Source organism: Ictalurus furcatus, chromosome 11 (genome assembly GCF_023375685.1).
Source record: "Ictalurus furcatus strain D&B chromosome 11, Billie_1.0, whole genome shotgun sequence".
Lineage (NCBI taxonomy): Eukaryota > Metazoa > Chordata > Actinopteri > Siluriformes > Ictaluridae > Ictalurus > Ictalurus furcatus.
In genome coordinates this window covers 20,096,674-20,358,993 of record NC_071265.1, presented here as the reverse complement: position 1 = coordinate 20,358,993, position 262,320 = coordinate 20,096,674, and the positions used below count along the sequence as shown (strand labels likewise).

Below are 262,320 nucleotides of genomic sequence, written 5' to 3'. Positions count from 1 at the left end.
ACGAAGGTCTTGGGAGAGCTCTTTGCTTTTATACATCATGAGATGTTTCTTGTGTAACACCTTGGTAACGAAAAGCCTTTTTATAGACCATCAATTTACTAACCCTGCTGATATTAATTTGCACAGATAGGAGGTATAATTACTTTCTATCTACTTACAGATTTCAGCTGGTACCCTGCCGTACCATGCTTTGGAGAATTGCTTGTTCTTAGCGTGTGACCTGTGTCATTCCACTTTATTACACATAACTTTATTTATGGACTTTAATGTTGTGAATTCTTTATATTTCCAGATTTCTTGAGTTAATACTAATGTCTGAATATATAAATATATATATATAAGTTCAACATGGCACCTCATGACAAAGAACTATCTGAGGATCAGAAAAAAAGAATTGTTGCGCTACATAAATGGCCTAGGCTATAAGATTGCAAAGACATTGACACTGAGCTGCAGCACGGTGGCCAAGACCATACAGCGGTTTAACAGGACAGGTTCCACTCAGAACAGGCCTCGCCATGGTCGACCAAAGAAGTTGAGTGCATGTGCTCAGTGTCATATCCAGAGGTTGTCTTTAGGAAATAGACGTATGAGTGCTGCCAGCATTGCTGCAGAGGTTGAAGGGGTGGGGGTCAGCTTGTCAGTGCTCAGACCATACGCCGCACACTGCATCAAATTGGTCTGTATGGCTGTCGTCCCAAAAGGAACCCTCTTCTAAAGATGATGCACAAGAAAGCCCGCAAATAGTTTGCTGAAGACAAGCAGACCGAGGACATGGATTACTGGAACCATGTCCTGTGGTCTGATGAGACCAAAATAAACTTATTTGGTTCAGATGGTGACAAGCATGTGTGGCGGCAACCAGGTGAGGAGTACAAAGACAAGTTTGTCTTGCCTCAGGCATGGTGGTGGGAGTGTCATGGTCTGGGGCTGCATGAGTGCTGCAGGCACTGGGGAACTACAGTTCATTGAGGGAACCATGAATGCCAACATGTACTGTGACATACTGAAGCAGAGCATGATCCCCTCCCTTCGGAGACTGGGCTGCAGGAAAGTATTCCAGCATGATAACGACCCCAAACACACCTCCAAGACGACCATTGCCTTGCTAAAGAAGCTGAGGGTGAAGGGGATGGACTGGCCAAGCATGTCTCCAGACCTAAACCATATTGAGCATCTGTGGGGCATCCTCAAACGGAAGGTGGAGGAGCACAAGGTCTCTAACATCCACCAGCTCTGTGATGTCATCATGGAGGAGTGGAAGAGGACTCCAGTGGCAACCTGTGAAGCTCTGGTGAACTCCATTAAAAAAATAATGGAGGCCACAAAAAAATAATGGTGGCCACAAAAAATATTGACACTTTGGGCCCAATTTGGACATTTTCACTTAGTGGTGTACTCACTTTTGTTGCCAGCGGTTTAGACATTAATGGCTGTGTGTTGAGTTATTTTGAGTGGACAGCAAATTTACACTGTTACACAAGCTGTAGACTCACTACTTTACATTGTAGCAAAGTGTCATTTCTTCAGTGTTGTCACATGAAAAGATATAATCAAATATTTACAAAAATGTGAGGGGTGTACTCACTTTTGTGAGATACTATATATATATTTCCCACATAGCCTTTAAGAATGCCTTTGTCAAACGAAGAACGATATGAATGGTTGTGTGAATGTGTATGTGAGTGTGCCCTGTGGTGGATGGATGGAATGGATGGAAAAGAAGAACGTATCGAAATCATTCTCACGGCTTGATCGGGAAGGTGTCACAAGGTTGCGGTGGCCTACACATAAATACATGCTGGGCCATATACATCTAATTCAACTGTCTTTAAATGTGGAAATAAAAAGCTGTATGTATAAAATTTAAATAAACAAATGTATACAATGTATGGAAGTTTACAGCCCTCCTACAATAAACATTATATAGATAATAATATATGGTCACTATATAAACTATAATGTATGTGAACTTTATTGGAGGGGGGGTGAATCACTATAATCCTATCCTATCCTATATACTATAACTATCCATATATCCATAATCCATGTATTTTACCATAAGGAAGATGAAGAAAAAGCCAACAAAAATATGCACATTGTTAAATAGTATATTTACAATATAATGTCAATACATCATGCAATCCAAAATGCTGGATGCTAATATACTGTTATTTGTTGTTGTTTTGTAAGCATTCAGACATGATTAGAACATTTTGAGTGGCTCAGGCCACTGAATATGTAACTGAGTGTAAGTTGTTTTGAGTAAGAATTGGAGTCTCAAAAAAAAAATATATATATATATATATATATATATATATTATTATTATTATTATTATTATTATTATCATTAGTAGTAGTAGTAGTAGTAGTAATCATCTATCTGAGCTAGTTTTGTAGGACTCAGTGTCTCTCAAGCTTTCCAATAAAGCTCCTGTTTATGGGAAGTCTTACTGATCCATTAGCACCATCTTCTGGCATGACTGTTACATTTTTTATAACCAACAGCTTCTTTACAAATCTTTCCGGGGTTACAGAGTTTAGAAGGCTGTGACTATCTCCAACTTCATCACAAGAGTCTGCGCTATGCAATACAGAAGGTTCTGTGCTTTTAACTGATCTGGTCTCTTTCCGCAAATATGGATTCGTAAGTATATTCTTTCAATATTCCCTTTGAAAGTATTGTTATCTACAGATTTAATACATTATCACAAGTTATAATTTATATGGAAAAGTTTAATATGGCAAAAAAAAAATTATATAAAATAAACGCTACACGAATTTCCGTTTCAAGCCATTTTAGAATTTATTTCATTTTTGGTTAAGGTCTTTGGTTAGTTACTCTTTATGCACTTTATTGAAAGTCCCTTTCAAACGGTCATGATGAAAGATAACAAGCGTGCTTAGAGTAAAACTGGGTTTTGTTTGTTTGTTTTTTTACACACGAGGCCTTTACCGTTTAATTGTCATGCTACGGGTGACCTATACACTTACTCTCCTGCTCGTAAGATTTATACCTTTAGCTATCAGTATTCCATTTTATACACTGTTGTGCAATCTAATTTATTTAAAGTAAATAGAATACATTTAATTATAGATGGGCATAACCGTAATCTCCCTAGATACTAGGACAGAATAGGAAATCTATTATAAAAAATAAAAGTCTTTTTTCCCTGGCATGACAACTGCAAGTTTCAGGCAGCCATTTCCGGTTTCATGCGGCCTGTTTATTAGCGGGGGGAGGGTATACCGAATTCGCTTATCGAATACGTGAATAACCAGGAGAAACAACTGTTGTGAGTAGCTGTGTGAATTCTGTTTTGTTATCTCACTTTCATGTGTAGTTCATTTGGACTTAAATGCTATTGGTGTAGTTATGCGTTAACTACATGTATCCACTTCGACGTCCCCCACCAAAAAATGGTTCCTTCCGAAGATGACGTATATCCCTCCATGACTTAGGTTACGTCTTTTGCTACGAAAACAACAGACGCGTGAGGTTTATGGAATTCAGTAATTGTTTGTTTTAGGACTGAGAGTTGAATTCGCAATACACTACGAAGTTGGTTAACATCAGGGTTTGTGTTTCGCACGCTGTGTGAGCCGTAGAGAGGAAACATTAGCCACTCGGCTCGCTCATTCATTCAAGCAGCACGCTTCGAGAGGGGGAGGCAGCTGTAGACCAGCAACCGCTAACAAAGAAAGAGCAGAACCGACCGGGGCTACTGTCGGCTCGCTTGTGGTGTTCTCCACCATTTAAATTCACTACAGATTCAATTTTCATAGACAAGGTACACTTCCCACAAATGTGAAGGGGGGGGGGTCTGTTCAACTAGCCGTCTTGTATTTTAAAACCGCGTCCTTAGCACGCGATAGTAGCAACTAGCTAACATTTAGCGGTCAGGACCTCGTTTTTTGTTTTTTTTTAAACCCAGTTCATCTCTGTATAAATATTTCTTCTTGCCCACAGAGCAGAGATGGCCGACATGTACATTCGCGTGGCTGAGGAGGAGAACGAAGAGCCGATGGAGATTCCCTCGGAAGACGACGGCACGGTGCTGTTGTCCACGGTGGCGGCGCAGTTCCCCGGCGCGTGCGGCCTTCGCTACCGGAGCCCTATCTCTCAGTGCATGCGCGGCGTGCGCCTAGCGGAGGGAGTGCTGCACGCGCCGGAAAACGGCTGGGGCAACCTCGTGTACGTCGTGAATTATCCAAAAGGTTTGTGTTGGAATAATATAAAAATCCATATAGCAACCATTAGTCACAGAGAAAATAGAAAACAGGGTTTTTTTTTTAGTATGCAGTCATGCGTCCTAAAGTGGTCAGAGGCAGCCTTTTTTTTTTTAACCTTTTAATAATTTAGCAAACTGTTATCCAAATTTACTTATAAAATGTTTAAACAGAAATACAAAATTCTAAGTATCTACAAGCACTTTGAGGGTAGTCAACTCCTTTAAATTGAACTGGTGAGTCAAATATTCTAATAAGTTCTCATGGGTACATTTCATTTGAAATGTAGTTTGTGTGTGGTGTTTTTTTTTTTTTTTAAATGATTTTATTTCTTTATTTTTAAATCACCCACCCTCTGGCTGTGTTTTTCAGACTGCGGGGGTTTCATGGACCCCACTTATGGCACTTTTCCACTGCACGGTATGCCTCGACTCAACTCACTTTTGGGGGGGCTTTCCAAAGTAAATAGTACCTGGTAGATTTATTTATTTATTTATTTATTTATTTATTTTTGTACCACCTCGGTCGAGGTTCCAAGTGAGCCGAGATGACACTAAACATGAGTCACGCACTGAGGGAGTGAGGATTCTCCGTAACGAGTGGTTCTGCATTGTGCCTGAATAAATGTCATTTAATACATACTTTGCGTGTGGTAATATTCTGTTACTTGAAAAGTATGCATCATTTATCTAACTGCAGATAAAATTACAACAAAGGTTTCTGTCTTAGATTTTTACACCTCGTTCATTACTGATTTCCAAATGGGCTTTATCGAAGTCCCTCCTGTCACAGCTGAATCTAACTTCGTCATATTGAGCACTGCGTAGGTTTTAGAATGCGTTATTTTACATCCTTAATCAGGTTCAGTGAACAGGAAAGGCATTTGGAATACACCCTGACCGTTTTTGTACAAGGCTTCGATAATACGTTATTCCTGTGTAAAGGCGAGTGGAAGATGGCACCCACGTTGAGGCGGCACTAAACTGCAGTGGAAAAGCAAGCTCAGAAAAGTAAATTGAGTTGAGTCGTGTCGAGCCGTACTGTGCAGTGGAGAAGTGGCTATTGAGAACCACAGGTCTAGTCAGGTGCAGAAGGACTGGTTTCAAACTCAAGTACATATAAATACAAATAATCAGGACAAAAGAACTATGAAGCAACACAAATCATAATTCTAGCCAGTGCAGAGAAATGATGGCAAAATGGTTGCAAAATTCCTGAGATTTGTCAGAATAGGTAACACTCACCTTGCTGTTCTCAATTTAAAGAATCGGCAGACAACAAGCGCAAAATGGACGAGATAGATGCCTCATCAGCGAAGATCAAGAGAGGAGACCAGAAGACCTCAGATCTGATCGTGTTAGGCTTGCCATGGAAAACTACAGAACAGGACCTGAAAGATTACTTCAGTACCTTCGGTGACGTAATCATGGTGCAGGTACATTTCTGATATTACTTATCTAAGCAGAAAGTGTTGTTCAAGAGTGGAGCTTGCCCCTTGCATCTCGATGTGAAGAATTCGTTTGTCTTGGCGTACAACGCTCTAACGCAGTTCATATTTTTCTCTCTAGGTGAAACGAGATGCGAAGACTGGAAATTCGAAAGGCTTTGGCTTTGTTCGTTTTACTGACTGGGAGGCCCAGGGTAAAGTGATTACCCAGCGGCACATGATTGATGGGAGGTGGTGTGACTGCAAGCTGCCCAACTCAAAGGTTAACAAGAACCTGTACATTTTTTTTTCAAATTGTATTGATATGTGCAGTATACAGTCACATATATATATATATATATATATATATATATATATATATATATATATATATATATATATATATATGGAAATCTACAGTCATCTGAAGTCACAACTTACTGTGAGTGCGACGCAGCCGACCACAGCTTGTTTTTTGTCATGTCTAACAGCAAGGTCCTGACGAGCCAATGAGGAGCAGGAAGGTGTTTGTTGGCCGTTGCACCGAGGACATGACTTCTGATGATCTACGCCAGTTTTTCATGCAATATGGCGAAGTCACAGATGTCTTCATCCCCAAGCCTTTCAGAGCTTTTGCTTTTGTTACCTTTGCTGATGACCAGGTTAGTCATGTCATTCATTTAAAGTACAGTTTAGCCAGACAGCACTAATGCAAGCTTAAATTTCACGAGTCTCTACTGACTCTGATTCTTTTCTTTTTTTTAAAGGATATTTAGCAAGTATATCATTTGAGCACAATATATTTAGAAAATTTTATTGCTGAATGTCTATAGCTCAATATTAAAACTGAACATAATTTCTCCCATCTAACTTGCATAGATTGCTGCTTCCCTGTGTGGGGAGGATCTAATCATCAAGGGAGTGAGTGTTCATATATCCAATGCTGAACCCAAGCACAGTGGCAGAGGGCACATGATGGATCGGGTTCGCTACGGGAATGGTTTCGGTGCTCAGGCATTTGGAAGCAGCAGCAGTCGCAGCAGCTCCAGCAGCCTGGGAAACTTCAGCAACTTCAACCTGAACCCGGCCATGATGGCTGCCGCTCAGGCTGCCCTGCAGAGTAGCTGGGGAATGATGGGAATGTTGGCGCAGCAGGGTCAGTCAGCTACGTCTGGCTCGAGTGCGAGTGGGGCAAGCTCTGCTCGAGACCAGACGCAGTACAGCACAGGAACCAGCAACTACAGCAGCGGCTCAGCTGCACTCGGCTGGGGCGCAGGCACTAACGCTGCTAGCAGTGGAAGTGGGTTTAACTCGAGCTTTGGCTCCAGTATGGAGTCCAAGTCTACGGGGTGGGGGATGTAAGTGGTGGGGTTTGTTTTTGCAGTGTTGGTATTTTTAGTGTGTGTTTGGTAAGTATTTTCTGAGAGACTTAACTCTTTTTGTGCATTGCGGGTATGGGAGCAGGAGCAAATGGGGAGTTTGGGGAGAACAGAATGTTTTTCTACATTTGAACAAGATATTAAATAAGATTTAAAAACAGGCAGTGTTACACAAACATTATCTGTGTAGTTTACTTCCCCCTTCTTTATGCTGTATTGGTTAATTTTGGTTAGGGACACAATATTTCAACTGGATTCTTGAAAATGCACGCAGTTTAAGCTGTGCTCACAGAAACATGCATGTTTTACAGACCACCAAATTTTGTACTTCTTGAAAGCTTGTTTTTAAAATCTTGCATTGGAAAGAATCTGGTTGAAACTTAAGTCTTCTTGAGTACATGTTTTATTTGCAGCCAGACAAATTTAAAAAGCCTTCATCGAAATCTCTTCTGCAGTTGCCATCTGTGGGTTTTGCCTGAGAAGAAGGCCCTCTGTGGCAGCACTGTGCGGCTGAGATCATAATCCCATCTTCCTCATGTCTAAAAGCTCTCCTCGCTCGGCTCGCTGACACGGTGGGTGTCTTCTTTTTTTTTTTAAGTCAGCATATTTTTCTGATTTCACAAGAACTGTACAGAGAAAGTGAACATTTTTAACAACTGTTGAGTGCGCTTGGTGGTGGCGAAGAGTGAGCGAACGGAGAGAAAGGAAGGCATGGAAGCGAGCGAGCGAAAAAGACTGATGAGAGTGCGATGAAAGAGCTGAAATATGACTGGGTGGCATTTGTGAGCGCGTGAATGAGAGCTTGTTGACACTTCCCAGCCTCACCTATACACAACCCTGAACAAATGGACAATTAGTTTACCTGTATCTGAAGGATCACATTTTCCCTCCTAGGCTTCCCGTTTTGCTTTTCTCCTATCATATACTGACAATGTGTTTAAATAGCTAGTGGAATGTTGTGATGAGTGTTTTTTTTTTTTTTTTCTTTTTTTTGGTGTCATGCTTCTATCAAACTGAACTGAATGCTGTATGGTGTGTGTGCTTTTCCTTGTGATTTTGACCTGTAAGTGTGAACTTGTGGATGACATCTTCAGTGGCCACTGAGGGGTGGGAGAACGAGTGATTGTGTAAGTGAGACCTGTATGTTGAGTGATGTGGATGTCTGTGGAATGAATTTCTTCTAGATAACATTTGCTTAATGTTTTCAAAAATATTTTATATGGCTTGTGAAAAGAGTGCTCCAATAAAACTTAATTTGAATATCAGGGTTTTTTTTTTTTTTTTTTCATACTGGATTTACCTCAAGTGATTTGAACTAGGGGGAAAAAATCTGAAAACTAACTGAATTCACACATTTAGGGGCCTGGAAAATGGCTGGCTGCAGGTTGCATCTGAACCCCAGGTGGAAAGTCCGTTTGGGGACGGAGGAAGACGGAGGAGTGTCTGGTTCCCCATTACAGCATTAGCATCTCTGGTAACAGAAATACAGACTGTAGAATGTACCTAACCAACAGCCACCACAATGTTGGGCTTCATTTTTAGAGCCAGCTTAAGCTTGGCCTTGTGCTGCTAGTAAATCATTTAATGCAGGATTAATTGAGCTTAATCTGGATCCAGAACAATGGCCCAAACATTCTGGTGCAAAATGGCAAAACACTGGTTTTGTATAAAATTTGAGTTTGCTACATAATGCAATAATTGGTCATTTTTGTGCCTCACTTTTTTTTTGGTCAAAATGGGGTCAATTCTGGGATTTGTAATTAAACAAAGTCTTTATTCCAGATCTATTTACCAAATGTCTCACCCTTCAAATCTGTTTTATACACACTCAAATTTCTTACATTCACAGGCAATGAAAATGTTTTGCATCTTCTATATTACAATAAAATACACAATCTTGATGCATGGCTATGAGTAATTAATTGATGCACTTCATGTAAAAGATTTTTCCTGAAAAAGTCAGACCATGTGTTTGTGGTTCCCCCCCCCCCCCCCCCCCCCCCCCCGGTTAGATCTGTGTGCTTCTTGTCCACACTGGCAGTGTCAGGCAGTGGGTTTGTGGTCAAGTGAATCAGGTCTCTGTCTCTCCTTCATTTCCCTCCATCTCCTTACTCTTTCTCTTGGCAGCATTCTTCTTCCTCTTCTCCTTCAGCTCCTGGTTGTTTATTGCCATTTCTTCACTCTTTTGCTGGATGTGGCTGGACTATAGTAGCATAAAACATTTTAAATGGCCCATTCTTTTAAATAAATAAATAAATAAATATAGAACAAGATGTTACTTTGCACTGCTATTTCTGATGAGTCCTTCATAGATCAACACTCATCCTGCAGTGTAATGTCTTAACAGGATTATAATTTGAACTTGAACCACATCCTAAAGAGGCAAATAAATTCTCAAAATAAACCTGATTTAAAAAGGACATTTGTTTGTAAGCCAGTTTTGGTGTGTGCCTCAGAGACTCGTACCAGTGCTGCGCTCTTTCTTGCTAGAAGTTTCACATCATCCACAGTGACCGTGTGTCTTTTGGCATGTCTGGAAGAAGCGCAACAAATAAAAGACTTTTTGCAGGTCTGTAAACATGCCATCAAAACACATTTGACAATTAGCCATGTTTTCCCAATCCTGGAATTAAAAGTAGCCCTTCACTACAGAATTTAGAGATTTTATATTTATTTTATGCTCAGGAAGCATTTGCATGCTGATAAGTTGATAGGTGTGTGTTATTCTGTGGAAAAACACTGCAATGTGCTACAGCTACTTCATGATCAGGATCGGAAAACAACGCTGTACGAATAGGTCAAAGTTACCTTGCGAAGGCCTCCAGATCTTGTGCAAATACCTCTACAATGTAGAAAGACAGTGGGGACATGGTGAACTGATCTACAACGTTAATGAGGAAATGAACACCAGCGTGTTAAACTTACCACATTGTCTGAAAGTCGTTTCAGCAATTGCGGCCATGGCTTGCCTGCTCATCTCCTTCTCACAGTCCGCTGCTGCGCTCTGGCAAAGTTTACTGACAGTGTAGTGAACAGCTGCTTTCAGTCTCTGAGACAACAGTTATTGCCAACAATTTATTTTATTTTAAAGTTTATGTATTTCCATATTTGACACTGTTTCTTTTGCTCTAGTACAGGGGGGTCCAATCTTATCCAGAAAGGGCCGGTGTGTGTGCAGGTTTTCATTCCAACCAAGCAGGAGCCACACCTGAGTCTATTGAAAGCCAATAACAACTGATTAAACAGGTGGAGTCAGGTGTGGCTCCTGCTTGGTTGGAATGAAAACCTGCACCCACACCGGCACTTTGCGGATAAGATTGGACACCCCTGCTCTAGTAACATTTTAACTGACAGTTTATTAATACGCCAACAATACAATTCAGCAACATAATCACAAGGAATGATGCACACCAACTGTTCAGTAACCTCTCCATGTACACTGATATTCTGGACTTCACTATTTATTATTATTAGAAAGGGTTTTATTCCTGAACATTTCCATTAAAGTTTGGTGGAGGAAGTGTAATGCTCTGGGCAGTGTTCTGCTGGGAAATCTTGGGTCCTGGCATTCATGTGGATGTTACTTTGACACATATCTAAACATTGTCCCAACTTACAGGACTTAAAGGATCTGCTGTTAATGTCTTGGTGCCAGATCCCACAGCTTCAGAGGTTTTGAGGAGGCCAGGCCTGGACGGCTCAGAGCTGTTTTGGTGGCACAAGGAGGACCTAGACAATATTAGGCAGGTGGTTTTAATGTTATGGCTGCTGGGTGTATTTCTGAGTTAAACCCATCCAATTCAAGTGACTATTCGTTCACAGGGATAGTGAAATATTACTTTGATTCTATTTAAAGCGCTTGAACGAAAACGTTTTTACAAATAATTGTTTATGTCCACAAGGAGGAGGCGTGTGTTGATGGTCAAACCAGCTGGCGTGCATCACTTTGTACTCATCCTGTTCATCTGTAAAAGTATTAGCCAGAGTCGAAAAGACCATTCTAAAATAAAATTAACTTTACATGGTATAAAACACACTCATCCGAATGAAAGCAAATCGACTAATTCAGACCTATAAAGTGTAATCGAATGTTTTCACTTATCATTAGCTTCCCTGAGGTTCCTACCTGCGTGTACGCCTCTTTCTCGTCCATTGCGACTTCACTAAACGTCGTCAACAAATGGCTACTTTTATATTAATTCAGTTTTAAGTTTCTCACACACAAAAAAGAAGACATCAAAACAAAACTGACACCGATATGACTTACATCTTTACCGGTTTAAAAAGTGCGCGAAATCACTTTTTTTTTTATTAGAAGCGGTTTATACGCTGTGAAATATAAGCAGCGCCCTCTGCTGGTTCGGAATAAACCTTGTAGATTCCCACGAATGGTTTTCGATTACAAAAGTTTACATCCCTTTCCTATAACCCAGGGGTTCCCACACTTTTCCAGGGCAAGGCCCCCCCAAATGGCATTAACATTTGACCGAGGCCCCCCTTTTGCAAGAGGTTTTTAAAACACATTAAAATACAGACTTCTGAATGTATCCCCCCTTTTTTTATTATTATTAATAAATACATCTTACATCTTTACATTACATTACATTAGGAATTGATTGTATGTGTGTGTGTGTGTGTGTGTGTGTGTGTGTGTGGTTGTCTGAGAGTAAGAAAGAAAAAATCATGTATTTATTTATTTTTCACACCAAACTGTTGAGGTCCCCCGGGCGCCTCCTGGCGGCCCCCACTTTGAAAACCACTGATATAGCCTACCTATTATACCCATTGTACCCATACATGACATCCCGTGACATCATTTATCAACATTGCATAATAAAGGTTCTAAATTGTTGCTTACGCATAAAATGTTGATGCCTCATACGCACAGTAACTAAGATTCACCCAATGTGATTATGCAGGTCTTACACACAAATGTGAATAATGAAGTTGAAAGCAGTCCCTCCAGGATTTTGCGATCACAGAAATTTAGCCAGAATCAAGCAAACTCGGCAATATTCTGAGGAGCTTGCGTTTTTTCAAAATTTCTGCAGATTTGGGCCAAGACGCGTCGTGTGATGGCATCACAACTCACATGCGCCGAGCATGAGTACAACTAAAAGGTTTTTTAGTTTTGCCAAATTCAAGAAGTTTTCGATGACAAAAAAAAAAAACACCCACACACAAAATACTCTTCAATACTCTTCAATACTCTTCATAATTGCGTCACAAATTTAGAAAAAATCCCCAGCAAAATCAAGCATATTTGGCGGTAACGATCACAAAGAAAAACTCAGAGAAATCCTGTATGGACTGTTAAAGGAAAACTCAATCCTAAAACACATTAAATATGTTTATAATGACATATTTGTGATGCATTTTGAATTTTGGTTTTCATTTATTGGTTGCTGCTGTATTTTCAATATTCCTGTGAAAAGTTTAGGCTCACCGTGGCTCCAGAGCCTATCCTGGGCACACTGGGTGTATTCTGGGAACACATCCTGAATGGGATGACAAGGCACCATCCACACGCACATTCACACAGTCAGCCAATTTAGTGCCTGTATCTTTTGGGAGGTGTGAGGGAAAAACACAACCCGGACGAAACTTACACAAACTTACAAGGGAAAAACATAGACAGAAACATGACACACACACAGAAACCAGAGCCCAGGTTCGAACTGGAGACCCTGGAGCTGTTCTTGCATTGTTCTTAAGATCCCCTGAGAAAAAAAGAAGAAAAAAAACCTGTAAAACTTTGTAAAGTTCTGTTCAGCCACAAAGAAAAGTCTTTCCAACCAGTTCTCTAAAATAGACATTGTGTGTGTGTGATCACCCTTTGCACCATATTACTACACACACAGCACAAAGAACTGAAATGTGACACATTACAGCTGTGCTTCTCTTACATGCTTGAATGAGCCTGAATTCCACCCAGCTCTTTAAAAAGTGTGCAGAAATTATCGAGATGTCTTCTGACTCTCTTTAGTGTGCATGTCAGCACCAATTAGTATGCCATCTAATTACAGTGGGACATGGGTCACTGTGAAAATGAAACCCTCAAATGTTACATGCTTACATTCTTTCAATACAGTCTTTCAAATATACTAGGCTGTACAATTTATGGAGGTTGTATGTTATTATTTGAATAGGTCCTTATTTATTCGGAGAATTTAAAAGGATCAATATTATAAATTATAATTATTTAATTTTGGATAATAAGTGCAACACATGGCCACCTATTCATGCTGGTCCATGGCTGGCCTTTCCTCCTCTACTATTGATTCTACCCACTCTGAAGGATTTGGAAACTAGACCACAGTGTCCTGCTTATGGCTCCTCAAAAGCTGGCAAGACCTTGGTTTCCTCTACTGCTTTATCTAGTTGGTTGTAGTACTCTGAGCACAACTGCTGGCCCAAACGCAGAGAGATTTGGCACCTTCAGCCAGGTCACCTGTGCCTGTGAGTCTACCCTTTGGACTACACGGCCAACTGCGTAAATCACATCGCCTGATTCTAATAATGCTAACCTTTTGTACCAGAGATTAATGGACAGTGGCAAGTTCTCATCTATGCTAAACGTGTATGTGGCAGCCATTGCAGCACATAGCACTGTAGGTGGCATGGCTTTGGCAAATAGTTGGGGAACTGCATGCTCTGTCGATAAGCTCACCTTGCATAAGCACACCTTGTGGTCGAATTCAGGATTCCTGCCCAAGGTCATATCATCCAACTTAGTGAATTAGTAGATTGACTTTGCAGCTTTCATTGAAGTTGAACCTGCACAGCGTTCCTTGTTACACTCTACAGTACACCCCCTAAAGTATAATTCAGACCAGTTGGTGTCCATTCTATCATCAAACAACACTGTTGAGGGAAGTGCCATGGGGCTCTTTGTCTAAGCAGAGGCTGGGCCACTGGGTGGTGGAGATCATCATTAAGGCTGGAAGTCCAGGCCCTACTCTAACATGCTGTTCTACAAGGAGCATCATCTCCTCATGGGCATTATTTAGAGGCATGTCGCTCCAGGAAGTGGCACTACTGATTCTTGGGCATCACCAGGCACCTTGTCCAGATTCTACAAGATTAACATCACTCTTCTCTCCGCACCTTTCTGGTTAGTCCAGTTCCTCATTACACTGTGGCTTACATTATCTTATTGAGTTTCACTGCCCCAGGCAGCTGGCCGAGATTAAATAGGTTAGTTACGTATGTAATCATAGTTCTTTGAAAATTCAGTTTCTGACGAATTACACATCATTGCATGACTTGCTTGGAAGGTCTCGGCATGTGTATGCATGCACACAAGAAGGTGTCCAGGTGATTCATACCATCCCTGGCATTTATCTAGGATACATAGAAACCATTAAATGTGTGATTAGTATTTTGTCTATTTAATAAGTAGCTTTGTTTAGATAGTAGAAAACAAAATATGGCTTAGTGGGTAGCATGTTTGTCTCGCACCACCGGGGATCGGGGTTTGATTCCTGCCTCCACCCTGAGTGACCGGCGTTTGCATGTTCTCTCTGTGCTTCAGGGGTTTCCACTGGGTACTCCAGGTTTCCTCCCCCAGTCCAAAGACGTATGTCGTAGGCTTATTGGCATCTTTAAATTGTATGTGGTTTGTGACTATGTGTGCGATTGTGCCCTGTGATGGGTTGGCACCCCCTGCAGGGTGTCCCCTACTTTGAGCCTTGTGCCCTGAGTTGCCTGGGATAGGCTCTGGGTTCCCTGTGACCCTGTGTAGGATAAGCGGCACAGAAAATGGATGGATGGATGGACATTGTACTACTGGTATATACTAAATTACTATACTATTGGTATATAATATATGGAAATGGCCTCATATATTCATATTTGAAATCTATCATATTTATAGAGAATTTTTTGTCCTTTCTCCAGTACATAACTAGCCTTGGCTAAAAATACTGATTATATGAAAATGGTAAATAGCTTTTTATTTTAATTTCCACGTTTCAAAAGTGATTTATATTTGATAAGAATCCTGGTTTTGTGCTTAGTCCATCCACAGGATGGTGCTATATGCAAAGTTCATGTGAAATGGCCTTTAATGTATGACTAAGTCCACATGAAGTCCAGCAGCATTCTGGTGAGTTCAGTTCCTCTTTCTTTATTTTTGTCCTATTAGAATTAGTTTGCTTCTTTAACAGTGTACTGAATCTTATTGTGTCTGTTCATACTCTTTCTTTTAAAATGTGTTTCTCTTGTGCAAAATCAACCTGTAACCTTCTGCATGTTTTGCATCTCCACAGCCTGTTTGAGTGACTTTGTGCCTTAGAAGGAAATGTTTCATCACTTCTTGGTTCATGCAGCTTTTCAGAGCAGCAGATGGCTTCCACGAGACCAACGTCTGAAATTGTAAGCTGCTGATATGAAACTGACTTTCACAATGCTTGACATTCAAAACAGACAAGATCTGATGCATGATTCTGATTGAATTGCAGTTTCTTTGAATGGTCTTAGTCATGTCCTGACATTATGAAATTCTGGACTTGTCTTCTTTTGCAGCCAAATAGTTCTTTTTATTTTTGTGGTGCTTTTTCTGACACCCCAGGTTTACATATTGACAAGGTAAGTCATAAGAATATATATTTCCTTCATGTTTAATTAACATAATTAATGTTGTCAGTTTTTGAATATGCACAGCTAAAAGTAATCTGAGACCAACATTTCTATTAATGCTTTGTTGGTAAATGCAAATGATATCTTTCCAGGCCAAAATCTTCCCGCTACTGTGAAAAGCCGCTCTTGAACAACCTCATAGCTCTCATTGTGTTTTCAGTCATGGCTACAGGTGGTCATTCACTATGGTACTAATTATTCCACATCATCATCATGTGACTGCTTTACAAAGTAACACCTGTATCACCGTTTCTATATCTGCTGAAGGCTTAGCGGTGACTCTTACTCTCACTGACCCCGTGCCCAAGAGTATCAGGGCGGCTTATCACACATTCGGAGTGCTCTCATTCACTCAGGGACTTTGTACCATCATTCTGACCTTCAATGCTCCCCAGTGTGTGAGTGTATCTGTTTCTAGTAAATGCTAGTTGTAGTCATCTGTAGGTCTGTCAGCAATATAATGTTATAGTAATATATTTTTCCTTTTTTTTTTTTTTTTTTCAGGCGAATACCACACCAGAGCTCTATCTCTTTTCACTGGTACTTTCATGGGCTTGTATCATATCAACAGGTAAATAACTGCAGTCAGTTCTCATTTAAACCACTAAATACAGTATGTTAATAGAGAACTAAATCACTGAATTGTATTTCATCATGTTGGCTATCTTAGCACAAATAATATCTTTTATAAAATGTTATTGCATAACATAGGATAAGCCATAAGACGACACACACTAAGAAGATCTTTCAGATAGTCTGAAGGAATGAGTTTACAATCATTAATGTTAAACCAACCTAACAATTTCTATACATCTCTACACAGGATTCTTCATGATAAGAGGTTGCCTTTGGATGTTCCACAGAATGTGTCCAAACTGATTCAGAGAAACACTCGTCTAGGCTGGTCTGTCCGCCTCACTGCCTCGTGCAGCCCCATGTATTATTCAGAATCTCCTGTTGAGTTTGAGATCAGTCTACAGCTGAGCTTGGTTAGCTCCTGTTACAGCGAATATTGGTTTACAGTGCTGGCCATATGAACAATCTAAAAATGTGAAATGACTTTCATAAGCAACATAAGCAAAGTAAATCCTTCTGCAGATTAGTACACTGCATGTAAATGAAATATTTAATACAGATAAAATATATTTTGTACAATTATTAATAATTATTCATTATGATAACCATGCAAAGTTTAATAAATTACACACTTAATCTTGAAATATTTGCTGCAGTTGAACATGTATTCAAATGTAATCAATTCTGTTGAATGACTGATAATCATCCTTTAACAGTAAGATAAATTAATAGGAAAGTTGAAATATCAGTCCCTCCAGGATTATATGATTTTTACAATCACAGAAATGAACACAAAATCAAGCAAGCTCCACAATATTTGGAGAAGCTTGCAATTAAAAAATAATTTTTAAAAATTTTCTGCAGATTTGGGCCAAGACGTGTAATGTGATGTCACAACGCACATTTAGTCAAAGCCCTCTTTGATTCAAGTGCACTGAAATTGTGTACAGTTAAAACGGTCTCATTTACAAACATTTTGCCAGTTCAAGTAGTTTTCCTGCAAAAAAGCACAAAAAACTTTGCAAACCTTCATCGTAAATGTTTTAAAAAGCCACAGAAAATCAAGCATTCCTGGCCGCAATAATCACAAATGGACCAACATATGATAGTCTTTGTTGACCCCTAAACCCCCAGCTCTTATAAACCTGTTCTTTTTTGCTCAGCACTGATATTTAATACATAAAGAATGGCTTCACTCACTCACATAAAATAAAACTTTATTTCACTCTTTAACAAATCTTTTATGTAGAGAAAGAACATGTGAAACTTACTGAGTGGAATGGCACTATACTGTATAATGCATTTTTATCAGTCCAATTATACATTGTGATTTAAACCAGGCCACATTGTTTCAACTGCCATTTAAATGGAAACCAATATAAAAATCTCATACACTTTATATCAGATATTCAAGTCATTTTTATGCATGTGTCAATGAAAATGCTACTCCAGTGTCATCCCACCTTCCCTGTGTTGTCCACAAAAATGTTTATCCAGACAAATGTGTGATTTCATAATTGTTTTAATGAAATGGGGAGTTTGAATGAACATCACTGGGTTTGTGCCAAGCTTCCAAGATTAATAACTATTACAAAAGATAAGGCACTTCTTTTTCCTGAGGTATTTTTTTGTAGTGGCACACTGTGAAAAATATACAGTTTTGCATATTTCTGGAATGTCTGACTGTGTGGTGAACTGGAAAGCCACTTTCTGCTGGTACTACAATCGAAAGACCACACATTAATATATACAAATAGCATCCTTCAAAATTTCACAAGCCAGTGCTTTGGAAGCCAATTTATTTGAGAAGGCTTCCCAGACACACATTCAGACCAATCACAGATAATTACAGTTCCAAAATTTCATTTTACGTGATGACTCCTAACATATTATCTATGTGCATACCTTAAAAACCAGCCCTACCAGAGGCGATAGGCACGGCTTGTGGACCAGCGTGTCTAAATACTCGTTTCATATGGCAATTACAAGGCAGTCTCTATAACCCACTGAAATGTTCACAGTAGATAAGTGTTTTTAGATTCAAACATGATGCTCGTAAAAATGAAATTTCCCTTCTTTTTAAAATTAGCACAGTAAACTATTCCAAATATCAAATTTAGTTTTAATATTAACATTCACAGTGTCGTAGTTTTCCCTTGCAACCCAACTTGAAGGCATAAGAAATGGAAAACAAGTAATGCAATATTATCCAAAGGCTGAAAAAGTTGACAAGTATACAATAATAAAAGATGACCTTTCAGTCTTCTCTTTATAATGGTTCTGTTAATTTGGATCTACTCCAAATTATTTATACAAATTGGCATCTGTTTTTTTCCCCCTAATAAAAAGTCCAACACAGGATTTCTGGCAGTGACAACTATTATTATCAATGTGGTTTAATCACCTCTCACTTATCTCAAGGCAGTTCCATTTCAATACCGATATTTCTACACAATGTTTCTATATGCATTTTTATGGGCAGAATTTAAAAAAAATGTGTTTTATAATTAACTGAGTATTATTCAAATCCCCATACACCTAGTGGGTCCCTGATATTATGGTAAACTGAATATTATATTTAACACTGTAGTTATACTACACTGTGGTATACCTGAGGTTATCCTAAAAGTGCATCATAGTCTATATACCATATTAGATGGCCATCTTTTAGCTGTACACTTGTGATTGGATACTTGGGAGTTTCACCCTTAATTCTACTGAGTTGAACAACAAGCTCATGTTTTCTCTTCCCCATGATCAGTACTCCTACCCTGTGAGCTTTGTTGATTGCAGTGAATGTAAGACTCATTCGCTGGTGGGGTTTGATTGGACTTTCAGTTAGGGCCACCAGTCTTTTCCCAATATTGTTCAGATTGGTGTCTTGGAACAGTGAAGCAGTGTGACCATCCTCACCTACACCAAGCAGTATATAATGGAAACGAGAGCCATTGACAAGCTGGCTTATTTGCTTCTCATAGAGGAGTGCACCTCCATCTTCCTCAACACACAAGCGCTGGTTGAGCTGCACTGGCATGGGGTGGATGTTGAAGTAAGGAACGTGGACATTCTGCAGTAGCCGGTCGTGAATGGAACGGAAGTTGGAATCTGCCTCAGTGGGAGGCACACACCGCTCGTCTGCTAACCAAATGTGAGTGCTGTGCCACGGGAAGGTGTAGTGGTGCTGTGCAAGCTGAAGAAACAGGGCAATGGGACTGGAACCACCTGACAAGGCCAGGTGGAATTGACCTTCAGCTTGAACTACCTCTTCGGCCACATTGTGCAGGTCAGAGGCTAAGCGCTCCACTAGTTCGTCGGACCAGGCAGACACCATGTTGGCACTGCGGAATTTCCCTTGCATAACCTGGAAGTTCTCTTCAGGACCATGCTGAATCACGTTCACTTCCTCATCACTAATGAAACCAAGCAGCCGACCTTGCAGCTGAAAGTTCAGGAGGTCACCGTTAGCAGCACCACCCGGGTACAGCCGTGGAACGACATTGATCAGGCTGTTCAAGAGCGGTGTCCAGAAAGCCCACGAAGCCATGAGGTTCTCAGCACTGACAAAGCTATCCTTACGTCCATAGAACACATTAGATACGAGTTCATAATAAGCCTCTGAGGGAACCTCTGGGGACTGGATGTGATAGTCAGAAAGTGGTAACCCAAGCACAGAAATGTCTTTATGCTCGGTAACCTCTTTCCAATCACTGTTTAGCAGATCCGGCTTAAACAAATTTTTGCTAACAAGAATGGCTGAGTACTGGAGATTCCCATGGCCGAGATAGAATACAATCTGTTTGGGCTTGCAGTGGACACTGTTGTATTCCTGAATGCAAAATTTGTCATTTTTGAAAATAACTCGAGCATATCCAACACGTTCGTCAAGCATCTTACCAGATGACATAAATATGGGAATGCCGTCATACTGAGGACCGTCTCCAATGATGACCACACCTGCAAACACATTTCAACTGGGTAATAACTGAACTAATATTATTTTACAACCAAAAAAAGGATCCGAAAGCAGCCAGTTAAAGTCATATACTCACCAGCAAAAGTCGGGGTACGGCTGAAATAATCCTTTGTTTTGTTGAGTTCCATCTGGACTTGTGCATTATAGCCCTGATACTGACCTATAACCACACTGTTCCTATCAATGTATTCAAGGCTACTAAAAACTTTGAGTTTGTTCTGTAGGACTTCTTCGCTGTTAGAGAGGTTAGCAGGTATGTTCATCATCAAAAGGGTCATAATTTCCGTAAGGTGGTTCTGGAGCATGTCTCTGATGACCCCGTATTGGTCATAAAACTGAATCCGGCCTGTAAATGCCAGAGCAAAAAAAAAAAAAAGAAACACATTGGCCAGATGGCTTATGCATGTTTACATAGGTTTTAAAACAAAATAGCAGTATAACAATCACAATGTAAACTTAAACTAAGCAGTTTTACTGTATGTTGTAGTCATTTATTTGCAGTAGTAAGTAAATGACACTGTCATTACCTTTGCAATCCAACATTTCCTTCAACACAATCTCTATTCTCTCAATGTGGTGCCTGTTCCAAATCGGCTTTAGAATCTTGTGATTTTTTTTCCTGAAGGGCAATATCTGGGAGACAACCTATAGAAAGAAAACACATAAAACAATAACACATAAAACTCATTTTGATTCAGGATCTCGGGAACTCAGAAACTCAGGAAAGCTGTGCTCTCACCTGCTTCCCTAAATAGTGATCAATCCTGTACATCTCCTCCTCTTTCAGAAAACTGTACAGCTGTGCGGCTAGAAGTTGGGCGCTGTTGAAACTGTGTCCGAATGGTTTCTCCAGAACAACCCGGAGCCATGCTCCAGCTGGAGGCCGACAGGTGCTATTGATCTTTTCTGCGATTTCAGCATAGGCGAAGGCTGGGACAGACATGTAAAAGAGCCTTCCTGCTTCCATCATGCCCTCCTGCTTCAGCTGCACTTGGATCTGGTCACTGAGCTTCTCATAATCCTCCACGCTCTTAAGCTGCAGGTACTGGGACAGACGCAAGAACTGCTCTTTAACCAGAGCACAACGCTCAGGTTTAAGTTCTGACGGGCAGTTCAGCTCCTTTAATATCTCAAACAGGAGCGGAGTGCCCTTCTCAGCTGATGAGAGGCCTCCTCCATAGAAGGAGAAGGAGTGGCCTTTGCCTAATTGGGTGGCATAAAGATGGAAAAATCCTTGCCAAAGGTATTTTTTGGCCAGGTCTCCGGTGCCACCTACAATAACCACAGAAACGTGCCCAGGGTGTGGATAATCTTCACTGTCTTTGGCGTGGCCTCTTAGCCAACATGTGGTGGCCAGCAGCAGCAGACACCATTGTATCCTCCACATGGTTTCACCAATCCCTTTGCATAATAACAAAACAAAATTAATACACGAATCAAAATTTAAACTAACAAAAAGTTACAAGACAAATTCCAGACAAGTTCTTTGATGCATTTCGTACAAGTACATGATCTTATCCATTCTGCTGTGCAGATTAGGAGCGGGCAATATCACATCACAACAGTTAGACATTTTGATGATACATAAAACACAGTATATGGCTAAAAGTATGTGGACACGTGATCATCACACCCATATGTGCTTGCTGAACACCCCATTCCAGATTCAGTCCTCCTTTGCAGTTATATTAAGCTCCACTCTTCTGGGAAAGCTTTGCACTAGATTTTGAAGTGTGGCTGTGGGGATTGTGCTCATTCAACCATAAGAGCATTAGTGAGTTCAGGCATTGATGTTGGGCTAGGAGGCTTGGGGGGAGGTCAGCATTCCAGTTCATTCTAAAGGTTTCATTGGGGTTGAGGTCAGGGCTCTGTGCAAGCCACTCGAGTTCTTCCACCATGTTTTTAAGCATGCCTTTAATCATTTCTTTATGGATCTAAGTTTGTGAACACGTTCATTGTCATGCTGGAACAGGTTTGGGCTTCTTAGTTCCAGTGAAGGGAAACTGTAATGCTATAGGAAACAAAGATATTCTAGACAATTTTGTGCTTCCAACATTGTGGCAGCAGTCTGGGGAAGGACCACATATGGTTATGAAGATCATGTGTCCTCATACTTCTGGCCATATAATGTGCATCACAATACTTAGGATTACTATAAAAGTTCCAGCAAAACAGCGCTGCCACACCTGTGAAAAACCATGCAGTAGGTTGAACAACGGTTTAATTTTCATGTCTGCACTAATAAATAATTGAACATGAAAAATGATGGAAGATGTCACTACAAAAATATATTTTAATATCCAAATCAGTTGGTTCTTAGTGAAATCAACAACATTGCTGTTCAGCAATGATGGCTGGTTGTGATAATAGACATGAGGGCTAAAATCTATATCTATCAACAGCTCGACAGTGAAACAGAGCAATGCAGTACATCACTTAATTTCAAGGCAGATTGACAGCTCATTTGCAATTTATTAAAGTTTAAGTGTTTCAACTCTGTAAAGCTTTGTTTGCAGAAAACAAGTCTAACTTATTTTAAACCAAAATGTTCTGTTGTCTGTTCTTTTGAGTAAATTGTACTTTGACTGGACAATGTGTACTCAGTCTATCAACATTCTGTTTCTCCTCCAAAGATATTTTGGGATGATAGAGTAAATAATCCACCTCGCTCGTGTTCGTTACACCCATGACTGGATTTCACGTGTGCCTTCTCAATAAGTGCTGATAAAAGTTTTACAGATGCATCAGCATCATGGGGTGAAGAAAATCAGTCCCAATGCACACGAAACCTCGGAGACATTTCACTCTGTGTAATCAACAGTCATTGATAGGCTGCATAAATCTGCTGTCTGGGTAACAAAGAATACAGCCATAGTTGTCCTAGCTGTGCATTGGTGGTACTGTTGAGTTTTGTTCCGGAAAAATCCAAAATAATCCACTTTAAGACATCTGTTAACAGTAAATAATCTGATGCAGATGGAAAAAATGTAACTTTTATATTGATGTCTTTGAAAAACAAGGGGGCTTATCCTTGCTAGCCCATGTATACCAACTGCTCCTTTTGGGCAGTCTTTTAAAGTCCTGATATTGATATCATTTTAACCTTTTGCACAACCCTAATGCACTTTACATGTAAAGATCAGACTGTCACTAACTCAGAGTGTCTTACTTACATTTGAAGTGTTGATTTTTTTTTTTTTAAATGTTGTAATCAAACTAATTGTATACCAACTGCTCCTTTTGGGCAGTCTTTTAAAGTCCTGATATTGATATCATTTTAACCTTTTGCACAACCCTAATGCACTTTACATGTAAAAATCAGACTGTCACTAACTCAGAGTGTCTTACTTACATTTGAAGTGTTGATTTTTTTTTTTTAAATGTTGTAATCAAACTAATTGTAGTACTTTACATGTAAAAATCAGACTGTCACTAACTCAGTGTGTCTTACTTACATTTGAAGTGTTGATTTTTTTTTTTAATGTTGTAATCAAACTAATTGTAGTTTTTATATGAATTTAAGTTAACGATCGTAATTACAAAATCCCTAAAAGACAAAAAAGCAATAAAATCAGCATTAAAACCTGTGCCAAACCTGACAAATCTCTTTATGAGGACACTGATTATAAAATGATAATGTTTCACATTTAGCTACAGCAATAATGCAGTGGTCAAAATGTCTCTTTGTCTCTTTGAGACTTTAAAACCTGTTTTTGAGAAAAGTATTAAGCATTAAGCGCAAAGGGAATACATCAGCAGCACATAAGCATTATATACTGTAAATTGAGCAAGCACTGCTGTCTTCCAGTGTGACTGTGTGTTCCAGTTCATGATAAGGTTAACACCTTACACAAACAAACACTACATTATAATCTGTTCCTAACTGACTATCACAACACAGGAAAAGATCAGTATGGAGCACTGTGTAAATAACTGGTAATCTAACACTGAACTGTCAGTTTAATTAGTCCCATTGAAAAATAAATCAATTTAGTAAATTGTAACCAACTGAATAGCTAAAACTCTGATTCAAGCATTGACGTATTCAGTTGCACTGTAACAACAATAGCTTGTCACAAGTACTGTCTTTTCACTGAGGTCCATTTAACACTTTTATTGCCAAAGTACTCTCAAAAAATATATCTACCTTAGATCTAGCAGCCGTTTATGAGTCTGAATAAGATAATCAGTACTTATTTACTCATCACTGGTTGTTTGGCTTGAGTTTCAATACCAGTATCAACTAGTCCAGAAATGATGACACTCAGGTTAATGATAAATGTCCCACTATGGACGCGAGTCCACACAAGTAAGGTTAAGCCAACAAAGTTTTTTTTTTTTTAATTGTTTAGTACCTTGGCCAAAAGACTGTCAGTTACAGTAAAAGACATTTAGGGACTGGAGGCAGATCTAAATATGCAAGACAAATGTAAAACCAAAACATAATTTTTTTAAAGCAGTTGTTATTTCTCAGATGCTCTCACATTCCATCTAATGGTAATCCATTTCCAAAATGAATCCATTGCTTAATAATTTTTGATTAAACAAAGAAATAAAAGCTAACCATCTAAAGTGTTTTACCTGTGGATAAGGCAAAGGGTCATCACAACAAATATTGACTTATTTCATTTACTGTTTACTGCTCTTTATAGTATTTTATTTTTTTTTAATGGAGAAACATTTAACTATGATTTTTGAAGGCAACTTTGCTCTACAGCATTTCTTTGCATGCGCCTAAGACTTTTGCACAGTACTGTGTGTGTGTATATATTATATATATATATATATATATATATATATATATATATATATATATATCAGTCAGGTTTGGTAAATATGAGTGCCTGCAGACCTAACATGATCTTTTTTAAGGAATTTATAATATCCTCCTTATTTGGTCACGGGAATGGTATTTTGGTATTTTTCACTTGAGTGAGGAGGCTGTGTGGGTACTATGGTGTGTCAGGCATTACATCTTACACAGTCCAAAAATGTTGAGAATCAAATCTTTTTTTCTACTATATATTTGGGCTAAACCTTCTAACTAATGCTTTGACTATGTGAGGGATGACTTAATATGAACACATTATTTATGTTCTAAACTGCAAATGCACATATGAACAGAAGGCACACTACTGTTTTGTCCCACACATATCTCAAGCTGAGAAGTAATGTTTCTGAGGTTGAGGAAGTGTCATGCTGACAGTGCTGACAGTTGTACCACTGAGGTTATTTAAAAAAAAAAAAAAAAAAAAAAAAAAAATTTACTTCTGGTTTAGGTTGGATATTTGGAGCATAAACAAATACAGATAGTTGCATTATTCCTATAATGTATACCGCACATACTATATATAGTGTAATAATGAAAGAAAACTGATTGATGAAGGGGGTAATCCCTGGTAATAAGATATTATGAACTGTAAAGATAGAGAATCAACATCTGACATAACTCAGAACAATCCTGCATGAAACACAAACTATATTGCAATTGAGATGTGCCGTGTACTACAGTAAAATTCTTAATATCACACCCACTTCAAGGTTTCTTAGGCTAGTTGTGGGTTCTTAGCTTTGTAAAAGGATTACACTTGTCCCACGCTGGACTGATGCATTCACACCGAACCCTATTCTACACCAGTGTATACATATTTAAGTGTCCAGTTTTACATCCTACTTTATCTGTAGCTACACCGATCAGCCATAAACCACAAGCTGGCGGAGGAAGTGTGATGCTCTGGGCAACGTTCTGCTGGGAAACCTTGGGTCCTGGAATTCATGTGGATGTTACTTTGTCATGTACCACCTACCTAAACACTGTTGCAGACCAAGTACACCCCTTCATGGCAACGATATTCCCTAATGGCACTGACCTCTTTCAGCAGGATAATGCGCCCTGCCACAAAAATTGTTCAGGAATTGTTCTGTAGGATGTGCTGGACAAACAAGTGGAGGCCACACCTGACAACTTACAGGACTTAAAGGATCTGCTGTTAAAGTCTTGGTGCCAGAACCCACACCTTCAGATGTCTTGTGGAATCAATACCTCGACGGGTCAGAGCTGTTCTGGCGACACAAGGAGGATCTACACAATATTATGCAGGTGGTTTTAATGTTATGGCTGCTCGGTGTATATAAGACATTAATGAAGACAACCCTATGATCACCATCAGCCGGATTGGCTCCGGATGCACCGCAACCCTGCTCATGATAAAATACGCTTACTGAAAGTCGATTAATGGTTCGTGTTAGCCCATGTGAATACAAGAGAAGCCTTTTACGATGTATTAAACTGTACTGAGGGATAAGAATTAAAAACAGCAAGAGAGGACAGGATGTGTTGGCTTACCTGGGATCCAACGCGCAGTGTGCAATGTGTATCATGACAGGCGCTTCCGTGTGCGTGGTCACGTGACACCAAGCAACTTAGATCTTGTGTTTCACATTGTATTATTTGAGTGCTGCAGTGTAAGTTTTTGAACCACAGAGTTGGGTGTTTCAAAACAACAGAGAGCCCTTACTGACGGTGAATATATGATGTCCTGTGTTTTGTGTCTTAAACAGTCTTGATCCCGGATTTATGCATGATTGCACGAACAGACTTATAACATTGCATGAATATACCTCTAATGCCTGCACTTATTTTAGTGGAACCCTTTCACAGTTTGACTCAGTTTGCAAAAAAAAAAAAAAAAAGACATATGAACAAGTGATACAATAAAAGAGGTGTGTGTGTGTGGGGGGGGGGGGGGGGGGATAGTGGATCTTATTCTGCAGCATTTTTCTGACTGTATTTTGGATCCGCTTGTCCCTTGTATTCAAACTGTGTGGTGTGCGGCCCCTTGTGGGGTGCGAAGGAATTGCAGGGGCACGGGTGACGGGAGAGATGGAAATGATCCATCCATCCATCCATCCATCGTTCCATATCTATCCATTTTCTTATCCCAGGGGTTCCCAAACTTTTCCAGGGCAAGGCCCCCCAAATGGCATTAACATTTGACCGAGGCCCCCCTTTTGCAAGATGTCTTTAAACACATTAAAAATACAGACTTCTGAATATATCCCCTTTTTTTATTATTAATAATTACATCTTGCATCTTTACATTACATTATATTAGGAAGTGATTGTATGTGTGTGTGGTTGTCTAAGAGTGAGAATTTATTTTTCACACCAAATTGTTGAGGCCCCCTGGGTGGCCCCCAATTTGAAAACCACTGGCTTATTATACATACGCAGGCTCGTGGGGAAGCCTGGAGGCTATCCCAGGGAACTCGGTCAAAAGGCAGCCTGGACATTTTGGAAAAGCCATTCAGCCTACAGCCAGACGCAAACCTAGATTATGTGGGGTCTACTGTGCGTTTACTGCGATTCCTCCACGGAAGTAAAGGGTCACAAAAATATCTCTAGGTAACACAAAAACCTAAACACAACATACATTTATGTTGTTATTAGGTTTTCGTGTTACCTAGAGATACTGTTGTGACTTCATTTCTTTATTGAAAACAATCATAAGAACATAGAAAAACTAATAAAGAAACATTTTTCAGTAAATATATTTCTAATGAGGCTATTCACATGACATGAATTTTCACCAGACATCAGTATTAACTCAAGAAATCCAGAAATATAAAGAATTGACAACATTAAAGTCCATAAATAAAGTTATGTGTAATGAAGTGGTGAAGATAAGAAAAGTATTGAACTTTTTTCTGCAAAATCTTGGATAAAATGCTTCAGTGTAAATGCCCTAGAGCTTGCCTTGTATTCCCTTACCAGTGTAACCTGGTGCATACTCAGAAAGCACATTATAAAATGTATAATATAGTCATTAAACAAATAAAATACAGTTTCTACATAAGCTGGGAATTCAGTGTGTCAATATATTGATGTATGATTACAAATTTTAATGTCCAGTAATTAATTACAGAAAACAGTGTGATTAATTACTTAAATGTTTTTAATCAATTCACAGCCCTAAATCCATAGTGAAATGTGTGAAAAATGTGTCAAATAACAGACAGTAGGCTATTTGTTCATTATGCACCCTTGTCAAATATACATCAAGGCGTTTTACCTTAGCACTGAAAACTAAAATAAAACTAAAATGAAAAGTAATGACTTTCAAAAAATAAAAACTAAATAAAAGCTATTTATGCACCATTAAAACTAACTGAAGCTAAACTGAAATTGAAAAGTAAGATACAAAACAAAATAAAAATAAACACTATAAAAATTTTCAAAATGATTATAACCCTGTTTCAAAGTCCATTTACCTAAAAGTAAGTGGTGGTCATTTTCTTGTAAATGTCTTTGTTTGCATTTGGATGGCATGAGGATAAGTAAATGAGAGAATTTTCATTTTTGGATGAACTATTCCTTTTAACTGCCTTAAGTTTTTTAAAAGCTAGAGTTTATTCACAAATTTACACAAAAAATGTATATTCAGTGTAGTCCTAAAACGTGTGAAAACCGCCACAAGACATTACCTGCTTATGGTCTGTAGTGTCCATAACCTGGAAAGCCTGGAGAGATTGTAGAAACTGATTGCAGAAACATTTTGCAAAAAATAAAAAGATCTTGTAAGACATAGCAGATTGTAATTTCACTCTAAAAAACACTGGGTTAAAAACATTTTTAACCCAATGGCTGGGTAAATATAGGACAGGACACATTTTGGGTTAAATTAACCCATCAAGTTGGATTGTTAATTTTAACCCAGCAAATGGGTTGTTTTTCAACCCAAATGATTTTCATTTATACAAAAACGCTGGGTTAATTTTATTTCATAAATGTGTTAATATTTTCAGGTTTATTTTATCCTTTAAAAATGTCAAAAATACCACATTATAAACAAATATGTCAACATGGTATCTCCATCTTCAACTAATGTAAACTAATATTAACTAATATATTAACTAACATATTAACTAATGTAAAGTATTGAGCACAATACACAGTACCGGTACTTGCCAAACGGTGCCACCGGTGTTGTGCTCACCATTCCCTGTACTTATTGCATTACAGCCCACATTAAGAACTGCTAATACTAGTAAAAACATGTTAACCCTAGCTAACTATTACCAATTAGTCATCTTATAATAAGGTGAAATAAAACTGAAATTGGACAACTAGTTGTTGGTTTGTTTATCTTTAATAGTCTTTTGTTCATTCGTCATTATCTAAACAACTGTCCTGTTTCCTCTTTTCCTCCTCCTCTTGTTTTCTCTTGCGCTTCTGGCTGCCAGATTCAGGTTCATTTTCCAGATTCATTTTCAGGAATTAAAGCTTGTGCAACTCTGGAGAGGTGGCGGAGTATAAACGAGATACAAGATAGGGTCCCTCTTTAAGGGGGCTGCTGAGATGTTGCTGCGCATTATTTTAAGATGAAAATTTCTGATTATTTAAATGATCAACCCTCAGGGGCCCTCACAGTATGTGGGGCCCCAGGCAATTGCTTGCCTTGCCTGCCCTGTAGATACGTTTCTCCTACAACACATTTATTTGGAGTAGGGGAGGTAACCGGAGTACCCAGAGGAAACCAGCGAAGCGTGGGAAGAATATGCAAACTCCATGCAGAGTCGGGATTCAAACCACCAACCCCAGAGATACGAGGCAAACATGGTAACCATTTTAATAACCATTTAAACAAGCATTTAATTAATTAAAATGTAAAAATATTTAAATAACTTTAACAGAGCCACCAACCTTTACCTATTTTGCGCAGCAGCTCTATATTTTAGTATCAGATTATATTAGAACGAGTTACCATTAAAAAAATGCTCCAACAGAGCAGTGCTCCTTTCCCATAATAAAAACTGCAGGGGAGCCAATGGATGTGTGAGTCTGAATGGTTGACAGTACCACCCCTTCCATTCACAACAGATGTGTTCAAATAGTTTCTATGATGGACATTAAAGTTGTAGATTAGATTTGTAAAGATTACCAGAAATGCACTATGTTGTTGTTGTTGTTGTTGTTGTTGTTTTTATACTGTTCATTACTACTAGATACTACTAGATGCCAATACTTCAATCCCAATACTTGGATGTCCCTTTCTTCCAGATTGTGCTGAGTATATAACATTTTTAAACCCTTAAATAGTGTTCTAAACATAGTTGAAAAGTAGGTATTTTATAAAATATGAAAAGGTTCTGTTAAAGCAATAAGGTTTTTATTTTTTTATTTTTAATCCCAATTCGTGCCAACAACCAATACACCACAGATTCCCGGCCCTGGTCCTGGAGTACCTACTGTCTATCATATTTTAGTGTTTTCATTGCTCCAGACACACCTGACTCAAATGATCAGCTAAGTAAGAGTCCTTCCTGAATTATGTGGGTGTGTTAAAGCTGTGAAAACACTAAAATGTGCAAGAAGGGACACTTCAACACCAATGTTGTGAACCTGTACAATCCACCACACGGTTTTAAAAGAGAACTCTATAGGCGTAATATCTTAGCTGCAATCATTTAACATGGAACAACAACTTCGAATAAGAACTTGCAAATGAGAAACCAACTTCAGACCTTTCTGTGGAGAGGTGTTAGAAGTAGTTACGCCATCTAGTAGTTATGTATATCATTTTCTTTTCTTTTTCTTCTTCTTCTCAGTTTCTTCCATTTATTAACATGTAAAAGTTTCATTTATTCATTTTCAGTAAGATGTGGTGGATCAGGATGCCGGGGACACTGGGTATAAGGCAGAAATGGGCTTAATATCTTTCAGCGTATTCAGTGCACTTTTTTTTATAGTACAAACTGTCTTCCTGTAGCTACAGTTACCAAAGCAGAGTTAAATAAAAACGACTTAAAAAATCTTTACAAATAAAAGAGCTGCTAACGGCGGCCATGTTTTTGTGTCATGCTTTCTAAGCCTGACTTCCATAGTGCCTTATATTTACTATTTAACTTGTAACTTAACCCAGACAGAAATCTCTCTCTCTCTCTCTCTCTGTTTTTGCCTGCTTTTCTTTAACCCTGTTTTAATTATTATAAAAATTGTTTAAGTTAAATGGCAGTATCACAGGGCACAATATACTGCTGAAAGAGGCCACTGCCATTAAGGAATACTGTTGCCATGAAGGGGTGTATTTGGTCTGCAACAATGTATAGATAGGTGGTACGTATCAAAGTAACATCCACATGAACGCCAGGACCCAAGGTTTTCCTGAATATTCCGTCAATTATGTAATTGTCTAGGCTTACACCCTGATATTTCCATGAAGTAACACCTTACCAAAACTCTAACTGATGCCTCCTTGTTTCCTCAGTCCAATATCTTTTAATATGTGACTCAGAATTCGATTGAGGTTTGCCATTTTTAACGACATACCAATTCTATGTTAACTAGGAGGCTCCTAGATCAAGAATACACAGGTGCTTCTTATGTGGAAGTCTTTTTATTATAGTGTGTGCACTGAAAGCCTAAGATGCTCAACCTTTCCCAAAAAGCCTATTCCAATAAAAGATAGAATAATAAGAATGAAAAAAAAAAACAACAGTAAAATGAATTAGACAAAATGTGTTGAAATAAAATCCTTGGATTAAAATGTCTAGCTTTAAAAATGGTGATATGAGAACATGCATACTAAAACATGTAATAATACTTTAGATATAGTTAACTGAGTGTAGTCACTGTGGTATAGGCCTATAGGCAGACCTGTTGTACATTTAGCCTAATACAACTAGGCAGTTCACTTGTGTCTCTAAAATTATGTATCAGTGAGCAAGGACGTCTCATTTGCTAAATATCTTTGTTCTTGTTTCCTCCTGTCCAGATTTCCTTTCCTTGTACACTTTCTCTGCTTTCTCAAAGGGAGGTGCTGAGAAGTGAGGAAGGGAAGCATGCAAAGGAAATGAGAAGGTGCAATTTAAGAAATGAGATGTATACCCTTGGCTTTTGTTATACTAATCTGAAGGTGTTTTCCTCTGCAGCACTCTACAAAACTGTCCATCAGATCTGTATACTTCCCTCCTGTCATCCACAACACACCTAACAATAGCAGAATCATCTGAAACCTTCTCCATGTGACAGATGTTCAGGTTGTGAAAATGACTAAAGTACAATGAGTGAATGAGAAGGACACGGGCAAGCCCTAAAACGTAAAGCTCCCTGTATATACCATAGACCACATGTGGCTCAGACACAGTCATGTTATATTGTGATATTTCCAGTGCCATAAAGCACTACAGTGTCTGTGAGAGTGTTTGTACAAAATTTAGGTTCAAACCCTGGACCATGGAACCATGAGACAGAAACACTACCAGCTGCACATCCGTGCCAGCCTATAAAATGATAATATGATACAAATCTAAAAATAAAGTCATATAAAAATAAACCATATAATAATAAAGTCAGGTAAATTGAGCCGAACTGATTGGAGCATTATAGCTCTTTGAAATTTCATTGCCAATTGCTGCAACTAGTTTCATGCTGTTATCAGAACACTACTTGTATCAAATTATTTGAGTGACTTTGATAAGGCAATCTCGGTACTGTCTTTTTTTCTTTCTTTTTTTTTTTTGGAGACAGAAAACTACATAGTGACCATCCTGACATTAAAAATTTGTGAATGCAAAATGAAAAACAATCATCATTAACACGTTTCATGATCCATATCTTTAAGACCTCTATAATTCAGAATGCTGACATTTGTGAAATATAACATCCTTATGCACTAATTCAGGTACTTGTGCTGACGTACACACAAGCTGACACATCAGTATACACAGATAAATTTACTCGCTTAAACCCACATACGCTGATCTGTGCATTGGTTTCAAGGTTGCAAACGAAGAATGCAACATAGAGTTCAACAGAGCTACTTACCACTTTTGATCTCTCTCACACATATACACAGAATATTAAAAAATGATTTGTTTTGAATGTAACTTTTGAATTTTAATTTAATTACTGTTAATTTAATATTATTAACCGGTTCAACTGTAACAAACATTCATTGTTGCATTATTCACACACCTACACACAGTTTTTTTTTTTCTCAAAGAATTTCTCAATGCTAATTTTTACTAAAGCTTAAGTATAGCACAGAGAGCATTTTGCTTTGTTCAAAGTGATGGTTTTGTCACTGGCCAACTTTAGCTGAACAGGTGGCCATTTTAGCTGAGTGGAGTGGGACATCTGACACTTAAATAGCTGTAGGGCAGAGGAGTTCATTTTTCAACATAGTATAATTGAGGAGATCTCTCTTAGCAAAAGGACACACAAATGAAATTAATACATTATGTTCAAAGTTATTTTTACTCTCTCTCTCTCTCTCTCTCTCTCTCTCTCTCTCTCTCTCTCTGTCTCTCTGTTTTCAGTTTTCATGTGCTTTATTGGTGGCATGACAAATAATTGTACATTAGAATTGCCATAGCAAGTACAAAGGAAGGGTACTGTAAAAACAAGAGAAATAAAATAAAATTGAATAAAATACTAATAGATCAAATTGAAAGAAAATAGTTCAAAATTAAGGACAATGTAAAGGCACTACGTACAGAAAATTTAAAAAAAAAAAAAAAAAAAAAAGGATCAAATGAGTAAAATTACAAAATAAAAGTGAATTTACTAATAAAGGTAAGGAAACAATAATAATAATAAAGAAGAGCAGTCACAACAATTACAAGAAACATAAGAGCAATACAGATCACTCACTGTCTCTCATCTTGTGGCAGGCTAGGACATATTGTGCTCTTTCTCTCTCTCTGTGTAGATGGGGGGGTCACAGTAAGGCCTCCCAGCTACACAAAGAGGTCAAAGTGAGACAAACAGTACACAAGAGGACAGAGTTCCTGTTTGTGTGACAAGTGTAAGAGAACCTCTGAAAAAACCAATGATCCCAGCTGTCACTGTAATACCGTAGCATCAGAGCACGTGACGTGTGTGTGTGTGTGTGTGTGTGTGTGTGTGTGTGTGTTAAAGACAGCTATTCAGGTCACCAGGAGGTCTATTGTGTTGAAGATCACCCACACTTCTTGCCTCAGTCCAATATCCCTGTTTCCTACTGCCAGCCTGACACTTGCCTTCCTTCCAGTTAGTGCTTTGTTCCAACTGCAGTGTGAAATTCCAGTCAAGATGAGTACACAGAAGTGTGCATATGAATGTGTACTGTCATGTTTACTGCACTGTTTCACCAGTACATGTTAGACACTAAATTTACAATTCAAAGTCAAAGCAATTCAGCAGCAATGTAATATGTATCCCATGATGTTCAAAGACTTTCAACTGGTAGTTCAGTACTAGGCTAAGAGAAATTAACTGTGCTAAACTAGGCATCTAGCAAACAAAAATCCCAAACAAAACTAACTATGTATTTACATTTACATTTATGGCATTTGGCAGACAAACGTCTAAGTCCAACATCTTAACCACTAAGCTACCACTGCCCCTTTTTGAGATATTGCTCAAGAAAATCCTAAACAAATCTAGGTAGCTAACATTAAAGAATATCACCAAGGGATGTTCGTTAACTATCTAAAATCAGAGAAAATCCCCAATCAAAACTAATTAGCTAACATTAAAAATATCTCTAAAACTATCTAAAGTATAAATAGTATTCTACCTAGCTAACATAAGAAGAAAGCCCCAAACAAAGTTAACTAGATATTGCTCAAGAAAATTCCCAAACAATGCTAGGTAGCTAACATTAATAAATATCACCAAGGGATGTTAGTTAACTATCTAACATCAGAGAAAATCGCCAATCAAATCTATTAAAAACATTAGAAATATCGCTAAAACTATTTTGTTTAAATAGCTAGTTATCTACCCAGCTAACATTAGAGGTAAACCCCAAACAAAGATAATTAGATATTGCTTGAGTAATCTCAAGCAATATCTAGAATATCCCCAAGAAAGTTCAGCAACTAGCTAACATCAGAGAAAACCCCCAATCGAAATGAGTTAGCTAACAGTAACAATACCTCTAAATCTATCTTTAAAAAGATAGTTATCTATCTAGCTAACATTAGAGGAAAGCCTCAGACAAAGCTAACTAGATAGTGCTTGAGAAAATCCTCTAAAAAGCTAGCCAGCTAACATTAATGAATATCCCCAAGAGACTTGGGTGACTAGCTTGCATCAGAGGAAATCTCTCATCAAAGCTAGTGAATAGGAATTCTGCAGGTTCTACAAACAAGACAACTGGCAAAAAGTCTGAATACTCACTAAAGTACACTTGTGTAAATAGCAGTGTGTGTGTGTGTGTGTGTGTTCAACAATACAGTTGATAAGTTTCAGGCATGATCTCTGTGTCTTAATTCTGAAGGTCTCTAGTTTGTGTCACGATGTACCGGAACCAAATTGTTTTGTGTATGTGTTGTTTTGAGCATTCGTAATCATCCCACCTTTCGCCTTCTCTCTCTCTCTCTCTCTCTCTCGTTCTTCTTCTCTTATTATCTGGTAGACAAGACGTCTTGTAGTTCTTATGTCACTCCATACGTAATAGATGTTTTGATTTCATATATGACCTGTTCCAATTGACATTTATCATTCTTTATCAATATTTTTTGTGTATATATACTATGCTTTCTGTATCATTACACTAAGAAGCTTTCACTGAACGATGGTGTCACTGTGACTTCTTCCCGAGCTCGGACCAGACGAAATCAGCCAATGCAGGGTCCAAATTCTGGTTCTGTGACTGGTATCGGAAAAAGAACTTAACAGCAGTTCATTATTAATTGTACAGTGTCAACTTTTGCGGTTTTACCTCCTTCTGCTTGTCCCCATTGTGTTTAACTGTGAAATATCTTTTTCTGATTTCTAAATTCTGATTTTGAAATCATAATGGCCCAATTTACTAATATACTCTCATAAGGATGAGCGACAGCTGCACTCCAGATGTAAATGCCACAAGTAGAAATTCAAGCTTTTCTAGTTCCATTCTAGCATATCTTACGATCCATATGATGACCGTCCCTAATGACCTTGTCATAATGTTTAATACAGCTAATTAATACTATACCTAAACCTAAATTTAACCAAAACCTTAACAGTTTAACAAAAAAGGAAAAAACTGCATTTAATAAATAAATAAATAAATAACAGTTTTCCTCATCATGAACAACCAAATGTTTCACAATCCTTGTGGGGATACTTGGTCCCCACCAAAAAAAAAAGAAAAAAAAAAAAGCATGGCCACCTAACACACACACACACACACACACACACACAGCAGCTAATCATCCAGTTTCTTATAAAACTTTGAAAGGGGCTATAATTCAAGTGATTTGTTATGAATGTACATGATGTCCATTTAAGGATGACATTCTGCACTTAATGGATGAAGTTTCATTTCAAATGCAGATTTCTACAATACAAAGCCATTACATGAAACATTGTTCACTTGTCCACTGAAAGACTTTATGTGTTTACATATAAATATTGCTACCAGATATTTTTATATTGATTGCGATTCTAATATGAAAATACAACAAAGCCTTAAAATAAAGATTTTTATATTTAAACTTAAAATACCATCAATGTCGACATTTGGGATCAAACTTATAGCACAGACCTTGACAACTATTTTGTTAACTAACGAGTGAAAAATGTGTTAACAGCCCCCCATATGTCTCTAACACATATCTCACGCCACCGCCTGAGAGTTCAGCGGTGTGTCGCGACTGTTAACAAAGCATTTGAGGAGCAGACACACTCAACGCTGCACACAAAGGAGTGCTGCCTCTGAGTTACTCTGTTGAGTTGAGAGCTTCTGGAAAGGAGAGACAAGTGGGAGGCAGGAGGGGTGGGTGAGCGAAATGACCTCGCCATGTTGGTTCTGTGACCCCTTAAGCCTGAGCCCAGCCTCCTGGAGTGAACGCTTTTATAAGGGTGGATGTGTGGCACAGGGTGCCACAGAGGGGGAGAGAGAAGAAAAGAAGCCGGCTATGCTGTGAAGAATAGTGGGAGTGAGGTGGAAAACCCCAGGCTCCTGCTCCACACATGGCCCTTGAGTGAAAAGGAGACCTTCTCATTGTGAGCATGTCTCAACGGCCATGGCACCTCATTTGCTGAAGAAAAACACCCTTCGTAACGTGAGTGTTTTGCCCCTACAAACCAAACAAACCAAAGTCATTAATCATTCTCTTTACATGAGCACTTCTAGGAGATATGAAAATGACTTCCAACATTCCAAATGAAAAAGAAATATAGAAAAGTCGTATATGTTGGTTTTCTTGACCCTCATTTGCATGTGAAGTGTTATTTCACTCAGGTCCAATCCACATGAACGTCTGCTTGAACTTGCCTAAAATTACAGGAGAGATCTTTCATTCAGCTTCTGTCTAATGAATATTCATAGTACTAGCACAATGCAGGCAGCTTCCTAAGCTCTTGAGAAGAAGTCAGCTTGCTTTTGACGCTCGGGTCACGGGACTCTTGACAGACTGCTGCACAAAAAAGACCTGACTGCAGAATTCCTCAGTGTTGCCCAGCGACGCCATTGTGTGACGTATTTCTGTGTCTACATATTCATAGCTATTGAAGTTATTAGTGGTGATTCATTCATGATGGCACTCCCACTCGACCCTTTCCCCTTTTATCGTGGGAATGTTGAAGGGGTGGTCACATTTTCTACATGTTTAGTTAAGACAACCATATACAAATAACTCTTTCTCCTATTAAATATGACATTGCTGTGCAGAAATGGTCTGAAAACAAAAATAAATAAATAAAAAAGTAATACTCATTCACTTTCTTGATAGCACTTTAGGTTTCAAATTTAGTTTTGGAGGTTAGTAAGCAGAAAGAAATAAAAAGTCCAAAAACCACATATTCTACTACCATGCTAAATAAGCTGTATGTTAATAGAACTGTAGACTGGAGTAGCGGTGTGTAGAATTCAGGTATATTGGGACAGTTTAAATAAGCTGCATTGATTTTATGGCCTGATCAGTAAAAGTCAAAACCTATATTACTAAGTACTAGCAATGGAAGTGCTTGATATAAATATGGTTTAATTCATGTAAAATCTCAATCTCATAAGGGGGTGTGGCCAGAATCAACAAGATGTTTACCCCAATGAAAATGGAGCAGGAAAAATTACATGTTTTGACAATTTTTTTTTTACTTAAGGTTATAAATTTGTCATGACTAATACTTATGATGTATATATTCACAGGATGTACATAATATGAACAAAATTACCAAAAGATTCACTGCAAAGCATATACATATGTTTATTATTCAAACATTTTCAAGATGGTTACCCTACAAGAAACTCCCCACATCTGTGGTTAAAAATGAGGTGTTAATAGATTATATGTGGATTAGATCGTGTTTTATGAAGTATCTTAATAAGCAGGAGAATAAAGTGGACTTAATTAGGCCTATTGTTGAGTATGCATTAGAGATTTTTTTATTTTGTGGACTGTTTTCCATATAATTTTAGAATGTGACTAAGTACAATACCTGAAAGTGTGTCCTAAATTACCAAACCTGCTGTCCCAAATGATCACTTAAAAATTGTTTTCAGCCAGTCTCGACTAAAGGGTAAGCCATGCTTCTTTAGAATATGACAAAGCATTTTTTCTTCACATGTAGACAGTCAATCCCTTGAGGATTTCAGAAATGTGTTGGGGTATTGTTTTATTAATGGCAAGAAAGCTTAGACCAGCTTTTAAAAAACTGTCCCAATATACGCTACGTGGCCAAAATGTGGACACCCGACCATCGCATCCATGATTCCAGATTTAGTACCCCTTTGCTGTTATAATAACCTCCACTCTTCTCGGAAGGTTTTCCACTAGATTTTCGAGTGTGACTGTAGGGATTTGCTCATTTAGCTATAAGTGCATTAGTTCGATCAGACACTGATGTCAGGTGTGCAGGCCAGGTGTGCAATCAGCATTCCAGTTCATCCCAAAGGTGTTTAGTGGAGTTGACGTCAGGGCTCTGTGCAGGACACTCAAGTTCTTCCACTCCAACATTGGCAAACCATGTCTTTGTGAACCTCGCTTTGTCTAAAGGTCTTGCTGGAGTATGTCTGGGCCCTTCAGTTCCAGTGATGAGAAATTAATCCTACATATAAAACTGTGTGCTTCCAACTTTGTGGTAACAGTGTGGGGAAGACCTACATATGGGTGTGATGGTCAGGTGTCCACATACGTTTGTATCTGAATTCACCCTATATTACTGTAATATTAGAAGTATGGTACCATGCCATTTGGAATATAGTCTAGGCTAAAGTCTATTGCAGTATTAAAATCGTGTTTAGGTCAGATTAGAGTGGAATAAATTTAAAAATATTCTGTAGACTTTAGGCCTTCTTTCCGTTTCGGCCTAAGCTAAAGTCTGTGTACATAAAATGTACATATCTCGGAAATGAGCAAACTCAAACACTGGAATCCTTGCACGAAGTTGGACCAAGTGATGATGTTGAACGAACCGGCTCTTTGAACCGAGTATTTTTGGTGAACGTTGAGTAACTTGCAAATATGACAGGGAGGGGTCCGCTACACTCCTTCTTGTTGACTAACGCACAGCCAAATGTATTAAGATAGTTATCACGAAAAATGTAAATGAATCCATAGTTAGACAAAGAAGAATATCTACTGGTCAAAAATTTGAAAGCTGTCCGGTTTACCGTGGGGAGCTGAGCCAAATGAAAAGATCCGACTCACTGAAAAGATCCGACTCACTGAAAAGATCCGGAATTAGCGCTGCTCGCCCACGCGCTCCGCTCTGACCCCGCCCACTCCTTATTAGACCCTGAGGCGACATTCCAGTGGGCGGAGCTAATGTCATTCAATTCCTCATGAATGAGGCTCGCGGTCGCAGTGTGGAAAAGTTGTGCGAGCGTGTCAGACACACCGTCCAGTGAAAACAGCTAATGTTCAGATAAAAGAAAGAAACGGAACTTTAAAAAAAATAAAAAATGGATTACCACTTTCGCTCTTTGCTTTCTTATTTATTTATTAACAGCATGTTTATTCTAATCCAAGCCAAGGAACGTAAGTAGTCTATACTTCCTTAAAAAGTCGTTCAGTTCTTTATAAATGTAAAACTTTTCAAATGATTCATGTGTAGTCTTACTTGTAAAATACCTTTATAACTACATAACTCTACATAACTCGTTGTTTTTCATTTATCCGTTTTAATGAATCATGTGAAATGTGGTGTTTTAACTAAGTGGTTTGAAAATTTTAGGCTTTCAATAAGATATATTTATTATTTAATTACATGTTAATTCACTGGTGTTTCTATACTATTTTTTTGTGTGTTTTCTTTTTGTTTTGTTTTATTTGTGTTTTAAAATACAGCCATTGTCATCCACCAGAGGAAACAGATAAAAGTCCATACCCATGTAGTTTATGTCTTTTCTTATTTGAAATGGTTTCATAATCTTCTTATTTATTTATTTTTTTAAACATATACCATTAAATATTTTCTTGTAGACATTCTGCTTGATATGAAGGCATCTGGAGGAGAGCTGGGCTGGTTGACATCACCAAATGAAGAAGGGGTGAGTAGGCTTATAGGCTTATCAAAAACTTCACGTTTTCAAGCCGTGGTATCTATCATAGTCAGAGACCCAACTTACCAGTTGTTCATGTTGAATGTGGTTTATAATATGGCCTTTGGTCTTGCTATGTCTTTTTTTTTAAAAAATTTTAATAAAACACTCCTGATAGTCTTATCTGGTGGTAAATTTTCCGTATTACTTTAACGCTCTTTATCGTGTTAAAATGATCTGATTCATATTTCTCATTCAATAATGTGAACAGTTTTACAGCTTAATAGATCCCATGAACAGTGTTATACGGTAGGGACAGAGACACCAAAGCCCTGGGTTAGAGGGAGTGTGCAGTCCTCTATCTTTAGTCATGTGGTTTCCTTTCTGAGGAACTGGAGGAAATGGAGACATGGTCAGGAACAGCGGCGAGCTGTTGGGATTAAAAGAACCGGCTGTAGATTCCTTCTGTGGCCCCAGGGCCTCATGAGAGATTTACACACCAAGTTTACTCTCTTAAACCTATAGGGCCAAGGAGATGACTGTACAGGTTTGAGGGCAAGTTCAAGGCTTTCACACTCTCAGGGTGGGGATGGGGCTTTTTTAATTACTCCTTTGGAGACTAGTCCTGTCATTTTCTTGTTCTGATGTTGAAGGCTTTGGCTGGGATCTCTGAGCTCTTGAGCCGTTGTGTCCACACAAGGCCTTTGAGGTTTGCATGCCTGGCCTGATCTGCTGTTCAAGTGCTTTTAGGGGAGCTGAGGGAAGTGGAAGGTTTATAACTAGGGATAACAAAGGAATGAGCTTTAAACTGATGCATCATTTCATTTGGGATGGCCTGTCTTTCCTCTCTTTGATACATCTTTAGCAGGTCTAAGGAAAGATATGCCTAGACATGCAATTCCCACACCCACATGTCTGTTACAAAAAGTCATTATTCCACAGAAGAATAACTGCAATATTAACAAATGATCAAATATATAAATTTACTCAAAAATATGTGATTATAATTGACTCTATTCTCTTTATATTTACAATGTAGAATGGAATGCATCTTAATGTACTTATAATAATGTTAGTATACGATGTAGTAACTACAAATCTTTCTCTCTGTCACTCAGTGGGAAATTGTCCAGACAGTGGTGAATGGCTCCCTTCTTTACACCTACAGCGTGTGCAATGTGGCCAGTGATACCGAACAAGACAATTGGCTTCGTACCACCTTCATCCAGCGTCCTCTTGAAGCCTCACGTATCTCCGTTGAGCTGCGGTTTGTTGTCCGTGACTGCAACACCTTTGATGGCACGTCCCCTTCTTGCCGCGAGACCTTCAGCCTTTACCTTTCCGAAACGGACAAGGACGTGGGCACCAGTTTCCGGAAAGGTCAGTTCCGTAAGGTCGCCACAGTGGCCCCGGATGAAGTGACCGCAAACAGAGATGGTGGCCGAGCATCATTGAGGGTGAATGTGGAAACGCGGAGCATCGGAACACTATCAAGGCAAGGTTTCTACCTGGCTTTTCAAGATGTAGGTGCCTGCGTGGCTCTGTTGGGTGTGAAGGTGTTCTACACCACCTGTCCGGCCATCCAGCGCAACCTGGCTACTTTTCCTGAGCGTGTGACTGCAACAGCTCTAACTGAGGTGGAAGGTTCATGTGTGAAGAACGCAGTGACTGTCGGCCAGGCACCTCCTCGCATGTACTGCACAGCTGAAGCAGAGTGGGTCGTTCCTGTCGGGCAGTGCTACTGCAGAGCCGGCTATCAGGCTGTGGGACAGACCTGCCAAGGTAAGCGGTTTGTAGTGCAGTGTGTGTGGGGTAGTGCTGGAATAATGTTTTAATGTGAGTGAAATACCACTCTATTTCTTTTTTTTTATTTCGGTTGTGAAAGCGGCTGACTGTTTTATCTTGAACCACTGGATCCCCTTAAATCAAGGTTGAGTTCTAATTAAAAAATCCTTGCAAAGCAGTCTGTGGTTTGATGGTTGAGGAACAACTGCAGGGCTTTGTGGGTGGGCTGCCAGTGTGTGTTTCTGAATATGTGTGTGTGTGTGTGTGTGTGTGTGTGTGTGTGCGTGCTAAGATGCCTTACTGTATCGTGCTGTTACCAAAGAGCTGTCTAACAAGTTGCCTGTGAGCACACTGGAGACAGAGAACATGACTTCAGTGTAAAGGAATGTCCGTCTTGTCCACACCCTCTCACCTGCTCACATTTTATTTCGGATCTGTGTGAGAGTTTATTGCTTTAGGAAGGAAGTTTAAAGATACCAGGTTACCAGCGGGGAAGTGTGTGTGTGTGTGTGTGTGTGTGTGTGTGTGTGTGTGTGTGTGTGTGTGTGTGTGTGTGTGTGTGTGTGTGTGTGTGTGTGTGTGTGTGTGTGTGTGTGTGTGTGTGTGTGTGTGTGTGTGTGTGTGTGTGTGTGTGTGTGTGTGTGAATGTATCTGTGTAGAAAGGCAATAATGGCAGAACTGGCTGTATAGATTCCCAACATAAGAGAAAATGAATAGAATCCTAAAAGACACTGTGAGAATTTTTTTTTTTTTGTAAATAAAAATAAATGAAATAAAATAAAGTAAAACAAAAATATATAAAGAGGGTAAAGGGCCTCTCATTCTTTCTAATTTCAGATCATGTTGTAATATAATGAATAAGCTGGTTTAGTCCATTTTAGGCTTACATGATACAAGGATTTAGGAATTTGGGGGGGATTTTTTCCCAAGGCGTTTCTCTGGTGTGAATTCTCATGTCATCCGGTAGCTGAAATGACTCAGTGGACAGGCCTAGCATTACCTGAATACTACCTTGTTTCTGTGTGTGTGTTTCTATGACTACACTTTACCACAGATTACAGAGAAGGCTTGGCACACCCTCGCTACACTGACTCAGTTATCATGTAATTGAGGGCTTCAGCTCTGTGGAAGGCTTTTGTAGTGGTGGGAAATATAGGTTTAGTCAATGGTGTTGAAACGTAGGCTTTCTCATGCTGACTAACTGTAACTCTAAATCCTATCAACGATAAAGGAGATAAAGGATTGTAAAGTCAACTTCCTAAAGCTTTTGCCTGCTCATCAAAAGCAAAACCTCATTTTACATGTTTTAATTGTTATGTCTTTTCAGTTTCCAAAATTGTTAGGCATTAAGATAATTTCCCTCACTTGCAAACAATAAAAAAAAAAAAAACTTTTGACAAATCCCTTGACTACTTGGCTTACACGTAAAATGAAGTGATTTTCCTAATGGGCAACTGTGTATTGAAATAATACGGAAGGGCAAATCTCAGGAAGGAATGTTCTGGAGATCCTGACTTCTGGTGCTTTAACAGGATCCATCAGGCTGCACCTGAAACGGACGCTGGCTTCATCAGGGATTGGGAGGTTTTACTGGTATGCAGGTCTGTGGAAAAGGGTAGATTCCAAAACTTTCGGACATTCCGTCGTTTCCAGGAGACGCTCCAAATATTTTTGCCCACCTTCAGTCATGGCTGAATGAGGAGGATTAGGGGAGGAATGTGATTATAAGAGGGGCACCTTGTTATCACTGTATGACAGCACAAATCAGGAACGAAAGTACAAGCCCAGACTTCACACATTTCCCTTTTTTTTTTTTTTCCTTCAAACACTTCTGCGCTACTCATTGTTAATTGAATGCTTTCTACTCATCACCTATTGTTGCGTTCATTTTTTTATGCTACTCACTTAACACTTTATGGTTTGCAGCATTTGGCTTGTTAAAAGGTTGTGAACCTTAAAGTTTAATGGGTCAGCTGAACTACCCTTAAGCAGAAAGTCTTCAGGCTTTCAGTGAAAAAGAAGATGCTTACGCCTAAACAACTATAGAGACAATAATGTTGCTGGTGACATTGTTCTCATTGGACTTTTACGATCGGCTCTTTGTGCGCGGCTTCTGTTCTTCCAGGCTTATCGCCACCTGCCAGTCTTCATCAAGCCCTCCTGTGATTGGATGCCAGGCTGGAGTGGGGGTAGTGACTGATTAGTAGGTTAGTTTAGTAGGGGAATTCCGTGGCTGCTTAATGTTTCGGTTTCACCGAGATCAGAGTGCATTTAGGCCTTCTGACTTTGTAGGGAAGTTAGCATTTTATTGATTTATGATGGAATGTCCGGTTCCCTCCCTGCTACATTAAAATGACTGGTTTATAACGCTGATAAGGCTCCATAAACAGCGACATCAAGAGATTAGGAGAGATTAGTATAATGATTGTCAATAGGTGTGTCTCGAACTTGTTCTAATTATGTTAAGATAATGTTAACAGGTTCAAAAAAATAGAACATTCGCATGTCTTTCAAGACCAGTGATTTGTCTGAAAACTGACATTTCCAGTGCACTTTACAGTGGTGACTTTATTGTTTTAACTGTTGACTCCTCCACCCATATGACCCTGACTAGTCTCTTTGTGTGGTGTGTTGCAATGAAATGACTTCAGAGGGCCAGATCTGTAGCATTGCTCAGCCTTATCTTGTTTGTCAGTATTCCGTCGCATGAATCAAACTGCTAGGAGATAACAACAACACAAATATTTTGTGTTAGAACACACAGTCATTCTTTAGACACTCTTCCTACACAGTGTCATTGATGTTCATCATAGCTGTAGCCACCCGCAGCGGGCTCAGAGCAAATACGTTAATGCTGTATCCAAAGCTCACACAATCTGCATGTATTTCTGGCTGTGACATAAAAAGCATTACTTGTAAGCCATCTACGTGTTTGTAATGTGCAGTGTGGACTTGTTGACTTCCATGAACTGTTGGAAACAAATTCTTTGTTCTACAGTGCTGGAGAAGCAGTATTAAATCAGTTTAACTGGCTCTATGGTCAGCTAGATAGCTTTGATTTTAAAACTCAAAGCTCCTCTCTCAGAACAGATACGGACGTTAGGCTTGAAGAATGGAGTGGGTGTTTTCCGCTCACTCCCGACTTCAAACAGCATGGAAAGGGAGGCTGCTTTTCTTATGTGAACATCTCTTCCACCCCCCTTCCTCTATTCATACGCTCTTAAACGCAAACACACAGCAAATACACATACCCCCACCGAAAATCCCCTTGAGAGAACTGCTGTCAGCAATCCCTAAGAGCAAGTCCCCATTCTCACACACACGCACGCATGCACCACCTACTGCTCGTCAAACTCAAACTCTTTTGCTTAAAGCAGAGGCTGAAAGACTGATCCCTGGGAGGTCAGACACTCATTCAGAAGAAGCCCTTCTACAGAAACTCTTTTTTGCAAGCTTATGAGTTTCTCATGGTCATTAAATGTACATATATCACCACCAACCACCTCTTTGTACTGTTCATGTGCTTCAGAATGACCCCTACATCCTCTTTGCCAGTGATTGTTAATGTTGTTGCGTTGCTTCTTCTCTGGAATCCTGTACTCTGTGCTAGCATGTTCTCATCAGTTGACACAGGAAGGAAAGGAGGAGAGGATGAAGCCTATACAAACTCACAATTCCCGCATCCTGTTTTGTCCAACCAACATCCACCCATCCACACTGCTCTACAGCTCACCTGCAGGGCTCAAAACTTTTCTGTTGGCATTCTTTTATTCAGCGTTTAAACTTGCCTGAAGGCTTTTTTTCACATGCCTGTAACTGCTTTGCTTTTGTTAGAAGCTAGGATCACTGCAGGTCTGTTGTCTTGATAAGTATATGCTGTGAGGATTTGTGTCGTCGTTGATGGATTCGTCCTGCCTGTAGCTTAGTTGGTGTGAATCCTTTGGCCCCTATTGTTCCTCTCAGATGGGGATAGGGGATAACAGCAGCCTCCTGCAGCTCTATCACTTACATAGATGTTGAGTCTGATGAAATCTCAACTTAAGTCTCTTCATTAACCCATTCCACGCTTGCATACCATGTGACAAGGCAGCGATAGAAGATTCAATAATAAAAATGGAAAAAGGCATGCTCAATGGCACATATGTAGTATAGGAAAGCCTTCTAAGAGATATTGTTTTGGTATATTTTTCTTCAGTTTGCCCATGCCTAGCTGAATGACATATTTCAAAACTCGACTTTCCTATCTTTTTTTTAGCATGTGATGGAGGCTACTACAAGAGCTCGGATTCCAGCCAGCCATGTGAAGTCTGTCCAGCAAACACACAGCACTCAGGTCCTGGTGCACTCCACTGTCCCTGCTTGGAAGGATTTTACCGAGCAGCTACAGACCCCAGCTCTACTCCATGTTCTGGTGAGTGTTTCTGGCTACAGCGCTTACAATGAGGAGTTAAGACACCCCCTCCCCCCCCCACCCCATCTTATATTACTCATGAATTGTTCATAAAATTTGTGAAGTACAAATAGTTTTCAGTCCTTCAATCCCACAAACTGTCACTCCCTCAGGTCCACCTTCTCCTCCAGAAGACCTCAAGTCCACTCCTCGCCTAACAGCAGGGAGCGTACTGCTAACCTGGAGACCTCCAGCTAATACAGGTGGCAGGACTGACATTGTATACAATGTGGTGTGTGAGCGTTGTAATGGTGTCGTGTGTGCGCCGTGCGGAGGGAGGGTGCACTTCGAACCTACACATACATCTCTGAGCCAGCCGGAGGTTACAGTCAGTGAGCTGGAGCCTCACATCAACTACACTTTCAAAGTGGAAGCCTTGAATGGAGTGTCCCATTTGAGCCCTCAAAAATCAACTGTCAGCATCACAACTGTGCTACACTTCACAGGTATAAACTTCAGCTCATAGCATTTTAAATAAAAGCAGGTCTTTTGTGTATTCAATAAAATTAAGCAGTGAAATGTTTCACAACTGTTTTATGCCTTTCTCATCACAGAGCCTCCTAAAGTAACATTCCTCCGAGTAGAGGATCGTACCTCTACTAGTCTTTCTCTGTCCTGGACTGTGGACCAACACACAACTTCTCATCATTCGCCTCACTACGAGCTCATGTACCGCATCAAGGTATCTAGGTTAATCCCAGTGTTTAATTTCGAAGTCTGTTTGCCTCTTGTTTCACGTGGGCTTACGATGTCTCTTTCGAATAGGACAATAAGGGAGAGCAGGACGTCACCACATACAATGTTCTGAGGTTGGACAAGAACTTGGTCCAGATTTATGACCTTTCACCTGGCACTAAGTACGTGTTCCGTGTTCAGACTTTAACACCAGAGGGCCATCCTAGCAGCCAGAGTGCAGAACAAGAATTTGAGACCCTGCCCATGGGTATGTGTCTGTGTGTGTGTCTGTGTGTGTGTGGATATCCTTGTCCTAAAATAATATAGAAGTAGAGAATTGTGTGTAACCAGATGCCTTGTATCTATCCAACAGCTGAATCACACACACAGGGCAGTTCCATGATTGTCATGGGAGCTATTGCTGGAGGCGGAGCCATGTTGCTTATCGTGGTGGTTATTTTACTTCTACACAAAAGGTTAGAGGAGTCTTTATGCTTTCTTCCTTTTTCCTCCCCCTCACTATGTTCTTATCATATTTCCTCTTCAAAGCTTGCCTCACCCTGTCCACCCTGTGATCTGTTGACATGAAAACTCAGCATGAAAACATGAAGCTAGTCTGATTACAGTACAAGCTTGAAAGAACTGATGTGCAAATATATAATTTTGACTTTGCCCTTTCTCTTATCAGGAGGCTAAATTCACATATCCGGCAAAGAACAGGGGGCAACTACTTCTCCTGTCCAGGTAGGACAGAGCCCAGTATAACTGCATTAATGTCATTTGTTATATGTTGTGTGTGTGTTAAAGACTTGTTTCATAAGCTACAGTGTACCATTCTTCCTTTTCCACAGAAAAACATCAGCCTCTGAAGACCTATGTGGACCCACACACGTATGAGGACCCTTGCACAGCTATCCTTAAGTTTGCCAGTGAAATTCACCCCAATCACATTACTAAACAGAAAGTCATTGGAGCAGGTAATCTATCAAATAATCACATTATTGTTACTATTATTTTTAATACTAGAATACTATCTCTCTCTCTCTCTCTCTCTCTCTCTCTCTCTCTCTCTCTATATATATATATATATATATATATACATATATATATATATATATATATATATATATATATATATATATATATATATATATATATATATATATTATATAATATAATATAATATAATAAATGCAATTCACAAATACTGCCTCTTTTTTTGTCCCATAGGAGAGTTTGGTGAAGTGTACCGTGGTATCCTGAAGCTTCCGGGCCGTAATGAGGTGGTCGTTGCAATAAAGACACTGAAACCTGGCTACACAGAAAAGCAGAGGCAGGACTTCCTGAGCGAGGCCAGCATCATGGGCCAATTCTCCCATCAGAACATCATACGCCTGGAGGGGGTTGTCACCAAATGTACGTGTCAACTCTATCACCATGGCTCACAATGCACCCACTCAGCCGAGTCATTTAACATGTAAAGCACGTCATATGCCAGTGACCGATGACTGTGTTGTCATATTCTAATTGGATGCTTCTGTTGTTTTCATTTCAGTCAAACATGCTATGATCGTCACAGAGTACATGGAAAATGGAGCGCTGGATCAGTACCTGCGGGTAAGTCAAACACCCTAAAGCTCATGTTGTTTGGATTTATTGTATTGTGATATTTCTGGTCATTTGCTTCTATGGAATGAATAAATATCCCTCTACTATAATGTGTAGGACCATGATGAGGAGTTGTCCTCATACCAGTTGGTGGGCATGCTTAGTGGCATTGCAGCAGGGATGAAGTATCTGTCCGATATGAACTACGTACACAGAGATCTTGCTGCACGCAACATCCTGGTAAATGGCAACCTGGAGTGCAAAGTATCAGACTTCGGCCTGTCACGCGTGTTGGAAGACTATCCTGAAGGCACCTATACCACTACTGTAAGCTACTTTAATAGTGATGCTTAATATCGTAGCTTCAATTTAGATTAGAAATACATAACAACAGTACAATATAGAATGGTTCCTTAACGCTCTTTAGATTACATAATCTGTATTCATTTTGTTTCTTAGGGAGGAAAGATTCCCATTCGTTGGACAGCACCAGAGGCTATAGCGTACAGGAAGTTCACTTCTGCCAGTGATGTATGGAGTTTTGGTGTTGTCATGTGGGAGGTGATGGCTTTTGGAGAGAGACCCTACTGGGACATGAGCAACCATGAGGTACATAATTTTTACTCCGAATTTTAGATAATTTCGCTTAGTTTACATCATCATGAATAAAAATACACAAAGCCAAATATGTACGCCAGGGTTATTCTATTCTATGAATATACAGGATGTGTATAGATCTGTATGTGTGCTTAAAGTTGTTTAATCAAGAGCTGTTACTCATTGAGTGTGGGTTTAAAGAGCAAGAAGGTGACCTGTTTTCCTCTCTACATCTCAGGTTATGAAGGCCATACATGAAGGGTTCAGGCTGCCAGCACCAATGGACTGTCCATCTGCTATTTACCAGTTAATGCTACAGTGCTGGATGCAGGACCACTCCAAACGCCCACGCTTCCTCGATATTGTCAATGTGCTGGACAAACTTCTGCATAGTCCCGAGTCCCTTGCAGCAATTGCCAACATAGACTTACGGTAGGAATCACTGCTCATATAATATAGGAATAAAAAAAAAAAACAACTAATAAAATAAAAAATATTTTAACAAAAATTGCAGTTGGCATGATTATGGGATAGAAATAGCCATTGTGAGGTGTGTCTCTCTCTTAGTAAGCCATGGATTTAATCAATCAACCTAATTACCTTTTTACTCCTGCAGAGTGTCTATTCGCCTGCCTAGCACTAGTGGAAATGATGGCAGCCCCTTCAGGTCTGTGGATAAATGGTTAGATTCTATGAAGATGGTTCAGTATAAAGAAGCCTTTGCCCATGCTGGAATTACCACCATGGAGCAGGTGATGCACTTGAAGATTGAGTAAGTAAACAAACATTCAGACAGCCCCCTTCAATAAAACAATTAACTACATACCACTATAATCTTTTAGCATTGTTTTATACCAATCTCACCATTCTTTTATCTCTTGTTTGATAAATAGGGATATCAAGAAGATTGGGGTGCGTTTGCCAGGTCATCAGAAAAGAATGGCCTACAGCATTCTGGGCCTTCAGGAGCCCACTGCAGGTCCCGTGGATGTCTTTGCAGTGTGACACTAAGATTCATCACCAGAGCTACATTCTTCTAAACTCTGAATGAGCGCAGCCAAACTGGCCTCAGATCTTTACCTCAGCTTGCACTGGGCTGGTTGGCAAATACACAGAATGCTCCTCTCTACTGAAACGGACTCCCATTGTGAATAAATGGACCAATTAGCCATTGAATAGTGACTGAAATTTTTACTGTTATTTTTTCACTGTTTCACATAACTGTATACAGTTTTGTGACAGAACCTCTTTGTGTGCCCTCATTTCAAATGCTGGCCAAATTGAAAATTTAGCTTGGTGTTTAATCGCACATCGAGGGTGTGGCACTACAGAACACCTGTCAAGGGCAGGTGGTAAACTAAGAGAGCTTTGAGTTCTGCAATACCAATAACTCATTGAACAAGTTGAGGGCTTCAGATTTATTTTAGTTTTTTGCTTGTATAAAGGTTAGAATCTAGATAGGAGATGCTTAAACCATTGAATATGATTGAAATATAAATTTAAAGGCATATTCTATATCATAATGAGAGACAATATGTTTACATATATTTTTCAGCTCTTTTTTTTATTATTTAATATTTATTATCTGGGTTTTATTTATTGTCTGTTTGTAGAGCTGTTGTCTAATGTGTAAAAATGTTTCTTAAATATTGTGTAATTATTAAATGCTGATATTTAATCCATGCAGCCGATTTACATTTTTTTTCTCGATTGTCCATAAAGAGGAGATTTAGCCTAGTAATGTGCTATATCTTAAATAAAACTTCATAGAAGCCCAAATGTCAGTGATACAGTGGAATATTAACGGGTTAATGGGTAAAAGATAGCCAGTAAAATATATAAAATTATTACAACCTGGTCATTGTAAATGCTTAACAACTCAAATGAAAAGTAATAAATGGTTGGGGCTATGGTAAGGGGAAGTAGATTTTCTTGCAACAATAGTCTAATCTAAATACAAAGCAATTTCTCTCACTTTAGGATTCCTAAACATTTTTTTTTAAAAATATGTATGGTTATGGACTCGATTGTTGATGGAACCCAGGATACATATTCAATTCAGTATACTGCAAATAAATAAGGGGCAGCAATGCGAATTAACAAAATTTCTACTGTGTAAATTCATGACACTGGCAATTTAGCACTCAACAATGAAAAGACAGGACTCAGCGACCAAAAGTTCCCTGCTGAAAAAAACAACAGAAACCCTAATAGAATTTGTAATGGTTTTAATGGTTATGATGGGAATTGTATGTGTTTTAATGGAATCTGTAATGGTGCCTGTGGGTCTCTACTGGTAATTTGTTGCCTTCTATTGGTGGCATGTTATGTCTAGTGGATACCATTTAAGGACCAATAATGGTAATGGTTTTAATGGTTAGCTGATGGTTTGTAATGGTACTTGTATTGGAAACCATTGGAATTTCTGTGATGGTTTCTTTTTTTTTTCAACAGGGTTGTGAAGGCATTAAAATGAAGCACTTAATGACCTCACTTGGAACATGCTCACTCACCTTTACATGATGTAATATATACACTCCATCATTAACACGTTCAAACAACATACTTTTGGTGCATGGCTGTTTGTAACCATTAGCTTGTTAGCTTACTTTTCTGCATAGTTGTTATTAACCTGAATACATGAGATTTTTTCTAGTAGCTAAACAACATAGCATGGCTGTATAGCAGAACTTTTGACCTGGCCAGGTAGCTGTCTCTCTGTCCTTTGTATTTGGTTGATAGCTAGAAGAGGAATCACATCATTATAGTTTAGTTTTAATTTCCAGATGGGGTAAAATAAATAAGTAATGGTTGCTAAAAGAGTTTACACATATTCTGAAGAAGGCCGGCATTAAAAACAGTTCATTTTGAACCTACTACCAGGTCCATAAGTATTTGGACAGCGACACAATTTTTGTAATTCTGCCTCCAACACAACCACATTGGATTCGAAATGAAGCAATCAAGATGTGATTGAAGTGTAGACTTTCAAATTTAATTCAAGGGATTTAACAAAAATTAAAGGGATTTAACAAAAAAAAAGATTTTAGAGAACTTCATGCTTCCATCTGCTGACAAGCTTTATGGAGATACTGATTTTCTTTTCCAGCAGGACTCGGCACCTACCCACAGTGCCAAAACTACTAGTAATGGGTTTTCTGACCATGGTATTACTGTGCTTGATTGGCCAGCCAACTCGTCTGACCTGAACCCCATAGAGAATCTATGAGAGACACCAGACCCAACAATACAGATGAGCTGAAGGCCGCTATCAAAACAACCTGGGCTTCCAGAACACCTCAGCAGTGCCACAGACTGATTGTCTCCATGCCACGCCATATTCATGCAGTAATTCGTGTAAAAGGACTAAAGCCCCGACCAAGTATCGAGTGTATTAATTAACATACTTTTCAGAAGGTTGACATTTCTGTATTATAAATTCTTTATTCTAATATTTTGAGATACTGGATTTTTGATTTCCATGAGCTGTAAGCCATAATCATCAAGATTAAAACCAAAAAAAGGCTGGAAATATCTCACTTTATGTGTAATGAATCTAGAATATATGAAAGTTACACTTTTTGAATTAAATTACAGAAAAAAATGAACTTTTCCACAATATTCAAATTTTTTTAGTTGCACCTGTATCGCTTCGGCTGTGTTCTACCTCAGTGTGAGTATCTTTACATGACGAAAACACAGCTTCAATAACTGCATTGCTGTAGCTTTATTGTCCAATAGATGGCAGTAAAGAGCATATTGATGACGAGTTGTCTTACGTCACGCTGCAAAGATGGCGACTCAGTGAGGGCTCCCATGCTTGACTGTTGATAAGTCATTTTTTTAAACGATTTGTCGTAAAAACAAAAACGTACCGAAGACAAAATGTCACGGCTTATTGTGAAAAACTTACCGAATGGGGTGAGTATGTTTCACTGCTACACAAAACATAACGATAGCTGTTACTATAAAGTTCTGACTAACATCGCATGCATTGGTAAAATATCTGAAGTATGATTTTCCGCTCTTTCATACAATGAATAAATACTCGTGGTTGATGTGTGCTTCATGTTTGCACAGATGAAGGAGGAGCGCTTCCGTAAGATGTTTGCAGCCTTCGGGACGCTGACAGATTGCGGACTGAAGTTCACTAAAGACGGCAAGTTTCGGAAATTCGGCTTCGTTGGATTCAAGTGTGAAGAAGATGCCTCAAAAGCGCTGAAACATTTCAATAAAAGCTTTGTAGACACGGCCAGAGTTACTGTGAGTATTTAAATAGCTCGACGAAACCGAAATGAACTTATTTTCTTTGCCTTGTTTTTCAATTCCACCTTAAATTGAGCCGCAGTGACGTCAGGTTATCCATAGATGTATACCTTAAGCTTGATACCGTGGTCTGTCCGAATACCCAACTCTGATTGGCTGGAAGGTGTGCGTTAGAAGCGTGTATACGACAGGTAGTTCCGGTCAGTTTAATCACCGTTCTAAATTAGTGCGCGGCCTATGAACAACTGTACCCACAGTAACATACAATTAAACTCACAGCTTCATTAAACGTAGAGAAGCAGCACAGACACGGGTAATTCTCTCTCTCTCTCTCTCTCTCTCTGCATTAAAGTCATGTACGCACCTAGCCTTGGATTATCCCTTACATATAAACCGTGTCTTCGACATTAAGAAATATATTCCTCACAAAGTTCATACTGAACGTTCGTCATTCCAGTTCCTTCCTTTTACTAAGGACGCTTACATTATTCCGACCATATTAGTATCCTGCTGGGGGAAAAAATATCCAATAGAAACCCTCATAGAATTTGTAATGGTTATAATGGGAATTGTATTGGTTTTAATGGAAACTGTAATAGTCCCTGTGGGTCTCTACTGGTTATTTGTTGCCTTCTATTGGTGGTATGTTTATGTCCAATGGATACCAATATTGGTACTGGTTTTAATGTTTAACTGATGGTTTGTAATGGAATTTGTTGTGGAAACTGATAGAATTTCTGTGATGGTTTCTGTTGTTGTTTTTTCCCAGCAGAGTAATTAATCGACTGCAAATCCAAATCTTGACTAAGCGTCAAAACCTTTTTAAGATGGATTGAAAGCGTGAAAGCTCGACCTTCGTAAACACCATCGGGAATTTACGAGGGTGTTCTCTTGGGACCTGAAACGTGGTGATCTATTTTCATTTGTTTTGTTTGTAAGGTGGAATTTTGTACAGATTTTGGAGACCCCAACAAAGCAAGACCCTGGAGCAAGCACAGCCGCCAGCTGGACAGAACAAAAGATGAACAGAAGCCAGAAGGAGAAAAGAGAGATGAGAACAAGGTGAAACAGGAACCTTTGTCTAAGAACATGAGGAAAAATGCTGCTTAAGCTTTGATAATTTCCCAAACTGACACAAAATTTATTTTTAAAGAGTTAATTGTGCCTTTTGTCGCAGGGAAAGAAAGAGAAAAAGCCTCTTGATGTTCTTGGAGAAGTAAGTTTTTTTTTTTTGTTTGTTTGTTATTTTTCCATTTTTCATTGCCATTTCTCTTCTGTACATCAAATTCAGTAACCAGTCTCCAATTTTGCTTGTGTTCGTGTGTATAATTTCATTAACTCTGAATATTGGAGTGTAACGTTTTATGTTGCCAGTGAAGCAAAACTTAAAATGAAATTTTAAGCAGGTTTTGTCTTAAAAAGTGTCATGTGAAACTCTTCCGTGCTTTTCCAGGGCCTGAGTATTGTCCCATGCTAATGTATACTGGAAATGTTGCAGTGTAGCACAGTCTGCCTGTTTTGAGTAGTTGTGACCAGAGGCCGATACAACACAAGCTATAAATCTATTAATCAGTCCGGACCTACAAATGCTTTGTAAACTTGTGATCAACTGGTATAAAGAGTGTTTACTGTGCTTACTCCACCGTTTCATTATAATCTTTAATTGGCAACGCTTTCGTTAAACCCTGAATATTTAGCACACTGTGATGTTTATTGTGACATTATTTTCTGTAAATGTTGGCTTTTTCCGCAATCCTCAGCTGAAAAATGATGAAGGCTTCCAAGAGTTCTTGGCTGTGCACAAAAATCGCACACAGGTGCCTACTTGGGCTAATGACGCTGTGGAAGCCGGTACAGTGGAAAAGAGCAAAGAGACAGAGAAAAAGAAAGAAAAGAAAGCTGCCAGCGATGACTATTTAAACTTTGACTCGGATGACTCCGAGGACTTGAGTGAGGATGAGGAGCAGGGTGCATCAGAGGATGAAGATGAGCAAGGTGTGTCTTTATTTCTCTCATAAATAAAGGACAGACTGCATATAAATGTATAAAATTTGCGTTGTGTGAAAAAAGGAAAGGCTTTATCTCCCACAACTTTGATGGTACATTTAGACACACTTTTTAATAATAACGGTGTTTTACTGAAATTCGAATATAATCTTTCATGACCCGTGATTGAATAGATTCTGCTAAGGTGGCTCTGAAGGAAGACCTGTCAGATATGGAGTACCTCCGCTCCAAAGTGGTGAAGAAACCAGACATGGTGGATGAGAAAGAGGAGGATGATGAAGAGTTGGTGAAGGAGGATAATGCAAAAGACGTAGAAGAAGAAGAAGAGGGTCCAATGCAACAGATGGACAGCGCAAATGAGAGTGGCGATAAAGACATCCAGAAACCACCACAAAACAAGGTTTGTTCTAACCGTTGTGAACCATTTCTGAACATTATTCTGTGCCAGATGTTTGATTTCCATTTTTATACTGTTCTTCCCTCATAGTTTGAACCTGCTACAGAATTCACAGTCAAACTACGAGGTGTGCCGTTCACCGTTAAAGAGGTAATATCTAAAACATACTGAAGCACCAATTCTTCAGTCGATTATGTTCGTTAACCCTGTTAGTGGGTCAAGACTTACAATCCTCACGCTCGTAATTACATTCAGTTGCACTGTAGTTACATAATAATTAATAGAAATGATTGAATAAAGATGAACAGCAGGATAATGGGAGTTCAGTAAAAGGTTTCAGATTAATTCTTGCGTTTGTTTTCTGTAGCAACAAGTGAGAGAGTTTATGCTGCCGCTGAAACCTGTGGCCATCCGTATTGCCAAGAACAAAGAAGGCCGTAACTCTGGTAAGAGCCCACCACGTGCCTACCGTGATCTATAAACAGTAATAGCAACACATATTTTTTATATAGAACATTTTAGTGTCCAAAGGTTTATGAAGATACTTGCAAAAAGCAATACAAGCATAAAGATACATTCACATTGCTTTCAAATGAAAATCTTCCTTTGTTGCTCTCCTGGTAGCTGCTCTGTGGGATATGTCTCTGAAAAACAAACAGATTTAGTTATTTAGAGTGAAATGCATACAGAGTTGTAGGCTAGCTCTGTGCCCCTAGCTGTGTAAATTTCTCAACATCTGCATGTCGATGCATTTCTACTGTTCAGCACGCATTTGAGAATAGAAGTTTAAACCGATGCTTGATTTTGAAAATTTTTTCTAGGGCTATAAATATACTGGGCCATAAATATACAGGGCCGGGGCCGGGGGTTCGATTCCTGCGTCCGTCCTGTGTGCACGGAGCTTGCATTTTCTCCCCATGCTTCGGCAGTTTCCTCCAGGTACTCAGGTTTCCTCCCCTAGTCCAAAGAAATGCATTGTAGGTTGATTGGCATTTCCAAATTGTCTGTAGTGTGTGAATGGGTGTGCGATTGTGCCTTGCGATGGGTGGCACTCCGTCCAGGGTGTCCTCCACCTTGTCCTCTGGGATAGGCTACAGGCTCCCCCTTCGACCCTGTGTAGGATAAACGGCACAGAAAATGGATGGATGGAATACTGATACCGACTCTGCTTTGGCAGGGTTTTTCTGAAGGCACGACTCACGAGATGCACAGCACATACAATATCTGATTGGCTGCCACTCTTGCTTCCTCAACCCTCAGCACAGGATTTTTTTATCTCCAAAGAAATTGAATGAAAACACTTTTTGTGTAGTTGCAATGTGAATGCCCCGTAAGACAGATATAACACAGGCTACAAGTAGACAGAAACTAAAGATAACCCTGATAGATAACAAGACGTTACAAGACATTCATGTTGAGAGACACAGTGCTTTTTCAGAATTCCTTAAAGGAGGATAGGGAAGAGCATTCCTGGACAGACACACACACACAGAGTTTCAGAACAGTATACCAGATGTATGCCTGTGATTAAGATTTTGTTTTTTGTGTTTAGGTAATGTGTATGTGGACCTGCACTCAGAAGCTGAGGTGGAGAGAGCTCTGAAACTCGACAAAGATTATATGGGTAAGTTAGTTGGTTTATTTCTGCACAACAAATGGTGTTGAATAAGAAGCTTTAAATGTTTAAAAAAAAATTGAGGTCAATGCTATGTGTGTGTTAGTGTGTGTGTGTGTGTGTGTGTGTGTGTGTGTGTGTGTGTATTAGAGTTGCATCCATCGGCCAATAGTTTAAAAACATCCGATGATCAGGGCCAATTATATCCTGTCCATCAAAGAGGGTGGGAAAATACATAGATTTCGTGCAGGGTGTAAAGATGATGTCTCTTTTGTGGAATGATGACAAAACTGTAGTTTGTAATTTTTGTAATCTCTGCACTGCTAACATTTTACACCGGACGCTGCAGCAGTGAAGCGGGAGTTTCTGTGTTGAGTCTAATTTATTCAATTTTTGTCGAGCTGCTCACGATGAATAAAAGCGCTAGTACACTGTTGAAAGATTTATATGAAGATGAGTTGACAAAAAAGTATATATATAGCACAGAAAAATATATCTGTAGAGTAGTACATTTTATATCCAGTTAATGTTAATATATAAAAAAGTTGATATTATATTACCAGTTTGATGTCAGTGATGAAGTAGAAATGCTTTTGTTTGTGGAGAGTGAATGAGTCTAACACGAGGTTTTTTAGAATTCAGTCAATGTTAATATGAATTAATAACATTCAGTAAGTTCAGAAATCTTACTTTAATCTTCAGAATGTAGTTCATGTGTAAATGTTAGAGTCATGTGTTTTGTGTTTGAGACCAGTTACTGTGAAACAACTTGTTGAAATGGAGAGAATAAAGTTTTTATTTGCATTTCCTTCAGAATTGTGGAATTAATTACTTTTCATTTAAAAAAAAGGCATAAAAGGCAGAACTATCGGTATCGGACAATATCACTCCGATTAATCGGTTTTCGGTATCGGCTGAGAAATATAGTATTGGTGCATCTCTAGTGTCCGTGTGTGTGTGTAGATTATATATATGAGATATAGATATGGTATTTTGTTTTTAGGTGGACGCTATATTGAAGTGTTCCGAGCCACGAACTTCACTGACAAGAGGACCACGAGAGCAGCTCCACAGGAGAAAAACTTTGTCTCTGAGCTGAAAGACGATGAAGAAGAGGAGGACGTGGCAGAATCCGGACGGCTCTTTGTGAGGAACCTGCCTTATACATGTACAGAAGATGAGTTGAAAGAGCTCTTCACTAAGCACGGTGAGACTTCATGCCATTAACATGCATGCTATGTTTTTGTGAGCATAAATGTGGACTTCCTTCAAAATGAATACAAAAGGATGCCATGAAAGTCCATGATTCTCAAACTAACCTTGAAATTCCTGCAAACGCTGCATATTAGACATCATGCATCGTGTTAATTAGAGATGGATTATCAAAGTTGGCGTTAAAAGTAGGCTTTTTTCCCCCGCTTTTATTTTACTGGGGTGAATACAAATAGTCATTATCCTTAATCGACTGGCTGAATTTTACATGTCATAGCATGTCACATCATTTTAGGGGCTATCTATCAGCAATGCCATTTTTGCGTGACTGCAGCAACTGCAGAGTGGACTAACATTCATGCACTGAACACATAAATAACAATTATAATGGCATTTTTAATGTAACACCCACCTCTTAATGTATAAGCGTAAAATTTTTCAACCTAATCTCTATCTACAACCTCTGTTGTGAAAGTGCAGTTACTACAGACAAGAATTTTAAGACTGTGATGACAGCAGCGAATCTGACTCCCTTTCAGTAAATGCTTATCCAGAGCAGGGCCGCAGTGAATCCAGAGCCTATCACAGGAACGTTGGGCGAAAGGCAAGAATATACGCGCACTGAACACTTTATTAGAAACATCTGCGTACCTACTAATTCATGCAATTATCTAATCAGCCAATCGTGTGGCAGCAGTACAATGCATAAAATCATGCAGATACAGGTCAAGAGCTTCGCATCACATCAACCGTCAGACCATGGGGGGTGGGGTGATGTGATTTTGACTATGGCATAGTGTTTGTACCAGACAGGCTGGTTTGAGTATTTCTACTGTTTAACTGCTGATCTCCTGCGATTTTCACACACAACAGTCTCTAGAGTTTACTCTATTATTACAGTATATATTACAGTAAAGAAAAAACATCCAGTAGGACACCTTGTTGATGAGGGAGGTCAGTGAAGATTGGCCAGACTGGTTCAAGCTGACTGAAAGGCTACAGTAACTCAGATAATCACTGTACAATTGTGGTGAGCAGAAAAGCATCTCAGAATGCACAACACATCGAACCTTGAGACGGATGGTCTACAACAGCAGAAGACCACGTCAGGTTCCACTACTGTGGTAGAACGGGAGATTCGCAGCATGAAAGTGCACCTGAAAAAATCTACAGAAATTGCATGACGCAATCATGTCAACATGAACCAGAATCTCAAAGGAATGTTTCCAACATCTTGTGGAATCCATGCCACAAAGAATTGAAGTGGTTTTGAGAGCAAAGGGAGGCCCTACCCAGTAATAGTAAAGTGATCCTAATAGAGTGCTCAGTGAGTATAGCTTGGATTAGATGCCAGTCCGTTGCAGGGCTTAGTTGCAAATCTGTTTATTCTAAACCTAATCACAAAGGAAGCCGAAGGGCAACTGTTGAATTGCTCATGCAATGCAAATACAGTAAGCAGAGGTTAGGTTAAAAACAATGCTGTATTAAATGTGATCTGATGTGTGTTTTCTCTGCAGGTCACCTCTCTGAGCTCAATTTTCCCATAGACTCTCTGACTAAGAAACCCAAGGGCTTTGCCTTTGTTACCTACATAATCCCAGAAAATGCTGTGAGTGCTTTAGCCCAGCTGGACGGCCATATATTCCAGGTGCAGATATGCTTCTTTTTTAGTTGTATTGTGTTTATTATTTTTTTTTTTATCCTTTGCAGGTTTACAATGGTTTGCTTCCGTGCTATTTGTTCTGTAGGGCCGGATATTACACATCATACCCTCCAGGATAAAGAAGGAGAAGCCAGAGCAGGAACCCAATGCTCCAGGCAGTTCTTCATATAAGAGGCAGAAGGATGCAAAGGATAAGGCAGCCAGTGGCAGGTCAGCATGAAAACGCACATTTTCTTTGACTAATAGCAAATTCTCACTGTCAGTAATGTAAATGGTAGTGGGTTTAATTATAAAATCTTGCACTTGTGCGTTGCAGATTATATGTGCAGTAATAACATTATGGTCACCGCTGTTACATTTTTGATGCATTCTTTGTCTCACACAGCTCCCATAATTGGAACACGCTGTTCCTGGGCACGAGTGCTGTAGCTGATGCTATTGCTGAGAAATACAACACAACTAAAAGCAAAGTCCTTGATCATGTGAGCTACAACATCAATAACATTCACATCTAGCAATTTAAAGTGTATTGGAGAACTTGTTTTCGTGAAATGAACTGTGTGTGTGTGTGTGTGTGTGTAGGAGTCACAGGGCAGTCTGGCTGTGAGAATGGCACTTGGTGAGACACAGATCATTCAGGAAACTAGACAGTTCCTGCTGGACAATGGTGTGTCTCTGGACTCCTTCAGCCAGGTACAAAGTTGTGAATATTACTGTACTATACAGAATGTACACTCCAGTATTTAAAAGATTACTTAAGGTAACCTGGTTAACTTAAGTGATGCTCTTGTTTGCATGTTTGTGGCTTGTATGCCTTTTTAACCTGTTTGCACTTTAATACATTTTTTTTTCCTATTGTTTTGTATATGAATATGTCCAGGCTTCAGGCCAGAGGAGTAACTCTGTGATCTTGGTGAAGAACTTACCGTCTGGAGTACAAGCGAAAGAGCTGGAGACTCTTTTCTCTCCTCATGGCTCTTTGGGGAGGGTTCTGCTGCCACCTTCTGGCCTCACCGCTATTGTGGAATTTCTGGAGCCCACTGAAGCCAAACGTGCCTTCACCAGACTCGCATATACTAAGGTAAATACATCTCTCTAAAGTAATAAATTTATTTTAGTTTTATTGGTCGGTATGCTTTACAGCTTAATTTAATTCTCAGCAGTCCTTGTCTTGATTTTTAATCTTTCTCTCATTCTAGTTCCAGCATGTTCCCTTGTATTTAGAGTGGGCTCCAATGGCTGTCTTTTTGACACCTCCTGAGCAGCACAAAGCAGGTAAAGCTTAAGGAGAAAAAAGTCTGATGTTTTTAGAATAGCTGTGATATCTATTCTGAGTTATTTTCAGCTTTTGTTGTTTGTATTCCACATTCCTCATTTTTTTATTCTTTTTTCCCCTTTACTCAGCTGAACTTGAAGCAGTGAATAAAAACGTGGCAGATCAGCAGACGGATGCAAACAAGAAGGAGGAGGAAGATGAGGAGGAAGATGAGGAAGAAGAGGAAAGTCTGCCTGGTTCAACACTCTTCGTTAAGAACGTGAACTACAGCACCACTGAGGAGTCACTACAGGAGGTGGGGTCAGAGTTTAAGGAACCGAAGTTAAGGGTTGGGCTGAAAGGAGCAGATGTGGTCAAAAGGGTCAGGTGTCCGAAGTTTTAGTGGAAGCTCTAGATGGGCACTCGAGGATCTGGGATTATTGTATTATCACAATGTATTAGGATCAGAGTTATTTTATTATGAGTCTTATTTATTTGTGTGTGTGTGTGTGTGTGTTTCACAGACCTTCTCCAAATGTGGAGAGTTGAAAATGTGCTCTATATCCAAAAAAAGAGATAAATCAGGTATGCCCATACTCACCCTTAAGCTCTTTTTTTTTTTAAGCTTTATTAAAAATGATTTCTCAAGCATCTGATGTATGTAATATGCAATATCGGATGTTTTCCCTTTTAGTCTAAACCTTAAACAGAATCGCACCACCTTGAAGTTTTGTTTGAATTCCAATATAACTATGTATTTTTCAAATGAGCTGACAAAGCTTAGCTCAAAAGCATCATAAGGTTATAATAATCTTATCTAGTAGAGCGAGTGTTCAGTGTGATGCTTGCTCTTTTTAATTTAACAGTTAACATTCGTTTAGCTATGATGCTTCTGGGGAAATCTTTGATTTATTTATTTATTTATTTGAATAAGAAGGACATATTTGCACATTTTATTGTTTACATTGCTGCCTGTTTGCAGCCTTTCTGAGCTGCATGTCTGACCGGATCATTAATTAGTATGTGATCTCTCTTATAGGCAAACTGTCATCTATGGGCTATGGTTTCATACAATACAAAACTCCTAAAGCAGCCCAGAAAGCTATCCGTCAGCTCCAGGTAAGTGTACTTTTAACAAGCATCAGTCCTGCGTTTTCCTATTTCTGCATGAGATCAGGATATTTCTAAAATAAATTGTTTCCCTTTCTTCGGCAGCATTGTACGGTCGATGGGCATCAGCTCGAGCTGAGAATTTCTGAAAGAGAATTAAAGTAAGAGAAATCAAGCTGCGATCCATTACCGTATTTCAGTCTTCTAGCTCAGATTCTCTAAAGGATATTTATATCCGTCTAGGTGAACATGCCTTGTCACATTTAAAAGGTAATATATCTGTCCATATGCGTCTCTTTTTTTAATCTCAGGTCAGGTGTGACACGCACTAGCAGGAAGAAACAAACGGCTAAAAAACAGACAACATCTAAGATCTTGGTGCGAAATGTCCCCTTCCAGACTACAGTCAAGGAGCTTAGAGAGCTTTTCTGGTGAGAGCATTTTTATGAATCTTGCAGAGTAATAAGGACAAGACAAAATTTGTTATGAATTTGTAATTCATAAAAATTTTTTATTCCTACGATGTTTTTGGAAATATGAACCTTGTCACAATACATGATGTTTATAAGAGTATTGGCTCAGTTTAAATTAGGAAAGGATTAATAATCGTTAGAATTGTTGACCAGCGCATTAATTTCTATCTCTCTTCTCCAGTACGTTTGGGGAGCTGAAGACCGTCCGGCTGCCAAAGAAAGGAGTTGGTGGAGCTCACCGCGGCTTTGCTTTCGTGGACTTTCTCACGAAGCAGGATGCCAAGGTGAGTGTATCTGTTTCTGTCCCTCTCTCTCATGCTGTTATTCAGACATTCTGTCACTCCATTTTTATTAAGAATCCAGACTGACTGAAACCATAAGCATGTATTAAAATTGTCTCCTGTCTTTTAGAAAGCGTTCTCAGCGCTGTGTCACAGCACCCATCTGTACGGTAGGAGGCTGGTGCTGGAGTGGGCCGATGCAGAGGAGAGTGTAGAAGAACTGCGGAGAAAAACAGCTCAACATTTCCATGGTAGGGCCACACAATTTCTCCACCAGACTTATGCTGAACTGATTTATTATAATAAGTAAATCTGTATTTACTCTCACTGAGCACTTTATTAGGAAAACTATACCAATACTGGGTAGGGCCTTAATTTGCTTTCTAAACAGCCTCATTTCTTCATGGCATGGATTCCATGGGATGTTGGAAACATTCCTTTGAGATTCTGGTCCATGTTGACACGATTGCATCACGCAATTCCTGCAGATTTTTCAGGTGCACTTTCAAGCTGTAAATTTCCAGTTCTATCACATCCCCAATGTGTTCTACTGGATTCAGATCCGGTGACTGGGAAGGCCAGTGAAGAACTCATTGTCATGTTCATGAAAAGACGACATTTGCTTTGTGGCATGGTGCATTATCATGCTGGAAGTAGCCATTAGAAGATGGGAAAATGGTGGCCAAGGGATGCACATAGTCAGCAACAATATCCAAATAGACTGTGGAATTCAAGCAATGATTGATTGGTATTAATGGACCCAAAGTGTGCCAAGAAAACATTCCATTACACCACCTTCACCACCCTGGACTGTTGGCACAAGGCAGGTTGGGTCCATGGATTCATTCTGCTGGCAACAAATTCTGACCCAGCCATCTGTGTGCCTCAGCAAACATCGAGATTCATCAGACCAGGCTACATTTTTCTAGTCTTCAACTGTCCAGTATTGGTGAGCCTGTGCCCACTGCAGCCTCAGCTTTCTGTTCTTGGCTGAAAGAAGTGGAACCTGACATGGTCTTCTGCTGTTGTTGACCATCTGTCTCAAGGTTCGATGTGTTGCTCATTCTGAGATGCTTTTCTGCTCACCACTATTGTACAGAGTAGTTATCTGAGTTACTATAGCCTTTCTGTCAGCTCGAATCAGTCTGGCCATACATCGTTGACCTCTCTCATCAACAAGGCGTTTCTGTCTGCAGAACTGCTGCTCACTGGATGTTTTTTTTTTTTTGTGTGTGTGTTTTTTTTTTTTTTTTTTTTTTTTTAATTGCACCATTCTAAGTAAACTCTAGAGACTGTTGTGTGGAAAACCCAGGAGATCAGCAGATATAAATAATCAAACCAGTCCATCTTGAACCAACAATTATGCCACAGTCAAAATTACTGAACACATTTTTTTCTCCATTCTGATGGTTGATGTGAACATTACCCGAAGCTGCTGGCCCGTATCTGCATGCTTTTATGCCTTGCACTGCTGCCACACGATTGGCTGATTAGATACTTGCAGGAATGATTGTTCCTAATAAAGTGCAACGTGAGTGTACATTTATGTGGACCAGGATTAGTTAATACGAGAGGTGTATTATTATAATGTAGTACATTTTGTTAGTTATACCTTTAATATTATACTACACTTTTATTTATAATGATGACATTATAAGAGTAATATTTGTGATAAATTACCCACATGGAGAAATAAATTGGAGCTGATACATTTGGTTCTTTTCTAGATGCTCCTAAGAAGCAGAAGCAAGCACAAGTTTTGGAGGGCATCCTGGAGCAAATGGAGGTTGGAGAAGGAGATGAATGAACAACAGCTAATCTTTTTATATGGCAACAAGTACAGGGTAAATATTGCAGTGATTATTCATCTGTCATTTAATTTAATTTAATTTAATTAAAAAAATTTTTTTTACACTCATCAGGCTTCCCATCAACAATAATGATGTTTCATAAAATTACTGCTTCCCCAGAGCCCAGCTCAGAATGCACCAGCTCAGTGGTCACTGGTTATTCACATGGAAGAGCCCTAATTTGGACAGAAATGTTTAAACTGTTCGTTTGTTAATCTGGGTGCAGTTTCTAATCCATACCTGTGTCCCTAATTGAGTGGGTTTTCCATTAACACAACTGTTATTATAAAAAATATTTTAAAATAATATGCTTGTGTTTTTGGTCATGTTTATGTAGTTCAGCAGTGTGTTGTATCTTTTGTAATATACTTTTTATTCAATGAAGGGAAAGTGTTTGCTTTCCAAAGTTAAAGTTGTACTGTATTTATGGACGAGAAAGGAACGATTGTTTTGTCTATAAAAACAAATATTTCTGGTAAATCGCTGTTTCGTCGGATTATTCCATTTTCATTCTGTGTGTTGGTTCTTCACACAAGAAATTTTATTGACATTTCATTTTGAGTGTACTTAATGATTTACTTGATTATGTATTTGATTGCACACTATTGTAGTGACACTGTATTTGCTTTTCTACACTGTGCTCAGTTGCTGTTGTAACAGTAACATACCAAGAAAAAAAGTCAAAGTTCTGCAGTAATGTGCAAGTGAAAGCGTTTCATTTTTTTTCTTTGTATACATGTCGGTGATTTATCAGCAGTAATTTTTGGACCATGTTAGAAAATCTTCCGAAGGTCAAAGGGACCACTGAATGTCACCTATAATGTACTGTATATGATTCGCCTGCTAAATCGGCATAGCTCTTCTTATGTTAACTTAGCATTGGCAAAGCTGTGTGTGTGTGTGTGTGTGTGTGTGTGTGTGTGTGTGTGTGTGTGCGTGTGTGTGCGTGTGTGCGCGTGTGTGCGCGCGTGTGTGCGCGCGTGTGTGCGCGTGTGCGCGCGTGTGCGCGCGTGTGTGCGCGCGTGCGTGCGTGCGTGCGTGCGTGTGTGTGTGTGTGTGTGCATACATACATACACACACACACACACACACACACACACACACACACACACACACACACACACTATATGGCCAAAGGTATGTGGACACCTGACAAATCACACCCACATGCACATCCTATACCAGATTTAGACCCCCCTCTTTACTGTTATTATAACTTCTGCTCTTCTGGGAAGGCTTACTGTTAGATTCTGGAGTGTGGCTGTGGATATTTGTACTCATTTAGCCACAAGAGCATTAGTAAGGTTGGGCACACAGTCTGCATTCCAGTTCATCCCAAAGGTGTACAGTGGGGGTGAAGTCAGGGCTCTGTGCAGCCCACTTGACTACTTCTACTCCAACCTTGGCACACCATATCCTCATGGACCTTGCCCTGTGCACAGTGACATTGTCATGCTTGCCAAGATCATGCACGGTCAAGGAGTTGGGCCCTTTAGTTCCAGTGAAGGGAAAACTTACTGTTACATCATACAAAGATCTTCTAAACAGTTGCGTGCTTCCACCTTTATGGCACATGTGTGTGAGGTCAAGTGGACACAACCCTTTGGTCATGTAGTGTATGTGTAGACCTCTATACAATGTGGCACAATCTGAACCTATCAAAGTCATTTAATAGCTTTTTCAATCCTAAAGTAACAACAAATATATTATTAGAATGGTAGTCAATCACTAAAGCAAATAACCCAGCATCACTACCACACATTAAACAGACATAAAACTGTTCAGAGGTAGCATTTAACTTTAAGATTTAAAATCACTGTCATGTTATTTTCATAATTGTGTTTACAACTTGTCTGTGTCTTTTTGATTCTTATTTATTTTTGCTTTGTTTATGGCTTACAGAGTAACCAATGGAGTTTTATTCTAAAAGCTAATACATAATGCTACTCTTAATGCTTGTAATATTTGTATTAATTGCATTTAACTGGCCCTCCTGGTGCCAGTGCCTTCTGGGTAAACCTGTTAGTTTAGAACAAATGCCATTATGGGTTGGTGGTTACCAATGGTCAACATTTGCTTCTGTAACTGTTTTGAAATAATGCTCTGCTCCCTGTTCCCAACAGATAGCAAAGCATATTATGGGTGTTCAATACCCTCTAGTGTAAATCGGGTTGGACACTAACCTACTTTAGTAAATTTTGGTAGCTGACGAGTGCTTCTGGACATGACAATAAAATTGTACCTTAAGATGTTGGGCCGCTTCAAGTCTCTGGAACTGTAGTGGTAGGATGAATTGATGGTGCTGGAGGTGTTCAATTGTATTCAGATCTTGAGACTGCAAAGGTGTGTGATATACATTCTTTGCATAATCAAACACATTTACATTTACACATTTACAAATTTGGCCTATGACAGTATTAGGAGTCAAGTCTCCTGACTGCTGCTGCTGGTGTTAACACTTTTAGTGCTTCCTAATATAACATACTATATGTTGTTTAGACACAACTGTGGCACTCTGTTCTACTCAATTAACACTAGTCTTGATCCAGGGTCATGCTAAACTTGCAAGACTAAATTATCAACATGACAGATGGTTTGAGATCTATACTATAGGGCAGAGAGCAGAACTGCGTGTTGAATTGTATTAGAATAGATGCACACCTTCATACACATTAGATCGTGGGGAGTTACATAGATGCATATATCTAGAAACTGAGCAAAATGTATAGTGAAGTAGATACAATGAGATAATGAGGCAGCTCTGGTACTTTGTAGATGTTCTTCACCACAACCTGTAGCTCTCATTCACACAGATATTAATTTCAGGCTGTGGAAGTCAGTCTTTCTTTAACAGCAGTGCTGTAATGGTAGAAGCAAAACCTTATAATACCTGAGATGGCTGTAAAAATAAACCAAAAGGCTAGTTTTTGTGCAACAAGCTCTAGGACTTGAGGTTTGATTCTGAGCTCACTTACCATCTCAACATGTGGAGTTTCCCTGCCTACACCTTAGTTTCCAGTTTCCTCCCCTCCCAGAAACATGGATTCATCTTCTGTAATCATAATTATGTATCTAACTGTGGTTTTATGAACACCTGATAACCACCAAAGGCAGTGAGAATCACCTAGATACAGTACCCTCCGAAACTATTGGAACGGCAAGCCCAAGTTATTTGTTTGTGCTGTACACCGAAGACATTTGAGTTTGAGATCAAAAGATGGATACGAGACGAGTGTTTAGGATTTCAGGCTTTTTTTTTTTCTGGTATTTAAATCTAGATGTGTTAAACAACATAAAACATAAAACCTTTTGTATCAGACCAACCAATTTTTAGGTGAGCAAAAGTATAGGAACAGATAAGTCTTGGATAAATTAAAATAAATAACACGTAATATTTGTTTCATATCCCTTGTTTGCAATAGCTGCATCAAGTCTGTGACTCACTGACATCACCAAATTGTTAGTTTGTTCTTTTGTGTTGCTTTTCCAGGTTTGTACCGCAGCTTCTTTCACTTGTTGTTTGTTTCGGGGGGTTTCTCCCTTCAGTCTCCTCTTCAGGGGGTGACATGCTGCTCAATAGGGTTAAGGTCTGGTGATTGACTTGGCCAGTCTAAAACCTGCCACTTTCTCCCCTGATAAAGTCCTTTGTTGAGTTGGCAGTGTGTTTTTGGATCATTGTCTTGCTGCATGATGAAGTTCTTCCTGATGAATTTGGATGCATTTCTCGCTAAACTGGCAGACAAAATGTTCCTGTAAACATCTGAATTCATTCTGCTGCTACCATCACGAGTTATGTCATCAATAAAGATTAGTGAGTCATCTACATATAAATACCAGGAAATAAAAGCTGAAATTCTAAACTCTCTTCTCATATTCATCTTTGGATCTCAAACCCAAATCTCTTCAGTTTACAGCAAAAACAAATGAACTGGCCTTGCCGTTCCAATAGTTACAGAGGAGACTGTACCTTCTAGTCCACAAATCACAGTGACCATATGATGTCGTATTTGCTATAAATACAATTATTATGGCCGTCATTCACTGAAATCTTCTTGTGGTTCCTGCCAGTTCAGCGATGGTTCAGAATGACCGGGATGCCATGGTTACTTCTTTGTTTAGGCCACAGCACTTGGGTCATGATTTGACTCTGAATCATGGTTAAAAACTTGCCCAGCAGAAAAAGAGGTGTTAGCAGAGGAAATTCAGCTCTAGCCTCAGAGTGTTGTTAGAAATCTGGCTAGCACCTGCTGTTCAGCTAGCTAGATGGTGAGGCCTGGGAAGATAGCATGGAGACACCCGGGGGGGGGGGCAAAGTGATCCTGCTAACATACCAAGCTCAACAGCAGCCAGCAGTGGTATATTAAGGACATTGGTGTAGTATGCTATGTGATATGTATGAATACACTGTATACCCAATACAAAATCACTATAGCATTTGCATGTAAAAAATGCACTGGTCAGTACTGCTACTGTATGTGAATTGTTGACACAAGAAAGAAAATGGACAGCTTAGGAAATAATACTCTCACTTCTTATCAAACTGCTGAAAAAATATTAAGGGATTTTATAAATAAGAATCACATGGGCATTGAGAACAAAATGCTGATAAGAACACTTCTACCTTAAAATGAGCTTTGTCTTTGCCAGATGGATTGACTGGTGCAGAAAACATCAACATCTCTTTAAAATCTTCCACAAAAGAAAACCAAAAACCTCTTATTCCCACATGTGAGAAAAGCTCCTCAGGGTGATTGCGCTTGTCCTTCTGTCATCTTTCAGGCATCCTGGTGAGTGAAAAAAAATTTAACCACTTAGTGACAAAATGTTTCTTGAAATTTTTTTTTTCTTTCATACAAGTAGTGTTCTCGTTTTTGAGCATAAGTGAGACACTTTAAAGCAATGAAGTGGCATTTTACAGTCTGTAATTAGTCATTTCATCTCCTTGTGCTATAATGTTGCAGTGTTTCAACTACAGAGTTACAGTGCTGTATTGTCATTTAATTAGTGTTGTGGTATTCAAGACATCTACACATACACATCAGTGGTCTCGGCGGAGTCGTAAACTCAGGTGAAATTTTTCTCGGTCTCAGTCTATGAAGACTAAATCTTTTTTAACACATCATTTCCACGAATAAGTAATATGTTTCAAAATCTTCTTATGTTCAAAATAATAGGGTACAAATATGCCCTGTGTTGTACAGACAGATAACAGCAAAGTAGATTCATTAGTTAATTCAAGAGAAATTTCAAGGTTAGAAAGATATTAGAACCAGTAAATTAACACATTTGTCTCTGTCTTGACATGGACTCAGTCACGTGTGGGGTTGGCCTTGGAGTCTTGCCCCGCTGTCATACTCAGTCTTGACTCGGACTCCATTGGCTATGGTCTCGGTTTTGACTCATTCTCGGCTTTTGACATTTTCTGAATCATCCTGTATTTTAAATGAATTTTTTGCCAGTGAATGTAATGTTAATGAGCAAAGTATTTGTGTTATCAGCTATGTTTTTTTTATATTTATTATTTATGCTTATGTGTGCGGCTAGGCTAGTCTTGCTTACAGTGGAAATGTGGTTTCGATGCTAATGCACATTTCTGTAATTTTGCAACATGGGGGATGTGCATTAATTTTGGTAAATTATAAAAATGATAAGTCTGCCTATTCGAGTAACTTTGGATCTTGTTGGCTTGTTTGCCACTGGGGAGGATTATGTGCATGCAGAACAAACTGAGGAGAAGAATAAGCCCACATCTTGCAATAAGGAGCTAATGAACACAATAGGTCAGTTTTGAAGTTTAACAGTAGTTTAAGTTATTAAGTTATAAAGAAAGTCTACTCACAGTTTATTGCAGCACTCTGCATAGCAGTTCTCGGGGAATAAAATTAATGTGTTCTACAGTTTTCCCATCACTGTAAGGAGCACAGCATCAAACATCCCATAATTCTATGCAGATGAACCCTCGAGCTACATCCTTACCCAAGACAGTATATAAATGAATAAACAAATAGGCTTTCATACAAGACATAAATATTGAGGGTATCTGAATCCCAAACAAAACTGGACGGCTATTCTATAGCTGAAGGTCTTTGTAGGAAAAAGTTCTGCCTCCTGCTGTAGCTTTCTAAGCAGGCATGGTGCTTCATAATAGACCAAATATTTCCTCAGGTACTGTGAGGCAAGAGCACTTTATAGGTCGTTAGCAATATTTTATAATCAGTGAGAAATTTGGGAGCCAATGTAGTGTGACTATTAATCAGAGGTAATTGCAGTTTTAGCTAAAAAGCAGTTACTAGCGGTTACTAGCTAAAAAGATTTAGCCAGTGATAAGGGAGGAGTTTACTATGCTTAACAGTGGTTCGACTGGTTCTGGTCTTATTTGTAAAAGAAAATGTGTAAGTATCAATTCTAATACCATAGATGGTGATTTTTTCATTCCGAATTAAATTAAATTAAATTCAGTCTGTTGGATTGGGGTAAAGGATACTGATTGTCCTCATCTACTAATGAGGTTAAATTAGTCTACGTTATATTGGTCTCTCAACTATTATGATGCATCATGATGTAAAAATGTGACAGTGTTCACACTTTGTTTATACAATTGAAGTTTTGAGGAGAATTTATACATTTTCTTTATGTATTTCAATGTATTTTTTTTTTTTTTGTGGACCTGTAGTACATTTGGTTTACAATATTAACCTCTGTTTGTAGCATTTAAAAAAAAAAAAAAAAGACACCACTTGTGCTAATTTTTTTTCCCCATTTCAGATGGGGCAACAGTACTGTATCTAGAATGAAGAGAAGCATTGACTCTAAGCAATCAGTCACTTTAAGTTCTGAGGAGTCAGAGGGAAAACCCCAATCAAAGTTGATGATTCTGGGAGATTTTTAATTAAGCTGGGTATGGTAGCTGATATGATTGAACATTTGATACAGTAGTGAGGCAAAGTGCATATATTATGACTAAGACTAATTTGAAATGCAATGAGGTAGTCATCAGATATAATTTCAGAGTTAATAAATCAAGGGTGTGTCCATCATAATGAGGTTCTGTTATATTCAGATTTACCCCTACTGAGTCCAATATAGATCTAAAAAGTGCCCACAGATGGTCTCGTGGATTATCAAGATGAATATTTTATTACTGCCTTTTCTACTCAAAGTGCCAATTAGACAAGGGTATTGAATATAGCTGTATCTAGGATGGCTATCCTCATTTTAAAGCTACGCACTCATTTAGTCTAATCCAATTTTCTGTTAACAAAGTATATTAATCTTTGATTAGTTACAGTTTTGTTTACAATACGCATATAGGTATTAGGGATCTAATACTTAGCAGGTCTGGCTTCAGAACAAAGGTGCTGGCTGTGCATTTGGTATGGTCTAATTTTATGTCAATTTTCTTGACCATTGCTCTTGACTATCAATGATTAACTAGGCCTGTCAAAACACTATGAGAGCACTATAAGATCCCACCCTAAAAGGCCAGACCTGCCCTCAAAAATAGTTCAATTATCTATAAAGCCCACATTGAACATCCAGCTGTTCACCAACCATAACCTCCTGTAACCATAACATCTTGCTTCAGCAGCAGAACCTATATTTCAGCTTGTCAAATCACATGCATTTATTTATCGTGTAAGTTAAGCTCTAGAGACATTTGGACAGAAAGGGCTGAATGCTGCAGAAAAGCTGACAATGAAAACAGAATGCTTGCAAAAATAATGGACAGAGATATGTGTGTTAATTCTTCACTTCAGGTTCAAAAGCGATTAGTCTAATCTGTTTGTGGTGTTAGTCAAAAGTATTAATGTGAAGCACCAATTGAAACAAAACATAATCACTTCAAATCAACCTAAACACAACATTAGGTTCTGATTTGTTTGTAAAGGAATGTTCATAATACAATAGCTGTAAAATATATTTGATGTGTCTTGATTTGTTTTCATTAGTAGCTATGAACTCTTCACTAATGGTTGTAAGCATTAAAGGGTACCTGGTAAACATTCAGTCATGTCATTTATCTGGACCTTTGTAAACAAGGAATTTTATGAAACTGGACCTTCACAAAATTGAACCGAACTCCTCTGTACTACATTGTTAATAACGCAATAAAACCTGTACATTGCACTTTGTGGTTATGATAGATAGATAGATCATTATTGGTAACTATAGCCGTACAATCAGTGACAACTGCAAATTAAAATGAATCAAAAGATGGTTTTGATAAATGGTGGGAGTAGACATTTTTGAGGTCCTAAACAATAAAACTTTAAATGTGGCTGTTTACCATTGGACTTGCACTTGTCATTGCCACATCTGGCCCTTATGTGCTTAAACCCAACTATATTTCTCTTCTATCTAAGCAGATATGTGTGATTCATGTGAAAATGAAGATCCACATCCAGGAAATATTTGCCCCATTCAAAAAGTCAATGCCACATGGTGGAGCTGCTGGATAACGAATGAGTTCATGAATTCTTCACCCATTGAAATGCAATAAAATGATCTCACATGTTAAGTGAACAGTTAAAGTTCTCTAGCTCTTGAGCACAACACAAATCGATTAGGTCCATTTAATATGCTAGATTTGTATCAGGATTCCCATTGGGGACTTTTCAGACCAGTGCAGCTGTAAAAGAGAGATTGTTTTAGAGAAATGGTGAACAAAATCTTCACCACAAAAAGCAACAGAGCAAATACACTTATTTCATGCAGTCCCTTTGTACTCATTATATTGTTTTTAATGCAATCTTTTTGCCCGTTCTTCATAATGGGACTAATGGAAACAGATGAAGTGTTTTCTGCATCATTGCATCATTATGCATAAAGATACCTGCAAAAAGTAAAACTTCATCATCTAAAATAATAATAATAATAATAATAATAATAATAATAATATACATACATACATACATACATATATATATATATATATATATATATATATATATATATATATATATATATATATACATACATACATACATATATATATATATATATATATATATATATATATATATATATATATATATATATATATATATATATTTAAAGTAACTATACTGCCTCATATTCATTTGGCATACTGTATTTGGAGGCACATTTTGGCACACTGAATACATGGGCAAAATTAATCTTGACTTAACCTATGCTAAGAAATCTCAGTAATCCTGCCAGCAACATTTTGCATTTTCAGTTTCAACTAAAATGCCAGCAAACTGAAATTCACGCAGATCTAAATCACACCAGATTTCTGTATTAGTGAAAGGTTGCACCATTGTATGTGCAAGGATCTGCCAACAAATGCATTTCACCATTGTCTGAGGCTCTCAACTGCTTATGCAAGAGACCACCTGTGTAAGGCATGGAACATTTAGGTGTATGCTTGCATGTATGTGAAAGAGAGGCTGCTTAATGTGGCAGCTGACACAGTCTGAGCACAGCCAGGTATGTGGAGACGAAGGGTTGGCACTCTGTGTGCCTCATTAGTGGGGCTGTGTATTGAGGTGCTGTCTCTGTGGCTCGCTCCCCTGCATGCCCCTCATGGCTATGTACAAATTGGTGATCGGCCTTCAGAGTGTCCACTTGTGCACTGCCCGCTGTCAGATACTGCTTTTAAACCCCTACAGAGGGAGCACTGACATCTAGGGGCCTTGGGAATAAGTGAGTCAGGACCTGAAATGTCGCAATATGGAGGAGTTAGGGACTTTTGGTGGAAAAGGAAAGTACTAGTGTCGACAAAATAACAGCATGGACCCGTAACAGTGAACACATTATTTTCAGAGAGTCAACCTGCTGTGTGAGTTGCTGCGCAACTGGACATGTCTCTTCATTCATTAGCTGGCGCACATGTTTTCTCGACATCTGTTGGGCTTTTTTAAATTTTTTTTTAATTAAAGATCTTCATCAGAGCATGGAAAATATGACAAATATGTCAGAAATGGTGTTGAGTCTGAATAACCGTCTAAATGCACCTTTCTAATACAGAAAAAGGTTAAAGAGTGTGGAAGCCTAATTGACCAATGAAAACCTTTGTAAAAATGTGTAAGGAGAACATTACAGTTTCCCTGCTTCTATTACACTGCCAGTATCTCACATTATCTTTGCATCACCCCTTAACACTTTTCCTCTCTTGCCGTCAATCCCCCTGACTCCCTTTAGAAGTATTCCCTGATGGTATAGCTCCTGTCACCTGTCTACTGCCTTCATCATGCTTCAGGCCTGGGTGTGTGTACACAGGCACCTTTGGGATTGAGACAGGCTCTATTGCCGACACACATCTTATTATTTTAAATTCGAGTGTGCCACTCTTGCAGAAGGACTATTTTTCACCCAGTCACCAATTTATTTCCCTCCAGGTTTTTATTGGAAATGTTGAATGTGACAATTATTGGGAGTATTCAGTGGAGAAGGTGCACTGTGTTCCAGGAAGCCTTGACAGAAAGGCAGAGAGAATGAAGCTCCGGCTTGTCAGTGTTCCTTGGCAGTTCTGGATTTGTGTATGAGCCTGTAACTTTTTGTCAATCATGAATGGTGGTTGGGAACATGGGCCATCTTACAGCGAGAGGCACTAGCTGTCCTATTACAAAATATTCTGAATATTCTCCAAGGATAATGTTTTGGTGGCATGTCTTGGTGAATGATGTAAATGGCTGAATTGAATCCTGGTTTGTTTTACTAAAGCATTAATTAAAGGCAGCGTTTCTGCTTGACTGAGACGTTGCATCACTGAAATTGAACATGCAAAAAGACTTTAAACACATTATGGATTTACAAACAAGAAAGAAACCCCCCAAAAAACTACTAAATGAATTCAAAGCTACTGTCAGTCTTAACATATTTTAACTAAACCTGACATATCCTCTTTTTTCATTTTAACGGGTTGCCTGTCTATCAGTGGACCCTGAAATATATATATATATATATATATATATATATATATATATATATATATATATATATATATAAACCCGAGAAACCATTGAGGGCAGGGAGCTTTCAGTTAAATGTGGACCATAATGGTATAATAATAGATGAGAATGTGGAGAATTTCAGAGGTGGGTTAGATGTAGACATACCATGATTCATTTACAGTAGCTAATGTACAATTCAAAGAAAATACTTCACAGTGTGTGCATGCACTCTTTTACTTTGTGCAGTCCAAATATCCCCAGTGCTGACAGGTACACTCTAGAAGAGAAAACAATATATAGCCATATTTAAACAAGTAGTTAGCTAGAAAGTAAGTAAAGTAGTTAAGAAGTAATATGTAGTTCAGGATAAAAGTCACTGTGTGGTTCATATTCAGTACTCATGAGACCAGATGGATTTCAGTTTATTCAGGTCTTTGGTAGCAGTGATAGCTCAGTGGTTAAGACAGTGGGGTCCTGTTCGGAAAGTCGTGACTTCAAATCCCAGCACTACCATCCTGCTGCTGCTGGGCCCTTGAGCAAGGCCCTTAACCCTCAACTGCTCAGGTGTATGAAAATGAGATAAAAATGTAAGTTGTTCTGGATAAGGGTGTCTGTCAAATGCTGTAATGTAAATGTAAATTCATCCAGGGGTGTGAAGTTGGTTTCAAACATAGTACATTAACAAAAAAAAAACAACTTTTTACACATTTAAATTAAAGTAATATCTACAATTATTTAGAAGATAACATTCTCTTCCAGTGCTGGCATGAAAAACACATATTAATGGATATGTCAAAATGTCACATGTTGTAATTGCGTCCCCCCCAACTCCCCCCCCAGATTATCCACTTCCAATTGCTTCTGCACCTGCAAAAAAGAGAAATCAAAGACACAATGGAGGAGAGCAAAATAGTCTCTCCAAATAATAGCATGAATAATGCCTGAATATTAAAGGATATTATTGCAGACATTTACTATCCACCAGGATAATGAATTTATCACTTTATGGCAAAATATCATAATGGAATTATCATAAGGTGTCATGAAGACACTCAGGAAAGTCATTACAAATGGAATTATGTGTCTTTTCGCTTCTCTCTCATTTTCGCATCTGTATAGATTATTAGAATAAATGAACATAATTCTTTGGCACACAGTTTCTGTTTCTGTGTGTGTGTGTGTGTTTGTGTGTGTGTGTGTGTGTGTGTGTGTGCGTGTGTTCATGTCATACTCTTCTTCTTCGGACAAGCAGTAATAGGATGGCCTGCAGGAATCCTCACAGACTGATTGAGAATTAAAAATATATTGCTCACCCCCTACCAGCCCCCCCCTCCCCATCCACCCTACCACCATCACCATCCTCTCTCTCTCTCTCTCTCTCTCTTTCTCTCTCTCTCTCTCTCTCCCTTTCTTTCTTTCAGGTCTCCATTTTCATATTTCTTAAAAATCACAGTTTTTTAAATCATTATACTTTCTTCTTATAATGTTTTTTTCTTTGTTTAGACTTACATAAGTCTTGTACAACAACATGTCTAAATCCTTATGTTTCACTAGAGATTGCACAAAGCATCTTGGAAATCATTTGAACCATTATTTTCCCATAAAGTACCCTTACCATATGGATTCGAAAATAAACTTGCATTAAATAAAACAAATAAAGTTACATGAAGATACAACCTGCATCACTGTAAATTCGAACTGTTCCTACATTTCATTATATCAAAGAATTAGCTAAATAGAGCTAATATACCCTGCATATTACAGTCAATTGCCTAAAAGATCTGTAAAAATCACACCTGGATAGTTTCATAATTTTATTTTATTAGCTCTTATAGTTTTAATGATGAGATGATCTCTCTCTCTCTCTCTCTCTCTCTCTCTCACTCTGTCTCTCTCTCTCTCTCTCTCTCGCACACACACATTGCTCTCAGGCATACCTTCTTCCATATCTTTTCTTTATTTAAATGTTTTTTTTTTTTTTTTTTTTTTTTTTTTTGCATGTAATATCATTTCTGAAAGCCAAAGGGAACTTGAAACAATAGGGTATCCTTTTAATGGGACTTGCAGGTCTGGCTCTCCATAATTCTCTTTGATAGACTTCCACATTGTAAAATCAATTTCCTTCCACCTTCTCTGACTTGTAAATAATATATCTTTGCTCGTGCAGGAACAGGGGTTCTGCCTAAATCAACTGACTGTAGCCTGTAGGCCGACCCCCTGGCACAGCACTTCTGTCATAACAGGGGCTTTGTATTATTCATTGGAGTTATTATTATTATTGACATAATGAAGATGTTCTTTCAGGGATGCGAGACCTCTGCTAGATGAGAGATGTCTCTCATATGAAAAGAAACCAGTCAATAATTTCTGTCTTTTCTCTTCGGCTTCCCTATTTTTGCCATTCTGACTTCCCAAACTAACATGTGTCAGCTCACTGGTGCATTGGATACTCTGTTTATGTGAGTGCTTTTGTCTGAACCTGAATAAGTATGCTCAGGTCTGTTCTGATCCTAGATGAGTATGAGTCACTCAATAGGGTCACAGTAAAAGAATAAGATTTTGTGTGTGTGTGTGTGTGTGTGTGTTTGTGTGTCTGTGTGTGTGTGTGTGTGTGTGTGTGTGTGTGTAAAATCATTGGGCCCTAGTTAGCACAGAATCGCTGTGGAGGCACATTAAAGTATAAGACCAACTCAGCAGCTCAAGCTCATACACACATTAGTCTTCATTTAGTCCAAGTCGGGCTCCAGGGTCCCGGTGTCTCTCAGTACAAACTGAAATTTATTGAGCTGCCCTGATCGTGATAATTGAAAGAAATTGTGTGTCTCTTTGTGTTCCAGGCTGGTTGAGGAGTCAGAGAGGTGGCACTTTAAGCTAGGTGGCTCTAGCTGTCCCTCGAGATTGTACATTTGGCCTTGGCCTTTGAGCACCATCCAGAGAGCGAGAGAGAGAGGACATGCAGAGGACCGTGTAGAGTTAGCTGAGCACTTCCTGTTTAGCACCAGTTGTCAGGCTTTGTTAACTCAGCATTACCTCTAACATGCCCGTGTTTGACCTTAGTGAACTCAGCAAGTAGTGAAGAAACAGGCTTTGGACCAGAACTGTTTCTGCCATTCAATTTTTTTTTTTTTTTGTATAGCCTTGTTAACAAAAGGCATTTTCATAAAGCAGCTTCGCAGAAATCTGGATGCAGATCTAGATCCCTAATGAGAACGCCAAAGGGAGACAGTAGCAAGTAAAAACTCCTTGAGAGGCACCAGATGTAAAAGGGAATGACACTGAATTATGTCCATTACTGTATAAAGGTAACTCTGGGATAAACACTGAGGGTGTAACTATATATGAATGCATTGTTTAGAGTAACAGAGTAGTCTTGCCAGCTTCAAGGACTAGTGTCCCACCGCAAGGTTTTTACTGTAGTGCTGAACGTTAAAGAACAGCTTGCAGAAGCTTGTGGAGAGGGTTGCCAGGTTTCAGCAAAATTCCCAATCCAAATTTCATTAACATGCTAACAACAGGACATGAACTATTTGATTTTAGCCTGACTGCCATTTAGAGCTCCAACATAAAACCACATTTCTACCATATTTCTGTACATAGAAAACAAACAAACAAAAAAGCTTTAATTTATTGAGATGTTGCTCTATATAACTCATGCAGCCCACACACTGTGCACAGAGCTGCATATTTCTGCAAGGCTCTTCATAAATCATTTGATTAATTTTTTAAAATATGTAAAACTACATTAATTGCCTGTGTTTTTCATCATTTTAAAATGATTTCTTCATTGTGATTAAAAGAAAAAAGAACATCTTACAGGCATTATGAAGAAATGCTACTTAAAGAATCCCATTTTGACTGGCAGCAGCACTGCAAGCGCATCCCAGTTTTATTACAGATTCTGAAAGTGTGTCCATCCAACTTTTTTCTCATCTGTCTGGAATTCAACAAACCTCAAAAGTAAAGTAAATCTCATCAAATATTATTAGATGGCTATTGTTGTCACCTGTAGCCTAAATAAGAGTTGTTGTTTTTTTGTTTGTTTGTTTGTTTTTATTTGGGAAAGACATTGCTGTTTTGAAACATTGTTAGCTTTGCTTATTCAAGTACATTAGACAGAAGATAAGAAGGTTTCCAGAAAGTTCCACACAGCATTAAATAAAGTTATCCCTGGTCCTAGTTACCCAGGTCTACTAAACATATATATATATATATATATATATATATATATATATATATATATATATATATATATATATATAAATGGGAATATACTTCAAATATATTTTTTTCTCATATGAATTCATAGGGGTGCCAATAATTGTTGCACAACTATATTTAACAAATATACTTTTTTAAACTTCTTTTGTGTTTGCAATTGTTTGATATCCATGACAGCAGCATATTTTTGTCAATTGTTTTTAAACAAAAGATCAAAAGGTTTAACAATAAAGGCAATTTTTCACAGCCTTCTTTGCTCATATTTACCAAGGGTGCCAATATTAGTGGAGGGCGCTGTATATTGAATAAAGTTGTCTTCTGAATAAAGTTATTTGTAATTAAAAATTACTTCTTTTTTTTCTAGCAGTCTTGATTCCCAGTGATTCTAAGGCACAGTGGTAAGGTAAAAAAATAAATAAATAAACCTTTAAGTACAAAACCACCCCCAATTCTGGTTTAAATCTGAACATGAAAACAGACCTGAATATTTGGGCACTAAATTGATACAGGTACAAATACATATACAGAAAATGGCATTGTGTTACACCCCTAATAAGCACAGAACAGTCTTTATTATTATAAGAACGTGTATTATTAATATTATTATTATTATTATTATTAGTAGTAGTAGTAGTAGTAGTAGTAGGGGGTGCACTGAAGGTGCATAGGCATCCTATTGTTATTCTACTTTTTGTTGTTGTTGTTGTTGTTGTTGTTGTTTTTGTTCTTCTTCTTCATCATCATCTTCTTCTTCTTCTTCTTCTTTTTTTATTCTGGCTAGGGTGTCTTTGGCAGTCCAGAGAACCATCTGGTAAAAAGTTGTGAACTTTGGCACGCTGATTTGGGGAGTGTCTAAGGAACATTCTAACCAAATTTGGTCCAAGTACTACCAACAGTCTAGCGCCACCATCAGATCAAATTTGGGCCTAATTTGAAAGTATGTTTATGGTCATAACTTTTGAAATGTGTGTCCCAAATTTAAAAGCCAAAATTTAAGGCACCCCTGGATTCCCTCGGTGGAGAGTTCAACACACCCTATGACGCCATCTTGGATTTTGTCAAAAACAGTTTGTTTTTTTCACTACTCCTCCTACAAATCTTGTCTAATCATCACCAAATTTGCCACACATTATCTTCACAAAAGTTTCAAAAATAATTTTGAATACTCCAAATGGTCAGCCCATAACGGGCCAATGAATCTGACAGCAAAGCCACCAAACAGGAAATGAGGCTGTATCTCAGCATCATCATGTGCATGAAGGGGCATAACACAAGTGTGTATAATCAGTGTGTTGTTTATTGTGGGCAAACCAGTCATCATAATCATAATCTGTAGCATACTCTAGGTGAACACACCAGTTTGCATCGTGAAGTTAAAATCATTTTAAGTCATAGAGACATTGTTCATTGTGGTACTCACTGTGATACACACTCACCATTTAACAATCTTTGTAAAAAGTTGAAACTTTTGGAACTGTATTTTGGAAAACATGCTTCTTCCATGGATAGTCTTCATTGGCCTTCTGCTTGGACCAAAGTCTGAATTTCAAATAATTTATTATTGCTTTCATTTGAAAGGAAAACATGTTTATGCAAATAGAATCACAGTGTTTCTAGATAGCCATGCCGTTTTTGAAGTCCAAGGATAAATGAAGATGAAAAGAGAGATAAATAAGAAGAAAATATAGTGTTATGATGTTGCTAGCGTTGTTAATGCCATGGAGGTCACCATTCTTTCATTCCTGCTTGAATGAAAGCAACTGTATTCTCAACATCCACAAACTTCAAAATCTCTCTCTCTCTCTCTCTCTCTCTCTCTCTCTTTCTCTCTCGCTCAGATACCGAGAGCATAGTGCTCATCTGTTTCAACATTTATGGAGGTTTTGTAGGAGGTTGTCTAATGTACACACACACACACACGCATCCACTCCAACATTTATGCAGGTTGTGTGCCCAGGGCCATCTAATGTGTCTCTAACCACAGAAGAGGGCACGACCCCTGCCGTTCTCATGAGGATTTGGGGTCATGCCGATGTACAACAGGTTTCATTGAAACAGAGATGCTCCTGTATGCATGGCCTTTCCTCAGTACTGAATCAGAAAAAAAAAAACATTTATATTTCAACAAGGGTACTTTCGAACAGACAAGCACAATCCTTTAGCGAACAATAGGTAGTGTGTGTGTGTGTGTGTGTGTAGTAGTAGTAGTAGTGATTGGTGTGGGAAGCAGCTGCAATTTTGTTTTGCTTTTCTTATATTCATGCATCTCATTCTCTCGACTTGTGGATCACCTGATCACCTTCACATCAGTCTGACTGAGAAATCCTCCAGCACACCAAGACCGACATATTGCCTAATTTTGAACCCAGTTTGGTGAGGAGACATTGTAGTAATATGATAGATGCTATAGTTCTATTTTCATATACAGTAGCGTTCTCCTAGTTTATTCTAATCGATCAACCTGTACAAGAGATAATAAATAACATGGGGTTCTTCACTACAGTTAATGATTTCAGGGGTCATTCAGAGACTTTGCTTGAATGGCAGAATATAGCCTACATGTAAAGTGTTGTAGTATGAAGGAAATATCAAAATGACCTAGTGCTCTTGTAGTTCTCGTAAATATTAGCATCCAGGTGTAATGGGTGTTACAGCAGGGCAGACAAAGCCTCACCTGCGCAGTAATGAATGGTAATTAATTACAAGTGTCACAGAGAGGTATCTCATGACAGGAATCTGTCCAACCCCGGCACACTAATGCTAATTGCATCAAGCACATCTTAATTACATAATAGTCTCATTAAAGGCATCAGAGCCTAACAGTTAAGTGCTTTTGATGCTCTGGCTCACGCCAGAGAAGGTGTATGTCTGACCTCACTGCTCTCTATATCAATCAACCTTGGTGAATATTCCCACAGGTCAAAGGGCAAAGGCAGGTGCATCTCTTTTCTTATCACACACTCCCAAACACCCAGACACAGTGAAACTCTGTGTGTGTGTGTGTGGCAGAATAAATTAGTGTGACAGATTATCTATCATATCATCAATTTAAAATACCGTCGATGGCTATCAATAATAAAGGTCCTCGGAATGAATCAGAGGAAAGCAGATGGGTATAATCATTCGGTTTATATTGCTGTGATTCTGCGATGCATCCATCATCTCCTCAGAGTCCATTTTATTGCAACATCTGTGGAAATACCTGACAGCACACACAAAAAGGACATATACAGGAACATACTGTAGGGATGACAGGAACATACTTTACATACTGATATACAGGAACATACTGTAGATCTGTGCCGGGGTTGGAGTCAGTTTCATCTCTGTTCTTCATCATCATGCGCACTGTGTGGATATTAGTGTGGTAACGAACAGATAATTCGGATCAATGCAGCAAATCATTGATTATTATAGAGTCAGCTTCATAAGTATTTGAACAGTGACATAATTTTGCCTCTGTACACCACCGGGCTGGATTTGAAAATGAAGTACTCAGGATGTGATTGAAGTGTAGACTTTTAGCTTCAATTCAAAGGGTTTAACAAAAATATTGCGTTAACTGTTTAGGAATTACAACCATTTTTTTGTCTCTTCATTATCACAGGCTCCAAAGTAATAGGACAAACTAACAATCATAAATATTTTAATTATTTTTAATACTTGGAAGCACATCCTTTGCAGTCAGTGACTGCCTGAAGTCTGGAACCCATGGACATCATCAAATGCTGAGTTTCTTCCCTTGAGATGTTTTGATGTCTTTACTGCAGCTGTCTTCAGTTGCTGCTTGTTTGTGAGTCTTTCTGCCTTCTGTTTTCTCTTCAGTATGTGAAAAGCGTGTGCAATTGGGTTGAGGTCATCAGACATTTAAGAACATTTTATTTCTTTGCCTTGAGAAGCTTGGGTTGCTTTTTCGGTATGTTTTTTGGTTATTAACTATCGGTACTGTGAAACACCGTCCTGTCAGTTTTGCAGCATTTGAATGAATATGAGCAGAAAGTATAGCTCTATACGCTTCACAATTTATCCTGCTACTTCTATCAGCAGTCCCATCATCAATAAACACCAGTGACCCAGTTCCACTGACAGCCATGCATGCCCATGTCATAACACTTCCTCCATAGATGATGTCTGACAGATGATGTGGTATGCTTTGGATCATCAGCCCTTCCTTTCCTTCTCCATACTCTTCTCTTCCCAACATTCTGGTACAAGTTAATCTTGCATCAGAACTGGTCTGGATTTATTTATTTATTTATTTATTAGCAAAGTCTAATCTGGCCTCTCTGTTGTTGAGTGTCACCAGTGATTTGCATCTTGAGGTAAACCATTTATATTTACATTCATGAAGGCGTCTATTGATTGTAGACTTTGACAAGGATACGCCTACCTCCTACAGAGTGTTCTTGACTTGGCTAGATGTTGTGATTGTGGTTTTCTTCAACAAGGAAAGAAGTTTTTGTTTATTTTTTATTTTTTTATCAGCCGCCAACTTCACAAGTCTATTCTGATATTTCCTGTAATTTTATATATATATTATATATATATATATATATATATATATATATATATATATATATATATATATATATATATATATACACACACACACATACATATACGTGTGTGTGTGTGTGTGGTGTGAATGTAAGTGTATCTGGGTGTGGGGGTGGAAGCATATAAACAAAGGAGCATCTAAAATGTATAACAGACATAACAATAGTAAAAATAAATAACGACAACAACAACAACAACAACAACAACAACAATAATAATAATAATAATAATAATACATTCATTTAATCATGAATAGGGGGTTGGAGGATGAGGAAGAGGACAAATAATAATAGTAGTAGTAGTAGTAGTAGTAGTAGTAGTAGTAATAATAATAATAATAATAATAATAATAGATGATTATAAGACTGTCTATGATCCCTCCGTGACCACGGCCTAAGTTAGTCCCCCGTCCATGTCACGCCACAACGGGGAATCAAGGAGAGATGCCGCAGGGCCCAAGGCCCAATTCCCATCCCGCCATCCCCCAGGACACTCCCCACCCCAGAACGCCACACACATGCAATGCTTACTGTGTTTTTTTTATGCATTCATTGTTAAACTTGTAATAGATGTGTATGTATCTCAGCTAATATGTGATGCATTAAAAAAGCGATGTATGCAGTGCTAAACCAGCCAAAGGCAAGAAATCCATGGTGAATAAGTGCAGGGGAAGATGGCGGGAAGGCAATATGTATACCTGCTATTATGACTGGAAGTTAGAAAAGTCTGAAAAACAGATGGGTCGTCTGTGTTTGGGCCATATAGATTACCAAGTGTAACTGTAACTGGGCTATTATTAATTGAAATGTTTATGATAATGAAACATCCTTCCTGGTCTCTAACGGTGGTGTTATGAACAACTGAGATTTTTTTTTTTTACTTATTAAAATACATAATCCTCTTTGTTTTGTGTTGTAGTGAACCGAGAATAAATGATTGTACTTTGATGATTTAATTTTTTTGTGATCTGATTCTGATAGATGTGTTTTTTTTGCATGTATTTTATTTAAATGATTCAAAACATTGATCTTCTTTGTCTGAGAATCAAAACCATGAGCATTCCAGGTTAGAAAAGTGATAGATGACATGTTTTTATGAGGAAATGGAAAATCAACATAAATGTATATCAATGTGTGAGCATGTTAGTACTGTATATGTACATATTTGAGTGTATAAATTCGTGCAGTTATGGCAGTGCATATGTGTGTGTGCATAAGGCAATTTTGTTGGCAGACTAACAAAACTAAAGATACACAAACGACAGAATGTACACAGCAGAACAACAAAAAAACAAAAACCATTAAATACAGACATAGTGTAGAACATGGGGGGACCTATGTGCAAAGTAAGAGCACATCTTATAGATTTAAAAGAGAGAGAGAGAGAGAGAGAGAGAGAGAGAGAGAAAGAGAATTACTGGGGAGAGGGGTAGTGGTGGTGTGTGTAAAAATGTATAATCATGGCAGTTATTGACTCAAGAATGGAAGTGAAGGGGTAATGTCCTTATCACGATATAAATGTCCATCTATGTATAATTTGTCCACTGCAATGGTTGCGTGTTTTCCTTAATTTATCATCCGTTTTCGGATTGGGAAAAACTTTTTCGACGTTCAAGAATGTCCTTTGGGTATTGCTCATTGAGTCCGTAGTTTGTGCCTTTAAGTGCCTTTCTTTAACAAGGAAAGAATTCTGCATTCATCCACTTTAGTTGCCTCTGTAATTTTCCAGGTCTTTTTGTGTTCCTGAGCTCACCAGTGCATTCCTTCTCTTTAAGAATGTGATTTGGCCACTCCTAAAGTTTCTGCTATCTTTCTGATAGGTCTGTTTTGTTTTTTCAGCCTAATGATGGCCTCCTTCACTTGAATCGACACCTCTTGGACCACATATCGAGAGTTCCCATGAACAGCTACCAAATGCGAATTCAACGCTTGGAATCAACTCCAGACATTTTATCTCCTTAATTTGTCATGAAATAATGAGGAAGCAGGCCACACATGACCAAGAAACTGCTTATCGGTCAATTGTTCAATTACTTTTGAGCCTGTGAAAATGGAAGGACTCTGTAAAATATGACTGTTAATCCTACAGTGCATCCGGAAAGTATTCACAGCGCTTCACTTTTTCCACATTTTGTTAAGTTACAGCCTTATTCCAAAATGGATTAAATTCATTATGTTCCTCAAAATTCTACAAATAATACCCCATAATGACAACGTGAAAGAAGTTTGTTTGAAATCTTTGCAAATTTATTAAAAATAAAAAACTAAAAAAGCACATGTACATAAGTATTCACAGCCTTTGCCATGACACTCAAAATTGAGCTCAGGTGCCTCCTGTTTTCACTAATCATCCTTGAGATGTTTCTACAACTTGATTGGAGTCCACCTGTATTAAGTTCAGTTGATTGGACATGATTTGGAAAGGCACACACCTGTCTATATAAGGTCCCACAGTTAACAATGCATGTCAGAGCACAAACCAAGCCATGAAGTCCAAGGAATTGTCTGTAGACCTCTGAGACAGGATTGTATCGAGGCACAGATCTGGGGAAGGGTACACAAACATTTCTGCAGCATTGAAGGTCCCAATGAGTCTCTGTGAAGAGAGGAGAACCTTCCAGAAGAACAACCATCTCTGCAGCACTCCACCAATCAGGCCTGTATGGTAGAGTGGCCAGACGGAAGCCACTCCTCAGTAAAAGGCACATGACAGCCCGCCTGAAGGACTCTCAGATCATGAGGAACAAAATTCTCTGGTCTGATGAAACAAAGATTGAACTCTTTGGTCAGAATGGCAAGCGTCATGTCTGGAGGAAACCAGGCACCACTCATCACCTGGCCAATACCATCCCTACAGTGAAGCATGGTGGTGGCAGCAACCCGCTGTGGGGATGTTTTTCAGCAGCAGGAACTGGGAGACTAGTCAGGAGCGAGGGAAAGATGAATGCAGCAATGTACAGAGACATCCTTGATGAAAACCTGCTCCAGAGCGCTCTAGACCTCAGACTGGGGTGAAGGTTTATCTTCCAACAGGACAACGACCCTAAGCACACAGCCAAGATAGCAAAGGAGTGGCTACAGGACAACTCTGTGAATGTCCTTGAGTGGCCCAGCCAGAGCCCAGACTTGAACCCGTTTGAACATCTCTGGAGAGATCTGAAAATGGCTGTGCACCGATGCTCCCCATCCAACCTGATGGAGCTTGAGAGGTCCTGCAAAGAAGAATGGAAGAAACTGCCCAAAAATAGGTGTGCCAAGCTTGTAGCATCATACTCAAAAAGAATACTGTGAATACTTTTGTACATGTGCTTTTTTTGTTTTTTATTTTTAATAAATTTCAAAGATTTCAAAAAACTTCTTTCACGGTGTCATTATGGGGTATTGTTTGTAGAATTTTGAGGAAAATAATGAATTTAATCCATTTTGGAATAAGGCTGTAACATAACAAAATGTGGAAAAAGTGAAGTGCTGTGAATACTTTCCGGATGCACTGTAAATAGTTAATGCAATACTTTTGTTAAACCCCTTGAATTAAAGCTGAAAGTCCACATTTTAATCACATCTTGATTGCTTGATTTCAAATCCATTGTGGTTGTGTACAGAGGCAAAATTACAAAATTGTCACTGTCCGAATTCTTATGGACCTGACTGTAGATTGTAATCGACTTAAAATCGATTATTATATTATTGAAAAAGGACAGCCAACTGGTGTGTTGCTTTTAGAATTTAAATTGCATCGTGTGGAAGCTTGAGGTTTCCACCCCTAAGGCATACAGTGAGTAATCAACCTAAATTAGAATTTATTTTGTATATAATCTCAGCAGTGGGATGTGAGATACAGTAAACTCATTCTCTTTGCATTTCCATGGTATATCATTGGGCAGCATACACATTTACTCCTAGGGCCAAACAGAGTAGTCAGCTTACCAGCTGTCCTGTTTTTGGGAGGTGGGAGGAAAACATTGTACACATTGAGAACTTAAAAACCCAAGACAGTAAGCTCAGGATTGAACCAAGTACCCTGGAAAAATGGGGGGGGGCGGCAGTGGTGTCTTGGTGGATAAGGCTCTGGGTTACTGATCAGAATGTCGGGGTTCAAGCCCCAGCACTGCCAGGCTGCCACTGTTGGGCCCTTGAGCAAGGCCCTTAACCCTCTCTACTCCAGGGGTGCTGTATCATGGCTGACGCTACGCTCTGACCCCAGCTTCCTGACATGCTGGGGCATGCATGAAAAGAATTTCACTGTGCGTATGTATATGTGATCAATAAAGACTCATTATAAATTTGAGGCATAAACATTACCCTCTGCACCACTGGGCTGCAATATTATCCTAGAAATTAGGAATAAAAAAAATTAAGATAACAACTGAGATCAGAATGAGCAGAGAACTCCAGAGACACACACTCCTATCTTATTGAAATAGTTAGGACAATAAAAGGTTTGTGTAACTCGACCATGTCTCACTTTAAGGAATTTTTAAATTTAGTCTCATTATGTGTCATTTTTCAAGCCACTAGTCATCATGCTTAAAACAACATATATGTATATGTGAATACACCTACATTAGCTGTATCAGATGTTTTGGACATGAAATACACCAGATTATGCAAATTATTTATTATTTGTTAATGACTTTAACATTACAGATTTTATTTTTCATGATATGTTTGACAGTACCACTTTCTTTATTCATTAAAAACTAACAGTTCTTCGCCGTAGCATGAATTTAACTGATAATAGATAACCATTTTTTATGCTTTGGGTTCCCTCTGATATCTTCAGTAGTGGAGATAATGTAATGTGGTAAATTGCACATTATTCTACATAAACTGATTATATGAGTCATTTGTAATTATAGGGTGGAGGTTTAACAATAAATTCTTCAGGAGTTGCCATAATGTAGGCCATTGCTATTTCTATTTCTCTGTGTAAGAGGAATATTAAAAATGATCTGATAATCAGAACTTTACTCAGTTACTTGTAACATAAATGTTAAAAGTGAAATAGTGTGAATTGATAAGATAAAAATGTTAACAAAGGTTACAAAAGAAAAAAGAAAAAGGTCATATTTTCAGTTCTGAGCATCAAAAAAAAAAAAAAACCTTAAAGATTATTCATTGAACACACACATCACATTGCTGAAAATCAGTTCATGAGTTGGTGACCCAATTCTGGCACCTAACTTAGTTTGGACGTTTATTAAAAACAAGCAAAAGTCACAGAAATAATCTCATCATTGTGACGTATCAAACAGCATAGAGAGAACTAGATTCGAATGTATCCAACATTGATTATCAGCGCCACAATATACACTACCAGGTAAACGTTTGGACATCTGTTTGGATATAATTCAGAAAGTGCTGTGGTCTTTTCTGCATTATTTCTAAAGGCTCTCAAAAGAGTTGAGCCTTCAGAGTGTTATTGAAGATGATTCTGTGGACTAAATAAAAGTAGCCAGCTTAGAAATTTGCTGCTTAGAAACCAAATTTTAAATTGAATAGATCTTAGTATAGATGTCATACATTACAAAGACTTAATGCACAACCACTAAAAATAAAATAATAATAATACAAAAAAAATGTACCAAAATAAAAAATGGACACTGACACTGAAAAAAACAAAACCAAAAAAAACCAAGCACAAAAATAAACCATGGCCATTAAGAAATCCCAGCCAGCTGGTGGACCACAGCCAAACAGATGCCTGATAGTCTCATTTTAAATAAGGTTAGTTAGACCCCAGCAACCACCCGAGCATTAAGAAAATCTGGAATATCAGGGTGTGTAAATATAGAAATGTAACTCACAGATGAGTCAGTAGCAGTGCTAATCAACTATTCATAATTATCTCAATTTTCCCCCAATCACAGCAAATCCATGCGTCTTCCAACTGACACTTCAGATTTAATTTCTGTTTTATTTGGCTAGCTACTCTGCTGGCCTGAGTACTCAATCTTCTGGCTCACGCTCTCGACACAGACATTTTGATTGACTGTAGGTAAAATGAGTGATTGCATAAATCAAGGCTGGCTAGTGGTTATGCTAACCCCCTAAACCCACATGATGGTGTTATGACCAGGCGTTCAATCAAAGCCCATAACAATTGGGATGGAACATGGGCTCTGATTAGGTACTGCATCTAAATGAGTGAAATTACACGAGTTACATAAACTGGATGCATAGCATTCGCAGGGATCCAGCAGAGTGAGATGTAGAGAGTGAAAAATGATTGAGGGTGAAACGTGTACTTATTGAGATTCATTGAAGAGCACATGTGCCAGTGGAGCGATGCTGCAGTTTAAGCATGAACATTATACTGGCACAGAAATATACAGAATCTAGACCCATTAACCTGTTCATTAAAGGGATACTCCGGCATGCTTTCAATTTAATGTCTAATTTAATCTACTGCATATAGAGTGTACAGTATGTGTGATTTTGAAGTATTACCCCATTATCAATAACAACAGTATTTTATTCAGTTGTACACACTCAAAGGACAAATGGAGAGATTTTATAACAAGGTATTACATAAGCATTGTCAGTCTGTGATGACTCGCAGACAGTAATATGTGACAGACGAGCAAAAAGATGAAAAAGGAAAATCTTTGAAGCACTATTAATATCCATAATTAGTCCACTGAATGAATTCCCTGATGGATCTGTTTATATGAGAGTCACACAGTGGGAGACTCCATTCTTGGTCACCCATGTGCTCAGCAAGCAGGACATAAATACAGAGAAAGTTACTGCTACTGCAAAGTGGCTTTCTGAAAACTTTCAGTATGTCAAACATATTAAACATGAATACTTATCCCAGTTCTCACCTCGAAGAAGACGAGAGTGGCACAAACCTTTAGCATGTATCATACTGCTGACACTGAAGATCATTTGAACACACTCGATAAGCTAATAAGACTAAACTTGTGCAGATTATGTAAATGACTGTTATAGGATACAATGTTTTCACAGCACAAGAGTAAGTCTTTCTCTCTCACTCTATTTTGGTATCTCACATTTACCCTTAATATATATTTATATTTTAATCCCTATCATTGACTGCACAAACACCCACAGATGAGCCCTCCTCCTCTCACAGGTCCCCCTGAAGAGTGTCTCTGATCCTGTCACTCAGTATGACAGGCAATGCGTGCAAGTTGTAACACACACACACACTATCTCCCTTCTCTCCATTTGATGCGCCCTTGCTTGCTCAACCCAGCCTGACACACACTCTCATCCATGCCATCTCTCATCCATATGAATTACAGACAGAGGGAAATAACAACCATGTCAGAGTATATATGTGTGTGTGTGTACAGGGAGTAACCAAAATGATGGAAATACATAGCTATATACAGTACCATAGCTATATATGTAGTAAGAATGTACAAAGCCTCTACAGCAGGTAGGCATGTCTAGGCAGTTCCTGTGCTTCTGGGAATGCTGTTCTGCATATTTGGAATGATCTCTCGTGGGGAAAACAGGATAATTTACAAAAATAAAAGCATAGTTCATGAGTCCATATTACTTTCCTCCAATAATCCCAAAGTGGTTTCCATCCATTTTCTGTACCACTTATCCTACACAGGGTTGCGGGGAGCCTGGAGCCTATCCCAGGGAGCTTGGGGAACAAAGCTGGGGACACCCTGGATGGGGTGTGAACCCATCGCAGGGCACAATTGCACACTCTCACACACTACAGACATTTTGAAAAGGTGAATCAGCCTACAGTGTATGTCTTTGAACTGAGGGAGGAAACTGGAGTATCTGGAGGAAACCCTTAAAGCACAGAGAGAACATGTAAACTCCATAAACACAGGGTAGAGGTGGGAATCGAACCCCCAAACCCAGCAGTGCGAGGCAAACATGCTAACCACTAAGCCTCCCTGCCCCCTCCAATGTGGTTTTGTGTTCGTTATACAGGATTTTCCAAAATGCCGCTTTCAATTTTCTTAAATTTTCTTCATACTGCTAGTACTTAAGTAGTGTCAGTAGTTTTCAAAATGGCCACTTCCATAAATATTATCTTTCCCACATTTTCAATTCAATTTAATGTATTTGTATAATGAATATGAGTAGGATACGAATGTTTTTCTGAATTTTACTGGATTTTCATAAATACCAAATTTGTAAGTGTAAACACTCCTCTTCTGGATGACGCTGTATTGTGGGATTATAAATGATTACTCTCCTACAATTGTATACTATAAAGTCAAACAGTAATGAATATGCTGAAAGGAGGTTCAGTGTGAACATCATAATTTTTTAGGATTACATAATAGTTGTATTATTATGAGCAGCAGTTCACAGCACACGTCCACAGAATCCAAGTGAGAAACCAGAACAAGTCTTTTGGGAAGTACCATCTTTCAGGTATGCATGTGGGAACATCCACAGCAATATTTAGGAGATTGCAGAAGAGATTGCATCGTGGATATTTCAAATGAATTCTTTCTCATTTCTCTGAATGACACATCAGCATCTAAGCATGCTCTTTTACAGAGCAACCCATAGGTTGCTGACAGTCTATTTACAAGCACAATATAATAATGAACTGTAATTATAAAACAAATGGCATTTTCAACCCAACCCAAAGAATTAGATAAATACCTAAGATGAGTTACATTCTTTCTTTAGCGCCTCGTCCCTCATCAGTTTCTCTTGACTACAGATTTTGAGCAGAAGTAGAGTCTCTTCATCTAGTCTGACTGACTCTATGTTTCATGTCTAATGGTACAGTATAATAGCTAATCATTAATAGTAACTAACACATTTGTCTGTATTGTACTATGTGAGTGACTCCTTGTTAAAACCATTTTAAAAATACATAGCATTTGTACATTCGTTCATTCATTCATTTTCATGAGACTAAATTCTTTAGGATTATGTAAATGACTGCTATAAGATGCAAAGTTTTCACAGAGACTAAGTCTTGTTCGTTTGTTCATCTTCAGTATCTGCTTTATCATGGTCAAAGTCATGGTGAATTGGGAGGAACACTGGGTACTAATCCAGCTAATCAGTGCCTGTCCTAGCCCATTTGGAGCCCTAGGCAAGATTCATCCCCCCCCAAAAAAGTAAAAAAAAAATATACAACACCCATTTCTCGTACTCAATAATAGTTTATTTATTTCACTAATAAAAATAATTAAAAAAAAACAATTTTTAAAAAATAAATAGCCACCGTGAATAGGCATAACCACAAAAAAGAATATAAACACAAATTTACCTTATTATATACTCAATACAAAGCAAGTGCTAATTAAAAATGAATAATAAACATAAATAATACACAAATAACAATGCAGTATATACTCTAATTTAAACACTGTGCTGTACATGCATTCATTTCAAGTAATGTGTTCTTTTAGAATTTTACCTTCCTGGCCTTCCTTGCTGTAAAATCATTAATAATGTCATCATATGAAACAGGACTGAACTTTTTAGTAACACAAGTCAAACATTCAAATTCTGCAAATGTATAGCAGCATCTTATTATGGAAGCAAAAATCAGTCCGTGGTGTGCTTAACCATTAGCATTTTTAAGAGTTGGACAGAAGCCAACCAATCTCGGTCTTCATTGTAAATGCGTTATCTAAATAATTTAACCCGACAAAAATGACAAATGATATAGAAATTGTAATAAGTTTACTTTAGTTTTTTTCACGCTTTGCCTCTTCTCCTTGTCCTTTTCGAAACTGAGCTCCCGATGGTTTTTGTCACTTCATTTTGCATTTCAACTAACAATCGTGATTGCTACTGCCATTAATACGTCAGCAGCATTAGCATAAAAATTATGCCATGATCATTATCGTCCATAAAAAAACTAAATCATCATCACTGACACTCACACACTTCACAGTCACACGGACACACCAGCGGTGATGACTGATAAGTATGATGTACTTTTTCATTTTATAAAAACAAAAACACTGGCGTCATGTTGCACTAAATACAGCCATGCACACACTGCCATTTATTTACATCGGCACTAGGGGGCGCCAACAAACCAATTTGACCAAACAAAATTTTCTGAGGTAATAAAAGACATGAGGAACGTTAATTGTGGCTCGGTACTGTTAATTGGATTCGGTCGGGGGGCGCCCCAAATATGGTGATGCCCTAGGAGGCTGCCTATGACGCCTAATGGATTGACCATTCCTGCAGCTAATCCACCAACAGTCATGTGAACAAATAAGTACACCCCATGGAAATTGTCGGCTTTTTTGACGTTTGAACAAGCAAACATTTTAACGTGTGTGTTTCAAAATTGGTATGAGGTGCTTCTCCTGAAAAGCTGTCTTTGGTCTGCATCAAACACGTCTTCTGTTACTGTGGCCAAACAACTCCAGCTTTGATTCTTCTGTCCAGAGCACATTATTCTAAAATGCCTGGTCTTTGCCTATATGCTCATTGGCAAACTATTCTTGCAAAGGCTTTTTCCTGGCACACCTCCCAAGCAGGTCAAATTTGTGGAATCTCTTTCTGATTATAGAAGCATGCACGTTGACACCAACAGTTGCAAGACTTACTAGCAGGTCCTGTGATGAAATTTTGGGGTTCTTGGAGACTTCTTTTTGCATCAGACGGTCTGCTCTTGGACTGAATTTGCTGGCACAGACAGTCCTGGACAAATTGGCAGTCATTTGAAATGTATGCCACTTGTAGATGATTTTCCTTACAGTGGAATTATGTAGTTAAAATAAATTGGAGATCTTTTTAAATCCCTTGCCAGACTCATAGGTATCCACAACCTTTTTTCTGAAGGCCTTATAGAACTCTTTAGATCTTGGCAGGATGACAACACTCACCTCAATATCAAAGGGAACACCAGACACTAGATATGAGAGGGGTATAAATAAGACAGGTTCCACCTGCACTCACTAAGGATGTTCTAAACACTGGAACCCAATCTTGAACACCTGATATTAATTTTATAGATTTGAAGGTGTGATAAATATAGGGGTATACTTAATTTTTCATGTGACTGATCTGTTTTATGTTAATTTAATTTGTGAAAATTACTACAAAATGTCAATTTTATGTGTCATTTGATAGAATGCATCACCTTTATTAATAGACACTGTTTCAAAGAGGATCAAATGTTTGCTTGTCCAAATATGACCAAAAAAAAAAGCCAACAATTTCCATGGGGTGTACTTATTTTTTCACGACTGTATTGGTATGTTTGTTGGTGGTGGGTTTGAAATAGAAAACCTGGAGGAAACCTACACACTGGGAGAACAACATCTGAAAAACACACAGAGAGTAAGCCATCATAAAAAGGTATTAATAAATTTAGTGCCATGCCACCAATGGGCACCCTCCCCTGAATTCTGAGAACTCTTCCTCAGTTGTCACAGTCAGTTCTTGTTCACACACAATATAATGCACATTTTTAACTTTTGCGTAAGTTCTGAGCAATGCTCACCTGCCCATGTTTAGGTGTCTAATACTAGGTGGTGGAGGCATTATGTTTTCACATTGCCCATCCACCAGAGAATCTCATTAATGTAATATCTGAAGAGTCAGTGTATGAATGTTTGTAGGATTTATATGGAATTATCATTGTAACCTGCAGGTGAACCGATTAGACTTTTGGAATTTTGGAATTTTTGACCCAAGCAGGGTCAAGGTCACAGCAAGGTCAAATGACTGAAATTGTTTTTCTTCAATAGTGTCTTTCCTGTTTTAAGTATATTTTAAGGGTATTTTAGGCATACAAATTAGTAACAAGAAGGACTAGACTTGGTAGCTGAGGCATCCCTATCGACGCCAGTGACACTGAGTTCTATTTGTTTAGCTTATCCTTTGGATTTTGGAACTGTTGATATCGTTGTGTTTGCCCCCTGCCCGGCTTTCTGATTATTCTTTGGATCGGTCCTCTGGCTCTGTTCTCACTGTGATCTTTGTGTATGACCCTGGCCTGTTTACTATTTATGGAATTTGGATTATCTTGTTAATAAACCTCCAGCAAATGGATTCTCACAACATCTCTGTCTGGTTTGTTGTCCAGGTACACATATGAACATAATACTGTACAAAAGTCTTAGGTTGTACATTGTGATTATGTTCAATTCAATTTATATGAGCCATGATTATTTATTTTTCTATGCAACTTAACATTACCACAAAAAATTAGACTGCCCTTTCAAAAAAAATTTTTTAAAAAGTGGCTAGAAGAACACAGGTTTCTGTCATGTCACAGCAAACCAGTGATTACATTTCCCATCCTGCACTGTGGCCTACAAACATGGCCGCCATGGACTACACTTCCCACACACACACACACGTTCACCTTCTCTGGAATTCTAATCACACACACCTGTTTCCAATCTCACACACACTCACACCACAGTATATAAGAGACTGCTGAAATACTATGACTTTGCATAGTATTGAGTTTTTCCCTCATACCAAGCGATTGTTCTTTGTTTCTCGTTTCGTTTCATTTCATTGTTCTCTGACCTCGTTTCTCGTTTCTTGACTCTGATTATTGCCTCACCCTATTTATGCCTGTTTGTGATCGCCTGACCTTTTGCATGTTTTTGGACCACGCTTTGGATTACTGATTTAGATTTGTCTGCCTATCTCTCTTATATAGTTTTTTACTGCAATTTCATCCGTCCTCAACTTCCTTATGTTCTGGAACATGACAGAATACTACCCCTTAACATGGATGCAGCAGGAAGACTTAGGAGACGTCACGCTAAGCAAACCATCCCCGCCTTGGATTCGATCCAGTTTCCGCAATGGACTTTCATAGATCTCCCAGATCAGTTTGATGGGTTTTTTGGCTACCCTGAATATTTTCTGGTTGACTGCCAGATTTATTTCTCGAGCCTAACGGATCCCAAGCCGAGTGAGAAACAATGGAAAAGGTTCATTGTGTCCCGGAATTTTGGCTCAGCCTGCCAGTGGGCGCAGCGTCTCGCAACCATGGGATCCAGGGGACTGGAGAATGTAACTCAGTTTGCGGAACTGTTCTTGAAGGAGTTTCGGCATCCAGGGCAGAGCAACGACCTGGATGAACTTTTGAGGGGAGTCAGTGTGACGAACAAGGCTGACCTGCCATTCCACACCTATTATGATTGGATTGACAGGGCAGTGGTGGAGGTGACGCCAACCTGCATGACCGAGGGCTGCGGTAGCGAGGCCCAGTTACAGTGTCCCACATGCAGGAAACTTGGGATCCATGGATCATATTTCTGCTCTCTGGGATGCTTCAAGAGCATCTGGTGTACTCACAAATGGCTATACAAGAGAGCACCTGCTGAGCTCCAGCTGGAGGTCAATGTGGCGACCTCATCTCCAGAGCTACAGCTTGAGGCCCACAAGGTGGTCTCACCTGCTGAGCCCCAGCCGGAGGTCAAAGTAGAGACCCTGGCTCCAGAGCTCCAGCTCGAGACCTACGAGGTGGTCTCGCCTGCAGAGCTCCAACCAGAGGTTAACGTAGCGGCCTCAACTCCAGAGATCCAAACTGAGACCAACAAAGTGGTCTCACCCGCAGAGCTCCAGCAGAAAGTCAAGTTCCTGTCTGAGGTCAACGAGGTGACCTCTCAAACAAACCAGGTTATGCTCACGTCAGTTTCTGTCCAAGGTTGACAAGACGGCCTCTCACGCCAAGTTCCTGTCTGAGCTTGACGATGTGACCTTCCACGCCAAGTTCCTGCCTGAAACCGACATCATGACCAACCAGGTTCTGCTCACACATGACGTCAACATCACGACCAACCAGGTTATGCTCACGTCAGTTTCTGTCCAAGGTCGACGAGACGGCCTCTCACACCAAGTTCCTGGCTGAGGTCGAAGAAACGACCTCTCACACCAAGTTCCTGGCTGAGGTTGAAGAAACGACCTCTGAAACCAAGTTCCTGTCTGAGGTCGACGAGACAGCCTCTCACACCAACTTCCTGTCCGAGGTCGAAGCGACGGCCTCTCATGCCAAGTTCCTGTCCGAGGTCGAAGAGACGACTTCTCATGCCAAGTTCCTGTCTGAGATTGACGATGTGACCTTCCACGCCAAGTTCCTGCCTGAAACCGACGTCATGACCAACCAGGTTCTGCTCACGCCTGATATCAACATCACGACCAACCAGGTTATGCTCACGTCAGAGTCTGTTGACATGACCAACCAAGATCTCCTCATGCCTGAAACCGATGTCATGACCAACCAGGCTCTGCTGGTGCTTGAAACTGACGTCACGACCAACCAAGTTCTGCTCATGCCTGAGACTGCTGACACGGATGACCAAGTTCTACTCATTCCTACAAACATGGCCGCCATAGAATACACTTCCCACAAACACACACACGTTCACCTTCTCTTTAATTCTAATCAGACACACCTGTTTCCAATCTCACACACACTCACACCACAGTATATAAGAGACTGTTGAAATACTATGACTTTGCATAGTATTGAGTTTTTCTCATACCAAGCGATTGTTCTTTGTTTCGTTTCATTGTTCGCTGACCTCGTTTCTTGACTCTGATTATTGCCTCGCCCTATTTATGCCTGCTTGCTGATCGCCTGACCTTTTGCATGTTTTTGAACCATGCTTTGGATTACTAATTTGGATTTGTCTGCCTATCTCTCTAATATAGTTTTTTACTGCAATTGCATCCGTCCTCAACTCCCTTACGTTCTGGAATGTGACAGTTTCCAATATCTCTCCTTGTAGCACTCCAGTCATTCCATATATTTGTTAAATTCCATCACCTGCACATCTGATTCATCTTAATTAGATACCGATTAGGAGAAACTGGTGTAATAGTCATGGAATTTAGCAGCTAAATGGATGTATTAGATGGTAATTAATAATACTGTGAGAAACTGGGTATGTCAAAGGCAGAAAATGTAGATGAACACCCTAAAGCCTGACTCTTAAAAGCAATTTTCTTAAGGTACAGTAAGAAACACCGCCAAATGCTTGAACAGCATCTGGCAGTGTTACCTGGCACCAAAATACATGCTTTGACTTCTGTGGAAAATCTAAGCATGAGTGATTGTACTATGTTGAAAACCTTAAAGCATAACCAACAATCAGAGGCAGAACTGGAATTTTGAGATTTTGATTCATAAAGATGTGAGTATGACAGGAGAACTACAAGCCTGCATGTCTGCACTTTTTTGTGAATCATAATGATGTCTGTTTCAGTATGGCGATGCACCTGTTAAAAATCAATCAAATAATAATCCAACAATATAAACTGATTTTGATACATTTCTTTGGGAAAATGACCTACTGCTCAAAGCTTCTGCATGATAATGTTAATCACCAATCACACTCCAAACAGGTTTAAGGCTTAGTCTGAACTGAAAGTCAGATTGGTTAATTACTGGTATTAAGTATCTGAGATCAACATAAGGAAAGGAAAAGCAGCCAAGACTGTCATGATTATTAAAAAATATTTTGCAGAGCAATATTGCAGTTTTGCTTTCTTACACTATAATACTTCAATTTAATACCTTTTATAACACAGCTGTTATATATATATGTATAAGAGAAGAGAGAAAATGAGGGGGGGGAAGGCAGAAGATCAAGATGAGCAAAAGCAGAAGGAATGGAGAGAAAAGGTGAGGTTTTTTTTTAGGTGAAGGCGAGCATATATAATATATATAGGTCCTTCTTCCTCTGTGAGAAACAAACTTTGTTTAATGAAGACCGGCAGACTGCCAAAACGCTGCCCTCCTTCACCTCCAGTGATAATTACTCGCCCTCCTTCTGCTTCCCCTTCATCTCTTTTCTCTTCACTCCTTCTGTTTTTGTTCATCTTGATCTTCTGCCTTTTTCCCCCTCCTTTTCTCTCCTCCCTTCCCACGTTTCTTTCTCTCCCAGGCCCAGTCTTATCCTCATTCTGTCATAAGGGAAAAGGAACTGTAACCTTGAGCTGTGGCACAAGTACCTTCAGTCCCTCCTATCTGTACAAAGTAAAGTGCTCTCTGACTGCTCCTGCTCCCATATATTTCCTGAAAAATTCGCATTCATCCAAGACAAACAAGGTATTCTACAACAGGAAAAAAGGTCTGGAATCTCTTGTCAACCAGATTGGGATTTATGAACAGTTTGGCTCTCATGTGCTGTAGAGTTCAGGAGAATGTGTAGCTGAAAGGGATTGGCTGACGCTAATTCACCTGCTAAGAATGTAATGTTCCTGTTTGGAATAACATAACGTGCTGTTTGAGGGCAACACTTTGAACAGCTAATGAAGATAAATATATATATAATATATAAAATGCAAATGGAACCAGCAATAATAGAAACTATAAAGTGCTATGTGTATGATTGCTGGGGATGAAGTGAGGGTGGGAGTGTGGCTCAGGATGATATTTTTATGATAAAATGCATGTAATTATCAACATTTGTTAAAGGTCAAGAATTGACACTCCACCGCAAAAAAAAGGGTGCATGCACGTGTGCGCGTGTTTTTAGGCAGCCAAATGTTCAAGATGCGTTAGATAACTAATCAATGCAAATAATCAAGGAAAACAAGTCTGCTGCAATGGACAGTGGAAGCTGTTACAGACACTCAGTGCAGGTCATAGAGAGAAATCGGCTTTCTAAAAAAAAGTCAGGAGTGACTAAGAGCAGGGGGCATGAAAGTGTTGTTGAGCAGACAGACAATATCAGCATGTGTATGCATGCACACATTAAATTGTGTTCACTTCTCGTCGACACCCTGATTATCTTAATTTAAGCTAAGTAGATTTAAATATATTCCCCTCTCTTCTTCGTTTCACAGTTGGTGGCCATCACTACAGACTACACGAATCTGCAAAAGGAAAGCGATTGACTTTTAAAGGTCCTCTTTGTGACTCTGGGGATACGTATAAACACACTCTTTTCCCGTGTCTGAGTTTTATCCTGTGACAACATGTGCAAATACTGTAACTTTAATCCGTATTCAGCTTTCAGATAATAGTTTGTGTTTTGAACAATAACATATTCCCACAACAGCACAAACATGTCCTATATGACAGACACAGTTAGAGAATACAAGTGTAAAATTGTAGCTGAATTCTGAAGATATATTTCTGCAACCTTGCGAAGTTAACTGGATTCTCCTAACACACATACAGTTGGGGTTCCCTCCATTCCCCTGCAGCGCCACTGAGTGGGAACACCAATAATGTTACAAAATAAATTACTTCTACATATTAATGTAGAAGATCTGTTAATCATGGTATAAATATTGCTGGGAAGATGGGGGGGGGGGGGCGGGTTGTGTGTGAAATTGCTAGTTTTGATTATTGGGAGATTTACCTCCCCCCGTCCCCCTGAAAACTACAAGCAGGGGCCTGTGGCTAAGCGCTGCTAGCACGTTGAGAAGCTGCTCATAGGTACTCTACTTCATTAGCTGGATTGCTAACAACACACTGGGGCTTGAGTTGAGTTTCTCCACTAGCTCTTCTTTCTCTCCATCCAGGTGTTTTTATCCCCTCTGTGATTCATTCCTGCCATTCCAGTTCATCACATCACATCGTGGATGGTGCCTCGCTGGGGGCTCATAAACTTGTCAAGGCTTTCTGAAGGAAGCAAGGTGCCTTTGTTCGCCACGCTCCACCAAGAGCATGGTGTGGGATCCCTCGCTTGTACTGGAGTCTCTTTAGACTTCCCCTTACAAGTCCACTCAGTATGCGAAAGTGAAATGTGTCTCTCTAAAGACTGCCATTTTGATAGGAATCACTTCAACAAAAAGAATGGGACAAATACATGCCTTGGCTATAAGCTCACCTTGAATACAATGGAGGCCGGATGACTCTGTGGTGACCTTGTGGTTGAACCTGCGGTTTGTGCACAAAATTATATCACCCACATTTTATTAACTAATCTATTGACCTCATAGCACTCCATGAAGAAGAACTTGCTGAGCATACCTTACTATACTCAGCATGCATTGTATGATCCTATTTGGACGTGATTGGCCAGAATTCGATCATCAGATCGACTGTTCATTTTGCACAGAGGGAAGACATGAGGCACAGAGGGAAGATAGGTAGTCACCCTAGTCACCATGTGGCAGCTGCCACATGTGACAACACTGTTTATTTGGCACTGAGAGGTGGGGAGTGCAAACGTTATGTGCTCCCACTTTTCAGGGCCATGAGTCAAGTGGATTTTAAGACTTCAGGGGACAGGAAAGTCTCAAAAGAATGGCTGACACTTCCACTCCTATGATTGTTCTCTTCTAACACCCTGCAGCCTTTCAGCACTTGGTTCCAGGCCTCTGGTTGCTATTATATGCCAATAGCTGATTTAGCACATCCATCACGTTTGGAAGTTCAAGATTCACTTCAAGCTGTCTTCAGTGAAATACACACTATACTGTGGATCCTTACCCAGTCTACATTTTCAGGCACATTGTGTTTTTTTGTAAATAAATGCGACACAGTTTTGTCATGACAATGGATCTGATATTTGCATATTGGAGCCTGCTTGGCCCATGTAGTCTGTGACACAGGTACATTCATCAGCACATGCAGTCAAGGCACCAGGTTTAATTTAAATTGACTTGTGTCTGTGTTTAACAGTCCATAAAGGAATTTGTAGAGTTTTTTTGTGATTGTTGTGGCCAGAAAAATGCACGATTTTGCTGTTGCAAGCTCCTCCGAATATTGCTTGATTTTGCTTGATCAGAATTTAACAGGGTTTTACGTAAATTCAAACATTAGTATATTGTTAAGAATCAACAATACAACAAATCTAATATTCCAGCCTTACATACATTACACACAGTTTTATTTCCATGTTTTCAACATACAATATCCTGCCTTACTGCCACTGAGGTTTTTTTGTTTCTCTTGTTGTGAGAAAATAATTGATCCAGGGCAGTAGTGTCACAGTGAGATGATTATGATGTAGTGTTTGCAAATGTATCTGTTTACATCCATATATAATCCCTATATGTTGTTGTTTTTTGTAGACATAAATACCAAGATCTAATGTGCTGGAGTACAGAGTCAAAACAGACTGCACTATAGGTCTTATCATATACATAACTTTCAGCGTATTTCCCAATAATACAGCAATATGTCATATTTGAACCAGTAGATGAAGCTTCAGAAACATTGCTAAGTTTGTGGCTGGCTTATTTGTGAGACATTATATGAGAGAATTGCTAGCCAGAGTCAGTGTAGTGAGAATAATACATGTTATCTAGCAGCAATCTCTGCCTGTCCTTTGCACAGATGAGCACCCACAGAGAAGTATTCGCTCACATACAGACACATACACACATACACACACACACACACACACGAAGAGAAAAGCAGCTCTATACCCATGATGAACCATTCAGCTCCTCAATAAAGGATAGATTCCAACACGATTCCCTGTCTGCATTCCTTTAGTGAATCCACACACTAGTTAGTCTGGCAAGAGGCTACACACTAACACGTGCATTTCCTGAAAGCTCCATCCAGGTCTGTGTATGTGTGGGAAAGAATTGCAGAGCTTCTGTCAGGGACCAAGCACATGCTGACAGGTAATCAGGCTGGTTCAGGCAATGCGCCAGGTATAATCGTGCGTACACACACACATACCAAAATGGAAGGCTTGGTGGCCCATTATGATTGTAGTGCCTCAATTTGTTATTGTTTATATTGCAACTCACCTGCAGGCCTCAGGCAATCAACACACACACACCACCACTGTGTATATGCAATCCCAACACATGTACAACTACTCTAGTGGAACTCTGAACTTTATACACATGCACACCAATACAACTTGGTGTAGAAAACTCAACTACACACACACACACACACACACACACACACACACACACAGAACTCTGCATAATTATTTTCAATACAATCCCAGGCATGCACATGCAGGATTGTGCCGAAATGGGTATTTGTTTGGTTTATGTTAACTGGCTTGCTTTGTGGCAACTGAAATACATCAAGATTAGGTGAGGTTGTTTTTATTAGCTTCCAGTTGTGATCTAAAATATATTTCTGCACACTTTCTGACAGGCAACAAGACAACCTGCAGTATGACTTGTTATATTCTTTTCATCTGCAAAGCATTCCTAACAAGCATTACATGATTGGAACACTTATATACCATTTCTTGCCAATTAATCTAGCTAAGGCAGAATTTATCCAACCTGGCCAAGCACTATCACTAAAGATGGTGACCCGCAATTGGAGAAGGCTCTATAAAATTCCAATATGAACAAATACGGTATATAATACAGTATGACCAAAATGACATATGAAATTAAAGTCCTTATAGACCAGAATTTCTAGGTACATCATTGGACTAGGAGTGTAATCTATATATCAGTTTACTGCTCCAAATATTCATGTCTTTGTCTATATTCTAATTTTTATGGCCCTGGAAAATACTCCAGGGCTGCATGTAAAATAAGTCTTTTTTCAACACCAATTTACAGAACATAACACTATTTAAGGGGACACGGTGGCTTAGAGGTTAGCACATTTGCCTCACACCTCCATGGTCAGGGGTTCGGTTTCTGCCTCTGTTCTGTGTGTGTGTGGAGTTTACATGCTCTCATTGTGCTTTGGGGGTTTCCTCCCCCAGTCCAAAGACATGCATTTTCTAGGCTGATTGTCATTTCCAAATTATCCATAGTGCGTGAATGGGTGTGTGAGAGTGAGTGTGATTGTGCCCTGCGATGGGTCGACACCCCATCCAGGGTGTCCCCGCCTTGTGCCCTGACTCCCCTGGGATAGGCTCCAGGCCCCACATGACCCTCTATAGGATAAGCAGCACGCAAAATGTATGGATGGATAACATCATTTAACTCCTGAACTTCTACAGATCTGTAGTCATAATATCTGTGTGTTTGAATAGCAAATGGACTGTGCCTGAAAGTGACCTATATATGTGTGTGTGTGTGTGTGTGTGTATAATTATATATTATATATATAAAATATATATAAACATATATAATTATATATATATATATATATATATATATATATATACACACACACATACACACACACACACACACACACACACACACACACTCACTCAGCATACAATGAAATACTGCAAGAATTCTTTAAGAAAAGAGCTTAGGTTAAGCAGCATATGTATAGAGTGCATGGTTCATATAAATGCCAAAGAACTAATTTCTTTCATCAGCCTGGATTAAACATACAACATTTTTAAAACACTTTAAATTATTCCAACATCAGGTAACAATCATCTTACAATTCTTACAAAGGTGTGTGTGTGTGTACGCATGCCAATCAGGGTAGTTAATAGATCAATCAAACATTTTTTAAAAAAACCAAAACAAAAACAAAACTTAAAAAGCTACATTCGAGCACTTCAAGCACGTTGCACAAACCCTGAGAATGTTTTATGCTAATTAGTCTTAGAATAGAAAACAAGCTATTTATATAGAAAGATGAAAAAGTCCACAAGCATGGAAGCGATTAAAACTTAATCTGGCAAGCAAGAGATGTACAGGCTGGCACGTGGCTCTGAAATTACAGCCTCTGCCTCTCCTTCTCCCTTTGTCTACTTCCTCTGTTAAGCTCCAATGTGCTCTGGAGGACAGAAAGTGAGAATAGACACCACAAACTGCGAGTTGCACCCTGGAGCCTAGTGTGAATGTAAGCATCGCATAAAAGCGTGTGTCTGATGCATGCAATTTCACTCATCTCTCAGCTGTGATCCAAGTATGTGAAAGTGTTAGTGTGAGCTCTGAGGCAGATGTGTGAAAGAAAGCGTGAGAGTATGCAAAAACGAGGGTTCTTTTTCACCTCTTTTAACCGACAGGGGCAGTGTGTAACACTCCTTGTGTGCATTTGCTGAGATATTCCAACAAGGTCATGTAGTGACATATGACATACTACTTGCAATAAAAGCTGCTGTCAGATAACAGGAATGGTATGGAGCTTGACTCCACATGCTGAAGTGTTGTTGGGCAAGACACCGAACCCCAAGATGTTCCCAGTGGCAGGATAGCGCCTTGAATGGCAGGTCTGCTGTGAGTGTGAATGTGAAGGGTTGAATGAGAAACAGTATAAAGCGCTTTGTAGAGGTTAAAAGGTGCTACAGAAGTGCAGACCATTTATCATTCGGCTGCTACCATCATGAGTTACATCATCAATAAATGCAAGCCCAAGCCATGACACTACCTCCATGAGCTTGAATGTTTTGGATCATGTGCAGATTATTTTATTTCTTTACATCTATTTTGAATTTGAAATGGAGTATAATCACACACTTCTCGGTCCAGTAACCTTTAAAAAATCTGTTTTTGTTTGTCCACTTTTTGTAAAGTGAACAATATTGTCATGTCACTGATGAATGTCTGTGAAAACGCTCCCCTTTCTGACATAACGTTTTTCACCTTGTAGCTAGTCTCTGGTCCTATGAGCCACCTTCAGCCTAATAATCTACATAAATACATGTAATTGGATTGGACAGAGTTGCGACAGAGGATATTCTACAGGAGCTGTGCTGGTTTATGTTTAGAAAAACTGGAGTTACTGAACTACGGCGATTTTAATTTCATACATTAATCATCTGAAGACACGATGGCTTAGAGGTTAGCAAGTTTGCCTCGTATCTCCAGGGTTGGGAGTTCGAATTCCACCTCCACCCTGTGTGCACGGAGTTAGTATGTTCTCCTCTGCCAGTCCAAAGACATTGTTGTAGGCTGATTGGCATTTCCAAATTGGTTGTAATGTGGTTTTCCCGTGCAATGGGTTGGCACCCCGTCCAAGATGTCCCCCGCTTCATTCCCCAAGCCCGATGCTCCAGGCTCCTTGCGACCCTGTGTAGGATAAGCGGTAAAGAAAATGGATGGATTGTCATTTACTTTTTTCATGTACTCTGTTCAGTCTGCTGAAATAATTTGCGGGGTCTGTGTCTGGATCATGTCAGAATCTCTTGGAAAACAAGTATTGTGTAGTCAGTGCTCTGTCTCCATTAACTTCTGAGTCTGGCATTCTTTGATGGGATACCCAGTAATTCACAGCTCTGTTTTTGAAGGGGTAGTCCTTCCACACAAATATCTGCCACTAGACAGTCACTGCTAACCATGCTACAGGGCTTGCGCTCATGCAGACATGATCTGAAGCTCTTTGAAATCAACGAAGCATATTAGCTATGTGCCCACAGTCTTGGCATCTTGAGAACACTCAAACATCTTGTGTGTTGACTGCACAGTAATGCCAGTGCAGACACAAGCTTGGTTGGCAGATCTGAATCTGGCCTGAGCTAAAAAAGCACAACAACCAATAAGCACCACAAGGAGCCCAGAAAGCAGTCTGAGCTGTGAAAGCAGTCTGACGATAGATCAGAATTTCAGTTTTCATTTCTTGATATTTACATCTAGATGTGTTAAACAACTTAGAACATAGCACATTTGGTGTCAGACCACACAATTTTTAGGTGAGCAAAAGTATAGGGACAGATTGTCTTAACGTAATTAAGTAAATAATAATCAATTAATTAATTATTAAATAATTAAGTAATTAAGTAAATAAGACTTAATATTTGGTTGTGTATCCCTTGCTTGCAATGATCGCAATACACTGTGACCCACTGACATCAACAAACTGTTACACTCTTCTTTCGTGTTGCTTTTGCAGGCTTGTACAACAGCTTCTTTCAGTTGTTGTTTGTTTTGGGAGGTTTCTCCCTTCAGGTGAAATGCTGCTCAACTGAGTTAAGGTCTGGTGATTGACTTGGTCAGTCTAAAACCTTCAACTTTTATCCCCTGATCAAGTCTTTTGTTGAGTTGGAAGTTTGTTTTGGATTATTGTCTTGTGACATGATGTAGCATACAATTAAATTGGATGAATTTCTCTGTAAATTGACAGACAGAATTTTTCTGTAGATTTCTGAATTCATTCTGATGCTACCATCATGAGTTATATCATCAGTAAAGATTAATGAAACTTTTCCAGAAGCATCTATGCAATCCCAAGCCATGACACTATCTCCAGCATGTTTCATAGATTATGTACTTTAGCTTGTATGTTTTGGATCCTGAACAGATCATTTCTTTCTCCACACTTTGGCCTTTCTATCACATTGGTAGAGGTTAATCTTGGTTCCAGAAATTTCATGGCTCATATCTGTATTTCTTTGCCAATTCCAATCTGGCTTTCTGATTCTTACTGCTGATGAGTGGCTTGCATCTTCCAATAATTTTTATCACTTGAAAAATGGATGGGTTCAAACAAAAGTGCCATGGTCAAGTTGTTTAACATATCTAGATGTAAATATCAGGAATGCTGAATGAAAAGAAAAAAAAGCAGGATGTTTTTCATACCATTCTGTGTAAACTCTAGAGACTGTTGTGTATAAAATTCCCAGGAGATCAGCAGTTTCTGAAATACTCAAACCATACCAGCTGGTACCAACATCCATGCCACACTTGTTCTTCATTCTGATGTTTGAAGTGAACTGAAGCTCTTGACCTGTATCTGCATGATTTTTTTGCACTGTGGTACTGCCACATGATTGACTGATAACGGCATGAACGCACGGGTGTACAATTGTTCCTAGTAAAGTGGACGGTGAGTGTATATGTGTCGCTAAAACCAAAAGTGCATATTTGACTTACTTTTTTTTTCAGCTGGATTCGAGTCAGGTGATTGACTGGGCCATTCTAACACCTTGATTTTTTTTCACTGAAACCAACTGAGAGTTTCCTTTGCTGTATGTTTTGGACCGTTGTCCTGCTGGAAGTCCACCCATGCCTCATCTTCATCATCCTGGTGGATGGCAGCAGATTCTTCTCAAGTATCTCTCGGTAAAGGGCTCCATTCATCGTTCCTTCAATTATATGAAGTCTGCCAGTACCATGTGATGAAAAACAGCCCCACACCATGATGCTTCCAGCTCAAAACTTCACTGTTGGTATAGTGTTTTAAGGGTGATGTGCAGTGCCATTTCTAATAATTTCTGTAATATGACAGCCAAAAAGTTCAATTTTGCTCTCGTCTGACCAGACTACACTCTCCCAGTATTTCATAAACTTGTCCAAATGAATTGTAGCAAACTTTAAACGAGCTTCGACGTGTCTTTTCTTTAGTAACGGAGTCTTGCGGGATGAGCGTGAGCAGTGGAATGCATTGCCTATTGTTTTCTCTGTGACGATGGCACCTGTTGCCTCCAAGTGTTTCTGGAGCTCTTTCCGAGTGGTCCTTGGCTCTTGGGCTACTCTTCTGACTGTTCTTCTCACTCCCTAGCCAGAAGTCTTGTGAGGAGCTCTTGTGTGTGACCGGTCGATGACGGAGTGATGTTGCTTCCACTTGCAGATAATGACATATAATCTTCCAGTAAGTGGTGCTTACTGGAAGATTCAGAAGTTTTGAAATATGTCTGTATCCGATTCCATCAATATGTTATTGAGCAACAAGGTTGCGAAGGTCTTGAGAGAGCTCTTTGATTTTATCCATCATGAGATGTTTCTTGTGCGACACCTTAGTAACAAAAAGCCTTTTTTAAAGACCATCAATTTACTAACCCAGCTGATATTAATTTGCACAGATAGGAGGTATAATTCCTTTCTAACTACTTACAGATTTCAGCTGGTACCTTACCTTATGTTGTCTTGGAGAACTGCTTTTTCTTAGCCTGTTCAATACTTTTTTCCTGTGTCATTCCACTTTATTTCACATAACTTTATTTATGGAGTTTAATGTTCTTTATATTTCCAAATTTCTTGAGTTAATACTGATGTCTGGTGAAAATTTCATGTTAATAGCCTCATTAAAAATATATTTACTGAAAAAATGTTGATGAGTTCAATACTTATTCCCTCCACTGTATATCCTTATAAGAATTAAATACAGTAGTGAGCTAAACAGTGTGTCCTGTTTGTCTGGGTAGCTCTGTGGGCCTGCTGCCAAAGAAGCCCTGGACAGTAGGGTGCAGGCTTTGAAATCACACATCTAGCACAGACCCACAGGCCATTCTTTTATGACATGGCATGCTGGTCCTGCCTTCCAACTCCTGCAGGGTGCCGGCCTCCTTCTCACTGCCTTCAGCAGGGGAGGCCACACGTTCAAGTTTTGGAAGTCATTACAAGGCTCATTTATAGTGTTCATTGAGAGGATAATACAGTAGTGCTTGAAAGTTTGTGAACCCTTTACAATTGTCTATATGTCTACATAAATATTACCTAAAACAATCAGATTTTCACACAAGTCCTAAAAGTATGCACAGAGAAACCAATTAAACAAAGAGACAAAAATATTATACTTGGTCATTTATTTATTGTGGAAAATTAACCAATACTACATATCTGTGAGTGGCAAACATATGTGGACCTCTAGGATTAACAGTTAATTTGAAAGTCAAATTAGAGTCAGATGTTTTCAATCACTAGGATCACAATCAGGTGTGAGTGAAAGCCCTATTTTATTTCAAGAATCTATCAGTGAAATCTTCACAACATGAGCGTGGAAATGTATCATGGCAAGGAGATTTCTGAGGACCTCAGAAAAAGAGTTGGTGTTGCTCATCAGGCTGGAAAGGGTTACCATCTCGAAAGAGTTTGGAGTCCACCAATCCACAGTCAGACAGATTGTGTATAAATGGAGGAAGTTTACGACCACTGTTACCCTCCCCTGGAGTGATCAACCAACAAAGATCACTCCAAAAGCAAGCCATGTAACAGTCTGCGAGGTCAGAAAGGAACCCAGGGTAACCTCTAAGCAACTAAAGCCCTCTCTCACATTGACTAATGTTAATGTTAATGTCACCATCAGGAGAACACTGAACAATAATGCTGTGCATGGCAGGGTTGCAAGGAGAAGTCACTGCTCTCCAAAAAGAACATTGCTGCCCTTCTGCAGTTTGCTAAAGATCACGTGGACAATCCAGAAGGCTACTGGAAAAATGTTTTGTGGATTGAGGAGACCAAAATAAAATTTTTGGTTTAAATGAGAAGGGATATATTTGGAGAAAGGAAAACACTGCATTCCAGCATAAGAACATTATCCCATCTGTGAAACATGGTGGTGGTAGTATCATGGTTTGTGCCTGTTTTGCTGCATCTGTTTTGCCAGAATGACTTGCCATCATTGGTGGAACAATGAATTATGAATTCACTGTACCAGTGAATTCTACAGGAAAATTCCAGGATCTCTGTCCATGAACTGAATCTCAGGAAAAAGTGGGGCATGCAGCAAGACAACGACCCTAAGCACACAAGCCTCTTTAACGAAGATTGGTTAAAGCAGAATAAAGTTAATGTTTTGGAATGGCCAAGTCAAAGTAACTCATCACTACCATCTATCGACCACCAAAGGTAAATTAAGTTTTTTTTGTCCGAGTTTGCTGACTTGTTGTCAGTAATGGTGTTTTAAATTCAAGAGAATCCTTATTTTGGGAGATTTTAATATAGACATTGACCAAAATGACTGTGTGATGACACAGGACTTTGTATTGTTACTGGATTGTTTTAATCTTACACAGTTTATTAGTGGCCCAACACACAGCAAAGGTCATACTCTAGACCTTGTGATTGCAAATGATTCATTTGTGTCTCAGCTGTCTTCTGTTGATATTGGTCTTTCTGACCATTTGCCAATCTTTTTTAATCTGGAACTGCCGCTTCTTTGTACATCTTCATGCACTGTTAATTTTCGTAAATTAATCCAACAGATTTTACAGACTCTGCTGTTTCCTCTCTTTATGTTCCCTCATTAGCTCCTCTTGAAGATAAGATTTTACAATTGAATAATTTTCTCGCCTCTAATCTGGCCTCCTTTGCTCCCTTGAAGTCACCCAATGTAACCGTTGCTCGATCTGCTCCTTGGTATAATGACAACCTGCACTCTAAGAAGGCAGCTTGTTGTAAAATGGAGCACAAGTGGCATGACTCTGGCTTGAATGTATTTTTTCAAGCTTGGAAAGACAGCTTGGGGGAATATAGAGCTGCAACTGAGTCTACAAATCTGCCTATTTTTCTCAGATTACTGAGAATAATCAAAGCAATTCCAGGCATCTCTTCCGTACTATAAACACTCCTCAAAGTTAATGTTGGCACCTCTTTGCCTGTTTCAAATCAGTTATGTTATAAGTTTCTTCATTTTATTCAGTTCTGTTCAGCATTATTAACGACTCTCTGCACACTGCTGCTGTAACCCCAGTTCCAAAAAAAAGCATAATTATAATTTGGACAATTTAAATAATTATCGCCCCATATTAAACTTTCCCTTCTTGGCAAACATTTTAGAACGTGTTGTGGCACAATCTGGTTTTCGTAAACTTCATAGTGCAGAGACAGCTTTGGTCAAGGTCACCAATGATCTGTTAATAGCCTCAAATTCTGGTTCTCTTTCCATCCTCACCCTTCTTGATCTTAGCGCTGGTTTTGACACGGTCAATCACAACCTCATGCTCAACCAACTTGAAACTGTCTTTAGTGTTTCTGAGACTGTAATAACCTGGTTTAGATCCCATCTCTCTGATCGCCACTAGTTTGTTTTCATGAGTGGTTTCAGGTCTGAGATTGGCTCTGTTCCTACTGGTGTCCCTCAGGGATCAATTTTAGGCCTCTTACTTTTTAGTATTTATATATTTCCTCTTGGGTTGCTCTTAAGATCACTTGGGCTTAATTAGCACTTCTATGCAGATGATACTCCCATTTACATTCACTCTAAGCCTGGTCAAAATCCGGATGTTTCTTTTCTCTCGCATTGTATTTCTGAGATAAAAACATGGATGACCCAAAACTTTTTGCGTCTTAATAGTGATCAGATTGAGATTTTGCTTATTGGCTCTCCTCATCTGCTTCGTAAAGCTGGTTCACTAATGTTAAATGTAGACAGCTCTGTTTTGGTGTTCCAAACTAAATTTTAAAAAATTAGGAGTTATATTTGATTCGAGTTTGTCTTTTGACCCAAACGTGCAATATACTGTCAAGATTTCCTTTTTTTCATCTCAGAAATATCGCTAGACTTCGCCCTATGCTATCTTTTCCTGTGACTGAAAGGCTTATCATCACTTTTGGATTTTCTCGTATTGATTACTGCAATGCACTTCTTGCTGGGGTTTCTAAAACCACACTAAATAAATTGCAATGTGTGAAAAATTCTGCTGCTAGGATCCTGACTAGCGTCCGGAGAAATGAACACATCACTCCAATACTGAAGTCCTTGCACTGACTCCTGGTCAGGTTTCACGTTGATTTTAAAATCCTTAAGCTCCCATAAGGCACTGCATGGTCTGGCCCCTCAGTATCTGTCTGCACTTTTAACTTTATATACCCCCAAGCGTCATTTGCGCGCCTCTCGAGCTGGTTTACTGGCTGTCCCACAGACGTGGTTGCGATCTGTAGGGGACAGGGCTTTCTCGTTCTATGCTCCTAGACTCTGGAATTCACTCCCTGCTCATATTAGAGACATATTAGACCCTCCCTGCTCATATTAGAGACATATTAGACCGTCCCTGCTCATATTAGACCCTCCCTGTTCATATTAGAGACATATTAGACCCTCCCTGCTCATATTAGAGACATATTAGACCCTCCCTGTTCATATTAGAGACATATTAGACCCTCCCTGCTCATATTAGAGACATATTAGACCCTCCCTGCTCATATTAGAGACATATTAGACCCTCCCTGCTCATATTAGAGATGCACAGAATTTAAGCATTTTTAAATCTAACCTAAAAACAAATTTTTTAGGTTAGCTTTTTCTTAATGGCTTGAACCATTTTGTATTCAAGTCTTATTTTGTTTTTGTACGTTTTGTGTTTTTATCTGTGTATGTTTTATTTTCTTTGTATTTTCGTATTGTGTAAAGTGCCTTGAGAAGTTGCTTTAAAGGCGCTATATAAAACTAAAGTTGTTTATTATCATTAAAGTCGTGACCTTAATCCAATAGAAATGTTGTGGAAGGACCTGAAGAAAGCAGTTCACGTGAGGAAACCCACCAACATCCCAGAGTTGAAGTTGATGTGTACTGCGCAATGGGCTAAAACCTCCTCCAAGACGACGTGCAGGACTGATCAACAGTTACCAGAAATGTTTAGCTGCAGTTACTGCTGCACAAGGGGGTCACACCAGATACTGAAAGCAATAGTTCACATACTTTTGCCACTCATATGTTATGTAATATTGGGTCATTTTCCTCAATAAATAAATGACCAAGTATGATATTCTTATCTCATTTGCTTAATTAGGTTCTCATTATCTACTTTTAGGACTTGGATGATGTTTGAGGTCATATTTATGTAGCTATATAGACAATTCTCACAAACGTTCAAGCACCAGTGTATATTGATCCAGTGGCCATAACAACATGAAAAGGCAACTGGAGATGCCCTTTAACCTTTGTGCTATGTTTGAGTCAATGCTTATAAAACAGTTTATAAAATTTCATGAAACTATTTTTTTTTTTTTTTTTTAAAGTACCTATTATAATATCGAACCTTTAGGCAACTCCATTTCTAATCAATATCGCAATATTTACACTCCTTTTAATATATTTTTGTTATTGTATATAAAACCAAATTTAACAGAAACTGTACTAATTTTTGAGTAAAAGAAGTTATTTCATGTTTAAAACTGGAGACCATAGAGAAATCTGACTGCATGATTTACTCAGACTTGAAGGCTAGTCTGATACACTACATCAATATTTAGCCAAGATATGTGTATTTCAAGCATTAGAAATTCAGCCAGGTTAAAAGATAAAATAAACTATGCCATTCCGTGACATTCATTCATTTATTTTCACTTACTATTTTATCCTGGTCCGGGGCATGGTGGACTCCAAGTCTATGTTGGGAACACTGGGTGCAAGGTTCCCAGTCCATCATGAGGCATCATACATACACACCTATTTGCACAGTCATTTACATTCCACCTACTGACATGTTCTTGGGAGGTGGGAGGAAACCAGGAGGAAGCCCACATCAACCATGCTGAGGAAGAACATTGTCAGAAAAAGAACTCCGTGTTGAAAGAAAACAGTGAGGGAGAACATACTTAGAGTGAGACAAAGAGAGTGAGAGTAACAAAGAGAGAATTCTTATTCTACATCATCTTATCTATACATTTTTTATGGATGGTCCGATTTGAACTACCTAAAAGTCAACAAAACCAGTCATAATTAATTGTGTCCAATGCACACATTGGACAAGATCATTAAACCTGATGCCAGTTACATGAGAGAAAACCATAGTTATTATGAAAATAGTAAAAGGTTAAACCAATTTCTCTTACATTGTATATCCAAAATTCGGGCACATAGCACACAAAATGTGTGAATCAGATGGGAAAAGGTGAAAAGAACGACTCAGATATCATTATGACCAAATTCATTTTGACCAAATCTCTTGAGCATGAAGAACGATAGACTGACAATGGATCCAAGAGAGTAACGTTATTACTTAGCCACTCGATTTCCACCAAGAAATATAACATTCTATAAATACAAATTTGTTCATCCGTTCATCTTCAGTAGCTGCTTTATACTGCTCAGGTTCGTGGTGGATCTGGAGTCAATGCTGCCTCACAGCTCCAGGGTTTCCTCCAGGTCCAGTTCAGGTATTCCCTCATTGTTCCCAGCGTTCCTGTTTCTACCTCATATCTGACCAGGAAAAAAAAAATCGGTATGCAACACTGTCCTCTACATAATTAGGTGGCGCAATGTCTTCACCTCTCCGTGTATACAAAGCTTGTAAGAAAACGCAAGCAGGACATACCAGCACATGGACTCATTTGGCTGGACATTTGAGAAAAAATGCGAAGCCATTCAGACTGTAGCATCACCAAAGCAAAAATAAATAAATAATTAAAACAAAGCTATAAGGGTACTTGTTTGACTGCATGATTAAGCTTGGTTGCATCATGATGACAACCAGCACTACTTATAGCTCTAAGCTGGCTTCAGCTGAACTAGATGAGTGTCCAGGTTTGGTCTCTCTTATCAGTGCTACCTGTACTCTGGAGTTCTCAGTGCTTGTGAAGGAGCGGAGGTTTCATCACACTATAGTTGAACCACAGACAAATAGGCAGTCAGACAGACACACAGATAGAGAGAGAGAGAGAGAGAGGAAGCATGAGTTTACGTAAGCAGGATGCACCGCCTCCCTTTCATCACTTCTCCAGGTGGCTGTCAAGCTGTTAACTGATGAGTAGAACACTTTCTCTACTCCCTTGTGATCAATCCATCCCTCACACACACACGGCACTATAAGAGACACTTACACTTTATTATGAGATAATTATGGTGCATCAGGGCAGTGTGGTGCATAAGTCTAAAATGGCACTTAAAGCCCAAGCAGGCGTCTGCCCATAATGACGCGTCTTGTTGCAGTGCGTTTTTAATTATGACAAGAGTTCCGAAGACGCGTGCCACTCTACATAAACGAGTCCAATTAATTGCAGGCACTGTCGCTTATCTGTCCCTTGCTGAACAGTGGTGATTCATTGTCAAATTAGTGCTTGCCTGTCTCAGCAGAGAAAACGAGAGAGAGAGAGAGAGAGAGAGAGAGAGAGAGAGAGAGAGAGAGCGAGAGCGCTATGGTGCTGCAATGCTAAGTCACAGAGTTAGAGTGAACAAAAGAGCAAGGCTGACAGGAAAGCTACTACTCTCTGACATAGAGCAGATAGGCTAGTGTGTGTGTCTGTGTGCGCGCACGTTTTCCTCTCACACCTGGGTTTTGTGAGTGGGACAATTTCCACTGCTGGTCTGTCATTAAAGCAAAGCTGCGGAACAGGACACACTGTTCTGCCATCATCTCTCACACGCTTTATTAGTCACACGCAAACATACACTCAACTTTTCTTAATATGTTTGCCGTTCTCCTTGCATTCCGTCTGCTGTCTATATAATATCTGCTCAAGAGGAAAAACTCCAGTTTCTTTGGTGCCTCAAGCTGTAACTGAAAAAGGAACAAAACCCTAAATCAGAACGAGGATGTGTTCCTAGTCGACTGTCAATTCTGAAAGGTGCTCATAATTTTTGCAGGAATGAAAACTGGGGTAGATTTAGTTAATGCACAAATTTATTGGGATTAGTTTTTATAAAATCACTTTGTAAATGTCTACTTAAAAAAACTTTACAGATAAAAAGGTTTGATGAACAGAGTGCTGGAGAATGAGTCATGTAAACAGGGCAAAGACGAGACAAGACAGTATACAGTTTATCACATTTATACACGTTTGTCCCATTATAACTGCTTTAGTTCACAAGGAAAGGTTATAATCCGTGCATATTTGGCAAAACTGCAAGGTTAAAAGAACTTGGCACTACTTGACCCCACCCACCTATGAGCTATGACTCCAGACGTTCTATAATATTAGACTCTATATGTTATAATAAAACATATTGCATTTAAATAATTAAGTAGAACTTTGTTTTGTTTTGACAGCAGCGGTGGTTAGCTTGAGACAGAAAATGGTCCATGCTGATGCATATAGAGATTTGTGGCTGTTATTTACTCCGCAGTTTAAGAACGATTAAGCGTGATCTGTAAACATCGAGTGTCTGTGCAACACAACGATCCATCGGGAATTGTGCAAGTCTTGTTAAGTTATATCAAAATGAACAGAAACTACGTATCGGTTGCTCTAGCTGGTGTTTCAGCCATGATTAAAACTATCAGAGAGATATATAACTACAGCCATCTATCTTGTGTTCCCCAGCTCAGACTGCCACTGAATAACTTTAGACAGTATGATCTTTACTTCCTGTTCAACTTGAGTTTGCATTTAAGTCTGAGCATTTTCAGGCCTTTGATTCATCACTTAAAAATGAAAATCAAAATGTGTGGGTTTCTCAATGCATGAATAATCACACACATACACACACACACACACACACACACACACACACACACACACACACACCCCCCCCCCCCACACACACACACACACACCCCCCCCCACACACACACACACACACACAGCCCCACACACCCCCACGCATGCACACACCAGTTCTTGTTATACATCACAAAAGAGCTGCAATGTGAAGACAACTATTAGTAGATAGTCTGTTTGAATTACTGGGCTCATTAAGACTTTTAAGTTTTAGTTAAAAAAAAAAAAAAAAAAAAGAAGACATTTTGTTCTTAAGATTCAGAAGAATACTGTGTAGAGATAAAAGGTACTCAAGCAGCACTTCGAAACATTTTCTCTTTGCGTTTTACCGACTAGTTGCCTGAAATAAACAAAGGCTCATATAAAATTGAAAAAAGTTTTATCCCAATACCGACACATTTCTCATGGTTTACTCTGCTGTGAGGAGCCGAACGGCTCCTAGACGGATGTGGAGCTTCACCCGTTTTCTCGGTCTCGACTGTTTTAGTGGTCGGAGAAGCCTGGCATGGGGAAAGGCCGAGCGAATGCCTCCACCCGACTGCGCAGCTCACCGATCCGTGCAACAGTCTCAGGATCCTCCAGCAGGAAGCTCTTAAACTCCGCTAATTTCTCTAACACGCACAAGAGAGACAAGACAGGTGACAGGGAGGGAGAGTGGACATGAGAGTCGACAGCACTGAAATCACAAGTAATTAAAGAAGCAGGCTGTAATTATTACAGCCCTCTGCCGTGTGCAAACCGAATCACTATTGCAATGGAAAAACACTGAGAGGCATTTCCACAGGGGTGCACAAATCACTAGCCTGGACAACCAGGACAAGATTACGTGTCTGGGATATTATTTTATTCATAGTCTCACATCAATCATTTCTCAAATAAAGCATGCCCGCTGTTGACATGCGCAAAACCAAAAGTTTATTTGGTTTGCATATTTAAACAAAGGTAGTAGACGCACCTCAGACCTCAACGCTGTAACTATAGTTCACATTACTCTTCCTGTACCCCATTGCACTAATCAGTTTGCATGGAAAACATGCGACCTTTTCTCAATCAGGTACGTCACAACACGTTTTTTTGGCTTGTATTTCCTCATTTGTAAGGCGCTTTGGATAAAAAGCGTCTGCTAAATGAATAAATGTAAACGTAAATGTAACACACAGCTACCTTGTGCTTAGACATGTCAAGTTAATACAAGGACAAGAGCGAGGGCTCAACTGATATAAGGGTGCAAACACAATGTTCTACCTCAGACACTTATATGCTCGTGTCTCTGTTAATGCATTTATCTAGATAATTAGCTCGCCATTCTTTATTACATTGTGCTAGCTAGTAAAGTTTTTTTTTTAAGCCTAGAAAAGGTATCCAGGCAACCAATACATGAGTCTGGTCTTGCCTGCTGGGCTAGTTCATGGATTTATGATTTGTCCACTCCATCTACATAAGGCTTATTCTTCCTTATTATGTGTAAAAGGGGCGGGGCTGGTAAGCTCTGTTCTGACTGAGGGCGGGGCTAATTTTCCAAACCAGAAAAACTTTAAACGGAAACCTATAATAAGGAAACTTTGTATGGCACTACAGAGAATCAAAGTTTCAACGTCTTTGAAAATCACAGGTATAGAAAGACTCTGAAGTGCCCTATAAATGGGAATACCCATTTTATAAATGAGAAATGGCAAAGATATGATGAACTCACTGGTCTTTTTCTTGACGTCCAGAGCGATTTTGAAGCCTTCGTCCAAGAAGTCCACGACGCGCTCGAAGTCTGCCTCTTTAAACTGCCGAGAGGTCAGAGCTGGAGCACCTGAGGTGACAAGAGGTGCAGAAGAGTACAAGCAACAACCGTATGAGTGTCGGGGATGCTGCAGAGTAGAAGCCCGAGTGTGTATTTAATGTGCTACGTACCCAGTCGTAGGCCTCCGGGTGTGAGTGCGCTCTTGTCCCCAGGGCAGGTGTTTTTATTGGCTGTAATGGAGACCAGCTCCAAAACCCTTTCAGCACGTGCTCCATCCATTCCCTGTGGTCTCAAATCAACCAGCACCAGGTGATTATCAGTCCCACCTGATCAGAGAGAGCGAGTACAGTAATCAAGATAACCCACAATCTAGGGATTTGATATTAATTTACAGCACTTCCAGATATGAAATGTTTTGTGTTAGTGTGTTCACCTGACACAAGGGTGTATCCTTTTTTCAGCAATGCTTCAGCCATGGCTTTAGCGTTCTTCATCACCTGTGCAATATATTCTCTAAACATTGGAGTGGTGGCCTAAGGACAGGATAAGGGGAAGAAGAGAAAACATATCCAGGAAGGTCACAAGATGGGTATACTCAGATACACAGTCCATACAGGATTTCGGGGAGTTTATTTTTGATAGTTGCAGGCAAAAATGCTTGATTTTGTTGCAGCTTTTAAATAAATAAATAAATAAATAAATAAATAAATAGCGATGCAACTTGCTGAGTTTTTTGTGCTTTGTTACTTCAATTGGCGAAACTGCAATTGTATTTCGCAATGATGTTTGTTGGTAAATGAGACCGTTTAGCTGTACTCATGTTTGGAACACGTGAATCAAAGAGGGTTTTGGCTGAATGTGTGTTGTGATGATGTCACATGGCGCGTCTTGGCCCAAATCTGCAGAAAATATGCAGTAATTTTGAAAAATTGCAAGCTCCTCCGAATATTGCAGTTTGTTTCATTTTGAGCTAATTTATGCGATTGCACAATCCTGGAGGGACTGGATATAGGCATGTATGATTTCTGTCCAAAAAAACAACTGATCTGTGAGTGCAAGAAAGAGAAAAATCACATCCACCCAAGAAAAAGAAAAAAAAAAAAGATCAGAGATCATGGTGGTAATGTGTGAGATCAGTGGTCATTAACCCTGTTCCTGGAGATCTACCTTCCTAAAGATTTTACCTCCAACCACAATCGTACTCATCAGAAGTTCTTGATCAACTGAAACTGGTGTGTTTGATTTTGTTTGGAGAAGAAACCTGCAGGAAGGCAGATCTCAAGGAAGAGGAATGACTTTATTTAATAGTTGTTAACAAAATACTGCAATAGTTGCGGTTATTGAGGACCCCAAGTACTTTTATCACCAAAGTGAGTAAGGCTAATGTTCATTACACAATTCAAAAGAAACTATGTGAGGGAGCGGGGGGAAGAAGAAAAAAGAAAAAAGAAATTGAAATGCAATAAAGTGTGTTTGTATTTGTAGCGTACCTGTCGCAGAGCCACAGCAACCCCAGCGATAGCATGATTGTGAGGACCTCCCTGGAGAGAGGGGAAGACTGAAAAGTTGACCTTGTCCTCAAGGTCATACGTCACCTGAGCACCTTTCTTATCCACAGAGCGCACGCCTTTACGGTAGAATATCAGCCCAGCTCTGCGGAGGAAGGAGAAGAAGAAGCAGCACTTCAGTCGCTCAAGATAATGAACTGAACTTCACCTGAACTAAAACACAATTAAACACCTAATGTGTTTAGGATATTGTTACTAATTAATTAGTTAATTAACCACAGGGAAATAAATCTTGTCGATCTATCTTGCATTTGAAGGATTACGCCGTCATTACCGAGGTCAATGACGGAAAGTAGTGCTCGCTCGACACACATGTATGTGCTCGCATGCACACCGTACCTGGCACCTCTGAGGGATTTGTGCGTGGTTGTGGTGACGAGGTCAGCGTGCTCAAATGGAGAGGGAACAGCTTTAGCAGCCACGAGGCCACTAATGTGGGCCATGTCTGCCAGCAGGTACGCATTTAACTCTGTACACAGCTGGAGAGAGAGAGAGAGAGGGAGGTAAACATTTCTATTTCTCTTGTTTTTTTTTTGTGCAAAAACTCAGTTTTGATATCAGGATGAGGAGAAAAGGAAGAGATACAGAGGCACACCGCGTCAGACAGAATAAGTACACGCCGTTAAAAACAGCACACGGAGTACCTTTTAAAAATCAGCTTTCTAAGGAAAATGATCATGTGGTTGTCTACATAAACTGGGGAGGATGTGACATCACTGCATGAGATTTTTCCATTTTATCTGATTATCAACTGATATTTTTATGCATGGGTCTGCAAGCATGTGTGTGTGTGTGTGTGTGGGGGGGGGGGGGGGTATGCGCTGATGTTTATCAAGCAGAAAATCAGGCCAGAGCAACAAACAGGAAACAGATCTGGCCCTGCAGGAGGTGGGGGATAAAGAGCCATAAAAGAAGATAAAAGGAAAGGAGAGGGAGGGATGGAGAGCTGGATGGATGGATGGATAGGTATACCAAATCCTAACCAATTATACTGGCTGAGTACATATACTGGTTTGCAATCAAATAATTACTCATGAAAGTAGGACGTGTTTCTCAAGAAGAGTTCTCTGTGACATGCATGAATAGTAAAATACAAAACACCGCTAAGTCTAACAATACTTTAATCTGAAATGAAAATACAGAGTGGTTCGAATTCAAACTTTTCCTATGTTAAAAGACAATAACCAAACCTTTTTTCGGTGGCTGGATCTCAAATGGTGTTCTACACCAATATGCATGAGGGCACAAGGTATGATGCACTACACAGAGCTACACAGAGCTACGCAGAGCTACTATGCACAAATAAAGTGAATAGGAAGCCATTTGGGATTCAACCCAAGTCCCTGATGACAGATTTTACTTCAATCACAGGGAGGAAACAGAAATTTGTACAGCTAAATATGCAGCTGTGAGGAAAGAAATCAAAACAAATCCAAAACATAGATAGATAGATAGATAGATAGACAGACAGATACATTAACCTGTTGGACAAATCTATGATGTTGCCTCTCAATTACACCAAAATAAACATTTTTCGTCAAGTGAAGCAAACTCTAGCAGACTACACTAGTCTACTACTGAAGATTTCTGTGCAGGTAGACAATAATGTGGTCTACACTGTTTTTCTGTCCTGCTCGGCTTGTGTGGTACCTGGATACAAAGACTAACCAAATTGGTGGTGATTTATCAAAGTGTCCTGTGTAAAAGCACTAGAAGTCTGATATTATACTATAATTGTAATTTTCTTTTTTTTTTTTTTTTTTACAAAATAATAATCAAAGTAAGGACTCGTACCCGAGATGTACGCAGCGTAACGAGAAAAACGATATGCAGAATGAGGTCAAACAGATTTCCATGCTATATGCAGCCAAACCCTGGTGTGATAATTATAGAGAAGCAAGACTATTTTGCTTCTCTATAAAAGGAGGGGTAGATTAGCATAATGCTGTGTTACAGTTCTGACTAGCATGCTACCGATGAATACGTTCTTTCAGCACTGTTTGGAACTCCAGCTGTTTGCAAAACACAGAATTTTTCATATGACATGCATTGGAGGAAAGAAGCCAGAACGGCTCGGTTTCTCCTGCTGAATCGGGAAATATTAAAATCAAACTCTAATGCACATGTACTTATTAATAACGGTTTATAAAATAAATGAATAAATACCAAACTTTTTATTTATTATGTCTGCACTATGGCATGACGACATGTGAAAATTGAATATGTTTGGGTTTATAAAACATCCAGTGGAGTGAATATAAGCTTACTTTATAAAACCTAGAATATTCTCTGCCATATACTCTGCAGTCCGCTCCATCTCCACGTATAAATAAGCTGCCTACAACTGTAGAGCAAAGATATTTACTTTTAATGAACTGACTTGTTTGGAGATATCCGTAGAATTCCAGATATCCAGAGCATCTGTACGGTATAAACATTATTTACATTACTGACGTAAGGAAACTATCAGACAAATCAAACAACCTGTCTGCCCAAATAGGAATACAAAATACTCAATTATGAAAATAAAGAAGATGACAATATCCTATATGGAGAGAGAATATTAAACGGTGGTGCATAGCACATTAATGAACAACCAACATACATATACATACACACACATTATATATATATATATATATATATATATATATATATATATATATATATATATATATATATATATATATATATATATATATATATAAAAATAAGAGAGCTTAACCCATTTTTTTTTCTACCACACAGATCCAGCAGTTTTGCCCCAGATGTGCACCAAACAACATTAAAGAAGCAAGGCTACCAAAGACAGCATTTACTGTTACTTAAAAACAAGCACCTTGTCCATTTTTACTGACCAAAGGCTACGTACACATTACTCCGGATAGATCTGAAAACTGCAATTTGGTTTTAAATCGCTTTCCGTCTACACTGGTGTTTTCAAACGTTTTCCCAAAAATTGCTCGTCCATGCTTAAAAACTTTACATCCTTATACTGTACATGCGTAAAAACAGCATCATTTCCGTCAGGTGTGACTCCGAAAGCTGTACAAAGTGACATTAATTTTTAACAAACTGGATAGCAGGCACAACGACTGCAGCACAACATCGTCCACCATCTTGTTCGTTTTCAATCGAACGGGTCCAGGTGAGTGAAAAATACGCCATCGTCTTTTCTACAACACGAAAACAGCGGTTTCGAATTTATCCACTTGAGGCAGCGTTGATTAAACACTCCGTCTCTGTGTGGACGGAAGGTCAAAACGTCGGGAAGACGACGCGTTTTCAAATTTATTCGGATTAACGTAGACGTAGCCAAAAAGTCTCATCTTCTTATTTCTCTTGTTAAAGGTCAAGATTCACCTACATAAATGTAGGTAAGAAGAGAAAGTAGCCGCTAACAGAAACCAATACACCCTGTATCCTTTCCCCTTCAGGTGATCTTTAGCTACACTACGGTACTCATTACGTTTTTAGATCCTATTACATCATCCTGTACAGCAATGTGGGTTACAAATTGTGGGACACTTCTACAGGAAACTAAGGAAATCATGAGAGTTTGAATTTGATAAGTTTGATCATCTGAGTTGGGGTGTGGTGGTCAGTGAGGGATTCTGGGAATTTGAGTTCCCAGAGACTGACTAACTAGCTCTCAAACCTAGCTTATTTACTGAATTATTAAAACATTAAACAGTTAATATCTCTTGAATGTTGACTGACGTCTTGACTTAGGGCCTGGTCTTGTGAATTCAGAGTAATACTGATGCTGCATAGTTGTGGTCAATAAATTCAAAAAGTGGGCATGTGAACACGAAAGAGGCGGAGTGATGTGACTGAGTGGGTGTGTCCAATGAGGAAAGACAGCACACGGTGCAGCTCTAAAAACATCCTCTTCATGAAGACGGGATAACAGCAACAGCACGAGTGTGTGCGTGTGAGACAGAATGAGAAATCAAGATAAGGCTGTGTGAGAGACAGAGAGAAGCAAGATGTGTGTGTCTGAGTGAACGTGACAGAGAGCATCTGTGTGACAAACAATGCACGGGAAAGTGTGAGCACCAGGAATAAGTGATTTAACAAATGAGTGTACGTGTGAAAGAGAAAGAGATATAGTGAGTGAGAATGAGGGGAGAAAAAGAGGGCAGATGGAGAGGGTTATAATGATAGAGAGAGTGTAAAACCGTGAGAGAGAGAGAGAGAGAGAGAGAGAGAGAGAGAGAGAGAGAGAGAGAGAGAGAGAGGTGTGTGACACCTTCTTGATGCGAGCATAGTCGATGAGGCGGGCATAAGCACTGGTGCCAGCGATGATCAGCCGGGGCCGAAACAGCTTTGCAGTCAGCTCCATCTGGTCGTAGTCTATCAGACCTGTTTTAGGCTAGGAGGAGACAAAGTTGGGGGGAGAACAGAATCTCATTCCCACATTCATGACAGTCATTTTGTACCTTTTTACCTTTCTACCTTATGCAAAAGTACGTTCCTTCTCGATCTGGGTAGCTTTTAACACACAAGTAGAAACAAGACTCCAGACATGAGCATGAACATCCAGACCCTTCACTGCTCATGGCAAAGTAGTTCTGCCCACTCACCTGATACATACACAAAAGGACGTTGTAATGAGATGTATCCCTCACACTGAATGTACAGTCGATCAAAAGTATGCATGCACATACATGATGCAATTACCCAATAACCCTGAAGACAGGACACCGAGTGAAAACGATAAACAAGACCAACTGTAAACAAGATGAGGAACATCCAGCACATATTCCAGATTTGTTGGAATATGCCTAAAGCAAAAAAATATATAAATAAATAAAAATAAATAAATAAACGTGTGATGCTTCTCAAATGCTTCTCAAGGCTTTCCTATGGTTGCCACAGCCATGAACTTACAAGTACGTTGCAGAATTCATCTTCCCCTTTCATTTTCACAGCACATGGATCACTAGCTGCAAAACTAGCTGCATCAATGACCCACCAGAATATTTTACACTAGGTATTAGATTGTTCCTTGAAGTACCTTTATTAGTAGAGATGGCACAATGCCACTTTTTCTTTTCTGATACCAATACTAATACCGAAACCTTGAGTATCAGCAGATATTGATACAAAGACCCATCCAATACTCCATTCATCAATTTCCTATGCCGCTTATCCTACACGGGGTCGCAGGAAGCCTGGAGCGTGGAGGCAGGGGGACACCCTAGACGGGGTGCCAAAACATTGCAGGGCACAATCGCACACACATTCACACACTACAAACAATTTGGAAAATGGCAATCAGCCTATATCAGCACATATCTTTGGAATGGGGAGGAAACCGGAGTACTTGGGAGGAAACCCCCAAAGCACTGGGAGAACATGCAAACTATGCGCACACAGGGCGGAGGCAGGAATTGAACCCCCAACCCTAAACCATCGTCCCCGTCCCACCCACAATTCAATATTAGAAAAAAATTACTACTATGCTTTAAATTTTTTTAATTATTTTTTTGAAACTTAAGAACTTAAAAATACAGGGGGGAAAAAAAAAAAAAAAATGCACCGATATCTCATCCACCATGTTCTGCTGTTATCGACCCAGCGCTGCTCCTGGATATCAGAGATATCTCTACTTATTACCCCAAAATCCTGACAGGGTTCAAACAGGGTCTTAAAGTTTTATTTTGGGTCTCTTCTTCATTTCAGGTGATTTTGCTGGGATTTTACATAAGTGCAGCATGCATTTTATTGAAGAGGAAGAAAAAAATTTTTTCAATGATGACAACCTCAATTTTAAATATATTCCAATTTTCTAAGTGGGAAATCTGAATGTTTAATGTTATGCTATACCTTGGTCCAATCCTGTATTTGAATTTTCTTCATATACAATGAAGAAAATTAAGACAAAAACTAGGAAATAAAAATCTAAGACGTTTATTTGGGCATGGAAACTGGACTCCAGCTCTTGTCAATTTCATGTTTTTTTCCATTCCACAGTTATAGAGAGATACTTTAACTGCTCCAACCTTGTAACAAGCTGTCAGTCAATATTTAAAAAAAAAGTAACCGACAAGCAAAAGAACTAATTTATTTAGTCCTTAAAAGCCATGCCCATTTCTTGAAATTAATCTTGCTTTTGATCATAGTGCTTCTCTCTCCTCTCTGAATGGCTCCAGCTGTTCTCCTGCACCTCTCTCACTCTTAGTCCATCTCCTTGCTCCATCACTGACGTGGGCTCTGAGGGGTCTGAGAGAATGTGTGTGCGTGTGTGTGAGGCCAAGGCCCGCCTGTCGATTTCCTATTATCTCTCCCGTAGAGAGGGTACGGCCCTCTCATCCATCAGACAGCAGACTACGGAGACAGGACACACCCCTGTGCATTGATCACCACCCCCCCAAAAAAAACCCTCGCCTGCATAGAAGAGCTGCACACACTGGCACTGATCAATCAATCAATCAATCAATCTCACAAGAGCATCAACAATCACTTGTGAAGACAGGCTGGCAGCTAGGATCTGCGCACAACCACACACATTCGCCAGGCTTACCTACAGTGCAGGTTTAACATTTGCTTGATCTAAATAAATAAACGGTAGCAACCGCAAAACCCTGTAATGGGAGGAAAAAAAACAAAAAAAATACAACAATAGCCTGCCAGATGGTAATTCACACAAAGAACGGATACGTCTAACCAATCAGCTCTACTGCTTTTACTGAGCCAGAGACTGATTAAATGACAAGTAATTCCCATGTAACTGATTTGGAGAATAAAAATCAACAATAATTAAAACAAAACAAAACAAAAAAAAAAAAACACATAACTGTGCATAAAGAGGCATGGTGTATTAGTGATAGAGCATTGACTTACATTGAGTTTGTAGGGCATAGACTCAAAGTAGATGGAAGTAGCAGAGATCCGCTTCACATCAGACATGTAGCCATGTGTAAGGCTAGAGGGAGCAAGAGAGATGGGAAAAAAACACACACACACACACACACACACACACACACACACACACACACACACGAATCAGAACGAACACTTATCAAGTGCAGAAGTATAGAGTGACTCACACCATGAATGAGCTCTTGGTCTGTGAACGCGTTTCATTTTATTCATGGTAGCCACCACAATTTTGTGGTATCAAAGTATTACATTTTTCCTATACATGAATTAGAGTGACTTATATTACCAGCCATAACGAGTACCGAGTAACACGCCACCCAAGCTCCAGCATGGGGCTACCATAATTGGGAGAGATACACACTTCTTTCTTTCTTTTTTTTTTTTTTTGAATCAGGCAAGTGAAGGAGCAGTGAGAAAATCAGTGCATGAGAGTAAAATGACTCAAATGAGACTTGAGACAACTAACAAGGGAAATAAGAGTGGGTATCATTGTGTGTGAGGTACTCACTGTCCTCCATCAGGTAGGTCTAGACCCATGATACGCTCGTGGGGCTTCAGCACGGCCGTGTAGGCGGCGAAGTTAGCCGGCGAGCCCGAGTACGGCTGAACGTTAACTCCCCAGAGTGCCGGGTCCAGATCAAAAGCAGCCAGAGCGCGCTTCTGACACAGCAGCTCGATCTGATCTACTACCTCCGCACCGCCATAATACCTACATGTGCGCACACACACATTCTTTGCATTATTAACACATAATAGCTTGTCAAGCGACATTTAACATTTGCCTTTTGATAATGACATCAGAGCAAGTTATACGAGTTTAAAACGCTGCCAATGATGAAATAACAATAAGTCACACCATTACTACTAACAATAACAACCTATATAAACATTAGGGATGCTGAAGTGATTATACAGTAGTATTTCCTGAACAGAAATTCACTCTGGAGTAAATAGAGCACTATAGCTTGGGTAACAATATAGTGCTAATTTATGGCAACACAAAAGGGACAAAAAAGTAACCTGGACTACACCGATGAAGGTTTCTGAAGACCCATGTTCGTGGAAGTAATAGTTTTTCTGACCTCCAACCGTAAACAAACAAAAACAAAACAAGACTCAGAATTCCTACTCAGGAGCTCAGGATGGTCTCCTCAACTCAGAGTCCCTCTGGGTTCAAATCAACAACAGTAAACAAAGCAGCAGCGCTTACCTTTAAAAGTGTTATGCGGTATATACAAGATTTTGTTTTACATTTATAGCATTTTTTGGCAGATGCCCTTATCCAGAGCGACTTACATTTCTCTCATTTATACATCGGAGCAGTTGAGGGTTAAGGGCTTTGCTCAAGGGCCCAACAGTGGTAGCTTGGCAGTGCTGGGGCTTGAACTCCTCACCTTCTGATCAGTAACCCAGAGCCTTTAACCACTGAGCCATCACTGCACACCGTTTAGGCAGTGATGTTTTACATCACTCAACATACAAATATACTAGCTTGTTAAGTCTATAACACTGACTATACAGTTTGCCGTGTTGATGAGGAAAATATACATCACTCGTCACAGTTAGCTCGTTAAATTGTTGCTAACAAAAGACAAAACATGGACATTTCCCCACTTTGTAGCTTGAACGTTTTATTGCTTTTTAAAGCCATGTCAGCAATGGGGCTATTTCGTGGTGAGTACAGGGTAAATAATACCACATACACAATTTACTAAACTATATAAGACATTTAAGCTTAGTACAAGGCTGAAATTCTAAAGTGCGTTCAGCTGGTACCTTCCTGAATGTTTCTATTAAACATGTCTCTGAATAAAACCGTCATCTGATGCATGACATCAATAGAAAATGCCTTAATTCTGCGCTACGACTTCACAAGTCCGAGGTAAGCGGAACGCAACATTAGTCCAGTTTAGCCTTTTGGCACTTAAATGTTGCCTTTAAACACTGCACTGTTACCCGAACTCCAGTCGTTTTCTGTCTCCGTCAGGCCTGGAACAGAGAGCTGTAAGTATATCCTTTTAAAAGAACATGACGTACGTTTGCAAGAATGCCATAACTGTGTAATTCGCTTTAACAAGTGAAATTCATCCATCCATCCAGTTTACTCCTTTTTCAGGGTCACAGGGAATCTGGAGCCTATCCCAGGCAGCAGCGGGCACAAGGCAGGGTACACCCTGGACAGGGTGCCAGTCCATTGCAGTGCACAATCACATACACACTCACACACTACGGACACTTTAGACACGCCAATCAGCCTACCATGCATGTCTTTGGACTGGGGGGAGGAAACCGGAGCACCCAGAGGAAACCTAGCACGGGGAGAACATGCAAACTCTGCATACACATGGCCCTGGCGGGAATCAGACCCCAGACCCTGGAGGTGTGAGGTGAACATGCTAACCACTAAGCCACCGTGCACCCAAGTGAAATTCAATTTCACGTTATGTTAGCGCCACGTTCAGGACAATATACGATCTTCCTGGAGCTGATGGAGTAGCATGGGAACTGTAGACGCGCTAACAAATGGACAACTAAGCAAATGCGCTTTTCGTGAACTTTACTGCATTGTGTCACATGGCCTGTTGGAGGATGAAAAATATCTTAGATATATATTAAATATTAGCAAATATCTTGTTGCTATTCCAATTACAAAAAGACTTGGGTCGAGAAAAACAAAACAAACAAACAAACAAAAAAAAAACTACACACCTCTTTCCTGGGTAGCCTTCTGAGTACTTATTATTGAGGCAGGAGCCCTGGGCCTCGAGTGCTGCTCGGCTGCAGAAGTTCTGTGGTGGACACACACACACACACACACACACACACACACAGAGAGACAGAGAGAGAGTAAACATTCGTGATGTTTATCATAAGCCTCAGCCCATCAGCACTATGGAGTGAAAAATAAAATGACACAGCAATGTGGCATTCTGATGAAACTCTCCTCACTCCATGTCCTTATTCATCTCTTACTCGCATTCTCTCTCTCTCACACACAGACACTCTCTTAAATATTTGGACGCAGACTGTCAGACACCACAGAGCAGGCAACACCTCTCAAACGCATGCCGCATTCACACTGTGAAAGCAAATAGAGAAATTGGGAATGCAATTGAGAATTGCTGCACCATCACATGCTCCCGCTACAGGGGATCCACAAGTACTGAGAAACAGAGTTTATGAAGGAGCAAGACAGAAAGCAAAAAGACGGGGCATGCATCATGGAGTTAGATGGAAGGGGAAAATAAATCAAAAAGGTATGGAGGGGAAAGGTGGAAGGCATTATAGGTTTCTCTTATGCTATTCTGATCTTCTTGTCTAGGGGGCCGTTTACACGGCAAGGCTTCCAACTAAAAACGGAAAAATTTCTATGCGAAGTGCAAGTTTTTGGAAACGATGCCGCTATCGTCTCCGTGTAAACGTACAAAAAACGAGAATTTGTGAAAACGATGACGTCAATGCGCACGTGTATTGCGTGTTCAGTCTACAGGCATGCGAGTGCGAGTAATTCAAAACTACAATGGCGGAGTACAGGACTGTGTTTGTGCTGCTCAAGATTTGGAGTTTATGGACGCTGCTCCAACAAAGTGTAGATTTACTGCATCACCACTACGACCAGCGGAGACGCATTTGTTACATGCGCCAAATAATTAACCCACGCCTACGCCGACGAAGGGTATTTAAAATCGTATAATCATCTTTGTAATTGTCTGTTTTGGAGTATATCTGTATTCTTTTATTGCTAATAAAATATAGAAAGCAGACTGACTGTCAGTGCCTCACTATTTGATTTGTATTTGCCGAACGGCTCTACATACTCCGAGAAGCAGGAGTGAGACGCACCACGACAGCAGAGTACAGATGAGAGGAAAAAGCGCTCAGGCTGAGGCAACATAGAAAAAGCTGTCAGCACTATGATTCTGAACACTTAACGCGTCTTCGGTTAAGCAGCCTGGTGCCAATCCAAATCAACAACATGGAAAAATTCAGAGTAACAAACAATTAAATTAGCTGGATTTCACTGACATAAAAACACAACTGCCACAATGTCTTCTCTGTAAGATACAACTGATAAAAGTTCCGTCACTATCTGACTGCCAACTGTTGACAGGTTTTGTCATACTAAAATTCTGATACCAATACCAAGTGTACTATTGTGATTCTCAATACCAAATACTTTGCCCAGAAATAAATACATCAAAATAGGCACGCACACAACCTATTGCTGCAGCAAAATCACAAAGACAAAAGAGAACTGTAATCTTTAGCAATTTAATGCACAATAACAGTAAACTGACTGACAAGCTCTGTTCCTGTTTACAACTTTCTACCATTGGAGTCACTGTTGTCATGATCTGCAATCTTGTCATGATCTCAATCTTGTCATGATCTCAATTTAACCCCCACCCCAAAAAAACCCCAAACAAACAAACAAAACAAAACAAAAAAGGCCACACCATACATTCAAAAATATTTACTAATATAGAAAAAACCACATGTTGCAATACCAACATAAATAGTGGAGGCAGTATAGCACCATGTGACACTGCCTCTTCAACTACATAAACAAACATTGTGTATTAAATATATTGTGTCTTACAAGCCCCGTCCAAAAGTATTGGAACAGCAAGGCCAAGACATTTGGATTTGAGCTCTAAAAATGAATATCAGACGATAGATCATAAGCTCATTTACATCTAGACGTGTCAGACAACTCAAAACATAGCACCTCTGGTGGCAGACCACCCAATTTTTAGGTGAGCAAAAGGACTGGAACAGATAGTATTAAAGTAAATAACACTTAATATTGGGTTACATATCACTTGCTTGCAATTATTGCATCAAACCAGAGACCCACTGACATCACCAAACTGCTGCATTATTCTTTACTGTTGCTTTTCCAGGTTTGTACCGCAGCTTCTTTCAGTTGTTGTTTGTTTTGGGGGGTCTCTCTCTTCAGTCCCCCCGACATGAAATTACCTCCAGCCTGTTTCACAGATGAGCTTGTATGTTTTGGATCATGAGCAGATCCTTTCCTTCTCCACAATTTGGCCTTTCCATCACTTTGGTAGAGGTTAATCTTGGTTCCAGAACTTTTGTGGCTCATCTCTGTACTTCTTTGTAAGTTCCAATCTGGTTTTCTGATTCTTACTGCTGATGAGTGGTTTGCATCTTGTGGTATAGCCTCTATATTTTTGAAGTCTTCTTCAAATTGTGATACCTCCACCCCTGCCCTCTGGAGGTTGTGGTGAGGTCACTGACTTGTTTTAGGGGTTTTCCTTCACAGATCTCACAATGTTTCGGTCATCTACTGCGGTTGTTTTCCTTGGCTGACCTGTTTCATGTCTGGCTGTTAAAGGACCACTGGTGCACTCTTTTTCAGGACATTCCAAATTGTTGTATTACGTATACGCCTACATTCTTGTGCAATGGCCTTGACTGATTTTCCCTCTTTTCACAGCTTCAAAATGCCATGCTTCTCTTCATAGACAGCTTTCTGGTCTTCATGTTGGTTTATATTGGTCTTCACACGCAAAACCCAGGGCTCGACCCAAGAGTAGATATTTAGAGATATTACTTGTTTAAACAATCAATCTAACTGGGAACACCTGGGCAACAAGAAACACTCGTCAGTAACATGTTCCAATATTTTTTTATCACTTGAAAAATAGTTGGGTTTAAACAAAATGTGCAATCAATGCCAAGTTATTTAACACCTCTAGATCTAAAGAACAGCAAATGAAAGCTGAAATTCTGATCGATCGTCTCATTCATCTTTTGATCTCAAACCTAAATGTCTTCAGAGTATACAAAAAGAGTGGTTAGCACGTTCGCCTCAAGCCTCCAGGGTTGGGAGTTCGATTCCCACCATGGCCCTGTGTGTACGTGGAGTTTGCATGTGCGGCGGGGGTTTCCTCCGGATACTCCAGTTTCCTCCCACAGTCCAAAGACATGCATGGTAGACTGACTGGCGTGGGCAAAGTGTCCAGCTATGTGAATGTCTATGTGATTGTGCCCTGCGATGGATTGGCACCATGTCCAGGGTGTACCCCGCCCTGGGATAGACCCCAGGTTCTCCGCAGCCCTGTAGGATGAGCAGTATAGAAAATTGATGGATGTATATACATACTAATCCAGACCATTATTGTGTATTGAATTTCAGAGGCCATGCACAAGAACCGCACCAAATGACCACAGGATACGCTCGGTGACCATCTTGCGTTTTCACAGGTAACAGCAAGAATAAATCAGCATTAAAAGGTGCGTGAAGCAGAAGGAGCTACTCGCCCTGCATACATTGTGCATCAATTCAAAAAGTATTTTGCGTGTTTAATGTCCAGCCATGTCTTGAACATTGTATTACATTAGTTCAAAATTAGGTTACGTAAAACTTAAGACGGGTCATTTGTGATGGCGATTGTGAAAAAGCAAATTCAGTGTTACAAGCTTCAGGAGTCATGACACAGAAAAATGATCAGTTAATTATTTGCCTGAATTTCTCCGAGTAAAACATTTTAGCTGTCTAACGTGTTGAAACTCTGTTGCAGTCGCAATGATTTTCTTGCCAAGTTGCTCGTGTTTGCTGTTTTGCGGCGAAGGGGATTCATAACACCTTTTTATGCTGTGTCTGTTCGCCGCCCATCATTAACAAGGTAATAAAAAAATATATAAATAAATAAATAAAAAATATGCAGATCCTTGGCTCCCCCCCCCCACAAACTGTGGACATGAATCTTTTCTTTATCTGTGCATTTGCCCCTTGAGTCACTGTGCCTGTCTCACCTATACAAGGAAAATTAGCACATACAATTAGATGGACCGAAATGCCAATAGAGCATTATAGAATAATTTTTTTTAATAAATAAAAACATCATATTGTAATATTTTAAAAAATAAGTTTCAGAACTGTCGACTCTACTTGTTAAAGTCTTATAACGATACTTTTTGATTCGTTTGATTAAAAGTAAATCAACCGAGTGCGTCCGTATCATCGGAGAACAGATGCAGATATTTGTTACATTAACTGTAGCAGAGGTGAAAGCCTATGGCTGTTACAGCTACAGGTGAAAGCAAAAAGATCACCATCATCATGCTGAATGTCCTAAACTACTCTAGAACAGATTTATGGCAGTGTTCATCTGACGATTGCTGTACTTCACAAACGTAACTCTTTGCTTTATCCCCATGTACAAAGGGAACTAAAGTGTTCAAAATGTTCCACTTTTTAATTCACCTCCTCAGAGATGTGAATAAAATCGTGACAAGCTTCAAAACCCACTCCAGCAACTTTTCATAAACCATCTGCGTTAAAGGCCACTGGGAACCTTGGCATCATCACTGGTGAGGGAGGATCATGTTATTTACTGCCGGCAGAAGCTATATACCGTGTACCTCTCCTCGACAAAAGTTAACGGATGCTTGTATGCTCTATAACACAAGCTGCCTCTCTCTCATCCGTTTTCGCTAGGCATGTGTTCAAACGCGAGGCAGTGGAGTGCTGAAAAGAAGTTAGCAGTTGAAAGTGTGGAGAAAGTAATGATCTGCTCATGATCCAAAATATACGAGCTCATCAGTCAAGCATGGTGCTGGTAGTGTCATGGCTTGAGCGTACATGGATGCTTCTGGAACAGGTTCACTAATCTTTATTGAAAGATGTACCTCATGATGGTAGGAGCAGAATAAATTCAGAAGTCAACAGAAACATTCTGTCTGTCAATTTATAGAGAAATGCATCCAATCTAATTGGGAGGAACTTCACCATGCAGCAAGACAATGATCCAAAACACACTCAACAAAGGACTTTATCGGGGTAAATAAGTGGAAGGTTTTAGACCGGCAAAGTCAATCAGCAGACCTTAACTCAGCTGAGCAGCATTTCAGCTCCTGAAGAGGAAACTGAAGTGAGAAATCCCCCAAAACAAACAACAACTGAAAGAAGCTGCGGTACAAACCTGGAAAAGCGACACAAAAGAAATATGCAACAGTTTGGTGATGTCAGTAGATCACCGGCTTGATGCAGTTATTGCAAGCAAGGGATATGCAAAGTAAATAACTATCTGTTTCAATACTTCTGCTCGCGTAAAAATTAGGTGCCATGTTCTAAGTTGTTTAACATGTCATACGGTAGATTTAAATATGAGGAAATGAAAAATTAAGTTCTGATCCATCATCTCATTCATTTTTTGATCTCAAACCGTAATGTCATCAGTGTATGGCCTTGCCATACCAAAACTGTCAGAGTGGATGGTATTTACTTATTCGTACTGAGAAAGCAGCCAAGTGAAGCTCTGGGCTCCAATGAATGAGTCATGTGTAATAGGCACTTGGAGAAAGAAGAAAAAAGAAAGAAAGAAAGGGAAGGAAGAAAAAAAAAAAAAACACCTTGACCTGCACAGTAATTAGAGATTACATTACAAATCTAGAAATGTTATGTTGTTTGGGGCTGAACTGAACTGTGCTTGATGTATTCCTTGTGTTGTCTTTGCTATTTAGCAACAAAAGGACTCTTCACAGGTCATACTGACTTTGGGGAGCTGAGGCAGATGATATTATTTGAAATGACCAACCTTGAAAGCATCTGTGTTTTTGGGAAACAGTAAAGACACACAAATCCACTTCTCATGGCTGTGGATACTCCTGCCAGTAGGTGTGTGTAATCAGGTATGAGTGCAAATAATACACGGTGGTGATGTAACAGAGTGAACGCAGCTATTTTTGTATTTAAAAAAAAAAAAAAAAGAGAGAGAAAAAAAGCAGCTGGTTTCAGTTGATATTCACCACTCTTTGAAGTTTGTTTAATTCCAATGTCAAAATGACCTGAACATAAACTATGTATAATATAAATATGAGCAGATGTATCTAAATATAGCAGATGCACCAAGAAGTATATTTGTGGGTTTTTTCATGTTTACCAGAGAAAATGAGCCAAGTACATAAAGTAAAAAAAAAAAACACACAAACACTTTTTAGTATGTTACCACTTTAAGCAAAACAAAAACAGCCTGAATGAGTTGGAAGGAAACCTCCGACCCCCACCTGACCTCTAAACTATACACTTGTGAAGCCTGATTGTGAGAAACAAGCGTTAAGTACATCAGCATGTTCATCTCTGACAGACCACCACAAATGGAAATCAATAATCCCTTACCTGGATGAACCGCTGTCACAGTCCTCGATTCACACCGGGACGTTTTTCGACACGCTATTTTGTGTTCACACCCCAGGTACGTTCACACAGAGTGACTCGCAGCGACAATGCGTTCGGACAGCTGGCGACTTCAGGCGACATGAGTGACCGCGACCATTGGTGACCGGATGTGGGTGTGTCCAGCGACTTGGAAAGTTGAGAAAAGTTTAACTTTATGCAAATCTTGAGCGACTTGGTGCAGCGACTACTAATGGGAGTGAAGACAGTAGAGCGCACGTCATCCCTGGCCACCCGTGCTCTCAAGCAGAAGCAGCGCCATTGTGGCAGTAACCAATTGGCTTAGCTTAGTTTAGTATCTTGGCAGGTATAAAACAAAAAATAAAATCAATCAATAAATAATAACGAAACACTCACTTTTTGTTGCAATCGAGCAAAATCTCAGTGTAGCTCCCATCACCCAGGAAGTCCGGCTCCCAGTCACCATCGAACATATAGCGAATGACACCCTGGTGGTGATGCTGAGATAGGAGCTACACCGGGATTTTGCTCAATCGTAACAAACAGTCAGTGTGCTTCATTATTATTTTGCTTTAAAAGCGCTAAGGCCATAAGCTAAGCTAACTGGTACTTGTGCTTTTGCCGCAGATAGATAGCCGAGCACTAGTAGGATATGATGCATACACACACACACAAACACACACACACACACACACACACAGGTGAATATATACAAGATTGCTCTCCCTTCAGAATGTGACGTTTTAGCAGTAAGAAAGTAAGAAGCAAGGTGTCGCACAACTTTCCGTTTCTGACACCCGCTCATCACTGAGAAGAAGAAGAGAGCCAGTGTTTAAGTCTTTAAGCCGTTCACACACTTTTTGCGAACTTTTTTTTTGGGGGGGGGGGAATAAGGCAACTATTGTTGTGCCCAAAAATGTTAATGTTCCTGCACATTGATGTATTTAGTGTGTAATTTTGAATCTGGTGCCTTCAAAGGACATCCTGTTTATGTGTGTAGGCAGAATGATTTATTAGCAGTGAGCATTATATTTCGGTGTGTCACTTATGCACTCTCACTAAAACGGTGAATGCTGGCTTCTTCTTCGTCTTCTTTTTCATCAGTAAGACAGTTTTGTACTTGAGCGCCATCAAGTCATACTTTTATGTAACTTCAGTGGCTCCGGGCGCGTGAACGAAAGCGCGAATCTCATTGGCCGGCCAAAAAAAAACAAGCCCCTCGACGTTAAAAACATTTTACGCTTTGACATTTGACGCCATGCGTTTTACGCCTGGGTGTGAACACTCCCGTTGACGGCCATTGGGGCGTTAAACGGACCGTTTTTACGAACTATAACCCTTTGAAATGTGTGACATGTTCATTGATAAACTAAACATTGTAATGGTTGGCAAATTACTGGGGTATCAACTGAAAACACATTACAGACCGTGCAGTTTATGAAAGTAATGCACTTTACACACCCCCAGCATGCATTATTTTTTGCATAATCACATGGTCGGTCATGTGCTATTCCTTATATAATACAGCTTTAATGTCATATTTTTGTTTCATTTTCACTGGAGTTGTTCAAGTACCATTTAGTTACTTTTCGGGAGAGAACGAGACAACGGTGACGTTATCCTTCATCAAACAGTGGTTTCCATCATGCTACTGTGCCACTTTTATACAATGACCTTAGCTGCTGCTGCTGCTGCTGGAGAGACGCTGGCCTAATGCCCACTCCTGTGAAGACGAATTACTGTCTCAACATTTCTCAAGATGTTTTTGGGTTCCCAGCACCAAGGAAATGACCTTGGACCACTTCTCAGTCTGACAGTAACTAATGAATATATCCGAAACGATCACACATTTCTTTTCATTGTAGTCATCTGTGGTTGGGTAAAATGTCCCAAGCTTTAGTATCAGAATAAGCAGGGGAAACAGTTTGCTCTTTGGGATCACTGCTGTGACTTTACAGCCAAATACACTGGGTGTGAATGTGATCCATAAAAGCATGTCTCATCATCAATTATATTATACAGTACAAATCACACAATTAAGGACTTTTGGTTTTGGTCAAACTTGTGAAATATTTCATTTAGGCTGAATAAAGAATAATTCAAGTTACCATTAAAACAGTTCAAACACACAGGACTTCAACAAGGATAGAAGCATCCAATAACAATTAGTGAGCTTGTATTTGGTTTTTCTTTACCTCCGAAGCAATGAGCTCCAGCCCACGACACTGTCGGTCCTTCTCTTTCCGCAACAGGTCCCACATCTCGGGATCATCCTGTGCCAGGCTGTCCTGCCCGGTCCAGGGCCGATCATGATCAGGCGACCGCGCTGCTGCAGAGTGTTGCCCTCTCAGAGTCACGCTCACACGCTGGCACAGGGGCTGGGGATAAACAGAGAAAATTAATATTTTAAAAATCCACAATGGGATCGCAGGGACTGTTCAAACAACTAATGAATATTATATGAAACATTTATAGAAAATAAATATATATATATATATATATATATATATATATATATATATATATATATATATATATATATATATATATATATATACACACACACACACACACACACACACATACACACACACACACACACACACACACACATACACACACACATATATTCAACAATTCTTTTTTTCAGATCCTCAGACAGTTCTTTGCCATGATGTGCCATGTTGAACTTCCAGTGACCAGTATGAGGGAGTGCGAGAGCGATGACATCAAATTTAACACAACTGCTCCCCATTCACACCTGAGACCTTGTAACACTAACAAATCACATGACACTGGGGAGGGAAAATGGCTAATTGGGCCCAATTTGGACATTTTCACTTAGGGGTGTACTCACTTTTGTTGCCAGCGGGTTAGACATTAATGGCTGTGTGTTGAGTTATTTTGAGGGGACAGCAAATTTACACTGTGGGATATATTGGGCAGCAAATGAACAGTCAGTTCTCAAAGTTGACATGTTGGAAGCAGGAAAAACAGGCAAGTGTAAGAATCTGAGTGACTTTGACAAGAGCCAAATTGTGATGTCTAGATGACTGGGTCAGAGCGTCTCCAAAATGGCAGGTCTTGTGGGGTGTTCCCGGTATGCAGTGGTTAGTACCTACAAATAGTGGTCCAAGGAAGGACAACCGGTGAACTGGCGACAGGGTCATGGACGCCCAAGATTCACTGCTGTGCATGGGGTGCGAAGGCTAGCTCATCTGGTCCGATCCCACAGAACAGCTACTGTAGCACAAACTGCTGAAAAAAATTATACTGGCTAATGCTGGCAGTGTGATGCTCTGGGCAATGTTCTGCTGGGAAACCTTGAATCTTGGCATTCATGTGGATGTTACTTTGATATGTACCTACCTAAACACTGTTGCAGACCAAGTATACCCCTTCATGGCAACGCTTTTCCCTAATCTTTCAGCAGGATAATGCACCCTGACAGTCCAAAAATCGTTCAGGAATGGTTTGAGGAAAACGACACAGAGTTCAACGTGTTGACCTCCAAATTTCTACAGCTCTCAATCCGATCGAGCAGCTGATCAGTGTATATCCAACAGTTCTGAGACCGAGAGAATAGTACAGACATTACAAAAAGAATATTAATATTACGAAAAAAAAATGTTCAAATGAGTCAAATCTTCTGAGCGCTGGGTATCTCGGATAAATGTGGACTAACTGCAGGGTCTTCACTAATCACTTTCATCTCCCAGCCAACTGTGGGCCATCCCACTTTTAGCAGCACGGCTCGTACCCAAGAGTGTGGAAGAGATCATAGCTGAGCATCGTCGAGCCGAGAGCTTTATAATAAACAGAACGCAGGCTTTAAGATCGGGGCAGAATAACGTAAATTAAGAATTCGTTCTGCATCAGTAATATCACAGCTGACTGGCCCGTCTGAACAGAAATAGCCTGCATCACTGTAGTGGCACTTCTTTGTGTAAGTGGTTGCTAACATAATCAGGAATGAGAAGAGGCATGTGATGCTTCCAAACCATTTTAATTGCTTTTTCAAACACCGGCCTACAGTGATATGCTCTTTATTTGCAATGATTTGGTGTTTGAATGCTAACCCAGGGTTGCAGAAGTGCAATAAGTGTCAATACAGACACAGCAAGAGAAATTACATAAAGGAGCATGGACTAAATGCATTAGTATATCCCACCGATTATCAAACCCTCTCAGAAACTGCTCAATTGTTATACACACCATCCCCCCCCCCCCAAGACTATTCAAATAAATAAAAGCATAAGAAGGAAAACAATCATGTGTGGGTTCATTATGCTGTAGTCAGCACTACTGATGAGAATATTAAAGTCCCTGGAAACATGATTAGAAGTATTTTTTTAAAACAAGCATTTACCAAAAGGTAGAGTCAAGAAATATATATCAAGCTACAACTGAATTTTAACAAAAATCTGCAAAAAAAAATAAAAATAATAATAATAAATAAAAAATAATAATAAAAAGAAAGTCGTCATATTTCAGGTTTGGGAGGGTCAGATCACATATTGATGGATAGGGTTGTCTTTCCAACAAAGTAAACAACTCATCACAGTCCTAATGCTAGAAATGTGTGTAGGAATGATAGCGCAACGCTTGCACAACACTTTTCAGCTAAGACTGCAGTTTGCATGAACTCCACTGCTACTTCGGTCTTTACAAAGCTACACTGATCAACAGAACATGGCAGTGCAATGTGCAAAAGCAGCAATCACAGTGTGTCTGGCTTAATAAAACAGATTAAAACGAGCTTTACTGCCCTCTCATTTAACTGCCTGCTACCACGTACTAGCGAGGAGCTTATTAACCATTTAGAGTCATGAGTTTTGCTGATGAAGCTCAGCAAGATCAGATTAAACCTGATATTTTTTTTCCCTCTTATAACAGTTTCTGACCTGAGACTTTATCCTATAAATGTGAAGAACATTGTATTGGTTTTTCAATGTTCCAATTTTAAGTCAATTTATAGGTAATAAGTATGATAACAAATGTGGTAATTATATGAAAAGTAATTTGGCTGATAATCTTTTTACAGTACTAGGTGTAGATAAAGATTTAATTATTTATTTATTTTTAAGTGAGGTAAACGAGACTGACCATTACCACACATGGTAACTACTAGAGGTTGACTAATTGGGCGGTTTTGTTGATTAATCAGCACCGATAACAAACCGCTGGAACTTTCAGTTATCGGCAAAAATCCACACCGATAAGTTTTCCCCAGATGCGTGGGATCGGCTGAGAAGAGCCCGCTGTCATTATACAGTACGAGAGCAGCCTCTAGAGGCGAAGTAAAAACCATCCCTGATAAGTTTGATGTTATTTGAAGTGTTGTTTTTATTCCTTTTAGATACAGTACATTTTCATGGCACAATCAGTACTGTTCATTTTTTGTAATAAGTTTCAGCAACATTTTACTTTGAGTGTTATGTTCTCATTCAGTACCAATTTTAAATCAGTCGATTAATCGGTTAGCGGCAAGTACTGCCCGAATTAGATATCGGTAAAATCACGAATGGTCAATCTATAGTAACTACTACGCTAAAGTAGTGTATATAAGAGGGGGAAAAAATTCTAAACGGATGCAGTCTTGCTCATGCGCTGACGTAAAGAAGCAAAATGAGCATATAGAAGTCTGTTTAGCTTACAGAGCTGTAAGTAGTAAGTAGTACTTTGGTAGCACTGACATAACTTGCACCAAATAAATAAGAAAATATCAAAACATTTTAATCTCTTAAAAGTGCAATAGCTTTTATTAGAGATGCACCAATGTATCGGCCGATAGTTTAAAAACATCAGATGATCAGGGCCGATTATATCCCGTCAATCAAAAGAGGGTGGGAAAACACATCGAACTCATGCTGTGTGTAAAGATGATGTCTCTTGTGTGGAATGATGACAAAACTGCAGTTTGTAATCTCTGTACTGCTATTACTGCTAACATTTTACACCGGAAGTGAGCAGGAGTGAAGCGGGAGTTTCGGCGCCATTACACTGTTGAAAGATTTAAATGAAGATGAGTCGACAAAAAAGTATATTATTTATATATATATATATATATATATATATATATATATATATATATATATATATATATAGCACAGAAAAATATATCTGTAGAGTAGTATATTTCATATCTAGTTAATGTTAAGATATAAAAAAAAGTTGATAGTATATATTACCAGTTTGATGTTCAGTGATGAAGTAGAAATGCTTTTATTTGTGGAGAGTGAATGTGAGTCTAACAGGAGGTTTTTTAGAATTCAGTCGATGTTAATATGAATTAATAACATTCAATAAGTTAATAATCTTACTTTAATCTTCAGAATGTAGTTCATGTGTTAATGTTAATTAGAGTAATGTGTTTTGTGTTTATGAGACCAGTTACTGTGAAACAACTTGTTGAAATGGAGAGAATAAAGTTTTTATTTGCATTTCCTTCAGAATTGTGGAATTAATTATTATTCATTTAAAAGAAGGCATAAAAGGCAGAACTATTGGTGATCAGTATCGGCCGATATCACTGAATAATCGGTTATCGGTATCGGCTGACAAATGTTTCGGTGCATCTCTAGTTTTTATTCCTTTCTTGTACAAATAACGTGGAAGACATGTAGAACATGATAAAAAGAAAAACAATGGATTAAGCTGTGGCCTTAGCAAATGTGTATTAAGCTGCTGAGAAAAGTTGTTTGAAAGACTCCTGGTCCGGGATGCTTGTCTGTGTTTGGATGAGGCTCCTGTCAATCGATTTACAGGCCCTGTTCACACCTGGCGTAAGGAGTGCGTCTCCAGCAACCGCTTGTGATCGGATTTCATACATCGTTTCCACTGGAGGAAGGCTATCACGCATTTATTAGATCAGTCTTCCGCTGCATTTATTTTCAGGCATAAAAATGTCCAACAAATCATCTCTCATGTACCTGCACAGACTGTTTCAAAAGTTTTAATGATGAGGTCTGCTAACAATGCTTATAAATGAATGAGATGAGACAACAAATAAAGCTATTAAAAGCAGCTGCTTTAGTCTCTGCTGTTATAGCATCGTCTATATAAATATGGCCAAGGAGAAGAGAGCTCTACCGTTCAGCGCAATTTCCAAACCTTCTCGCAATGATTACATATTTTATGGCTAGGGCAAAGACGTGGCTGATCGTACAGTCCTTCGTTGATGTTCGGCACGCATCAAGAATTGTTCGAGTTCACGCTACAAATGTGACGTGGGGATATGCGACCCGGACCACCTCCGTTCACACCTGCGCTTAGTGCTAACCACTTAAGATCCAAATACCCAGGACTCGATTTAATGCCAGGTGTGAAGGGGGCCAAAGTCTTTACAGGCCACCGTAGATTCTGAGGGTGGAGCTTCATGAACATGGGCAGGAATGGGGAAGTGGGCTCAAGGAGTAAAAATAAATAAATAAATAAATATTTTGAAGATAAATAAATAAATAAATAAATAAATAAATAAAATATTAATAATCATAATCTTTAAAATGTCAGACCCATGTAACCATTAGAGACCTCATCTTGGAAATTAAGGACTAATTTTACCTAAAGATATACCAGTACAACGGAAACCTAAATAATATGCAAAAAAGCTAAATATTAAATAAAATAAAAAACGTGGTTGGGTGACATTCCTGGACATGGATCCTGCCATTTCTAGGCTAGTATTTTGCCCGTTTAACACTTATTTGTTCCCCCCACAGAGCCGACATAAGGATTCATCCAAATTTATTATTTCAGCTCGTTTGTTATGCACGAATCCAAAACGTTCCCAGATCGCTGACGTAAGATCTGGTTTCCCCAACAAGATCCATCGCGTGACAGGACCCAAAGTGAAATTGCAGAATTCGCCTGACTGGATTTCGTCGCGCTCAAACAAACCCCGCGCCGAACTAACAGACAACACCATATAAGGTTTGATTATGATTACGTAATTTGTGTATTTATATAAAATATTCCGCTATATGGTAGGCTATAAATACAAATTAATATAGCAACTGTTCTTATTATTATTACACTTGTATACAAAACGTTGTACTTTGTACTTGTCATAGTGCCCACTCAAGCAGAAACATTGATGTGGCGTGCGATGTGACACCTTAAATAAATAAACACAGCCCTTAAATTAAATAAATAAATAAATAAATAAATAAATAAATAAATAAAAACCCAACACAACAATTTTCTTTTTTGTCAGATAAAACAAGAAATAAATACAATACAGTGGACATTTAAAAGGAATTATCAGAGAAGTGGCCTTCCTGGGGGTTTTAAGCAAGTTACTGAGTTCTTAGCACAGATATGGCCTACAAACATGTCAGTCCTGTGACTGACTATTGCACATGCACAATTTTAGTGCGACAACCATCATGAAGACAATCCCATCTCTGATGTATACAGAGACCACTAAGCGAATTGATCAGAATTGATAATACGTGTCCTTTGGCAACTTAACAGACATGGTGGATATCCGTAAATCTTGTTCCATAAGAAAACACAATGTATTCTTGCCAGATGTGGGAATGTGCAGTCTGTAAAAATTAATGAAATTATGAATTTGGAAAGGGCTGAAATCTCAGAGAAACACTAGCAATTATATTACCCCACATCCCAATGTACAGCCAGCCCGAATGGAGTTTAAATCACCCTCTCAGTATTATCCCCTTTCCACTCCCAGTTTTTCCTCACTCATCACTACGTCGACTTCGAGATTTGCATTCTTCGGATCTCTTTAGACCTGTGTGTGCTTGACTTGAACAATTTCACTAATACCGTTCTTTGGTGAAAATTTCCTAGGCAATCCTAGCACATAATAAACACACCGACAAGATCATCATAACTAACGGTAATAAAGACAACGGCGCTCCTACCCATCCCTTTCCCAATTCACCAATGCGCCGCACTGCACGGGAGGCCAGGAGCGTGATGAACTGCTTCATTTAAAAAACGTTATTAAAAAACAATTAGCTCAATGATGTGGGAGCATTAGGAGACGATGTATGAGACTGGCTTCGCTTAACCGGTGGACAACTCCTGGTCACTTCATCAGGAACCAACTTACAGGGTAAAGCAGGCACCTAGGGCGCCTCAGGGAGATAATGGGTAAATACTATAAATGGATAAATCTTGTGAGTAAATAAATAACACTAATGAGCATCATAATTGTCCTTACGGAGATGGACACCATGAATAAAGTGTTTATTACTTCAGCACAAGCAGAAGGGCAATATCACAGGTTATAGCAATTACAGCAATGTGACTGGAGTAGACTATAACATGCCAAATGTTAACCATGTACATTATTATAGGCTGAGATAAAAATTATTGCCTGTAAATTTAAAAAGGTCTATGATGAGAATAACGAATGTCTAACAAAAAAAATTATACAATAAAATCTGTAATTTACTGTTAACCCCCCCCCGCAAAAAAACCCATGTACGCTCACTGGCCACTTTAATAGGAAGCTCTTGACCTATACCCTCTCTCATTCATGCAATTATCCCGTCAGCCAATCATGTGGCAGCAGCAGTGTGCATAAACTTATGCAGATACAGGTCAAGAGCTTCAGTTAATGTTCACATCAAACATCCGGGGGGGGGGGGGGGGGGAGTGATCTCTATGACTTGATGGGTTGGTTTGAATATTTCAGATGGGTTGCTTTGAATATTTCAGTAATTGCTCACTTTCAAGTACAGCAGTCTTTAGACTTTGCACAGAATGGTGCACAAAAACAAAATCCATCCAGTGAGCAGCAGTTCTCTGGGAGAAAACATGCTGTTGATGAGAGAATGTCAGAGGAGAATGGCCAGACAGGTTCGAGCTGATAGGAGGGCTACAGTAACTCAAATAAGCACTCTTTGCAACCATGGTGAGCAGAAAAGCATCTCAAAATGCACGACACACCAAACCCTAAGGCGGATGAGCTACAACAGCCAGAGACTACATCGGGTTCCACTCCTGCGAGCTAAGAACAGGAGTCTGAGATGACCGTGTGCACAGGCTCACCCAAACTGGACAGCTGAACATTGGAAAAATATCGATCCTCTAGCACAGGGTACAAGGAAGGCATGCATCAAGACCCTTCTCTGTTCTGGCACCTAGGTAGTGGAATGAACTCTTCCTAGATGTCCAAAAGCTGAGTCACTGCCAGTCTTCAAACTATGTCTAAAGAAGTCCTCTTCCTCTGTAAATGTAATGTTAGATTTTGGTTGGAGATGAAACCTGCAGGAAGGTAGATCTCAAGAAAGAGGACTGGTGACCATTGGCTTATATAATACAGATATGTTCACATTTGTTGTTGTTCTAGAGAATGTTGTGTCTGGGACCAATGGCAAGAATGTCAAAATGTTTCACACCAAATATAGTGAGGGAAATAAGTATTGAATGCATCAACATTTTTTTCAGTAAATATATTTCCAATGAGGTTATTCACATGAAATTTTCACCAGACGTCAGTATTAACTCAAGAAATCTGGAAATATAAAGAATTCACAGCATTAAAGTCTATAAATAAAGTTGTGTGTAATAAAGTGGAATGACAAAGGGAAAAAGTATTGAACATGCTAAGAAAAAGCAGTTCTCCAAGGCAAGGTAAGGAAGGGAACCAGCTGAAATCCATAAATAGTTATACCCCCTATCTGTGCAAATTAATATCAACTGGGTTAGTAAATTGATGGTCTATAAAAAGGCTTTTCGTTACCAAGGTGTCACATAAGAAACATCTCATGATGGGTAAAAGCAAAGAGCTCTCCCAAGACCTTCGCAACCTTATTGTTGCAAAACATATTGATGGAATCGGATACAGACGTATTTCAAAAGGTCTGAATCTTCCAGTCAGCACCGTTGGGGCCATTATCTGCAAGTGGAAGCAACATCACTCCGTCATCAACCGGCCACGCACAGGAGCTCCTCACAAGATTTCTGACCAAGGAGTCAGAATAATAATCAGAAGAGTAGCCCAAGAGCCAAAGACCACTCAGAAAGAACTCCAGAAACACTTGTACCATTGTCACAGAGAAAACAATAGGCAATGCACTCCACTACCTCTATGCACGCTCAACCCACAAGACTCCATTACTAAAGAAAAGGCATGTCGAAGCTCGTTTAAAGTTTGCTACAATTCATTTGGACAAGACTATGAAATACTGGGAGAGTATAGTCTGGCCAGACGAGAGCAAAATTTAACTTTTTGGCTGTCACACCATGTTTGGAGAAGAAATGGCACTACACATCACTCTAAGAACACTACACCAACAGTGAAGTTTGGAGGTGGAAGCATCAGGGTGTGGGGCTGTTTTTCATCACATGGTACTGGCAGACTAAATATAATTGAAGGAACGATGAATGGAGCTCTTTACCGGAAGAAGACTTTTGGAAACGCCGAAGACCCCGTTTTAGTTTCAAAACTTGTCATTGTAAACAGACCAAAATGAAGATTTTTGAAAACGAAGGCGTGGCTCCACCCACATTCGCCCTCTGATTGGGTCTTCTGGATCAAGCTTTGCTGGCTTTGTTGTCATTCTTGGCAGCCGTTGTGCAGTTAAACAGGTTCTGAATGTTCCGTGGGGGTCTAGCGGCTAAGGCTCCAGCGCGCTCAATGCCATGGCCCGCGGGGCTTTGATGCACTCTGTGTAGGATAAAATGGAAGGGTTGTGGCGGAAGCAGCCGAAAGAACAACAACTAGAAGAAGATCTGAATGCTTGAACTTCCACTCAAACATGTATGAAAAAAAAAGTGACATGTACACCAGAAAACATTAAACCTTTATCCACAGCAGTTTGTTCTGAATGTTCAGCATGACGGAAGTGTCACTTTTAACATGCCACATCTGACATGTAATCACATTCCACCTTTAAACTTTCTCCAGATTTGTAAAGTAGTGAACTCAATTGTATGGTATCTTAGCCAAGTTTATGTTATCTTTACAGTACTGCCATACGGTTATTTGGATATGTACAGATGAGAGAAAAAATAAAAATAAAAAAATCAATTTGCACTAGCTAAACCACTATTTCTGTAGAGAAACAGACAGATTTCATGCCTTCCAACTGTACTTAAACTTTAATCACACTTAAGCTGGACCTCATTTGAAGCTCAACGTTCAAAGTTCAACCACAGAGATGTGGAACGAAGTATCAGATCGTACATTTTTCATGATACCATGACATGGTAACAAGGGTAGTCCTATGCCTCATTGTTGTAAATTTCACAAAAAACTGCATGTGGAAAACACACTGTCGCTTGAACAGCTGTCAGACTTGCAGATGTTCTACAGCTGAGCAAAGAGCAAAACCCTTACAACCTGCCCATGAGAGCTGCACTGGCACAGTAACACGGAGAAGAGTGGCACAGCTTCTCCGGCTTTCTGTCAGCACCAGCGCCCCGTGCCAGCACAACCACCGAGTGTGTCCGCCTTTCTCTCATGGGCCACCTCATGCTCGTGCAAACACACACACACACTGTACAGGTCATTACTCTCTGACAGGACTTGTCCTTTGCTGTCTTCGTTTCCACTAGGGACACAGAGCCATTGTGATACAGGGGGAACTGGAGTAATGTTGAAGTGTGTGTGTGTGTGTGTCTATGTATATAGGCACAGACAACCTGTGAGTTAAGACAAGCTGTAAGCACAGTGGTGTCCCACAGATGCTCCCGAACTGTCTGTCCATCAGCTCGAGTCACTCACACGCAAAGTTGCAGATCATCAGAAAAACTACAGATATGACTGTAATGCACACGCACGCACCTCTCTGGGGCATGATCAACACTCGCAGCCCGGATTTAAATATTCTAGAAATGGGGGACAAAAAATTACAGCTGATAAGAGCTAAGGAATGGAGCTGTCATGGAGCTATTTTGAGTGAGAGAGAGAGAGAGAGAGAGAGAGAGAGAGAGAGAGAGACTGAGACTCTGTAGGCTCTGAAGGTGAATTTTGAAGTGAGAACTTTGTACCAAACATCAGAGGAGTTCAAATACACACAGCAACACTCACACACACACACACCCCTCTCATCTGGAAGGACTGATGCACGGTCTACACACACTTGTCATTTTGCCATTTCACATCTGTTCTTCCTGAGTCACGTAAGAAAGTGACCCAAAAGAAGAAGAAGAAAAAAAAAAAGTCATTTCATTTGACTTATTATTTTTTGTTTCTATTTCTTGTTTTCAAGGGCAGGAGTCAATTTTCCAGATGACTGCTGTCCATCAAGGTCTCGCTGGACGACAATCAGCTTTGTAACGCGGGGTGACGGAGGAAGAGCGTGGAACGAGGGACAGAGCAAGCTGAAAAGTGTCAGCAAACGGAGAATCAGTCAGAGTGACACGTGCTCTTTTCTTTCCCTGTCAGGGACTAATAGGAGAGCAGCCGTTACAAATTACCCGGCGATTTGGCTGAGGATGACACGGGCCAGGGGCAGAGAGAGATAGAGAGAGAGAGCGAGAGAGAGATGGAAAGGTGGAAGCGAGCTCTGCTCCTCTAGCCCTCGGCTCTCTCTGTGTGACACAGAACAATCAAGAGGGTGGAAAGCCAATTTCCTGCCGAGACCGGGGAACATTATCGCCATAATCCTAGAGATGGACTCGAATACGAGTGGCGATCCTGGAACGCGTCAGTCTCCGTCAGCCCATGTTCACCAGTGCATGATGGGGTGCATCTGGTGTCGCCGAGATGAAGATGGAGCTCACTGAAACGGCTCACCTGCTTCTCATCGGTGGTTTCGTAGCAGAGGAACGTGAAGGGTGCTGAAGAAATCTTTTTAATATGTATCTAGAGTAACTCTGCATTTCTGAGTGCGCACTCAATCAGTTCTAGATTTGACAGCGGTGTCATGCCATCGCGAACACGGGCAGCTGGAGCGCTCCCCGCCCAACCGTACACTTCTGCAAATCTGGGACTTCGGCAGAGCACGGCTAAAAATAAACATGAAACCGTTCGAATATATAATCTAATCAATTATTAAGTGACCTTCAGACTGATCCAAATTTATCTCACTTTATCCACAACAAACAGTTCTGCAGAAACTGATAAAGACATCTAAAGGATTAAGATTAAATAAACAAATATTTTAAACACGGCGTAAAATTACAGAATCTGGTTCTGTTCTTTCAAAAGTACTAGCTCTTTTATTTTATTTAGATCACAACAACAGTTCATGCAAACACCACGTCTCCAAGTTCTTACAGAAACCTTAGCCAAGAACCGAAGCCAAGTTAATTATGAATACTTCCTGCGTGTCAGGATGTTCAGGTCCGTCTCTTCTGAGCCCAGCGGAGGGTGTGCGACCGAAGCATCAATTTCATTGGCAGCCGACAGAGGTGAGCTTTGGCTCTTCTGAAACCCATATTGCACAAGCAGAAGTTAATAATTAAGTCGCATGATTAAACGGAGACCATGAGTTCTCAGCTGGATTGGAGAAAGAAACAATGCAACCAGAGATAAATGAATCAAATTGGGATTATAAGGGTCTTGGTGTTCTCTGTCTTTCAGATCAAGATGCATCTAGTTTAGTCTGGCTGAAGAACAAAAGCTTTAACTTGGCAAACTGACCAAGTGCTTAGAAATGCTACAGCCATACCGCGGCAAGTCGTCCGACCTCATTTTCAAAAACCTTTATCCAGTCATGGATATGAGGGGAAACAAACAGAAGCTTGCTGATCTAAGAGTTATCTGTTTTTGTGTGCGTTTTCCTGCCATGGGAAATTTCTTGTTCGAAGAATCTAAAAAATTATTTAAGGGTTCAATTTTGGGACTGGGGTGGGGCTTAGTGGTTAGCATGTTTGCCTCACACCTCCAGGGTTGAGGGTTCAAATCCTACGTCCACCCTGACCTGTGTGCGTGGAGTTTGCATGTTCTCCCTGTGCTTTGGGGGTTTCCACTGGATTCTCCGGATTCCTCCTCCAGTCCAAAGACATGCGCTGTGGGCTGATTGGCATTTCCAAACTGTCGGTAGTGTGTGAATGTGTGATTCTACCTCGCGATGGGTTGGCACTCTGTCCACTGCCATGTGCCCCCAGTTCCCTGGGATAGGCTCCGGGCTCCCCCATGACCCCGTGTAGCATAAGCGGCATGGAAAAGGGATGGATGGATGGATGGAATTTTGGGACTTAAAGCCATTTTTCCAACACAAAACTGAACTAGTACATTCCTAAGACAGAAAAAGCACATACAAAAAAACAAAATAAAGGGGCACGAGGACAAGGAGCCATTAATACTGATCCTCAACAACTCGTCACAGCTGTATAAAGTTCATGACACACCAAGCAAAGTCATGAGATAAAGAAGTTGGAAATACGAACGGGAATCTTTGCTTGACTTGAAATTTGATTCGATTATAATTCAGCAGGTTAAAATTAGCTTATAAAACGATTCTCAAATGCACCTCAATTACAATTTTCTACACGAGGATTCTTCTCCTCAGCAAGTGGTAACGGACGTCCACAAATCTCACATTACTGACACTCGACCCATATTTCTCACGCGTGACACTGTATAGTATGGTACGGCCGTGTATGTGGGATATTATACCTTGGCTCCAAGGTGTATTGCAGAAAATGAAAGCTTTATTTTTTTCCTTCGACTGACTAAGGGCACAGACTCTTAGCAATAAATGTTAGAATAGATTTAGTTATCTATGTTTGCCGTATCAGCATCGGGTGCCGATTTTGATACGTGTCTGTTTAAAGGTTCTCTGATTAACCGTAACAGCTTTCCTACTAGCGCTAGCTTTGACCGCCTCATGGGATTTCTCATATTGGCTGTTACCAAAGCATTTAATGGCTGTTTTTTTTGTGTGTTTTTTTTACCCTCGGCCTCACGAAACCCAAAGTGTTCCCAAGTGCCAGCTTGGGGGGGGGGGGGGGTTGTTGATGTGCCTTTAATAATCAATTCTTAAGTTTCTCACATACATACAGAATCTTCCAAGAAAGCACTGTAATACACATACTTATTAAATGATTATTTTCCCCACCCCCCGTTGGAGTGCTGAAATTCTAAGCAGCATACATGTGATGATACATGGATGTTTACAGTGACATCAAACTAAATTCTATACCAATTATGTTTCCCCCATTAAACTGAATCATTTATCAAACCAATCCTGTGTTAAGAAAATCAAAGTGTGCGGTGTGTAGACTTTTTATATCCATTCTATGTTTCTCAATCATAATGGTTCCAATAGTTACTGACAGGTAGAAAGTCCTCTCATTCAATTTCATGAACAGCAATCACTGGTGAACCTACAAATACTGTATAGTGTCTGGTGTTCCCTTTGTTATTGAGGTGTGTGGTGTCATCATGCCAAGATCTAAAGAGTTCTATAAGGCCTTCAGAAAACAGGTTGTGGATACCCATGAGTCTGGCATGGGATTTAAAAAAAAGATCTCCAAATTATGTGAAATACATCATTCCATAATAAGGAAAATAATCTATAAATGGCGCAGATTTCAAACAATGGTTAATTTATCCAGGACTGGCCGTCTCAGCAAATTCAGCCCGAGACTGTCTGAAGCAAAAAGAAGTCTCCAAGAACCCCAAAATTTAATCACAGGATCTGCTAGTAAATCTTGCAACTGTTAGTGTCAAAGTGCATGCTTCTACAATCAGAAAGAGATTGCACAAACCTGACCTCCATGGGAGGCATGCCAGGAAAAAGCCTTTGCAACACTACAGTTTGCCAATGAGCATATAGGCAAAGACCAGGCCTTTTGGAATAATGTGCTTTGGACAGACGAATAAAAGAGAGATGTTTGGCCACAATAACAGCAAACATATGCCACCGACTAAAGGAGAAGCATACCAACTGTGAAGCATGGTGGTGGAAATGTTATGGTTTGGGGCTGCTTCACTGCCTCAGGGACTGGACAGCCTGCATTCTTTGAATCAACCATGAATTCTGCATCATATCAAAGAGCGCTTGAAGATAACATGAGGCCATAAGTTGTACTTCTTTTTTCACATGACTATGTCAGTCCCTTCAGGATAATGTGCTCACAGAAATTAACACAAAATGAAGGAAAGTCCACCTTGTTATCCACTGAATCAATAATTCCCCCCCCCCATATATATAACAAACACACTTTTTTGTCAACTCATCTTCATTTAAATCTTTAACAGTGTACTGGTGCTTTAATTCAACGCAAGCGGGCAGCGCGGGGGAAAAATTTTTTAATAATTTTGACTCAATGACGAAACTCCCGCTTCAGTGCTGCTCACTTCTGGTGTAAGCAGTACAGAGATTACAAACTACAGTTTTGTCATCATTCCACACAAGAGACATCATCTTTACACACAGCACGAATTCGATGTTTTCCTGCCCTCTTTTGATTGACAGGATATAATCGTCCCGGATCATCGGATGTTTTTGATACATCTGTGCATCTCTATTCAAAGGTACTTGTGAATTAAGCTCTGAACTGTGTAATTCATCGTGTACAAGTAGACCACTGGTTCAGGACCACAGACTGCATTTTATGCCTATGTCCCGAACCTTTCACGCAAAAATACAATTTAACTCAAAGTAGTGAGTTTCACAAAGATACACGACAGCTGCAAATGTGTAAAACCAAGTAGGAGACGCTAAAATTAACCATCCACAAAGTAATTTGATTCACAGGGCAAGAGCACTGGATCTAAAATTTATGTCGCCTCACTCACCACGACAACCGCCAATGAGAAAACCTGCAGCCATCAAAACAGTGTGATGATGATATTATTATTATTATTATTATTATTATTATTATTATTACTACTACTACTACTACTACTACTACTATTATTATTATTATTATTATTATTATTATTAAGTTGCTTGTACTGTTGCAAGAATTAAAAACATTAGTTAATTAATGCTTAACAGAGTAATGAAAAGGCACATCCTTTGAACAGGACATTGCTTCAAAAAACTATGACGAATGAAACGAACAAGAAATAAGAAACTATTATTTGTGGGCTCTATACTGACCGGGATCTGCAGTGCAAAAGTTCCTATGCTAGCCAGGGTAACTTTCTCTGTCAAAGTGTAGCAGTTTTACTCTTATAGTAGTTAGTTAGTTAGTTAGTTAGTTAGTAAATAAATAAATAAATAAATAAATAAATAAATAAATAAGAGTGTCACTTTTGGACAAAACAATACTTTTTAGTGGCTGAAATTGTAATGCATCCCTAGTTATCATAAAAACACATCGTTTTCACTGTTGAAGAGCATTAAATATAGTGGTCAAATAAAATTTAATAGAAGGAATATAATAAGAAAAGAAAGATTTGTGAATTAATTATGAAACTTTATTCAGTCCGTACAGGATTTTTTGAGCTTTTTTGTGTAGAAAACGATTTAAATTGGCAAAACTACAATTGCACAAAATTGTTTTGCGTGGTCTTTCGCAGTGATGTTTGTTGGTAAATGAGACCTTTTAGCTGTACTCGTGTCTGACGCACGTGAAGCGAAGAAGGCTTTGGCTGAATGCTCGTTGTGATGACGTCACATAACACGTCTTGGCCCAAATCTGTGACAATCTGCAGTAATTTTGGACAACTGCAAACTCCTCCGAATACTGCAGAGTTTGCATTCATTCCTGTGATCGCAAAATCGCAAATCCTGGAAGGACTGACCATGGGCTGTCAGTCAGTCGGAGTGTTGGCATGGAACGTGCAACACTACAACTGTGTCTTCTTTGGGAACTATTTTCGTTGATGGAGCAAAAATGAACTAAATATTTTCCCATACTGTGTCTGAAATGTCAGTTAAAACAGTTAAAGCTCCAGTTAAGTTTTCGTGGAATTCATGCCGTACAATAATGCTGCCACTCAGTCTTTTTGCCACTCAGTGGGAGTGACCGCGGCGAGTTCCGCCTACCGTGACGTCACGTGCATACCCTCAATAAAGCATTTTGATATACAAATGAGCAGGACGATCCAATGGGTATGCATATTAGCTCATGACGTCCCCTGGTGACTTCTAGCGCCTGTTCGAGCATGCATTTACTACTTTCCCCTGAAAAGAGGATTTTTCATTTTACTCTTTCGGATCTTTGAATCTCGTTCAGCAAAATGAACGAATCCTCCCCCCCACATCTAGTACTTAATAAACTATAAAATAAACTATAGGCTAATGCAACCAGGGCCGAATTATGAGAAACAGAAATGATTAATGAATAGTTTAGCATTAGGTCTTCAGGCCATTAGAGTCTGTTAGTTCACCTCACCTCCTGATCCGAATCCTACTTTATTTTGTCATGTCACGTCTTTTCCACGGAAACAGAAATTATTAGTTCACCTCTCTGGTAATTGGTTCATTGGTTCTGGTACCACATGGTGCATTGCATATGCGGCGGTCACCGGAAGAATGAACAACTCGTACCCGAAGACTCGAGAGGTGAACTAATCATTTCTATTTCCGGTACAGAACCTATGGGGATGTTACAGCGCATGCGTGTTCGACACAAGGAACGAATCTGGGACAACTCGCTGTTCCCGAGTCATATTAAAAGATTCGTTCAAAATGAACGATTTGTTCATGAACCGACACATCACTACAGCACCGCTGTGACATTCCCAAACTGGAGAAGTTCTGATGTAAGAGTTGCATCATCACATCACTTCTCTGGAAGTTTTCCCTGCAGCACTGAAACACAGCTACACCCCAAAAAACCTCCACAGTGCAGCATTAGCAGTCTGACAGGCGGAGATAAAAGTAGTAGCACAGACCTGATAAGTAAAACACGTTATCAAAGACGACTCCGTTATCGCAGTGTCGTTAAAGCGAGACTTGCAGTTTGTGGAACTTCTGCTTAGCTAGCGACGCCACGAAGAAACGCTACACGACACGTGACGACGAAAATATTTTCCCCAGCAAACAAAAACAACAACAACAACCACCCGCATTCGGGTTGCAGAAAAGCCCAGCTAAATGTTTCGCTGGCTTGCTTTATAAGCATGTGACTGTTATTATACGTAACCGAGTTAGCAAACAGCTACACAGTAAAGCTAGCAGGCTAAACCTGGAGCAGTAATGGACGAGAGTTTGTCATTACTGCGTTTTGAACCTGCTACACTTGCACACTGTTATCTGAAGAGAACAAAACTCCACTCATACTGCTGATAAAATCCTACCGTTAGGCCAGCTGGCTAAAACACACACACACAGTAAAGCTACTACAGCAAATTAATACATCAACACGCTTTAATTCATAACCGCCAGAATGTCTTATTAACAGCGTGTAATTAATAATAAAACCCATGTTTTTATACTCACCCGGACTAAATATCTCAGTGGCTGTGTCAACATGATGATAACGTGGTGTAAAAGCTCGAAGCTCCCAGGCTCTCTGCACACACAACACCCGACAGCCAGTGCTAGTGGAGTTCACAATGTACAAGGGCTTCTTGGGAATTGTAGTTTCTGTCATCGCATAGCCGACCCACGTGGCGTCCCATGGTTACTAGCATCTTCGACTAGCCAATGCGAACTAAAAGATACTGAGTTACCACTGATAAAATGGCAAGACTGCAAATAACAAGAGTGGATAACTCTTGCTGCTACACAAAAGAAAACAAAACAACAACAACAAAAAAAAAAAAACTGAACTCTTCTTTGAAGGCTTTAAGCTATATTTTGGAATGTGGCTGTGGGGATTTCTGTATATTTGGCCTCAAGAGCATTAGTGAGGTCTTGTATTGCTGGGACCTCACTTTGTGAGCAGGGTTAACAATGTATTAATTGATGTTTGTTTAAATTGTAATGAAATGCATGACCCACTTTCTCGTGAGATTGAGTTCATGGACAGCGGTCCTGACATTTTCCTTTAGAATTCACTGGTGTAATTCTGAATTTATTGCTCCATCAATGATGGAAAGTCGTCCTGGCCCAGATGCAGCAAAACAGGCACAAATCATGATACTACCACCACCATGTTTCACAGATGGGATAAGGTTCTTATGCTGGAATGCAGTGTTTTCCTTTCTCCAAACATAACGCTTCTCATTTAAGCCATTGGTCTGATCTGTCCACAAAATATTTTTCCAGTAGCCTTCTGGCTTGTCCACGTGATCTTTAGCAAACTGCAGAAGGGCAGCAATGTTCTTTTTGGAGAGCAGTGACTTCTCCTTGCAACCCTGCTATGCACAGCATTATTGTTCTGTGTTCTCCTGATGGTGAATCATGAATATGAACATGAACATTAGCCAGTGTGAGAGAGGCCTTTAGTTGAAAACAAATTACCCTGGGTTCCTTTGTGACCTCGCGGACTATTACACATCTTGCTCTTGGAGTGACCTTGTTGGTCGACCATTCTTGTGGAGGGTAACAATCTTCTTAAATTTCCTCCATTTGTACACTGGTGGAGTCCAGACTCTTCAGAGCTGGTTTTGTAACCTTTTCAAGCCTGATAAGCATCAACAACTCTCCTTTTTATCCGAAGGTCCTCAGAAATCATGCCTTTCATGCCATGATACACGTCCACAGACATGTGTTGTGAAGATCAGACTTTGATAGATCCCTGTTCTTTAAATAAAACAGGGCACTCACTCACATATGTCCAAAATTCTAAAGGGTTCACAAATTTTCAAGCACCACTGTACTTGAAGTGAACTGTAAGCATAGCAGATGAGTGCTGCTCAGTCAGCTTATCCTTCAAAATGTCAACATGTTTCCTTCACAGAAGAGTTTGTCAAGTTATCAAACATTGACATTATATGATGAATTAAATACCAAATGAAAAGGTGAATTAAGCCAGATAAAACAGCCCAGATCCCACACATTTATTTCAATTCTGTGACCTCGATTTAGTCTATCGTGGCTTCGTTATGTTTGCACACTCAACTTACTGTTGGAGCATGATGGAAACAAAATAAAATACAAAATAATAGGATGTGCTGGATCAGGTGCTATTTTTTAGGTTCCTGAATAATGAGAGTGGAATCCATATTGTTAAATTAACCAAATTCCTAGTGATTAATGTGGTAATTACAAATAGGACTATTTATTGCATCCATTTATTAGCAATAAACTGTAGTAATATAACACACTGTTATTTTATAAGATGTAGATATTTATTTTTACCATCTTCTCATTCATTTATCATTGTACTAGGCTTTTTTAGTTTTCATTTTTATATTTCTTGTTTTTATGGTACATTGTATTACATTTGGCAGCAAAGAAAAAAAAACTTGAATAATTTCCTTATTCAGTCAGCATTTTCTGCTCTGATTTTTTTTTTTTGTGATTAAAGGCAAGTGCTTGTATTTAAAGGTCATGAGCTCAGCACTACAGGTGAAATGCCCTGAAATGCGGATGGTTTTCATTATCTGAATGGGGCCCAGAAACTCGACTTAAGCAGATGCATAACCATCTCTGAATTCACATTTCTCTCTCTCTCTCTCTCTCTCTCTCTCTCTCTCTCTCTATATATATATATATGTATAGCTTTTAATGGAGAGCAAGTAGAGAGAATATGCAAATTATAGGATCTAATCTACAGTAACATATACTTTGTAAATATTTAAATTTGAATTGAACTTACCTGAGGATTTGTGACACTTGTGAATCATGTTGCTAGGACTGTATGCATATAATCAAAGGTCCTTATTCTATGTTCTGTGACATGAGTGTCAGTTTATAGTTTATTCTGAGTTAATGTAATTAACTGATGTATGTAAGAATAAACTTTAATGTATTTGAAGTAGTATTAGAGAGTTATGGGCAGCACGGTCGTATAGAAGGTAGTATTGATGCCTCACAGCTGCAGGGTCTGGGGTTTGAGCCTGAGCTCTGGCGACTGTCTGCAAAGTTTCAGGTTTTTCCAGTGTCCACATGGGTTTCCTTGGTGTATTCCAGTTTCCTCCCACTGCCCAGAAATATGCTGGAAGGTGGATTGACTACTCTACATTGCCCCTAGGCATGAATGAGTGTGTGTATATGTGAGATGCCTGCAGATATGCTCTGCACACAATGTGACTCTAACCAAGTCAAAGTGGTTACTGAAGGTGAATGAATGGAGAGTCTGGCTTCCTCTACATTAACATGGGGAAGTTTGACAATGCTGTTTTAGTGTTTTGGTCACACTAATATTTTCAGTCCATTTCTCATAAATTTCCCAATCTGCAGTTAATTGCAAAAACTGGACATGTACACTGGGTGTCTGACCCATGACCTTTTATGTTATGTTATGTTATGTCGCATCACTTGTATACTATATCAAGCAGTCACATTAAATGAAATTTATTCATTCAATCTTCATAATGGCTTCATCCTGGTCAGGGTCGCATTCAACAATGAGATTAAAATATTTAATACAGAAAACTGAATCGCAATATGTTAAACCTTTTTGGAATTGTGGAATCCACATGACAATCCTAATCCAACTTTGTGAAAATCTACAGTTTACCTTATCTACACCACAACAAAAAATCAATGTGTATTTGTAGTGGTTGAACCTAATGGTTACATGTACAGCCATGGGTCTGCAACCAATTGGTTGCAAAATCATCATGAGGGTTATTACTGCGTACCACTCCAGACAATAACACACAGCACTCATAAACAATGAAAATACCAGACTTTATTAAGACTAAGAATGTCTCAGTGTTAATACAGCTTATTATTGGAAAAAAAGAGAATCGAGGTGTTGATATTGTTCCTTAGGCTACTGGAGATGAAAATGACTCTTGTGCTGACACAGCTCTCTATTGAGAGTGCAAATGACTTTGGAGAATTACTCACCATAAAGCATGTGGTTTGCTACAAAAGCAACAATCAGTGTGTAAGGTAGACAGTGAACTCCATGTTGCTGCTTCAAAAATGTCAAGGGAACCTCCTCTTATCTTCGCCCAGGATGCCATAGCAGGTTGAATGGCATTTAACAGAAGAAGGCACCTCTTGCTTGCACAATTACTTCCTTTACCCAATGGGATAACCTGTCTGTAAACATAAGAGCCACTTCATGGTGCTTTCCAAACCACACAAACAGTTGGCCTCCAATTGGCAGTCAATTCTACATCATGTAGAACCACAGAACCACATTCTCACCTCCAGCTGTAGATAGGCTCATAAGTTTATTAATATACAACAGCATGAACATCTTTGGTAGGATTGCAGGGTTTGGCCAAAGGGTCACATATTTGAACTCTGGTGCCCAATGTAGATACTGTGCTCCAACCTCATGCATGCAATGCTTACTTGTCTGGCTGTAGTGATGGGCAGTAAAACGCTGTCTGAAGAGAAAGCCACTGTATGTCTGCTTCTTCCATTGATTTACTGGCAAGTTGCACAAGCTGCATAGTAGAAAGTCCAAATCCCATTGTGGGATTACTGGTATGAGTGATGGACTGAGGCATTCCACGTTAAGAAAAGTTGTGACTAGTTAATGCATGGCAAGCAAAAAGAGTAAATCTGTCCCCTAAGTGCAGACAATGCTGCCACATATACTTTTTGGGAAGACCCAGCAAGGGATGCATCTAGTTGACACTGCAAAACTGTAAAACATTGTTTACTGTGCAAGATAATGGGTTCATGAGTATAGTGTCACACCATTAAGAAATAACTGACCCCTTGTGAACATCCTAGTACACTAGGGTGGCTCCCAGGCATCATACCCATAATTTCAGGTGTGTGCTCTCCTGTGCCACCATGACCAGTTCATTGGAGACTAGTCTGTCTAGTCTGATGGGTAGTGGCACAGAGGGCTCATCATCGACCGTGGTCTTTAATTGGGCCTTCTCCAAAACTGGCTGTCTGTTGAATGCTCTGCAGTGTCATCACAACAGTGACCGCTGTGGGAAGGCATATAATTTTCATTTGGTCAATCATGTGATGATGTAACTTGCCCCAAAGCATCTGTATCTATACCACATTGGGCAGTGAGTTGTCTGCTCACAGATCACCTTCCACATTGCTGTAGGTGTTACCGATGAACCGAACTACATTCTTTAGATATGCCGATCCCTGAGTATTGTCTTGCAGCAAGACACCACATCCTATGTCTGATTGTATCGGCCTTGTAGGTACACCACTCTCAGAGACAGGTGTGCATACACTCACTTCCATAGCTTGTTCACCCACCTCAACATCACTTGTGATTCTATGCCCCCCTAGTGGTTGATGCAAATACCACCATGGTGTTCTCAGTGCACTCTGAAAGTTGTAGTACTCACCACACAGCTTTTATTTAAGGGACGTTGACATGCTGTCACTTGTGCATTGATTATTTCCATTATCAAACTCCACCAGGATTTGGCAGAAAAAAAAACCTTGACACCTTGCCCTAAAATACATAAAAGTTTGGGAAAGGTGACAATTCACACAAGCTATAACTTCATGGGTTTAAAAAAAAAAAAAAGATTTTAAGATGGTTTTCCCGCATCAACAGAACCCATTCTACTATGTGCCACCATAAACAATACGGCACGTGTCTTATACAGCAATACAGACAGTTGTGGAAAAATGAATGTCAAATATTAGAAATACCGACAACTACTGTGTACCTCAATGCACACTGTGTGATGTTGAAGATTTTGATAAGATAAGCAAAAATGAAAAAAAAAAAAAGATTACAGCACTCTACTCAGCATCCTAAATCCATTTCCTCAACTCTTCAACAAGGTGCGAATGGGAAAGAGGACAAGTAGGACATAACGGGGGCCTTTTATAGGCTGCACATGTGAGGTCACGGTCAAAAGGTGCCGATTTTGTATTAGTACTCAACTTGTGACCATGACCTCATGTGTGCAGCCTATAAAAGGCCCCCACTACATCACACCATTTTAGTGTGGATGGAAAACCATAAGAAAAGATTCCTTTTCAAATTTATCCATGTAAAAAAAATGGTGACTAGAACTTACTGCTTTAATGGAGTAGGCCTCAGGAAAAGAATCGGATAATGATTTTGTTAGCTAATTTCTCAGTTCTTAATTCTAATTTTAAAAGGAGGGATTGCTGAATGTCTTATATGAGATCTAAGGTCATGATAAATAACAGTAAGTTAAACTGCCCTTGCTATGTTACTCATAAAGAAACTGGTATAATTGAAATGGCAATTTTGACTATGAGGGCTTTTTTTTTTCACAGAAAGTGCTGGATATTCATTCTTGGCACTGTTAGCATTAGCATTACTGATAACCTACATACAGTGTCTTTATTAAAAAAAACAATATAGAGAGCTAAAGACCACTATTTATATTCATTCATGGTCAAGCATTTCAACTTAACAAAAATACATACAGACATACAGACCAGATTTAATAATTTATTTTGTGATAGATTATTTATACACAATTGTTTGTTTTTTTCCAATGTCAAATATACACATCATCAAGCAATACTTTATTCACAGACCTGCAATTTCAGTTCTTCTTTAGCCTCCTTGTTTCACAGACTAATCGGTTGTCCAGAAATGAAGAGAATATCTTTTGGTGCTTTACTGTGCAAACCAAACAGAATAAAAGAAAAGGAGTAGGATGAGATGTGACTATACCGTTTTCATGTGTCAGCAACTCAGTAACACCCAAGTATTAAGCATCTGGTCAAAATGAAGCCAGAGTATAGAAAAATAATATTTAAATGACATTGAATTGGTTCTTCCACTAGACACATCATGTTAAAGGTGATCTCTTTCTTTACAGACGTTACTTTTCACTCATCCACTGGTTATCTATAGGGTGGATAAGGGCACAGAGTCTATACTAATGCATATACATTTTCAAAGATTTAGAATAGCAGCTTTAATCACCCATATCTTGTCATAATGCACAATTCGTTTAAACACCTGCCTGTAATCCAAGTTCTACTATTTAGATAAGAGGAGAATCCAAAACAAGATTAGTATTATCATATTATTATGTAGTATTATATTATTCAAATATTGGGAAGAAAGTATGCCCCCCCTTCCATTAATAGACTATAATCTAAGGATCAAGTGACAATTTGGGCATATACATACATACATACATATATATATATATATACATATATATATATATATATATGTATGTATGTATGTATGTATGTATGTATGTATGTATGTATTTTCTGGGTGCATATGCTGTGTTAAACATGTGCCAGATGTCCCAATGACAACAGAATACCTTCCTGATGAAGAGTATCTATGCCCACTTTCTGTCTTGCTTACACTGTAAGTTTGACAGAGTAAAATACACCCAGGTGTGATGATGAGCTGCTTTAATACTGGGTGCACAATATAACAGCACTGGGTGCTGTTCCAGTTTCTGAATCTGTTACAATCAGTGCTATGTTCCTGACATTTACAATATCATCCTCATGACATTTCTGAGAGCCCAGGGTCATATACAGGAACAATACAAAATTCACTTTGTACCTTTCATTCTTCCCAAATTTCTAACAGTCAGACAGACAAAATTCAACAAAAACAAGAAATAAATATTCATTTCATTGAGCTTAACTGAGTTGCCTTTGTTCACAATATATACAAAAAAAACTTGGAACAAAAACCTCCTCAGCACCTTGGTAAAAACTCACTGTCCACCATGTTGACCATTTCTTATGAGATCCATATAACCTTAAGAAAGTAGAAGAGACACACAACACATAACAACATCCCACATGTTGGCCATCCTCTACTTCATTCGCTTTGGTACTCTTCATCCAAAGTAAGGTTGTTCACTCTGAAAATTGTAGTCTGGACAGACCTTCTGCACAAGCTTGTAGTCGATGCTGAAAAAGGAGATGAAGATGCAGATGACTTTGAAGGGCTTGGCACAGAGCCAGGCGGCATTGGATTGGGTGTGCTCGGTGAAGCAGGTCTGAGATGGGTCGTACAGACATGGTTTGGGCTTCTTAGAGCGGTTGGTCTTCTCATACTCTACACGACAGTTGAAGGTCTTGATGTCTTTGGGATCAATGGTTGACTGATGAGGCTGGTGAAACTGGATCTCTGGCTGATGGAGGGTACTCTGCTGCTGAACCACCTCAAACTCCACTACCTTTGATGGTGGGACGATGCTGACAGAGACATTGCTGAGGCTCGACGAGTTGTGGCGGAAGTAGACAGTGAATGTGCCATTGACATGGTCCACAATCTTGCCTGTCACCAGCAGGTTAAACTTTATGGTCTTGACACTGAAGTAGAAGTCGCCCCAGCCAAAGATTTTCTTGGTCTTCATGGCAGTTTTGAGGGGAGGTTTGCGCTTGGAGTGGTAGCCTGTCTGATCCAGGAGATGTGACTGGTTCCTGGCCCAATCATATGGGTTCGGTAAGCCAAAGGTGGGTGGCTTGGGTTTCATAGGTGTGTGGTCCATAGAGGAGAATATCCTGGAGGTCTGGAATGGGGGTTTAACTCCTCCACCTGCCCCTATGCCCCCTCCTCCAGCTCCACCATAAGGAAGGGGCTTCAAGACAGACCCTGCTGTGCCTAGCTCCAGGTAATCCAAAGATTTCCCAACCTGCTTTTCCAGGCCATGAACCTACGAGAAGACACACAGGAACAAATGGTCAAACAGGCACTGAATATGGAAACATTTTTGTACTAAAACTGGAAAATAGTGGATCTCTCATACATGAACAAGTGGGAAATGGGTCAACAAAGGAAATGGGGTTTGTGTAGAATTCACAGATTGACAGATTCACCTTTATTTAATTTATTTAAAAATATATGTATTTCAGCGAAAATCCTATACTGAATATACTACTGGTTAAGTTATTCACTTGCTGAACAGAGCATGTGTTAAGCACTTGGGGACTGATTTCCAAAAACAAATATATGATAAAACGATTAAAAAAAAAAAAAAAGATTAAAACTAAGTACGTTTTGGTTTGTGATCCAGAACCTGGTGTAGGATTTCTGCTTTTACGATTAAAAACAATATGAATCCAACTCAATCTTTTTTAATTTTCATGATCAGTGTCTTCTGCAATCTTCCATCAATATCTAATAATAAAGAAACTTTTGCCTACTTTTATATGTCTTTTGATTTCGGACTATATCACTACACAGAAGCGCTGTAAACAATATATTAACCAAAAACATCACGCCAGGTTTACATGCCCCTCCCCCTGCCACTACCTCCTATTTACAAGTAAAAAAGCTCAGCCTGCTTCGACACATTACATTTATAAAGAACAACAACTTCGGATTTACTGCTTTACTACATATGGATGATATGTCAGTGCATAGCATTATTTTTTTCTTTATTTATCTGTGCTATTGAAGATTCTCAGGTTCATGTTCCAGTAACAAGCCTTGTTTTAAAGCAGCTTTTCGTGTGTGTGTGTGTGTGTGTGTTGGGGGGGGGGTTGTCAGTAGTGCCTTTACACTGGCCCTGTGCACTGTGGCAATTTACACCCGACTGTTTCTTTGTCAAGGAACATTCTTAAAGGTCATCGTCACATAATAGGACAATTTCTTCCTCATTTTTGTGTCCTGGAGCTTCTTTACGCTCTACTGTCTCAACCAAAGCTGTTTCCCTCATCAGTGTGACCCCCCACCCCCACCCCAGACCTAAAATATAAAACATTTACACCCTAATCTTCAGCTTTTCTGTTCTGAGATCTGATTCATTAGCACATACACATATGATACGTCTTCAAGTGTGGTCTACCCTGTAGAATAAATAATGTATTTGTTCTGATGCAGGGTGTTTGCATTATTAATAGCATTATTCACTTTTTTAGAAGTCATTCTGGGTACTATAAAAGACGTTTTTCCTACAATCGATCATGTGAAATAACGTATGTTTAAAGGAGTACAGTATGTTTCAAACGGGTCCCTACTCTTCTTTGTCCATGATGTTGCCATGTCTCAGTTCAGTGTACCTAATTCAGATGGTGATTGTAATCTACACTGCTGTGTCATTGGTTCAGCACACACACACACCACACAAGTTTGTCTTAATATACTTAAGAGTACCTTCCACGGACATAATTACTGATGCAGTTTAATTCATGCAATTCCTACACCTTCTCCGCAAGCACACAAGGTGTAGGAATTGCATGAATTAAACGGCATTAATAATTACACTCACATCATTGACACTTCAGACTTGTCTCTTCTTCCGACTTCAGTCAGTGTGCTGTCACTGAAAGGTGACAGTTCAGAGGAAGAGCCTTTATGTAAGGATTCACTGACAGGAGGTCGACCTCGTCTTATTCCAATTCAACTCGGCCACTTTGAGGCAGACGCCTCCACACACCCACACACACACTCACACACTCATCAGTCAACAAAGCTGACACCAAATTCATGTCGCCATTTGTTGCAACATTTGTCAATGCTGTTGCTAATGCCTCCTACCGTTCAATTAATTGAACTCACAACACCCTTCCCCTACCTGTCTTTCACACTGCCCACATCAGGGGAATTGATGACAGTGGAGTGATATTGATCACTGGACCCACAGATTAAAAAAAGAGATGGTGATGAATCACTATTGACTGGATAATGACTTCTGGCAGCCAGTTGCCACTGGACACTGATGGAAGAGAACTTGATACTTCAAACCACTTGGCTGTAATGCTGCTCACCTTTTAGATAAATGATCACAATGCAGTAATCACATAAATATGAAAAAGATATGTTATTCTTTCATTCATCTTCAATAACCGCTTTATCCTGCTTATGGATCGTGTTGGATCTGGAGCCAATCCCAGGAACACTGGATGCTAGGTGGGAATATACACACTGGACAGGATGCCAATCCATCATAAGGCACCACACACACACACACACACACACACACACACACACACACACACACAGAGTGGCAATTTAGACTGCCCAGTTCACCTACTGGCATGGTTTTGGGATGTGGGAGGAAACTGGAGGAAGCTGAAGAGACCCATGCGGCAACCATGAGCTCAGGATCAATTTTCAACACTCACAACTGGTAATACTCCTATTCAGGGTTGGGAGGATTACATTAAAATGCGTTCTGTTACAGTTACAAATTACTTCATAAAAAACGTACCTCTAATTTGTTCACTCTGTTTTTTTACATAACTGTAACGGATTACAGTTGCCAGTTGTTTGTATCCTGATTACGTAACGCCGTTAAATGTATTCCGTTACTCCCCAAGCCTGCTCCTATTAACAAAATGCTATCACTTTTATTGCATCTGGGTGTTAAGAAAGCGTTTTACAGAACTGGGTCTGCTGAGGTATCTTGCAAAAAGATCATTTACACAGCATTACCAGCAGAGCTATACTGTAAAATCCAGCGTGGCATGTTAAAAGCGCAGGCACCTTGGCCTCTTCTTGCCCTGACGCGCTGCCAAGTCAGCACCGTAGAACATAGACATCTTCTGACGTGCCATCTGTTATGCCAAACCCTGCCCAGCTTGGCTCCCTATTACCATGACAACAAGCTCCTTCCACGTACACCGACCCCTCACCCTTGACCCCATGCTGACAGATGACAAGATACAAGAAGTGGCCTTCTGCACACGGGAAGGTTTCTCTGCCCTCTGGTAACTCATCCATCAGTATATGAACATCAGTCTCTAAGTGGCATCTAACATTCTACTCGCTATGGATCAATTATGATTGCACAGCGCTGCACATTGATTTGACTGCTGTCACAGAAAAAAAAAGCAAGTCACGATGTACAAGATTAAATATGGGATTTTAAACAGCCTCTTCCAAGTGGACATTTATCAGTGCTGAGAAAGGAGGTAGCAGACGGCAGCTGAATAAAAATCAGATCGTTTTCATTTTTTTTTTCAGCACGGTCGTGTCTGATGAAAAATTCTTGATAGAGGTTTTCCATATGGTCTTGCATTTTAGACTTGAACGAATGTACTGTAAAACAGCCTTTTTCACCTTTTCTCCAGCAGTAGATGTGGCCTAGGTAATCCATTTTAGTATAAAGGGCATGCTGAAAGGTCAGTCTACATTCGTAAATAAAGTTTGATAACAATTAATCAGATAACTGTTTTCTCTCTCTTTCTCTCTCTCTCTGTACCTATAGGAGAACAGACCTAGTAATAATGAGGGTAACAGTGCTCCAGTCCTTCATATCATGCCTACTCAGCATGGTTCACCCTCCCTGGGATACACATACAACTGCACATCTGCTTCAGCTCCTGACCAACACAGATGCTGTCATATCATAATGAACTGCTGGAGGTCACTTCTGCCAACCCAGTTTAAAACATCCTCTGCTCCAAACTAAGTTTTCCAGTAATCCCTGGGCTACACTACAAGATTTATTCCATTCTAGCCTCACAGACCACTACAACCACCACATACACAACACACTCTACAAAATGTGCCTACAAATAAAACCCCATGCACTTTCAGATTATGCCCTCAGAATCTGAGATCATACAAATTTCCTGCCAACAAACATGTCAAAACAAGCATGACACTTCATCTCGGCTGTCGCTGGTCTTGCACGCATGATGTCAATATTGCGCTTTCCCATCAGACTGTTGGCTTCGAATGTTCGAGAATATTAATCATATTAAAACCGAGGTTGCGGCTGGACTGGGGGTATATTGGAGGGCTTAAGATTTGATGTGACACACCCACGCCACAGGATAATCTAATGAACATAATCGTTTGAAACCAGCCCAAAATCGCAATCTTTTTCAATGGCCAAGATAGTCAGTCTTATCATTCTTTAATGCAGCCTAGGTTTAAGGGAGGATGATTGCCTTCTATCTTTAATCAGCAGTGTTGCTGGATATCAGGCCACATGCTAACAAAGCATTTACACTCTACATTGGAGTGATGACTCAGTGGTGTAGCAGAAAGTAAAAGCGCTGCTAAAAAATGACTCGAAAGTTTTTGCAAATATGGACTTTTCTGAGGAATGACCTCAGCAGTGACCTCAAGCAAGTCATTACGAACCACAAGAATAAACGCAGACAAATGTATAGAGGTCGACAAAAGCGTGGCGTAATTACAAAGATAAACAGTGACGTTTTTGTTTTTCGATTGTTTTATGTTCTAAGAGTGCATTCTTACCAAATTGTTCAGTTCAATATCTTCTACATAGAAAGGAAATTGCAGCAATAAATCCCTTGAACTAGGTCGAATCAAGCTCAGCTTTGTTGTTAGTCACTTTTCAACAACACACATCTACAACTCGGAAAGGAAGCGATATTAAACTCAAACCTTCTGTCTTTTACAACAGCAATAGGAAGAAAAAAAAAGGGACTCTGATTTACAATAGTGTCTCTCCTTCCAATACACCTCCCTCTCTCTCATACTCTACAAGGAAATAATGGCCTACTGAGCCACGCACAAGATGGAATGATCTTCAACGCTGAGCTATGTATACATATGTAGGTCTTGAAGAATTTAATATAAAGACAATTTGATTAAGGTATATCTGAGAAAGTTCATAGGAGGAAAAATGCCATTATTGAGGACGAGAGCGGCGAAGGGGGATGAGAGAGCATTCCGGCTTCTGAGTACGAGGGCCATTAATAATCGCTAACTTCATTTGAGCATCTTAAGACAGTTCTCGGTGAAAGTTGGAAAATAAGGCACCAGAGGAGGAAGTTAGTTCTGCAGATCAGACACACAACGCACTAAAGCACACAGAGGATTTCTGGGTTTCACTGAAGTACAACAGTTCTGTATCGATGAAAAGCTTGAGATCGATGGCTACCATGTTAGGTTGATTCAGTAATTTCATCGCTCCCAGTCTTTTGGCAAGTAGAAAAGACAGTGCTCACTTTCAATAATGAAGAAAGCAAAGGCAAGAAACTCCTTAATTGTTGCTGTTTTGCCATCTTAGTCTTTTTTTTTTCAGGATAAAAAAGGAACATTACAAAGGGCATTTGGAAAATGAGACAGTGCGCTGAATAAGAAAAATGTGCACTGCCATTTTCACCTACACACACTCTCTCATTTCTCTCTCTCATTCCATTTGTGAGTGTCCAGTGTTGTGCCTACGCGGACAAGTTGCTTCTCCCAGAGGAATGATGGGAGTATGAGTGCCTCTCTCTCTGGCTCACTGACCGCCTGTTCCTTCCTCTAATAATTGGAGTTTTATTTCCCACAATCAATTCATTTCAGCTCAGCCTCGAACACATTGATCCTCTGTCACTGACACCACACGTACGGCCGATACACACACACACACTGCCCACCACTACGACTGGACAGCACAATATCTATGGATACAGTTGCAGAGTGCCTGAACACCAAAACATTGACATCTACAGAACATGGGGTCTACGACTGCAAACAGTTTGAAATAATGTTATCTTATGGTATTCAACTATTCCATTTTCCTGTTGTCCTTTTCTAACTAGGTATTTAGAGCCACAATGTGCAATGATATTAAATCTAGGACTGGAACTGGGACAATTACTTGAGTACACATTTGTGAGAACACAGTAAATGTGATAATGAACTTTTTTCTTTTTTTTTTTATTGTTATCTTGCGACTTCACGAAATACATTTTGCTTTGATTAAATTCAGTAGCAAACAACAAAATGAGAATTTTTCCTGAAATGGAACTATATTCGTTATTTAAATGTTCTTGGGTTATACTTGCTTTTCAAGTTATACTTGCTTTTCACTACACATGGCTGCAATGGGTGTTCTGCTTTCATTAGGTGCGACAGTTGCTACATGTGCAAATGGTCTCCCATTGCAAACGTGGAGAGAGTATTGAAGCAGCATAATGGAACTTCTTGTTATCAATTTCTCACATCTGTAGGATGACAGAAATATACTCTCTATTGTGGTAATGAGAGGTTTAATGGCCTGATATCCCATCTACATGGGCACTGCTACCACAGTTTCCGGGATTTTCTCATGATAAATACCATAGCTTCCGCAACACAGTTATCTGTTCTGTTTACCTTGATGTACAAAATGAGAGGAAAGAAGATATTACGTTAGTGGCAATGGATGTGTCGACTCTGGCCTGTTCCCAATGAACAGAGCATTACATTTTACATATGTATAAAATGTATGCAGCTAAATATACGTTGTCATGCATCAGGTTTAAGCTCATTCTTATAGTGGCACTGGGAACTGAGTCTCAATACTTTACAATCATTTCAGACTCCGAGGCCAACGCTGTACTATTAACTATCTAGAGGTACCAAATACCTGTAACAGTGAAATATTTTGACAAAACTGAGCACAATTCAGTGCAAACAATGCAGCACAAATCTGTTATATCCTTATGCCGGAATGCAGTTTTTTTCTTTCTCCAAACATAACGCTTTTCATTCAAACCAAAAGTTCTATTTTCGTCTCATCCACCCACAAAACATTTTTCCAATAGCCTTCTGGCGTGTCCGCATGATTTTTAGCAAACCGTACATGGGCAGCAATGTTCTTTTTGGAGAGCAGTGGTTTTTGTCTTGCAACCCTGCCATGCACACCGCTGTCGTTCAGTGTTCTACTGATAGTTTTACTATGGTGGATAGTTGCTTAGAAGTGACCCTGGGTTCTTTTGTGACCTCACAGACTATTACACGTCTTGCTCTTGACATGACCTTGGTTGGTATATTGTTGTTGGTCCCCACTCCTCACCCCAATCTGTCTGACTGTGGATTGGTGGAGTCCAAACTGTTTAGAGATATGGTTTTGTATCCAGCGTGATGAGCATCAACAACTCTTTTTCTGAGGTCTTCAGAAATCTCCTTTATTAATGCCATGATATACTTCCACGAACGTGTGCTGTGAAGATCAGACTGTAATAGATCCCTGATCTTTAAATAAAACAAAGCCCTCACTCACACCTGATTGTCATCCCATTGATTGAAAACACCTGACTCTAAATTCACCTTGAAATTAACTGCTAATCCTAGAGGTTCACATACTTTTGTAACTCACAGATATGTAACATTGGATCATTTTCCTTAATAAATAAATGACCAAGTATAATATTTTTTTCTCATTTGTTTAATTGGGTTCTCTTTGTCTACCTTTAGGACTTCTGTCAAAATCTGATGATGTTTTAGGTCAGATATAGGTATAGAAAATTCTAAAGGGTTCACAAACTTTCAAGCACCACTGTATATGATAACAGGGTGAGGTAACTATTCCCATATATATATATAATTAATATAATGTAATTAATGTAACGGATAATTGTATTCAAATTCCATTATTTATGTGTGGATTCACACAAGAAGTCCTAGTCCACCAGACAGTGAAACATTTAACAAAAAGTGAAATGAATAATGATACCTACAGGGGAGATGCATTTGTCAGTTAATTAGAGTTAACTTGATCTATTTAAATTAATGTTAAATTAATCCCATGATTGGGAACAAATGAATTATGAATGAATTGCAAATCCGATTTAGTCATAAATGTGCTGTGATAGAATCAAAGCTTCATACCAAGTTGTTCAAAGCTGCTATTTTCTGCAAATAGCTAATCAGAACAGAAATAATAGAGCATACAGTAATAATGTCTATTTTATGTGTCTGTTTAATATAGAACCGGCAGGTGTACAAAGTTACACGGTTATCCCACATATGTGCACTGCGTAAATGATATCTTAGCAAACAAATATATCTTGAATATAGGAAAATTCAACTTATGTTTCTCTTTACTAGACTGTTTTTAAACAAATACAAGATTATTAAGCATATTTATAGATTTTTTAATGCTCGTTTTAAGCTTGAAACTGTCTAATTCTCCTGGCAAATACTGTAATTTTGTCCATCCTTTAGTGAGATAGGTAAGTGTTTATTTCTAGAAAGAAGGTAAATTATCTGCCAATAAAACAAGACCAAGCTTAATAGTAAATATGTCTAAGAACAGGCCGAATGGAAGTATTTGCTGTATAATAATATCATAATATGAAACATTGGATATCTCCAATTGATAAGATCTCTCTCTTTTTTTTAAAGCATGATTATTAAAAAGAAGGAGGTAGAGAGAAAAATATTGCACTGCAAGTGAAATATGTTTAAAGTATACAGCTGCTGGCAGATATGTAAGACACATAACAAAAGCATGAATACAATATAATAAACATGGAAGAGTCATACATCAATGTCCACAAGCCACCGAAACCAAAACTCCATGCACCCCAAAGTAAAATGTTTTAGGATCAGCCAGTGATTAGTACAACCAGCATGCATTTAATGTGACTGATGTTTTCTCAAATAAACTCTTTTTTATATGCATTTATCTTATTTTTGTAAGACCAAATTATATTGTGTGTTGACATGAAACACACTAGTTTGCATAGAGCTTTAAGTTTAACATAGAGAGAGAGAGAGTATTCAAACTGCCAAAATTTTACATCATACTATACATCATAGTTGTTGTGAGTACGGTCACCGATAGCTATTTGTGGGCAAAATGCTTTAAAAAAAATGTATTTAGAGCTCTCTTTAATAGACGCTTTTGGGATTTATTGTATAAAGTGAAATGAAGAGTTGGAGAGAGTGGAAGAGCTGACTTAATTAATAAAAAAAATTAACGTTCTATTAATTTGGGATTGAGAGCAAAATACAGCCAGTGACGCAGGATATGTGAATCATAAAGGATTATGTCAACACCTGGGATGGGGGGAGGGGGGGAAATGAATATTGCTTGAATGTAGTCATCAGTTTCAACTTGAGCCTTTCTACAACATTTGTATTGCAGTCGAGGCTGAGAATGAGAGTTCTTTCTATTTTTTGACAATTATTAAAGAAACTTTTCCTATGAAACTGGATGTCTGGAACTGACATTTAATTATGAGAAGCAAATACAGCCCAGGGGGAAAGAGATAAACCACTGGGGTGGGAGGGAGGGAGGGAGGGAGAGAGAGAGAGAGAGAGAGAGAGAGAGAGAGCGCGCGGATTTTGCCGTCCAATGGTGTCAATGGATTATCATAAAAAAGGGAAGTGACGGCCGGAGTTAGCGCGTATCAGAGAACAGAGCAATGGAACTGAGACTGATAACGACATGACAGAGGGGGAATGGAAGAGAGAGGCTGTACAAAAGGAAAAGACTCGACCACAAAAAAAAAGAAAAGACAAGAAAGTGAAAGACTGATTGAAGTACCGCCCCAGAAGAAGTGCCGCTCCTTAATTGTTGCCGTCATGCATTCCTCATCTTTTTTTTTTTTTTAGTATAAAAAGTGAGAGGGAAAGGGCATTTGTTAAATGAGGGGGTGCGATGAATGAGAAAAATGTGTGCTGTCATTTCTCGTTATTGGTTCTGAAAGGAAAGAGTCTCATTAAAATGAGCCTGTTGTTGTGGCTCTTGTCATAACAAGAGGCTAAAGAGACAAACAGCCCCAAATGCTCTAATGATGCTAGCAGTCAAACAGCAGCAGACTCACTGGATTTATGACAAAATCTACATTTATTTCATATATATATATATATATATATATATATATATATATATATATATATATATATATATATATATATATATATATATATATATATATATTTTTTTTTTTTACTGCTGCTGCTTTTTACACACCAAATGAGTTCATTTATCCATGTCTCAAAATCCTATAAATCACTGCTTTAACACAAAGCTAATACGATCACATAATTACACACTATAATTGTACAATTAATTACAATACAGTGTTGTCCACACAGCAGTTTTTCAAAGTATATTACAGTTTTCAAAAAGCATAAAGAAAGTCTATTTAAAATAAATGATAGCGTTTTCAGCTCACAGTAATTCTAAGGAATTCTGTTCTGACATCACAAATTATTATAGTCAATAGCATCTATATGGGCGGTGGGCATCTACACGGTGGCTTAATGGTTAGCATGTTCGCCTCACACCTCCAGCGTTGGGGGTTCGATTCCCACCGTGGCCCTGTGTGTGCGGAGTTTGCATGTTCTCCCCGTGCTGCAGGGGTTTCCTCCAGGTACTCCGGTTTCCTCCCCCAGTCCAAAGACATGCATGGTAGGCTGATTGGCATGTCCAAAGTGTCCGTATGAATGGGTGTGTGAGTGTGTGTGTGATTGTGTGCCCTGTGATGGATTGGCACCCTGTCCAGGATGTACCCCGCCTTGTGCCCGATGCTCCCTGGGATAGGTTCCAGGTTTCCCCGTGATCCTGAAGGAAGGATAAGCGGTATAGAAGATGGATGGATGGAATAACATCTCTATGAAATGTATGCAGCCCCACTGGTGTCAGCCATACAATAAAACTAATGTGTGGCCAAGGCTTATCAATGCTTGGGAACAATATCCTATTGTGTGACCAAGGGTTTGTAAGGCTTGAGAATGAGATCATTACATTGTGGCTACAACTTAGTAATGTGAGAGAACGAGATAATTAAGCTTGGCCACATGTTAATAAGTCATGATTGTTGTGTTGTGTACCCAACCTGGTGTGCACGAACAGTATATACAGGATTTTACAAAAATCACCACACACTTGGGGGTAAAAGCTAGTTTACATGTGTCATTTATTATTAATTACTGTACATAACTTCTATTTCCTATCATAGAATTCAATTCAACTAAAACAATAAAATTCTTAAATCTAAATTCATTAGTTTGTTTTCCTTCCACTTTTCTGAAAATCTCAGTTCAGTTATGTTTTAATTGTGAGAGCATTAAGTATATTAAGGATATTAATATTAAGTCTTAACTTTTTAGGCTGATAAAAAGTTTCAACAAAGATTTCAATATGATTTTATATTAAAGAACAACAGAGTAGAGATCTTCCCAATGCTACATTGAATGTTTTGTCTAGTTATTATTATACAATAAATGATAGAACTGAGATGTTCAGTATTTTATATACTATACAAAAATCTTTCTGCATTGGAAACCATTGCAAGGGTAAGCAATAAATTACTCACCCTTGCCAGCAATGCGTAAATGTAAATGAATGACTGAATAAATGTAAATGAGTTTCCAGTCCTTTAGCTTTAGCTGGAATGTGTAGTACACTATCACTACATGTGGCCTACAATGGACCAACCACGGGCTTTTGTTACTTGCGAGAGTATCACATTTACTCTCAACTAAGTCCTTCAAACAAACATCTTATAACAATTTTTTTTTTCATCCAGTAACAATATCTTGCTCTGAACCGCTCACTGTATAGAACTGTTCAAAGGTTAATTTACCAGACTTGCATATATGTATGCACACATGGAAGTTTGGGTAGCCAAGATTCAAGATTCTGAAGCTTGTCACCAGAAAAGTGTTAAATAAGTATCTAGCTGAGGCTAGCTATAAATAAACAGGAAGCAGTGGTGTAGAACATCAGTGTTGGATGGGCCCTTTGCACACAAAAAAAATGAAACAAAACAGAACTATATAGACTCAGGTAAAACAACTTTATATAGGCAAAATGATTTCTGGTAAGCCTTACAGCCGATTATATCATTATATCACATATTATATCATTTGTTTATCACCTTCTCTATAAACACACTTCATCTTTGTCAATGCATCTGAGACTAAACCTGGAAGATGTGTCTCGAACAATTGGAGAACTTCAACACAGAAGATTAAGACAATATTCTGATCCCCACCCCTGGAATATGCCTGTTTTAATTGAAAATTTGTTGCATGTAACACCTTATTCAGAAAATCCACTAAAAGGAGATGTATGCGTATGCAAAAAGAAAATCCACTTGAAGGAGATGTATGTGTATGCTCAGTCCGCAAGGAATTGTGGGTGCTAACACATGTTTAGCTGTAGGGATACTTACAACAACCATGCATACAGGAATATTCCGATGCCTGTATGCATATAAACACCATATTCGGCATATGGCTGCAGCCCGAATGTAAACCTTACATGGAATTTGATATGCATGTAAACTTAGTCACAGAATAGCTGAATTTTGAACTAACTAAGAGCTGAATTAACGCTTATAGTGAGAATGATGAGTGTTTTGTTTGTTCAGTGTCAGGAGGTGGTAGTCTGAACTAGAGGCTACTTGTTGATGAGGAAGAACTTCAACAAACTTCAGGTTAAACTCTGCAGGTTTAGTTTGGTGATAGTTCAGATAGTGAACCATTTATTCTCACTGTGGCTGCAGATTATTTGCCCCAGACACTCGACGACTTGCACTGATATTTCACGCTGTTTCAATAACACTTCTCCTAAATGGTGTTTGATTCCATTTGACTTTCTTCCACTGCATTGTTGTTGTTGTAGCAGAAGTGTGAAAAGGGCCCATTACAGCCGAGTTGTTGATATATCTTATGGAAGCAATGGCAAGAAGGCCAATGTTGACCAAATTTCCAATTCCTCCATTGCTGACAACAGCTTACACTAAAAAAAACAGTCTGAGAAAACAGTCTGTAAAAAGGCATGCCGAAGGGAAAAGCAATAAGAAGAAGGGAAGACAAGAGTGAACATCTATGTGGCTTTTCATTACTGGAGAGACCTGAGAGATTTTGGAGGGCTGGAAACGGATGCGGAGCTTGCTTTGTTGCTTGACAAATCATTTGACTTGCTAGGTTGTTGGGTCAATCTTTCAGAAAAAAAAAATTATCATCCCAAACACTTTGTGGACCATGAGGCTACATCATGAATCCATTGCACCGTGTCTCTGAGGGAGGGGCTGTGGAGAGAAGCTTGGATTGATGGTGTGGCATTAAAGAGAGGGACTGTTTCAGTGGCTGACGTTTGGCAGAAGTTAGCAAAATCACTTACTGCAGCTTCAGTAGATAAAATTTGGGGCTCCTGAGTCAAACAGCAGAAAAGTCTTGCCCCTAAATTTGAGAGACTGAATACCAACAATGCCACAGCCATCCGTCGCAGGAATTCAAGACAGCAAAATTTGTCCTGCTCTCTGGGTGGAAGAGATGGCATTTCTGTCTCTTCTCTGTCAATCAGACTGCCGCAAGCCAATTGTGAGCATCTGTATGTGGAAAATGGCAGACACCTCTTTTCTCTGAGTGTTTTCAGCTGCGCTGTGACACAGCATGAGCAACAATTTGAAATCTCTGAGAAGCTCTGAAAAAGTTAGCTTTCACCCTCCCTGGTAGGTAGCAGTCGTGTCATGAGCTGTCTAGTAGGTGGGAATTCGCAAACGACCAAATTGGGGGAAAATTGACAAGTGCCCAAATTTGATCAGTGGCATTATAGTTGTCAAGCAGTCTTTGTTACTTTATTCTACACACTAGAGTTGCACAAGGTATGGAAAGTTTGAAACCTTATTAACACTGCTAATAACATGGTAAATATGTAATGAAGCCATGTTTGAATGATTTAGCTACTTATATATTTAGCATATGAAGAGGTTTGTATAAAAATGAGGAAATTGTAAATCAGTACTAACAATCTGAAATTTGGGTGTTCAATGACTTTAGTATGTTTTTAATACCTCTGCCACTAGGTGAAGGGGACGTTATGGGTTGTCTGTATGTCTGTCCAAGATTAGAGTGATACAGATCATTAGAGTGATATCTCAAGAATGAATGGTTGAATGTAAGATTTATTTGGAATCATCATTGTAATCAGCAGATGAACTGATTAGAATTTGAAATTGATCTAAACAGTGTCAAGGTCACAGCCAGGCCAGATGTCTGAAACAGTTTTTCTTAAATAGCGTCCTTTCTGTTCGAAGTACATTTTAAGGATATTTCAGGCATACACATCTGTAGCAAGAAGGACTAGAATTGTTGTTGGATTAGGCATTCAAGCTGATGGCGTTGGCATCGAGTTCTACATGTTTAATTATTCATGACAACATATCATTGCCGTTGACAATTGCGACACTACATCTGTTACTGGTACTGAAGTCAAAAGTGACAACCCTATACCACACACTAAAACGTGTACACTGACATGGTTATGTGTGTGTATGTCTGTGTGTCTGTTGGCAGTGTGACAGCAGCTACATGGGAAGGAGTCTTTTCAGAAATAACAACAGTCCTCACTTCACCCAACCACTCTGTCTGACCTACACCTGTCCCACCAGTTCAGAGACGACACCATTCACTCCATCACATCACACTGTGTGTCAGACAACTTGAGTGTGTGTGTGTGTGTGTGCGTGCGTGCGCGTATGTGTATGTGTGTGTGAGACTAAGGGCATTGCAGGTGGCCGGGGCAAGTCTGGTGTCTCAACATGCGGTGGCTTTCACCCTTCTGGACAAGGTCCACAATTTGCAGACAAGGCACAGTGCAGAGAAGACTCTGGGCAGCTAGCATGCTGTTAGTATGGAAAAGTCTAATTACAGAATTATTAAGCAAAACATGTTTGGATTGCTGCACACTGAGCTCAGAGACTGCTGCCCAGTGCTTAAAACGAACACCTTATGACTCACCAAATACGAGGAAAATCTGCCACTGACGGGTAAATTCATTTACTTAGCAGCCACTTTGACAGATACAGTGGCGTCTGTGCCACTCACAGATTTGTAATGCCCAAGTATAATATTTTTGTCTCATTTATTTAACTGATTTATTTAACATAAATTTATTCATTTATTCATTTATTTATTTAAATTTATTTAATATTCATCTATGTTTAGTGTGAAAATCTGATAATGTTTTAGGTCATATTTATGCAGATATATAGAAAATTCTAAAGGATTCACAAACGTTCAAGCACCACTATAAACTTAGAGTGTTGCTCATTCTAATGAAATAATTGTACTGTATGGTATATACATCGATCCGCCATAAGATTAACATCACTGACAAGTGAATAACATTGATTATCCCATTACAATGGTACCTGTTAAGGGCTGGGATATATTAGCCACCAAGTGAACAGTCAGTTCTCAAAGTTGACGTGTTAAAAGCAGGAAAAATGGGCAAGTGTAAGAATCTGAGCGACTTTGACAAGGGCCAAATTGTGATGGTTAGACGACTGGGTCAGAGCGTCTCCAAAACGGCAGGTCTTGTGGGGTGTTCACGGTATGCAGTGGTTAGTAGCTACCAAAAGTGGTCCAAGGAAGGACAAACGGTGAACCGGCGACAGGGTCATGGGTGCCCAAGATTCACTGATGGGCATGGGGAGCAAATGCTAGCCTGTCTGGTCCGATCCCACAGAAGAGCTACAGTAGCACAATCTGCTGAAAAAGTTAATGCTGGCTCTGATAGAAAGGTGCCAGAACACACAGTGCAGCTCAGCTTGCTGCCTATGGGGCTGCGTAGCCACAATAGAGCAATGGAAGAAGGTGGCCTGGTCTAATGAATCACATTTTCTTTTACATCATGTCGATGGTCGGGGGAAGAGTTGGCAGCAGGATGCAATATATGAAGAAGGCAAACCGGCGGAGGCAGTGTGATGCTCTGGGCAATATTCTGCTGGGAAACCTTGGGTCCTGGCATTCATGTGGATGTTACTTTGTCATGTACCACCTATCTAAACATTGTTGCAGACCAAGTACACACCTTCAGGACAGTGGTATTCCCCAATGGCAGTGGCCTCTCTCAGCAGGATAATGTTCCCTGCCACAAAAAATCGTTCAGGAATGGTTTGAGGAACATGACAAAGAGTTCAAGGTGTTGACTCGGCCTCCAAATTCTACAGATCAAACCAATTGAGCATCGTGGGATGTGTTTGACATACAAGTTTGATCCATGGAGGCCTACTTACAGGACTTAAAGGATCTATTGCTAATGTCTTGGTGCCAGATACCACAGCACACCTTCAGAGGTCTTGTGGAGTCCAAGCCTCGACGGGTCAGAGCTATTTTGGTGACACAAGGAGGACCTACACTAGATTAGGCAGGTGGTTTTAATGTTATGGCTAATTGGTGTACACATATATAAGCTTATACTGTATGCTTATAGAATGTCTCTTCACTCATCTTAGTCGCTTTTGTCAGTTATCTTCAGGTAAATGCCCTTTCTATGCATTATTTTCTAATTTAATACAACAGTTTTCATTACAAATTATATTACTGACAAAAACTTGACTGAAAATTAAATTTTTTACATAATATTATAAAGTATTTAAATCTTTACATGATATTAAAGTAAAATATTTACATGCATTTCAGAGTTTCTTAGTATTTGGTACGTCCCCTTTTTGCTTTAATGACAGTGTGCACTCAAGTTGGCATGGACTCCACAAATTTGTGCAAAACCTTATGATCCATTTTAGATCAAATCCAACGGTGTTGGTCGTCTGAACACATGCTTCAATAGAAGAGATTAGACATGAGGAACATCTGGCCTTTTGTACAAAGCAGTTAACATGGTGACTATCTCAAATTTTCTAACATTTAAATATGCACCTAAAAATCTTAAATATTGAATATTCAAGATATTGAACATTTACATTCATTGTTTTAAATATTTAAAAATTCAAAACCTTCTGTTTATTTCCTATTTTAAATGAAAACAAACAAAAAAATCCCATATGTGGTCTCAGACTTATCTTATTTCTTGTTACTTTTTATTTACTTATTTTTTTTTTTTTACTTATTCACTATTACTTACTTATTATTATATAATTATTATTTGTATGTAACAATTTGTCTTCTTTTTTGAGTTTGAGTTACTTCAATATGAAGAGAATTCTTCAGCTCTTCAGATACAGATCTTATATAATATATATGACATTTTTATGTTATATCTGGATTATCTGTTGGCTAGATTAATCAGCTTCAAGGTTCAACAAACAAACTTTGGTTTAGGCCACGCCCACTTTGGGATTTAAATTCGAATACAGATACAGATATACAAAGTCGCATTGCGTTACACTCCTATTTCAGACACTATAGCTGAGAGGCGTCACTTGATGACACTCAAACTGAATAATTAGAATGTCTTTTTGAAGGACATATGATAATATGCTGTCTAATCTGTTATTGTAATTACAGAACTGGCACAACCTGCCTAAGATAAATAAGGCAAATAACCAATTCAATACAAAATCCATGTGTACTCAAATGTATATTTACGGTACTGGCTATATTATACTGCATCCATCTATCTACCCATCTATCCATTTATTACATCCATCCAATAAAATACCTCTTCCAACTGGATGCTTTTTTGAATTACCTAGCATGGTATTCTGTCAATATGTTGCATGTTTTTTTTTTTTTAATGATGGGTCAGTTCCAGGTAACACAAATAAGATTAGAGTTACGGACAAATAAGTTGGCTGTACATAAGGAAGTCAATGTAAATGAGTTTTTATTTGTGATTGTTGTGGCCAAATATGCTTGATTTTTTTTTTTTTTTTTTTTACATTTATTGCTTTTTCTTAAGGTTGCAATGCAATTTGCTGAGTTTTTTTGTTGCGGATAACTACTTCAATTGGCGAAATGGCAATTGAAATAATTTCTGCGATTACGAAATCCTGGTGGCTAAATAAGGCTAAAAGGTACAGTGAGGGAAAAAAGTATTTGATCCCCTGCTGATTTTGTACGTTTGTCCACTGACAAAGAAATGATCAGTCTATAATTTTAATGGTATATTTATTTGAACAGTGAGAGACAGAATAACAACAAGAAAATCCAGAAAAACGCATGTCAAAAATGTTATAAATTGATTTGCATTTTAATGAGGGAAATAAGTATTTGACCCCCTCTCAATCAGAAAGATTTCTGGCTCCCATGTGTCTTTTATACAGGTAACGAGCTGAGATTAGGAGCATACTCTTAAAGGGAGTGCTCCTAATCTCAGCTTGTTACCTGTATAAAAGACACCTGTCCACAGAAGCAATCAATCAATCAGATTCCAAACTCTCTACCATGGCCAAGACCAAAGAGCTCTCCCAAGGATGTCAGGGACAAGATTGTAGACCTACACAAGTCTGGAATGGGCTACAAGACCATTGCCAAGCAGCTTGGTGAGAAGGTGACAACAGTTGGTGCGATTATTTGCAAATGGAAGAAACACAAAATAACTGTCACTCTCCCTCGGCCTGGGGCTCCATGCAAGATCTCACCTCATGGAGTTGCAATGATCATGAGAACAGTGAGGAATCAGCCCAGAACTACACGAGAGGATCTTGTCAATGATCTCAAGGCAGCTGGGACCATAGTCACCAAGAAAACAATCGGTAACACACTACGCCGTGAAGGACTGAAATCCTGCACCGCCCGCAAGGTCCCCCTGCTCAAGAAAGCACATATACATGCCCGTCTGAAGTTTGCCAGTGAACATCTGAATGATTCAGAGGACAACTGGGTGAAAGTGTTGTGGTCATATGAGACCAAAATGGAGCTCTTTGGCATCAACTCAACTCGCCATGTTTGGAGGAGGAGGAATGCTGCCTATGACCCCAAGAACACCATCCCCACCGTCAAACATGGAGGTGGAAACATTATGCTTTGGCGGTGTTTTTCTGCTAAGGGGACAGGACAACTTCACCGCATCAAAGGGACGATGGACGGGGCCATGTACCGTCAAATCTTGGGTGAGAACCTCCTTCCCTCATCCAGGGCATTGAAAATGGGTCGTGGATGGGTATTCCAGCATGACAATGACCCAAAACACATGGCCAAGGCAACAAAGGAGTGGCTCAAGAAGAAGCACATTAAGGTTCTGGAGTGGCCTAGCCAGTCTCCAGACCTTAATCCCATAGAAAATCTGTGGAGGGAGCTGAAGGTTCGAGTTGCCAAACGTCAGCTTCGAAACCTTAATGACTTGGAGAAGATCTGCAAAGAGGAGTGGGACAAAATCCCTCCTGAGATGTGTGCAAACCTGGTGGCCAACTACAAGAAACGTCTGACCTCTGTGATTGCCAATAAGGGTTTTGCCACCAAGTACTAAGTCATGTTTTGCAGAGGGGTCAAATACTTATTTCCCTCATTAAAATGCAAATCAATTTATAACATTTTTGACATGTGTTTTTCTGGATTTTTTTTTGTTGTTATTCTGTCTCTCACTGTTCAAATAAATCTACCATTAAAATTATAGACTGATCATTTCTTTGTCAGTGGGCAAACGTACAAAATCAGCAGGGGATCGAATACTTTTTTCCCTCACTGTAAGAATGTGTATGAACATCATAAAAGGAACTCAAACGGAAAGTGTGGGGACTTGAGATTTTTGGAAATGCATATTTCTCACATTCTTTTTTTTCCCACTGGGTACCTTGGCAATGTTGATTATAACTTTTACAATGAAACTTTCTCAGAGACACTTGTTGTCTAGGAACAACAGAAATATGTCAAAGCACTCCAATTAGCTTACAGTATATCTAGACCTGTTCACTCAAAGAGAATGATTCATCAGCTAAATATCAAGTCAAAAGCTGCACGAAAAGAAAACACACTGTTTTGTTGATTTTTGCTTGCGACGTAGCCCAGTCTGATTTCTTGATAAATGTAAGAGAGTTAAATGGTACCATCTTTATAAATGACCTCACGAGTGCTCCCTAAAAACAGCTTGTGTCAGGTCCTTTGACTTTACAAAATACTGCCACACTTCAGCATTTTCCTAACATGGCAGTGAGCACCACAGTGTGACGCTCACTCACACCATGACTCACTGCTGTGTGTGTCAATGAAGTGAAACCTGGACTGGAGTTTAAGGAAAACGAAAAATGCTTATGCATAAAGAAATAAAAGATAAATGCAGAACACAGAAAAAAAAATCCATAAATAGTATTTATCAATTTCCTGACCATTCTCTATAATTACTGATCAATTTAATCGCTCTTCAAAAATGTCAAATTGCTTCTTTAAAGCAGCTCTGTAAACATTGTGTTGACTTGTCAACAAGCAGGTCTCTCCTCATCGTCTCATGCCATATTGAAAATGATCACCATTCGGAATGGCAACAATTCTTAGGCGATAATACATGGTGAAAATCCAATAGCTTTTCATTAATTCACAGCACTGTGGTGTAGAAAAGAAATACCAGTTAGGGTTCGGCTTTCGACTGGCAGCCAATAAATGTAAAGGTTTTCGAAAGACCCGAGATCAACTCAACCTCCAGAGCAATCATGAGAGATTGTTAAAATGCTAAACAATGAAAAATGAACCACATCACTGATAGGTCACTGGGAGAAGAGAAATCATTATATACTGTGATGAAGAACTCAATTATTTCCAGGATGTTCATTTGAACAAGTGCTGGACTGGTATACAGGTAATACAATACACTGAGCGGTCTGATAACCCATAGGTTATAATATCATTATTATCATTATACCACTGTACTGTTAATATCTGGTTCCAATAATGGAATGCATAAAAATCATTTCATTCCAAGCAGAACCAATATTTTACCATTTCCACCCTTGTGCTCCAATCGTAATAATCACAGACCACTAAGAACAATTTTTTTTTAAAAATGTTTGTATGGCTACAAGTTATAACAATACAAGTTATGTTACTTTACTATCTGTGAGGCATTCTATTAACATAAGCATTATATTGTCTGAAGGTGATTCATTGTTTTTTTTTTTCTAGGCGTAAGGTACCCTGTGTATAGCATGCTGTACTCTCAAAGGAACATTTATATTTAATGGTAAAATAATGTCTTCAAATTAAAGATAACAACTGGTAATACATATTTTAGATTGTTTTTCTGTTTCAGAACAATAGAAAATTATTAATGCTGTAAATGAGCCTTTTATCCATAACATACCATGATGTGCTTTTATGAATTGAGACATGAGCTTTTATTTAGCTCCAGTCTTGGTGTTGGTGTCTTATAGAGCCTCATTGCCTAGCAGTGCATTTTATACATCTCTTAGCACAAAATACACTTACAAATGGTCACTGACCCATGATTTGGAGAAAAAAAAAGCAGTTAAAGGCATTTTCCAAACAGTGCAATAATGCAATCTATTATTCATGATAGCCCATTTTTCAGCACCGTCTATACTCCATATCTGCGCTGAAAAAGTCAGTATGTATCATACCATTTACACCAAAGAATTAATCTTAGAGTGTAGCTCCTCTATAAGTAGCTTTGCAGTCAGATTTCCCAGCTAAACCACGATTAGGTCATTGAACAGGTGCTTAAATCTAATCAGTAAAGTGGTGGAATGAGATACTCAAGTCTGGATTAATGTAATCCAGGATCATCTTCATTTCCTCTGTACTGCCCAGAGAGTCCATAAAGAGATCTATTGCAATATAATTCCATCATTTCCATCAGTGAGCAACAGGAATGTCTGTAAAGCAAGAGAAGTGTCAGCTGACTGATCCGAAACCATTAGGAGAACGTTATGAGCAGGCCTTTTAAGATGCAGACGAGGAGATGAGCATGGCTTGACTAAACAAGATCAACAGGATTAAACTGTTTTTACACTCTAGGATAAAACATGAGATGAAAGACCTGCTTCGCAAGACAGAGTTTGGTTCTGTAATACACCTTCATTTAACATGATAAAACCATACCGACACAATCTTAATAGTTAAAGCTCATGAATGCTCACTTTATTTGACTGTGGGATTTTTTTTCTTGAAAGGTTGAATTTTTTCGCCATGAACAACGGAAGCTCAGTTCTGCCTTCTGAACCTGCCTGGCCCATCCTGATACTCTACATCTGCTTGGAGTTTCTTTCCACTGAAAATCACTCGCTGCTGCTGAGGACAGCCTAAAGATTGCCATGAGATTGCTGTGGATAGTAGCACACTGATACCCTAAAGATTACTGTGGATGGTCACATTTGGACAGCCTAAAGAAATCACTTTCTGAAAACAATATACAGTCATGAGAAAAAATAAAGTACACCCAATGGAAATTGTTGGCTTTTTTGACATCTTTGGACAAGTAAACATTTGATCATCTTTGAAACAGTGCCTATTAATAAAGTTGATATACTTGAAAAAAAAAAAAACACAAGAAAAAATATCTTTTTCAATCATTTATACAACAGAACAATCAACAGATGTGATATTCTTCTGCGGAAAAAGGAAGAACACCTTTGGCCTAGTAGTACGATAGTATTGCTGCCTTTAGTAAAAATAACTTTTTGTAGGCGTTTTGCAAAATTGCCCACCAGGCTTGCTGCAATTTTTGACTGCTCTTCCATGCAATTTTCTTTCAGCTGCAAGATGTTTGAAGGTTTTCTTGCATGTGCTGCCTTTTCAAATCCCCCCACAACATTTCAATGGAATTCAAATCTGGGCTTTGACTCGGCCATTCCATAACCCTCCGTTTCTTCGTTTCAGCCATTCCTTGGTGGATTTGCTAGTGTGCAAATTGTGATCATTATCCTGTTGAAAGGGCCACTTTCATCTCAACTTCAAGTTTCGGACAGATGGCCTCCATTATCTTCAAGCACTCTTTGATATGATGTAGAATTCATAGTTGAATCAATAAATGCAAGCTATCCAGTCCCTGAAGCAACAAAGCAACCCCAAACCATAACATTTCCACCACCGTGCTTCACAGTTGGTATGAGGTGCTTTTCCTGAAAAGCTGTCTTTGGTCTGTGCCAAACATGTCTGCTATTACTGTGGTCAAACAACTCTATCTTTGATTCGTCTGTCCAGAGCACATTATTCTGAAAGTCCTGGTCTTTGCTTAGACAATATACTCATTGGCAAACTGTGGTCATGCAAAGACGTTTTTTTTTTTACTCGCCTCCCATGCAAGTCTAATTTGTGCAATCTCTTTCTGATTATAGAAGCGAGCACTCTGACACCAACAGTTGCAAGACTTACTAGCAGATCCTGTGAGGAAATTTTGGTGTTCTTGGAGACTTCTTTTTGCATCAGACGGACTGCCCTTGAGTTGAATTTGCTGGCATGGCCAGTCCTGGACAAAGTGGCATTCATTTGAAAACTGCACCATTTGTAGATGATTTTCCTTACAGTGGAATGATGTGTTACAAATAAATAGGAGATCTTTTTAAATCCCTTGCCAGACTCATAGGCATCCACAACCTTTTTATAATGGTCTTACAGAACTCTTTAGATCTTGGCATGATGACACCACACACCTCAATAACAAAGGGAACACCAGACAGGTGTGACAGATATGAGAGGGGTATAAATAAGACAGGTTCCACCTGCACTCCCTAAGCAGGTTCTAATCACTGGCACCCAATCTTTAACACCTGATTCTAATTTTATGGATTTGAAGGTGTGATAAATGTAGGGGTGTACTTACTTTTTCCATGTGATTGATCTGTTGTTGTTTTTGTTGTTAATTTAAAATGTGAAAATGACTACAAAATATCAATTTTATATGTAATTTGAGAGTGCATATCACCTTTATTAATAGGCACTGTTGCAAAGAGGATCAAATGTTTGCTCGTCCAAATATGTCAAAAAAGCCAACAATTTCCATGGGGTGTATTTATTTTTTTCACACGACTGTATGGCCAAGTCTCACCCATTCTTCAGTGGAAAACGTAACTTGGATAGTATTTATTTAAAACTCTGAAAAACTCTACTGGAGTCATAAAAAACCCAGATGCTCATAACACACATCCTTTCAACACAGTATTGTTTGACTTTACAGCATAGAGTTGTGGAACTTGTGTAATGACTCATAATCACATCTGGTTTCTTCCTCATGTCTTCTCAGGAGGTTTTCCCTTGCCACTGTCACCCCTGACTTGCTCATAAGGAATCTAAATCTATATCCAGATTTGTGTAAAGCTGTTTTGTGCCAATGTCCATTGAAAAATGTGCTATATAAATAACAGCTGTTGTTTATATTTGCCCAAAAATGATGCTTGTATTATTTTAACATTGGGTACAATATCTGCAAGCTTAGCAGCTAGCTAACTCTTGGCATGTAACTTCAACAAAAGTATTGGCTCATGGTTTCCTGCATGGCAAAATACAGGTACTTGCACTCATCCGTTAAAACAAATGTTTTGGTAAATCAACCAAGCTCTGTGTATTGTTTAGTACATTTTTGCTCTGATGTTGTGTACATGAAAGTAGAGATGTGTAGCTGTCTGGGAAACCCTTTCACATGGTGAAATTTTGTACTGTAAGAAGGTGAGAAAACTACAGGCTTTCATTTAATAAAATGTTTCATACATGTTTGCATACATTTTTAAAAATTACATTTAAAGCTATCATTCCACTCCACTGAGATACACTAACTGACTGTCTACAAGCAACTGCTATATATTGATTTTCTTTTCTTTTGAGATGTCATAAAAAAAAAAGAAATAATTATGGCCATGAGAACGAAGTCTATCTATCCATTCATTTTCCATACCACTTATCCTACACAGGGTCGCAGGGAGCCTGGAGACTATCCCAGGGGACACGGGGCATGAGACGGGGGACATCCTGGACGGGATGCCAACCCATCACAGGGCACAATCACACACACAACAGTCAGTACAGGATTTTGAGTTTGAGTTTTTTGTGCTTTTTTTGTCGAAAACTACTTGAATTGGAAAAATTGTAATAGCACGAAATTGTTTTTGAAATTGTCTTTCGCAGTGATGTTTTTAGCTGTACTCATGCTCCACGCACGTGAATGGAAGAGGGCTTTGGCTGAATGTGTGTTGTGAAGATGACATGTCTTGGCCCAAAAATTTAGGAAAATTTGTGGTAAGTTTGAAAAATTGCAAGCTCCTCAAATTTTTGCAGAGTTTGCTCGGAATTACGAAGTCCTGGAGGGACTCACACAATACAGATAATTTGAAAATGCCAATCAGCCTAAAACACATGACTTTGTACTGGGGAAGGAAACAGGAGTACCCTGGCTTCACAGCATGGTAGAATAGCAAATTGTTTTTTCATGCCTCACAGCTCCAGGGTCTTAAATTTAATCCTGAACTCCAAATACCATCTGTGCTGAGTTTCACATGTTCTCTACATGTCAGTGTCAGGTTCCGCATGGTACTATGGTTACATCCCACCTCCCAAACACATCAATAGGTCAACTGGTGACACTAAACTGCCTCTACTGTAGGTGTGAATGAGTGTGTCTTTGTGTGAAGCATTCTAGCCACTGCTCCTCTAACCAAGACAAAGTGCTTCCTAAAGATGAATGAATGCTAATGAAATAGTTACAGAATCAGTAATGTGAAATAATTTCACTAATGCTACTATCATATTGCAATGATTGCAATTACACCTTGTTAGCACAGAGAATGGAATAATCACACAGCCAGGCTTAATAAATAAATGTTATTTTAAAGCATATCTTCTATAAAAAGGTTAAACTTGATAAGTGGGTTGTTCCTGTGTAGTTAGCATGTATGTACAGTCACAATAAGCGCATGCATTTTATTGGAAAACCAGCAGCTCATAAAAAAGTAATTATATCTGAGAAAGTACATTTACGTAAGTTGTGCTTCTGTAATCCATCTGCAACAGTGCATAAATCCTGTTACATTATAATTGCCTGTATACAGACTTTTACAGAGACACCCAAAGAGAAACTTTATATAAAGTACCAAACATTTACTTTAATGACCTTTTGAATAAATTGTACGTGTAAAAGGTAGTTTTAAACAAACTAGCTTTTTACTTGATATTTGAGTAAATCTATAAAACACAACAATGTACTTTTGCCTTCATCGATACTCTTTCTGATAAAAGAAGGTCATTGCAAAACACATTTCTCCTTCTATAATAATGCAAATTGCTAACATTAGCTATGTCACCTAATTAGCAAGCAGAGAATGCAAATGCATGGTATTCTTTCACAGATGAGAAGTGTAGTTTTCTTCCTGCATGATGTTTAAATAATTTTTGTTTTACACTGAGTGGTTTTGATCTCAGCGTCATCATCATCGTTGTCATTATCATCATCATCATCATCACTGTTACTTGGGAATTTTTGTTACTCACTTCTGCTTCAGTGGAATTCAGACAGAATTGGTCATAAGGAAGCACAAGAACATGAAAACAATATTCATGCCAAATGTGACCAATGGAATTGATTTTCTATAGCAGTCTGTTTAAGAACATCAGGCAAGAGGATTCCAGCCTTGTAGGAACATTGGGCAGTACATACACGTTCTCACCACCCACCCTAAACACTCGACCGCCAGGACATTCTACTGAACTCTGATGCTCATATATCACCTGCTCAGTCTCCCATTCCTCAAGGGACCTTACGATGAAGGGGGAGCAACTCATCCAGACTAATACAACTAGTACAGATCCATCATTTAGAGAAAGAGAGAGCGTGTGTGTGTGTGTGTGAGAGAGAGAGAGAGTAGGGAGAAGAATTAGAGGGAGAGAAAAGAGGCTGTTTGTAGCAGCTGGCTGGGTGGCAAGGTATGCTTATGTGTGTGTGTGGCAAGGTATCGTCTTTGCATGCGGGATGGCAGGCAATGCATCAAAAGATGACAGCTCCCCCATTCTTCTTTAAACAAGAGTGCTGGGCTGGGACTCGTGGCTGGGCCTTAACTTTAATCATTCATCTAAATAAGTGCTGCACTCTTCCGACTGGGCTACTCCGAGCCCTGTATGCCTGCACGCCGGAGGGAATAAGAATTGACGGCGTTCCTACGCTATTCTCATTTGGAAACTTGTAAACATATATTTGAGTCAGATTGGAGACGCATGACCACAGATCTCTTCGCAGATTAATGTATTGAGGGAGTTTAACATAAACTCAAGTCACAAAAATATGGGGCTGAGAGAGAGAGAGAGAGAGAGAGAGAAATCGGATGGGGTGGCACCCCATTTTAAGATGAGTGACACTAAGTGACAGTGATTGATGCCCTCTCCACTCACTCGGAGAGAAAAATCAACAGAAAAATATCAGCAATAAATAAAGGATAAAGTAAACAGAGATGGGAGGCAGAGCAGCAGGAGCGAGAGAGAGAGAACGAGTGAGAAAGAGAGGGAGAGAGAGAAGAGAGACCCATCTGCATAATGAAAAGTCTTGGGGAGAAAGGAAGGGAAGAAAACCTTCCCAAGGGAACAATAAAAAAGCAACAGAAAGCAAGATGCAGGAGGGAGAAAGATAGAGAATGTGTGTGTGTGTGTGTGTGTGTGTGTGTGTGTGTGTGTGTGTGTGTGTGTGTGTGAGAGAGAGAGAGAGAGAGAGAGAGAGAGAGGCTTTCCAGTGAGAAGGTAAGATGGATAAATGGCTATAGGGATGTCAAAACCAAGGAGATGGGGGAGTTACAGGGATGACAGAACGATGACCAAAGTAAAGGCATGAGGGTAGGATGGATGGCAGGGCATGTGGCATGTGTGTGCTGTGTGTGTATGCTGGGAGTGACAGCGTGGGCTGACTCAGTCAGGTGGTCAAATAAAGGCTGCTCGCTGGCGTTTATCTACAGGAGGCCGCTGTGAGTGATGGACTGGCACAGAGAACTACGCACCAATAGAAGGCCAAGCAACACTTCTAGTTCCTCTCCGTCCACCATTCTGCCATTCCCTGTCTATCTTTCTGTGTGTCTGTCTCCCTCTCTCTCTTTGTCTGTCTGTAATATTTCTTCGTCTTTACTATGCACTGTTATGTGTTCTTTATATTGCTGTGTGTTTTGGGTTAGTTTAGATTAGACAGAGAGGCTAAATATAGCTGATAAGAGAGAGATGTCTCTGTGTGCGTGCATGTGGTTAACTTGGTGGCATGTGGAGTGGAAACGAATTTGCACCCATATTTAGGTTCTAATCTATGGACAAAAAAAATGCTGAATCACTCAACTAAATGCAATGAGGGTCTGTAATGCTCTCTGTGTTACTGTATTGTGTGTTTGTGTGTGGTTTGATTGTGTCACGTTATAGAATTTGAAGCGGATGCAAATGCAGACTATAAGTCTGTATCCATATAGTATCCAATAAAGTATCCAATAAAGTATAACACAAAACTTACATGGAACAAAGACGCACATAACATGATACATGGTAACAAAACAAGCAACGCAAAACTCTTGCAGTGCAGAACATGACTATATATACACACACCAGTGCTAATGAGCTACACATGAAACAGGTGAAATGAGACATGTGACATGTCCCGAAGCACGTAATCAGTTCAGAAGGGGGTCCTGGATCCCCAAACCAGATGTACCTAAGCATTTCAGAGGTCCACTGTGTGTCATCCCTCATGGGGCTGGATAAAGGACGCTTGACGTGTTCCCTGTTATCCAGAAGTGGGTCCGTCTCTTCTGTACCATAGAGAGATGATGTGATATCCCCGGCCTGGCTTGAGCGCGGAGCGATGGCTACTGCACAGCCTGCAAGGGGAACGAAGTTGAAGATGGAGCCCAAGGGGGGAGCGATGTTCACCATGAAGCTAGAGGGGGGAGCGACGCTCTCTGCAAAGCATGAAGTGGGAGCAATGCCCTTCGTGGAGCATGAAGGGGGAGCGCCATACGGCATGAAGTAAAGAAAAGGAGTGACGTCTGTAGTGGTACATGGCCTCTGCAGAGCAGGATGTCAGAGCGACATCTTCAGCCGAGCAGGAAGGCAGAGCGATGTCCTCAGCCAAGCAGGAAGGCCGAGCGACATCCTCAACTGAGCAGGAAGGCTGAGTGACATGCTCAGTGGAGTAGGAAGGTGGAGCGATGTCTGAAGCAGAGCCAGGTGTACTGACGTTCGAGGCTGAGCAGGGAAGTAAAGCAGAGCTCTTGGCCACACCAGGAGGTGGAGTAATGTCTTCAGATGAACAAGGAGACTGAGCGGCATCCTCAGTCAAGCAGGGAGGCTTGGAGAACAGCGTTCTCCATTGACTCGGCAGGCTGAATGAGATCCACAGTTGGGGAGGGAGGCAGATCGACGTCCTTAGTGGGGCAGGGAGGGTGGGAGATGGTTTCCACCTGGCTCGAAGGCTCCTTCTTGAGATACACTTTGAGGGAGTACATCATGTTGAGCCATTCCTAATTGGTCTTGATCAGGGAGAATCTCCCTTCCTTCTCCCACCTCGGTTTTTCCCTTTCGAAAAGGGCCACTTGCTGCATCCATTTATTTGGTCTTGCATTCTGTCACATTATAGAGATAAGTGAAATGTTTAATAAAGTAACCAACAAAGCACAACACAAGACTTACATGGAACAAAGACACATATAATATGATACATGGAGACAGACCAAGCAACACAAGACAACTCTTGCAGAATGTGACTATATATACACACCAGTGCTAATGAGCTAAACATGAAACAGGTGAAATGAGACATGTGATATGGTGCAGTGGCTGATGGGAAATGTAGTTTCTAGTCCTTCTCCGATATTACATGACAGAGGAGAAGTAATCTTTCATGTAATGAGGGTTCAGGACGGATTCAATCGCAGATAAGAGCTTTATCGGAAAGCATATAATCCAGAGAGTAAGGCAAAAACAACAACAAAGACCGGCAGCGGTCAGGCGATCAGGTAAACAGGCTAGAGCAGGTAAGGCAGAAATCAAGGTCAAGGACAAAAACAGAATCATAACCAGAATAACAACACGAGAGAAAGGCTTGGTAATCGACAGGGACAAAATCAGCTGGTGTACCAACAAATAGCTCCAAAAGAGAGCAAGAGCAGAGCTCCAGCTTGAGACCTACGAAGTGGTCTCACCTGCAAAGCTTCAGCTGGAGGTCAATGTAGCACCCTCCTCCCCAGCACTTCAGCCTGAGACCCACGAGCGAGTCTCATCTCCGGAGGTCAAGCATTAGGTCAACGAGGCAAACTCAGCTCCAGAGCCCCAGTCAGATATCAACATGGCAACCTCCTCCCCAGAGCTCCAGCACGAGACCCACAATTTGGTATCATCTCCAGAGCTCCAGCAGTCGACAAGGCAACCTCCCACGCCAAGTTCCAGTTGAAGGTCGATGAGATGGCCTCCCAAGTCGTGTTCCTGCTAGAGGTCAATGAGGTGACCTCCCACGCCAAGTTCCCATCTGAGGTCGATGAGACGGCCTCTATGACCAAGCTCTACTCACACCCGAGGCCAACATCACAACCAATAAAGTTATACTCATGCCTGAGGCCGACATCACAACCAACCTAGCTCTGCTTACACCCAAGTCTGCTGACATGGACAGCCAAGTTCAGCCTGCAGAATCAATGGAGTACGACGCTCAGCCTCCCTGCTCAGCTGAGGACGCCACTCAGCATCCCTATCCTGCTGAGGACACCTCTCAGCCTCCCTGCTCAACTGAGGACGCCACTCAGCATCCCTATCCTGCTGAGGACACTGCTCAGCCTCCCTGCTCAGCTGAGGACGTTTCTCCGCCTCCTGTTGTGGCCAAGAGCTCAGCTTTGCTTCTCTACTCTGCCTCTGACGTCACTACGCCAGGCTTCTCTACGGACAAAACTCTGCCTTCCTGCTCAGCTGAGGACATCGTTCTGCCTTCCTGCTCGGCTGAGAACGTCGCTCTACCATCCTGCTCCAATGAAGCCGTTCTACCTTCATGCTTCGCGGAGAGCATTGCTCCCCCCTCTGGCCTCATAGAAAACTTCACTGTCCCTTCTGGCTTCACGTAGAGCATCACTCCCCCCTCTAGCTGCATGGTGAACATCGCCCCCCCCCCTTGGGCTCCGCCTTGACATTCATTCCCCCTGCTGGTACCGTGGTAGCCATCACTCCAAACTCAAGAAAGGCCGTGGAGACCAAGTCAAGCCCCTGTCTGAAGCTGAGGACAAATCTTCCCAAGCCTGAGTCTTTCCTAACTAGCCCGACGAGCTCGCCCCAGCCTCATGTCTGCTCCTCGGCTCCTTGAGGAACCTGCTACTTGTTGGACAATGCCTGCCTCAGGACCTGAGCAGCTGTGTGAACGTTACCCAGAGGGCCAGGAACGCCGGGGGAGGGAATGTTTCCTGGTGCTTTGGGAGAAGCGCCCTTGGGAGGGGGCTCTGTCATATCACAGCAAACTTGAGACTCCATTTCCCAGAATGCACTGCAAACTACAAACATGGAAAATGACTACCAACTTCCAAAAGTACACACAGACACGTCACCTTCTCCTGAGGACTAAACACACACAAGGACTAATCACACATGAGGACTAATCACACACAATTACACGACACTATATAAGAGACTATTCAGCCACTATGTCTTTGCGAAGTAATATGCTCAGTTGCTTTTGTCTCTGTTGATTACCAAGTCTTTCTCTCGTGTTGTTATTCTGGTTATGATTCTGTTTTTGTCCTTGACCTTGATTTCGGTCTTACCTGCTCTAGCCGATTTACCTGATCACCTGACCGCTGCCTGTCTTTGTTGGGGTTTTTTTGCCTTACCCTCTGGATTATATGCTCTCCAATAAAGCTCTTAACCGCGATTGTATCCGTCCTCAACCCTCATTACATGACAGATTGCAATAAGGGTAAAACATAGAGGCCAAGATTTGCAGCTCCAAACAAAACCAAAACTCCACCCACAAGATGGTTTTGGGAGAAAAAAAAGAAGAAAAAGAAGAGGAAGCAGGAAACAGTTTCTTTTCTGCCAAAAAAAAAAATCAATACACATTTGAAACCCATTAATCAAATCCACACCTTTCCACCCGATTCTCCAAGCACTTGCCGCAGACTTGTGTTGAAGTTGCGATTTCATTTTCTGCGACTGTGCCCATACGTTGCTTCCAACAGAAACTCAGGTTGCTGAATAGTAGGTGCGAAACACGTTCAAGGACGAGGCTTGCGGACCCCTCGCTGAGAGCCGAACACACACAGATGGAGGCGCACACACCATCTGCTAACACCAACCATAATGCTGACCATCACTTCATTTTAATCTGGAGGGGGAGATGTGATGGCTAAACTGTAATATATACACATGCACACAAATAATGTCATATACAACACACATGCACATATATGGAACGGTATACTGTCACATACTGTACATGCACACATGAATACCTCATCAATTTCACAAACACACATCATGCTGTCCATTAAAAGTGATGTGTGGGTGGGGGAAGACATTTTTATTAAAAAGGATTTGAGTTCAGGTTACTGTCTGTGTCTGCGGGTTCTCCAGTTTCCTTCCATCTACCAAAAACATGGCAAAAGGTGGACTGGCTATGTGTGTGTGTGGTGCTCTGTGATGGACTAGATGCCATTTAGGGTGTGCCTCTGCCTCGTGACCAATGTTCCCAGGATTGACTCTGGATCCACCACAACCCTGACCAGGATAAAGTGCTTACCTAAGATGAATGGATAAAAGAATGTTCCAGTCTTTTTCCATCTGTCTGCCTTTTGTGTGAGGGATTCTAACAACACTACCTACCTGAGGCCTATCTACGGAGAGAACTCTCGGACACATGCCCGATTGGGTTTCTAATTCTGTGTGTGCGTGTGAGTGTATGTGGGTATGTGTGTGTGTGTGTGCGCCAGATGGAGCAGTTGCTCTGGCTCCACTCAGGTCATCCTACCTGCAGGAAGCTGCCTAGAGGGTATGACAGCTGGCAGCTCAGTAAACACACACACACACACACACACACACACACAGACACACACAAATCAGTATACATTCAGTATACTGTATGCACTGCAGGCATACTGTCTTGTTCCTAAGCCATCCAGATTGTTTGTTTAATGTTCAGACATGTGATTGTTTAAGTCACACGTCAGCAGGGGCACGCACTGCTCACTTACTGAGTAAATAGTCATTCCATGCCCTGGGGCATCACCAAGTTCCATCGAATAACTTTACAATATATTAGGTCCTAGAGCAGAGCAAGATTCACTGATTACAAAGTCAAAAAGCCACACATGTAGCTACATTTCAATTTCATATCAAAACAAAGTGTCTCAGAGAAATAAGCAGAGAGATATGAAGCTGGCATCTTGGTAAATGAATGTTTACTGGCCCTGAGACACACAATGAGATACAAATACACACCCACATACCCCATACACACTCACACTTGTCTTCTCTCTCTATCTCTCTCTCGCTCTCTCTCTTTTGCTCAAATAAATAAATAAATAAACGAGAATTTTCTGAGCAGTTATTTATTAATAGTGCACATGAAGAAATAGTATGTACTATGAATAGTGCCTATTATAATTTTTACACAAAGTGTGGGATTTATCATGATTAATGTTTACACAGAATTATGCTCATACACTATATCAGTCCCTCCAGGATTTAGCAAAATCAAGGAAACTTCGCAATATTCAGAGGAGCTTGCGATTTTTCAAAATTACTGCAGATTTTCTGCAGATTTGGGCCGAGATGCGTCATGTGACAATGCGTCATCACAACGCACATTCAGCCAAAGCCCGCTTCGATTCACATGCGTTGAACATGAGTACATCTAAACGGTCTCATTCACCAACAAATATCACTATGAAAGACAATTTCGTGCAATTGCAATTTCGCCAGTTCATGTAATTTTACACAAAAAAGTACAAAAAACTCCACAAATTGCATCACAATTTAAAATAAAAAAAAAAAACGCAGCAAAATCAAGCATTTTTGGCTGCAACAATCACACAAAGAAAAAAAAATCTTGTATGGACTGTTATATGGTCCAATGTTTGTGGCCACCTCACCATCACATCCATATGTGCTTGTTAAACATGACATTCCAGATTTAGTAACAAATAACAAAACTCCACCCACAAGCGGAAAACCCCTCCCACAATTTGTCATTTACTCAGTACCTTTGAACATGAAAACATGGGATATACTGTATAATATAACAACGTGGCACTATATGATCACAATGCTCAATATATGTGTTGCAGCCTCATGTTCTAACGTAAGTACTAATATTTAATTGTTCTATAATAGAATGTTGGTTCAAAGCTGCAAGTAATACTTAAAAAAATACAAAAATTAAGATTTTTGCTATAGGTGGTATATTAGGTTCTCAGATGCATTCACTTCTGGGGCACTAACACTTCTAAGGTTGGGGGTTCAAATCCTGCCTCCTCCCTGTGTGTGTGGAGTGTGCATGCTCACCACTGCTTCAAGGGTTCCTCCAGGTACTCTGGTTTCCTCCCCAGTCCAAAGACATGCGTTTGCCTTTCCAAATTGTCCATAGTGTGTGAATGGGTGTGTGCGAGTGTGCCCTGTTACGAGTTGGCACCCTGTCCAGGGTGTCCCCCGCCTAGTGCCCCGAGTTCCCTGGGATAGGCTCCAGGCTCCCCCATGACCCTGTGTAGGATAAGCGGTACAGAAAATGGATGGATGGATGGATGAATGGCAGATCAGAAATTCCTCACTATGGTATTGGCTAAAGAGAAATCTTTTGAGAAATCGCTATTTAAATATGCTGCAACTGTAAAGTGCAGCAGCCGAGATGAGATTTGATACAGAGCTTAAAATAACATGCAAACCAAGTAGTTGATACAAGGTACCATTTGGAAGTAACTGTGTCTACCACTAATATTTATGTAAATGACAGGAATGACATATTTTGAGTACTGAAAATCACAAAGTGCTTAAAAGTGCTATATACATAAGCAAGTAAGTATATAAATAAATAAATAAATAAATAAATAAATAAGCACACCAGGTCAAATAAAAAATAAATTGCTTTTTGTTTTTTTTTAAATACATAAGCACATGCAAAACATAGGATGACTACCTAATTAAAATAAACAACCAATAAATTAATGAATATAATACACAAATTAAGCAGACAGAAGATTAAAAAAGGACATCAAATCTGATGGTGTTATGAAGCGTGCCATATAAGCAAACCAGGAGACCTAAGCTAGTTGACCTGACAGGTCTAGCAGGTGAGCAAGAAGTTAAAAGTTCACTAATGTATTCCGGAGTGAGAGCATGTAACACTTTGAAAGTTATTAAAAGATTTTTTAAAATCGATTGTAAAGCGTGCTGCTGTATGGAAGAAAACATTGGGGTAATATGAGCTGTGTGCTTTGTTCACATCAGAAGCCTGACAGCTGAGTTCTGTACAATCTGAAGTTGAGCAACTGGCTGACTGTTGAGGCATGTGAAACGAACATTACTATAATCAATCCTGAAGGAAATCAAATGAGATCTTTTTTCTGTGTGTTGCATTAACAGGGATTTAATGTAAGAACACATACAGAGATGATGTTTAAGAATGAGATTTAATTGGTGTATTGACTCTGGGCACCAGGTACGTGTTCTTATCTCCACAGATATGGAATTAGGCATATTTCCTTTTTGATGTTTTTTACACACACACACACACACAGACACACACACAGACACACACACACGGGTAGATGTAGATGGTTGTGGTGTAATTTGCAATGCAAAGTAATCTGTGCTCTCAGAAGGGCTTCTTAAAAATCACATTTTGATTAATGTGAGTCAAGAGAGCACTGACTTCACTGTACAAAATTCAGTTATGAGGAATAGTTCCTAATACATTTATGTGAATTCTGTCTTCTGTGTTAAACGGTCAAGCATATTACAGCATTTTGACACTGGGAAAAAGCCTTATCGTGAAGAAGTGGTGGATAGATATTGGCTTAAAAACATTTTAAGTACAATGCAAAAGTGTATCATAAATTATCATAAATTCACTGTGTCCAACTGACTGTGAGCATAGATTCATTTGGGTGTCAGTGTGTGTGTGTGTGCGTCCTGGAAAATTAAGTGGATCTGTCATTGCTAACAAGCTGTGAGGCATTGAGGTAGACAGGTCAGCATCACAGGACACAAGACCCAGCACTCACTTTTCACTCTGACACACAAACACACACACACACACACACACACACACAGTTAATTAGATCACAGGTCTAATGACGCAAAAAGCCACCAGACACTGTCATACTCTGTCTCTATTTTTTTTCATTTTGATTTCCTTTCCAAGTCAAAATTGAACTGCAACTACATAAATATATAAATATAGAACTGTGAATTATATGACTGACAAGATGACAGAATAAGGTCAGACTCAGGTTTATGATGAGGAAGAGAGGAAGAGAGAGAGAGAGAGAGAGAGAGAGAGAGAGAGAGGGAGGTGAGCCCATGGTGATTGTTCCCAAGGCCTGCTGTTCCTCAGCCAGGGGAGGAAGGCAATAAATTCTGGGCCAAAGTCAAAGACAAACAAGACATCCATTCTGACTGGGGCAACTCTCCCACAATGCACTGCTGCAGACTGCTGACCTTCAGGACTAGGCAAGTGGTAACATCATTACTTACTCTCTCTCCCTTTCCTTTTCCTTTCAACATCCAATAATAGAGCTCTTACACTACAAATGGCTTCTTTGCACTAAGGCTCCTCTCCAGGCTCCGCGTTTCAGGCTCCAGTTGTCTCGTTGTGATCGAATAGTACACAAGTGATACGCAATCCATAAATAGTGTCCCGTAGGAAATTTAGGAATGTAGCCTTTGAAAAGTTCACGTATGACAGAAATGCTAATGCACGTTACAAGCTGAAACTTGTCACCAATTCCATTAGAGTATTAATGCAATTCCTCCAATGGACCAAATGCAGCTGTCAAAAGGGCTTTCATCAAAACTTTTAAAAGACCAAGCCATCTCAAAAACAGTAACTTAAGGATCATTGTTCCGATACGGAATATCTATATAATACTGAATATCCAATACTGTATATAAAATAATACTAAAACCAATGCTGATTTTATAGACTGGATTGGGCTGGCTGGTTTGATGGCGATTAAAACATAAATTTGAAAGACTGCAAAGCGTTTTAGGAGAAACATTTGGATGCGTGTTGGACTTTTCCCCTTATACAGTAGTTTCCTCTTCTTTCTCTCAGCCCTGTGATCAATACAGTTCACCTATGACTGAATCTGCAATAATAAAAGCATTACAGGAGTGGAGAAAATAACACAGAATCTTATTAAAAATTGGTGTCGGTTTCACTCCATCACTCACCGCTGTTGCCTAGGAGGGAGAGAGGGAGAGAGAGAGAGAGAGAGAGAGAGAGAGACAGAGAGAGAGACACTGGAGGAGAGGCAGAAAGAGAAACAGCGAGTGAGAAAGTATCAGCATGGAGACGAACAGGAAAGAACAGGGCTTGATCCTATGCTATCTCCTCCAGTAATGAAGCGACTGTGGAGGCCTCAGAGCAGGTAGACCTGGATTAGAATTCAGTTTGTCTCTTGCACTATATATATATTTAATACTCTGTCTTTTATATTCCACCAGCCTGGCCTCAACATAGTGCTCATCTTTATTTCATTTTCAGACGTTTTTTAATTTTGACTGACATTATTATTATTCTCTCTTTCGCTCCCTCTCTCTCTCTCTCTCTCTCCTCTCTTCTATCCTGATTCTATCCTACTTCTCCACCCCATAAACACCTCATGTGTTGAAACTGCATGACCTTTTTCTAATTTGATTATTATTTATTGAGCAGGGCAGATGTTCTCTAAGGGCAGTCTATAATCTATCACTGTGTGGTGTGTATGTATGTGCCAGTGTGTAAATATCACTTCACATGAATTAATTGTATATTCCCAAGGATTCTTATATATTATATATACCTTGTATATTCAAGGATATACCATTAAAGAAATTGTGCCCAAAAATAAACTTTTATGTCTAAGCTTTTATGTCTTTTATGTCTTTTATGTCTTTTATACTGTAACAGGTGTGCTGGTGGATTGCTAAATTGATTTCGCATAAGTAAAATCGCTCTCGTTTTCTATTTTCATAGTCAGAAATGAATATATCTGCACTGACAGATGGAGATGTGCAATGTGGCATGTAACATTTAAAATCTGCCAGTGTAGTCGTGTTTTCCGTCCCACTTTAGTTCATAAAATCCCCTTAGCATAACACTAATGGCAAAACAATATTTTCCTGACTTCAAGAGAAGGCTTCAGTATCCATCTCATTTCTTCCGATCTGGCTTGAACACAAATATGCTAGATTACACAAATAAGTAAACACAACTGACTGAATGATTTCATCTGTACAGTGTAAGGAAAAAGGTCAAATATAGGACCCTTTGAGCATCTGTGTTTCCCTATCAGAGACGATTCCAAGTAGGAAGCTATCAAACCTTAACTAGCCAAAGAACCTCTTTCTTTAGAAGGTGAGAAATATGTACTCAGTTGTGGCTATTAAATGTAAATCAGACACTTGACTCACCTTAATGCCTGGAATATAACATAATTAACCAATAAAATGCTCATCGAGACTAACTGAAATATAGGGTGACCATACCATGTCTTTTTCCAGGACGTGTCCTCTTTTTTGGACTTTAAAAAAGCATACGCCCAGGATTTCTAAATTTGAGAAAATGTCCGGGATTCGGCTTTAATTTCCTTATGATGTGCTTATGGTCTAATACTGCATCATGTGTGCGCATGTTTGCATTGCTTTAACCCCTCTCTGTAATTCCTGCCTATTTGCACAACAATTGGTCAATTATAAAAGGCTTGCAGCAACTACTGGCGAAATTCCTGACTCTCAACCATTAGCCTATTCTAAGTAAGTATTTGACATGTCAACATTTTTTTCAGTAAATTTATTTCCAATGAGGCTATTCAAATGAAATTTTCATCAGACTTTGGCATTAACTCAAGAAATCCGCATATATAAAGAAATCCAAACATTAAAATCCATAAATGAAGTTGTGTGTAATAAAGAGGAATGACACAGGAAAAAAGTATTGAACACGCTAACTGAAATTTATTTAATACTTAGTGGAGAAGCCTTTGTTTGTAATGACAGCTTCAAGACGCTTCCTGTATGAAGAAATTAATCGGCCGCAGTATTCAGGTGTGATTTTTGGCCCATTCTTCTAAACATATTGTCTTTAAATCTTGTTCAAACTGTATGTTTTGGATCGTTGTCCTGCTGGAAGGTCCACCCACGCCTCATCTTCATCATCCTGGTGGATGGCAGCAGATTCTTCTTAAAAATCTCCCGGTGAAGGGCTCCATTCATCATTCCTTCAATTGTATGAAGTCTGCCAGTACCATGTGATGAAAAACAGCCCCACACCATGATGCTTCCAGCTCCAAACTTCACTGTTGGTATAGTGTTTTAAGGGTGATGTGAAGTGCCATTTCTTCTCCAAACATGGTGTGTAGTATAACAGCCAAAAAGTAAACTTTTGCTCTCGTCTGACCAGACTATACTCTCCCAGTATTTCATAAACTTGTCCAAATGAGTTGTAGCAAACTTTAAACGAGCTTCGACATGCCTTCTCTTTAGTAATGGAGTTTTGCGGGATGAGCGTGAGCAGTGGAGTGCATTGCCTATTGTTTTCTCTGTGACGATGGTACCTGCTACCTCCAAGTGTTTCTGGAGTTCTTTCCGAGTGGTACTTGGCTCTTGGGTTACTCTTCTGACTATTCTTCTGACTCCTTGGTCAGAAATCTTGCGAGGAGCTCCTGTGCGTGGCCGGTTGATGACGGAGTGATGTTACATCCCCTTGTGGATAATGGCCCCAATGGTGCTTACTGGAGGATTCAGAAGTTTTGAAATACGTCTGTATCCGATTCCATCAATATATTTTGCAACAATACGGTTGTGAAGGTCTTGTAAGAGCTCTTTGCTTTTACCACATCATGAGATGTTTCTTGTGTGACACCTTGGTAACGAAAAAGCCTTTTTATAGACCATCAATTTACTAATACAGCTGATATTAATTTGCACAGATAAGAAGACTTGGAGAACTGCTTTTTCTTAGCGTGTGACCTGTGTCATCCCACTTTATTACACATAACTTTATTTATGGACTTTAATGTTGTGAATTCTTTATATTTCCAAATTTCTTGAGTTAATACTGATGTCTGGTGAAAATTTTATGTGAATAGCCTCATTGGAAATACGTTTACTGAAAAAAATGTTGATGCATTCAATACTTATTTCCCCCACTGTATACAACAGTACACAGTTCAGAAAAGAAATAAGTCACCCAAACCACACTGTTGCAAAGAGACTGTAATTGAACTAAACTAACAAACATGTCACTGTAAGGAGACCTTATATCAGTACAATAACACGTTATATTAACAGTAAAAGAAGCCATTATGTAACATGCAACGCTGCCTGATCCAGACATATGTAATCCATGCAAATCCGAATTCAACATTAACAATTCACCATCTTATTCTAATGTAAAGTACTAATGTGAAGGAAGTGGAGGGGCAATTACTTTTTCACATAGGTGATAGGTGTTGGATAACTTTTTTTGCTTCAATAAAAAAAAAAACGAAACTGTATTGTGTGTTTACTCAGGTTGCCTTTGTTTTGTGTTGTATTTCGTTTGAAGATCTAAAACTATTTAGCATGATATACACAAAAACAGAAGAAATCAGGGTGGGACAAATACTTTTTCACAGCACTATATTCTAGACAGTTCTGTGCTTCCTACTTTGTGGCAACCGTTTGGGGAAGAACCACATGTGGGTGTGACAGCCTACTCAGCGTGGCTCAGGATTAGTTTCCAGAACCTGCTAAATGAATAAATGTAAAAATAAATGTAAATGATAGTCAGGTGTCCACATACTTATGGCCATATAGTGTATATTTGACTCGTGCAGAAGCCTATACATTATGTCAACCTGGAGTTAATGTGTTCTGTGGGTAGAAAGTTTAGGATTTAAAAACATCTACGGCTCTAAAAAATTGGTCAGAATATTACTGTTTAATTTTGTATATAATTTTGTATATAATATTGTATATTATTATTTAAATAATGAGAATTACGTATGTGTGTGTGTGTGTGTGGGTGGGTTGTGTTTGTGTGTGTTCGTATCGCTTCCATGAGTCATTTCATATAGATACAAATCTAATCTGTAACCCAGAATGATTTGAACACTTTCATCCCCCCTCCATTACACCCCATCAGCTCTTTGTTTACTTGTTTGTTTGCTGCCCTTCTCCCTTGTTCCCAGACCTTCTGAACCTTCTCTAATCAGAGTAATTTAATCACCTCTCTAGAACTGGGACTGTTGAATAAAGCTCTTGTTGAGATTAGAAGGTCCCTGAGCACAAGACACACACCGCCTGCCAACTTATCTCCTGTTTAAATCTACTTACAGAAATACTGTGTCATTTACTATATTCACTGTCGTTTATACAGGACTGTGCAAAAGACCTTTAAAAAAAAAAAGATTTTTTGTACAAACTTATCTGATTTTTATTTCATGACTTCTACATTATCGAGTCAGTACAAAAACATTTTAGATTTCCAAACATTAATTTTCCAGCACAAAATTAAATGTTACAGAAAAAACATTTGTAAGTCAGTACAGAAAGCAGCATATTACGTAAGAGACCATTTTTCAGACAAAAAACATAATGAAGGCTGCTGAGTTTTGCTGCAAAAATAAGAAGCAAGTGCGACAGTCAAGGACTCCAGAAGAACTGTGGCTGTTTCTGCAAGATCCTCAATAAAACTTACAGCTCATTTCTTTATAAAACTGCAGAAATTGTACCTGAGATTTTAATATGCCACTGTAGTGCACAGTGTGAACAATCTTCTTGTTGATAAGAATGGGAACTATTAAAATAAAATTTAGCTAACATAACACAAGGCTGTTTTTCACTAACTTGTTATATTGATAGTTATGGCTAAACTGCGATGAATTAGCTAGCTAGCTAATATATATATATATATATATATATATATATATATATATATATATATATATATATATATATATGGAGTGTCATTAGCTAGATTACACCATATTATCCTACCTCCTTCTGAATACATATTGTATTATTTTTACTGTCCCCATCTGACCAGCAATGCAAAACAGTCTGCAGGACAGCGTTTCTCTTCATGGTCAAAGCTACCTGTGCTCTCCAGTCAAACGGTGATACCAACTTGTTCAGTAGAGGGGGGCTTTTAGTTTTTTTTTAAATCTTATTTATGATTACAATGATTTATGATTACTAACAATCGACTCAAAAAACCAATAATGCTACAGAATAAATTACTTCTACATATATTTCAGTTGATTATGGTATAAATATTGTGGGGCCATCTACTGGTCATTTATGATTTGGCAACATTGATGGATCTACTCTGTTCAACCTCTGTTCTCATACTACCCACCACTGAAAATACGAAAACGAAAGTTTTGTTCTCTGAAATTCTATTTATTTTTCGTTCGTATTGCAGGCGGATGTTATAGTTGCAGTTTAGATTTAGTTTATTTGGAAATTTGCGTTTTTATTTTTATTTCAGTTAACGAAAATGTTTTTTCACTTATAGTTTGAGTTTTCATCATAGTTTTCGTTAATAATGATAATAATAATAACAGCCTTGTTAGGAACACATAAGTGGTTAATCCATGACTTCCTGTTTCACTGGGGTGTAAACATGAGGTGACTCAGATGGCAAATTCCCTTAGTCATTCATCAACATGGGGAAGATTAGAGAATACACAAATGAAGAGACAAAAGTGTGTTGACAAGCCGATTATTTCTTCCCTGTCCAGGTATTTCATATACTTTCTACCCCTAGCCAGTTCAGGTATTTCATGTGTTCCAGCTCAAGCACACCTGGTGCAATTAATGAAGCCCTTGATTAGTTGCATCAGGTGTGCTTGAGACAACACCTGTTTTGCATATTTGTGCTGTTTTGAAGGATACTATTCAGGAGGTTGAATAATTTTGAAACTGGAGAAATCATTATAAGTCGCATTTTCAGTTGAATTTGGGGATACTGCTTGAAGCATTCGTTGTGTTGAACTATTTCAATTGCTTTAGTTTGATTTGTTCACTGCAAACAGCTGAAAGTCTGTAAATTTTGACAATAAACCCTTTTATAAATCCATTTTTTCCCCATCTTTACCAAAGGTGCCAATAATTATGGAGCTGACTTTACATAAGGTATAATGCTATAATATCTAAGACTAAGTGCATCTAAAAATAACAGAAAATATAGCAATAAACAATAATAATTTAAGCATGACATAATTGAGCCATAAGTGTTTAAAGGATATTCAGGGCTACCTTGGGACTCTGGTGATGTACTAGTGCAGATGTTCTGCTAATTTAAATTCTCAGTCTCACATCTGTAGGGATGTCATTGTAGAAAATCAAGGCAAGTCATGCAGTGTGGAAAGTTTTGATGTGAGCATAGGAATATACAATTTGTTGTTGACTGGCCGACTTGTATCGCATCATGCTGAGACCAATACAGCTGTCAGAGCCTCTCAAAGGAAAAGACGTCTATAGATGCCTAAGCATCAAGCATCAAGAGGGAATTAAAAATAGACATTTAAGAGAAATGTCAAGACAATACTTGAGTAAAGACGCTGTAAAAATATACAGAAAATAACTGCTAATTTACTAGGATCAATCTCTTGCAACAAAATCAGCCCACAAGAAGTGAGCTATTTTCTAGTGTTCTGGCCCCACTCCCTCAATCCCCTCCCTCATACAAGGCTTGCATTTTAGTTCGGTTATTGGTTGCATGGCTGATCCTCTGTAAATGTCAGGTTGGAGATGTGTTCTGCTGTCTGATCCACACTGTTGCAGGAATACTTTGTAATCCTGGATTATAGAGGAATTACTGTCATGAACATAAACACACAAACATACACACACACACACATTTGTCTTACTATCCTTGTGAGCACATCCATTGACATTTCCCCCATTTTCTTCCCAATTTGGTCACCTGCCAATTACCACCAACCCCCGCAGGAAAGCAATATCTGCCCTCTTCCGCATACATGAGCTCACAGACACCTAACCATAACCCTAACCTCAGTAACCAAAATGAAAACTTTTGGCACCTCTAGTTTTCCTCATGGAGATTACCCAAATGTTCCCACAAGGTCAAAACTGTCAGATATTCCTACCCTTGTGGGGGAAATTTGGTCAAACAATAGAACAAACAAACAATAGAAACCCTCATAGAATGTTTTTCTTTTGTATGGTTGTAATGGTTGTAATGGTTATAATGGGAAATGTATTGGTTTTAATGGAAATTTTAATGGTCCCTGTGGGTCTCTATTGGTAATTTGTTGCCTTATTGGTGGCATGTTATTTCTAGTGGATACCATTAAGTACCTACATCCTTAATACATCCTACTATATAATAACAGAGATGTGGTCTGAGTAGCCCACCTCGGCTCATCAGACACTCCAAACCGGTTTTGAAGCAGGTGAAAACCTGGCCAGCAGGAGCCATCTCTGCTCTTCAGGACTACTTTGAGCACACTGACTGGGACATGTTCAGGGAGACTGCAACTGACAGCAACTCCACCAACTTGAAGGAATACACAGCATCAGTGACCAGCTACATCAGTAAGTGCCTTGATGTTGTCACCATCTCCAAGACAATCACCATGTCCAAGACTCCAAAAATCTTCCGTGACATCTTCAACATCTTCCTGAGCAGCGCCGTCATTCCAACGTGCTTCAAGGCTACCACCATTGTCCCCATGCCGAAGAAGTCTTCAGTGTCCTGCCTCAATGACTATCGTCCCGTTGCACTCACATCCATCATCATGAAGTATTTCGAAAGGCTCATCATGTGGCATAAGACCCTGTTGACCCCCCTCACTGGACCCGCTGTATATTGCCACAACCGCCAACCGCTCAAGATATGATGCCATTGCCACCACCCTACATCTGACCCTCACCCACCTGGACAAAAAGGACACCTATGTGAATGCTGTTCATAGACTTCAGTTCAGCATTCAACACAATCAATCCTCAGCACCTGATTGGAAAGCTGAACCTACTGGGCCTGAGCACCTCTATCTGCAACTGGATCCTAGACTTCCTGACTGGGAGACCTCAGTCAGTCTGGATCGGGAACAGCATCTCCAGCACCACTACACCAAGCATGGTGGCCCCTCAGGGCTGTGTGCTCAGTCCACTGCTGTTCACTCTGCTGACTCACAACTGTGCAGCAATGCACAGCTCCAATCACATCATCAAGTTTGCTGATGACACGACCAGGGTGGGTCTCATCAGCAAGAAAGATGAATCAGCATACAGAGATGAGGTGCAGCAGCGAACAGACTGGTGCAGGGCCAACGGCCTGTCTCTGAATGTGGACAAAACAAAAGAGATGGCTGTTGACTTCAGGAGAGCACGGAGTGACCACTCTCCACTGAACATCAACAGCTCCTCCATGGAGATCGTCAAGTGCACCAAATTCCTTGGTGTTCACCTGAAAGAGAACCTCACCTGGTCCCGCAACACCAGCTCCATAGCCAAGAAAGCACAGCGGCGTCTCTACTTTCTGTGAAGGCTGAAAAAAGCCCATCTCCAACCCCTCATCCTCACAACATTCAACAGAGGAACCATTGAGAGCATTCTGAGCAGCTGCATCACTGTCTGGTTTGGAAATTGCACCTTATCCGATTGCGAGACCCTGCAGTGGATAGTGAGGACAGCTGAGAAGATCATTTGGGTCTCTCTCCCCTCCATCATAGACATTTACACCCGACGCTGCATCTGCAAAGCCACCAGCATTTTGGATGACCTCACACACCCCTCACACAAACTCTTCACCCTTCTGCCATCTGGAAAAAGGTACTGAAGCGTAAACCTAACCCTAACCCTCACGGCCAGACTGTGTAACAGCTTCTTCCCCCAAGCCATCAGACTCCTCAATATTCAGAGACTGGACTGACACACACATACACACACACACACACACACACACACACATACATACTCTCTCTCTCTTTCTCTCTCTGTCTGAACTGAACACCACCCCACTCCCATTACAATATGTGCACATTCCTGCATTGACTCTGTTGCATTTTTGCTGCTATTGTACTTATAAAAAATATCGTATTTAATTTCTTGTCACTATTATACACTTTACCTGGCTGCTACTGCAGTAACTGCTATGTCCATATTTGGTATAAGCTAATCTGCTGAATACTAACTCATAGCATGTTATGCTTACATTTACACCATTTTTAAATGATATGGTTACTCTTTGGCACCTGTCTTTTGCACTACCTGTTATATCAGACTCTTCTACACTAAAACTGTGTACTGGTCGGCGCTACACTGTCACTTACTGTGCCTATTGTCCTGTTTTAGTAGTACCATATTGTCTTGTGTTGTTAGCACACGTTTGCACGTGCACTTTATGTAAAAATGTGTAGATCTTATTTAGTTTTGTCATCTAATTTGGTTAGTGTGTGTTTTATGTAGCACCATGGTCCTGGAGGAACGTTGTTTCATTTCACTGTCTACTGTACCAGCTGTATACGGTTGAAATGACAAAGCCACTTGAACTTGAAACCATTTGGTAATGGTTTTAATGGTTAGCAGCTGATGGTACTGTAATGGTATTTGTAGTGGAAACCATTAGAACTTCTGTGATGGTTTCTATTGTTGTTTTGTCAGTAGGGCCAAGATATCAATACATGCACTCATTACAGATTAGCCAAATGTCCCCACAAGGTCAAAATGGTCAGATATTCCCACCCTTGTAGGGACATTCAGTCTTTACCAAGATATAAATACATGCACCCAACCTACATCCACCCCGTCTTCTGCCACACACACACACACACACACACACACACACACACACATACACACAGGTCCTCTGATTATTATTTGATAATGCTCAGGTAAGCATTTTAAGGGCTAGCGTCTAGAAACCATTGAGGTCGACACCTTGAAAACTACTAATTTTCTTGACAACCTGTTCTACAAAAATAGATTTAGGAGGAACCAATGCTGCTAATTACTAACAAACATAGTGAAATGCAGCAAGAGTGGTGAGACGACAGAAGCGGGTTGTTTTTAAGACAGATTAGCTTAAAACATAACATAAAACATGATATAGCTCTAGCTAACATATTTTGCAGAACCAATCCATTATACGTTGTGTGAACAGTTGTAAATAGCAGTAACTACTAAAATTTCCTACAAATTGCTAGTATTTTTTTACGTTGTAAATGTAAATATTATTCAGCTAGTGTCTGTGGCATGCTAACAATGTTCCCTAGCTAAGCTAGTTAATGCTTGTCATTAGCTCTTAAAGCCCTTGTAAGCTTATTTCCACAATTGAAAGTTTTATCAGTAAAAAAAAAGTCTGGATGTCTTTTCTCAGCCATTTTCTTCTGGCCAGTCTGAGTTGGGAGAACTACAGTTGGTAGAGGTAGCCTCAGGTCGACTAAAACACCAATCTGAATTGGACTATGAGCAAAACTTCATCTAGTAGCATTTTTTAGCACTTCATATACACAATTTTAGTGTAGTAGTTTAAGTGATTGTGTGAGTAGTCCTGCTTTTTTGTGGTGAAAGTAATGATAGTTAAGAGTTGTTGCGCTTGCGTTCTACATGTAGTACTTTAAAAAGGTTGACAAGCTGTATTTTGTTTCTAAACCCATTTATTATACACACATGAGCACACTGAAAAATATACCTTTTTTTTCCCCTTTTTTTTTTTTTTTTTACAAACTGTACTGACAACTGATAATGTTGTCAAGCCTTTTCAAAGTCCATACAGGATTTCTTTTGTGATTGTTGAGGCCAAAAATCCTTGGTTTCCATGAGATTGCATTCATTTCTGCGATCGCAAAATCCTGGAGGGACTGTGGTTTTCACATTACAAACTGTACAATACAACATAGTAAATCTGATCATGCTAGGGTTCTATGGTGAAGCTGACAGCCAAAAATGCCCAATAAGCCATTTGCCACTGTGTAGGAGTAGATTAAATAAGTGGATATTAAACCTCATTTTAAACCACACATGATATGCACCCTGCTTCTTTTTACTTCTAATATAATGTTATGTTATGCGGTTCTGAGTGACTTTTTATCTAGCAAACGAATAGCAGTCACTTGTACACAATTTGCGACCTTACCTTATTTTCACCTTGTTCTACGACCACCATGCTGCTTGAGCTATGCACAAAACATTCACCAATGCACCATGCACTGCTCAAAAAATAAAAGTGCTGTGGATACTCTGTTATTTATACCAACCTTCCTAGCACTTTCAGTGAGTTGTTTACACTGCTGGTGAGATGCTGCTGTCAATGACTACATGATCTGACATGATCACACAGCAAATTAAAGCTTTTTATAGCTTAGTAACAATTAAATTGTAGTTAGGGATATACACAATTATCAAATCTAACAATAGTAAATGCTTATTATTAACATTTGAAACAATGTTGCCAGAGGCAACAAAAATGGTTGTAGCTGAGCAGCTTATTGAGTAGCTATTTTTTAAATGGAAATGTAACTGTGAACTTTAAAATCATGATATACAGGGTGTCCAAAAAATCTGAAACCAATGAGAGTATTATTTACAACATATTACATACGTTCTCTCTTATGCACTACGCATTTTCCCAGCCGGTCTATCATGTTTTTTGCAGATTTTGCTCAACGTATTCCCACTGGTTCCTGACTTTTCGGACGTTTGTAGTGATTTCATGATTGTGCAAAGTGTTTATACTATAATCATATTTATACGGTAATCAGAATAAACACAAATCCAGTTTATGCACTGTCCCACTGTCTTATGTTTTCACAGCCTGAACAACTTGTATATCAATATATGCTCACAGGGCACTTTATTAGGAACAATATACTAATACTGGGTAGGGCCTCACTTTGCTCTCAAAACAGCCTCAATTCTTCGTAGCATGGATTTCAAAAGATGTTGGAAACATTCCTTTGAGATTCTGGTCCATGTTGACATGATTGCATCATGCAATTCCTGCAGATTTTTCAGGTCCACTTTTATGCTGAAAATCTCCTGTTCTACCACATCCCAAACATGTTCTACTGGATTCAGATCCGGTGACTGGGAAGGCCACTGAAGAACACTGAACTCACTGTAATGTTCATGAAACCAGTTTGAGATGACTTTTGCTTTGTGACATGGTGCATTATCATGCTGGAATAGCCATTAGGAGATGAGTAAATTGTGGCCATGATGGGATGCACATGATCAGCAACAATACTCAAATAGTCAAACATTCCCCACACCATTACACCACCTCCACCAGCCTGGACTGTTGACACGAGGCAGGTTGGGTCCATTGATTCATGCTGTTGGCAGCACATTCTGACCCTACGATCTGTGTGCCTCAGCAGAAATCGAGATTCATCAGACCAAGTTTTGACATGTTGTGCATTCTGAGATGCTTTTCTGCTCACCACAATTGAACAGAGTGGTTATCTGAGTTACTGTAGCCTGGATGTTTTTACTTTATTGCACCATTGAGTAAACTCTACAGACTGTTGTGCATGAAAATCACAGGAGATCAGCAGTTATAGAAATACTCAAACCAGCCAAAAAATTGCCCCCCTTCCTTATTAAAAAGATCAGATTCCAAAACTTCAACTTACATAGTAATATTTTCATCCTCAATCTTCTACTCTGACTTGCCAAGGTGAACTGCCGACCATGACCGCTAAATCAGTGCAACTGTCTCAATAATAGTAATAGCTGCATTATATTCTGGGACTTTAAGTCCAAAGTCTGCTGTCTCCACTACTTCTACATTCAATTTCTCACTGAAATGTCACTGGAACAAACATTCAGTGAGGAAAGAAGCACTTTCTCTTGTTTTTGATTTATTTATTTACTTCAATATAAATGTATTTAATGTGCTTCAGGGTGGGGTTTCTCATTAACTGAACTGTATTACAAATATAGTTGACCCAAAGTCAAATGTTTCCATCCCTAGTGTCACAGAAAATTTTGGACTTTTGGGCAATAGACTTTTTTTTTTAATAATAAGTGCAGGGTTATGCCTGTGGCATGGCTGGAACACAGATGATGTGTATTGAATGGATTTATACACATCCAGTTAGAATCCTAGGTAATACTGCTCCACTGTGAGAATGTAGTGTACTACATGCTGATTTCAATATTTCCTTTTGGAAGTTCATGCAGGCTGAACAGAATGAGACACCTGGTCTGTGGACATTGAGTTTGGCTCCTGTGGCTTAATCTTTATGAAATTCATTCGTATGGTTGACAGAATAAAAACTCAATCCTCTGGCTAGAACCATTATAGTTTTTGCAATGCCTCCATTTTCTAGTGCTCTACATTGCTTTGGACTCATGGTACGTCTGCTTCACACGCAACCACGAACGACACTAGTCATCTCCTCTTGTCTTTGTCCTTTGTCTCCATTGGTTCTCAGTTTCATACATGACTCACTGTATTCATAAGTTTAGGAATTTATGTGCTCTGCCTGCTGTGGCTCAAATGACAACCACACCATGGGTTCTATTTTAGTTCTATGTTAATTCTAAGTATAAAATATCCATAACACACTTATAGTTTAGTAGCAAAGATCACATTATAGGGTCTGTTAAACGTCTTGTCTCAATCCTTGTCTTGTTATAAAATGATTTCCTTTATAGTGTTCACTTACTCCTTGTTACCCCTCATTAGATGACGTGTCTGCTTATACCCTCTCTGTTTCACTTGCCCTTACACAAGTTCTGAACCCCTATTGATTATAAATGTGTCTTGTCTTATTTATGACTCCATGTGCTCCTTGATAAATATCTGTCTGTTTGCAATTTAGTGATTTGACCCACACCTCTAATAACTCCAATACCTGGATTGCCACTTTTAAAGGTGCTATGAGTATTCATGTGTCCTGTGTTCAACTCTGACATGTTATAAGACGGTTCTTAAGGTCATCGATGAAGACAAGAACACTGTTCCCTACATGATGGACTTGATTTTGTCTTTTTTTTTTTTTTCCAATTCTGGTTGCAACACAACAAGACAGTTCATCTCAGTGAGCCCTGATTTTAATCTCACTCTATGATTTATATTTGTAATGGCAATACAGGTAGGCTTAGTGTGTGTGTGTGTGTGTGTGTGTGTGATTATAGTCCCCTACCCTGCTATCCCACGCACACACACACACACACACAAGAGACAGACAGACAGACACACTCACACACATATTAGAAAGTACTAGTCATTATTATAACAGAGCGATTAGGGTTACCGATTCACCCAGATTGGCAAAGAAATTCCAGTAATTAGCCTCAATCCACCGGCATGTCCTCCCCATGTCCGTGTGGGTTTTCTCTGGGTTTCCTCCCACCTCCCTATATTATGCTGTTAAGTGAAGTGGTTATGCTAAATTGCCCTTAGGTTTCAGTGTCAATATGTGTGCATGGTCCCCTGTGATGGATTGAAACCATGAAAATTTAGGGGTGTAAAATGGGATATGCTGCATTATATAGACAGCTAACAACCACCTGATGGGTTTAGCAGTAAATAATTTTTTTCTGCTTGCAATAACATACAAGTTTGGCTGCTCCAGTGCACAGTGTTGCCAAGTCTGTGTGATAAAAGCAGCCCATTGGTCAACAGAATTATTCCCAATCCAGCCCAAAACTCAACATACACTATATAGCCAGAAGTATGTGGACATCCCTCCTAATAATTGAGTTCAGTGTTTCAGCCAATGGTTGCTAATGGTTACATAAAATCAAGCACATAGCCATGCAATCTCTATAGACATACATTGGTAGTAGAATGGGACATACCGAAAAGCTCGGTAACCTTAAATGTGGCGCTGTCATAGGATGTCACCTTTGCCGCAAAATTTGACATTTCTGCCCTGGTAGATCTGCCCCAGGCAACTGTAAGTGCTATTATTGTGAAATGGAGGCATCTTGAGCAACAACAGTTCAGCCATGACACGGAAGACCACGCAAACTAACAGAGCGGGGCTGCCGTGTACTGAAGCATGTAGCACATAGAGATCGCCTATCCTCTGTTGCATCACTCACTACAGAGTTCCAAACTGCCTCTGGAAGCAACACCACCACAAGATCTGTGCATCGGGAGCTTCATTAAATGGCTGAGCAGAGGCACACACGCCTAAGATCACTATACACAATGCCAAGCATCAGCTGGAGTGGTATAAAGCACGCCACCACTGGACTCTGGAGCTGTGGAAATGTGTTCTCTGGAGTTATTAATCATGTTTCACTATCTGGCAGTCCAATGCCAGCAGAACGCTACCTGTCAGGATGCATAGTCCCAACAGTAAAGTTTGGTGGAGGAGGGATAATGGTCTGGGGCTGTTTTTCAGGGTTTGTCACAGTGAAGGATAATATTAATGCTACAGCATAGAAAGACATTGTAGACAATTATATGTTTCAAATTTTGTGGCAACAGTTTAGGAAAGACCCTTTCCTGTTCCAGCATGACTGTGCCACTGTCCACAAAACGAGATCCCATAAAGGGGTTTGATGGGTCTGAAGTGGAGGAACTCCAGTGGCCTGCACAGATCTTTAATCTCAACCTCACTGAACAGGCCTCCTCATCCAACTTCAAAGCCTGACCTCACATATGCTCTTTTGACTGAATGAGCACAAATTCCCCACAGACACACTCCAAAATCTTGTAGAAAGCCTTCCCAGAAGAGTGGAGGCTGGTATAGCTGCAAACTCCACATTAATGCCCATGGTTCTTGAATGGCATGGCCAATAAGCTTATATGGGTGTGATGGTCAGATGTCCACATCTTTTTAATATTTTTTTTTAGATCGATTCTTTAAACTTTGTGTTTAATTTTTTATTAGTGTAGGGTTTTTTTGTTTTTGTTGTTTTTAAAGGTTTAACTGTATAATAAAAAGAGAAGAATAAGAGAATGTCTAAAGACAACAAAAATATAAGTGCTATAAGTCTACATTACACTGACAACGGAACAGCCATATATATAGCAGAGCAGAAATGTAAATAAGAGCCACATGTTTTTTCCCCAAAATCTTTTAAAATTTTCATACCTTTCCATGCCCTGTAGGAACATTTTTTTCTATCTATAACCTCCAGTCATGTATCTCATGGTTTAGCCAGCAAGTCTGAAATTGCATGTTTTCTTACACTATAGAACTGCCTCTTCTAGCAGTAATGATTACTTTAAGTTGTCTCCAGCTCTTGAGTTGCATCTGAGCATCTGAGCAAATGACAATCAAGGCAGCTGTGCATAAGAGATCCATTTGGTATCACACTGGAGTCATATCACAATAAATGCTTTAATAACCAGGGGTGTGACTACAGATTAATGGATTTACTAAAGAGGTTTGGGGGAATGGTTTCCCATTAAAAGTTTTAGATTAGTAATAGGCATAAAAATCAGTGGTGTAAAAATAATGTTATTTGGTCAGGTTGGCTCACCGTGGATCTGGCTCTTCAATGTTTGTACATAAGCAATGCTATCTCATCTCTAGTAGTCTCTCTCTCCTTACCTGTGTTTATTGACATCATTTTATATTTTTACAAGGATTTACAAGAACTCAAAGTTTAATGAGAGATCAATCAATTTTGCTCAAAATCTATAGTTTGAACTGAAAAGAGCTTCTCATCTGACTGACCTGCAGAAGAGCTGCTACCTCGCGTAAAGAAATTGCATAAATACATCTACAGGTTGCAGAATTAAGAATGAAAAAATTGTGTTAGAATCAACACTGTGACCTTGTTACTTACATGAAATGATTGTAAAAACAGACTATGCCCACTGACGGAACCGTTTCGAAAGACTGACAAGACAAAGGAAAGCTAAAATATATCAAATATAATATAAAAATAGAAAATATTACTCAAATTCCTGCTTGGGCTAAAATAGTTGGCTCAGCAGCTAACTAATGCTAGTATTATAGCCTATATCCTATCCCCTTTTCTTTCCTTCTTGTAAATATGAACGTAACTAGTTAACAAGCAGGTAACAACCAGGTAAAAACTCAATAACTATATTAATCAGGGTATCTGCAGGTGTCAGCACTTCAAATTTAATACTTTTTAATACCATATTCAAGACATTTCCCAAAAATTTTAGAGACCTGCACGTCACTTTAATCATGCAACACGATACATCAGCTATTATGTGTTGTGTTCATGTATATACATCCATTTCAGGGTTTCAGTAAACTATAGCAGGGTAAGCTTCTATAGAGGGATATGGGAGACCAGAGCAAATATCCTTTTTACATTACCATTTCCTCCAACAGTGAATGAAAAAAAATCCAGTATTTCCTTTCCATGACATGAGGAAAAAAATATAGGGAGATGGATTACGACAGTCAGAAGTGAAAAAGATGTCAAATTTACCATCACTCCCTCAGCAGCTGTATTAGAAACCCCCTCGCAGCAGTGTTTATGAGGTTTTTTTTTTTGTAATATTATGCCAGGTTAATGTAACAAGTAGTGTAATAAATGTACAGAAGTCTTTGTAAAGAACAAAATATGTAGATTTAAAAAACCTTTCCTATCTTGTAATATTACTATTGGACTGAATAATACTTAACAAAATATTTTTTTACTTACAGTGAGGGAAAAAAGTATTTGATCCCCTGCTGATTTTGTACGTTTGCCCACTGACAAAGAAATGATCAGTCTATAATTTTAATGGTAGTTGTATTTGAACAGTGAGAGACAGAATAACAACAAAAAAATCCAGAAAAACGCATGTCAAAAATTTTATAAATTAATTTGCATTTTAATGAGGGAAAAAAGTATTTGACCCCCTCTCAATCAGAAAGATTTCTGGCTCCCAGGTGTCTTTTATACAGGTAACGAGCTGAGATTAGGAGCACACTCTTAAAGGGAGTGCTCCTAATATCAGTTTGTTACCTGTATAAAAGACACCTGTCCACAGAAGCAATCAATCAATCAGATTCCAAACTCTCCACCATGGCCAAGACCAAAGAGCTCTCCAAGGATGTCAGGGACAAGACTGTAGACCTACACAAGTCTGGAATGGGCTACAAGACCATTGCCAAGCAGCTTGGTGAGAAGAGGACAACAGTTGGTGCGATTATTCGGAAATGGAAGAAGCACAAAAGAACTGTCAATCTCCCTCGGCCTGGGGCTCCATGCAAGATCTCACCTCGTGGAGTTGCATTGATCATGAGAACAGTGAGGAATCAGCCCAGAACTACACAGGAGGATCTTGTCGATGATCTCAAGGCAGCTGGGACCATAGTCACCAAGAAAACAATTGGTAACACACTACGCCGTGAAGGACTGAAATCCTGCAGCGCGCGCAAGGTCCGCTGCTCAAGAAAACACATATACATGCCCGTCTGAAGTTTGCCAATGAACATCTGAATGATTCAGAGGACAACTGGGTGAAAGTGTTGAGGTCAGATGAGACCAAAATGGAGCTCTTTGGCATCAACTCAACTCGCCATGTTTGGAGGAGGAGGAATGCTGCCTATGACCCCTGGAACACCATCCCCACCGTCAAACATGGAGGTGGAAACATTATGCTTTGGGGTTTTTTTTCTGCTAAGGGGACAGGACAACTTCACCGCATCAAAGGGACGATGGACGGGGCCATGTACCGTCAAATATTGGGTGAGAACCTCCTTCCCTCAGACAGGGCATTGAAAATGGGTCGTGGATGGATATTCCAGCATGACAATGACCCAAAACACATGGCCAAGGCAACAAAGGAGTGGCTCAAGAAGAAGCACATTAAGGTCCTGGAGTGACCTAGGCAGTCTCCAGACCTTAATCCCATAGAAAATCTGTGGAGAGAGCTGAAGGTTCGAGTTGCCAAACGTCAGCCTCGAAACCTTAATGATTTGGAGAAGATCTGCAAAGAGGAGTGGGACAAAATCCCTCCTGAGATGTGTGCAAACCTGGTGGCCAACTACAAGAAACGTCTGACCTCTGTGATTGCCAACAAAGGTTTTGCCACCAAGTACTAAGTCATGTTTTGCAGAGGGGTCAAATACTTATTTCCCTCATTAAAATGCAAATCAATTTATAACATTTTTGATGTGCGTTTTTCTGGATTTTTTTGTTGTTATTCTGTCTCTCACTGTTCAAATAAATCTACCATTAAAGTTATAGACTGATCATTTCTTTGTCAGTGGGTAAACATACAAAATCAGCAGGGGATCAAATACTTTTTTCCCTCACTGTAGCTCACTGTTATGTGTTAGACCTTGTGTCTTTTATTTTTGCAGAAAACCGCAGGAAGACCTTGTTTTCGTTGCCTTTTTTTAGATTCACTTCTCATTACCAATCAGGTGAAATGCTGTAAACTTCTGCCCACAAAAATGTCTGTGATTACGCTAATGCAAAACCAAAGAGAATCTTGTGTATGTTGTGTCTAAATGCAGGTTAAAAGCGACTCAAACTCACACCACGGACAGAGATGAAGGTGTGGAGCGGCGTTTACTGTGAACCGAGCCTCTCTAAAACACCGATGAGCCGCACACACTCTGAGTGCAACACAGTCACACGGCTTTACCATCTCAAACAGCAACGAGCCAAAATAAAATCTAAATCTTCTTTATGGTGTTGGTCCGGTTGCATTTTTAAGACCTTTGAAACATGAATTTAAGACATTTCAATGCTAATTAAGGCCTTATTTTTACATTAAGAAATTTAAGCTGTTTTAAGACTTTTTAAGGACCCGTGGACACCCTGTTAATGATAGTTTGACCACTATTAGAAATGTGCGGGGAAGGAAGATCGCAGCACATCTCAGTTTGATGCACTCAAATTTGACGTCCTCTTGTCCTTCCGAGTTCATTCTTCCAAGGTAGCCTGGCTAGACTGGTCTTCACAAGAACGCAAGTCCGTTCTTTGCATTCGTAGAATTGAGAAACAGCCCATGTGCTTTAAATAGCAGTACAACAGGAAATGAGAAAAACACGAGAAGAAGGGATTCAAAATTCAGGGGAGAGCACCATCTGGCGGTCTGGAGGGGAAAAAAGTCTAGGCTAGATGTTACGCAAAGGTGATGTTTATCTACATCTCAACATTTTATTATATTATACATTATATCTGACTAGCTAGCTAGCATACAGGGAGAGCAGAACAGTAAAATAGCATCACTGACTATGTTTATATGCAGCCTGTTTATAAGCCGTCTCATAGCTCGATCACAATAAAATACATGTAATCATCTCAATGGGAATAGAGTAAACCTGTAAATTGAGGCCGGGCCGAATTAAATTTCTATCTGAATGCGGTGGGTAATCCTTTTAATAATCCATTAAATAGAACAATAACAGCCATCTAAACCTTTGTGTCTTGCATCTGCCGCTATCAAAATGTGTGTGTATTCTGAGCATGTGCAGCCGGGTCACAATGCTACGGTGGCCGAAACATATTACATAAAACATAAAACATATTACCACGTACACACACGAACTGACTTTCCAGTACTAGTGTAGCGCCGCAGCCTGTTGTACTACCTGTATATCTTGATTGACAGATGTGTTGTCCAGTCAGCGATAAGTAATCCATTTGCAAAATATACCTACCTTTTCAGTTTAGTCCAACATGTCGTTGCGTTTTCTGATTGTTATTTTGTTTTTAGATTTGCCATTGTGTTGATAATTTGTTGTTTCTTGTGCAGTACATTTCCCAATCAATGGCCTTTAATAACACTGGGTAACATTGTATGAGTAAAGGCATTATATCTGAGCATCCTTGCACCTGAATATCAGGCCAATATGGAACTCTGAGCAACTGTACTGTACTGTGGTCACAAAATCTTCTTGCTGCCTGTTTAAAGCTCACACTTGGGTGACGTTTTGATGAGACAAGAAATAATTTAAAACTTGTTAACAACACAAGTAGTGTGATTATTAAAAAATGCTGACTGGACTCACATGCTCCACTTGGTAATATTATGGTAATGCTGACAGTAGATCTCAATCTACACATGCACAAAGCTTTGGATCAGCTTACAATCGTTTGTATATAAATGCACAATGTTTACAGAGTGTCCAGTTTATGATGCATATAAACAGTTCATTCAGAATCTGCCGTCGAAATAAGTTTATTCCAACTGGAAGAGTGGATCCTAATCAGAGTAAGAACACTTGACCATTTCACCATACAGGAAAAGAACGACAATAACAACATGAGCTTTTAAATAAACTGTCTTAGCTCTAGTTGTTACAGTCAGCTCTCCTCAGTCAGTGCCATTACAGGAAGAGATTATTAAAACACAAACATATTTAGAAAAAGAACAAGTGAGGGCCACAGCCCAGAAGAACACGAAAGAACACCTGCAACAGTCATCACATGAACATGAAGCACTTGAAGCAGAAACAGGTAATGAGTTTTCTCTAGAATCAAAAGTGATGTGGATTGATGCAGTTCAGTGAACATGTGAATAGGTCCAGCCATGTGAGCATATGGAATCCAACACCTACTCCAAGGCTCCAAACCACTTGAACCTCTACCAGGTACAGACAAGGGTATAACTATGAGCTACATGAAGAAAGTAATATGCAGTCTGGAGAAATTAATGATCATGAACTGTATGACATATCCACAGTTCCCTCCCACTACAAGCCATGAAAGGATACTCCAGAAAACAGTGCAACAATTCAGTTGTGAATTTCATCTACCTCAGACTCACCTAGTGCCAATAACTGTCTGAATCCAACATATCAGCAGCTTCACATTTAGAACATATTCAACGTGAGTAAACTCAGGTTTACTTATAATTGATGACCAACCAGAAAACCCCTGGGCTTGGAAGGCCTCTTGCTTCACTTCTCCAAAAACCTTAAACTTCTCACCAAGAGAACAACTTTTCTTATTGTACCAACATCTGGCTTACAAGCAAAACAAATTAGTGCAATAAATATGTAGGGTGCTTCTAAAGGCCTCAAAATGGTGTGGGAGAGATTGGAAGAGAATGATGCCTTGCCTCTACTGAAATAGACAGAACATCTTCCTAAGATCTTCAACAAAGATAACAAGCACATAAAAGAGCTAGGATATATTTTACTAGAGCTGGCCTAGCATACCCAAAAACTTAATGTGGAGTGAAATCTATTGTCCAGAAACTTCCATATTTCCTACAAGAGAAGTGGATTTATGTTGCTTCATGCCACAAAGAAAAACACACGGTTCCATGTCCACAATTCCTCATCTTTGTTTGTTGTAGAACAAGCTAAAATGTCCAGAGACCCAGGCTTCACTGACCTGACTATCAGCTGCCTAAGTAATATCAAAATAGAAAAACTTGTGAAACATAATCTCAGAAAACCAGTGTCTGTGAGAAGGACAGAAGTCACATCAGAGCCTGTCACAAGTCTCTATCACTCAAAACTGAAAATCCAGACAAACACTGTCTTTCCTCATCCTCTGAGAAAGGATCTGAAAGACAGAAATGTCTTCTGTAGGTGTTGTTCTTCAACAGATCACCTCACTAAACACTGCAGCACACCACTTTGATGTAATGTGTGTGGCAGTGACAAACATCTCTCAACACTTCAGAACCAGTCCCTTGGAAATTTGATGAACTGGCAGCTACTGGAAATCCAGACACTGAACAAATAAGAACATCTGTAGAAATCTGATTCCAGGTCATGAGGTAAAATATACCAGGTTAGATTATACCCTGCAGGACAAAATAAAAGATCTACAAAACCTGTGCAGTTCTTAATGAACAAAGTAACATGTCACTGACAAGAACATTCTTTTTTGTTATGTTTTTCATATCTGTGCATGTGCAGCATATTACATGCTGAAGACTTGATCTGGGGTCATTGAAACAACAAGGTGCAAAGCAAGCCATTTAATGGTAGAATCTATACTGTAGATGCCAAAAATCTACTTCTCCAACTAACCCTCAGTGAATGTAATATGCTGCCTGAGACCAAATAAGAGATTCAATTCAAGTCTATTTTATTTGTATAGCACTTTTAACAATGGACATTGTCCCAAAGCAGCTTTACAGAAATATATAAATTCAGGATATCAATTTTAAGTCAGAGGCGATGGTGGCAAGGAAAAACTCCCTGAGACGAAACCTTGAGAGGAACCGGACTCAAAAGGGAACCCATCCTCATCTGGGTGACAAAGGATCTTGCAATTATAAATAAATCCCTTCTATAACTGTGTACTACAGGGTCAAACAGTGCAACTGTGTAACCAGGAAATTCATTACAGTTTTCACATGAAGTCTGTTTGTTGAACTTATCCACGGTTCACTGAAGGAGACTTGGGTGCAAAACTGTTCGTGGCAATTGCAGTCCTAAACTATCTTAGCAGCTGTAGTCTTAAGCCATCATAGCATAACTGTTCATATGAATTGTGGTACAAAGCCATCTTTATGGTTTTTAAGTGGTACCATCCTCAGCAATCTCAGTGATCTTCAGGCTGTCCATGTGGGGTCATCCTCAGCAGCAACGAGTGATTTCCAACTAATGAGAACACCAGAAGTAGCATCAGGTTGGATCAGGCAAGTCTGGAGAGTAGAAGGGGTCAGTATCACTGGTATCTCAGGAGTAGCATGTGTAGCTCGACAAGAGATCCCATCACCAGAAACATTATAAACATTAAAAAAACCCCACTCAAACCAGTAGTGGGGAAGATCCCTGTTCTCAATCCATTCATTCTTTCATCTTCAGTAACCACTTCATCCTGGTTAGGTGGGTATACACCCTGGATGGGACACCGGTCCATCACAAGGCACCACGTATGCACACGGTCACACACAGGGGCAATTTAATGTAGCCAATCCCCCAACATGCATGTTATTAAGAGATGCCACCTCTCAAATAATCAAGAACAGCATCACAAGGAGAAAAAGAACATGGTATAGATTCTAAGTAATACATTTTATAACATAATGTCACTAAAGCCATGAACACCAAGACAGCTTCCAACAACATAGTCATGGATGGATTTCTGCCAGAAGGTCAAGCCAAAGATCTTAAGGATTTGGATGTGGATGTAGATCCTCTGCCAATTCAGCATAGCTTGGGTCTCAGCTGGAATGTTCAATCCAACAGTTTCACTTTCTGTGTTTCTTGTGAAGAAAAAAACATTCACCAGAAGCGGTAAACTGCCATATGACCCATTATGGTTCACAGCACTCATCACTATGCAAGGCAAAGCTTTAGTCAGAGACCTGCTCAATAAATATAAGTTTTCCACTCACATTTGTAACAAAATGTGGACAGAGTAGAAATATATAGAACTTGAGTAGCTTCATATCTGCATCTTTTCTGCAGCATCCACTATGGATATATATGCAGTATCTTACCTCAATGGAGTAGACAAATGGAGACGGACACATATGTAATGGGAAAGTATATACCAGTGATTCTGGGACATATTTAACTGTACAATAAATTCTACAGACCCCTAGATACAGATCCATTAACATTATTTAAATGTAGACAATGAGATTTTGTCTATTTATTAGAGCCATAGAGCTTTATATTCCTGAACTTCAACTGACAGAGCATTCAGCTAGGAAAATAATATATTTGATAACAGTGGATTATGATTTCCACCACTGTAACTAAATAAAAGTCATGGACCCTCTGGCATTGCTTATGGAACCCTGGAGGTCCCTGGACCAATGGTCTAAACTACCTCTATCTTCTACTTACACTATTTCCTGCTTAAGAACTTGGTGTTGTGTCTTAGCAGATAAGTTGGCAGACCTCATAATAGATTAATTAGATACAGACCTACATAATGTGAGGTTTTATACAGATACCATAATAATACTAGTTTTAGATTTGCAATACATACGAGAGGGCACAGTGGCTTAGAGGTTAGCACGTTTGCCGCACACCTCCAAGGATGGGGGTTCGAATCCCCCCTCCGCCTTGTGTGGCAAGGCTTGCATGTTCTCCCTGTGCTTTGATGGTTTCCTCCAGGTACTCTGGTTTCCTCCTGAGTCCAAAGACATGCACTGTAGGCTGATTGGCATTTCCAAATTGTTCATAGTGTGTGATTGTGCCTTGTGATGGATTGTTTAGGGTGTCCCCAAGGCTCCCCTAAGCCTGTGTAGGATAAGCTGTACATAAAATCGATGGATGAAATACATAGATGGATAAATACAATAGGAGATTTCATGTATATGAGGCTAACAGAGTGTCATGTATAAGTGGCATTGCATAGGCACAGAACAAAAAACAATGGTGTTTTTCATACTATACTACCTCCCCAACAGGGTTATCAGACTGACAGTACTCTTAGTCCATGATCTAGTGAGCCAGTATCATCAGTATTTATTGATAAAGACTTCAAAGCACTTCCGTAAGTCACTCTGGATAAGGGCATCTGCCAAATGCCATAAATGTAAATGTACATCTAATATAAGCTGATTGTGGAACTGGACCTGTTCCAGCAGCACTTTTTGAGACCAACTGATTCTTGAGACCATGCAAAAAGTTCATCTTCACCAGAGACATTAATCGTGCAGAACAGGACACTGATGCAGAAATTATACCACAGGTTACAGCTTTGTCGGCTGAAGTAACTTGAACGAATCACAGTTGACATATTTTTGAACAACTGTCTATCTTAAATTCAATCACTCGAGCCAAAGCCATAACTTACCGTAGCTCCTCTATTTACACATGCTGGCCTTGATGTCTTTGGACTGTGGACAGTTTCATTTCAGGGAGCCAGGGAAGGCTGTGCGGAAAGTCAACGTTGGGCCATTGTGTTCACTTTTTGAGTACATAAGCAGTACACACTGAGGGAATTGAATCTCTGTCAATATCCAGCTTTATTAAAACGGTTTGAGAAGGTTTACTGCTCTCAGAGGGCCTGCAAAGCAGTTTTATTCAGACCAAGGGACACATTTCATTGGCATCTGCTAAAAACTTAAACACAGAAGATACAGAAACAAAAACCTACCTTCCAGATCAGAGATATACTTGGAACTTCTACTGTACCTTGCCCACTCACCTCACATGGGTAGAGCCTGGGAGAAGATGACAGGAGTTGCATGTCGTATTTTGGACACCATGTTGTGTAAAGTGGAATGCTCACAACACATACATGAAGTTCTGGGAACTTTAATGGCTGAAGTCACAGCTATAATAAATGCCAGACTTCTTGACCTTGTGTCTGCAGATCCAGACATGCCAGCTGTACTCTCAGCTATGCTGTTAAATCCAAAGACAAATGCTGTGTTTGTTCCTCTAGGAAATTTTGACTCCAAAGACATCCATAACAGACAATGCAAACAAGTTGAAAGTCTCGATGACTCATTTTGGAGACATCGGAAAGAAGAATATTTGATAATACTACAGCAAAGAAGAAAATGTCAAGAAGGTAATTCCAATCTACATGTTGGAGATGTTGTACTGATAAATCAATAACCCCAAGTCAAGAGGAATGAATGGCTTACCTGGCTCATCATCAACACCCTCTCAACCACAATGGCAAAGTCCGCAAACGAGATGAGAGAGTCATGAGACAAAGAACAGCCAGTATAGTGAAGATCTGTCATTGATATTGTGCTTCTCTTCAGAAAAACAAACTTAGCTAATCGTGCAAAATATCACACCAGGCAGAAAGTGTGCTGTCTTTGTAGAACATTGTGCTTTTTTTGTATAGCTACATTGTTTTAGTGAATACTGTTGCTATGGTTACTACAATGTAAGTTTGAATCGAAAAATTGCTTTGATTAAACCATTGTAATTAAATCTGAATTAAACATTTTCATTTATTTAAAAAAGAATTCACAAACTGAGTGTTACAAGTATAAACTTCAGACTAACACTTCACATTAAAACAATTGTTTGTCCAATTTTATACACACACACACACACACACACACACACACACACACACACACATATATATATATATATATATATATATATAGTCAATGCTGGTTTAGGTTAACATACAATATACCGTACTGTATATGGAATTTGCTGCATTAGGCTGCTTTCACACTAGGCTTTTCTCAACCGCCAGCACTTTTTACATGTAATCCAATGGGAAGGGGCCTCAAGGCAGATAGAATGTAGCCGCTTTTAAAAAGCATTGCCTGGTGCCAGTGTTTTTTTTTAGTCACAGCAGAGCAATTCCAAACCTGAAAAAAGTTCAACTTTTCAGAAGAGTAACGATTCAGCAGGTCGCAATTTAATAATGTGCATTCGTTTAGGAGCTGCTAAAGAACAACTGGGAGATTGCACTTCCTAACAGAAAAAAAGATATAGGCATATAGCTGAGAGGTAACACTGTTCTTATCAGGATACATTATACTGTATTATGTCATTGGAAAATGTCTGTCATGTAAAAGTTAGGAGATAGACTGGATGCAGTCTGTCTGGAGCTTTGCATCATTTATGTTCTATCATGGGCTGACTTGCTCATGTGGAAATCCTATCGTGTCAGTGTATAATGGGAAACTCCTGCTACTACAATGTCTGTTTGATCATATACAATACCAATACCTATATGAGAACACGTGCACATACACACACATATACTTAGGGACACCTAATACAAGGTTAGAGCTGGAGACAACATAGGGAGAGCTGGAATGGCAAAGACAGTACAGCTGAGTTTGTGTGTGGGAGTGGGTGGACACGCTTGAACGACTGCACTCCAGTCAGCAGTTATTGGAGCATGATCGACTTTCAGGTTGTCAAGATGGCATGGATGGGGAAAAAAAAATCTCAATCCAACAATGAGGAATTGTCTGAGATTGGAAACACCATTGCATGCACACACACACACACACTAGAGAACTGTAATCTACGTACATATAAAGTAGGGCTTGAACAGATAATGTGTTCTAAACGGACACAAATTCAGATATAATGATAATGAGTCTTTATTGGTCACATATGCTCAGTGAAATTCTTTTCTTCACATACCCCAGCATGTTAGGAGATTGGGGTCAGAGTGCGGGGTCAGCCATGACACAGTGCCCCTGGAGCAGAGAGTGTTAAGGGCCTTGCTCAAGGGCTCAAGATTGGCAGTGCTGGGGCTTGAACCCCCGACCTTCCAATCAGTAACCCAGAGCCTTATCCACCAAGCCACCACTGCCACTTATATGAATAAGAGATGTTCTTTCATACAGTATGGTTGTAAGCGACAGGCAGATATGAAGCTCACAGGACAAACAAAGGCCACATTTATTAACACGAACATTTAAATACACTTACAGCATCCTTAGTAACAGCCTAGACAGGATCGCAGTGGTTTAAATTAATAACTGCTTGAGCAGGATTTTAAAAAACAGTCCATGTCTAGTTGAGAACTAATTTGAGTGATGTAGTACCAGAATTCACAGACCATGCTGAGAGAATTGTCCAGTGTTTCCTGGAATAGCATATATATATATATGGAAGTGTATTTTATATATATATATATATATATATATATATATATATATATATATATATATATATATATATATATATATATATATATATATATATATATATATATATATATATATAAAATACACTTCCAGTTTAGGCCACACCCACTTCAGGTTTCAATCCATGTCAATCCCAACACAACATATCATGGGAACAGAACTACTGCCCACAGAGTACAGACACACACACAGAGCACTGCCTAAAGAGAGCAGTCAAGATTATCAAGGACCCAAACCACCCTTTTACCATCCAGCGCGGGTTACAGAGCCATTCACACCCGTAACAACAGTCTCAAAAACAGCTTTTTACCGATGGCCATTTCACAGTCGAACTCAGAACTCAAGTAAAGTCACAAAGACAGCCTAACTGCTAATCCCCATGTGCAATATCCTGCAATATGTGCCATATTCAGCCATAAGTGCCATATATGTCCTTCATTAGTCTTGTATGTCTATTATTTGTTTGTGTCATGCCTTTGCACTGTGTTGTTTTGTACTGTATGTTGTAGTACTTGTATTTATTGTCTATGTATTAGATAATTTAAATAAAATTTCTAGTAAATACACTGTACATACATGGAAAATAAGGTAAAAATTTAAAAGGTTAGGGCCAAATGGATTCAAGTACTGTGCAGTATATTAACTGGAGCATTTGAACTCGTCATTCACATATATATATATATATATATATATATATATATATATATATATACATTCATATATATGACGGGAAATATGATACACATCTACTCTATCTATATCTCTCTCCCTCTTTCGGTGTCTGTCTCTTATTCCTGCACAGAGAGACTCCTCTGGGTAGACTTGGACCCAGTTGAAGGTCTTAGACTGAACCTCCACTTGCCCTCCTCTGAGCAAGCTAATTAAGTATAAACCAAGCTGAGAATTTATATTATTCAACACTGAATGCTGCCATCTCCTATCCAACTAGAGCTACTAAAGATGTAAGTGCATGTGCACGCACACACACACACACACACACACACACACACACACACACACACACACACACACACCACAGACACTCGCAGCCACAAACGGATGCTCAAGCACACTTTTTTTGGCATTGCAGGGTGACCATATGTGTCTCGAGAGGCATCCACGAATAAAATGTATGTTTGTTATTATTAGTAGTATCCATCCATCCATTTTCGGTGCTGCTTATCCTACAGTACAAAGGGTCGTGGGGGAGCCTGGAGCCTATCCCAGGGAACTCAGGGCATTAGGCGTGGGACACCCTGGGCGGGGTTCCAACCTATCGCAGGGAACAATCATGCACACATTCACACCTGACTACCCGGAGGAAACCCCCAAAGCACAGGAAGAACATGCAAACTCCATGCACACAAGGCTGAGGCATGAGGCATTGCTGACGCAATTCAAACCCCCAACCCCGGAGGTATGACACAAATGTGCTAACCACTAAGCCACCATTATTATTATTATTATTATTATTATTATGAAAGTTGTAAATAAGGTAATTAAGGTCACAACTGCTAACCATTTGTAACTTTCCATGCAAGTTGGCCCTGCAAATTCTTACAAAGTTGTGATTGTGTGACTATATTGGATTCCAAAATTAAGAGATGGAGAGAGAGAGAGAGAGAGAGAGAGAGAGAGAGAAATCATCAAGTTTGTCCAAAGTCCAAGAAATGGGTAACACATTCCTCAAGTTCCATACGTCACGATTTCTCTTACTGAATAAAAGTTAATGTACATTTTATACCTAACTGTAGTTTTTACCTTGTACTAGATAAAACCTTCAATAATACCTGGAATGAAACTTACAGAATATTTCCCCATGTTCTATTCTGTTTCCCTCTAGTTCTGTTCAGGATTAGATAGCCATGATTGTGCCAAAAAAGGGGCACTAAACTACACCTCCCATCAGCTCCAGCACTTCACATGTCGCAGTCACTCTCACCTGTGTCTTGTTTCACCTTGATTAGCACCACTATATAAGTTCCTGTTTTTCAACATCTTATTGTCAAACTTTTGCTGTTGTCGTGTTCATGAGTTGTTGTATGTGCCTCAGTCTTGCTTGTAGTCTGGAAGGATTTACCTTGTATGCACTATTTATGTTTATGGTTCTAGGGCGCACGGCTTAGTGGTTAGCGTGTTTGCCTCACACCTCCAGGGTTGAGGGTTCGATTCCTGCCGCAGTCCTGTGTGTGTGGATCTTGCATGTTCTCCCCATGCTTTGGGGGTTTCCTCCAGGCACCCTGGTTTCCACCCCCAGTCTAAAGACATGCATTGTAGGCTGATTGGTATGTCCAAAAAAGTGTCGGTGAATGGGTGTGTGATTGTGCCCTGCGATGTGCAGGGTGTCCTCTGCCTTGTGCCCGATTTGTGCCAAACCTGGGATTGGCTCCAGGTTCCCCCGCGACCCTGAAGAAGGAGTAAGCGGTAGAAGATGGATGGAAGGAACAATAAATTATCCACACTTGCATCTGCCTCCTCTATAAATCCCTAACATAGATTTTTTTTTTATCGCAAACCTATACATGTATTGAATTACTGCTTTGCTGACTTCCTCCTTTATTTGTTATTACTGCTATTATATTTATGTAAAAACTCACTGGATTACACCAGGTCATAAAACACATCCTCCTCCCTCTCCGACTCTTTTCAATAAATTAAATGCAGGTCCAAATTAATGCTTTTCAAGCCATGGGGGGTGAAGATGTTAAAAAAATTACAAAAACAACCAAACTAATCCATGAGTGTGTACCATTTTATGTGTGCGAGTTTGTGCAGATCCTCCAAACCTGGGCTTTGCTGAGTTATGGCATTCGGCATCTCTCGGATTACTCCTTAATATTTTATTACATGAAAATCCACAGCTGTATATCTACTGCAGGTTTGTCACTATTAATCACATACTACATGGAGGAAAACCAAGGCTGTCCACTTGACCAGACTACAAAACACACACACACACACACACACACACGGGAGCAAGAAACCTTGAACCTAGAAACCTTGCACGCAAATTAGAAACACTTAAATGCAATTTACATCAGGTATTCTTTTCTACGTCCTACAAGAACAACGATCCTCCTAAAGCCTCCTAAAGATTGTCACGCTGTGTAAAGATCATACCAATAAAATATTTGCTGAATTCTATAACATACTTTGCGGTAAAGTATTTTCCATGTAAGATTATACAATGAAGATCCTTTAACAACAGACCTGTGATTAAAGAAAAATAATTCAAGTTCTGCCTATATCATCAATAAGTGTAGTCCAGGCTCATACAGAAAATGGCCTACAGAAACAGAAACAAGCATCCAGTATACTAGTGTTTAGGTCTAGAGAAAAGGCAGAGAAATGGAGTTCGGAGTCATTTGTGGTGGAGTTTAAGGGGACATTCAAAGAGATATTCTCTATGCTGCATCGATTCAACAGTTCTTTTAAAACATACGTTTCATTTAGCTTTCGCCACTGCCACTACTATAAAATCAATCGAACTCTGCAATATATTCGGATGAGTTTGCAATTTTTCAAAATTACTGCAGATTTTCCGCAGATTTGGGTCAAGACGCGTCATGTGATGTCATCACAACGCACATTCAGCCAAAGCCCTCTTTAATTCACGTGTTGAACATGAATACAGCTAAAAGGTCTCATTTACCACCAAACATCACTGTGAAAGACCGTAATTTTGTACAATTGCAATTTCACCAATTCAAGTAGTTTTCCGCAAAAAGAAAACCCTGCAAGTTGCATCACAAATTTTAAAAAAGCCACAGTTAACAATCACAAAAAACCTCCGCAAAATTCTCCACCATTGAACATATCACATGCATCAATCTCAACTCCGCCGATCTCAACTCCGCTGATCTCAACTCCAACGATCTCAACTCCAACGATCTCAACTCGGCCTATCTCAACTCCAAAGATCTGAACTAAGCCTATCTCAACTCCGCCTATCTCAACTCCGCCTATCTCAACTCCAACGATCTCAACTCCACCGATCTCAACTCCACCGATCTCAACTCCAACGATCTCAACTCCAAAGATCTGAACTCCGCCTATCTTAACTCCGCCGATCTCAACTCCGCCTATCTCAACTCCACCGATCTCAACTCCAATGATCTCAACTCCACCGATCTCAACTCCGACGATCTCAACTCCACCTAGCTCAACTCCGCCGATGTCAACTCCAACGATCTCAACTCCACCGATCTCAACTCCACCGATCTCAACTCCAACGATCTCAACTCCAACGATCTCAACTCCAACGATCTCAACTCCGCCGATGTCAACTCCAACGATCTCAACTCCAACGATCTCAACTCCAACGATCTCAACTCCGCCAATCTCAACACCAACGATCTCAACTCCGCCGATCTGAACTCACAACCAAAGAAATCTTTTACAATATGAGATTTCTGTCAAAATCTGATTGGATGTCTGAAAAATCTGACAGGCTGGCTGTAATGTTCGAAAAAGCATTTGTGGACTATGCAGATATATGCTTAAACACACTAATATAGATAGCAAGCAAAGAGTCCCTGCTGACGTGAACTATTTCTCAGCTTGTGTGTTTGGAAGCGACACACATTTGGACACACATTTCTTGCATACCACCGATGAGTGGAGACACATTAACTAGGACACAGATGCTGTCTTAACTAGGACTAATAACTGCCAATTCCGCCTGTCTGTCTTTATTTCAGTGCAAACATTTTAAACAATCTTACTTTTTACTTCTTATACACTCTTTCATCCTGTTGCACTATAACATTCTATCACAATCAGTTGGGCAAATCTGCAGTATGCGACTCAAATAATTGTCCATTATGTTTGAATTGGATTCTGACTTGGGCTTCATAAATTGCAGAGAAATTCCTGAATCTCCAAATAAATTCCAACTGTTCATCTGTTATCATGCATTTAATGACATAAAAACACTGGAACAGCAGGGGGCCAAAGGCAGCTGGATCTAAACACCAAGTATCTTTATTGAGGCTTGTTCACAAACGATAGTCGGGATCGATAGTGGCAAATCCATGCTTATATTCCATAACAGACAAGTTCAAACACCACTTGGGAGGCTATGACTAAGGGATCTAGGATGCAATAGAATTCACAGCTTAGAAATGCATTTTATGGGGATTTATATTCACAAGCTAACAAGGCCCAGTGAGACTAATCATGAGGAACAGGTGTTAGCAATTATCAAGGGGCGTGGCCAAAGTAGAGCTGGGGAAAACTGAAGCTACGTCCGAAATCGCGTACTACCCTACTATACGCAGTAGGCGAAAAGCAGTACGCCAGAGGGACGAATGTAGAATCGACGAATTCTCAGCAGGATGGTGTACTGCTTCTGGCGAGACTTTGCAGTATGCAACCAACAGACACTAAACGAGTCAAAAATCAGATATTGCAACGGGACTGGTGTGGACGAGCTCTGAAAAAAAAAAAACACTGAAGACAGAACGTCGGCTCTTTTTAAGTATGGGTTAAACAGGGCTTGTTTAACAGTACCCGAATAAACTGTTAACTTGTTGAAGGTTTAAACAAGAAACCAGTTGTCACAGCGTTTGAAACTTTTTTTTGTGATCTCCATCATGTCTTAAACGGCCAAGCTAACGGTAACAAATTTACCTCAGCCTGTTAACCCCGCCCACATTACATTACTAATTCAGTTAACTTTCCTGATGTGCATTTTGCACACTGTGCAGTTGCTTTAATCTGGTGGTCCCTTTAATATTATTGTGTTTATGATGACGTCGAAGGTCACATGCCAAGATGGCGGACATAGTATGTCCGGGATTGTAGTCATACTACACACACATACTGATTAGTACGTACTGTTTCAATGGCCGTGCAGTAGGTACTGTCACAATACGCAATTTCGGACGCAGCCTGAAAGTGGGAAACCAGATAACTGTGCACTAATTGGGGAGTTTTGCTATGTCTGAAGGCTTAGTGAAGAATATCCCAAATGTACCGTATAACAGAGGTTCTCAAACTTTCTGCAGCCAGGGACCACTTTAACAGTAAAATGAATTTCACAGACCCACTCCTTACATTATTTCATGCTATATAATTTTCTATTCCTTAACACATTATGTCCAAGACATTATTTATAGGCTACTTGTTTCTGAATTATTGAGGCTTGGATTAAAACCATTCTAATGAAGTGACACCAGTCAAACAGTCTACAATAACTATAAAAACTCAGTATTAATTATAATAATTGTGATAATATTGGGTTGAGATTTCCAACTTGTACCTACTTAAAAAAAAAAAAACCCAGCCGGATCCCCGGACCCTACATTGAGAATCACTGCCCTATAAAGCAGCAAATACCCATAATGCTCTTTGCCGTTTGTAGAGAATAGGCAGTAGAGTTCCATTTTATGTACATGGTGGGTGTTTCTCATTATGCCGCTGCATTCACTGTTGCATTTTCATTTACAAACTTCCATTATTTTCTAACGTAACATTGCAACAGTTTGTTTTAAAAAGCTGATTCTTGAATAAAGGTATGAAATAGGCAATATGCTAAGAATCATTGACGGTAACTTTAAGCTAAATGGAACTCTCAAGGCAAATACACAGAACCTCTCAAAAGCTTACAGAAATGTTTTCCATTCATGAATCCAAGCAAAAACCATCCTACTTAGGAATGACCACAACACAAACGAAAACCAAGTCTCAAAATTGTACTATAAAAGGACACATCCCTTAACGTGACGATCCCTCAAATTTTTTCACTTCGGTGAATTCTTCTTCCAAATTAGATTGAATACGAGACAATAGAGATCATAGGCTTAAGGAGGTGCTTTAATCTCTTTCTATTCGTTTGACTTCAAGCTATCTCTCTTCTTTTGTTTAGGTCTCTGTCCTATCCATTCTCCCTTCTCACCATCTCTCTTCTTCCACCTGCTCCTCTCTGTGGCCATCACTCCATCTTTGTCTTTGTCCCTCTTTTTACCCTCTCTCCCTGTGGCTTTATTATCACATGCAAAACAGCACATGGCGAAGATACACATCTCAGCAGGCGGTGGACTGCGGAGACCTTTTTAGCGCCATATTTCACTGTCTTGCCATGTCTCACACTGGTAACATGGCAGAGAAAAAGAGACAGACAGAGAGAGATGGAGAGAGCGAAAAAGAAAAAGGAATAGAGGGCAGTTTGATGAACCCGAGCACAATACCCCTTTATCATAAGGTCCCTTTATCAGTTTGCCATTGAAGTGTTTCATTTTCCTCCTGCCATTACAGCAGAAATACCTCACTGGTAATTGCTTGCCGATAAATAAGGCCGTTTGTCCCCTTTCCACTCCTCGTCATCAGCCTAGCAGCCTCCTTATGGAGCACTCCTTCACTCTTTCATTCGCTCATTCTCTCGTTCTGAGACAAGGTAATCCTTTTCCCACCTCCACCTCCACCTCCACGTTTCAGGGTGATATACGCACAGGTGTAGGAGACTCTGAGTGCATTCAGTGAGAAGCAGCGTATGGAGGAGAATCCTTTCAGACAGATTCCTTTTTATACATTCTAAGCTGTTAGGGTTCCATGAGTTGTAATTCTGGTGAGGTGTGATGAACGGGAGGCTGCGTAATATAGGGGAGACACGCGCCATCCATTTTGTGACGTTTGCCATAGCTGGTGAGAGGAAAGCAAGCACATTTGCGCATGAGCGTGCATGCAAAAGGGTCTGGCAATTTGAGAGGTGTAAAAGGATTCCTTTCAAACATGTGGCTCATAGTAAAAGGGAGCTTTTGGACCAAGTATGTCCATGTTATGTGGATGTGCATGTTGCAGTTTTTATACCTTTTAGTCTGCAAAAATTGCAACAAAGATGATTAAAAGACTTTTCACAGACACTCGGATAAATAATCAAATTCCAATGATGCTTTTCTTCGAGAAGAGTTACTGTACAGCCATATCACTGGTTAGATCCAGGCTTTATGGTTTATATGCTCTATCTTTGGCACACACTGGGCACAACTTCAGCCTCAGGGCTCGTACTCCCTATGCAGCAGCTGGCTATGGGCATTCCTGGTAGAAGCCTGGTTTCAAGATCATCTCTGTCTCACTCTGTCTTCTACCTCACTCTCTCGCTCGCTGCCTGGGGAGATCTGGTCTACTTCTACTGAAAGATTAGACACATCTGTTTACCCCGCAAGCTGGTGGGAGGGCTGTGTATAATTGTTGCTACCTGATTGGATTGTTAGTGCTGATTAAATCATCTGATTGGTGCGTTTTTGTGTTTGAGTGCAGGAGCACATGTGTATGTGCACAAAGAGTGCAGCTGGAGCTGGAATGCTGCTGGATTATACTCTGTGCTTTTCTGGATCCCACCACTATTATAGGTACTGGCAGCATCAGTCATAGTAACAGTGAGTATGATAAATACACTTGCTCAAGGCAGAAACCTTGGACCACCTTTACTAGACTGAGAACTATAAATCGATTTGCCTTTTTGTTATTCTAGCTTTTTTGTTTTGTATTGTTTTGTTTTGCGTCTGTAAAACTGGATAATTGTGCCCCATAGCACATTTTTTATTTATGTTATAAATAAACCAATAATCCCCAGATCAAAACCACTTTTCTGCAAACCACGTTTTTGTTTGTTACAGTTAGTTCTCTCTCCACTTATTAACAACAACACGACAAATGTTAGCACACCGTGTTAGGTTTGAATGAGGGCTTGTGTCATTAATAGCAAAAACCTTTATAGGGTTTAAGAGACACTTGATTGCCACCAGCTTACAATCACTTGCTTACACTTCTCGCTACGGTCTCCTGCAAGATATAATAATCCCTGGAGGCGGGGAGGATGGGGGGAATCCTGTGAAAATGTTCTTAGTTCTGTAGACGGCTGTATGTTCAGTACCTCACTGGAACAGGAAGTGGAAATTTCTTCAAATACAGAAGAAGTCCTAAATACACTAAGATGAAATAAATCTAGCGTTCTCTCCTATAGCCTGTAAGATAATATATTATAACATTTATTATAATGGATTTGATCATGGAAATGGTAAAGCTGTACGTGATTATATGCTTGATGTCCATCAGCTGGCAATTGATAAACCCACAATATTATATAATACAATAGGCTTCAAATAAAAGGGGCTTTATAGAACGGTGAATACATGAGACTGTTACACCTAGGGTGACAATATCAACAATAAACAGATCAGTAATCAATAACCTCTGAATTCCTAGTAAATATGATTATGGTGGGATTAAGGTTGTCCTTTGAGAGTAGATATGTGTCAATAATATATATATCACACACGTGCTTTCAGTAGGCAGAACGTTTGGAGGAAAAAAACAAGTGTTCAATTCAGGAGGAAACATAGGCACAGTTATCTGTCATCTATTCCGAATTTGAAGGCAGAATTATATGCATCTTTCTTAGTAAAGGCAATCCTAAAAGTTACTCATGAGGATGCAGCAGGCTGCCGAAGCTCCAGTCCTGTTAAAACGTCACTCAATGAGAATGGAACAGAAAAACACACAATATTACGTTCATCTAAAGCATGATAAAACTCAGACCTTTCCCGTGATATGAAATTTTAATATCAGCACATGCCTAGTTGTGACATTAATCATAATTATAACAGTAGCTTATCGATATTATGATATTTATAGTTATTGCTTCATCAGATGCCATTAGTAAGTATACTGCAGTTGAAGAAAGGTGGCCACTGTCGTGCCATCTTTGGATGCCATCTTCTGTCATGTTCACTTGAGATGTAAAATACATTTCTTTCTAAAACGCAAGAAATAACTGGACTAATTATTATACAATCAAATCATTAATTAATATTCATATAATACACTGACAAATTAGTTTGTTTTGTTTTGTTTTGTTTTTAGCATTTTTAAATGTCTCTGTTAGAATCAGAATCAAATCTCAAAGGTCAGTGTGATCAGATGTGCAGTAGTCTGTTGAAGAGGTTCAGGCATAACCCCTGCTGCTACAGCAGCAAACATTCGGAGTACTTCGGATTGGAACCATGTATTAGTATCAGATACAAATAACATTTTTCTCTGAAACGTTCTTAATATTGTGTGCTTAAATTATTCAACTCTGAGAACAAAATCAAATACTGAAATACAGACAGCACAGCGGGGTGACAGCGCATAGATTTCTCTCCTCCCCTCCCTCCTGCTTTTTTATGTTCTTAAGTAATAGGAAATTTAATAAGCGCACATTTCAGATGATTAAGCTACTGAACCTTGGAAAATTGTTATGTAAGTAGTGAATTTCTTTGGCCACACAACAACTGCATGTTTGATGAAGACAGAATAAGGGCACTAATATGTTGAGGTATGGTGCTCTGGCTGATATTTCTGGGTGCTGTCTGGATGGCAGGACAAGGTTGCGACACAAGGCTGCAGATTTACAGGCAGGTCATGATGAAATGATCACACTCACACTGAAAGGTAATAGGATCATCAATAAGATGCTGTATGCCGTGTAAAAATAGCGCGTATAAACACGGTCAGTCTAATATTAAAAACATCTTAGTAAAATTTCCCGTGAAATGCAGCAGTGATTCTACGCTGAAGGCAGAAGGCCAGTGTGCGTCAGGGAATCGTTTTGTTGTTGTTGTTTTTTTCACATCACTATACAGACAAGAGTGAGTGTTTTAATGCGAGATGATTTTACACCACATTACACATGGGAAAAGACAGTATTTTGAAGAAGAGAAAAAAAAACACCCCCAAAAAAACGCTTTTCGCACCTGACAGCTACAAATCAGCATATAGCTTGAGGTGACATTTTCAAAGCATCATGTGCAACTATGAGAGATGCTTTTGGTTTCAGAAAACATTCATTATACAAATGAACATACTAAGTACTGGTTAGCGATTTTCTTATCAATCGAAGCATCCTTATTATCATAATATTAGCATTGCCATTATTATTTCATTATTCAGCCCTAAACCTCACACAATTACAATGCTAAGGATGAATACGCTGGAAAAATACATCTTTATTTCCACATAATGAATAGTAATAGTAAGTCATGAAGGTCATGTGTGTAACACCAGATATAGAGGGGGTTGGCGGGGTGGGTGGATTTAGGATTAGGGTTACTGCTTGGCTGTGAAAGTATAATGGGGAATATGGTATGATCACCATATGACACTTATTAGGTTATTACACTCATACCTAAACCTGTTATTACACGCCTATACAGTGTAGAGTGAAAATGTGCTCATACTCAGGAATTCTTCTAAATGTCAGTATAAATCAGGGGTGTTTAGAGTATGAAATAGCTAGCATTTGGAAAAGAATGTGTAAAAGCATACACTTTATTCATGCACACACACACACACACACACACACACACACACACTTCAATAAGTGAACTCTCTTCTGTGTAAATGAAGATCATGGAGATAAATCAAGCTCGGGGCAAGTACATGCTCAACTTCAGAGGGAAATGAAAAAGATTTGCTGGGGAATCTGGTTGATAAGACGATAGTGGAAAGAGCAAGAAAGAAAGAAATCACGTGCGCAAAATTAAAATAAATAAATAAAAAAAACCCGAGTCAGTTCATACGGAGAGATGACAGGATTCAGCTCTTATCCCGGTGGCTTGCTTTCGACTGACACGGCACTACTGATAGTTTTAATGCTGCCTAAAGACTCGCCCTATAAACACGAGAGGTCGAAGAGTAAACAAACAAACAAACAAACTCAAACAGCACTGTGTTCCAGCTGACCACGAGGGTGAAAAGTTGACCCGACAGCACGGCGCGTGCTTTACGCATTTTAGGTTTTTACCCAATATCCAAACCCGATATTCTGACCACAGCCCCGAGCAGTCTAGCTTTAAATGTTGGAGCCGACGTTCCTCTTCTTGTTGTTGTTGTTGTTGTTGTTGTTTATTTTAACGACTAGAAGAAGCAAGTGTGTGACCGTACCTTTCGCAGAATCCACTGGTTCAGGATTAGGAAACTCCAAGCGAGCAGCCTCATCGCACCTTCCGACAGCGCCTAGTCCCGTGGAGTGAACATACACCGGACACACTCAACGCTCGCAAACAGCCGCGCCGAGCAAACAACAACAACAACAACAACAACAACAATAAGCTATACAGATGCTATAGGGAAGAGATTGCGGTTGTTGTTGTTGTTGTTGTTGTTTTTCTCCCGGGAAAGTGTGAGCCAGAATGTGGGACGAGTACTGAAAGAGAACCAGGGCGGTTCAGCGTTTGAAGTCCTGAAAACATGTATAAAACACATCCATACTAGTGGTGAGAAAAGGGGAAAAGTTTGCGCGTGAGCGGCGGCAACTTCTTACGCAGGAGAAGAAGAAAAAAAACTGAGGTGATCAGCTCGCCCTCAAGCGCCAATGGCCACCTCTCAGTGAGTGGTGTTTAAAAAGAAACTCTGTCTCTCTCTCTCTCTCTCTCTCTCTCTCTCAGTCTGATGTGAATACCAACAGGTCGAGTGAGTGGCTTTCTCTGTCTTCCCCGCGCGCGAGAGCGTAAATCCCGCACGCGCCTGTCATTCATGCGCAAAACTGGCGCAGACGCAAACTCACGTTAAGCTTCCACCCTCTCGGGCTAAATCTGCGTCTCGAGCACAATGTGAGACGTGCTTTCAATGCTCTTCTGTTTGCCTGCATTAAACAAACATAAAATTGTTTTTATTTTCAGAAAGAAACTGCTATTTTAGGGGGAAAAAATTAAATAGCACTTTTCCTGCTGATTTTTTTTTTTAAGGAATAATAATTTTTACAAATACAAATTTTCCTTTTTTCCCCCCTCCCCACTACGTGTAATTTCATGTATTTCTGGTGTGATAGTGAATCCTATGTGAAGACATTGTTACACATGTGAAAGTAAGAAACACACACACACACACACACACATCCTTATAAGAACTTTGCGTTGGCATCATTATAACTATTAATGCAGCTAATTAATGCTATACCTACACCTGGCTATACCTACAACTAACCCTAACATTAACCCTCATTATCCAACCAAAAACTTTTAGATCATTGATGGGTTTGTTTTGTTTTGTGTTGTGTTGAATGAAAACTGCAGTTAGGACTAGCCAAATGTTAGGACTAGCCAAATGTCCCTACAACCCCGCTAGGGTAAAAACAACAAAAACAACAAAAACAACAACAGAAACTCTCATAGAATTTGTAATGATTTTAATGGATATAATGGGAATTGTATTGACTTTAGTGGAAACTGTAATGGTCCCTGTGGGTCTCCACTGGTAATTTGTTGCCTTCTATTGGTGGGATGTTATGTCTAGTGGATACCATTAAGGACCAAAAATGATAATGGTAATGGGATTAATGGTGATGGTTTCAAATGTAAAGCTGATGGTTTGTAATGTATTTCTAGTGGAAACCATTAGAGTTTCTGTGACGGTTTCTATTGGGTTTTTTTTTTCAGCAGGGAAGGTCAAATCTGTCAGATAGTTGGTCTGTACCATGATATATAAACATGCACACACACACACACACACACACACACACACACATATATATATATATATATATATATGTGTGTGTGTGTGTGTGTGTGCATGTTTATATATCATGCACATATATATATATATATATATATATATATATATATATATATATATATATATGTGTGTGTGTGTGTGTGTGTGTGTGTGTACTGTAACTGCAACGGCCATGCAACTAAAGCTCATCGATTCGAACTGTACTAAGAGAGAGAGAGAGAGAGAGAGAGAGAAAGTCCTTTCTTTGTACACAGAGGGAAGGCTAACGAGGGTTACCCGAGGCAGGGACACACACCCCGGTGGCCGCCGCAGGTCGTTATTAGCACAGATGGACTGGGAACAGTTTGCTCTCATCAGTAAAAAGCCCAGTTACATTCCCCCTAAAACACGCAAACTTTCTTGCGCTTCTATTTCCACAGGACGCACACACAGCTCTCCATCGCCCCCTTGCGAATGACAAGGCTTTTTAAGTCAGAGCAGGAGACCTCAGTAACAGGCAAAAACACGTCAATGTGTATGCTTTATGCTAAAACACAAGTGTTGTAACTACAAGTTAAGTGCTGTTATTTAACAAAAGAGAAGCAAAAAAAAAAAAAAAACCCTGAGATACTCAAAAGACAAGTTTATTTTCAGATCCCCTAAATACAAGCTTTAAACAGGTCAAACGTTGAAAGACCCATACTGGTAAATGAGAAATTATATTGCATTATACATTATATGGCCAAAAGTTTATGGACACTTGACCATCACACCCATATGTGCTTGATCTACTACTATAATAACCTCCACTCTTCTGGGAAGGGTTATCACTAGATTTTGGAGCATGGTTGTGGGGTTTTGTGGTTATTCAGCCATGAGAGCATTAGTTAGGTGAGGCATTGATGTCGGATGAGGAGGCCTGGTGTGCAGTCAGCATTACAGTTGATCCCAAAGGTGTTCAGTGGGGTTGAGGTCAGGGCTCTACGCAAGCCACTCGAGTTCTTCCACTCCAACCTTGGCAAACCATGTCTTTATGGACCTCATTTTGTGCACAGTGACACTGTCATGCTGGAACAGATTTGGGCCTCTTAGTTCAAGTGAAGGGAAATCTTAATGCCACAGCATACATAGATATTCTAGAGAATTATGTGCTTCTTAACAAACAGTTTGGGGAAGACACACATATTGATGTGATGGTCAGGTGTCCACAAACATTTGGCCATATAGTGTATAATACTGTACGTATACAATTCTGTCTCCGTAATGAAGACAGCTGGTTTCTCTCTCTCACTCACTCTCTCTTTCTCTCTCACACACACACACTTTGTCTCTCTCTCCGGAACTTTCACACAAATGAAGCAACACTGGAACAAATGAGCACAATTTTCTCACATATTTCTACGCATGATGGAACCTCATTCTCCTCCCGTCTCCTTTTCCGACTCAGTGCGCACTCATTCACACACACTGAGTGAAGGGACAAGCTGAGTTGTGGGTGGTGGTGGACTGTGGTAGGTTCAAACTCACACAAAAAAAACCCCTCAGAATAATTTTAACACTGAGTCGATGGCAAATAAATCAAATGGTCGTTTCTTATAGTGTGGAAGTGCTATGTCTATTAGTGGTACAGAGGATAGTGTTGCTGCCTCATAACTCCGGGGTCCGTGGTTTGATCCTGAGCTCAGAATGCTGTATGTTCGTTCTCCACATATTTGAATGGGTTTCTTCTGGGTTCTCCGGTTTCCTTCCACTGTCTAGAAACATGTCAGTAGGTGGATTGTCACTAGTAGTGAATGTGTGTGTGAACATGGATTCCTGCAATGGACTGGCGTCACATCAGGTGCAAATTCTTCCATCTTGTGAACTTGTTTCCCATGCTCCGTATCCACTGTGACCCTGATCAGGATAAAGTGCTTGATGAAAATGAACCAATGATTGCTTGCCAATGTTTGCTCTGCATTATTGCATAATTACAACTGACATAAAACCTTCTTTTTTTTTTTTGCACATAAACTGTAAAATTCGAGTTGCAGATTTGTCTTTTCCCATTCATCTGTACAATTTCAGGATTATATCCCCAGTTGCATCAACATAATGTGAGGACAGTGCAAGAGCACAACGTACACCAAGCAGGCCTGAGAGCATCCTGCAAAAACCAGGGGACACATCAAATATTAACAACTGGTTCTATCTGGCTGTATCTAGTGGAAATCAGTTCTTTCAGTCCAAACAGAAAGTCTGGGTCTCCGGTGAGCTGTCCTCGAGCTATCTTTGTGTCAGAGATGCAGTTTACAGCTTTATATGACACAAAATGAGCGTCGTCTGACCCGCTTTAGTCAATATCAGTTCAATTCTTACCATAAAAGCAAATGGCTGATTTTTTGACATACCTCTGAACATGTTTACAACAGTCAATGCTGATTTATGTTGCTTCTTGAAACAACAAAAGAAAAAACAGATATGTGTTAGTGGTTGATACTGGAAATGTCTAATACACATAATACAAATACGCATTACCATTCTGCTGACCTCATGCTTATGATAATATAGACCACCAGCATTTATCAAGCAGCAGAATTCCACTGTGAATAATGAATTTTTAATCTTAGTTTAAAATGTGATTTTGTTTATTTATTCATTTTAAAGAAATAGTACATATACATATATGTCATTTTGCACACACACACACACACACACACACACATATGTATATACATATATGAAAGTTTGTGAACCTGAACCTTTCAGAATTTTCTATATATCTGCATAATTATGACCTATCAGATTTTCACACAAATCCTAAAAGTAAACAACGAGAACCCACTTTAAAAATGTGAAAAAAAATTACACTTGGTCATTTATTTATTAAGGAAAATGATCCCACTAAATGTTTCCTGTAACTGCACAACAGCTTTGAGGAATTTTTGCCCATTCCTCAGTACAGAACAGCTTCACCTCTGGGATGTTGGTGGGTTTCCTCACATGAACTGCTTGTGGATTGGTGGAGTCCAAACTCTTTAGAGATGGTTTTGTAAGCTTTTCAGGCCTAATGAGCATCAACAACTCTGTTTCTGTGTCGCTCAGTAATCTCCTTTGTTCGTGCCATGATACACTTCCACAAACATGTGTTATGAAGATCAGACTCTCACTCACACCTGATTGTCATCCTACTGATTGAAAACACCTGACTCTAATTTCACCCAAAAAAAAAATAATTGCTAATTCTAGATTCACATACTTTTGCCACTCAGATATATGTATAATTTTGGGATCATTTTCCTCAATAAACAAATGACCAAGTATAATATTTTGTCTCATTTGTTGAATTGGTTTCTCTTGGTCTACTTTAGGATTTGTGTGAAAATCTGATGATGTTTTAGGCCATATTTATGCAGATATATAGAAAATTCTAAAGGGTTCACAAACTTTCAAGCACCACTGCGTATGTGTGTGTGTGTGTTTGTGTGTGTGAGTATACATTCCTGATTTCCCCCCACTGAGCACAGTGATATGACTGGAGAAGCTGTCATCTAGTTATGTTATTCTAGTTCAGAATAGGAAGGTGTAGGGAGCAATGCAGGATGGAGATATTTCTCCGAATGTGATTGAATGTTCTAGGAACAAAATTCAGAAAACCTTGTGTTAACCTAAAATTGTTTACAGGTTGTGTGGCCAGTGTTGATTGTTGTTTGTAGGAAAATTATACTGTACCTAAGCTAGCCCTTTTACTTTAACCTCAAAGAGAACGCCCCCAAATGTCCCCAAAGACCAAAATTGACCACCCACACTGATACACCCCTCCCCCCGCCCTCTTTCTCTTAGCTCACTCTTTAGTTAGACTTAAAGGGGTCATATGATCCTCATTATTTTGTTTATTGGATGTAATAGAATAGGTTAACATACTAATGGTATCTATGAAGAATTTCAATCAGGTTTCAGGCCCCATCACAGCACAGAGACTGCACTTGTGAAAATTACGAATGACTTACTTCTAGCATCTGAATAAGGCTGCATTTCACTGCTGGTTTTACTTGATCTTAGTGCTGCGTTCGACATCATAGATCATGACATAGTCTTAGATAGATTACAAAACTACATTGGTATTCAGGCACAGGCATTAAAATGGTTTAGATCCTACCTGTCTGACCGCTACCATTTTGCCTGTTTAAATGATGAACATTCTAACATAATGGCAGTAAAGTATGGTGTGCCGCAAGGGTCGGTGTTAGGCTCCCTGCTGTTTACTTTAGACATGCTGCCCCTTGGAAATATAATTAGAAAACACAGGATTAATTTCCACTGTTATGCTGATGATACTCAGTTATATATTTCTACAAGACCAGATGAAATTTGTAAATTTTCCACCTTAACAGAATGTGTTAAAGACATTAAAGACGTAATGACCGGTAATTTTCTTTGACTAAATTCTGATAAAATAGAGATATTGCTAATTGGAGAGCCCATCCTGAGGTAATCAATGAATGTGCCAGCTCCAGCTCAGAACCAGCCTCTACGAAGACTCCAGATGACGCCAACACCAGTGACAACTGAAGATCTAATCGTCACAATAATGAGCTCTACGTGTTGTTCCTGGGATAGCAGTGGGCCTGACCCGTTCTGCTCTCCGGGCCGGCCTGGACCATCCTGGTGCCCTGCTTCTGGAGTTCTCGTCGCTTGGAGGCAGCCTGAGGACACTTGGAAGCCGTGGAGATGGCACCGGACTGCAGTTGATGCGTGCAGTTCTGGTGCGGTGTCTTGGGACTGCGGTTGCGGTGACAATTTTGGACTACAATTGCACAAACAGACTTTGCACTTGGGTCTCCATCGATGGACAGTTCATGATTTCAGTGGAACAGACTTCATGTTGAGACTGTGATGAATTTCCTGATTACACAGTTGCACTCTTTGTTTTATTGTATAGCACACAGTTATAGAAGGGAATTATTCATCATTATACTATCCGGTGTCACCCAGATGAGGATGGTTTCCCTTTTTGAGTCTGGTTCCTCTCATATCATCTCAGGGAGTTTTCCTTGCCACCATCGCATCTGGCTCGCTCATTAGATCTGAAATGTATATATTTCTGTAAAGCTGCTTTGTGACAGTCCATTGTGAAAATGCTATGCAAATAAAACTGAACTGAATTGAATTGAATTTACTGTTCAAAAAACACATTATTTTTCACCTACTGTATATTATGACAGTACCTCTATTCCAAGTCTGTCTGAAACACTCTGATTGAGCTCCAGTTTCTCCAAAGCCCCTTCTTCCGAAAAGCCCAGAGTGCTTTGATTGGCCAGCTGACCCATTGCATTGTGAATGGCCAAAAACCTCAAGCGTTTGTCGGAAATGTAACACCCCTTACCGTAATCGTGAGATCCACTTTCCAGGGCTTCTAAAGCAATTGTAAACACAGTTAATAATGTCGTTGGTTTTACCGTATCAGTTCAAGCCCGAGTCAGATTCTGAAAATGCAGACGATCATTTCACAGTGGTAAATTTTTATTTTGTAACTCCCTTACTTTTCAGATACGATGTTATAACGGTTTCATTTGTCTTCTTCACTGTAATCACTTTATTTCCTGAAGTGACAACATAAAATACAGTTAAAAAATGTAATTAATTAAAAATTTAAAAAGTATGGCAGCATTATGCTGATATTTCAAATTATGACGTAGACGTTTGCGGAAGTAATATCTGGACTTCGATCAAAGTGTTTCAGGCAGGTCTGCAGCAGTGTTCTCTGTTAGATAGAAGGGGAGACTATGAGCTTTGTAACTTTGCGAATCTTAACATTAAACATTACAAAGCATCATATGACCCCTTTAAGTGCTTGGGTTGCATGTGTGTATGCTATGAGCATGTACACAGACCACTTCTGCTCTCTCTTTTTTTTTTTTCAAACCCAAAGGTTAGGCATAACCTCTTAAAGCGTCTATAGTAATAAATGACCGAAAATAATCTTGCAGCAGAGCTGCATGCTGGCCTGTCAGACCTGCACTCATCCCCATCTGTCTCCCCCCCTTGTTCTCTACCTCATTAGGATTCAGATCCCAGAAAGGTGACTCCTACAGCGGGCACGGTGACAGCCTGGCACCCCTTCCCTTCCCCGCTACAACCGCCCACAGGCAGAAACACTGACAGGTAGAAGCGAGCTCCCAGGAGGTTCGGTGGGAGAAAGAGGTGCAGAAAGAGAGAGAGTGTGGAGGTAGGTGATGAGTGGGATCATCAAGTGAAAGATGCCCCCTGAAGATACCAGCTCCCTCAGGAGGATGGCTGAGATTACCAAGTGATTCTCTCTCTCTGTCTCTCTCTCTCTCTGTCTCTCTCTCTCTCTCTCTCTCTCTCTCTCTCTCTCTTTCTCTTTACTTGCACCTCTTTTCCCCTGTGGCGTGTGTGCACATACTCCCTCCCATCATCCAGAACCTTTCCAAATCTTGCTTAGACCATGTGATTAAGTAAAGTTAGACCTCAGTCTCGACTCATCCCCTGGGTTTTAAACAGAGCCAGAGAGCATGACCATACACTCAGCTTTACGATCACACATTTAAAATCTACAATGGCAGCACAGAGGCGAGACACGACTCAGAGGAATAACACACACACACACACACGCAGACACGCGCATGCGCACACACACACACACACACACACACACACACACACACACACACACACACAATGCAATTCAAAGTACTTTATTGGCACGGTTGTTTACATGCAATGTTGCCAAAGCAGCAAGCTCTCTCTCTCTCTCTCTCTGTCTCTCTCTCTCTGCCTCTCTCTCTCTCTCTCTGTTGTCTAATTTGCTTAGCTTTGTTGAGTGCTGTTTTAACAAAGTGGCTTGAAATGTAATTAGGAATTTTAGGTGGAAGTGTTGAAATATATAAGGCATAATGTTCTCACAGTAGGGGTAGTCTTGTCATTTGAGGCTGCCAAAATACTGCAAGAATGTTCTGGATGTATGTAGTTGCTTACAAATTTAGATTAAAAAAAAATTAATACAGACATAATAAAAGAGCCATATTTTGAAAAAGAAATGGGGAAAAAAGGAAAAACAGAAACTTGCCTAATGTTTGTAACAGTGGCTACAGAAGTAGCTTTTGTATGTGTATGACTTTGGGTCATTGAATGAGTAAAAAAACAAAACGTTAACTCGGAAACATGTATATGTTTATACTGAAATATTTGTGATGTGATTCTGGTGCTGAGTTGTTGGTTGATGCTGTATTTGTATTATTCTAGTGAGAAGCTAGTGGTTACTTGCTGCTCTGACATCACAGGAGGACATTGCTAGTGCACAGCAATGGGGTTTAATAGGAAATAAAATGGTGCTATTTCATGCATAAATCAAAATCAAATCAAAATCAAAAATATCTGTTGATGCCTAAAACAAAAGAGTGAGACCTACTTCTTTCACTCACCATTTTTAGTGATGAGAAGTCCAAATCAGAAGTAGGGTGACAACACAAAATTTCCAGAATGCAGTGCATCCATTGTGCTGTGAGCATGGTCAGGAACAAGCCCTGGTAGTTAGTGACATATGACAACATGAGAAATTTTATGAAAGATTTGAAACCCAATCTGTTCAAGAAGAGCTCAGAGAGCTGCACAGACTAAATGATTAAACAGCAGCTGCACCTGTAGAGATGAGGCAAGGCTAATGTTGCATTTGAATAAAACTTGTAATTTGGTATATTTTCCTGCTCAGAACGTCAGGAAAGTGTGCTTAATTCTCACTGGCTAGCAGTATGAAAGAATTTTAATCCAAAAAAAAAAAAAAATCCCACTCAGAAATGCTGGAAGCCATTGGATATCACATATTAATTATGAATTTGTGTAAGTCGTTCAGGGTGGATTTTTTTCTTTAACAATGTGGGTTGAAGCGACACTGCTAACACCCTCATGATTAGTGAGATACACCCCATGGAGCTCCACTACCCTACTGCTCATTACAGAGACACAAAGGGGATTCAGTCACCAGGTTTCAGCCAGACTTTATAAGAAAATTGGGTCCTTATATACAGGAGTAGTATGTGAACTCATGTTTGCCATTCATCACTCATTCAGTTCAGTGCCAAGTGGGCTAAGAAGAATCATTCTAATGGCCAATTAGTCATCTGTCCCTTCTAAAAACCAGACAATCCTTATGCCTGTATTTGGAAACTCTACATTCTTCTTCTAAAATATATTAACATTTTCCTTATGCCACTCTGCCACTACTTTCACACACATATGCACTTTTGAAAGTTTTCTCTTCGCAGTTTAGTTAATAAACAGCCAATAATTTGGAGCTCTAAATTTCATGAATTTGCATAAATATACAGCACAAATACGCCACAGTTAATGCTGTGATACAGGCAATACTGCTGTCCCAAAATAGCCGCATCCAAATATATACGGAGCATATTTTCCCCAACCTTTCACACCTCAAGTAGGGCCTTAGACATCAGCTGGCAAAAGCAATTAAAATGTGAAAGTGAGCCACTGTTGCAAGAGTTGTTAATTACAACAAGAAGTTGTTGATTTGGAGGGGAATGTGGAGAAATATGGAGAGAAGGATGAGAACACCAGAGTGAACTGAGGGGTGGATATAATAGGAGCTTTCAAGAAATGTCTGCCAGGAAGATAGAAGTGATCAAAGACACTAAAGCTGGAACTTCCCAACACCCTCAGCCTGGGGGTTTAAGTGAGTTACTGTCTTGTTTATTTCTTCTCTGCACATCTCGTCTTGGTCACCCACACACAGACCTGAATCACGCCGTTTCTTCATTTTATTTAATATCAAGTCCAGACGGCACTTTTTGATGTCCGCAAGAGAGCCTTCGCCGACTCGGAATTTCAAATGAAATCTAAATTGGTAATAAATGAAAATGTCCTTCTTGCCTATTGCACAGCTACCGGGAGTGCTTATCAAAGACGAGCAAGAGACTGTTACAGTACAGACTTTCTATCAGGTGCTAGTGTCTTCATATCCACTTAGGAACTTGAGCAATGTGAAAAAGACAAATCGAGGAGATGTTTGAGAATGACACACATAATAACAAGGAGCCTAAGGTCAAAATGCAAGCAGTCTAGTGAAAAAAAAAAATCTTTAAAAGTGAAGCAGCGGAACAACATAAGGGTTTTCTACTGCATTTCTTTAGCCACGGCCATTCTCGAAATGACCCGAGAGAGAGAGAGGAATGCAAAACTGCAACCATTTAAACTTTAGCCTGTGCTGCTGGTTCAGCTCTTACTGACTGAGGATTTAAATACTTCCTCCTCCCTCAGCATATGTCACATTTAGAAATGAGAACTGCAAATTCCAGCCTTAATTCCATCAGGACCATGATGTATGTCTACAAAGATAGAAAAAAAAGATCATTTAATGTAATGTATGTAATAAATTGTTATTAATACCAGTGCTGTAACACAGCCGGAATACTAGAACCAGTGCTATGAAATTATGTCCCATGACACCTTTCATGAAAATGAGCACAAATTAATATATAAAGTGATATTTCTTTTTTTTTTTTCGTTTGTTTTAAAATTTGGCAATCTTGCAGTTAAGGTTTAGTGGCGTCTTTCCTGGAGAGGATAACATCACTGAGCCTATTGCTGTAATGTATTACAAGGTTAGAGATATACAAGTTGTTGTTGTTGTTTTTTAAATGATACTCTAAAGCCACCGTGCAGAACTTTTCAGTTTCCTTTACATTCTTAGGTTTACGTCCTGAAGCCTGCTCTCTTCAGTAGAGTTTGAAGCCAGGTACGGCTATTGCAGAGCACTGATTTTTATTTTCCCAAAGCAATTTCAGTGTTGTTTTGGATGTATGTTTGGATGTATGCTCATGTCTGGAATTTTTAAAGCCTTTTTATTAAAGCTTTTTTGTATTTTTTTAATATACCTGACTTGGCCAACCTGAACAGACAGGTCCACAGCCATCTGTTCAGCCAGACATCAGTTGTTTTCAATGTAATGATTTTACATATATATATATATATATATATATATATATATATATATGTGTGTGTGTGTGTGTGTCTACATTTGCTTACTTACAATATATATAATTACAATGATTTAAAAAGTTAAACAAAGATGAATCATATCAGGAAGATGAATCATCCCCCCCCCCCCCCTTTTATGTCACATAGCAAGAAAATAAAAAGCTAAATCAGTTGAAGTCAAGTAAGAAACATTTTAGAGGAAAAAAAGAAAAAGAAAAAACTTACAGTGACCTGTTTGCATAAGGGTGCACACATCTTGTTAAAGCATCTTTTCCTTGTAATATAGCATTCTGTGTTTTTCAGCAAGAGTCTACCAACGTAGCACATTTGAAAGTTATTTTCTTCCCAAAAAGGTTGTTTTTCATTTGAATTTTTTGGTTGCTATATCCCATTAAAGATGGGAGAAGATTGGACATGATTTATCTTGGTTTCATTGTTTATATCACAAGAAAACAGCCATTTTAACAGGGGTAATTACCCTATTAGTTATTTGCTCACAAAAATATTTGATTTCAAATCCATTTTTATATATATGTGGGAGTAGGGGCGTGGTTGAGCGTCAGCTATGGATGGAGAGGAGGTGGGTCAAACCAGGTCTGTGTCTTATTACCGGCTAGTTATTTATTTGTGTGTCTTTGTGCCTAACCTGAAAGAGAGAGAGAGAGAGAGAGCTGAGCAGCATAGAGTGTGTGCGTCCGTGTGTGTGTGTGTGTGTGTGTGTATGCATATACATTTGTGCACAGTAAAATAAAATCACTGAAAAGCCCCTTTTGCGTTGTCCCGAGCCTGCCCCTCCCATCTCCTCACTATCGACTCCACCAAGTGTTGCAGTAAATTTTACATTTCCCCCTCAAGAAGAATATTAAAAGAAAAACTACCTTCCAGTTCAAACCTCTTTTCCCTTTCTTTATCATCTTAAACTCCTATTATCTTTTATTTCCAGACATCTTTTCTTCAAATTTCTGCTGTGCTGAATTCACATAGCAAAATTAGCACGTCTTCACTACACGAGGGAGTGTTTTTAAATGCTCGAAAGGTTAAACAGATCAACAGGGACACAAATTGACAGTGATTAAAAGGTATGTGTGAACATGTCAGCAGTATTGTGTTTGGCTTGTGAGGTTGTAAATGAGAGGTAAGCAAGTTAGAATATAAAGTGTGCTCGTGGAGGACAGGTAAGTACAGTAAGGTTATGCAAACGGGAGAGCAAGTTCAAGTCTAAGCAGTTTAATGAGCACCACAGTGGTGTGGCTGCTTCAAGATTCAAACAGCTAGGGAGCTTGTTAGGAACCATTTTATTTAAAACATCTGCTCCGCCCTTCAGCTCTCATTTTAAGATATGACGTGTCACAGTCATATGGATTTAGATGAGAATTTCATCATTTTGTGCCGTGTAAAATGAACACCATAAACTGCATGGCATGACACACAAGAGAGGAAAATGCTCCCATTAGTGCAGAAGTGTGAAGCTCAGAACAGGAGATAGGACAGTGGTAAACATTCACGCTGTGGTCTCACCTTATCAGCTTGGTCATGGTGCTTAGCTAGAACCTGCGAGAGCCTTCACATGTTGCGTCACATTGACCTTAGTTAAATATGTACTTGGACAAATATTCAGCATTGAACCCTCTATGAACATTATTGAATTTTTCCACTACAGGTCCCAAAGAAAAAGTAAACACAGGAGGATTGCATATTGGAAAAAAAAAATTGCATGCATATTTACTTAAATGAATTTTTGTTGTTGTTGTTGTTGTTGTTAAATAATTATTCTAATTTTTAATGTAAGCATTGTAATGCATTTCAATTAAGTTCTCTAAGTTTTCTGTATGGAACTAAGCTTGTAATAAATTATGGCTTATTGAAGCATGATACTGGTTTATTTTAATGGTTGTAATGAAGGTTGTGGTTTTTGAACACACATATTTAAAAGTGCTGTGCCTCTCCCATTCATTCACATATTCACAATGCATGCACCTCCACCATCACCATGTCTAGTCTACATCATACCACCCTTCTGGCTGTATCTGTATCAGAAATGTTGCAGGAGAGCCTGGCGCACATCATCCTGGAAGGTGTGTGTGTATGTGTGTGTGACATGGTTGGTTGGCAAGTACATATTGTGTAGTGTAATGGCATAATATGATTTTTTTTTCCATATTGCCCACCCATACAGAGTATTTTAACACAATGGCGAATTGCAAAATATTCGTTAACATATGTTACGCTGTAGCTTTCAGCTTTATTTTAGAATGAAAAACCACATGTACCCACAAACCATCATTAATGCATGAGAGAAACACCAACTGTAGATGAATAAATGTATATATTAAATATTAAGTGATTTTCATTTTATTATCATGCAAAACCTGAAAAAATATGGAGAGTAATATTCCCATTGTTTCTTATTCATTCATTCTTATTAATAATAATAATAATTAAAAAAATAGTGATACTTGTTTGATAATTGTCAGTTGTTGCCACACACATTTTTCTTCTCTGGGTTGGGCATTTTTCAGATATTTTCAGAATAATTATGTAATTGTTTTCCAAGGCAATAACTAAGCTGAAGGTTATGCAAATAAAAGTTATGTATGTATGTACCTGTATGTATATATGTATGTGGGCTGTTATAACCACTCTAAACAAATACAGGATGCCAATATAAAAGTGTTTAATAAAAACACACACAAGTACAGATAAGTAAACTGAGAGTAAAGAATCAAAAAGAGGCAAAAATAAGCAAAAATACAACACAAACACACTAACAGCCTGGGATAAGACAAGGATGGCAAAAGACAAGCTCATTGTAAAGAGCAAGGATTTGCAATGAGGTGAAAGTGGAGAGTGCTCAAATAATCCTTATTTAATTAGCTCCAGGTGTTAGTACTCAAGTGAGATGAAGCATTGAGGGCAACCTGCAATTCATGACAGCAGCCCCTGAGGTCGACCATGAGGGTAATAGCACTTTGACTATGGTAGTGAAAGATCTTCGTGAAAAGGGGTCCAAAGCATCCCAATCAGTTGCCCAAGATCTCTCCCCTGGCCATATCCCTTCCAATCCACCAGATACTTGAGCTGATCCCTGCAGTAATTGTTATGTCATTGACAGGAGCACCATCAACCATGAAGGCTGGTGGAGGGGTGTTCAGGGAGTTCATCTTCCTGCAGGGACCATTTCTGAGGAGAAAGACATGGAATGAGGGGGATATATGATATTGCAGAGAGAGTTGTAAACAGTAAATGACCCTACTGATACATTGTAGGATCTTGAATGGGTCTATGAAGTAAGGACTTGGTTTTCTTAAGTGTCACTGGAGGTTAATATCTTTGGTAGATAATCTCTCCCAAGTTTGGTGCCTCCCTGCAGAAGTGAAAACCAAACTGCCTTCAGTGTACATATGCACAGTAGGTACTGTTCTGTCATTTTAAGTCCATGGAAAAAGAGGAAGCATACATTGAGAAGGCACTAAAAGGACAAGAGGAATGCACCAAGTAGTTCCAGGAATATTGGTCCCAAAGGAGAAGCATACACAAGTCTCGCTGCAAATTTCTGGAGTAATTATGCATATACCAGCTGGGTTCCTGGCTCAGTCTCTGCACCTGGCTGATTGATTCTGGATGATGATTGAGGTAAGGCTGATGCCTAATACTTCCATGAAAGCTAATAGTTTGGGCCTCTGTCTGATAGGAAATATTCTGGTAGACCAAACTATCGAAACTGGTTTTGGAAACATAAGGGAGTTGCGGAACAGATTATGGTTCTGATTAAACAGATTAAAGTCTGTGAATACCACAATCTGATAGAGGGCTCCTTCTAGCCAATGCCACCACTCTTCCTGAGCCATCGTGATGGAAAGGAGCTCTCAGTTCCTCATGTCATAATTCTTCACAGGTGAGGCAACTTCCTGCAGAACAAGGTGTGGAGTTTGGGAGGTTCTCCCTGCCATAGGGGACACTACAGCCCCAACTCCCACCTCAGTGGTATTTAACTTAACTATGGAGGAAGTTGACATGGAATGTGAATTGTGAGCAACGTTTGCTTCAGAGACGTGAATGCCTCTTGCACAGCTGATGACCAGAAGAGTCTGTATTAAGTGCCTTTAAGGAGAAGCTTGTGAGAGGGGTTGCAAAAAAAGCGCTGGTAGAAGTCAGAAAATCCCTGGAGTTCCTTGATGTTTCTAGGATGTGGCCTGTCTTGCATTGCGTGCACACATACATACCATATCAAGAGACAAGACATTACATAGTAAGAGAAATAGTGGTTAAATAAAAATATTTTTTTTCACAAGTAAGAAAATACACTTTCATTTACCTTGCCAACATGGCCCTCACTTGATTAATACGCTGATTGAGGGTGTAAAAATATTCATTATGCACTGATATACATGTCCAACATGTCACAGAGGACCTCATTGACAAAAAACTGAAGCCCGGACAGGGGCATTGACCAGACCCTACAGCAGTGCTAAATATTCATACTGGCCTGTAGTTGTGGAGGAAGCAATTTCTCATTCTCCCTTCTGATTCTGCACAAGGTTGCATGCACTGTGCAGGGCCAGTTTGGTATAAAAAAATAAACCCCATGCAGGGATTCCAGTTTGGCAGAGGATACTGAAAAGTGATGTTGTTGAGTCTTCAGTAATCAATACAAGATCAGAAATTCTCACTAAAGAAGAAGCTTGATGAAACAGGAGAAGGTAATGATAAACCTCTGACTAAGGGTGTTGTAGTAGTAAGGTGGAGTAGCATCTGGAAGCAGATTACTGGCACAGTCCCAAAGGTGATGGTAGTTGGCCTTGTCCTTACTGAAGATATTCATCAGTCTGTCATTCTCCCTGGGAATTTCCACCCTCTGCTGAACAGTGGGGCTTTCTGTGGAGGTTGAGCTGCACTGGAGTTGGAGGCAAACGTCTTAACATTTCGGTGAACAGCTCTCACAGCAGGTCCAGGAAATCTGAGGGTTGAGGTTTTGTAACCATGCAAGACCAAGGTTGACTGAATGATGTGCTGGGTCAATGATCCACAGGCAGATGCTATGAAGGAATGCACATGGTCTGAAACAATATTCAAATACGTTGTGGCATTCAGTCAGTGATTGATTGGTATTAACGGGCCCAAAGTGTGCCAAGAAAACATTCTCCACATCATTACACCACCTCCACCAGTCTGGACTGTTGACAAAAGGCAGGTTAGGTCCATGGATTCATGCTGTTCATGCTCAAATTCTGACCCTACCATCTGTGTGCCTCAGCCGAAATCAAGAGTCATCAGCCCAGGCCAGGTTTTTCCATTCTTCAGCTGTCCAGTGTTGGTGAGCCTGTGCCCACTGCAGCTTCAGCGTTCTGTTCTTGGCTGAAAGAATTGGAACCTGACGTGGTCTTCTGCTGTTGTAGCCCATCTACCTCAAAGTTTGATGTGTCAGCTCGAACCAGTCTGGCCATTCTCCATTGACCTCTTTCATCAACAAGGCATTTCCATCTGCAGAACTGCTGCTCACTGGATGGTTTTTCTTTACTGCACCCTTCTGAGTAAACTCTAGAGACTGTTGTGTGTGAAAATTCCAGGAGTTCAGCTGATTAGATAATTGCACGAATGAGTCGGTGTACAGGTGTTCCTAATAAAGTGCCATGTTAGTATATAATATGATAACGCTTTTAAAATATTACAATATATGTCACAATAGTAGTTATGATTTTGGAGGCTAATACAGGATCTTGGAGAGTCATATATTGATATATAAATATTACACAATTTTTCCACATTACAAATACTAATTCATTTATATATCCCTCACATGCACAGCCACACACTGACCACACCCAATATCCTTGAGGGTGTGGGGGAGTCTCTCTCTCTCTCTCTCTCGCTCTCTCTCTGTATTGTCATTTGTATTGGCTTGGCTCTGCAGGGTACACATTGAAAAACAGACATGTAATATCAATTTGCCTGTTGCCTGCAGTTATGTAGGTCTCGGTGGCTGAGCAGGAACAGAAGATAGGACATTTGGCTGATTCATTCGTTATTTGGGCACAATATTTGATCATTATTTGAATGTGATTGGAGAATCAGCTGAGGGCCCAACCTGGAGTTATCACCAGCAAGAGTAATGCATATGCAATTAAAAACAACAATGCAATTTGCACATATTGTTCCTGCCTCCTTCCAGTCTCTGCCAACTGAGACCAATATAGTAACATGGATTTTGATGAGTGAGTGTACATGTATGTAATCGCTGTTTCTATGGCATGCAGAAGTATATAGAGTACATAAGGACATGTACACTGTACCCTTCTCTTGCTTCAAAGCAGTTCTAGTGATTTTCAACCATGTGTCAGTCAATGAGACAGGGAACCCAACATATTTTACGCATGAAACACCTTTAGTACTGAATACATGCTCTATATCCTTGGGAACTTAATTATGTATTTTTGGAGAGGGCTGGAGAGGAGTCTTCAATCCCGGCAGAAATAAGAAGAAAGAAATAAAGTGC

General features: G+C 39.6%; 8 protein-coding genes across 15 annotated transcripts; 4 read left to right on the top strand and 4 right to left on the bottom strand.

Annotated features, from left to right (window-relative positions):
* Nucleotides 1-2,540: 2,540 nt before the first annotated feature.
* tardbpb (TAR DNA binding protein b) lies at nucleotides 2,541-8,936 on the top strand. Of its 5 annotated transcripts, XR_008387079.1 has the most exons (8): nucleotides 2,541-2,647; nucleotides 3,971-4,218; nucleotides 4,603-4,650; nucleotides 5,496-5,665; nucleotides 5,799-5,939; nucleotides 6,148-6,318; nucleotides 6,536-7,607; nucleotides 8,395-8,936. XR_008387079.1 is itself a non-coding variant. In XM_053636208.1 (7 exons), the coding sequence occupies exons 1-7, from the start codon at nucleotides 2,640-2,642 to the stop codon at nucleotides 7,016-7,018; spliced, it is 1,269 nt and encodes a 422-aa protein (XP_053492183.1). In that variant the 5' UTR covers nucleotides 2,541-2,639; the 3' UTR covers nucleotides 7,019-8,936. The 5 variants fall into 5 exon arrangements, 4 of the variants coding, with proteins under 4 accessions (XP_053492183.1, XP_053492187.1, XP_053492185.1 ...); XM_053636208.1 differs by having other exon boundaries at nucleotides 6,536-8,936; XM_053636210.1 differs by lacking the exon at nucleotides 2,541-2,647 and adding an exon at nucleotides 3,184-3,296 and having other exon boundaries at nucleotides 6,536-8,936.
* A 100-nt stretch (nucleotides 8,937-9,036) lies between these two features.
* cenps (centromere protein S) lies at nucleotides 9,037-11,319 on the bottom strand. The gene is made up of 5 exons (XM_053636207.1): nucleotides 11,162-11,319; nucleotides 9,961-10,084; nucleotides 9,844-9,877; nucleotides 9,502-9,568; nucleotides 9,037-9,238 (listed from the first exon to the last, which is right to left on the bottom strand). Exons 1-5 carry the CDS (start codon nucleotides 11,186-11,188, stop codon nucleotides 9,107-9,109), a joined length of 384 nt encoding a protein of 127 aa, XP_053492182.1. The 5' UTR covers nucleotides 11,189-11,319; the 3' UTR covers nucleotides 9,037-9,106.
* Nucleotides 11,320-14,068: 2,749 nt separating this feature from the next.
* Nucleotides 14,069-16,895, top strand: LOC128614667 (uncharacterized). Its single transcript, XM_053636206.1, has 8 exons — nucleotides 14,069-14,149; nucleotides 15,054-15,142; nucleotides 15,306-15,411; nucleotides 15,562-15,624; nucleotides 15,768-15,847; nucleotides 15,943-16,073; nucleotides 16,180-16,246; nucleotides 16,499-16,895. The coding sequence occupies exons 3-8, from the start codon at nucleotides 15,338-15,340 to the stop codon at nucleotides 16,552-16,554; spliced, it is 471 nt and encodes a 156-aa protein (XP_053492181.1). The 5' UTR covers nucleotides 14,069-14,149; nucleotides 15,054-15,142; nucleotides 15,306-15,337; the 3' UTR covers nucleotides 16,555-16,895.
* Nucleotides 16,896-17,451: 556 nt separating this feature from the next.
* h6pd (hexose-6-phosphate dehydrogenase (glucose 1-dehydrogenase)) lies at nucleotides 17,452-27,478 on the bottom strand. Its single transcript, XM_053636205.1, has 5 exons — nucleotides 26,571-27,478; nucleotides 20,964-21,625; nucleotides 20,752-20,869; nucleotides 20,301-20,570; nucleotides 17,452-20,205 (listed from the first exon to the last, which is right to left on the bottom strand). The coding sequence occupies exons 2-5, from the start codon at nucleotides 21,609-21,611 to the stop codon at nucleotides 18,869-18,871; spliced, it is 2,373 nt and encodes a 790-aa protein (XP_053492180.1). The 5' UTR covers nucleotides 21,612-21,625; nucleotides 26,571-27,478; the 3' UTR covers nucleotides 17,452-18,868.
* A 12,534-nt stretch (nucleotides 27,479-40,012) lies between these two features.
* Nucleotides 40,013-51,477, top strand: epha2a (eph receptor A2 a). Its single transcript, XM_053636062.1, has 17 exons — nucleotides 40,013-40,177; nucleotides 40,622-40,689; nucleotides 41,799-42,462; nucleotides 46,721-46,876; nucleotides 47,029-47,361; nucleotides 47,470-47,597; nucleotides 47,681-47,858; nucleotides 47,964-48,066; nucleotides 48,279-48,334; nucleotides 48,442-48,567; nucleotides 48,821-49,006; nucleotides 49,146-49,207; nucleotides 49,316-49,525; nucleotides 49,658-49,807; nucleotides 50,034-50,227; nucleotides 50,412-50,567; nucleotides 50,689-51,477. The coding sequence occupies exons 1-17, from the start codon at nucleotides 40,102-40,104 to the stop codon at nucleotides 50,798-50,800; spliced, it is 2,958 nt and encodes a 985-aa protein (XP_053492037.1). The 5' UTR covers nucleotides 40,013-40,101; the 3' UTR covers nucleotides 50,801-51,477.
* A 2,080-nt stretch (nucleotides 51,478-53,557) lies between these two features.
* Nucleotides 53,558-80,582, top strand: rbm19 (RNA binding motif protein 19). 4 transcript variants are annotated; one of them, XR_008387074.1, is made up of 25 exons: nucleotides 53,558-53,716; nucleotides 53,876-54,058; nucleotides 55,001-55,123; nucleotides 55,239-55,277; nucleotides 55,822-56,056; nucleotides 56,242-56,468; nucleotides 56,556-56,615; nucleotides 56,833-56,911; nucleotides 58,018-58,089; nucleotides 59,084-59,287; nucleotides 60,810-60,940; nucleotides 61,041-61,165; nucleotides 61,341-61,437; nucleotides 61,538-61,648; nucleotides 61,836-62,036; nucleotides 62,155-62,230; nucleotides 62,360-62,526; nucleotides 62,735-62,795; nucleotides 63,250-63,329; nucleotides 63,426-63,481; nucleotides 63,632-63,751; nucleotides 63,975-64,077; nucleotides 64,205-64,325; nucleotides 64,466-65,605; nucleotides 65,802-65,918. XR_008387074.1 is itself a non-coding variant. In XM_053636065.1 (25 exons), exons 1-24 carry the CDS (start codon nucleotides 53,681-53,683, stop codon nucleotides 65,879-65,881), a joined length of 2,787 nt encoding a protein of 928 aa, XP_053492040.1. In that variant the 5' UTR covers nucleotides 53,558-53,680; the 3' UTR covers nucleotides 65,882-65,918; nucleotides 79,678-80,582. The 4 variants fall into 4 exon arrangements, 3 of the variants coding, with proteins under 3 accessions (XP_053492040.1, XP_053492038.1, XP_053492041.1); XM_053636065.1 differs by lacking the exon at nucleotides 64,466-65,605 and adding an exon at nucleotides 79,678-80,582; XM_053636063.1 differs by lacking the exon at nucleotides 64,466-65,605 and adding an exon at nucleotides 66,045-66,843.
* A 38,999-nt stretch (nucleotides 80,583-119,581) lies between these two features.
* On the bottom strand, nucleotides 119,582-159,745 carry shmt2 (serine hydroxymethyltransferase 2 (mitochondrial)). The gene is made up of 12 exons (XM_053636124.1): nucleotides 159,031-159,745; nucleotides 140,959-141,141; nucleotides 132,307-132,386; nucleotides 130,106-130,306; nucleotides 129,559-129,640; nucleotides 126,962-127,084; nucleotides 123,049-123,188; nucleotides 122,632-122,794; nucleotides 121,575-121,674; nucleotides 121,312-121,467; nucleotides 121,103-121,210; nucleotides 119,582-120,020 (listed from the first exon to the last, which is right to left on the bottom strand). The coding sequence occupies exons 1-12, from the start codon at nucleotides 159,061-159,063 to the stop codon at nucleotides 119,893-119,895; spliced, it is 1,497 nt and encodes a 498-aa protein (XP_053492099.1). The 5' UTR covers nucleotides 159,064-159,745; the 3' UTR covers nucleotides 119,582-119,892.
* Nucleotides 159,746-165,850: 6,105 nt separating this feature from the next.
* Nucleotides 165,851-244,750, bottom strand: LOC128614700 (neurexophilin-2). Its single transcript, XM_053636255.1, has 2 exons — nucleotides 244,287-244,750; nucleotides 165,851-167,210 (listed from the first exon to the last, which is right to left on the bottom strand). Exons 1-2 carry the CDS (start codon nucleotides 244,338-244,340, stop codon nucleotides 166,389-166,391), a joined length of 876 nt encoding a protein of 291 aa, XP_053492230.1. The 5' UTR covers nucleotides 244,341-244,750; the 3' UTR covers nucleotides 165,851-166,388.
* Nucleotides 244,751-262,320: the final 17,570 nt, after the last annotated feature.

What these genes read in the sequence shown, in the direction of transcription:
- tardbpb (XM_053636208.1), top strand. An exon ending in GTGACGTAATCATGGTGCAG is followed by an intron (nt 5,666 to 5,798) that starts GTACATTTCTGA and finishes TTTTCTCTCTAG; the next exon opens with GTGAAACGAGATGCGAAGAC. An exon ending in GCAAGCTGCCCAACTCAAAG is followed by an intron (nt 5,940 to 6,147) that starts GTTAACAAGAAC and finishes CATGTCTAACAG; the next exon opens with CAAGGTCCTGACGAGCCAAT.
- cenps (XM_053636207.1), bottom strand. Translation starts at nt 11,188, where the DNA reads ATGGACGAGAAAGAGGCGTACACGCAG. An exon ending in AACGACTTTCAGACAATGTG is followed by an intron (nt 9,878 to 9,960) that starts GTAAGTTTAACA and finishes TCTACATTGTAG; the next exon opens with AGGTATTTGCACAAGATCTG. An exon ending in CAAGAAAGAGCGCAGCACTG is followed by an intron (nt 9,239 to 9,501) that starts GTACGAGTCTCT and finishes ATGCTACTATAG; the next exon opens with TCCAGCCACATCCAGCAAAA.
- LOC128614667 (XM_053636206.1), top strand. Translation starts at nt 15,338, where the DNA reads ATGTTTCATCACTTCTTGGTTCATGCAGCTTTTCAGAGCAGCAGATGG. An exon ending in CAGGTTTACATATTGACAAG is followed by an intron (nt 15,625 to 15,767) that starts GTAAGTCATAAG and finishes ATATCTTTCCAG; the next exon opens with GCCAAAATCTTCCCGCTACT. An exon ending in GGCTTGTATCATATCAACAG is followed by an intron (nt 16,247 to 16,498) that starts GTAAATAACTGC and finishes ATCTCTACACAG; the next exon opens with GATTCTTCATGATAAGAGGT.
- h6pd (XM_053636205.1), bottom strand. Translation starts at nt 21,611, where the DNA reads ATGTGGAGGATACAATGGTGTCTGCTGCTGCTGGCCACCACATGTTGG. An exon ending in ATCACTATTTAGGGAAGCAG is followed by an intron (nt 20,870 to 20,963) that starts GTGAGAGCACAG and finishes TTCTTTCTATAG; the next exon opens with GTTGTCTCCCAGATATTGCC. An exon ending in CCGTACCCCGACTTTTGCTG is followed by an intron (nt 20,206 to 20,300) that starts GTGAGTATATGA and finishes ATGTGTTTGCAG; the next exon opens with GTGTGGTCATCATTGGAGAC.
- epha2a (XM_053636062.1), top strand. Translation starts at nt 40,102, where the DNA reads ATGGATTACCACTTTCGCTCTTTGCTTTCTTATTTATTTATTAACAGC. An exon ending in CATCACCAAATGAAGAAGGG is followed by an intron (nt 40,690 to 41,798) that starts GTGAGTAGGCTT and finishes TCTGTCACTCAG; the next exon opens with TGGGAAATTGTCCAGACAGT. An exon ending in CGCTGGATCAGTACCTGCGG is followed by an intron (nt 49,208 to 49,315) that starts GTAAGTCAAACA and finishes TATAATGTGTAG; the next exon opens with GACCATGATGAGGAGTTGTC.
- rbm19 (XM_053636065.1), top strand. Translation starts at nt 53,681, where the DNA reads ATGTCACGGCTTATTGTGAAAAACTTACCGAATGGG. An exon ending in CAAAAAAAGAGATAAATCAG is followed by an intron (nt 62,796 to 63,249) that starts GTATGCCCATAC and finishes TCTCTCTTATAG; the next exon opens with GCAAACTGTCATCTATGGGC. An exon ending in AACAGCTCAACATTTCCATG is followed by an intron (nt 64,326 to 65,801) that starts GTAGGGCCACAC and finishes GTTCTTTTCTAG; the next exon opens with ATGCTCCTAAGAAGCAGAAG.
- shmt2 (XM_053636124.1), bottom strand. Translation starts at nt 159,063, where the DNA reads ATGTTGACACAGCCACTGAGATATTTAGTCCGG. An exon ending in GAAGGCTACCCAGGAAAGAG is followed by an intron (nt 130,307 to 132,306) that starts GTGTGTAGTTTT and finishes GCGCACATGTAG; the next exon opens with GTATTATGGCGGTGCGGAGG. An exon ending in AAATCCCTCAGAGGTGCCAG is followed by an intron (nt 122,795 to 123,048) that starts GTACGGTGTGCA and finishes CTTCCTCCGCAG; the next exon opens with AGCTGGGCTGATATTCTACC.
- LOC128614700 (XM_053636255.1), bottom strand. Translation starts at nt 244,340, where the DNA reads ATGAGGCTGCTCGCTTGGAGTTTCCTAATCCTGAACCAGTGGATTCTG. An exon ending in ACCAGTGGATTCTGCGAAAG is followed by an intron (nt 167,211 to 244,286) that starts GTACGGTCACAC and finishes GTCTTCTCGTAG; the next exon opens with GTTCATGGCCTGGAAAAGCA.